The sequence below is a fragment of the Euprymna scolopes genome, chromosome 6 (genome assembly GCF_053919585.1).
Source record: "Euprymna scolopes isolate OS-2025 chromosome 6, ASM5391958v1, whole genome shotgun sequence".
Lineage (NCBI taxonomy): Eukaryota > Metazoa > Mollusca > Cephalopoda > Sepiida > Sepiolidae > Euprymna > Euprymna scolopes.
This window is the reverse complement of record NC_136487.1, coordinates 163,303,722-163,592,079: the sequence shown is the minus strand read 5'-3', so window position 1 is coordinate 163,592,079 and position 288,358 is coordinate 163,303,722.

The window sequence follows — 288,358 nt, the reverse complement described above, 5'->3', positions numbered from 1 at the left end:
TTTCATTTATATATTTTAATTTATATATTTATAGTTATATATTTTCATTTATATATTTTCAGTTATATATTTTCATTTATATATTTTCATTTGTATATTTCCATTTATATATTTTCAGTTATATATTTTCATTTATATATTTTCATTTATATATTTTCATTTATATATTTTCATTTATATATTGTCATTTATGTATTTTTATTTATATATTTTCATTTATATATTTTCATTTATATATTTTCATGTATATATTTTTATTTATGTATTTTCATTTGTATATTTTCATTTATATATTTTGCAGTTATATATTTTAATTTATCAATGAAATATTTTCATTTATATATTTTCATTTATATATTTATCAATGAAATATTTTCATTTATATATTTTCATTTATTTATTTTTATTTATATATTTTCTATTTATATATATTCATTTATATATTTTCATTTATATATTTTCAATTATATATTTTCATTTATATATTTTCATTTATATATTTTCATTTATATATTTTCATTTATATATTTTCATTTATATATTTTCATTTATATATTTTCATTTATATATTTTCAATTATATATTTTCATTTATATATTTTTATTTATATATTTTCATTTATATATTTTCATTTATATATTTTCATTTATTTATTTTCAATTATATATTTTCATTTATATATTTTCAATTATATATTTTCATTTATATATTTTCATTTATATATTTTCATTTATATATTTTCATTTATATATTTTCCGTTATATATTTTCAGTTATATATAATTAAATGATGGCAGTTTAAAATTCTAACATTTTATCGCCTACACATTTATAAACAGAAAATCATAATTTTCAAGATGCCTCACATCCATAAGCATAAAATTGATAAGCGTGTTAGTGATTTGGCAACCCTAGCCTTACAATTACACACGCAGCTACACTTGTAGGAGTGTCATTTTAATTAAGACTTTATAGACGAATTGATATTATTAATCATTATGTGCATAAACCGAAATAACGCATGAGCTTAGAGAAGTTGTAGACACATAGTTTTCTCAGGAGAAATAACAGTCAATTACCCAAGATAATAACGATAAGATATCAATTAATCGCTACTATTTTCGTGTTCTTTTTTATTTTTTCTTAATTTTTTGCAATTCGCTCTTTTTTTATTTTTTATTTTGATGTTCTGGTGTCTGCTTCTGGAACTATAAATATTTGTAGCTGCCATGTTCGTCCAGTCTTTTCATTTCTACTGTCTCCAGTTTTCCTCTTTTTTTAACTAGTAGTGCGCCGTTTTTCATTCTGAATGCCATTCGGATATCTGGAATGAATTGTCTAGTTATGATTACTAGCGCATCTGTTTCTTTTTGTTAGTTACGAAAGGTTGTCCATAGATTAAAAGTGGTTCATTCTTTCATCTGTACGAGTTTGTGTATATTTGCGGAACACGATAAACTTTCTGTTATTTATATGTCTGTGGATCTGCCTTTATATCTATATGTATCTATCGTTCTAACTATCTATCTCGATCTAGATATTTATCTAACTGACGAGGTAAATAAGAATTGAGATGTAAAGTAATGTTATGATAAAAGTTGTCGAAACATATGGAGGGAGAAAATGCACCGGAAACTCTAAAAATAGCTTACCAGAAGGATGTGTTTGTTATCACGTGTTCAGGTTGGCTCGACATAGAGCCAGGTTGGAATTTGGACGTTAAGAATAGCGGATTGGTATACGGTTGTCTTCTTACTTGCGATCGAGTTGACGCGTCTCAAATGGAGACTAGGATTAACCACCCAAGGAAAGATATATACTTCTTATTCCCCTGCTATAAGCCTGGGCAGTAATAAAACAAACTATATAAACCAAACCATCGTCTTGTAAAACAGAATAATTTCGTGCTATTCAATAATATTTGTCTAAATGAGAAAATGCTGCCTAAATATACACAATATATATATGTATATATATATATATATATATATATATATATATATATATATATATATATATATATATATATATAAGATTATATATTTTTCTTCCTACATATTTACGGCATATTTTACTTTGTCTTTCTTCTTATTACTATATGTGATTGCCCGTAGTACTGATCCTTATTGTCTTTAGGTACCCTACAGAATTCTCGTATTCTGTCCCACGCCCGCTTTTTAAAATGTATTGTGCCGAGGCTTACATGAGAATGGGATTTTTGGATGGTATGAATTGGTCTATGCCTACAAGCAACCATTCGGTCAGGTCTGATAATATAGAGGACACATCCTTTTTAAACATGGAATGGAGAGGTAGATCAGATATGAATGTCCGGGAGCTATCCCAGCCAGCCATAGAGTTTTTTTTGTTTTTTTTACACAGTGATCACCACTTATCAAGGCCAGGAAGCCACTCAGGGATAAGGGTTATTGCAAGTACATTACGTTAGTGTGGAGATTTGATGAAGTGTTTAATTAGGAGGGCGGTTCATTAGGAATTTGTTAACATTAGACTTGAAGACATCCAAGTTGTAGTCCGGAGGGAAGCAGGCAGACGGTACAGAGTTCCACAGGCGTGCAGTTCTAAGAAAGAAGCTTTGTTCATGGAATCTGCCTTTTGATTTAGGCACAGATATAGAGTGGGGAAATTTTTCACAGTGGATTAAGCTAGACGGGTGTTTTTCGTGAAAGATTGGCGAGGGGGGACCAGGGATTGGAGTTCAGACGAGTACCTGCCATGAAAATAACGATAAAACAAGGATAGGCTCGCAACGTCTCTTCTGTAGGAGAGGGGTTGCAGGGTAGAGAAAAGGGCATCCCCTACTAAGCCACGAAGTCTATTTTGTACTCTGTCAAGGCATGATAGGTGGTTTTTGGCAGCTCCTGCCCAGATATGGCAACAGTATTCCATCCTTGGACGTACTTGGCTTTTATATAGATAGAGAATTGCATCAGTAGTGAGATATCTTCTGGAGCGGTAGAAGGATCCCACCATCTTTCCAGCGACCTTGGCAACAGACTTGATGTACGTGTTCCATTTCAGATCAGGAGTAAAGGTCAAACCCAGAAGCTTGTCAAAACACGGGGCCTCACCCAGACGAGAGCCATCCATCACAATTGATGCCAGATGGGGATCAGAGCGTTGATGATGTAAGGATAGGAGTTTGGTTTTGGATGCATTAAAGGTAACTAGCCACATCTTCCCCCACTGAACCACGCGCTCGAGATCAGAGGAGAGAGAATCAGAGAGAACTTTGTCATTTACAGCCTTTGATGTGTTGCCGTAGATGGTCGTGTCATCAGCATAGATGTCAACGAATGATTTAAGTATGTGTTTAGGGAGGTCATTGATGTAGATCAGGAAGAGAGTTGGGCCCAGGATTGACCCCTGAGGGACCCCAGCATTTATATTGCAGGCCTCCGATTTTTGTCCATCAACCACTACTCTTATGAGCCTATCGGAGAGAAATGATTTAATGATTGAGAAAACATTTCCAGTTATACCGTAGCTGGAAATCTTATGAAGTAGACCCTTATGCCATACCTTGTCGAAGGCCTTTGATATGTCAAGGAAGCCTTTGTCAAGAGATTCACTAATCCTGTGAGATATAACCGTCAGCACATCTGCGGTAGATCTTGCAGAGCGGAAACCATATTGTGTGTCACTAAGAAGGTTGTTTCTGCTGAGGTGGTTGACTATTTCTCTATTTAATATGGATTCCAGCAACTTACTATAACACAGAGGAGACTTATTAGTCTGTACTGAGAGGGAGATGACTTATCACCTGAATTCTTAAATACAGGGCAAGCTGATGAGGTCTTCCAGGGGGTCGGAAAGCACTTCTCCTTAAGGCAGCGCTTAAATAGTTTCGTAAGTATGGGAGCAAGTTCTGGTTGAAGCTTTTTTAACACTATAATTGGGATGCCATCAGTGGCAGTTGCTTTACTGGAATCTAGGTTTTTTATTAGCTTGGCGACCTCATGCACGGATATTTGTATGTTACCTAGCTTGTTCTGTGTTACAGGAAGAAATATGGGGAGTTGATGGCCTTCGTCGCATAGGGTAGAATTAGCTGCAAAGTTCTTTGCAAATAGTTTGGCCTTGTCTGACGCTGACGAGATGACCTCTGGTCCATTGATAATGGTTGGGATAGAACGCACACTTCTGTTCAGGATCCTATTTGTTATTTGCCAAAACTGGTGGGAACCAAGCCGCTGATCAGCTACCTTGGATTTAACAGACTGGGCATATAGCTCTCTTGCATCGGTATACACTACGGTGGAGAGATACGTCTGTAGACTTATATTTCATTTTTATCTTAACTGATACTAACGAGTCGTAGGAGGATCCCAGAGGAGATAGAACGGAGCATGAGCATAGCTCAGGAGAAGTGGAGAGAAAAAGGTCTAGAAGGCTTGCGTACTGACCGTAGTATCGGGCACACGGGTGGGCTCGCGAAAATCTGAGTGAGGCAATGGCAAAATCATGACAGAACCTCCCCCCATCATCAGTCTTATTTGAGTGGGTCAACCATTTCACGTTATGGACATTGAAGTCACCGCAAATGTGAATGTTAGCCGCGGGATGAGCGCATAGGATGGTGATCAATTTTCTCCGATATACTCTTAGATAGTAACTCCGCTGTTGTGGGGGCGATAGAGGGCATATATAAATGCGGGGATAAGCAAGTGCAACCCGGAAGCACATATAAGGTAAATTAGGGTATTCTCTAGAGATATTCCTGCCACATGGGAAGCCATCTTTAATGTAGGCACATATTCCATGCCCATGGCGATCTTGGGTGTCAGATGTAGATGTTAAGTTAGAATATCCTTTAATTATAAACTCATCTAGGGAGGTGTCAGCTTTTTAAAAAGTTTCTTGATCTTAATTTCCAGCCTAAATAGCCATACACGTTTGTCAGTCCATTATCTTTCCTGGTCTTTTTCTACTTTAAATTTCATATTTACCGTCTTGTCACCTGCATAAATAAAATTATTTAAGTCTGTACTATGATCTGATGGGATTATGGGTAAATATTTTACATTTTTCTGGTTTATATTTTTCGCTTCTTTCAATTTTCTTTGCTTAATGATGAGAGTGTTTTTTTTGTTTTTTTTCATTATTTGTATGAGGTTTTCTACTTAAGTTTTTTTTAGTTCTTTTGTTTCATAGATGTTGATCTCCACGTTCACAGCGTGTAAGTTTTAACGTATAAGGTTTCTTAGTCAATCCCAACATTATTCATTCGTTGGTTTTTATTAGTTCTAGATTTAAAAGTCAACCTTTCTTGAGAAAAAGTTCTGGTTAGTTCTTTGTTCCACGGAAACGTTGTCAGTAGCACATATTATTAATATCAATATTACTAGTAGTAGTAGTAGTAGTAGTAGTAGTGCTGGTTGTGGTGGTGGTAGTAGGAGTGTTGCTATTGTCATCGTCGTCACTTCGGTCTTTAATATTCTGACCAGACTTTTAAAGGAAATGGGAATATTCAAAATGGTTAATAGATCTTTGTTTAAATAATACAAAATAAATTAGTTTCGCTGCAAGGAAAATGTAGCCACATTTTTATTAACTGAAAAAAAAAACATGCTATATTCTCATTGGATAAAAGCAATCTCGTCAACCAACCAAAAAATTAAAACAAAATGGCGGTAAGACATTTCAGTTCAAACGTAACTGTTATAAATAAAGCGTCAAATTTACAGTAAAGATATTGGGTTACAATTTAAGAACATTGATTTAGCAAAAAATACTTTTAAATTAACAAAATATATTTCATTTATACACCATCAGGTTACAAATTGACTATTTTCTATCACTAGTATTTAACTTGTTTGTTTATATATTTTGGAGTGATTGGAATTATAAAACAAACAACATTAAGAATAAAAATATTTAAATTAAAAACAACTTTTTCTTATTTCGAGTTATTTAATAAAGTGCGAATTACATTTTTTTACTTGATAACTAAAGTGAAAAAAAAGTCAGTGATATTAAAACTTACTTGGGAGAGGGTAAAGCAGATAATTATAGCCCAAAAATTCTATTATTAATCCATAAAACACTTAAGAAATCAAAAATAAAAATTATTATTTGTTTTTGATTAACTTAATCATATATTAATTTTAGTTAATATATTTATTTACTAACAATTTACTAAACAAAAATATCGTATGCATGTTTTTTTTTATTTATTTAAAGTTTAACATATTTCGGGCCACAACCACCGTGTAATATTTGTTCTAAGGCCAAACTTCACCTTTTCGTTCCTCTGTCAGTGAAGCGTAAATATTTCATGATTTAGACAGTTTTTTTTTGTTTTTTTTTGGTTTCTACCCAGAGTGACTCTTTTTGGGGAGCCGGATATTCCCCACATTAAAAGCCGATATATTTTCTAACTCTGCCCTCGCGGTAAGGCAAGGAAATAGGAATTATTGCACAGTAAATGAAACTAAATTAAAACAAAATTTATTTAGATGTTTGATGTATGTATTTTACTGCACTTTACGATATTTTTATTTATTAAATGTCAGGTAAAAATATTTTTAGAAAAGTACAAAATAGTTATAAACACCAACCACTCCCTATATTACGAATGGATTTCGCAATCAGTGCGGTAACATAGATGTATAAGTGATATTATTTAAAAGCTTTATTTTAACCTTCCTCAATGTGGGCGACCGAAAAACATAATTGCGAATTAATAAGAACCTCTATCCAGTCATGGCTGACGGAACAAGAGCACGTTACCCCCGTGAAGTAAATAAAGGGTTCCGCTCGCGTCCAAATTCCCGAGTTCGACAGAAAAATTCCCGAGTTTGACAAGATGCACCTGAAGAAAGTCGGAGGTTACATCGACCGAAACGTTGTGAAAATCAAACTCAAAATGAGAGCAGTAGTCCGATGAATAATAATACAAAGAACCGCTCCTCATCTGAAAAAATCAGAAACGTCAAAAATATACTAAATAGTAAGTTCACAATATTGTTATGTGCTTGTTTGTTTGTTACTTAAAAACGTTTTCGATGAAAATGAAGCCTTATTTTTTTTTAATCAATTTATTCTAATTCTTGTGACAGTTTTTTAGTTTATTTTGAATACGAAAGTGTTTTAATCAATACTCAAAACAAAAATGTCCATGCAAAGAAGGTTTGCAACATGTTTGTAAATTTAAGAATGCTTCCTTTTGTTAATTCAATTTTCACCCCAAACAAGGCACAGTGCCACTTTTAAGTAGGCGGCTACTATCGAGTACATAGGTTGAATTGATATTATAAAGGGAGATAAGTAGTAACTTGAACTTCTGCATGTCAGTACAGTTGAGAAAACATAATCCCGGGTAGGAACTTCCAAAGTCTAGCAGTTTACGCGGAAGTAACTATTAGAGTATAAGGCTTTGTTACACCAAGGGATCTCTTCTGTGAAGGGGTGGGATTAAGCTGCTTGTCGGGTTTGTCGGAGGTATTCACGTCGAGAAGGTATAAATGTTTGTAGTTTGTCAGAGCATTCACCATTAAAGTACTTGTAGAACAGGCAGAGGGGTGCAACCTTTCGTCGCTGGGATATAGGCTGAAGCCTAGATGACAGTTCAGGATCTATCAGGTTGGTGACTCTCTTTTGAACCCTGTCCAGGAGCACCATACCAAATCTGACAACAGTACTCCATATATGCGCGAATGGTGGCCTTATAGAGGCACAGGATACTTTCAGGTGTAAGTAGTTTTCTAGCACGGTAGATAGAGCCTACTTCCTTCGCAGCAGCCTTGGCAATGCTCTCAATGTATCTATTCTAGTTCATGTTCCCTGTAAACTTTAGGCCGAGGAGTTTAAAGGAAGTACTTTCGGGTAATGTGGTCTTGGCAATTGCTATTGGTGGTAGAGAAGGGTTCTTGCAATTATTGAGGGAAACAAGCTTAGTCTTTGCAGCATTGAATGTGACCACCCATTTTTGTCCGCCATTCCACTACAGATGTAATGTTTTCCTCTAGTGTTCTGCTATTTCCTTAGATATGTGTTCATTTGTTTTCTGCTCGTACCTATTATAGAGAGTTATGCCATCAGCAAATATACCAATTTCAGAAACAATTTAATCAGGGATATCATTTATGAATATCAGGAATAATAAAGGTCCGAGGAGAGACCCCTGAGGTACTCCTACATTTATATCATATTGTTTAGAGATACGACCGTCAAGGAGGACCTGGATTTTCCTTTTACTTAAGAAGGATTTAATTACATTATTTCTTCTTCCAGTTATACCATATAATCTAATTTTCCTTAGAAGACCATTGTGCCTGTAATACCACATTAATGAGGCTTGGCTAAGACTCCTATTTATCTGGAATTCTCGGCTCGTATCGTCTGGTTCTTCTGTGGGGGTTGTTACATTGAATCATGTATGCTAAAAGAGAATACCGAAGCTGCAGGCAGGAAGAAAAACAAACACGTGAAACTCTATTCTACAGAATTGATTTTACAAAATTATGTACAAATGTTTTTACAAATATCATTCAGTTCTAAGTAAGTTTTGCAAAGTCTCAATCCTCTTCACAGACAGCGTAAGACTGGGGATGAGGAGGTAGAGGAGTCACGTCTCTATATGAGCTGTTCTCCCCGAAATCAAAAAGCAATTTCTCTCTCTCTGACTTACATTCGCGCGACAGTCGTATATATAGTGATGTATGTGGATGGAGTGGAAGTTTCCCCAGGCAAGAAGATTTCGCCACGAAATCGAAAAGCCCCATATTTGCGTGTGTGCAATTCCCGAATCTGGGATCTGAGTTTTACAGACATATTAATTCTCATGAACCCCTAAGGTCAGATGTCAGTTCTGACATCCGACTTTGAGTTCACCAAAGCCAGACAATGTTATGCTTCAAGTTTCCTGTCATCAACTTTAATTGCAAAATATATTACTATGGTTTCAAACAATATATATTTTGATATGAAATAATATATATATATGGGCGAATAGTGGCCTTATAGATATTTAATTATAAACCCCTCTCTTTTTTTTTAATACACTCCTACTACTTTAAACTCCAACGTCCTCTCCCCACCACTCCCCCTTCTTTTCTAACTCCCCTTTATCTACGATCTTTCCATTTTTATTTGACTTTATAACTTAGTCCATCTATGAATTCTGATGATGCTAGTTGGATTTTTCCTCTCTTTGAGGATTTTCCTCTAGTTGAAACAATTTGTAAACTCATTCTGGACTCACAGTAATAAATTTCCTATATACTGCTCTGACTACACATTGAGCACTTTAGTCCGGTTTTTTTTTCACCACTGGTAAATAAATATATATATATATACATATATATATATATTTAATCCTCGGGGTATCTGGAGTCACCCTGGTATGATTGGCTATCTAGCATAGTTACTCGGCTCCTCCCAGGCCCCTGGGGGTTTCTATAGCTCCCCAATGAAGGATTACGTCACATTCTCCCACATTAGACAATATTGCTTCGTAGAACCAATGAAGTCTAATTCTTCAAATCACCGCTCCATGACTTTTTACAGTTCGCCGTCAGATTTACACAATCCCATATCCACCCTTTTATCAGGGTCCTGCCCCTTTTTTTCATTCAAAAGTCCATAAGAAAGTCAATTCAGAGAAGTTCATAAGATCACAGAAGATGTAAAAGTTCAAAGTTTATCAGGGCTAATACAGTTTCTTTTTTTCACATTTCACATTGCTTGTATATTCTTGTTTTTAATTCGCATTAATAATTCAAAGATAAGAATCATCAGTTAAAAATTCTCACTCAATCAAATGCAACAAGTCCATCAATTAGCCCATAATAGTTACCTCCCTTTCTAATCATCATTTAAAAATTGTCACTCAATAAAATGCATTAACTTCATCAATTAGCTCATAAGAGTTACTTGCCTTGATTAAAAGGTGTTTCCCCTTTTTTTCCAAAATAGCATTACTCGATTTGTTTTCAAGCTTTTTACAAGAGTTATTCCTCATTTTTTATTTTATTTTCATCAATTCATTGATAGTTCAATATTTATTTTTACAGAGTATCAGTCACAATTTACAAGAGTTCTTTTTTCACTTCGCTGCTATTAACAGCACAGTCTCGCAATAAAGGGCATGCAGCCCTAATCAGGGTTCTCAAAGGACCCGCTGTTTATTGAGCTTGGGGAACTTTTCTCACCTTAAGCAGTTGTAGTTGAAACTTTCACCTTTTATTTCACATTTCAAGTCTTCTTTATGAGCATCTTGTAAGATTTTCTTTCAGTGGGTACTTCAATAGACGGTCATTCAAGGTATTGCGATTTTCTCTCGGCGGTTCTCAGCTCAGCGCCCTGCAAGTATTTAAGGTAAAACAGAGAGAATAGAAAAGATCTTCAAGACGTCTTCAGTTCCCTTGGATTTCAGCATCAGGGAGGTCTCTGGGTTGCACTTCGTTTTCGTTAACACCAGCAGCCGCATTTTCCAGAATCACACGCGATTTCGAACCAGGGTCTCTCCCGCTATTTTTGCAGTCAGTCTCGAGATACTCATCGCATTGCTCTCTTCTCATATTCGCTCTCTTCACGCACCATACAATCACCAACAACAGCACAATTATCGTTACCAGCGTGCTCACTCCCGCTCCTGTAACTCTACCTTATGAAGCCTATCCCTAGCTTCTGTACTCCCGAGACCGTTTAGTCGGGCCTGTAATTCACTCAAATATATCGTCTAACTCTTCCCATAGCTTTTTGTAGCCTAATTCCGGTATGTGGCGGTGCACGATGGATCAGGGGTCCCATAGTCAATTTGTCATTCGCCCACTCTACCTCATATGCTTTCAACAAATACCGTCCTTCAACCTGATAATACGCAGGTCGCCCTATGCCTTTTTCCCGGGTTTCGCAACCCCTGTCCAGTTCTACCATAGTTAAAGGTGGCCCCACCTTGATTATCCCAGCAGCCGTGCTACCGCATACTTTAGACAATTTCATCTTCTGTTGCGTGGATACAAACCAGGGGCCTTCATTTACTCTTATAGCCAGTTGCAAAAAAAAACTTCACTTGCCACTTCAACCTTGCAGACTCAATTTATCACTCTCTCATACCACTAAAATAATCCCAACTCATGATCTCCAGTGACATACAACGGACTCTGTAACCGGCAATTGCCAAGACTATTACTTCGGCATATTCCTGCCTCTCGTTGATTCGACAACATAAATGTATCTCTTGCCATATTAAAGGCTACATATTCTGACTCCACTCTGTAACTGGCCACCAACCCTTACTTGGGTGCGTCCAATGGATATGGAGCAGGTGGAGTAATAACTTGATAAACCTCGTATTTAGTTCATCGATCCCAAAGGGTTATAGATACAAACACTAATATTCTTTCAGCTCTAACCGCGCACTAACCCCCCCCCCCGGTGTTATAATATTTCCACAATCCTTCCTCGGGGTTAACTGGAAGTTGTAGGCGAGATAGTAATTTTTGTCTTATATCTTCTAACACATTTCGCAGCTAATCCGGACTTATTAGACTGGAGGACAAATGTCCTAACGCTAGGGCGTCCAATTGAGCCCTTGTATGAGTGGTCCACTAAACCAAGGACTGCTCGGTGCCTTGTAACCGTCGCAACATATGCATTAACTGTAAATATCTCTGTAAAATGTCTTCCCTTCTCGAAAACTCAGTCTTAATTCGACTAGACACATTCCACAATTATTCATGCAAAATTTCCAATTGACTGATTATATCATTAGACCTTCCCTATTTTACTGCACTTCTACTCTCGTGATATTTAATATCGGTAACCCCTCCTTGGTAACTTGTATTAACGTTTTCTGCCCTCGCTCTAACTGCTCTATTCCGGTCCTTATTAACTCGAGATGCTATTCTGTAACCACTCCAAATAATGCTGCTAAGACTTTTCCTATTATTGGTATAACCGCTCTCTTAGGCCTAGGTTCCAGGTTCCTAAATCTTTCATAATGGTCCCTTTGATCGGTCCACCGGCGCCTCAAAATGCACTTATCGTCCTCCAAGGGGCCCAATATCTGCATATATTGCCCCACCTGTTCATAGGCACTAACTAATTTCCTCCTTAATGTCAAATAGCTCAATCCCTCTTCTATGGGTTCTAATAAATTCCTTATAAGGCCACAAATCATTCACTAGAGTTACCAGTCGGTTCGACTGGGTGATTATTACCTCACTACTTTTTTTTCTGAAAATGGCACCCCTTCTCACAAGCAGAGCAGTATATGTCCACAGCAGTCCTAACAGGAGAAATACGGTGGTCGTCCTCATCCCTACAACGACAGGAATAAATGGATCCATCAGCAACTAAATCGTTCAACTGATACATCAAGAACAACGTATGGTGCCGGTGGCATTTAACAACTGTGGTGGCTGCCCAACAATAAGGCATTGAAAGAAACACGACCACGCCTAATCGACGACGCATTACCAACGATTTAACGACGAGACAACAAAGTTGAAAGCACAAATAAATCACCAGGGACCCTCTTCCTATAGTAACACCGTGTGTGGATACTCCGCCTAAGAAAGAAGCGATCCTGGTCGGCCAATAACATCAACAAGAATATATAATCATCACGCAAGATCACAAAAACATTTTTATGCCAGTAGTTATAAAATGTTGTAGGTGACTAAAGACAACTGCGGCCGGCCAACGTCGTCATGCGTCAAAGCAAAACAATTTCTCAAGGGCTAAGAAACCCTTTATCCTCGTCGATTTCTCAGCAGGACTGCGTCAGCAGATCATGTAAATTAGTCATCATCGATTAGAGCACTTCGTCAACAAGACCGTCCCCGATCACCACGCCCAATAAAAAGAACTCCATTGAGTCCTCACCATTCTTCCTTATCCATAATTTATCACAGGGATCTGAAGGTCGGATGTGCTATCTTTCCGCCTCTAAGAAGACACGATTACTCGATTTATCGAACCTGGTTCGATAATTCAAACACATATAAAAAATATAAAATGTTAACCACGCCCCCAGAGCCTCACCCAAGAGCGTGCCCGAGCGGACGTTGCGTAACACGAAGGGCTGGTCAACCACAATTCACTACCTATCCTAACATTCCAGTTGAAATGTTCCGGAATTCATTCCAACTAATTACAAAAAATCAATTAGTAAAATGCGTAATATTTATCGACCTCGCAGGTATGTGGATGTAGTGGAAGTTTCCCCAGCCAATAAGATTTCGCCACGAAATCGAAAAGCCCCAGATTTGCGTGTGTGCAATTACCGAATCTGGGATCTGAGTTCTACAGACATATTAATTCTCATAGCCCCCTAAGATCAGATATCAGTTCCGACATCCGACTTTGAGTTCACCAAGGCCAGACAATGTAATGCTTCAAGTTTCCTGTCATCAACTTTAACTGCAAAATATGTTTCTCTGGTTTCAAACAATATCTATTTTGACATGAAATAAAATATATATCTATATTCTCTATTTTAAACCCCCGGGGTATCTGGCGTCACACGGGAACGATTAGCTATCTAGCATAGTTACTCGGCTCCCTCCAAGGTCCCTGGGGTGTTCTAAAGCTCCCCAATGAGGGATTACGGCACAGCCATACCCTGTCAAAAGCCTTAGATCTATCGAGGGCTACCGCTCTACCCTACGCTATTTTTACCAGTGAATGGTATAAACGTTCAGATATTACAGCTAGGATATCTACTGTGGAACGGGATTGCCTAACTCCATATTGATAGTCGGTCTGTAGTTTAGCAGCTGTAAGGTGATGGACTAGAGCTTGATTAATTAAGGACCCTAATATTTTAGCGAAAAACGGGAGAACGCTAATGGGTCGATAATTTAATGGGTCGCTTCTTTCGCCAGAACTCTTGAAATATGGTACCACCGAAGCGGTTTCCACCAGTCAGGAAAGCAAGATTCGTTAAGGCATGTGTTGCAAAGATTGGAGAGGACTGGGGCAATCTCAGCGGAGCATTTTTTAATAGCACAGCCGGGATGAGGTCGGGTCACATGATTTTGAGGTGTCTAGGTTTTTCATGATACTAATTACCTGAGAAAGGGTAATTTAAAAATCATCTAGCGTGATGTCTGTCCGCAGAGGAAAGTTAGGGAGGGAGTGGTGTGCAGGATCCAATGTGGAGTTTAAGGCAAACCGACTGGCAATAAGGTTAAACTTCTCGGTTATCGTGTAAATAACCTCATGATTGTTTGATAGCGGGGAAATCGTTGACTGTCCATTATTTACTACACTGTTGTAGATTTTCCAAAGATCACGGGTTCCTAATTTCTGTTCCTCGGCGCGTTTTCTGTTGGTTTCAGTGTATTTAGTCTTAGCTGTCGCTATTTCCCCCTTGTAGTTACTTCTAACATTTATATACTTTTGTCTGTTTTAACTGGATTTATGTCGGTCGAATCTGCGGTACGAATGCTGTTTTGGAGCAATGGCAGCTGCGCAAGTAAAAGTAAACCATTTGGGAGAGTGTGGCTTGCTAATGATGTTCTGTGTGGGAACATGTGTTTCAATTCAGTTTTGAACAATTTAGTGGTCTCATTTGCGCAGTGGGAAGAGAAAATATATTTCCCCCTGGGTCATCGCTGATGAGATCCCTGACGGCATCCCAGTAAGCCTTTTTCTAATACCTCGTTGTTTTGAGCAGTGCGTCGTCAGTTTTAGGTCGAGAATTTAGGGCGATGTCTACTATTATCACAGCGTCATCAGAATTCCTGAGTGGGCTGTCGGCATTCGTTATGCAGTCATCGGGAAACTGTGGTCAGAAATCGATCTAGTAGTGATGCTTATACCAGGCCTAGGGACAAACAAATTCAACTTGCCTCCTCCCTTGAGGCTTGCATTTACTAACATCCGTGGGCTTAGAACTAATTTAGCTGATGTTGAAGTATCTCTACTAACAAATACCCCGGATATCTTAGCACTAAGCGAGACTAACCTACACTCCTCCATCCCCTGTAACAACTTTAACATGCCTGGCTATCTCCGACTCTGCCGTAAGGACTCTGACAGACATATGCACGGACTTGGAGTCTACATTCGTAATACCCTCCCCCTGACTAGAGAAACAAACCTAGAAACATACGATCAAGCCTTTATGTGCTTTAGACTAAACATACAAAGCAAAATTAGATACTTTTATTTTCTCTACCGCTCTCCCTCGACCCAGGACTGAAACATAATAAACAAAGTCTCCGACAGTATAGACACAGCACTCTCCCTTGACAATAGCGCCCAAGTCCATGTATTTGGCGACTTTAATGTTCACTACAAAAACTGGCTTGGATTCTCTACTCACAGAGATGCAGCGGACAGCACAACACACAGTTTTGCTATATCTCACTCCCTATCACAAATGGTTACGTTTCCAACCCGTTTCCCTGACCAGCAAGAACAACAAACATCACTTCTAGATCTGTTTCTGACTACAGTTCCCGAGGATTGTACAACAAATGCGAACAGCCCACTCGGGAACGCTGACCAGTCAGTGATAATGGTAGAAATCGCCCTAAATTCTAGACCCAAAACTGAAGAGCCAGTGCTCAAAACAACGAGATATTAAAAAAAATGCTGATATTTATTAATGACCTCCGCGACAAAACTGCCTCTGAGATGGGTATATATGCTGATGCCACTACACTCTATAAACGGCATGACAGGAAAACAAATGAACACATATCTAAAGAAATGACAAAAACACTAGAGGATGACCTCCAATCTGTAGTGGAATGGGGACATAAATGGATGGTCACATTCAATGCTGCCAAAACCAAACTGGTTTCCTTCAATAACTACAAGAAACTTTCTCTGCCACCAATAGCAATGGCCAGTGACTCCCTGTCTGAGAGTACATCTTTCAAACTGCTTGGCCTAAAGTTCACAGGAAACATGATCTGGAACAATTATATTGAAAACATTGCCAGGGCCGCTGCAAAAAAGGTAGGCTCTCTCTACCGTGCTAGAAAACTACTGACACATGAAAGTATCCTGTATCTCTATAAGACCACCATTCACCCATGTATGGAGTATTGTTGTCACATCTGGGCTGATGCGTCTACTACTAGTCCCTCGCTCCTAGACAAGGTTAAAAAAAGAGTCGAAACGTTGCATCCCTCTGCTGGTTCAACAAGTATTTTAATGGTGAGTGCTCTGACGAACTGCAGACACTTGTGCCCCCACGACGCAGACACCCTCGACAAATCTAATAGGCAGCTAAATCCCACCCTCACACAGTAGAGATCCCTAGATGCAAAAATTATTCTACTCCAGTAGTTTCTTCCCCAGAACCGCTAGATTCGGGACTTCCATTCCAGGATCATGCTTCCCTAACTGTACTGACATGCAGAAGTTCAAGTGCAACGTGAACCGACATCTTGTTGCCCAAATCCCTACATAGTGCCCCCGTAGTTGCTGACCCTGATAGTAGCCCCCTACACCTGAGTGGCAATGTGCCTTGTTTGGGGTGAAAATGTAATTTTTAAAAAAATACTTCCAGCGGTGTTTTTACGGTTTTGAGAGAAATCATAGATACATAGTGTCGTGGTTTATTGCTCTAGTCCGTAATTTAGGTCAGGCACAAAGCATTTCAAGGGAGTCTGATATTGTAACTGTGTCTGTCTAATTTTGTTTTTAAAGTAGTTGAATTGAGTATTATAAAGGGTTCGTCTTAGCATAAGATAGAATGAATGTTTAAAGTAAAAACAAAATGATATAAGGAATTAGATAAAGATTAGATGTACGATCACTGGATGTTGAGCTGATCGGGAAAAGTTATGTATCTATTCAGAAAATGTCTTAGTAGTGAATTTCTGATATTTGTAGATGTATGAGTTTTTATATTTAATTTATATTTTACTGGGGGGGTTATATTTGTTCTATATAAATATTCAAGTACAAATGCGTTGTGTTGACTTCGATTTTTATATTTACACAGACTACTATACAAACCCATACGCTTTCCCTGGTTTTCTTTTTTACGCAGAGTCGGTCAGCATTATCTTTTCGGTATAGTGCATTGTGCATGGTTATATGTATACTGGCCTTCTGGTTGAGATGCGTCAGTCCTTCTTTGGTCGAACTTCTACACGATCCAGGTAGTAGTTACACTGCCTATGTATTTATATATTTTATTCGGTGTCTACTCTATTGTTTACTGTATTGTTTACTGTCGTGTAGTGTTCGTGTTCTTCTGAGGTGTGCTTTTCCCCTTTTCTATTTCCATTTCTGTTAATTTGGTCGTGTCTGCCCCATGACGTCCCACATATTTAAGCGCTTAATTATCACCTAATGTCCTCAACTCCCTCTTGGTTTTGTAGTTCCAAGTCTTCTGTTGCCATCAGTTTTCTCTTTACTCTTAATCGGCAGTACACTCTTGTCCATATAATATTGCATTCGGATACCTAACTAAAGATTCTGAATGCGCACTGGTTCCGTCTCGGTTTTTGCAAACACTTTCAGATAATCTATGAGCATGAGGAGGTTCATTGCTCCATACGAATTATTGAACTTTGATCAGACTTGACATTTTCTTAATAAATTATTAATGAGCATCAACCTGCCCGGTATTTGGTACATTTTCAGGCATTCTGTTATCAGTGCTTGGCGTGTTCTGTCTTACACGTCCTTGTAGTCGATCTAGTTGATGCTTGTGTTATGTTTTTACTTTTTTTAACAACTTCAGGATTTTTTGTCTAAGTATAGTATGCACCGTGTCTCTTCCTTTTTTGTTTTGGCTGTTGCTCGATTATGAAGGAAGTAATAAGATTGTTCTCTCGGTAATGGAATATTTTCCAAATGTTATAAGCCTACAGTTGTTGGGGGCGGTTCCCATTACTGTGTCTTTTGTACCAGTGTAGTGCTTACATTTGGTCATCCGTTCTTGGATACATCTTTTCAGTTTCTGCATAGCCTTCATGTAGCATTGTTATTTTATTAACTAGTATGCGTGTAATTCGTCGTTACATGACGCTTTCCAATTCGCAATTTTTCGTAGGGTTATGTCGAATTGTTTTTTGTTTTTTGTTTTTTTGCTGACCTCATGCTCTGTCTCTTCAATTTGCTGACTCTTCTTTCATGTTTTTCAGTCTTTTCTATTATAACTTACTCACCAGAAGTAGTTACACAAGCCATCATCAAAGATTTCTTTTTGAGTACAATTTGTGGCGTGCTCCCGAGTCTCCACTTCTTTTGATTACCATTGCCAATGAATTTGCGTTATCGTAACATCCGCTTACAATTTCTAGTTGGCTGTGACAATTGGTTTTCTTCGGAATCGAGTGGCGAAAAGCCTTCCCATGACCTCAGTCCTCTTTGCCCTCATCAAGCGGTGGTCTAGCTAGGGCTTTCTTTCCACGTTCTTTTCATCCTACTTGATACAGCATCGCATTTTTTTGTGTGGCGTCAGTTTTTGGTGACACACACACAAAAAAGAGAGAAGGTAGGGGCGAGTTAAACTTACATTAATAGTTTCAGTTTTCATGATTCCATGTCATGCTCCTTTTTGTTTTAAATATGGAGCATTTTCTTTATGTCTCGTTTGTGTCTGTAACTTATGTCTTTTAATTTCCGCACTCAAGGGAAATTCTCAATATTTCAACCGTTTTCATTACTCTTATCCGGTGTGTCTTATTAGCCATTCTCCTGATTCTAATCTTTCCCATTCTCTTTTCAAAACTGTTCCGTATTATTCGGAGCCTTCCTATATTAGTGATGTTATTATGATATTTCTCATCTTCTATATCTCTTTGAGGTCTCTGGTTAGTTCAGTGTATTTCTCTGCTTCTTTGTTTCCTTTATCTTCACTCTATGAAACAGCAAAATCTACTATCTGGCATGATTTTCCCTTATTGTCAACTCATATGACACACGGTCTCCTTGTTTGAATGGAGTTTATCTGTTTTTATATCCATGTCACATAGGAGTTTTAGATTTTCATTTTTACTGCCAGTTTGTACTTCTATTATTTGTCTTTGTGTTCCTAGTGTACTGGATTCCTTATTTATCGTTCCTATGCTTACATTCTATTTGAACTAGTTTGCTGCATTCGCTTTTTATGTGGTTTATTGTTTCGTCTTTTCGTCCAGAGAGTCTTCATTTGCTGTTTTCTCATGTCTTGTTGACTCTTGATGTAATGTGGTGTGTTCTAATTGCATTATCTTTGATGCCTCTTATCAGGGAGGTAGTTTCTTTTTTTTTTTTTTTACATTTTCACCCCAAACAAGGCACATTGCCACACTGGTGTAGGGGGCTACTATCTGGGGCAGCAACTATTGGGGCACTATGTTGGGATTTGGGCAGCAAGATGTCGGTTTACGTTACACTTGAACTTATGCATGTCAGTACAGTTAGGGAAGCAGGGACCTGGAATGGAAGTCCAGAGTCTAGCGGTTCTGAGGAAGAAACTACTAGAGTAGAAAGATCTTTTACATCTAAGGATCTCTACTGCGTAGGGGCGGGATTTAGCAGCCTGTCGGGTTTGTCGAGGGTGTCTTCGTTGTGGGGGCACAAGTGTCTGCAGTTCGTCAGAGTATTCACCATTAAAATACTTGTAGAACAGGCAGAGAGATGCAACGTTTCGTCGATGGGGCAGAGGCTGAAGCGTAGATGCCAGTTCAGGGCCAATCAGATTTGCGACCCTCTTTTGAACCTTGTCTAGAAGCGAGAGACTAGCAGCAGATACACCAGCCCTAATGTGACAGCAATACTCCATACATGGTGGCCTTATAGAGGTGCAGGATACGTTCAGGTGTCAGTAGTTTTCTAGCACGGTAGACAGAGCCTACCTTCTTCGCAGCGGCCCTGGCAATGTTTTCAATGTAATTGTTCCAACTTATGTTTCCTGTGAACATTAGGTCAAGCGTTTTGAAAGATGTACTCTCAGATAGGGAGTCACTGGCCATTGCTGTTGGTGGCAGAGAAGGTTTCTTGTAATTATTGAATGAAACCAGTTTAGTCTTGGCAACATTGTATGTGACCATCCATTTTTGTTCCCATTCTACTACAGATCGGAGGTCATCCTCTAGTGTTTTTGCCATTTTTTAGTTATGTATTCATATATTTTCCTGTCATGCCTGTTATAGAGTGTGGTGTCATCAGCATATATACACATCTCAGAGGCAATTTTGTCGGGAGGTCATTAATAAATATTAGGAATAATAGAGGTTCAAGGATGTATGCTGCCTTTGAGCAATGGCAGTTGCGCAAGAAGAAGTAAACCATTGGGGAGAGTGGGGCTTGCTATAAAATTTCCGCATGGGAACATGTGCTTCAATTGCTGTTTTGAACCATTCGGTGGTCTCATTTGCGCACTGTTCAGCAGGAAGAGAAAAAACATTTCCCCATGGGGCATCTCTGAAAAGATTTCTGATGGCTTCCCAGTCAGCCTTTTTATAATATCTCGTTGTTTTGAGCACTGGCTCTTCAGTTTTTTTGGTCTAGAGGTTAGGGCGATTTCAACCATTATCACTGCATGATCAGCGTTCCCGAGTGGGCTGTCAGCATTTGTCATACAATCCTCGGGAACTGTGGTCAGAAACAGATCTAGAAGTGATGCGTGTTGTTCTTGCGTTTCAGAGAAACGGGTTGGAAACGTAACCATTTCTTTATTTAGGTTTCCTTTTTGCAGCCCTGTCCAAGTCTTCTTGTCATCTTTTGTCATCTTTATGAATCGTCCGTATAGCTGTCTCTCTTCCTATTTTTCTTTTCTTATCTCATCCCTCCTTTATTTTCTATTTCTGTAATGTTTGGTTTGTCAGTGGCTTTTGCTACAGTAATTACTATTTTGGTGTTCTACATTATGTGTTTTTCTAAGTTTCATTTACATAGTCTTCTATACAGACCAGCCTTCTTCATCCGTACTTCCTTTTCACAAGGAGTCGGCTAGTATTATTCTTTGTGCATAGTCATGAGTTTCGTTTTCTTCTGGCCGAGACGACTCAGAGCTTATTAATCAAAAGGTGGTATCATTACCCTGTTCTTATATGACCGTTAATAAATTTTAGGTCAAATGTCCACTCATGGTCACGATATGCCTGCCCTGTTAATCATCAAAGGCTGTCACTAACGGGGCTGTTGTTTTCCTTAGCACTTTCTTTTTATTTTTGCAAATAAAGCATTACATGTAAGAGTAAAATCAATCTCAGATACTGTTTACTGAAATCGATGGATTATCAATTTAGTGATTGCCAGCGCTAAGAGATGAATAGAATTAATGTAAGTACTCAATAATATATTATTACCACTGAGAACAGTTTATAATAAATGTTGCAGATATTTAATTTTACCAACAATATATGGTAATATGTTGGTCGACAATTTGTTTCATATATTGTATACATGCCACATATAGAAAGTATTTATTCAACATGTGAAGATATATCGGTCGAAATGCTGCGGCGTAATCATGCCACATATATGGAATATCTATACAATAAACAGTAACGAACAAGTTCTTGCCTATAGAAATAGACTTCTCTAATTGTGTATTCACAGGATGTAACGATTAAATTGTTGGGGTGTGCAATAAGTAATGCCCCTGACCCACTTCCAGTTGTCTGATCTAGCTGAAATTTTGCATGTGCAACGATTTATATATCTACGGGTTATGTGGCAAATTACAGCTCTGAACTAATTTTGGTTTCTGTTTTACAGGTGTTTGAACTGAGTTAGGTGTGAAATGGAGCCTGTTGAATTACGAGCAGTGATCCGGTTTTTGTATTTGAAAGGACGCACACCACAGTAGACATTTAGATGAAATAAATAAACTTATGGTGATAATGCCCCATCATATGACCTGGTAAAACGCTGTCATCGTGAATTCAAACATGACCGGAAGTCTGTGGAAACAGCTTCCAGACCTGGTCGCCCTCCTTCTCCCATTGATGAGGCATCTGTCCGTCAAGTTGAGGCTGCCAGTCTGGAAGATCGGCGCATTACTATTTGCCAAATAGCTCAAGATGGCAAGATTAGTACAGGGTATGTGGAAACTATCATTCATGACCATTTGCATAAGCATAAGGTGTCTGCCAGATGGATTTCCAGGTTGTTCACACCATTCCAGAAGCGAGAACGCGTCGAGTGCTCGAGGATGAATTTGGAGATGTGCCGAGAAGATGAGTCAAAGTTTTTCAAAAGACTGATTACACAGGATGAAACCTGGGTCCATCACTATGATCCAGATACCAATGCCCAGCCAATGTAGTGGAAGCACTTGGACTCACCACCTCCAAAGAAGGAAAGGGTGCAGCCCTCCGCTGGCAAGGTCATGCTCACAGTCTTCTGGGACCAGGGTTGAGTGGTGATGATAGATTTCCTGGAAAAGGGTAAAATAATTACAGGAGCCTATTATGCTTCACTTTTGAGGAAATTAAGGGAAGCTATAAAAATCAAGAGCCGGGGCAAGATCAGCAAAGGTACCCTCCTCCTGCAGGACAATGCTCCGGTCTACAATTCGCATGTCGCCAGATCATAAGCACGGGCGTGTGATTATGAAATTCTCTCCCATCCTCCCTACTCTCCCTACCTTGCACCCTCTGACTTTCACCGCTTCCCAGCCATGAATTTGCTTTTGAAAGGAAAGCGTTTCCCAGATGATGCAGCGTTTATTTCTGAAATCACGTCGTGGTTGGAGGACCAACCTGGCGTGTTCTACCAAAACGGTCTCCAGAGCTGCATCAAACAATGGGAGAAATACATAATTCTGGGTGGTTCCTATGTAGAGAAAGACTAATAACTGTGCCAAGTTTTGTGGCTTTACTACTATGGGAAGTGTTTCAGGGGCATTACTTATTGCACGCCCCTCGTAGAAAAGACGATGTAATTCCATTTCCCTCTGATGAAACCTGCTTTCTTTTCTTTTTTTGTTGCACACTATCTACTATTTGGCCAGCTGTGTAAAAATCACAAGGGTGACAAGTGCCTTCTCTTCTGTCTGAAAGTGACACAATGTTCAACGAAAGAGATTGGAGATGCGCCGCTGTGAAACTCATGCTCTCTACCGATCCAAGTTATTACAACAGTTAAATTAAAGAGACTCTGGCTTAGCTTCAGAATAAGTGATACGGCTTTGTACCATTCTCTCACTGTTCCCCTGAACTCCCGACCTAAACTTTCTGGACTACTTTGTTTGGTAATACGCTGAGAACATCACCAACGTGACCTCCCACAACACCGAAGCCAGCCTGATCGCCGAGTGGCAGGCGAGTATCCGCCGAGTATTATTAGAGTATTCGCAGAACTTACGCCGGCGCTTGTGGAAAAGGCAAACTCTGAATGCCGGACCCGTATCGAAGCTGTCATTGAAACTGAAAGGCGCTACATTGAATAGGTGTCAGCTCTACTACATAATCAAGTAACTTGATTTTTTCAATAATATTTTTCAAATAAAGTTGTATTGTTGTTTTAATTAGGGCGACAAATTTATCGTTCTACCCTGTATATATGAAATATATTGCCCGCCTTGAATAATGCTTAGGATTATGTTTAACGGAAAACAATTTCTGGAAGTGAACTATCTATTAGTTTTTAAGTAAAAATTATTTTTTTAAATATTTACTTGATTTTTAGTTGTAGTAGTATTTTTATAAACCCACTTTTATCGGTTACGCGATAAATGAATCATGAATGTATAATAATAGTTAAATGAGTACGTAAACATCAATACTTTTAGAAAACTTCATATTCCATAGTTAATTAGTAATTAATAAAGATAGCTTAAATAATTTAAACTCCGCATCATAAAAGCTTCAATGAATTTTTGATGCATAGATTTTTGTAGTTTACGCAGATGATTCTATTGGAACCTTATCATGAATACTCATCATCATCATCATCATCATCATCATCATCATCATCATCATCGTTGTCGTCGTCGTCGTCGTCATGATGCTAATATCGTACCATTCTAAAGATTCTATTGTTGGCGTTGGCTTTCCTGGTATTTTTGTAATCAGAATTCCTTCTAGAAAGATATCAGGTCTTTACGAGATGGGACTGCATGAAGTTTGCCAACATTCTAATAGAAATGAGTTTGTGCAACGAACTGAATTCGAACTTGGAAGATCCAAGTCGTCAGTCCATGTCGTAAGCCATTTGATCATCGTCACTTCCCCACATGAATCCTGAAACTACTATAATGAAAAACTTTTACCAAGATCTCATATCGAAAACATGTGATATTGAATCGAGTTCATGATTTCTCCTGAGAAAAAAAAACATTACCGTGGGTTGTTTATGTCAGAATAACATGTTTTATTTCATATAATAAACTTTAAAGCACGTGCTTAGGGTATTTTTACAGTATTAATTTAGTTGTATGATATATTGCCAAGGAGACTCAATTTCAACCAGAATTGAATGATGATCAACAAATGGTTTACACTTTCATATTTTTATTGTCATGGAAATCGGTGAAGCCACCCACGTTTCAATCAAAATGACTGGGTGTCTTGTCTAGTTGCGGGCACGTTGCGATGCACATGAACGAAGTTTCACATGCCACCCCATAGGGTGTTTGTCTACAATACATTGTAGTCTACATTGCACTGTAGAGAATCTACTGTTGATTTTATTAAATTATTTTGTTTAAATAATGGCTTGAATTAATGTTTAAAACGTAAAAGTAAAACATTATGCCTTAATTGTGCTTATCACAAAAACATACATTTCGAATGCGCACTTCTCATACTAAAAATTTACTGTCGATACTATCTGTGAGGCCTTCTGCCTTGTGTTGTTATAAAACTCCTAAAATGCACTTGTGATGTAAGGTATTAAGTTTGGTTAAAATCGCCTGTTTTATTTTTAATAAGATTATTTGGATAATCGATTATGGATACCTTTTTATTAATTATATTTTCACCAAAAACAAGGCACAGTGCCACTTTGAATAGGGGTCTATTATCGGGGACATACGTTGTTGTGGGGGCATTATGAAGGGAGTTGAGTAGCAAGATGTCTCTTCACATTACTCTTGAACTTCTGCATGTCAGTACAGTTGGAAAAGCAGAATCCTGGAAGGGAGTTCCGAAGTCTAGAAGTTCTGGGAAAGAAACTATACGAGTAGAAGGTTTTCTTACACCTATAGATCTCTACTGTGAAGGGGTGGGATTAAGCTGCTTGTTGGATTTGTCGGGGATATTTCACGTGAAGACAGTCCGATACGAAACCTATCTTAAAATAGAACTTCCAGGTACATGAAGTACCTTCCTGTGAAATTTCATAAAAATAGCCCCAGCCGTTTTTGGATCCATAGTGAACCACCTACATGCACAAAGTTTTTTTTTATAATACTAGAGATATCTGCCAATTTTCACGGAGATTAATGTTGGGTTATAATTGTTTTAGTGCTGTCTTTTATTTATAAGCTCTATCATTTCTATAAATATTAAAGTATTCCTGTTAATATAGTTTAAATTGTTCCGACAGAAAACGATTATCAGATTCTGAATGACGTTCAAATGTCTCTGTCGTTTACCCGTTGGCAATAAAAATGATAAGATAATGTGTATTAATTAAAATAAAAGCCTATTGATATTTGTATTACTGGAAAAAAATGTTTTTACATTATGAATAGTGTAAAAATAAGGAGCGCCTTAACCTTTCAGAATGATCCAAACTAATCGGAATAATAGTAAATAAATTGTCTATTTATGAAGACGGGCGTCTACGTTTATGAGGAAATAATACACAGAAATCCTTTGAAAAGCTGAAATTCACTTCATAACAATAAGCATGTGTTATTTGAAATTAAGGGGTAATAGAACGTTTGTAGGATTAGTGAAGGTTTTCAAGAGCTTAGCTAGGCCTACAAAACTTAATACACTTGTTTTATATATATATATATATATATATATATATATATTATATCTATAAAAGTGAACATGTCTGTCTGTCTGTCTGTGTGTATGTGTGTCTGTCTGTCTGTGTACATTTCCCTACGCAATAACTCTGTCAATTTTTAGTCTACAGAGTTGAAATTTGAAATACCGGGTACTGAGATTTGGGAAAATCGATGTGACGGGTGTCAGCCAGAAATTTGGCTGTTAAGGGGTCAAATTTCAACGATTTGACCTTTAAGAACTCTACCAAACTCCTCCGACAATATTGGGTCTAGACACTTGAAATTTTAGATATAGGTTCCTTGAACCTGGATCTAACTTAATAAAGTGATTTGAGCCCGAAACAATAAATTTTAAGGGGTCATAATAGGGGTCAAAGTTTTAAAAAATTAACCATTTTTTTGTTTTTTTGCTTTTTTTTTGCACAGCATACACCTCCAAACACCCGAGCAACGCCGGGCACCCCTGCTAGTGTATATATATATATATATATATATATATATATATATATATATATATATATATACCTGTTCAGATACTCCCTTCTTTTAGAAGGATGATTAAAGTGATCCGATTCTTTCTTCGAGTTCACCAGGATCAGGAAAGGACCTTGAATCGCTTTAGCACTTATGCAGAACACAAACCCCGCTGGAGCAACGGTGTAATATAGCAAACCATTCTTTACAATTCAGTATCTTCTTCGTTAATAATTGCTTTCTTTCTCTTATGCTAACAGATGACAGTTCTTTTATTTCTTTTTTATTGCGGCTTTACGTTAACAAACAACATTTACTAAATGTTCAGGGCAATTAATTCTGTTCTGTGCAGAATAGAACATTCCTTTCATATTTCATGGTCAGATTTTCCGATACTATAAGAACTATATAATATTATTTTCTATAATAAAGAGTAAATAGTAAACCATGCTAAATTACACCTCTGAATAAATATACTAAATAAATAAATAAAGAAAATAAATATATTAAATAAAATACACCTCTGAATAAATATACTAAATAAATAAAGAAAATACCGTCACTGAAATTTAAAAAAAGGATAAAATAAAACAAAAATTTAAATAAAAGCCATACCAGAAAAAGGTTTATCCTTCTCGAGATGACCATTTGAATTATCTTGTTTACTAATTTCGTGTTGAGAGTTAGTCTCAAAACGTTTCAGCCGATGTAACCTATGACATTTTTCACATGTGTCTGGTTGAACTCGTAAATCATTCTCTCGAGACAATTGCAAATTACTTAAGACTTCTATCAGACAATAACAGTAGGAAAAAATATGTTATCTCCGTGTATTCGTTTAAAAGTTTCGTTCGGAAATATGTGTAAATGTCAGGGTTCAACAGAATATTTACGCAAAATACACCTTAAAAAGGTCGGATGTAACACTAGGTACAACATTTTGGGAATACGAGGTTCCTTCAATAAGTCCCTACACTTCTTTCGTATGGACATTTTATTGATAGTACAAACAAGAAACTCCAATCTCCTTCAAAGTAATCTCCTCTGGTTGCAATGCAGTTGCTATATAATTCCAACAACTAATGGAAACCCGCATGGATGACCTTTTGTCTGAGCGTATCAATGACCCTTGTCGAAGTCTTTTTCATCGCAATTATCTCATAACTACAGCCGCTAAGTTGTTCCTTGAGTTTAGGGTATAAGCAAAAGCCTTAGGGTTAGGTTTAACTATAAGGAGGGTGACGAACTGTCTTGATGTTTATTTTGGTCTAACAGTTTATGACAAGGGTGGGGATGTGGACTCCACCCTTGGAACAAACTTCGCGCGAATCTTTTGCATCTTCCGTTCCTCGCGAATAATTTCGTACACAGTTCCCAAACTAGCATCAAACTGTGAACTTATTATCCTTATACTCACACGGTCTTTATTCCCGAAATACTTTATTTGGCTAATCAACTCTGGTTTCCTGACTTCTTTACTCCTCCTACACATCACATCATCTGCCTTCATTGAATCTCTTATGCCACTGAAAACGTTAGGCATACTTCATGCAAGATAGTCTGAAGCATTCAATACGTTTCTGCGGCATTTTTTTTTTCAAATTCAAAACAGAATCCCATTGCATATCATACTTCTAAAGTGTCCACAAGTTCAGATTGCATTTAAAAAAATTCACCAGCTGTGATAATTATACATTAGAGTATATTCCAATTTCTGTTGTAGTTGTTCATTTCAATCTGAAATTATGAAAAATGGTCACTTATCTCATAAGGGGTATGACTATAACATACTGAATTTTCAAGGATCTACGACAATGTTTAACGCCTGTGCAGAAAAAGTATCGCAACTTATTTAAAGCACCTACATTGAGGACATTAATCCGGATAATCCAAATAATACAAATATCCATTTATTGTCTTTAATATTTTGCCGAATTTCTACCAAACTAGATTTGTTGTTGGTATTTATGTAATGTCTATTACGAGATATGAATACAAGAACATGAGTTCAATGAATCAAATGAAATGACTACGTAACAATATAAATAAACAAGATATGTTTGATATTATGTGCACCTTCGTAACGATTTAAATATTTATCTTTTATTGCTATAACATAGGATGTGTTAGGAGAGATTAATTATAAGCTCGAGCCGAAATAAATATGATGCAATAGTCTATCACGCTAAAAAAAGCCATCCCTATATTGGTTATGTAAATTTGTATATTCAGTCCTTTTGCTGGTACGAATACTATCTATCCAACTACTTTTATATAAAAGGAACGTTGTGTGTGTATGAGTTAGTTGTCTATAGATTCCAGATTTGTTTGAAATTTCATACAAATATATTTTATCTTTCTTGCAGTAAATGTCTTCGATATGTATTGATAATCGATAAACGAAACAATCCAATGAAGAAACAAGTGATTTTGACCAAAGTAAACAGCTTATACAGCCTAACATTATGAGTGCATTTCAGTAGTTTTATTACCACAGAATCAGAAACCTCCGCATGTGAAATTAACAGTGGTTCTTTACTCTAACAGAAACGCGTTCGAAATGGATATTTCTGTTTAAAGCACAATTAATTCATTGTAATAATTTTATTTGTTTAATTTAAATTCAAGCCATTATAAATACACGAGCAGAAATGGCAGGCGTATAAAATCAATGTTATATCATTAGGTATGACAGGAACTCGTTCGAAATTAATGTTTCTGTTTAGAGCAAAATTAACGTATGCCATTTGACTTTTGTCTTTTAAACTTTCATTCAAGTCTGTATATATAAAAATAATTTTATGAAATTAACAGTAGGGTTTTTACAATGCAACGTAAACTGCATTGTATTGTAGACTATGTCACTGCGGAGAGGCATGTGAACCTTCTTCCCGATCACTGCGATGGATCTCCAACTAGAGCAGACACTCAATCAATTTGATTAAAAAATAGTCGATTTCACTGATTTCGATGACAATAAAAATGTGTTAGTGTGACAGATTCGTTGATCATGATTCAATCCCGGGCAATGTCAAATCTCCTTGCTAGTACACTTTAAATTTCATTTATCAAGCTGCACTTTTTTATATTGATGTAAAACTAAAAATGTTTTGCATGTTACATGCTATAGAAATAATCTACCTACCCAAAGATTATTAATAAGAAAAAAATGTTATTTACTAGGGATTCGCGCAATTCATATGTTTGCGATCGTTTTCCCATTGGGTTTCTGACCACAACATCCAGTCCGATAAAAACTGGATCATTTCCGCAGTCTTATATCTGGAAAGCTCATGCATTTATTCGGATATCCATATAAGGTCCGCCCAAATCTTTATCTTTCGTGTGGTGTAAGTTTATTGCTCACTTCTAATGGAGTCATGACAGCGCTTTTCAGGCAATTTTTTACAGGTCAAATGCCAATCTTGTTAGGTGCGCTGGTTTCGCTTGTCCGAACATCTAGCATCGTATCATATCTTTCTGCAGGAGAAAGGGAGTAAATACCGGTAGATTTCTACACGACTGATCGTCCCGAGAAGCACGACGTGTACTTTTGTAACATACAGGGTGGAGCGATAAAATTGTCTGCTTAGAAAAGACGACAGGATTCTATTTCCTTTTTATGACAGATATCAAATCCGAAAAGCGATAGGAGCCTCCTATCATGTCTTAAAATGACACAATGTTCAACAAACGATATCGGAGATGCGCCAGTTTAGAATGCATGCTCCCTAACGATCCAAGTCATGACAACAGAACTATTGCCAGCACCTTTATAATGCATCGGTGGATTTCCACGAATACTGGCACAATTCCTTCTCGCCCTGAACACGCTGGACTACTTCGTTTGATTATATTTTGCAAATATCTCTAACCTGACCCCACCAAACACTAAAAACAGCCTGATAGCCGCTATTCCCCGAGTATTCGCCGAGCTTCTGCTGCCGCTTGTGGAAATGACATGCTACGGTCATTGAGGCTGATAGCAGCTTCATTGAATAGATGTCAGTTCTACTAAATAAATAGGGCGATACTTTTGCTGATACACTTTTTTCACCTATACAAGGATGTTTGTTTTGGTTAATTTCAGCTTGCAATACTACAGCATTTATACATATCAATTTTCTTTTTCTGAATATTAGTGTCTGCATTTTGCAGAAGTAAATATGGATGAGCTTAGGGGTAAATATCATTTTTAAATAACATAAATATCAAAAACATTGTTTAAAACATTTCATCGCAAAGTTTTGCTAAAAATTATTTAGAGAAATCTTAAATGTTGCATCTGTTAAATTTTACAATAAATATATATATATATATATATATATATATATATATATATATATATATATATATATATATATACGGCAAAACATGATTCCGAAATATTTATTACGCAATTTCACAAAAATATACATTTTTATCAGCCGATGTTTCTAAAAATTATTAGGAAAACTAAACATTCACATCGTATATACTGCAATCGTATATAACTACATATAGAAAGTTAATGGCTAAGCTTATTATTTCTAATAAATGAAAGACGTTTGTTGTTGTGAATATGGATTATCTCCTCTTTGATAATTAAAGCTATAAACGTTGTACATTTCCGCTTGTTTAGTAGATTGGTAATAAGATTCTTAATTAAACAAAAGACAGCATCTCTTGCTTTGTTTTCATTACAATTTATTCAATTAAGAATGGAACACTACATGAGCGATTTACAACAGATTTAGAAAGTGATTCAGCTGAAGACATTGGTGGGAGACATTTACAAATTTCAGCGAGGTTCTACATTCACGAAGACCGGGGCGTCCCATCAATAAGCTTGCGCTCGTAACACAGTATGTATTTATTTGCTTCCCCACTGAGCAAATTAGGCACAAGGCCGTTTTTTTAATGTGGAGAGATAGGGAGGGGGAAGGGGAAAAGGGGATTAGCTCCCGATGGGTAGGAAATGGGAGCTGGATAGTGACAATTGGTATGAAGAATTGCCGGACAGATACTACACTTTGATCTCGACCAAAACGCCAAGAAAATGCGCTCGTAAGACAGTAGCTGTCTCACACAGTCACCGAAATTTTCTCTGATTGGATATTTTCTTGGCACCTACTTGCGACTAACCGACTAGAATTAGCTAAAACATTGAAGCATTTCCTTAAGAGCCTTAGGACACTGGAAAAAATGAAACTTCTGCCTAAGGACTGCAGAAAAAACATTCTAGACGCTTTCCTTAACTGCTTATGTAATGCTCAAGTAAGACAACGCCGTCTTGAGAATAAGACGATTACACTTAGAACAGCTTACGAGCAATCCTATACCCTCGAATGTGCTATACAGCAGTCTTGTTCCTATCTATAGCCAGACACCGTGGGCGCCGAGCAAAGCCCACCTATTCCTACCGCCACCCCGTATGACGATAGTCCGACGAAGCGCCAAGAACAATCTGGCACTGTAGCTTAAAACGGGAAACCTACTATTTTTTGACTTGTCTAAACATCTACGAGTTTCATGCCCTGCCAGAGATACTTGTTGTCATAAATGTGAAAAACCTGGTCATTTTTCAAAGGTATTCAAGTCTTTTAAAACCCTATACAAAGCCACTCGTCAAAATACATCTCAAACTTTAGCCGCCTCCCCTGTCTTTCAAACACCATTGTAAAAGTGAAAATTAACGAGAGATCTACGAATGCTCTGCTCGATACCGGCAGTTCAGAAAATTTTATTAATGAAAATATTATCGGCGAAATTACCAAATATCGTATGTTTAGCACTCTGGATACCCCGCAATTGAAAAGAAAGGCCTACGCCATAGTCGATGCATTAGGAAAATGGTGACACTACCTGATAGGACGTTACTTTAAACTTATTACTGACCAAAAGTCAGTTGCTTTTACGTTCAACTCTAAGTCTACAAGCAAAATAAAGAATGACAAAATACTGAGGTGGATAATTGAGCTATCTTGTTTCTACTTTGAAGTCAGCTACCAACCCGGCAAGGAGAACTTAACAGCTGATATACTTTCAAGAGTACGGTGTACGACATCAAGCAGGGACGAACTCCTAGCGCTACATAACAATCTCTGTCACCAAGACATTACTCGAATGGTTCATGCTGTGACGTGTCGAAACTTGTCTTTCACAGTAGAGAAGGAGTGAAAACAATACTAAATTCCTTCCTGCTGACAGTGCAGAAATAAAGATCGGTTTTATAAACACCAAACTGGCGTTTTAATAAAAGCAATATTACCGTTTGAAAGACTAAATCTTGATTTTATAGGATCACTACAAAACAAAACGAAGAACCGATTAACTGTTGTCGACGAATATTCATGGTTTCCTTTTGCCTTCCCTTGCACAGGCATATCGATTCCTGCAGTTATACAATGCCTCTGTTCACTATTCTTTGTCTTTTGATCTTTGCCTATATACATTCGGACCGAGGGACTTCTTTCATGTCAGAGCAGATTCGATAGTTTTTACAGGAACAAAGATTAGGTATAAGCCGGACAACTCCCTACAACCCTATGTGTAACGGCCAATGCGAAAGATATAACATTATTTGGAAAACCATTCAATTGGCTTCCAAAAATACCGGATGTTCGATTGATAATTGGGAAAAAATCTCCTTCTTGTCCCATTATACGCCATTCAATCCCTATTGTGTACTGCCACGAATGCAACCCCACTCGAAAGGTTTTACTTTTTCAGCGACGGAGCTCGACGGGAGCTTCGCTTCCATCTTGGCTCTCTCGATCCGGTACTGTGTTTCTGAGACGACATGCACATTACACTAAGAACAATCCCTTGGTGGACGAGGTAGTAATAATAGAGGAGAACCATAGTGCGCTCTAGTAGGACATACAGATGGTAGAGAGTTTAATGTGTCTTTAAGAGACATACAACCTGCCGGAGACGTAAGGACCGCGGACAACCACTGAGGACAAACTAATTCCCCCTTGACACTGAAGACCCTGCGGAAAATCATAACACTTAATTTGCTACTGACACGTCGTCTAATGAGCCTATCTCCATTGTGGCTCCGTCAGACACTTCAGATGAGCCAACACTGGAATCCCTGGCAGATGAAGGATTAGCACCGATAAAACGTGTTAATCCTATGACTGACTCTGACGCGAACGGCCTACTCTTCTGAAAAGAAAACATTTTGGAGTGAGGCATTTTAGAGCCCATAGAAAGGCTCGCACTTAAGAGCTTTCCTGTTTTAGTACTTCGACCTCGAATCATGGACTGCAGAGGCGGCCACGACGAGCTCTCATGGAGCCTGGACATATAAGCTACTTCCTTCTCTATCAGTGAATAATTTGGTAGCGGAGAATGTTGGAAATATTGATTATCCCATCTTTGATAAACTAAGTTATAAAAGTTGTACATTTCAACTTGTCAAGTAGATGAGTAGTATACTTTTTAATTGAATAACAGATTACTAGACGGAATATCTTGTCTTTTTTCATTACAATGTTGATTTATCATGAATCTTTCTTTGTTGAACAATTTGGTTTCATAACATGTATTAGATGGATTATCAATTTTAATCGCGCGAAAGCGCCAGGACACCGACTGCGTTCGACTATATCTCTCTATCTTATATGATGCACTATTGCGTCGATTTTCACGCACGAGTTTCGCCACAAAAACTAAGTTTCTCGGAAATCCATATGAAGGATTTGTTTATAGTGGTGAAGACTTTGTGTAGAACCAACTACATTTTTAGGTATTACTGATAACTTTGTAGGTGCAAATGACTGCCTCAGGACATAGTATATAGTAGACAGCAAGTTTTTACATAAGAATTACCTTCTCTTAGATGCATCTCTTAACGAAAACTGAAGTTGCATCTCTTCTAGTAAATTAATGCGTCCCCAGATCCCAACGTGGAAATGTCTACGAATCAGCGCAGTACATACAACACCTAGCCTTCCCAAATGGTCACACGTTTGGTATTGGGCAGACGTAATGTTGCTTAATTTCGTTGAGCTGGCATGAAGCGGTCAGTCAACGTGATTAAGCCTATCTAACATCATAAGTATATAATAGGTACTTTGCTATTATTACTATTATAATTGTTGTTACCATTTTTTACTCAATAACCTATTGATTACTATATTGTTCCCAATATATAGCAGAGGCTCTCCTGCGTAACCCGATTTCTAAAGACATTTAAATATATTTTCAATTTCTCTAGTCTTTTTATGTATTATTATTTGTAAAGCATGAGACTGCGCATACTGACGTTATGAGTCAATTTTATATGTATTATTACATGGTACTGGATATAAATGAGTAATTACAATCAGCTAATCTATATCATTATGAAACTCAAATGACCGTGTAACAAGTGATGTAACCCACTTTTCGGTTTACAACTACTTTCTATCTTCCCCTTTTCTTTTTTCCTTCCCCTTTCCTTCCTCCATTTTTTATTTTTGTATACATTTCTAGATACAAAATAGTTGTGTGAGAACGGTGAATTTGTTGACACATTTACTAATCTGTTTTAATATTAGTTTTATTTTATTTTATTTATTTAGGTTTTATTTTTTGCTTCAAGTTTTATAAATTATTTTCTTTTTAGATTTTAAGTTTCTATAACTTGGTTGAATGATTCCAATATGGGCTTTTCATTCTTATATTTCTCATCGGTAGGTTCATGTGCGTTTTATCCGCTAAATGACTTTCGTAGGCGTTCGATTCGTAGGAAAACCATGTTTAATTTTCGATTTTTGAGCGATTATTAGGAAAAATCGGTAATTTTACACGAATAGAGAGGATTCTTTTTTTCATGTTTGAGTGATCTGTCCGTTATTTTCCATTTTAATATACTTTCATAGAAATGTTTCTGTTATGTCAAAAAAAAAAACTATTGTCCTTACGTCACACGTGTCACGCTCATACATGGATTCCAAAGCGAATATAACATACTGACCCAACGGGCCACGGGTAGTCTAGTAATAACATATATTGTAGTAATTTCAATGAGATAAAAGCGAAATATAACCAGTGATCTAGCCTTAATCGTTGTCATTTGAGCTATCTTCAGATGGAAAAGAAATAGTTAAAAATCAACCGATGTTCACATCTAAATGCATATTTTCACATGCGTACACAAGCAAGTTAGGTCGATTTACGCCTGTCAAGTGCGATATTTTTTTTTTAATATTTAAACTTACCATCTAATTTGCCGGCTAAAGACAATCAGGAATTTGTTCCACATATCTAAAGCTCGTTATTTATTAACTGCCAGATCTGTAGACCAAAAATGGATAGAGAAGGTTGGTAGGGACCGTTCCTCAGACACGTTTATAAAAACGTAATTGAAACTTCTCTCTCAATTTTTGGATTTTGAAATCATGTCCAAATGTATTATTTTTTCTTTTGGTGGATTGAAACTTGCTATTTCTTCTGATGAGTTAAGGGTAAAATAGATTCATTGATTTATATAATAATTAAACGAATGATTTTGCGCTACAAAACAGTTGCTGTTAAAATTGTAAATGTCAACATTATTAGAGGAATAACTTTTAATATGGTCAACGTTATGAAATGTGAAATTTAGGCTATTGCCATTTTTTAGGTATAGATTGATAGATATAGATATGTGGATATGAGTATATGTACAAGTGCTAGACATTGTTCATGTAAAATGCTATGCAATTATGCACTATATAAAATATATGCATAATGGAACTGCGCTTAATAGTTAAATAAACTATTAATTTTATAAGAAACCATACATAATGAATAATTAATACATAATAGTTTATTAAAAAAAAAGCAACGAGTTCATCTTTATGAAGTCTCTCGATAATCCACGATTGATTATATGCAGAAATGCTTTTTAATTATTTAATACAGAAAAATAAGGTTTTTAATATCAATGTCAGTGCTAAGACCACCTTAACTCTATATGTGTTTTTTTCTTATTACATTTTCCCCCAAACAAGGCACATTGCCACTTTTATGTAGGGGGCTACTATCAGCGACCTAAGTTGCAGAGATACTATGTAGGGAGTTTAGGAGCAAGATGTATGTTCACATTACACTTGAACTTCTGCATGTCAGTACAGTTAAGGAAGTAGGAAACCGGAAAATAATTCCAAAGTCTTGCAGTTCCGGGGAAAAAGCTATTAGAGTAAAAGGCTTTCTTACATCTAGGGATCTCCACTATGTAGGGGATGGGACTTCGCTGCGATTCGGGTTGTCGCGGGTATTTTCGTCGAGGGCGAACAATGGATTGTAGTTCGTCAGAGCATCCACTATTAAAATACTTCTAAAACAGGCAGAGGGATGCAACATTTCGTCGATGGGACAGGGGCATATATTTAGATGACAGTTCAGGACCTATTAGGTTGGCGACTCTCTTTCAGGAGCGAGAGACTAGTAGCAGCTGTACCAGCCCAAATGTCACAGCAGTACTACATACATAGGCGAATGGTGGCTTTGTAGAGGTACAGGATACATTCAGATGTAAGTAACTTTCTAGTACGATAGGGAGAGCTCGCCTTCTTTATAGCATTCTTAGCAATGTTCTCGATGTATCTATTCCAACTTATGTTTCCTGGGAAGCTCAGGTAAAGTATCTCTAACCATTACTATTCGTGGTTGGTAAGGTTTCATGTAATTATTAAAGGAAACGAGCTTTGTCTTAGGAGCGTTACTATCCATTGTGTCCCCATTCTACTACAGACGTAAGGTCTTCCTCTAGGGTTTCGGCCATTACCTAAGATATGTGCTCATTAGTTTTTCCCACGTGCTTGCTATAGAGCGTGGTGTCGTCGGCTAATATACCTATCTCAGAGACAATTCTATCAAGTAAGTTATTCATGAATATCAGAAATAATAACGGTCCAAGGATCTATCCCTGAGGTATAACCGCATCTATATCAATATATAAGTATTTTAATGGTGAATACTCCGACGAAATACATGCCATTGTACCCTCTCGGCGTAAATATCCTTGACAAATCCGACAATCAGCAAAATCCCACCCCTACACAGTAGAGATTCCTAGACGTAAGCAGGCATTCTGCTCTAATAGTTTCTTCCCTCGAACTGTTAAACTCTGTAACTCCCTTCTGGTTTGCTGTTTTTCTCAACTGTACTGACATGTAGAAGTTCAAGTGCAATGTGAACAGATATCTTGCTGCTCAACTCTCTTGCGCAGTATTCCTTCAACTTATGTTCCCGCTAGCAGCTCCCTCCGTCGAATTGGCACTGTCTTATTTGGGTGAAAACTTAATAAAATAAAGTAATAAATAAGCCGTAAAACAAAAATAATACAAACAAACCTGATTTGTAGAACAAGTGAAATTCTTCACATCGCTAACTTTCGTTTTTATTTCTCAACCCACAAATATAGCTTCCCCTCGTTTCGGATAAAAATGTCGATCTGAAAATGTCTTGCCTGATTGTATCGCTGTCTTAGACGGCAGTATCGTCACCATTTATAACCAAAGCAAAAACACATCCATTTTTGAGTTTAGAAATCTTGGAAATTTTATTATTAGGAATAGTATATCTGATTAGACAGCTTGAAGATTATTGAGATAAACTGAGAATATTTTTGATATCTATGACTTTTATAAATCAATACATAATCAATGTCTCAGCGGTAATTATTTGAGGCTGTTTGCTTATACTTAGATTTCCTATTCTCATTCCTTACGCATTTTTTTTGTACATTTACACATTTAGTGGCTATATACGCATATTTATATGCATATGATAAAACTTAAAAACTTAATTATTAATTCTAACAAAGACTTTATTAAAGTATCTTACCATCATGCATTACGTCATTCTTCACGATGACTAGTCGGGGTTTCGGTGCTTTATCCCTCGGTGTTGGCGTAGTCATCTTTCTGTGTAAAACGTCCGGTCACAAGCACCGCATATGTTTGTACCGGGGTTGTTTTGTCGATAGTGTCTCAGCTCTAAGGCTTCTCCAATCTGTGTCTCTATTTCTTCCTCCCCTTTGTGGGTACTGTTCCGGCAGTTACTCCTTCTTTGGCTGTTTCCTCCCAACTGTCGGCATCCATGTTCATCGTCTTAAAGTTCCGCTGTTACATTTTAGAGCGAAGTTTCTGACCACATACATGCGGGTTCCATTTTCCAGTTTCTCGTAGAAATCATCTTTGGGATTCGGTTGACTTCCATTCTGGCAATGTGCCTGATCCATTGTAATTGCATAGTAGCAACGGTAGCTTCCACGCTGTCTAGGTTTGCTATCCTGAGAACTTCCACGTTTGATACTTGGTCATTCCATTTGATCTTCATGATCTTCCTCAGGTTACTCTACTGGACGACTTCCAGTCTCTTTATGTATTATCTATACAGAGTGTAGGTCTCTGCTGAGTACAGTAAGACTGGTAGGATGACAGCTTTGTAGACTCTGCTCTGTGATTCTAGCCGGATCCTGTCCTTATACAGGCCCACTTTTTTAGCTTACCAAAGAGGACACATGCGCTTTGGATTCAGCAGCTTATTTTTTTGTCAGCACGATTTTCAGTGCTTGAAATGCTTCCATATTTGAAGTTTTCAACGATTTAGCACCTCTCCGTTCATCATTATTATAGGCTCTTGGGGGCCGTTCTGAGCCAGTAAGGACTGATACATCACTTCTGTCTTTCCTGTGTGGATTTGTAGGCCGATCTTCCTACCTGTATAAGAGAAAGTATAAACTGTCTTCTTCAACTGAGCTTGACTGTGAACTATCAAAGCAGAGTCATCTGCGGACAGCAGTTCTGTTAACAGCTCCTTCCTGGTCTTAGTCTTGTTCTTGGTTTTGGTCTTAGTCTTGTTCTTGGTTTTGGTCTTAGTCTTGTTCTTGGTTTTGGTCTTAGTCTTGGCCTTAAGTTTTGCTAGGTTGAACAGTTTCGTGTCGGAACGTGTGTGAGTGTAGACACCTTCTTCAATGTTTTGATGAAGCAGCATTAAGACGATTTTCAGAATTAGAATGAACACTGTTTGGACCATCACAAACGGTAGCAGTCGTACTAGTGGCTCCCAGCTCTCACACTTGCCACTGTTATCCTCACTCCATCGCCACAAGTCTATCCACCTTGTATCCTAACTCGCTTGCGCAGTTTAGGTGTAGTATCTTTTGCACATCCAATACCCATGTCCCATTGAGAAAACACACGACGACTAGAAGCACAAGGGCCAAAACTTCTGGCATAAAGTAATATCTGTGAGGAAGACAGTCGCTTTATCTTGCTTCGCGGTGGTTCTTCAGGATGAAGTTCCATATCCCTATTTAAGGAAGACTGCAGGGCAGCAGTAGGATTAAAAGTAAGACTTCCATCTTTTAGCCTATTGTCACGAAAGGACCTACAAAGCAGTGTGGCTTGATTTGGGGGTTGTCTCCCCTAGTCTTAACCCAAGCAAGGGCACCCACAAGATAGTGAGGTAAGATCTGGTAGTGTGCCAGGACGTATCCACACACCGGTAGGTCGTAACACACTGCCCTTACTACTCTGAGATCACCCACAGGTTCAGCTTGGAGCCGCAATGCACGCAGTTACCGGGTGTGGCTAAGGTGGAAGCACCGCAGGTGTCTTGATGGAGAGGCTGAGTACTGGCAACGAAGACTCCCTCAGTGACTAAGTTTAAGTACTGCCCACCCGTAGTGATGTTGGCAGATGGCAGCGTTCTTGTTGCTATTTTCTTGGGTTTTTTTATAGGATTATGTTGATGCTGAATTCTTTGCAAGCATTGGTAAATCTTTCCATAAATCTTTGAAGTCGCTCTTCAATGGGATATGCTACAACCGCATCATCAGCAAACAGTAAGTCCTTGCTGGTAGCTTGTCGGACTTTAGTACTGGACTAAGGGCGGCTGGTGCCAGGGAAACAGCTATCTGATCTCGTAGAAAGCGAAAGTCTGTCTTCTGGCGAATTAAAGGCATGTCTCAGGAAAATGGCAATGACAATGCTAAATAACGGAGGGGCAAACTCGCATTCCTCTCTGACACTACTTTTCACACCGAATTGAGTAGAAGTATCCCCGTTGAATTGCACGGTGCCCATCATACCGTCTTGAAATTAATCGATGAGTTTCAGGAGTTTGGGAGTGCAGCCAATGAAAGGTGGCATGTTCAAAAGCCTATCTCTTCCGACTATACCTTTGTAAGATAAATAATTCCTGTTTTATTCTGTGCAATTCCCTGGAGTTAGTGTAGTCAAAAGATTATGTGAAATTTAGAATGCTGAGAGAAAAAGCCATGCTGTGATTCAAAATATTTTCTCAGCAAGAACTTTCAGACCCGCCAGAATGATGCGGACAAACAGTTTGATGCTCATTAGAGAGATATCTTTATAATTATTGCAGTCGTTGCGATCCCCTGTATCCTTGTATAGGATGATTATATTTGCATGTTTATGTTTTGTGGAACAGCGCTTTCTTCCCCACAACTAAGCCAAACTTGGTATGATGGCTTGAAAATAAATGACTTGCCGCTCTTCATAACTTCGTCTGAGATGGAATCAGTATCTGGAGCCTTCTTCGGTGCAAGTTTATTAGCTGGCTTTGTGAAATTATCGATGGTGGGTGGTATGTCGAGCTTTGGTAACCAAGCGAAGCCTGGGATGCTATTTAGGGCGGTCTGTCTTACTTTGTTATTTGTTGAATAGAGTTTTCAGAGCCAATTCATCGATCAAGTTGTTTGGTTTGGTCTGTAAGAATTCATCATGTCTTTGACTTCCGATAAGCAGTTTTACGGGTCTTGAATCAATGGTTTTCTGACTACGTTGTTTATAGTATTTGCAGCTTGTTGGATTGAATTGATTTTCACAGTCGCGTTTGAAGGACTAATAGCGAGTCTTTACTTGTATTCCTGAAAAGCCTCCTCTTAGATTTAATAAGAGGATCTAGTTTCTCAAAGTTCGAATCGTACCAGTCCTTTTTGTCCACCCTTACAACAGAGTATGCCTTCTTTCCAACATCTCTGTAGCCGAGCCGTCTGAGTGGATATAAACAGCTGCGAAGTTGGCATCAAACTGGCTGATCCTGTCTTGGTGCTTGGACTTGGTTACATCGATCTTTGGTTTTTCAGTTTGTTGTGTGTAGAAGGATTTCTTTGTTTGTAGTTTGATTTTGCAGCGTACGAGTCAGCAGTCAGCAATTTGATAACTTCTAGTAACTGTAAAGTTAAGTTGAAATCTACTCCTAGTGAGAATTAGATCGAGTTCGTGCCAATGTTTTTATCTTATGTGCTTCCATGACACTCTATGGAAATAGAGAATTACAGCAAATTAGAGAAAGGGACAGTGGATATTATCTTAAAGTCTATTAAGAAAACTCTACGAAAAGTTATCAAACTGGAGTGCACCATAGGGAAACTGGTAAAAAAAAATCATAACACTACATGAAAGTCTAATTTAAAATATGAAATGATGTATACACGAAGCATATGGGTCAGAATGGATGATTAAAGGTAGAAACAATATAGCAACAAAAAGACAACTTAAAGAGAATTCATACCTAGCAACTACACTCTTATGACATGCTTAACTACGATGTGGAAATTACTAACGTCTTAACTGAGAAAACAAATTTACTACTACTATAATAATCGTGGACTTCATCCCGATGAACGTGGAAAGGATGAGAAAAAAGGTCACGTGATTTATTAGACTTAGAATAAAATATTCTGAAGTATATAAAAGTAGAAAAAAATCGATGACAAGAAAGAGTACGATAGATTATTAATAGAATATCTGAAAATGTCGAAAATACCATGGGAGATTATTAATTTGATTAAAAATGCAGTGAAAACAGAAACTTAAACTGACAACTGAGGGAGAACACATAACAAGGTGTGTGGCACAATGACATAGCTTCTATTTCGGGGTGGTTGGGGATTCTATATTAATAAACCTTATATCTGACTTATGACTGACTGTGTTCGTGGAATGTGAAAAAGAAAGGTGTTATTATTGAAAAACATGACGGCTTCAGTAACTATTGTCAATCAGGTGTGATTCGAGCAAAGAGATGCAGTTGTTTGTAATATTGTCATTAAATCAAAACCATATAAAACCTTAGAGCTTTTTAATGTCAAACCCAGAAGAATTCATGATGGAATACAAAAACAAACCAATGTTTAAACGATATGTATGGGTGTCTCTCTTTCTTTCTGTCGGTCATTCTGTTTCTCGTTGTCTCTCTTTCACTCTCTTTGTCTATTCCTTTCATTCTCTTTCCAACTCCCTTTCTCTCTCTTCCAATGAAGACAGGAGAACTGAATTATAATTGTACTTTTTTTAGAGTTGAGACTTGGATTCTGGGCGTAACAGACGCAGATAGAAGGTTTGCTGCACGCATGGCTCGAAGACTAAATATGCTTCTCCATTCTTTAACGTAAAATAAATTATATATTTTTTTATAAAAATGCATTTGTTTGGTATTTCTGTACAGGTGTTAAATTGCAACATGCGATTCCTGCCATTTAATGCCGACAATGGAAACGCTACCTGCACGCAATGAAGTCTCAAGAACCGATCCATACCAGCCGCTTATAGCCGATGACATGTCTACCCATTGAGGTGTTCATGCGCTATCGTTTGAGATCGTGTCTAACACCTGGGAGCTAGTTTCCTCAACCAAGTTACAATCCCCGGAAAACGATTGTGTCTTTTGGGTAAAAATTCAAAAAGGTACTTTCTAAGATAGTCCCCTATCACTATAAGTGTTCCTCATAGCCGTGTTGTTTATTAACATATTTAGAAAGTGTCCAGCCGAATACACGTTCACTAATACAGATGAAAAAATAAACCATCTGATGTATATAGATGATTTGAAACTTTTTGCAAGAACCACATAAGAACCGGATTATTCAGCGTAAATATGTGAATCGTATTTGGTATGGAATAATGACGGCAGGAAACTACCCATCAAACAGTGATTAGGGCATTACGTAAACATGGACCTACAAATATTTGGGGGTTTCGAAGCAGAGACGATCAAAACAACAGAAATAAAAGGGAAAATTGGCAAAGAATTCTTTCAGAGAAAGAAAAATCCTCCGAGAAAATAAACTATATAGTAGAAATCTAATAAAAGATATAAACGCATGGACAATCTTATTGTCAGATATTCTGAACCGCTTATTCGTTGAATCAAACGATTTAGACATCACTATCATAACACCAGGACACTTATGATCATGCACAACTATAACTACTCGCTTGTGGAACTCTGCACCGCTGTGTATCCTTCCAGCTTACTGCAGCGGCTTTCAATTCCAATATAAACAAATTCTTATTGAGCCGCCCCCTAAATAAAAAAATTCTATCCAATCCCCGATCACTACTGATAACTATTAATATAGTTACATTGACCACATTTCACTATTTACCCTTATTCTTGAAGTGCCTTCAGGCCTTTATAAGTGTGGACATAATTGTAACAAAAATGTAAGTTTTGATTGGTTTACGTAAAGGAATGGGAATTTGTATACATACGATTTTGAGTTTCCTGATCTTAAGACACAGAATCATCTTATTTAGTCGGGATAGAACGATCTATTGATTACAATAGTAACAGGGCGGATATGATGGCTATATGCAAATACCGAGACATAAGTGAAATTACAAAAAAATACGAGGTTGAGAAACTGGTGAGGTTTTTGTTCTTCTCTCGATGGTAAATGGGGCTCTCTTAAGTTGTGGTAGGCACTCCATCTAGTGAAAATATCCTTGATAGCCCTGGCGAAGCAGCAAGTATTGAGCTACCGACAAGATTTGAATTACACAAGAAACTCTCGTAGTGAATTTAATCTCGGCTATGGTCGCGCTGGATGGATGGAAGTGAATTTAAGTCACAATAAGGAAAAAGAAAAAGACTATTAAAACAGGAAAGAACACGTTAGAGAAGACAATAACGTAAGAGACGTGGGTGACGTCACAGTCGTAACAAGATTCACGTCTGGCGAGAGAATAAAGAAATAAATGTTGTTGTTACAAAAAAATGGATCGAGTTATTTCTATGTTCCTTGTGATGTAGACTGCATACAACGTGCGGATACCGTGTGTAGATATGTATAATGGTACACAAGGCCCCTGGATTAGAAACATAATCTGCGCCAGTGACACTATCATAATAAAAAAAAACCTTATTTTAAATCAGGCTTTCACACATAGAGAAATGTCACTCCAACTCATTCTAAGTGAAATGAACATCTGGCAACATATCTCTGAACGAATGCAGAAAACCTACGATAGTAAATCTGATAACACTATGTACTACTTATCTTGGCAGGTGCCGGGATTTACTTTTTTAATTTTTGCTCCAAGTATTCAAAAATTTGCAGAAACTATTAAGAAAAGGTGATCTAGATATTTTAAATGAATCTTCTGTGAATTATAAAACACCCATCAACAATGTTTTATACATGACGTGCGTTCGAAAACTAATGCCCTCTTTTTTATTGCATTTTTTAACATTAAACTATTTTCATTCACGATCTGGACGCTTCGTTTTTCTGTTACAGATATTGACTGACTGAGACTCTAAGAAAAACCCTTTGTCATAGAAGTGTATGAGAAGAGATGCGTCATTAAAACCATAGAAATGGTTTATTGAGAATTGTAGTAAAGATGTAGAACATAAATACATTGACTATTATTATTATCTACTATTATTAGCAAATATTATTAGCAAATATTATTAGCAAATATTATTATAAAGTATTATCATTAAATATTATATTATTATCAAATATTATTAGAAAATATTATTAGAAAATATTACTATCAAATATTATTATCAAATATTATCAAATATTATTATCTCATATTATTAGCAAATATTATTAGCAAATATTATTATCAAATATTATTATAAAATATTATTATCAAATATTATTACCAAATATTATTACCAAATATTATGAGAAAATATTTTTATCAATATTACTATCAAACATAACTATCAAATATTATTATCAAATATTATTATCAAATATTATTAGCAAATATTATTAGCAAATATTATTATAAAATATTATTAGCAAATTATATTATCAGATTTTATTATCAAATAATATTATCAAATATTATTAGCTAATATTAGCAAATATTATTATCAAATATTATTAGCAAATATTATCAGTAAATATTATTATCATATATTATTAGCTAATATTATAAGCTAATATTATGATCAAATATTATTAGCATATAATATTATCAAATATTATAAAATATCATTATCAAATATTATTATCAAATATTATTACGAAATATTATTACCAAATATTATGAGAAAATATTTTTATCAATATTACTATCAAACATAACTATCAAATATTATTATCAAATATTATTATCAAATATTATTATCAAATATTATTAGCAAATATTATTATAAAATATTATTAGCAAATTATATTATCAGATTTTATTATCAAATAATATTATCAAATATTATTAGCTAATATTAGCAAATATTATTATCAAATATTATTAGCAAATATTATCAGTAAATATTATTATCATATATTATTAGCTAATATTATAAGCTAATATTATGATCAAATATTATTAGCATATAATATTATCAAATATTATTACAAAATATCATTATCAAATATTATTATCAAATATTATTACCAAATATTATTAGAAAATGGCAAATAAGAATGGGTAAGAGTTTTTTTCACTCAACTGTAAATGATTGCCCGTATATTTTCATAGTTAGTTTACGTAACACAGAAGACATACAACAACGCACACATTATGTGACTCTATTTCTATCCATTCGATCATCTGGTACATATGTGGTTTCTAATGCATCTCGACAATCCCAAGCGTGTGTCTGCTGGAGGCTAGTCTCCTATATTGTCAAGTTTCTTAAGAACCACTGAAATTGGCGGTTTCTTCCGATTATTCTTGGAAAAATCTATCATTTAAGACCGAACGAAGTTCGAACTGATTCTTATAAAATGTATCCGTCTCAAGAGTCTTATAAAATCAAAGTCGCCAAAATAATGTGTGTGCATAGACAGACACGCACATACACAGACACACAGACACACACAAACACACACTCACACACACACACACAGATATATATATATATATATATATATATATATATATATATATATATATATATATAGTAATTAATAAAATATATATGGCGATTAAGCTACACTGAATATTCTGCGTTTCATCCACTGTAGGATTCGTCAGGCTTATGCGCGAATTTTGTCGCAAAAGCCTGACGAATCCCACAGTGGATGAAACGCAGAATATTCAGTGTAGCTTAATCGCCATATATATTTTATTAATTACTAACTATCTATACCTACGTATTGAGCACTTTTGAAGTAAATACTTAAAGTTTACGCATAAATCTATACTTTCGTATATTAAATTTGTGTGAGTAAATGAAGTAGTTATATATATATATATATATATATATATATATATATATATTGAATATTCAACTGAAACTATTTACTCCAAAAGATAGTAAGAGACTCAAATAACCAATTATATAATATAAATTAGTCGAATCTTGGAATTGTAACCGCTGCAACATACCAAGATTTGATTTGATTTTGCCGGTGAATTTCTGAAATTAATTACATACCTTACTTGGCAGAATAGTTGATGCCAAAAAATCGAGAAATTCACGGTTTGTCATTAGCACATATTAAATATTAATGATTTTTCAATGATGATGCTGTGGATGTTATAAAAGAATAGTACAGTTATTAGAATAGCTGGATATGTATTATTGTATATATTTATTTATTGAATAAAAAATGTATTTATTTTGATTTATGGTTATGAATAATAGATTGATAGTTATGTAGCTGAGCACATTTGAGTGCTTGTGATAATATTTTTTTTATTTTTTTACACAGTGATCACCACTTATCAAGGCCCGGAAGCCACTCAGGGATAAGGGTTATTGCAAGTACATTACGTTAGTGAGGAGATTTTATGAAGTGTTTAATTAGGAGGGCGGTTCATTAGGAATTTGTTAACATTAGACTTGAAGACATCCAAGTTGTAGTCCAGAGGGAAGCAGGCAGACGGAACAGAGTTCCACAGGCGTGCAGTTCTAAGAAAGAAGCTTTGCTCATGAAATCCGCGTTTTGATTTAGGCACAGATATAGAGTGGGGAAAATTTTTCACAGTGGATTCAGCTAGACGGGTGTTTTTCGTGAAAGATTGGCGAGGGGGGGACCAGGGATTGGAGTTCAGACGAGCACCTGCCATGGAAATAACGATAAAACAAGGATAGGCTCGCAACGTCTCTTCTGTGGGAGAGGGGTTGCAGGGTAGAGAAAAGGGTATCCCCCACTAAACCACGAAGTCTATTTTGTACTCTGTCAAGGCATGATAGGCTGTTTTTGCCAGCTCCTGCCCAGATATGGCAACAGTATTCAGTCCTTGGCCGTACTTGGCTTTTATATAGATAGAGAATTGCATCAGTAGTGAGATATCTTCTGGAGCGGTAGAAGGATCCCACCATCTTTCCAGCGACCTTGGCAACAGACTTGATGTACGTGTTCCATTTCAGATCAGGAGTAAAGGTCAAACCTATAAGCTTGTCAAAACACGGGGCCTCACCCAGACGAGAGCCATCCATCACAATTGATGCCAGCTGGGGATCAGAGCGTTGATGATGTAAGGATAGGAGTTTGGTTTTGGATGCATTAAAGGTAACTAGCCACATCTTCCCCGACTGAACCACGCGCTCGAGATCAGAGGAGAGAGAATCAGAGAGAACTTCGTCATTTACAGCCTTTGATGTGTTGCCGTAGATGGTCGTGTCATCAGCATAGATGTCAACGAATGATTTAAGTATGTGTTTAGGGAGGTCATTGATGTAGATCAGGAAGAGAGTTGGGCCCAGTATTGACCCCTGAGGGACTTCAGCATTTATATTGCAGGCCTCCGATTTTTGTCCATCTACCACTACTCTTATCAGCCTATCGGAGAGAAATGATTTAATGATTGAGAAAACATTTCCAGTTATACCGTAGCTGGAAATCTTGTGAAGTAGACCCTTATGCCATACTTTGTCAAAGGCCTTTTATATGTCAAGAGCAATTGCCCTAGAAAGGAAGCCTTTGTCAAGAGATTCACTAATCCTGTGGGATATAACAGTCAGCACATCTGCGGTAGATCTTGCAGAGCGGAAACCATATTGTGTGTCACTAAGAAGGTTATTCCTGCTGAGGTGGTTGACTATTTCTCTATTTAATATTGATTCCAGCAACTTACTCATAACACAGAGAAGACTTATTGATCTGTACTGAGAGGGAGATGACTTATCACCTGAATTCTTAAATACAGGGCAAACTGATGAGGTCTTCCAGGGGGTCGGAAAGCACTTCTCCTTAAGGCAACGCTTAAATAGTTTCGTAAGTATGGGAGCAAGTTCTGGTTGAAGCTTTTTTAACACTATAATTGGGATGCCATCAGGGCCAGTTGCTTTACTGGGATCTAGGTTTTTTTATTAGTTTGGCGACCTCATGCACGGATATTTGTATGTTACCTAGCTTGTTCTGTGTTATAGGAGGAAATATGGGGAGTTGATGGCCTTCGTCGCATAGGGTAGAATTAGCTGCAAAGTTCTTTGAAAATAGTTTGGCCTTGTCTGACGCTGACGAGATAACCTCTGGTCCATTGATAATGGTTGGGATAGAACGCACACTTCTGTTCAGGATCCTATTTGTTATTTGCCAAAACTGGTGGGAACCAAGCCGCTGATCAGCTACCTTGGATTTAACAGACTGGGCATATAGCTCTCTTGCATTTTTTATTACTCTTTTACAGTGGTTGCTGGCAGTCCTGAAAGCAGCTTTAGTGTCAGTGCATCTATTGCGTTGGTAGCTATGGAAAAAGTGATTTCTGTGCGCGATAGCAGCAGCACATTCTTGGGAGAACCATGGCTGGCTGTTAGGTTTTTGTTGGAATTTTTTAGATGGTATGAATTGGTCTATGCCTACAATTAACCATTCGGTCAGATCTGATGCTATAGAGGACACTTCCTTTTTAAACATGGAGCGCAGAGGTAAATCAGATATGAATGTACGGAAGCTATCCCAGTCAGCCATAGAGTATCGGTATACAGTACGGTGGAGGGGTACGTCTGATGGCTTCTTACATTTCGTTTTTATCTTAACTGATACGACGGAGTGGTCGGAGGATCCTAGAGGAGAATAAACGGTACATGAACATAGCTCAGGGGAAGTTGAGAGAAAAAGGTCTAAGAGGCTTGCATATTGATTGGGTATGTCGGGCACACGGGTGGGTTCACGAACAATCTGAGTGAGGTCATAAGCAATGGCAAAATCATGACAAAACCTCCCCTCATCATCTGTCTTATTTGAATGGGTCAGCCATTCCACGTTATGGACGTTGAAGTCACCACAGATGTGGATGTTAGCCGAGGGATGTGAAGACAGTATGTGGTCTATTTTCTCAGATATGCTCTTAAAGATAGTAACTCCGCTGTTGTGGGGCCTATAGAGGGCAAATATAAATGCAATGGTGTTAGCAAGTGCAACCCTGAAGCACATATAGGGTAAATTAGGATCTTCTCTAGAGATATCCCTGCCACATGGGAAGCCATCCTTAATGTAGGCACATATTCCATGCCCATGGCGATCTTGGGAGTCAGATTTAGCTGTTAAATTGGAGTATCCATTAATTATGAACTCATCTAGGGAAGTGGTCGGCCCTATTCCAGTTTCACATAGAAATAATATGTCCGGTTTCGTCTCCTGTAATTGGGGTTCAACCTCTGGAAGGTTGGAACGTAGACCCCTGATATTGGAGAAGGAGACCTGGTCGTAGGGGTCTACGCTGGAAGATGGGGTTCTAGGTTTAATCGAGTTTTTATTCTGGAGATATTTCATGTTGAGGTTTGGGGATTTGTGGAATAGGTCGGCATTCTTGGTTAGAGCAGTACAGAGAGGGAAAGTAAGAGAGAAAAAGACAGGAAAATTTTTTTTATTTGTAGCACACGAAAAGGTAAAGCCGTAACAATTACCCACTAGTATGGCATCGAGAGGCCCCACCAGAGACTACTGCATGGTCCAGATCCACTCACCAAATGGCAATACAGCATTCCCAGTACTTTGCGCCTGCTGATAGGACAGCCTCCTTAGTGGTTAATCCAAGGTTCGGGTCCCTGACTATCAGGCGGATAACGTCAGCCCAGACAAAACGTTTACCTCCAGCACCCTTACTAGTGACATGGCAACAAGGACAGACAAAGACAGAAAAATATCCGACATCTCAGACTACTGGTCACCAAGTAGTACCGACCTTTAAGCAGCTTTTTCTTCACCCTTTGTCAGAAACATCACTCATTGAATGAGGACTGAATGACAAAATAGGAGAAGCGAGAGTTACTGGAGCTGCCGATAACACATCCACTGTATTATCTACTCTCCATTAAAAAAGGGGGAGGGAGGAGAAAGGGGAATGGGTACAAGTGACTTATATCTAAGTAGTAAGTCCGGTGCGAACTTAATAATTCATGACATTTTGGTGATAATCTCCCCTCCCATATTAATGGGTGGAAGTTTGTCGTTATCTATCTAGTTTGAATCATTAAAGTTTCATCTTATAATTAATTAAAATCCAATAATTAACTATTATCAATTTGTAAAGACTGCTTAATATTAATTTACATTAGAGTTTAAATAATTATTAAAGGTTTTAATTTAGGAGGTCCGTTTTCATGAGTGACTTTCTTTGCACTGTATTATATTTCTAATGTACTTGAACATAAGGCTAACTATATAAGGTAGGATTCGCAAGCAAGAAGAAAGTATTTTCAATACAGCCAAACTTGCAGTAATAGTATATATTAAGTATACTACTTAAATAAAGTCCTAAGTTTATCTACTCTAGAGAATAATTTCCGGCATTTTTTTTTTATCGTTAGTTGCCGGCATTTTGTTTGTTTTAAAACGTTCAGCTTTGTAGCAAAAACATGAAAAGCAAATTTAAAACAATGTAAAAAAACATTTAGGATTAGTTTAGAGAAAAAAAAATAAAAAATAAAAATAAAAAATAAAAATACTTAACGTTTTTGCACTAGCGATTCCGCCTGCTGTTTTTATCAACTGTTAGCTAGCATATGCCTTTCTAGAGTGACAGAAGAGTTCTATTTCCGGATAACTTGGTCGAGTGCATATCTATAGAATAAAAGTCGATACGTTCCTATGTGTAAAGAATATCTAATTTACATTTTTTTTTTGTTAAAAAAAAAAAGTTCTAGCTTTTTTTTTTTTTTTTTTTATAAAGTCCTAAATTTATCTACTCTAGAGAATAATTTCCGGCATTTTTTTTTTATCGTTAGTTGCCGGCATTTTGTTTGTTTTAAAACGTTCAGCTTTGTAGCAGGAGGGGGGACGGATAATACGGAATACAGACAAAAAAGACAGGAGAATTACAGACAAAATACATAAAACACGAAAAGCAAATTTAAAACAATGTAACAAAACATTTAGGATTAGTTTAGAGAAAAAAATAAAAAATAAAAATAAAAAATAAAAATACTTTACGTTTTTGCACTAGAGATTCCGCCTCCTGTTTTTATCAACTGTTAGTTAGCATCTAATATCAGTAGCAGTCGAAGGATGGAGGCTAGCGAAGGTATCAGCAGCAGCAGTCGTATGAGCAACATGCAAATTAGCAAATGTGCGCGTGCTGGCGTGAAGGAAAAAAATCATACAGGACAGTACGTGGTCGGAGAGAAGCTAAGTGTGTTCCGGTAAAAATAGTGGTGTAAAGTCGAAAACAAGCTATGTCAAGAGTGGGGTTAGGAGAAAGAAAATCCGAGCCATGTGAGATGATTGTGTGGCCCAGTAGTGAGGTACTATTAAGCTTGTGTCTAGACGTCGTTTTGTTCAGCTCATGGTAGATAAAATAAACAGTAAAGACAAAAGGAAACAGACAGTATTTGGAAAGTAATGGTTGATAAATGCTTTTTGCTAAAACAGAAAATTATCCGAAGCGGATTTTGTGTTTCCTCTCGTTCTTATATATATATATATATATATATATATATATATATATATATATATATATAAAGCTGACTTTCTGCGCGTGTGTGTGTATGTGTGTGTATGTGTCTGGTCACGAATAGGCTCCTATATGGTTGACTATTTTAAAAACCTGATTAAATATAATGATAGAAGATGTATCGAGACACAGGAATGGGTATGTTCGATCTGGAGGAACGACGGTTCATTAAAATTGTGGGATCTGCTTTTGCGCTTGGTCCACAAAGTATGGAAATAAAAAATTTTAAAATTTAAAAAAAAAAACGTTTACAAGTATTTTTGATATAGATGTACATAATAATAATTTGATAAGTATGTTTTAACTTAAATAGGGATGGTATAATAAAATTGTGGAGTCTCCGTTCCCGGCTGGCCTCTATAGAATGGAGATAGGCACAGACTTTAATAAGACTTTTCATATCTATCTGCGTAAGTATACTTTGATAATTATGTTTCAGTTTGAAGAAATATGGTATAATAAAATTATAGGGTGTTCGTTCGCACCTGCCCGTCCATAGAATGGAAATATGTCACAAAGTTTAACAAGGTTATTTAATATAGATCCACAGGATATTGTGATAAGTGTTTCCGTGTGAACAGGTATGGTATAATAAATTATGGGGTTTATCTATTTTATTTTTACTTTCATCATATTTTGCTGTGGTTTTGAAACCTCAAATTCAACCCAAATTTACAACCCTTCCTTTTCATAACCTATCATACTTTCATAAATCAGAGTCCATTTTCTGTAGGCTTTTTTTAAGCCAGTCAACGACGGATACTTTTGCTAGTATATATATATATATATATATATGTATATATATATATATGTGTGTATATGTATATGTAGATATATATATAGAAAGATATATATATATATACACATATATATGTATATATCTGTATAAATATATATCTATATATATATATATATATATGTATATACATTCATATATATGTATATATATATATATATCCATATATATATATATATATATATATATATATATATATATATATGAATTATTCTTCTTCTTGAGTATTTTATTTCAACCTTCAGATAATGTCAGGACATCAAGTGTAATGCGCATCGTTTCTTTGGTTGTTTTCACTTGTTAGGTATTTTATTTCGATGTCCAGATAATGTAGGCTCAACAGGAGAGAAGATAGAAGCTTACAATATTATGATTACAAAAATTGTGCCAATACTTATTATATGTAAGTCGAGTAATAAGGATTATCATTAACTATTGTCCTCTAAATATATTACAAAAGTATTCATCGTAATGTTAGACGCGAGTTGCAAAAAGCGATCTTAATTTAATGATTTTAATTGTTTACATTAATCGCGTCGTTTCCCTTTTTTGTTAAATCATTTGTGCAGTATCTTTAATCTGAGAATTAGGTTCAAACAGATGACCACTTTGTATATTATTAGGAAACAGCCACTTCCGAACTATAAGTAACCATTCCAATCGATGGTTTTGTCACGTGCTATCTGCTCAGACTGCCTAGAGTATCTTTTTACTGACTTTAATTCTTCAAACTTTTATGTCATGTTTTTCACTTCTCTTTACAACTGTAACAGATGAGGGCGTATGAAAATGCTAGCAGCAGCAGAAGTATGTATGGCAAGCGAATGCATGAGTAGAAGAAGCAGCGTTTGAACGTGTATGCAAATTGGCAAGTGTGCTCGGGCTTGCGTTTGATGAAAAAATCACACAACTTGGTCGGGTAGAAATAAGTCAACGCCGAAGGACGGGACGTGTAGAGTGAAGGCGTGAATGGGCCAGCTGTGGCAAGCGTGCGGTCGGAAGTAAGAGAATCGTGAATAAGATGAGCATGTGGAAACGGTAGACTTTTTTAAAAACTTGTGTTGAGAGAGGGTAGAGTTACAGTAATAACTGCTTTTGTTAAGCAGAAAAAATGCTTATACGGATTTTATTTATTTTTTCCAGTATTTTTATGAATTTTAAAGTAAAGTGTAACGCTACAGACATTATATTATATTATATATTTAATATTTAGCAGAGAAAAATATTTGTTTCTTTTAGGCGTTGTACGCCTAAAAGAAACAAATATTTTCCTCTGCTAAATATTAAATACACAGCATAAATATTTGAACTTCTAAAAAAAACTAAAATTTCTAAACTTTTTGCAAAAACTATTGAACACCAAAAAGTTTTAGATGACGTAAAATAAAACCATCAAAGTAAACTTCAGAAATGAACATTGGAATATATTAAGAACGGGAATCGTGAAATGTTTCTTACAGATTTAACGTTAGATAACCCACAAAAGTAAGAACGCCGGAAAAATAAAAATCGGCTTTAAAAACAAACAATGTTCCTCCCGGAAGTTCGGCGTTTAACATAAACTGTTTAACGGATCTGTGTAAATGTCTGCGCATCAAAAATATGTATGTGTGTCTATCTAATGCGGTTATATTTTATGCGTCTCTGTAAAGAAGAGAATCAATTCAAATATCTCGAAAATATTTTGCAAAAATGATTGCCAGATGATTATGTCTTCTAAAATCCTAAACTCATAAAATGAAAAAAAAAAACTTAAAATAAAGGGAAAATAAGAGAGTATAATTTATTTTAAAATTCTGGACAAAAATACTAAAGTGACAATCTCATTTTTCATTAAATAATGAAATTAATCAGCAAAGTATTTCATTCGATGCCAGTTTTAATAAAGGCTTCGTTACTTCATTTATTTTGTTTTTAAAGAGACATACAGATGAAAGGAAATTAAATAGAATGTCGGTGAAATGAAAGTTAAAAATATTTTATATTCGGTCGAATTAAACGCATGAAATGCGTCCAATGTCCAAATAAAAAATTCAGTCTGATAAAACTATAAGAATACTATTCAATCTCATATAACTATGAGAACGCTTATAACATGGTGGGGGGCCAAACCTCCCTCAGCTAAGATATTACACTAGGAAAACCGTCGTGTTCACCGGTTACAAGTGTAGGTGGTTCGGTTCGAACACCCACAGAAGCCCAATACCGCAGTCTCAGCCGCCTCTACAAAACAGGGTTGATATGACGTTGCGAACCGGATGCTGGATGCGGTAAGTCGAAACTCTTTCTTGTCAGCCGTTTGCTGAAAAGGATCAGTTCAATATGGCTCCATGCCTCTGTAGTTAATTCACAAGTTGACCAACGATGAATAATCGACGCGGACGCTAGTGTTGGTTTTCGTTGTGAGGATTAATTATTAACAAGTCAGTGTACAAAGAATTAAATAATAATTATGTACAATCATCAACAGGAAAAGATATATATATATATATATATATATATGCATGATGAGACTAATGAAAATAGTGTCCCGACAAAATAAAGAAATAAAAAGGAACAAACTGATTTATGTGTTCATCAACATTTCGTCTTTATTTGGAAACTTCCTCCGGATGAATGAGATTAAGAAAACAAAAACACCAGTACAAATATTTGAAAATGTTTCATGTGCAAAAAAAGGCCGCTGTTCTACAGGTGTTCGCTAGAAAAGCGGGAACTTTGAATGTCATCTTAGATCATGAGCTTGGAATGATATACCACAAGCTACCCTTTAAAACGCCACACGAGCTTGGATTTCTAGGTTAAGACGTTGTAGTGAAGTGCACGGACGACATGTTGAGTATTAATGACATTCGTCTTTGAAAAACTTTGTAAAAATTATCCCTGTAAAAAAATCGCTGTTTGACAAATTTTCCGCTTTTCTAGCGACCACTCTGTATTTCAGAAACGGAAAAAGACGTTGGAAATTTTTAAAAAGGAAGGTAGCTTGCGTTGTCAAGGAGAGGGAGATTTTTAATAACGTTATATAGTCGTTAATGTGTTTTAAAAAATATGAACGCAATTTATATTCTTTTAGGAAGGGATATGTCTGTAAAAATTTAAATATAGGTATGTAACAGAAATGAAATGAGTGTGTTTTTGTTATGTAATTTATTGATGCATATACTCTCAATCAATATATTACTTAACAAAAACACACTCATTAAAAAAACCATTATTGACCTATGTCAGAAGCAAAGATGCCTATTTGAATGGCTTAATCCACAAAAAATTCATGGACGCCGTTAAATGTTTACGAAGTCGATGCAGTAAATATCGGTTTAGTTATAGAATGTGTTCGCCAATTTCAAGGTGGGGGCAAGGATATGAGTGACAAGACTCGTTCCAAGTTTTCTACGGCCGAAGTAATCAAAGAGGTTGCCAGAATTACATTGAGGATTGAGGTGAAAAAATATTCTGAAGCACAATATGTCGCTCGTTACAATGGTAGCAACCGCCCTTTTGTAGCTCGCAAACGATATATTTGTTTAAGTAAAAAAAAACAAAAAAACACTTGTATTTTCCGAGCTGGCAAATGCTATTGCATTAAATAATTCAAGATTAATGGATTTTTAATGTCTGATTTGATCATGTTTTCTTTTTTTAAATTGAGTGTATCTTTTTTTATTATTCAGTTAATTTGCTGATTAAAATGTTTTCTTCCATAAGATTTATTATGGAAAATATATATATATGGCAAGTGTTAAATCTTTTAGTTGTAGATAACAATTCGATTGAATAAATTTATTGCTGTTTTGTTTTAGTTGGTATTACGCTAAATGCAGCACATCAAACTAGAGGTATAAGAATACAGATACCAAGTTTACTCGAATATTAATCTATTAAAACTATACAAGAACGCTTCAATGTATTGTAGCTCTATTCAATCGACGAATAAAAATGAATGGTCAATAAAAATAATGAATGAGAACAGAATCTCAGTTCAAAAGGTATGGAATAAAATAGTATTTTAACAGTATTTTTTCAAAATGTAATTTATTGTGTATTTATTTTTTGTCAAGTGTTTAGACATTATGTTGAACAAAGATGGCGGTGAAAAATTAATACAGTTCCGAACATGAGTGTTAAGTAATTCCTAGTGACAAAGATGGCGGCGAAGAATCAAATGCGGGTTCGTGACAGAGACGACGATGATCTGATTGAATCCAAATTTCGACAATTTTATTGGAAGCTTCGATTGTTTGGTTATTATAACTTGTGATTATAAAAACGATCGTCGATACCCCCATTATTCGTGATGGGGTTGAGTCTCCTAGTTGCTTCGGCTATAGGGAGACTGGATAGAGTACTCGTCGAGGATCCGTTCGTGACACCCATCCCGACAGGTCCGAGGCCGGGAACCTGCCCTGTACCTGTCGGACTGAGGTACACCGCTTGGGTATCACCCAGGTGATCCACCCTCCAAGGCTTTGCAACCCGGCTTTCGGATTGGGCAAGTTTATTGCTTGTCGCTTGAGGAGTGCCCAGACAATTTTTGTTGAGACAAGAGTGCCCGCCCCGCCTTTAAGGGAGTTTGCTTTTCTCCCACCTTCCGATCTTGTGTCACAATTTGGTTCGGTTGACACCAAACAAACATCTACCCTCATCATGAGTCAAAAATATTTTAACAATTATCATTTACAGTTTTTTTTTCTCTAGATTAATCTTAATTTCCAGTTCCATGAACATATATTTATTAAACTTGTGTCATATAAACGTTGACTCCTCGATACATGACCATTCGATCATTGAATTTAAAACTGACACCGAATAACGACACTCGAGAGTTTCATTTTATTACATGATTAAGATATGTTTTCTTGTTTTCTGATTCTATCAAGAGTGATGAGGCTGTAGTAGAGAAGAAGGGGGAGGCAATAAAAAAATGTCCGAATTTTTTAAATAAAATGTATGAGAAAGGAACAATAATAATGAGAAGCGGACAACCCTAGAACAAGCAAACATTAGAATTCAAGTAAAAAACAACAAAAAATAAAGAACCACCGGGCAATGCGAGACTACTGGGGAGAGCGACCGATTAGCAAAATACGTTTCATATTAAAATGCAAAATGGCGAAATGCAAATTTTTATAATAATGAGTGGGAAGGGTCGACCTGGTCTCTTTCAGAATTTATACATCGAATCATGCTTGAGAAGTTATGCGAACATAATAAAAAACAAAAGAGGTTGAACAGAGAACTGAATAACGAACGGCAAACGAGACACGTCGACCCCGTCTGCTTTCTCTCTCGCTTTATGTCAGACGTCCATTTTCCATTTGTTATTCACTCGGCAACTGGGGTAGTCTGACGCTGCCCGGGAGTTTTGTGATTTAAATTTTTATTTTTGCTTTTTTCGGTATAAAAAAAAAAGAAAACTAACTGACATAGCGATTAAAGCATCTTATTGTACGCTTTTTCTTTCGAAACAACGATATTTTGCCTCTTAGATATAAGGTGCCACCCAATGAGACCATGTGCATAAAGATACTATGTACGCAGTTTACAGATATACATCTGTTCGCATTACATTTAAATTACTGCGTGTTATTACAGTTTTCCATATCGGTACGAATGTTCGCATTTTCCAAGTTTCATCGTTTCAGTTCTTGTGCATTAGGTATAATCGAATATATTTGTTAATTTACGTCCAAGGATGGAGTCTTGCTATCACGTTCTGATAGGGGCTGCTACGAAGACCTTATCTTGCGTTGACAAAGTTTATAATAGACTTCGTATTCTAGTGGAGGACGCCCTTTTCTCTTTCCTGCAACCTCTTTCTCACAGAAGAGACATTGCGAGCCTGTCTCTGCTTTATCGTTATTTTCATGGTAAGTGCTCGTCTGAGTATAATCTATGCCCCCCCTTCGCTAAACATTCTCAAGAAATACTCGCTTGGCTGAAAGCACTATCAATAAATGTCCTCCACTCTTTATCTGTGCTAAACCTAAACGTAGATTCAATGAAGAAAGCTTCTTTCTTAGAACTGCACACACGTGGAACTCTCTTCCATTTACCTGCTTTCCAACTTACAATATGTCCGTCTCCAATTCCAATGTGAACAAGTTCTTGATGAGCCGTTCCCTTTAAGCAATCCAATTTTATCAAATTTAAACTTCAAACGATTACTTTGATATTGTCCTTTTGATCACTGTACATTCTTTATATCTTATCCTCGAGTGGTCTCGGAGTCTTGATAAGTGGTGATTCCTTTGTAAAAAAAAATTGTGAACACTTTATTAACTTGTATCTTTTTTTTCTTCATAAAATATTTCAGATTATCATTCCTTCTTTATTTCGCGCATTGTTTGCAGCTGTCTTGAATTCTGATTTCTTTTAAAGTCTTGTTTTCTGCAGGATCAGGAGAATAGCAGCGACAAATTGTGTAATATTTTTCTTTTATACGAGACAATTTCATACAAGTCAAATATTGCATTTGAATTTTTATGCGAATATAGTACTGCGTAAAATGCAATTGCGAAATAAGTAGCAATGTTATGTCTGAGAATTCATGAAATGTCGATTGTATAATTCATGTTAGTTGGATTGTTCGGACTACTTTTAACATCTGGACCAAATACGCTGTGAGAATCACAAACAAGTTGACAACTGTAGTAGAAACAATACAAATAACACATTATATAACCGTATTTCGAAGATAATTTTCGTTTTACTAGCAGAAAGTTAAATAAAATGCTATTATTTATATTTGATAAAATCAATGTATTATCCCTCATAAATTTAATTAAAACACCATTGATCTTTTAGCGGTTATTTTATGCTTAGAGAGAGAGAGGGGAGAGAGAGAAGGAAAGAGAGAGTTATCGATTTTAAAGTGACAGTAACATTGATTTATGGCGGTTTGATATATTCCCACTGATGACCGCGTTCATAACTTCAAAATGTATCCGATTATATGTAATATTTTTTAACTAATAGAGTATGGGTTGATTTCTCTTGAAATACCGGAATGCCAAATTACATAAAAAACGTTTGTGATTCTCTTAAGTTCGCCATGGTTCATCCAGTTCATCCAGGCAAATAAGTTCATAGACAACTGTTAAATATTTGCAGTAGATTGCCTACAAATATAATGTTGGATAGGCAGAGGTTAAGTATTATCACAGTGGTAAAATATCACTCACTTTTAAAGGATCAATATATATTAGTAAAGAGCGAAAGGTGTGCCATCAGACAATAATTTTGCGTGGCAGTGCTATCACTTGAATACTAATGCAACAGAGCCGATTCTTTAGTTATCAGAAAAGTCAGATTCTCTTGGGAATTTTCAAAGTGTTTTGAGAGGACATGGGAAAATTTTCTACAACAAATTCTCATTTTGATACAATAATCACAGACTTCTCACTCTCTATCTGTGCCTGAAACTAAATGGAATTTTCACGAGAAGAGTTTCTTTTCTGGAACTATTTGGTCTGTGGAAAACAATGTCCAGACAAATGACTTTCAGGACGTTGGTAACTTGTACGTGGCTCCCCTTGTAAGATTTTGTCTTTCAATGGACACTTTAAACTAGACAAATATCGGGGAATCCAATGCCCATAAATGAATCTTCGAATTCATAAAATATCATCCCCTTGTAAGATTTTATATCATGATGACTGCCACTATAAGCGTAAATAGATACTATGATAGAGGCTATATATTTCGGAATGAAATGTAGAGTTGAACAGCAAGAGATTTTCACCATAACATTTAAAAATCACGCATATCATGCTTCCAAAAACAGTGAACAGAATGACAATTTAACAGGCAAAACATCCAGCAGAAAAGTGCTACTTGAGCTGACTATTTGCTTGTATTTAGCTAACTCTAGAGTAAATAGTCTTAATTTGCTACGAGTTAAGCAAATGCAAGTGCAGCAAATTGATCAGGTCACATTCCGTATACTTGTTAGAAAAGCACAGGAAAGCTATATTTTTGCGAAAGGCGGTTGGGTTTTATGCGTGATCTATTATATTAGAAATTCACTTGCACGTGGTAGAGATTAATGAATGATAAATTCACTTACACGTTGGAGAGATTAATGATTGAAAAAGAAGCCTAGATATGACAACAATGCAAGGTAATTGCATATTTTTCTAATAATGGTTAACGTGAATGAGTTTAGTCCTGATAGAATTACACGTGACCAAATATTTTTGCACTCGAAGTCATTTACTATTACATTTGCACTGTTTAAGGCTTTGTCCAAGCGAGTATAAAATTCCTACTTGTGTGACGTCGGCTTGGATTAAAGCTGATTGCGATGGCCAGGTCTCTTATTCAATACAAGATAGGTTCATGCCACTGTCGGATTTTGCTGCGGTTTTCTTGATCTGCGTCAGTTGATAGGATTTCTTTTGGGCGCGGCATGTTTGCTCACTTGGTAGAGAGCTCGTCTCGCATGCAAGAGGCTCGGGTTTCGAATCACGAGTTTGGATGCGTCTAATTGATGAGTCCAAATGAGGACGACACTGGAGTCTTGGACTTCGCTTTGTTGGCTCTCATTGATCTTGTAAGCTGTGACGTTGTCTGGCTGTAGAAATAATTATATATTGGCTCAAATTTGAAACATATATATATATATATATATATATATATATATACTAGCAAAAGTACCCGTCGGTGACTGGGTTCAAAAACAGCCTACAGAAAATTGACTCTAATTTTTTAAAGCATGATAGGTTATGAAAATGAAGGGTTGTAAAGAGATAGCTTCGAATTTGGGTGTATCAAAACCACAGCAAAATATAATGAAAGTAAAAATAAAATAGATAAATCCCATAATTTATTATACCATATCTGTTCACACTGAAACACTTATCACAATATTCTGTGGATCTATATTAAAAAAACCTTGTTAAACTTTGTGACATATTTCCATTCTATCGAGGTCAGGCGTGAACGAACACCCCATAATTTTATTATACCATATTTCTTCAAACTGACACATAATTATCAAAGTATACTTACGCAAGTAGATATGAAAAGTCTTTATTAAAGTATGTGCTTATTCCATGGAGGCCAGGCGCGAATGCGGCCCCCACAATTTTATTATACCATCCGTATTTAAGTTAAAACATACTTATCAAAGTATTCTCATGTACATCTATATCAAAAACACTTGTAAACGTGTTGTTTTAATTTTTATTTTTTTATTTCCATATTTGTGGACCATACGCGAACGCAGATCCCTCAATGTTAATGAACCACCGTTTTGCCAGATCAAACATATCCATTCCTGTGTCTCGATACATCTTCTGTCATTATAGGTAATCAGTTTTTTTTTAAATAGTCAACCACATAGGAGCCTATTCGTGGCCAGACACACACACACACACACACACAGACATTCAGCTTTATATCATATATATATATATATATATATATATATATATATATATATATATATATATATATATATATATATATATATATATATTAAATTGAGAAAAAAAATATCCATGTTTTGGTTGGTTGGTTGTTTTTGTTTTACGGCATATCAATCCTTTTCAGGTTTTTTAATGCTGAATCCAAATATTTTGAAGAAAACCTTTTTAATAGAATATATTTGCTGTTTTCAAGTCGGTTTCTATTCAACCCATAGTTGGGACCTTAACAGGTGCTACCGCTCTGAGTCAGAGTGGACCTGGGAGCAATGGCAATTAAAGGGTGGCTCCAAACTCCCCAAAGCCCGCAAGCTGGGGCCTCACCACTGAATATAGTTTAAGGTTATATCCAGGACCTTATCTATGGTTACAAATTGAATACTTTTGTAAACTAAAACAAGTATACATATTAATATGTATATTTATAGGAAAATCCTGACCAGATGAAACAACTCAATATTTGAGATATAAGCATTCTGATTTACACATAGTAATTTAGGAGACATTCAAGTTTTTTTTTTTAAGTCAACGTCTCATGCTGGCACTTTACCCTTAGCGACTAGTTTAAAAATTTGTTCTAAAATATTCTTTATCATTTTTTAGCGAACATAGATTCTTTTATTTTTCACGACCGGCGCAAGCATACGAGGTTGTTTTCTTTATACAAATGGCTACTCCACTGAAGACGGAGATTTGAATAGTCAAGCACCTGTAAGAGAATGCGGACGTGTGTATGTAAATACTGAGCCATGTACGAAATGATATCATGGTAAAGAAAAGGACTATAAAAAGGAGAGACGTTGATGACGTCACTGCCATAACGAGAAGTCATGTGTGGCGGGGAATGAGGAAATAACTGTCGTTGTTACAACAAAAGACAGAAAGTTGAGTTATTACTTGTCCTATGTTTCTTGCAAAGTACTCTGCTACAACGTGTTGGGTCTAGAATTTTACTTTAAAAATTAATTTTCAATCACTTAGATTCTTTTATTTTTCACGACCTGTGCGAGCATACGAGGTTGTTTTCTTTTCTGGGGAGACTAACAATTGTTTTTTTTATTCACTTAGTGTTTTTTTATTAGCAAAGTATTTTGCTTCAATTTTTAGCAAGTCATTACCATATTTAGAATTTTACTTTAAAAATTAATTGTCAATCACTTGAATTTTTACAATTTCTATTGGACTATTTAATGTTAATGTGTACATCACTAATGAACATTTTCTGTAATTTGTACCACATCTGTCAATTTCTTTATAGAACTTGGACTTTCTTTGCAACATTTATATATATATATATATATATATATATATATATATACAGTTTCAGCATTACTATCAACTCTTATACAAATATAACTTCTATAATTTATAATATTTTCAATCTATGTGCTTACCAGAAAAATTTATAGCCTGCATAACAATATAATTTTTCTACCGATTTTCCTCTAAAGATAGGAGCCATATCTTGAAACTCTATAGAATATGGAAACGTTTTTAATTTTTCAATGTGTATTCCTTGTTGAATAATAAGATCGTTGTAATATAAGCCCGTCTATAAAATATAGGAAACATGAGATCTACCCCGATTTATTCAGATATTTAATAGTCACAAATAGCAATGTTTATAAATAGTATAGAATAGTACAGTTGTTTTACACTATTTAGCAAAACAAATATTCTGACATTGTTTATATCAAGTAACCGTTTACCATGTATTTAAAATGTTGTAAAATGGGGATTGCCAGTGGCAAAATATCATGTAAACTTAACATATTTTCATATATCTTTTGATATTATTATTGGAAATCTAAACTTTATTTAACATCATTTGATATTAGTGTGGGAAATGTAAACTTTATTAACCATCTTTTTATATCATTGTAGGAAATCTAGACTTTATTAACCATCTTTTAATATTATTGTTGGAAATGTAAACTTTATTAACCATCTTTTTATATCATTGTAGGAAATCTAAACTTTATTAACCATCTTTTGATATCATTGTTGGAAATGTAAACTTTATTAACCATCTTTTGATATTATTGTTGGAAATGTAAACTGTATTAACCATCTTTTGATATTATTGTTGGAAATGTAAACTTTATTAACCATCTTTTGATATTATTGTTGGAAATGTACACTTTATTAACCATCTTTTGATATTATTGTTCAAAATGTAAACTTTATTAACCATCTTTTTATATCATTGTAGGAAATCTAAACTTTATTAACCATCTTTTGATATTATTGTTGGAAATGTAAACTTTATTAACCATCTTTTGATATTATTGTTGGAAATGTAAACTGTATTAACCATCTTTTGATATTATTGTTGGAAATGTACACTTTATTAACCATCTTTTGATATTATGGTCGGAAATGTAAAATTATTAACCATCTTTTGATATTATTGTTGGAAATGTACACTTTATTAACCATCTTTTGATATTATTGTTGGAAATGTAAACTTTATTAACCATCTTTTGATATTATTGTTGGAAATGTAAACTTTATTAACAATCTTTTGATATTATTGTAGGAAATGTAAACTTTATTAACCATCTTTTGATATTATTGTTGGAAATGTAAACTTTATTAACAATCTTTTGATATACTTGTAGGAAATGTAAACTTTATTAACAATCTTTAGATATTATTGTAGGAAATGTAAACTTTATTAACCATCTTTTGATATTATTGTTGGAAATGTAAACTTTATTAACAATCTTTTGATATTATTGTTGGAAATGTAAACTTTATTAACCATCTTTTGATATTCTTGTAGGAAATGTAAACTTTATTAACAATCTTTTGATATTATTGTAGGAAATGTAAACTTTATTAACCATCTTTTGATATTATTGTAGGAAATGTAAACTTTATTAACAATCTTTTGATATTATTGTTGGAAATGTAAACTTTATTAACCATCTTTTGATATTCTTGTAGGAAATGTAAACTTTATTAACAATCTTTTGATATTCTTGTAGGAAATGTAAACGTATAAGTAAGATGTGTACTAATCAAAAGTAATAAACAATCGCCGTGGTTTTTTTTAATGTTTCGGGATATGAACACAGAAACACAGTAGTGGCACAGCCCTATGGCAATATATGTTTTGTATAGGTTTGAATACGCTAATAAGGAATCATAGAATATTTGTTAGTTTTGTAAAATGAGTTACGTGCATGCATAAAATTCTATGTGAGTATGTTTCAGGCAATTATTTTAAAATCAGAATGAATGTGCCTCCATACCTATCCTGTATTTTCCTAGGAATATCATATTTTACAGAACAATACTAGATTGTCGTATAGGTGCACATTGGATAGTTCTATCTGATCCCACAATTATAAGCCGTTCATTCTACATAAAACTTACCGCGATTACATCCTAAAGAAACAATTCAAACACGTTAATAGATTTGACTTTTTGTGGATAAAATCCTATGTTAACCGTGAATTATTCTTCTGTGCCGATCTGTGATAATAATATTAAGGCTGTGCTCATCTAAAATTATTAAAATGTTGACATTTTTACATCAATATATATATATATATATATATATATATATATATACGCGCCTCGACGTTTTCGTAAAATGATCATGAACATGAACTTTGCTTTTTGTCAAATATGGAGCTCAGATGCTTTAAAGCTTTTGCGGATACATCTTAAATTATTAAGTCAATGATGCGATTGAACACCTTATTAGTATTTTATGTTATCCTGTATTTCTTGTTTTTTTCTATGCTATAGTGTCATCTCATGATTATTACGTTAACTACAATAAATCGGAGAGAAGATCACAAATTTATATTGAACAGTAGCCCTACACTTACTAAAAACTTGATATATTTTATTTTTCAGTAATAAATCAATAACAAAATTATGTCTCTGAAGGCTGTATATGTTTTGATAGCAATAATTAAACGTAAATTAGCGCGATATATCATTAGCATCTTACGATACTCTAATTTTTTCTTTGTTTGATATATCTATTTTTACGTGTAATTTATCAAGACATTTCAATCTTTAATGTTTCTACCATTTAACAAACAAACATAATTGCACTATTTTCACTGCATAAACTGATCACATATGCAACAGAGATAACGGCAACCTCATATATATATATGAATAGAAGATGATTTTATTGAAACGCATGAAAAAAAATGCATAGAAGATAAATGTATTGAAACGTACGAAACAAAGCTATAATATTTGATATAATGAATAAAAAAGACTTATGCTTATTAATATAGAGAAATGTAGACGAATATACCAACTTTTAACAAATTTTATTAGCATAGACTTATTTTCTCATAAAATAAGATGTATAAATCACTTACGAAATAATAAATTCCATATTTAAAATTACTTTCCAATCAAAATATATTGATATTTTCATTTCGGTTGTTTGCATGCATAGTATGGGGGTAATGATGTAGTTATCTCTCAAAAAAGCCCTATGCTTTCTCGTATAGTTTCGTAAGTTTTGTCCAGTGATACAACCGAAAATTTGTCCAATATATAAATCTGTAGAAATATTAATTAATTCTTATTATTTGAAGTTTTTAGAGTACTTTTCCATCATGAGTGTTGTTTGCACACCGTTTCCGTTGATATAACATCCGACCTTCTTCGCGTATATTTTTTGAATTTTCATATCTCGTTGTCGAAATTATAAATCTTTATGTCAAACCCGGGAGCACTGAATGTAACCAACCACATTATAAACTGCATGGCATTCTTTTTATGCAGTGAATAAAGTACTAGGTGTAAGTGAGTTGAAAAGGTTTAATTCCTAGAGATCGAAAGTTCAGCAATATACAATTGGTAATTATTTAAGACGTCTTCCTTGTCATAGAAGACGGAAAAAAGCGTGCGATCCGAACTTGGCATAACAATTTTCAGTTTAGGCAGAAATATCTTCGATTCAACAAGATACAACTGAAAATGGCGGAAGGTACATGGATTGAGACATTGTACAAAAATATTTCAAATGAAAACAGTACTCCGGATAATCTTAATAACACGAATAATCCAATACTCTCGACAAACCGATTAAGCAGACAAATCCCACCCTACATTATAGAGGACCCTAGATGCCGTAAAGCCTTCTACTCGAATTGCTTTTTCCCTCAGACTTTTGGAATGCCCTCATGGGCCACTATTCCTTGATTGTATTGGCATGCAGAAATTCAAGTATAATGTAGACAGATATTTCGCTGTCCAACTTCCTAAATAGATTCCCATCCAATCTGGTCCCAAATAGAAGCCCCTCACGACTTAGTTACCCTGTGCCTTACTGGAGCTGAAATGATTAAAAAAAATCAATCCTCATCTCTAAAAATCAGAACCGTATTAAATTGCCCTCAATGCAGAGCACGATGTGATGCTATTTCTTGCAGAACATGCTATGCGATCTTTGCTAAATAGAAACAGACATAAATGAATGATACAAACAGTTCCAACGTGATAAATTCTTGCAGATGTGTTCATTATAAAACTTTTCTTCCTTATAAAAATTGAATAAGTTATAAGCTGCCATACAATAAACAAATTAGAAAATTCCAAATTATCGAATATCAAGGAACCTGTTCATATCCTAAAGCTAATACTTTTGTTCAATTTAGTGGTTTTCTATGCTAGCGATCAGAATGTATAAGCAAACAATTTACGTAATTCCATGCGATATCTGAATGATATCCTCCGGGGTTACCACGAGCAAACCCTCTCAGGAAAGCATAGAAATGCGGTAATCCGATTTCAATATATGGTCGGATTAAATTTTCACTTGCATTTTGGAATGTTTTATATGTGTCCAATCATTTATGTAAGCGGCTCTGTCTATCCGTCGTTACTTAAATTTGAATGACATTTGCAACTCTGAAAACCTGATATTCGCTTGGTTCATCGAAACGTTAGACTGTTGGTTAAAGACTCATTTTTATAGTATTATGACGTCTTGGTTTTACCATTTCTTTTCGTTCGTCTATTAACATATTTATACCGAGAATACTTGAATATTGTTTATTACATATTTACCAAAAATTATCAATAATGTGAAATTAGATATTAGTTGATTGTGTGATATTATATTCCTTCCCTAGTTACTCTCCACTAAAAATGAATCCTTGAAAAATTATCTTATATATATATATATATATATATATATATATATATATATATATATATAATGTTATGACCCTTTAGGCTGTGATCATAGCGTAGTATCTATTAACTGTGGCGAGCGGGAGCAATGGTCAAAACTTTATTATTATTGTTATTGTATTCTTATTAATTGATTTGAGCGACGGATACTCGCTGGATTATGATTAGAAGAATAAACAATAAAGTTGAGGAAGAAATGATCGACGTGTAAATCGCAAAAGGAATGAAAAAACAGAAAATAGATGTAAACATTCTTGGGATTTGGATAAACAAATAACTAGTTGTGGATTAGATTGGTATGAGACACGTAATTAGGTGACGTAAGAGAACACGTAATGTAGTACGTTTTGGAGACATTCAGGGAGTTGAGGATTGACCATCAAGGCGGGCAGACAGACGTCTAGACAAAGGTGGACAGACAGCTAGGAGCTGGCTGTAAGAATAGAAAATGTAGAAACTGCAGATCCTGTGAAACCATTTGAGACAACTGTAATAAATTTATATCATAAAAATATAAAGAGTTGTTTTAATGGTTTCACAAATAAATCAGATGTCTCAATTTGTTGGTGCTGATCGCTTCATGGTTCGTCACGGAGCAGCAGGAAGTTAAAAGAACTCTTCAAGCAACAGCTATGAAGCATATAGTAGTCTTCTTACATATGAACTGTAAAAATATCCCATATGATAAGTCTCATACAACATGATTCAAGTTACATATCAATATCATGTCCTCCTAGCTAAACAACATACGTACGATTTATACGTTTATTATCTGTCTGTTAAAAGAACAATATTTTACATCCACTACATAACGCATGACACGTTTTAATATATCATCTCCTCAATTATAAAAAAAATATACAACATATATATATATATATATATATAATATATATTTAGACAGAGAGAGAAAGAGAGGAGGATTTTATATGCATACACATATAGACACACAACCACATATATATATATATATATATATATATATATATACAGAAAGAGACAGAAAAACACATACCCTATAGTATATATGTGAACACCTCAACGTAATGCAATATTCCGATGCCTGGCATTGAACACAAGCTTTCTGTATGTATCCGTTGACTCGACATTCATCATCATCACAGCGTTTCACACCAACTCGAGGTGCCTCGTCATCGGGCGGTGTCTGAGACATTCCTGAGGTCTACATCAGAGAATGCCTCGCTCAGTGTACAGTCTGTGAGGATATCTGCTGTAATATGCACATTACCGCAGCAGTGAAGACGAGCGTCCTGTACATAGCCCCACGTATGCAGGTGTTCCTTGTTTTGGCAACATTCGCTCGGACCCAGTTAAGTGCTACTCATTTTTTTTCTGGGAGAGTTCAGAACCTGCTGGGAGGCTTTATTTCGGTGCTGGAATGGCCTCTCTTGTTATCTATGACTGATTTATACCACCAACTAAAACGCAACTACGCTGGAATTGTACGTCTGAGGCTTCTGGCAGTTGCAAAGCTTTTGCGTGATGGAAGTCACTGTAGCACCTCTTCGCGCTTTCCATCCGCTATCGCCTTTCGACAGATGTGCGGCGGAGCGATCGCAGACATAGTGTAGACATATTAATTTATTTTTATTTCGGACTATTATTCTCATCTTTATTAGTTGTTGTTTTCATCTTTATTGGCTGTTGTTTTTCACGACGTTTCGGACAACTATTCTTTTGGCCTTCGTCAGGTGGTAACCACGACGGATAGGAACTTCGAATCTCCCAACTGCATTCTCAGCAATCACTGCCATCCGTAGTTGTTGTTGTCTCACCACGTTTTGACCAAGTAAATCTCTGGTCGGCTTTGGGTAGGATTGAAACCGCTATCTTCAGACAATGCCCATCTTGAACTGTAGAGATTCAACGTCTCTATCAACTGCGCCACGGACCCCGAAGGCCAGGGGCATAGTTTGCCGAAACGCCATGGATAACAACAACCAATAAAGATGAAAACAACGACTAATAAAAATGATAATAATAGTCCAAAATAAAAAATAAAATAATATATATTGTCCTACACGCCTTGTTGAGTTTGACGTCACTCTTTGTTTCATGAACAAAACTAACCTATGCCGCTGCGCAGTATGCTGTAGTTGAGTAGCACAGTGCTAGAGCTGAAGCGACATTATATAGAACTAAATTATGTGTCCTCGCGTAATAACCAATGGTGATCGTGTGGTTTGTTATTAGGCCGCAGAATAAAAAGTGACTTTGTTACTGTATTCTAATCGTTCGACTGGTAGTAATTATCATTTACTACACTGATTGTTATATAAGCATTAAAATCTAGTGTCGGTATATACATTTTTTATTAAGATAAGCCAGCTCACCTCGGATTAGCCATATTAAAGAGAGTTATAATAAACGTTCAACCTTAGAGTAATGCAGTATTCCGTCATTACCGTGATAGGTCATGTGGACAAGGGATTTAATACCAGGTTGGAGAGTAAAATGTTAGTGTATATATATATATATATATATATATATATATATATAATTTTTATATTTAAGCTAATGTAATCAATGTAAGACGTTGCAAATATATTTATTCGTAACTTAGCTATGTTTTCCTCCAACGAGATCGCTTAAGGATGTTATATGCCAGCGTATAAAGAGTTTATTTAACGTTACCACCGGTTTCCTTATTGAACGGACAATCAGAATTATTATTTTTATATTTATATTGTTTTATCTTTAATTCCTGTTACAGACACACACACACACACACACACACACATATATATATATATATATATATATATATATATATAAGGGAAATTAAAGAATGTAATACATAGATGCTTCATCAAAAGTAATCACAACAAAACAAAACATATGCAATGGAAACATCATAGAAAATGAAATTTTAGACAGAATAGGTATCAATATTGATAAACCATCGATGTGATCTACTTTCCCTGAAGTTACATATACCATTTTAAAATATAATTTAATAGAATTACACCCTAACGTTCTAATTGTATTCAAACGGAGCTCTCTTTTGAAATATATTTGCTAAAGTAATGTATTAATCATATGAAAGCTTAGAGTGTGGCAAGGTGTGAGCATGTTCTTTAATAGCTTTATCTATTTATGCGTCTCGGATCCATCGTTTAATATCAATGAGTTGCCTTTACTATTTTATCTTCTTCAAGAGGAACTCGCATTTTAAGAATTCTACACAAACCCTTATTCTGCAGTTCCATTAAATACAATAATAAGCTTTGTCTTGTGTCTTATTTTCGTATTTATTGAAATGTCATCCATATACGAGAGTGCATATTGAAGGATAACCTGCATTCTGCCCATTATTTACAAGAATAGGTATGAGGCTACCTTCCATATAAATGGAGACGATTAAATTTTAAGGTTCTTCTTTTTGTGTTTATTGTCAGGTATATCAAACAGTGTTCATTGAATTAAACCTGAATGTAAGCTTCCGACTAATCCAACTTTGAAAATATTTTCCCACTTTTTAATTTAGCAGAATATAACTTTTGGAAATATCAAGTAGGCCACCATGTATAAGGCGATTTTTTTTTTACTTGTGTATATTTTGCTACTGAATAGACATGACACAGATTACACTCACCATTTAAACAATACGTTGATTTCTTTTACTTCATTTTAGAAGAATATAAGATCTTGAAACGAAATAATGATGAATGATAATCATTAGTGAATTAAAGCATATTAAGTATCTTAAAGTTTTATGCGAAATTAATCTGCTATTTAAAAATCTGCATTAATTGTGTGAATAAATTTGATATTTGGTTTTGTTGTCGCCAGATCTTTCTAAGATATATATATATATATATATATATATATATATATTGTACATAAATACACGTGAACTCGACAAATAGGTTATTTGAAAAAAAAATTAAACAATTCTTCAGTAAACTGAACCTAGATATAACAATAGACCCAAACCACGAATGTGTAAACTTCTTAGACATAACCCCGAATCTAGGAAAATTAAAATAAAAATAAATAAAAAATAAAAAATAAAAATACGAAAGTATGGGTTAAAACAGAAAACTATCTTTACATAGCACCAAAAGATGGAGGAAGTGAAGAAGTATGGCTGTGGAAATCTTTTTACCCGAATACGATGTCCAGCATGTTAAAAATATGCCATTTGTTGTAAAACTCAAATCGATAAACATCTGAAGAAGATGGTAGGGACAGGATATGTTTACGGAAACATAAATCGTAAAATTGCCAACTCATTAATGAAACAGCTGTAATGGAAAAATCCAGGAAATAAACGAAGATTATGAAAAATAAAACGTTGCACTATGTATATATAAATATATATATTCAAAGCTGAACGTGTGTGTGCGTGTGTGTCTGGTCAAGAATAGGTTCCTATATGGTTGACTATTTTTAATAACTGATTATATATAATGATAGAAGATGTATCGAGGATCAGGAATTGGTATGTTTGATCTGGCACAATGGTGTTTCCTAAAAATTGTGGGGTCTGTGTTCGCGCCTGTCCCCGAAAGTATGAAAATAAAAAATGAAAAGAAAAACGTTCACAAGGGTTTTTGATATAGATGTACATAAGAATACTTTGATAAGTATGTTTTAACTTAAATAGGGATGGTATAATAAAATTGTGGGATCTGCGTTCGCGACTGTACTCCATGGAAATATGGCACAAACTTTAACAAACACTTTTCATATCTACTTGTGTAAGTATACTTTGATAATTATGTTTCAGTTTGAAGAACTATGGTATAATAAACTTATTGGGTGTTCGTTCGCGCCTGACCTCCATAGAATATAAATATGCCCCAAAGTTTTACAAGGTTTTTTAAAAGGGGCAAGGGTCCACAATAACACCTTAACTTTAACCTTAATTAAAGTTAGCTTTTATTTATTTTTAGAGTTTAATCATATTGTGTCGAATAAATTCACCTCATTAATTCACGTTCTTATTAAAGTGCAAGCCAAAAAAAAGTCGGAACTTTAGACAATTCTCAACACAAATTTTGCATAACTGTGTTTTTCCTTCTCCACTTGCACGTGGCACTCTTTTGAAAATAGATAAATATATAAATAATAAAAAAAAGAAGAACGTTACTTGTTATGGTGGCAAAATAAGGAAAATCCTTCTCACGTGATTACGTGTCTTTTTAAAAACATTTAGATAACGTTTTTATTTTTATTTATATATCTGTTTAAGCTTTTTTGCCAGTGTACTAGAAGGAATTCGGTTGATTACAATCGTTTCTGCGTATTCTTTACATTACAATAGTACAAGCCTGAATCCGACGGTGCACCGTTCAATACTATAAAACTGAAACGAAGCTGTTCTGCTTGAAAAGGGTGCCACTTCCTTCCTATTCATATTTTATCGATTCTTTGCTTTTAAAACTAAAGTAATTACGTGTTTACTTTTTTAATATCCCATTTTGCTGTTTCGGATTATTTTACTAAAGTAAGAATAGCTTCATTATTTTTCAAAATTGTTTTTGTTTCTTTGTTTTTCGATATTTCGTCGATATTATTTAGTAAGCGTGTTTCGCAGAAAAGCCAACAAACGACTATCCGAAAAAATAAATATACAAGAAATAAATGTTACGATAGTAAATAAAAGTTCAGTTCATGTTTTGTTTTTGTTTTGAAATAGCTTTTAATGCTCTTTACTTGAAATAATTTCAGCGAACCGAAATTAAAACGAAATTTGAGGCGATAACTACTTAAATGAATTTTTATATAAACTACACACTAATCGAATATTCCTCAAGCACAAAATAAGGAAAACATTAAAATATGTTTGTAAATATTCCTTACGTTGACGGTACTTTCTTTAATTGTTTAACACAGAATGCTCAGTTTCCCTCCTTCAAATTGAAAACGGGGCGCTCCATGTCAAAGTCGCTGCCATTTTTATTTTTTTAAAACCGGTTCGTGAATTAAAAAAAATGCTTTTTTACAAACTGCTTAAAAATACCAACCAATGAACTTTTCTACCATAAAAGTAACTTTTATTGACTATGGTAACATTTATTTCTTGTATATTTATATATATATATATATATATATATATATATATATATATATATATATAACATTTTCTCTTTGTAAGGAAACATCATTTTGTTGATCACTCTTGGCTACGAATGGAAACAAAGTTGATATAAAAATATATATTTTCGCGAAAAGTATCTTTACTTTCATCATATTTTGCTTAGGGTAAACGTTTTTAGTATCAAAACCTATCTATTACAACACCCTCCTTTTCATAACCTATCATACTTTCATCAATCACAGTCCATTTTCTGTAGGCTGGTTTTGAACCCAGTCAACGACGGGTACTTCTGCTAATATATATATATATATATAGAGAGAGAGAGAGAGAGAGAGAGATATACCTGTTCTATCCCAAATCAGAAGTAAAAGGTTAGACCTTTAAGCTTGTCACAACATGGAGATTCCCCTAGAGGAGAGGCATTCATTTCAATTGATGCCAGACGGGGATCATGGTGTTGATGATGGTAAGATAGAAGCTTGGTTTTTAGATGCATTAATATTAACTAGCTCTTTTCCCATTGAACCACGTGCTCAAGATCAGAGAAGAGAGAATCAGAGAGGGCTTCTTCGTTTACGTCCTTTGAGGTGTTGTCATAGTAGTGTCGTCAGCATAATTGTCTGCAAATGATCTTAGAATGTTATTTGGGAGATCATTGATGTTAATCAGGAATAGAGTTGGGCAAAGGATGGACCTCTGAAAATGTCATGGAGAAATGATTCAATAACTGAAAATACATTTCCAGCTATACCGTAGCTGGAGATTTTGTGGAGTAGACCTTTATCCGTACTCGATCAAAGGCCTTTGATACATCGCAGGCACAGAAAGGAAGGCTCCGCCGAGCATTTCGCTTATCCTATGAGATATAACTGTAAGAACATCTGATGTTGAACTAGCGAAAAGGAAAATATACTTCATGTCACCGAGGAGATTGTTTCTGCTGAGGTGGTTGTCTAGTTCTCTATTTAACAAAAATTCCAGCAACTTACTCAGGACGCACAAGAGACTGATTGGTCTGCATTTAAACGGTGATGACCGATCATCTGAATTTTTAAATACGGGACATACTGATGAGGTTTTCAGAGTGTTGAGAAGCAATTCTTCTTCAGACAATGCTTAAATAGCTTTGTAAGTTTGGGAGTTAGTTCTAGTTGAAGCTTTTGGAGCACTGTAATAGCATGCCGCCAGTGTCTGTTGATTTACTGGAATCGACGTTTTTGATTAGCATGGCAACATAACGCACAGATATGTGAATGTCGCATAGCGTATTTTGAGACGCATAGGGAAATACGGGGTTTCCGCCCCTGATCGCATATACTAGAATAAGTTGCTTAGTATTTTACAAAGAGTTTGGCTTTGTCCGATGCTGAATAAATGACCTCAGGTCCATTGATGATGGTTGGGATAGAGCACACACTTCTGTTCAGGGCACTGTTTGTTATTTTCCAAAATAGGTGGAAACCAAGCCGCTGCTCAACTACTTTGGACTTGACGGAGAAAGCATACAACTCGCTCGCATTCTTCATTACTCTTTTACAGTAGTTGCTGGCAGTCCTGAAAGTGGCTTTAGTCTCAGTACATCTATTACGTTGGAAGCAATAAAAATAGTGATATCTGTGGCCCATGGCAGCTGCACATACTGGAGATAACTATGCCTGGCTGTTAGGTTTTTACTGGAATATTTTGGAGGGTATGAAACCGTCTATACCTGAAATTAACCATTCCGTCAGGTATGATACTATAGAGGACACGTTTTTTTAATATGAAACGCCGAGGTAGATCTGATATAAATGTACGAAAGCTATTCCAGTCAACCATAGAGTATCGATATACTGTCCGATGGGGAGGTATGCGTAAACTAATCAAAGTAAAAATTTATTTTTCTCTCTGTTGGGTTAGCTTAAACGTTTGGTTTCGAGTTTCGCAGATAACACCGTCTGTCATTTTTAAAGAATCTGAAGCCTGTACAATTATATATATATATATATATATATATATATATATATATATATATATATGTTTACAAAACTTTCTAATCGGATATTTGAAAACTTTCCAATCGGATTATATGCATCGTCACGCTGGATTTATCTCGGAATACATTCTATCTAAAGAAATATTTTGCGTTTTGGATGAACTCTAGAGTTCAAGCTGAAATATTATGCGCAGTTTGTTTTTATATTAGTTTTTAAATATCCAATATTTATTTCATTTTTTCATTTGGTAATTTATAATTACAATAAATTGCGGTTTCACTTACTGCTTTAACTAGCAAATTCTAGCATTGCTACAAATATAATTTGCTGATTTCTTTATGTCCTCTGATGAGAAGAATAATAAGAATATCATTCTCTGAAACTCCGCAGAATAAGGATTTCGTTAATTGGTTTTGGGAAAATTCAGTCGAACACTAAATTTTGATTGTAAAGTTCAACTTACAGTTTTCAATTTCTTTTTCGTATATATATATATATATATATATATATATATATATATATATTCAATAGAGAATTGACTCTCTAATTATAAAAACGAAATCTGCATGAATCCAAATATATTAAGCGTATTTCAGGACCAGCAAAGCCGGGCGCCCCTGCAAGTATAAAATAACAATGTATTTATATAATATATTAGATTCTAAATATAGTATCAGTGCATTTTGGCAGTGACGAACGTTGGTTCTGCATAGGCGTTTTAAACACACTTTTCATACAATAGTAAATCCTTTTATTTTTTTATTAAAAAATTGAAGAGCTACTAAGATGTGAGTGATAATGCTAAAACGAACGACAATGTGTAGTCCAAAATGCATTTTTTACATATTCACCAACATTCTAAACGCACTTTTGTAAGATATGAACGATGGATGTGCATTCGCATTCAGGGCACGCTTTGTCATACGAAGGGTGACCAAAAGTAACGCCTCCTTCATTATTCTATTACGTTTGGAATGCACCTCCTATCATTAATTATTAGGAGTTTTCGCACAGGACATTATCAGAGCAATTTCATTGATAAGAATCGTTGGTCTTTTTTGGTGACAACGAGCCTCCAACTTTCTGGTCTTTCGATTTTTTTATGTAACATTTGCAGTTGACTTTGCTTCATCGCAATAACGGCTTTCCATTAAATTCTCACTAGAAATGACTATTGGTTTTTACTGGAATGTAGTTGGCATTAAATCTCCGCAAGGCCCTAGTATTACATAGTGTTTATCATTGAGGGGCACCATTTACCTTTGGTGTATAACATAAAAAGGATTTCGTGTACGTATGATTGTCTCTAATATAAATGGTTGTGTGTTTGATTATCATAAAGGGAATCGTGTGTGTGACATGCATTTTCAGAACCTACCTCTGCTTCTTCGGTGTTGGACCATCTGGAAATTTATCATCCTGGAGGGAGACTTGATACCTGTTTGACGAAGATTTATCACTCCAAGACGATGAATGGGTTTTATAGTTTTTATTTCACTTTCCCCAGGGTCCTGCAGAAGGTAGAAGTGAAATCTGCCTGTGTGGTTTCTTCTTCTACACACGTCAGAGTTCGTCTCCCCCTTCTCCAGTTAAGAGGAACAGACAACGGAAAGCCGTCTGTCTCCTTCAAAGCCGAAATCAAATCTCACCGATTTAGCCAACCTGACCACGTCACTCATACGTAATCTGGTCAGCTGACCTTCGGTTCTGGTAAACGTGTCTACACTCCCCGTTTACCCACCTCTCTCTCTCTTTCTCTCTGTCTCTCTCCTCTGTAACATTCCTTCCCCCTTTTTATCAAAATGTATGGCGAAGGCATACATTTTCTACTTCCCACATTTACCTAGAATGGGATATATATGCTCACCCCACTGGCAAAGAAAACTGCCATACCTTTATTCAATATACTAAGTAAAATAATGTCAAAAAATAATACCATGTGGCGCTAATCCTTGCGCCCTCGAGGGTCAACAACTCCCTGTGACCCCATGGTCTCTTCATAATTTAAATCAGAATTTCAGGAGCATCCTTTACTCCCGTCGACACTACGCGTGATCGATAAATTCTCGGCAATCAACCGAATAATAAAATCGAGGTCCATCTGCCTCTTCAAAACGGACTATCATCGTCCTTGGCTTTACAGATCAGCTTTTCTTCCCATAGGTAGCACACACACACAAAATGTTTCCATCCCAAGCCTTATCCTATTAATCATAAGCCTACTCTTATTACTAGTATTTTGTGGGAAACAAAAAACCTCTTAACATTCCATATGGTGGGTAGCCTTCTATTTTCCTAAGTACTTGCATACATATTTCATTCATCTTCTCTTGAGCGATTCGTAACAATATGGCCACGTCAGCCATTTCACCCCCTCTGCCCCTTACACAATGTCAGACGGCATTTCATTTGCTCCCTGAAGTTGATTACAACTAGATCCGCTCACGCTGGACAGAATACATTCCGTTTACTGCTATGTCAGAAAAACCTTTTTTTTCCAAAGTGGGTAAGCGCAACCTGCCTTGAAGACACATAGCTTCACGGAAAACATCGGATTTCCACACATGAAGTACTCAAAGTTGCTCCATGTTGATTCTACTCGAAATCAATAGAAATCACGATAAAAAAAATAAAATTCGAATCATTTCTCGAGAATAATGAAATTAATAACTACCCATGTAATTCAACACCTCTCCAAAATTCTAACTTGCTTGCCACAGAAATTAAATTCCATTCACGCCCCACTTTTTTCTTTCATTTCTTCATATAGTTTATTCAACCCTATATTTATCCTTTTTTCTACCTTACTTATGTGGTCAAAACGTCACTTATGCCGAATAGAACATTTATTCTACATTTCGAAAATTAAAATTAATCCGGACTGAACCTTTGACTCTTCCGAAACTTTTTTTTTATTATTATTTATTACACTGTTTAAATCTTATTTCTTTCTCTTTTTCCCTATTTTATTATAGCTATTATGATTATTAATTAATTAATTAACAACACGTTCTTTCTTTTATTAATCATTCTTTCAATAGACCCCACAAGCAAAGATTCCACCTCCCCATTCTGCGAAAAAAAATACATGTCAAAGAACAAGAAAATTCTGCCAATACCGTTTGACAACACATCAATTACATAAAAATAATAAATTAAAAAATACAAAAATATTCTATAAGCAATCACAAAGTCCCATCTTACTAATAACAAAATTCCAATTAACAAAACACATATTCGTGGAAACCCATTTGACCACGTCATCAACTAGGTCGGCTGCATAGTGCATCATCTTTTACCATTCCACAGAATTCAAAATTAAAGAAAAATCACAGGCGTTTACAAAAAATACCTAGACATTTACAATGAAAATACATAGTCGTTTCTAAAATAAAATAAAACGACTCACTTATAAAGTCTCACACCATGCTAACACTCGATGGAACTAAAATTGTCCATGTCAGAAAAAAAATTCCTAAGAAAAAAAATCGTACAATTAGTGAAAAAGGAAAAAAAAATCACATTTCAAGACCTATCCATTGTTTTTCATAAAAAAGTACATATTGTTTTTCATTCAAAGTTACACTTAGTTCCACAGTTTAAAAATTGCAACAAAATATTCATAACACATATTTGTGATTGACGTGTTTATCTTTTGGTAAGCTGAAAGGCTCATCCCTGACGCACACTTACTAAAGTCATATGTTCTATTTCTTTCTTTTTTTTTTCTTTCTGGTTTACTCACTGGCTGTTCGTTAAAAATTTACAGAATAAGGCCATTCTTTGTTTTTCCCTTCTAATTTTTACATTAAGTGATATATTTTTTCGTTCATAACGAGCTAATTCCTAATACGATAAACATTTTTTAAACTATTTTCTATATATAAAGTTTTACATCTGTGTGTCTGTATGTCTTCCTTTTCTTTCTTCCTGAAAACGTTGTACGTGTGTATTGCTTTTCTTTTTTTTCTTTTTTTCTCAATTATTTTTCTAATTCGCCTAGTGTTTTAATGGACCCTACGTTGTGTGTGTGTTGATTTGTATTTTTTCTACTGTTCTTTCTTTTTCTTTTTTTCCATACATTTTATTGTTTTTCTTGTCCTTTTTTCCTTTTTTCGCCGTGGTAACCGGTTCTTTTTTTTTTCTTTATAAACCCACCCTTGCTAGGTGGTCTGGTCAGTTACGGCACCAAATTGAACGTTTGTTACATAGTGTTTATCATTGAGGGGCACCATTTACCTTTGGTGTATAACATAAGAAGGATTCCGTGTGCGTATGATTGTCTCTAATATAAATGGTTGTGTGTTTGATTATCATAAAGGGAATCGTGTGTGTGACATGCATTTTCAGAACCTACCTCTGCTTCTTCGGTGTTGGACCATCTGGAAATTTATCATCCTGGAGGGAGACTTGATACCTGTTTGACGAAGATTTATCACTCCAAGACGATGAATGGGTTTTATAGTTTTTATTTCACTTTCCCCAGAGGTGCTGCAGAAGGTGGAAGTGAAATCGGCCTGTGTGGTTTCTTCTTCTACACACGTCAGCGTTCGTCTCCCCCTCTCCAGTTAAGAGGGGGAGACAACGGAAAGCCGTCTGTTTTCTTAAAAGCCCAAATTAAATCTCCCCGATCTAGCCAACCTGACCACGTCACTCATACGTAATCTGGTCAGCTGACCTTCGGTTCTGGTAAACGTGTCTACACCCCACGTTTACCCACCTCTCTCTCTCTCTCTCTCTCTCTCTCTCTCTCTCTCTCTCTCTCTCTGTAACACTAGTATTTTTCACCCTCATCTAGTTTGGGGTCTGGATAGTCTTTTCACTCCTCGGTCTTTCTATCCTCTTTTGATATTCTCGATTATTTGGTGTGATGTCAGTAGTACAAGTAGTAGTAGTAGTAGTAGTAGTAGTAATAGAAGTAACATATAATATATCTTAAGTCTTCTTCTCGCCTCTTCTCGGAGATCAGCATACATGCCAGCTTTTTCTTAAAATTATATATAGATAGCTATATCATTCTCTAACGTAAAAAAGCAATCTGTAGAAATGGTTATAATTTATCAGTTGAATTTGTTTTAATATTTTCTTTTCAAAGTATTACTCATACGTGTATTTTTTGTTCGATTTTTATTTTTTCGCAAACCGTCTGATTGCTGCCGTCTGATTCGGAACCAGAATGATCGCACGAAAGATGGCAGATATCAAAGCGTTCGGAACGCCCATTCGGCCTTTTCATCTCCGTTTATATCAAACATCTATAATTATATTTGCCTTTTAAACAAAACAAAAAATCAAAACGTATCAGTAAAATAACTTAAATGGTTATTCTATTCTTGCTACTACTAAAGTACCTCCTGCTTCAGTTATGAGAGGAAAAATTATTTAATTTTTGTGCACTGAATAGAGTTTTATAAGATTAGTTGGAAGACATGGTGTTGCCCGGGATTGAATAATGTTCAAGGAATATTATAAAATTCCAATACTTTTATTGTTATCAAAATTAGTGAAATCGCAATATATTATTTACTTGCTTGGGATCTATCGAGTTATTTAGCCCACATAAAATTGTAGTCTAAATTACACTGTAGAGAACCTAGAGTGTATTTAAGAAAATTTTATTAAATTATTTTTAAATTATGACCTAAAAAAATGACATTTAAAGCTAAAAATCTAAAAGTCAAGTGTCATGATTCGTTTTTCTCTAAAACAAAACGCACCTGTGTATGGTAGAAGAACCTGCTGTTGATTTTAGACGCTAGGCCTTTCGCTTGTGCAATTATAAAACTTCTCAAATGCACTTGTAGGGTAAAGTTGCATAAGAGTATAAATTCTAATCTAATCTTAGATTTTTTTTGATTTAGTTATTTCTAACACTTTTTTTTGTTATAGAAAATAACAATTTTTCATAGCAAAACAACCTTCCATTTTTGCATTCAAAACAAATTATGTTCAATTATAATTACAAATAAAATTAAAAGGAATACTTATGTCAGTTTGAAGATTGGCAGTTTCTAAAGGGTTATCCTGGAAATGTTCTTTGTCATGGAAGAAAATTAGGTAGCAGAGGTGAAGAGAAGTGTTTTCATTCCAGTAAAACTTTTCGAGCTCTTCTCGTTCCCAGTTCCTTTTTCTTTTTAAGCTTTTTTTGTAAATTCTGTTTTTTTAAACTCTGCTCTTCTTCGGTCTAAGGTTTTTTATAATGTTTATATATAGCCTCTCCTCAAATAATAGTCGGTAATTTGAATAAAGACATATATGCAAATTGCATCAAGTCACCTAAACAAATTGCATAAAAAGTCTTTAGAATATAGCCAATACAATGTAAGATTTTCGATATTTATCAAAGGCGTTCTGATACAAAATTAATCAAGTAACCCTCCCAGACACATAAAGTATATATATATTTTAAATAAAAAAACGACTCCAAATCGTTTGAGGTTTATACGGAACGGACTCACAAAATGTACACAGTGACACAAACAGAAAGTGCTCTTTATATATAAGTATAACTACATATTAATATAGATTCCGGTATGAACCTTCGCCTCTGTTCAGTCTCAGGACAACTGTTATCACTGTAAAGATAGTTGTGCGAGTGATAGTGAGATAAGGATTTCGCTTGAATCCAATTCAAAGAGGTCCTGGATATGACCTTAAACTATATCCAGTGGCGAGGCCCCAGCTTGTGGGCTTTGGGAAGTGTGGAGCCACCCTTTAATTACCATTGCTCCCAGGTCCACTCTGACCCGGAGCGGTAGTACCTGTTAGGGTCCCAACTATGGGTTAAATAGAAACCAACGTGAAAACAACAAATATATTCTATTAAAAAAATTGTCTTCAAAATCTTTGGATTCGGCATTAAATAACCCAGAAAGGGTTGATATGCCGTAAAACAAAAACAACTAACTAACCAATTCCAATAGAATTCCATGATAGCTGGAAACAGTGTAGAGATAAGCGAAGAGCAGATACAGCACCTCTTATTTCCAAATGGTCACTCATGATAGTATTAACCAGGCTCAACATCGCTTAATTACAGTGATCTCGCGGGAACCGATATGCTAACTCGTTTATGTCGTGAAATCGAACACTACGCATACATAATATCATAAAAAAGCAAATACCTATTAGAAATAAGTTATTACATACGGTATGATGTATGCAAGTTTTTTTTTTATTACAAAGACTGATTGATATTTGGAGTTTATACTTTAGTGTCCTTAAACTAAAATGCAAAACGAGCGATGTCATAGTTTTATTTAGTATTAGCTGAAGAAGCCGGCGTAGCCAGGTTATATATGATATATTTGAATATTTTGTCCTCATACATTATGATATAATAGATTACACAAAACATGAATTTATAGTGGCTTCTTTTGCCACAAACTTCATGTGGTGGGAGCAGTAGTGCGTCTTATTTTATAGAGGTCTCCCCAGCAGACGTTATCGTTTTTATAGTTTTATCTTTTATTCTCTAGTCCTTCTTTTGAAACAGTATGTAAGAATTGCAACTGCTGTTACATTGTGCATATCTGTAAACTGTTAAATCTCTTTTTGTTTTGACTATTTAATCTACGATGTATATAAATATGGCATTAGTAATCTATTCTGTTTATGAAATAATTAAAATTCAGTTTTAAGCAGTGCATATCTACAAACTGGTAAACGAACATGTAGTATTAATTTTGAAGAGCCTCTACATAAACAACAATTTTGGTGTGACTCCTAAGAGGTGTATAAATTTAGAGGTGTTCAGAACGTTCCATATAAGTTAACAAATTTATCGAATTGGTTACTATATTGCTCAATTTCTACTGTACACTCTTTAACCCTTATTATCGAGTGGCCTCTTGGCATTGATAATGTGGTGATGTCTGTGTAAAAAAAACTTTCAGTGCGTGAGTAACCAACATACAACTGGCTATGAGAAAAGCAAGGTGTCTGAAGATTAAGTCCAAAAATTTTTAGACTTTGTCCTTGAGCTTTATTTCTAATTTTTATTAGGAATTGTGAACGTTTAAACTGAAATGGCATGCTAGAAGGAATAAGGGGAATCAGAGGAATTACCACCCTTACAATTTCCAGTTAATTCAATTGATTCCAGAACATCAGTTTTCAAAGATTGTATCGATAATCGTGTGCCATTGCGAAGTTTGCATGTCAATATTTCTTGATAATATAACTGAGGCTCCTTCCTTCAATATCAGGTTATGGTGTGGCATTCCAAGCGGTTGTAGTGAATTTAGAAGTTCTACAGAAAATCCTATTGCCTTCATCAATGATACAACCAATAGATTCATAAGAATGCTCTAACCCAGGCAATGCTTGCAAAAGATTATAATTGATTAGTTACGTTACCATGAAAACAATGTAAACATTTTTTAATGATTTTAAACAATGAATACCTTTTTAACAATATTAATATAAATAAAAATATTAAATTATCAGAACATATAAAAAGAATTAAACAATATAAATAAAACTTTTCATTTTAAGGCAATATAAAAATAGAACTGTTTATAATTTTAACATATGAAAACCAGTAAGTGTAAGCAATATAAATAGAAATTTTATAATTTTACACAATGTAAAAAGCTTTATTTTTAATTTAAAATTTAATCACGTGATTATTATAAAATCACATATGTAGTTATAAACGATACAAATTAATATTAAACACGTGTATTCTATTGCGACTTTTAATAATTTTAACGTGTATTTTTTCAATTATTTGGAAATTTATTGATTTTCACGTGTATTCTCTTTTACAGCAATGACTACCACTTTAATATAAAAATTATACTGTGTAATATTCGAAAAACTATCATTTGCGGAAAATTAAAACGTGATATTCGTTTTCAGCATTCCAGAAAACCAGTAAAAGTCGTCATTATAAAAAAAAAAATTACGGTAAGAACCAAGTAAAAATCAACCGTTCAAAATTATAAAAAGTAAGGTAGTTATGTATGTTATGTACCTTGTTGAAATAATAACGCTATTGTTTCAAAAGCTATACTTAATAAGGGGAGTGGACAGTGTTTTGTAACTATTCTGTACTTCCATCTAACAATTTAATAAAAACAAAGATATCGTGGAACTTGAATTTAACCTAAAAAAAAACTATTTAAAAATAGCACCGTACCAAAAATACATAACACCAAACTTCTAGTTAAATTGGTTAAAATAAAAATACAAAAGGTTCTGGTTATATTGTTTAAAATAAAAAAAAGATTTATATTGTTTAAAATAAAAAGAGTTTTTTTAAAAAAGTTTTTTCACATTGTTTATTTGTTAAAAAAAAATTTGCTTACTTAAAATTTAATTTCTGAAATACCGAGGTAATTGTTTATATATTGTTGGCATAGTAACATAACGATACTTAGGTAGTTTATTTCTTTTTATTTGACATAGGGTGCGAGATTATATTGCCACCTAAACTCAAGTCTTGAAAATTGTTTGTACTTGTGCAGTCTATGAACCATGCCTACATAATAACGTTATTATTTAGAAAGCCATTCTTATCATGGGGAAGGTGCTGGTTTACTATTCTTCACTTTAACCTAACAGTTTAATGAACAAAGGAGAACTTATTCAAGAAAAGGGAAGAAGCTATGTGAAGCTATATAATTATAAAACTGAAATGACCTTGTAGCGGGTGCTGTAACCCAACACCCGGTTAACGACTTTCGGTTGAGTATGCGTACATAAACATACACCCATCAAAGCGTAAACACAAATCGCTGGACCGGTTTCGTCGAACAAATGGACGTCCTTAGAAAAGCGAATATCTTAAATTTATTGAATAAAAATCTTCAAGATATGGGAAGCAAACGCAAAATGTGATTACAAATTATACGTATAATTATCGACCTGTTTCATATATACATATACATATTATACTAAAATAATCAACGCGACAATAAAACGTATTGTTTTACTGTGTACATTTTCAGTGTCCCAACTTTTTTTTTCGCGTTTAAATTAAAAGACATATCAAAATTTGAATTTAACTTAATGTATTATGGAATCTGTTCAGTGCACATTTACTTATAAGTATAACAAACCACTTATAATTCAATGGCTGTAAGTTATTTTTTTCAAACATAAACAATTATAAACAGAACGACTCATAGAAATCTGTCTATATTCTTTTTTTTTCATTGTAATATACTTTCATAGAAATGTTTCTGTTATGTCACAAAACCCTATTTTTTTACGTCACAAGTGTCACGCTTATACGTTAATTCCATAGCTAATATAACATACTGACCCAACGGGTCACGGGTAGTCTAGTTAAGTATATTATTACGAGAACATAAACTTATCTCAAGGAAACAGGTGTATTAATTTAAAGAGAAAATAAAGCGGATTGGCACTTGTATCTGTGCGGGGAGGGGGTGAAAAAAACTTTCTAAATATAATTTAATTGTTTTAACAACATCAAATTTTATTTAATTTTGTTTAAAAAATAATGGGAAAGAAAACCGCTGCTTATGGTTGAATGATTGCTTTCGTTTCAACCTTTTATGTGTTGAAATATTCTCGTAACGGTGTTCAGTAGACATTGGACGATGTAGTAATTGTCAGTAATGGAAATTCAGTAAATTTGTTAATGTAAGGGAAACGGCTTATCAAGAACTTGTTTATATTGGACTTGAAGACAACCACATTGTATTATGCTGGAAAGCATGAAAACGGAAGAAAGGTACATATGCGTGCAATTCTAAGGAATAAACTTTGTTCATGGAATCTACCTTTAGATAAAGAGCGTGGGAAATTATTGATAGTATTTTCAGCTAGACGAGTGTTTCCTGTGAAAGTTTGACGAGGGGTACCTCAGATTGAAACTCAGTAAGGCACTTGCCATGACAATAACGATAAAGCAAATACAAACTCGCTACATCTCTTCTGTGAGAAAGAGGTTGCAGGCAAGAAAAAGGATGTCTCTTATGAGGCTACGAGGTCTATTTTGAACTCTATCAACAGCTCTAGCAGCTCCTTCCAAGATGTGGCAACAGTACTCCATCCTAGGACGAACGGGGATCTTATATAGATAGAGAATTGCATCAGCAGTGAGATATCTACTGCATCGATAGAAGGACCCCACCATTTTTCCAGCGGCCTTGGCAACAGATTTGATGTACGTGTTCAATTTCAGATCAGGAGTAGAGGTCAAGCACAGAAGCTTGTCAAAACATGAGGTCTCCACTAGATGAGAGCCATTCATTTCAATTAGTGACAGATGGGGATCAGAGCGTTGATGATATAAAGATAGAAGCTTGGTTTTAGATTCATTAAAAGTAACAAGCCACTCCTTTCCCCATTATACCAAGTGTTCAAGATAAGAGGAGAGAGAATCAGAGAGAGGTTGATCGTTTACGTTCTTAGATGTGCGACCATAGATGGTAGTGTCATCAGCATAAATGTCTACGAATCATGTAAGAATGTGATTTGGAAGATCATTAATGTAGATCAGGAAGAGAGTTGAGCCCAGCTTGGACCTCTGAGGGACTCCAGCATTAACACTGTGAGTTTCTGATGTCTGCCCATCAACAACTACTCTTATGAACCTATCAGAGAGAAATGATTTAATAATTCAGAAGACATTTCCAGCTGTACCATAGCTGGAGATCTTGTGAAGTAAACATTTATGCCATAACCTATTAAAGGCTTTTGATACGTCAAGAGCAATTGTCCTAGAAAGGTCGCCTCCATCGAGAGATTCGCTAATTCTATGAGATATAACTATAAGCACATCTGCTGTAGATCTGGCAGAACGGAAACCATATTCGGTGTCACTAAGAAAGTTATTTTTGCTGAGATAGTAGATTACTTCTCTATTTAACACAGATTCAAGCAACTTACTCAGAACGCCCAGGAGACTTATTGACCTGTACTGAAAGAGAGATGACCGATCACCTGAATTCTTAAAAACATGGCAAACTGATGAAATTTTCCAGAGTGCTGGGAAACAATTCTCCTTAAGACAACGTTTAAACAGTTTTGTAAGTATGGGTTCTAGTTCTGGTTGAAGTTTTTTGAGTACTATAATTGGAATACTGTTAGAGCCGGTTACTTTACTGGAATCAAGGTTTTTGATTAGGTTGACAACATCACGTACATATATTCGTATATCCCATATCATGTTTTCTGATACAGGAGGAAATATTGGGGGCTTGTGGTCTTGGTCGCAAAGGGTAGAATTAGCTGCAAAGTTCTTGGTAAATAGTTTGGCTTTGTCTGATACTGACGAGATTACCTCAGGTCCATTGATGATAGTTGGGATAGAGCACACGTTTCTGTTCAGAATTATGTTTGCTATTTTCCAAAACTGGTGAGAATCAAGCCGCTGCTCAGCTACTCAGCTATATATATATACACACATACACACACACACATATATATATACGTATTTAGTAATATGAATTATGAATTATGATGCATCTATGCTCTAAACATTTATCAGACACAGCAATTTTTTAACGATCATTTCTGAGACGATGGAAGGTTTTATTGAAATAAAGTCATTCCATAAGCACAAGAATCTGACACCGAAGATGAAATTGAAACATAGGATCAAGACTAAATATTAAAACGTAATATAATATTTTATCTATCGGTTGTCAATAGTTACACGAAGAATGCTTAATATGTACGTAGATTGAAGTCACAATTTACGAAAACATATATTATAAGATATACATCATCTTCTGCATTTCATTCGCGTTAGGAATCATCATACTAAAACGCATTTCATCTTAACGAATTGCTTAATACAATGTGCTCTGATGCACTTGTGTCCCTTAACGTACATATTCAAGAGTAACCAGACAAACAAATTCAACCCCTACGCTGTAGCGTCCTTTATATGCCGGAAAGCCTTCCACTCTAAGGGTATTTTATCTCTAGCATTTCGAGTTCCTTTCCTCTTTTCTGATTTCCTTAAGTGTAGTTATATGCAGAAGTCTGTGCACAGGCATCTCTCCGTTTAACTCTCAACAGTCCCGTGCTAGACATGTGAAGTGGAAAAACGAGTAAGAAAAGTAAGTACAGAAAGAAAAACTTTGCTTTCATTTAGACACACACATATTATATACACTAATTATCGTGATAATGCAAAACCCAACGAATTAAGGTGGTGTTTATATAGAAGGGAAAATAATAAAAGAGCGGCAATATAAAAATATAAATATATATTAATATACAATATAATACATATAAAGTAAATCGTTACATCAATTAATGATGTAGGATAAGTGAACTCTTTATATCTAGGTATTTCGAAGCCTGAAAAGATAAGAGACCATGCTAGGTAACACATTAAATATGCGACGTCTAGCGCCACCTACATTAGGATTGAAAAAGGGTGATACATTGAATTTGTAAGAAGGAGATATAACTACAGTAATTAATATGATAGTGGAAGGAAATTCGTGGTATGTAAAGTATTTATATACGTCGCATACATAATATGTTACCTAGCATTTTCTCTACTCTACTGATGAGAATCATTTGACTTCAAAATACGTAATTAAAAAGAGTTACTTTACCTACACCCTAACTAATGGCATTTCCATATTAAATATACGATTAAATCTATATGCATTAGCATATACTTTTATATCGTCGTTTTTATTTTTAATCTGATATATATACATATATATATATATTATTATTATTATTATTATTATTATTATTATTATTATGCAATAACATCTACCCACCGCCTCGACAACAGAACAAAACAATAACTTTCTAATTACGGAAAACAAGTAAGTTAAAAATATTTTTCAATCACTTTTTCTAATGATGGATATTTTCTCTAATAATGGATATATCCATTAGAAAATCGCAAAGATTAAAGAACATAGTCCAATGATTCTTGGATCTTAAACGTTGTTTCGATTCATAAGTTGTACCTGTTTACGTAATTCCTTCTTTGTAGTTATATTTTAATATTTGTTTTATTTTATAATTCAAGTTGTTATCATTCAACCACGGTAGTGGTTGAATACATGCTTAAGTCCGAAATTGAATGAATCGAGACACATTCAAACCCTCACCACTAATTCCGTTCGCAACCACATTTCAAACAGGTTATATAGTTGGACAGAACACCTCATTAGCTATATTTTGAAAAAAAATTTCGAAAATTGGTTCAGTAGAAAAAAAGTTACAACAAAATATGTGGGTTCACAAACAGGAGAGTCAGTACATAAGTGACTAACGCTTTTTTTATTTTGCATAACTTTTTTTGTATATAAATATTTCTTACTGCTATTTTGCCAATATGACATGTTAGCGTAACGGTTAGAGTACCGGGGGTTGCTGGAAAGATTTTAGGTTCGATCCCGTGTATCGTTTTTTTTTATAATTAAAAAACCGAACTTTTTTTTTAATAACTAATTTTTTTTAACTCTCCTTATGATTTTATAGCAAAAAATGGTAAATTTATCGATTAAAAACATTAGTGAATTCTATGATATACATATTCTTTGAATGAACTCAAATTTTTCGTTATCACATTTGATGAAAAATGTAGTCCCATTTTGGCAATGCGTCTGACCAATGAAGCTTTTGAACCCGCGACCAGCACAGCGATGTCATCAGCAGCAGCCTGAGCATAAATATTCCTATTTTTAAACTCTTTTAAAAGGGGATTCAGCATACAGTTCCATAGTAAAGGTGATAAAATCCCACTTTGGTGGTTTCATTAAGCTACTTCCCTTTGAACAGTTGCCCTCAGTAGTTCTACTTGAACTGTTCTGTGCCTCACCATATACTCAATCCATCGGATGAGAACTGGTGGTACATTGAGTTCTCGTAGCGACTTGCACATACTACTGAAGGGTATGTTGTCAAAAGCTCCAACGACATCTTCTTTTTTGTTAGTTAACGCTCTATACAGATCACAAATTCATGAACCGCAGTCTCGGTAGAGACCCTGGCTCGGAACTACTGTGATTGAATGATAAATATTGCATAAATGTGTGTTTGAGAGTTAATTTTTTTTGACAACCATCTCTTCTCTATATCTTCTCTATATAAATAAAATGAACTCATTTTTTCCCGTCTGATTTTGACCTTAATAGGATTAAAAATCAAGATATTTCATGCAAATATAATATGCACAAACGGCAGAACAATATCTAAGGTGTGTTATAGGCTTATTATTTCTCAAATTCCTCGATAATCTTAGATTTCTATACTTTTTCTGCTGAGAAGTTGTTATATAGTTATTATTATTAGTATTAGACTATACCACTTGTGCGCGTATGTTACGTGAGTTCTTATTAGTAATGATATGAGTCTTAGTGAGAGTTCTTGTCTTATTACATATGATGTTGTATCTTAGAGAGAGAGATGTGTATGTAATGACATTTTATAACACAGACATATAATAACAATACAATTTACCTTTTTGTAGAAATCACAAACACAAAGATGAGCTTTATCACAAACACATGATGAATTTATTTTCTTACGACCGGTCGGGATTTCCTCATTAAGAACTCAAAGTTTCACATTTTAGTTTCTGAAGTGACGTCTCGCTTCAGACGTCCGCCTGTCTCTGAGTTTTCTCACTGACCGTCTCCCCTGACTGTCTCTCCTGACTGTCTCTCTGACTGTCTCTGCGACCAACTAACTCCCACTTCCTATATTGAGAATCCATGCATCCCGGCCACGTGAGCAAAATTCACGTGTTTCAACATGCGCGACTTTGCACGTTTCCAACATTGATTTCCCAATAACCTATTTTTCTTGTGTTGTTTCCACAAAGGAATTTAACCTACATATCTAATTTATTTAACCCATATTTTATTATCCACATTCTTTTAACAATTGAATAGTTTATTTATTATTATTTATTTTATCCGAATTAACAATGTACTGGACATTCCATTTAAACCTATTGTTCTTTAAAACTTATGTCCAGGGTTCGATTTCTGCTTTCTCTTATTTTCATTTTAACTAATCTCTCTATTTTTATACTCACATGAACAGGGGACAGCCTTTATCATGTAACATCCCTCCCTTCCATATTTCACAAAAAAATGTATGCATTTTTAACTTTAGTACATTTTTTATTTTTACATCTACACAACCACACGGCTAGAAAGATCAGGCTAAAAAAACACACACAAAAAAAAGAAATCTCTTTCAGTCAGCCCTTCACGGCCGACTTCACAATTATTTATTTTTTTATAAGATCAGAACCTTTCTGATCTTTGCGGCATTTACTTTTTGGGTGTAGGGTATTTACCTATGATACACATCAGCTATTTTCCAGCCACCCATATGCCGTAGACTAGAGGTTTTCACCTTTCTCGAAATGGACGACTTCCTTCGTCTCAAAAGTGTTCTGATCTCTCTTTCCGCATGGTTAGTCTTATCAAGTATGGCTTTGTTTTTTTTTTTATTCTATAACTATCTCATACGGGACATACCAAAGCTCATATACTTAAATCTTTGTGGTTGGCTTCAGAAGTTTAAGATATACCTTTTTTTCTCTCATACGGATTCACTCGGATTTCCTTGCTTGGATTCTTGAAACTTCGACGAGGATTTAGAAATATCACCCCTAACTAACTAATACCTTTCGCGCCCAACACCTTAATTGCGCCTAAATTCTATCTAATTGCCCGATTTTTTTGTGATTTTTCTTTCCTCTCACCAGAAACTCCAAGATCCAGCAGATATATCCCACATTCATGCGTCTCTAAAAAAATACAAGGTTATATCTTTCTTACGTAATCTACGGCATATTTTTGCTTGTCTCTTACTTCATTATGCTATATGTGATTGCCTCGGGACTACCTATCCTCGGTTTACTGGTCCCCTTAAGAATTTTCGTATTCTTTCCAACGCCTGTTTATTAATTAAGCCAAGACTTACTACTTGCTTGGAGTCGGTACGTGCAACCAGCTTATTTTAAGCACTTAATTAACCAGGTTCCCAAATTTTTCGTATAGGGGCACTTCTTGTGCTTATCAATCCCTACCAAGTAACTTTTCTTGGAGAAAAACTTTTAGGATCTCTAAAAAAAACAACAAAACCAAATGCTAAAACAAAACATCTTTCTTACGGCTTATGACATCTAAAAACTCTCCAAATACCCGTTTACGTAATTTTAATTCTTGTCCCCCTTCTAAAATTCTAACTGAATCTGTAAGCCAACCATACGTCTTATTTTCTACTAGATCATTTTAATCTAATGTATATTTATGGATAACTTTGAATTCTTGCTGTGAAAATCATAACATTACATATATAAGACAATTTACAATATTTGTTCAACATCATAAAAACATTTTCAAAAAAAAATACCTTAATAAATTTAAACATTTTGCAACAGATATAACTTTTTTTTTTAACAACAAAAAAAAATCATCTGTAACAAACAACAATTCAACAGTCTGTCCAAAACAATTGTCCCTCTTTTTTTTTCAAAAACAAAATAAATGAACACAAAAAAGCCGAAAAGTTCACTATGAACACAAAATGCATTTCCAACAATTTACACCTGTCTCAGAAAGTATATGCGACCTTTGAAAAATTCCTGTTTTGACAGATTAAATTCAACAATTCGTCCAAACGATTTCATATTGGCACACATTTTCTAATGACACTTCTACAAATTTCAAAACAATAATGGATTACACAATCTCTGCATTCGCGTGTATGTGTGTGTGTGTGTGGTTCTTTTTTTAACAGACCAATTCATTTATCAATGAATTACGCATGGTGACTTGTTTACTATTTTTTTTCATTACTACGAATTTCTTTTTACGGCATATCGGCCTTTTCTTCTTTTTCTTTTTAATATTTCTTGTATCTTTTGTTCTCTGTGTGCGTGTGTGTTCAATTTTTTTTCTTCGCATTTCTGTGATCGCGTAATTTTTTTTTCTTTTTCCGTGGTATTATTTATTTATTTATTTTTATTTTTTAATTATGTTGGACCCTTTTAAAACGTGTTTCTTTTTCTTTTTCGAATTCTGTGATGGTGTAATGTTTTCTTTTTCCGTGGAATTATTTATTTATTTTTTTAAATTATGTTGGACCCTTTTAAAACGTTGTGTTTCTTTTTCTTTTTCGAATTCTGTGATCGTGTAATTTTTTCTTTTTCCGTGGTATTATTTATTAATTTTTTTAAAATTATGTTGGACCCTTTTGAAACGTTGTGTTTCTTTTTCTTTTTCGAATTCTGTGATCGTGTGATTTTTTTTTCTTTTTCCGTGGTATTATTTATTTATTTTATTAAATTATGTTGGACCCCTTTAAAACGTTGTGTTTCTTTTTTTTTTCTTTTTTTTCGTGGTATCGACCCCAGGTTCGGTTTCTGCATCGCTGATGCAAAAGGTTCACGAACACCAAATTGAGAGTTGTTATATAGTTATTATTATTAGTATTAGACTATACCACTTGTGCGCGTATGTTACGTGAGTTCTTATTAGTAATGATATGAGTCTTAGTGAGAGTTCTTGTCTTATTACATATGATGTTGTATCTTAGAGAGAGAGATGTGTATGTAATGACATTTTATAACACAGACATATAATAACAATACAATTTACCTTTTTGTAGAAATCACAAACACAAAGATGAGCTTTATCACAAACACATGATGAATTTATTTTCTTACGACCGGTCGGGATTTCCTCATTAAGAACTCAAAGTTTCACATTTTAGTTTCTGAAGTGACGTCTCGCTTCAGACGTCCGCCTGTCTCTGAATTTTCTCACTGACCGTCTCCCCTGACTGTCTATCCTGACTGTCTCTATGACTGTCTGTATGACTGTCTCCCCTGACTGTCTCCCCTGACTGTCTCCCTGTCTCCCCTGACTGTCTCTCCTGACTGTCTCCCCTGACTGTCTCCCCTGACTGTTTCTATGACTGTCTCTATGACTGTCTCTGCGACCAACTAACTCCCACTTCCTATATTGAGAATCCATGCATCCCGGCCACGTGAGCAAATATCACGTGTTTCAACATGCGCGACTTTGCACGTTTCCGACATTGATTTCCCAATAACCTATTTTTCTTGTGTTGTTTCCACAAAGGAATTTAACCTACATATCTAATTTATTTAACCCATATTTTATTATCCACTTTCTTTTAACAATTGAATAGTTTATTTATTATTTATTTCATCCGAATAAACAATTTACTGGACATTCCATTTAAACCTATTGTTCTTTAAAACTCATGTCCAGGGTTCGATTTCTGCTTTCTCTTATTTTCATTTTAACTAATCTCTCTATTTTTATACTTACATGAACAGGGGACAGCCCTTATCATGTAACAAAGTCACGGCCAAAATCGGTTTAGATCAATGGAAGTGGTAAAATATTTTCTCTCTAATAAATTCCTCCTCCCCCTGCCACCACTTAACACCGTTTGGGGATCGTTCACAAGGAACAGTTGAGAAGAGAACACCGGTTTGGCTTCGTAGTTCTTTCATGTGAAGTTATTTAAAATCACTAAACTAAGCTGCAGTGCTCTGTGGCGTAGTGGTTAGCACATTATATTTTCACGTTCGCGCCGACCTACCGTAGTCGTTTTTTTTTTTTTCCTAAACAACTGGAATGGACTTTTCTTGGTGGCCGAACTGTTAACGTTGCAGATGTTTTTTGTTTTTTTTGGGGGGAGGGTTCACACTTTATTTTCCTACTTTTACTCATGACTCCGGGTTTGATCCTTCCTACTTACCTACCATAACATTTTTTAAAACTCCCCCCGTCCCGGAAACAAACACTCGGGCAACGCCGAGTACCCCCGCTAGTTAATAAATATTGTAAATTTATATATTAATGCAATAGCAATGCCTGGAAAAATCATGGATTATATGGAAAAATGCGCGCATGAAAAGTAATATTCTTAAGATTTTATTAAACCTGGAAAAGTAAAGGACAAGAAATTCAACCTGGAAAAGGAAAGAACAAGATATTCTAGTAAAGTAAAAAATAAGAATTTTTTAGACTTAAAATATTGCAGCTAAAAATAAAATTTGAATATTGATAAACATTTTATTTATTATTGGCATATGTTGTTGTTGTTTATTGTTGAGTTAGAAAGAATTAAATGATCCTAATTATGATATAATGAAATTATTAATTTTTATGTAAATTATAAAATTATTAATTCCATCTACTAACAAACTAACTAATGAATTAATTTTATTCAAACAATTTTCACTACAGAAATATAAGCAAATAATAGGGGGGAAATAAGTTCAATCCAGCAACTCAACAATAAACAACAACATATGCAAATAATAAATAAAATATTTATCAATATTCAAATTTTATTTTTAGCTGCAATATTTTAAGTCTAAAAAATTCTTATTTTTTACTTTACTAGAATATCTTGTTCTTTACTTTTCCAGGTTGAATTTCTTGTCCTTTACTTTTCCAGGTTTAATAAAATCTTAAGAATATTACTCTTCATGCGCGCATTTTTTCCATATAATAATATATTCTCCTTTCATTTCCTAATATAAATGTTCAATCAATCTTTTATTGATAGTTCATATTTTATTTCAAATCTCTTCTGATGAGAATCATTTTTTCATCGAAATTCCAATGCCCTATGCAATTTTCTCTTTATTTTTTTTCTTATTGGCCTTATTGTGTAATAAATTTATATATAACTTTTATTTTTCCAATTTTATTTCATATGTTGAATTACTACTTGTTAATACGGTGAGCTTTCTCTATCATGACAGTTTAGATTCCTAAAGATGCAGTTTTTATTAGCTTCATTTAATATATATATTTTTATGTAACGATAGATAGATAGATAGATAGATAGAAAAATAGATAGATAGATGGAACGATAGATAGATTGATAGAAAGATAGATAAATAGAAAGATAGATTGATTGATAGGAAATAGAGATATAAATAGAGATAGAGATAGATAGATAGATAGATAGATAAAGAGAGAGAGTGAGATGGAGTTCAGAGAAGGCAATCATCATGGAATATGTTATAATGTGTCGATGTTGAGACAAAAGAGGGGAAAAATATATATATTTTTTTATTCTTAGTAATTGGTTACTTGTATTATTTGTTCTCATCTTAAGTGTTATTTTCACGACGCTTCGGTCGATGTAACATTTGACCTTCTTCAAGTATATCTTGTCGAACTCTGACATTTTTCTGTCGAATTCAGGAATCTGCACTGGCTGTCTTCTAGTTTAATATAAATCACACTTTCTTAATGATTCTTCAATAACCTCAGATTATATCCTGTATTTTTTTTTACTTGCTTTCACTTCTAACAAGGCATATTGCTACTTGGGCGTAACGGTCACTAATTGTGACCATACCTAAGAAATATAAACTAAACGTTGGCTTATGTTACATTTGAACATCTGCATATCAGGAAGTAGGTGGCAGGAGGAGAAGTCCAAAGTCTAGCTGTTCTAGCAGAGCTGCTATTATTGTAGAAAGCGTTCTGGAATTTAAGGACCTCAACTGTGACGCTGTGTGACTTTCTTGCTTAACTTTTTTTCGGGGACATGTACGCCAAGTGCAATAAATTTATCAGAGCATATATTCCACTTAAATACTTGTAAAACGGGCACACGTATACAACATTGCAGCGATGTGACAGGTGTTAGAGTTTAGTTGACAAAGTTGGACTTATTAGAGTGGATACTCTTTTTGTACCCTATCTAAAATAGACTAGTAGTAGATGCACCAGCCAAGATGAGGCAACAATACTCCATGCATGGCGAATCGTAGCCTTGTAGAGTTACAAAATGATCTCAGGTATGAGTTGGATTTTAGCACGATAGCGGGATCCCACCTTCCGTTCGGTAGCCTTTGAAAATTCCTCAATCTATTTGTTCCAGTTCATATTTCCTGTGAAAGTTAAAACGACGAGTTTGAAAGGGGGAATTCCTAGTCACAATTAGCCCATGCATCGAATATTGTAACCAAATCTGGGATCGTGCGTCTACCACTCCTCTCTCAATATTAAACCGGGTCTAAAAACAATCTAAAATCTCTAAATTGCTTCCATAAAATTTAATTAGCAATAAGAAATTTATATTTTGTTATTAAGAAAGAATGTTTGAATAAATCATGCGCTAAAACGTATGATGAATTAATAAATAGGATTTCAGTTCAATAGTTTAGTGCATGTTCAGTTCATGCAGAGATTATGTATCGTCAGTAAGTGTAAAGAAGCTAAACCAAGCTACGAATTATATTTCGAATGACGAACGAGAATAACCTTACATGGCGATGAAACGATAGATAAAAGATGTCTTCTCGTGAAAAAATGAAAGTGATTTGATCTTGTATTTCAACCAAATCAGAGCAAAATTTAGTTATACTATAATCAGTCAAGATAGTGGCGTCAGGGAAATCCAGTGAAAAATAGAAAACGCTGATGTATTCATTCAGCCAGCATTAAATCAAGGCTTTGTAAATATGTTTGTAGACACGGGTGTAAAAAGAAATATAAAATAAAAGTTTCCCCTAAATTAGAGAAGTAACCAGCAAGTAATGTGGTCGAATTTAGATTAATAATACATTTGTATTACTTGCATCTTTGCTGGTAAAAGTTTTTAAGGTATCCGTTTTTTAATCGCACGAGGAGAGTATAATGTTTTGTATTCTCTTTTGAATCCACTAATGGAGTAAATGTTTTCTTAAAGAATTAATGAGTTGATTTACATTTCATTGAAAGACGGACGCATAAATACATAGAGACAAGATAAGGATATCCAGGCGTATACACACACAAACTCACACACACACACACACACACATATATATATATATATATATATATATATATATATATATATGTGTATATATATATATATGATGATTTGGTTTTATTTTAGACGCTCCCCACGTTTAAATTCGTTTTCCCTATAATAATAAGAGAAAAAAAAAGAGAACTCTCGATTTGGTTTGAAAAGTGAGGGCGAAACCTGGTCGGCCGACTCTATCCCATTATCTATTTTTTCTTTTATTCATTAAATATTTCCCCCTGTCCTTCTTTTTATAATGGATACAAAAAAACTCAGTCTTCCCTTTCTCATAGCTATAATAAAGTTGTGTACCCACCAAAAATAATTACACACACACACACACACATACACACACACACATATATATATATATATATATATATATATATATATATATATATATATATATATATAGCCTAAGCCTGAAGAGTCCTAAAGTAGATGAAACGCGGAATATTCAGTGTAACGTAATGACCATATATATTTTATAACTTACTATATGAATATATATATATATATATATATATATATATATATACAGTAGCGTCCAAAAGTTAAGGGCTAGTAAAACCTCAGCAAGTTTAACCATATATTTGAAACAACTACACACGAACAACAAAAAATTACTTCACAATTATATAGATAACATGTATATCTTAAATGGGTCATAATTTCGTTAGCCTACAGTAAGTATTTTTTTAATAACTACCATTTTAAATAAAATTGTTCAATATTTGTGTGTCCAAAAGTTAAGGGCTAACACGATTGCGGCTTTTGTCATTGCTGTGAATGGCTGAAATCACTAACTAACTAATATTTGGTAAACAAACCCTTGCTATTTATGACTTCTTGACACCTCTTGGCATAGGAATCCACCAACTTCTTGCAAAACATTGGCGTTATCGCACTCTATTCAGCATGTAAGCACTGCCAGAGTTCTTCTTGAGTTTTTGGGCACTGAAGTTGAGCACGTTCACGAACTATTTTCCAGATATTCTCAATAGGATTAGGATCTGGACTCTGAGGGGGCCAACGCATCGTTTCAACTTCTTCCTCGTCTAAAAATGTTTTTACTTTCTTAGCAGTGTGACAAGGAGCGTTATCCTGCATGAAAATTGCAGGTTGATAGAGCGACGACCGAAGACTAGGAACTGCATGCTGCCGTAGAATCTGCTTATAAACCTCTGCATTTATTCCACCTTGCAGACGAATCAGTGGTCCACAGCCTGCAGCTGACATAACGCCCCAAACCATTACACTTCCTCCTCCAAATGTCACAGTTTTTTTTTTCACGCACTTAACCTCCAATCTCTCACCAGTTCTTCGCCGGACATACGTGTTGCCATCAGATCCGATAACGTTAAACTTCGATTAATCACTAAAGTGCACACGGGACCAATTTTCGGTTGTCCACACAACGTGTTCTTGGGAAAAAGCGAGGCGGAGTTTCTGATTCTTTTTGGAGATAAGAGGCTTCCTTGCTGGCACTCGATATTGCAATCCAGAAGCGTGCAACCGGCATGTAACAGTTTGCCGAGACGCTTGAACAATAGACCTTTGCTTTAGTTCTCGAGATATTTTAGCAGCAGTGTTAAATCTGTCTTTAAGTGACATTTTGACAATAAGACGATGCTGTCGAGCAGTTGTGATTCGAGGCCTACAAGATTTTGGGGCAGCTGCCACTGATCCTGACTGCTTGAAATGTGCCACAATACGCTTTACTACACTAGGAGACCTTCCTACGGTGTCAACAATCTCAGAAGTTTTCTTGCCATTACTATGAAGATGAATAATGAGCTGTTTTTCTTCGGCAGAAACGGGACGACGTTGTTTTGCTGCCATGTTGTACGAGTGCGATACAAACACTCATTTATTTTACCCAATTACAATAATTTTAATGTTCTTTAGTAAAAATGTTAAGTAGGATTATTCATAGTACCTGTCTGACAGCGAAACGACGTGTGTCGACTTCAGAATGAAGATGGACGTTTCTCTCTCTTTTTATAGGAGAGCGAAGTCCACAAATGTAAAGTTATGAGCCAGGGGCGATAACTCTTACCCGTTGGAAACTCCACTTATGTAAATTATGTTCAGGGGCGATAACCCCTGTCCACCTATACAGTACCTTACTGTTATAATAATTAAAGATTATACCGCCTAGCCCTTAACTTTTGGACCACGAGAATTTGGACAAACTTTTGTGTTATTGGTCATAACTTCAAAAATATCCAACGGATGCTTATGAAATTTAGGCGAGACATGAGTGATGAGTATATTTATAAGTATATATGCATATTACGTATTTTAAATGAACGGTTTTTCTTAAAAAGTACTTAAACTTGTCTTGAAACTACTAGCCCTTAACTTTTGGACGCTACTGTATATAAAAAGGCGTTATATCTGTATATATGTAAAAGTAGATAGATACATGCATAAATCGATAGATAGACTTAGAGGAAACATATAGTAACAAGGCGACACTAATGCAAACTCTATATATCTAGTGGAGTTCATAAAAAGACAAATCCACACACATACTCACGGAGGGGTTAACGTCTATATAATCATATTCAAGTCTTCATACATATTTTAAAGAAAACAAATTCCAATTACTAGCTCAATTGTTCAGTACTGGAGCAATAAATATTTTAGCCGTTGTTTTAATAGAAATAACACCCATGATTAATGCATTGTAAAATACTGTATTATTCATTAGAGCAAACACTTACTTGTGATCATATTAGATGTATACCTCTATATACACATAAACCTGCTGGAAGCTGCCTTCCTGAATCTGCATTAGCGGCTCATGTTAGCGGCACTGAATGGTAACATCTAAAGTGTGTGTGACATAAAGATGCGCCTCGTGGATAACCTAAAACACTTTGTAGCTGAGATTGGCTCTATCCTAATGTGCAAAATGTCTACTCGTACTAGCGCCGACAGATATATTGACATATACATCTATAGATACATATATATATATATATACATCTCTCTCCGTCCCTCTCTCCCTGTCTGTCTGTCTGTTTCTCTCTATCTCTTTCTCTCTCTCTCTCTCTCTCTCTATATATATATATATATATATATATATATATATATATATAGCGCTTTAAATAAGGTCGGGCAGACTATAGGGGTCCCTTTCGTCAACAAACTCATCAGGAGTCAATCGTTGAATTTCTATAAAGAGAACAACAAGAGCAAAGACTTAAGTGGGGATTCATTATGAAATTAAACGAATGCATGAGAAAAAATTATATATATATATATAAATATATATATATATATATATATATATATATATATAATTAAATGAAGGGCGAATGGGATTACGAGCAAAAAACCTTACGAGTGAATTATACGATGTAGAATATATACAATGGCATAAAATATATGTACAAAATGGGGTGTGTGGGGAAGTAAAAATGTAAAATATATCCCCAAATAAGTCCAAAGATTTTACGAATTCCTCCTGTTGACAGAGAGAGGGCGTGCGATAGAGGATAAAGACTGACTTCAGATTCCTTAGGTGATTCGAAGAGTCAGTCCGGTGTAAAATCCTCAATCAGTCCATTTTATATGCATTGGCACACGCTGGATTTTCAGCGAGGTGCTGGGAGATCACAAGGTGAACGAAGGGTGACGAGGCTTGCCTAGTTTGATGCTTGCTGGAGCATGTTGGTTTATTCTTGTCTGCCAATTTAAACAGGTTCCACCTACATAGACAGCAGCACACTGGCAATTGAATTGATAAATCACATTACTATTTGTGGTGTGTTGGGCAAACCATCCTGCATAACTGAGGGAGACGTAGACTTAACACGATAAACCAAGCGAAGAGCAACAGATGGGAAACAATTTGATACACTCTTGATAACAAGTCTACCGTAACATTGACCAGGGTCACCCATCCAAGGGAATTTTAAATACACAGGACACTTGGAGGGACCAAAAACTGTAGGAGAATTGTGAGCGTTAACTTTATTATAAATAATATTATCAACCAATTTATCCGGATAACCATTGTGAATAAAAAATGTCTTTAATCTTCTTTAATTTATAATCCAGTTTACTAGAAGAACAGATTCTTTTCTTGAAGTGGGGACGAATGAACGTCAATTTGTACAGAGGCCGGTAAATGTAGGCTTACGATAAACAGTCGTAAGAAAAGAGTTCTTACCACGTTCAATTAAAACATCAAGAAAGGGCAAGCAACCGTCAGCCTCATACTCCATAGTAAATGTTAATGATTTATGGAGAGAATTAAGTTTATCGAAGAAAGCTAATGCCTCGTTTTCTGATGCAAAAGCTGCAAAGGTGTCGTCGACGTATCTAAAGTATATCGATGGTTTCGATATGCCGTTAAATAGTGCAGACTCATAATATCCCACAAAAATGTCGGCAAATGCCGGAACCAGTGGACTTCTCATCTGAACGCCATACATCTGACAATACATGATGTTATCGAAGCTGAATTCTACAGCTTCAGTACAGATTAATAGTTCAATAAATATATATCTAGGGAATGGGGGTTAACTCACTGTTGTAAAGGGAGTCAGCACAAATATCTATAGCAGGACATTAGTAAATAAACTGGATACGTCGAAAGAACACATAAAGTTGTTCTCAACACTGGGTTGCAATTCGTTTAAAAAATCAACTAATCTAAATGAGTCAATAGTACAATATTCAGTGTATAGAGCCTTAACCGGTTCTATAATGGGTAGAAGCCATTGGGCTAAGGAGTGATGGGCAGACCCCGCCATAGACAAAATAGTTCTAAGCTGAATTCTCTATCTATATAAAAGTCAAGTACGTTCAAGGATGGAATACTGTTGCCATATCTAAGCAGGAGCTGCTAAAAACAGCCTATCCTGCCTTGACAGAGTACAAAATAGACTTCGTGGCTTAGTGGGGGATTCCCTTTTCTCTACCCTGCAACCTCTCTCCCACAGAAGAGACGTTGCGAGCCAATCCTTGTTTTATCGTTAATTCGATGGCAGATGCTCGTCTGAACTCCAATCGCTGGTCCCCCCTCGCCAATCTCTCACGAAAAACACTCGTCTAGCTGAATCCACTGTGAAAAATTTCCCCCACTCTATATATCTGCCTAAATCAAAACGCGGATTCCATGAACAAAGCTTCTTTCTTAGAACTGCACGCCTGTGGAACTCTGTTTAATCTGCCTGATTCCCTCCGGACTACAACTTGGGTGTCTTCAAGTCCAATGTTAACAAATTCCTAATAAACCGCCCCCTTAAGTAAACACTTCATCAAATCTCCACACTAACGTAATGTACTTGCAATAACCCTTATCCCTGAGTGACTTCCGGGCCTTGATAAGTGGTGATCACTGTGTAAAAAAAAATACCTTCTTTGTGGATTTTTGGAAGGCCATAAAGTCTAGGTCTCAGAGAGCCAGAAGGCCTTATTTTTTCATATATATCTTTTGTAAACTAACTTTTTTGTAGAGGTACAAAAGGCGCTTCTGTATTTTGACTTCATTTCTATAGGTGCAATCGTGAATATCAGCAGAACCAATGCAAAGGAATTTTTCAGGATCATTCAAAATTACTGACATTTTCTGGACATAGTCCGCTCGGTCTAAGATAACCACACCAGCACCTTTATCTACAAATATAAATATATTTGTTAAATTTAAGTGTTTTAATGGTTTTAAAGTGTGTGCTGGACCAAACAAAATCTTCATATATATATATATATATATATATATATATATATATATATATATATATATATATATATGTATGTATGTATATATATACATATATATATATGTGTGTGTGTGTGTATCTTTATTACTCATGTCCATATGGTTGGTATGTTTCCACATTCACTATTATGAAATTACCTAACATACCGCTAATAGGATGATTTGAAACACAACATTTTTACCATAAAACCTACGTTTAAATATAATCATTAATAATAAAATTTTCTCTGGGTTTCGTGTTTTTCCGCATTCATTATTATGGAATTAAATAATCGTACGGCCAATCGGCCAATTCGAGCCCCTAGTTTAAAGAATTATGAGCACAGCAGTCTTACTAGCAAGGCATCATCACGATCATGCTTAGAAATACTAGAGAAATAGTATATTTTAAATGTGATCATTAGTAACAGGATTATTCCCGGATCCCGTTCTTTTAAAGCAAGATAACCTACAATTCAACTTATTATTCATGGATTATCATGTCGTAGATTTTTGATAAATTTACAAAACATCGGCTCAACCGTTTCAGAGCCAATAAAGAAAATCACATAAAAACACACACACAGAGACATGCATACAGTCACGGATGAGGCTGAAACACTAAACAAGCCTGCCACATAAATATCAAGCAAAAGCCGGCAGAAATATACCGAGACCTTCCAAAAGAGGAATCTTAAAGAGTGGGACCAACAAAAGTATTTTTGTGGGAACTCTTTCAGGAATACATAGACAAAGAAGGTTCATTGGACAGGCTCAAAATGGGATCCCTCCACCACGATCAGGAAACGGTTATGATGCCTGCTCAATACCAGGGATTGATGACCAATGCATTCGAGAAGATGGCAGGCCTCACTAATGACAACAAATATAGATTCTGCCACACGGAATTGGAAAGTATGAGTTATCTAGTATCAAGTTGCATGGTTCTTTTAGAGGATGGCTACTACACACCGAGGCATGATTGAGTTTGTAAGTACATCCACTGGACCATCTGTAAAAATAAAACACCCAATGTAGCAGCAAATCCTGGGAGCATCAACTTGAAAGAACAGTTGGAATGACTTATATACCATACATTACGACGATGTAATCTCTTCAGCCACCTAGCTTAACATGCTGCTGTGAAACCTGACATATTTATCTAGAATAAGTCAGAGAGAGTTGCAAACTTGGTTGAAGTGAGTGTTCCTAATGATGGAGGTCTAAACAGAGCTGAAAGGGGAAAAGAGACCTAATATCAAGGTATCATGTATTATATGAAAAGAAACTGGAATCTTAGGGAGATATCAGTCATACCAGTTATTGTAGTTGTCACAAGGCTTATGGAGAACCTGAAGTCCTACCTAAATAATATCCAGATAAAAGAGATCCAGCCAATTGCACTACAGGAAACAACGAGGATACAAAAAGAGCTTTCAGTTGGTTTCAATAAAAAGCAGGACAATGTTAGTAACTGCTGCGGCTGCCCAATATCCAGCGTTACAATCTTCAAATGAAAGCTTATTTTTTAAATCAATATAACTATTATACTTAAATATAGACCGAGATATTGTTTATTGCTATTATTAATAATATTAGCATTTTTATTCATATTTTTATATTATTCAAATCATTATTATTATTATAGTATTATTATAGAGTTTATTAAAGAACATATCTATTACGGAATTAAACATGCTTCTGTACACAGCGTAATGCGCTATTGCGGGTCGTCTTGGCTTGAGACAGACTAAAATAGGGAACTGAAGGGCAGAATGTGATACTTGCAGAAGCGGTTTGAGAATAGTATTAAACGGTAGCGGAAAGATATTGGTAGAATAGAAGAGTTAAACTACGACAGAAAGCCAAGGCCGAACTGGAAAATAGGTTAGGGTTAGGGTTGATGAAAAACGGGCGATGACAATTCTACCTATGTTGAAAAAGAAAGTCCGCGCTGGCGGTGTGAAAATTAAGAACTTTATTGGGAAAACTGTTGCTTTTCGGCAGATCGTTTTTCTGGAACAATCAGTCTCAGCTGTATAAAGAATTCAGTGATAGCTAGTAGGCGGGGAGTAACAGAACTTCGAATGAAGATGATGCTAGAAAGTTCTGAAGCTGGATTTGGCCTGTCGAAAGGCGACATAATGAGAACGCTTACTTTAGAGAGGTCAGAGCAAGGTTCTAAGGAATGCACCAGATGGAGAACGTTGTGATAACTTTATGACGTGAGGGCTGGCATTTGAAGAATGACGGACTGGAATGGCACCTGGTTCAGATGGAGTGAGGGGCTTCTGGTTCAAGCAGTTTCAGTGCCTTCATTCACTTATAGCTGCTGTCTGCAAGTGGTCCTTGAGTCGGGGAGTTTCTCTGATTGGCTTATTATGAGAAGGACAAAATTAATTTGGAAGGAGACTGCAAAGGACAGAACTGCCATCAATTACAGACCGATATATGACTACCACTAAAGTGGACGCTGTTAACCGGAATCCTTACAGACAAAGTTTATGTAATTTATGTGCGAAATAAGTAAACTCAATGGTTCGGAATATTTGAAAGAGCTACTTTATTTGTGCAGATATATCTCGTGTTTATTCCAGTTTGCCTTGTGGAAGAATACCTTGAACGTCTATACATTGTTTTTATCTGCGAATCTGTTAATAGCTATAATACGCAAAGGGGCAGAGAGGATTCAACATGGATTCAAGACGACATTATCATTGCTAATATTCACATTTTCTGAACAAATCCTCAGAAGACATGTGTTCCAGCTGATTTGATCTATTCATATTGCCTAAGAGAGGTGTGCAAAGTTTGAAAGACTGACAATTTTCATTCTGCAAATTTGATTATTATTGATTTGGTTATGACATTCTCAATGTCAAAGGTGTGTGTCTTTTATAACCCCGCGTGTGTGGTTTTGCTCGAGATCATGATATAATGATAGAACACTGTTTGTCAAAATCTTAGCTTTTTATTGCTGCAGATTTTCTAGTTTATATGGCGTTTTTATTAGACATTATATAGCATGTCCAATTATAAACAATGTTTCGAAAAATTATGTGAGGAGAGAAACAGCTATTATTTATGCAAAAGATTATTAAAGTAACAGTCATTATTTATGCAAAAAGTTTATTAAAGAAAATAAAACATATATGTTTCCCAATTGGCAAGCATTTATAATTTTACCCACAATGAGATATAGATGTGTAGCTGTTAAATTGTGGCTTAACAAACTCTTTCGATATATCGCGATAGTATATCATGGTAAAAGATGTAATATACAAATATACATATACATAGACACACACACACACACACACACACACACACATATATATATATATATATATATATATATATATATATATATATTTATATATTAGACGAGCTGGGGGAGGGCTGAATTTGCCCGGTCATAAAGACCGTTAAATATGATATTTTAATTTGTCCAGGTTTCGTATATATTATTATAGTGTTGTGATTTCAAAAGTATTTGGGTGCCTTCAGCTATAATCGAAACTGAAAGAAAAACTGTATGGTTCAAGGCTAGTGACGTTACCAATGTACCAACGTTCCACGCATGTGAACTAATTTAAAAAAAAAAAACAAAACAAAGATAAATGTACAAAATGTATAATTATTTTTTTTCATTTTTTACCCACTTGACCCCTAAAAGCTGTTTTAACCGGCTAAAGATCCATGAAAACAGTCCATAAAAAACTATTTGAGACCCCTAACGCTGCTTTTCGTAAAAAGTTCAGTAGGAAAATATGGATTCAAACAGAGAGACGGAAACACAGGGAGAGGGGCATAGTTTTATGAATTAGATTAAAAGTATTGAAGCAGGGTTTATTAGAACCAACAGATCTCCAGTAAATAGCATCATACACGAAAGTAATAAGAATATTTTTCAATGTCATTTATTTCATTTTACGCTGATTTTGCTTTTGTCAGAATATGAATTTTAAAGCTCCTACACAACACAAAAACAGTATCTTGTTGGCGGTCCCTTGTTTCGCATACAAAATTATTGACGGTTTTGAAATTGTCTTTTTTTTCACTACATTATTTATTGTTTTGTCACCTGAAGAACTCATGTTAAATTTATTGATTATTCAAATTTTTATGCAAGAAATATTAGAAGGACAATCGAAAATATATTTAATGTGTTTATTTACGCATGCTCTCTCTTTACTTATATATACATATATATATATATATATATATATATATAGATAGATAGATAGATAGATAGATATAGATAAAACTTAGAGCTAGAAAATGTAAAAACTAAATTAAAAGTAGTCAATACGTTGGTAGAGCTGCATTTTTTTACAAATTTATCCTTTATTTTTAAATTTTTTACTTTATTAAAAAGAGTTGAAAAAACTATTTTTTCCTTTACAACCTAACAAAAATAATAGATAGCAAGAATATAGAGATGATGGGGTTTTTCATTGTTGAGAACTACAACGGTCCCAAATTCCAGAACATTAAAAATACACTAATGAAGGAAATGAATGGATTTAACCTAAAAATCAACATCAAGTCTAATATAAAAACTGTAAACTTTCTAAACGTCACTTTCAACATAACACATGATACATATGAACCTTACGCTAAAGATAGTATCATTCTATTATATATGTATATATATATATATATATATATATATATATATATATATATATATATATATATATACCCATTATCTAACCACCCAAGCATATTATTAACCACATCTTCATATCCATTGAAAACAAGAATAAGCACTAATTCATCGAAACTGGAGCTCTTTAACGAGTAAAAACCCTTTTATGAGACAGCCCTAAAAGAATGGGGGCAAACTAATATCACAATCAACTATTCTGAACCAACTCCTTACAAGTGTAATAAAAATACAAACCTTAAACCTTTATTTGGTTTAACCCTCTTCCCTTTCAATATAATGATCAAATCTAAACAAGGAAAACATTCTGCAAATTTATTATCACTCACTTTACTGGTACAATCAGGTGGCCGCTGGTACACCCTATGTGTGGCAGTAGGACAGCGCCGCTCCAGAGGTCTAAAGAGACCAAGGCTTGCTTTCAGAATGAGTGCTACGAAAGCATGCCTGATCGCCGCCATCCGCTGAGTATTCGCCGGGCTCCCGCCAGAGCTTGGTAAAATGAGTTGCGTGCAAAATCAAGTATCAAGGTGATTGAAGCTGAAGGCGGATACATTAATTTGCTGTCTTTTTAGGACGACAAATTTTTCTTATCCACTCAATGTCATCGAGAAAAAACTAAACTTAGCCATCAAAGATGTTTTTAATTTACTTTAATATTGAGTGATTTAATTATTGAGTTACTTTTGGATATACGTTGAATATACTTTGCTTTTCATTATAATTATCACTTTTAATTATAAATTTACACATGTGAAAACATACTGGTCTATTTTCGTTTTAATTAGAATTTAACACGAATCTTTTATAATAATATTATCATAAAAAGTAATATTTTATTAATTTATTTTTGTTAAATTAAATTTACAATTTTTAATTTTATGTCATAATTTTTTAAATATAATTTACTGTAATGTTAAAATAACAATACGTTTATTTTCCAGCTTGTTATTTATATTCTTTACTGCTAATTAAATTGCTGCGTCGAAACGGTTGTCATTCTGTGTGGATACATGGAATTGTGTACATGTTTGTATGGCTATGTGTCGCATACATGTTTATGGCTATATGCCCCTTGTGCATATATTTAATTGCGTTTCGATTTGCATACATTCTATTCCTTCCCCCTATCTTTGCATCAATTTATATTTCTAAATTTTAAACTTGTCTTAGCATATTTTCCCTCCTTTCGTCGGTTTTATCCCTTGCTTTTTTTTATAATGTATAAATCAGCCGGATATTGAATATCTGGGTCACGTTGACATACACAGCTCCAAAACTATTGCAAACTTATATATAAAAAGAATCGATCTGATTCGTATATTTTTAAGTTCATTTAAATTCAATATTTTCTGGGATTTTCTGGATTTGTTTCTATTTCGTAGTGGGCTAATGTTATATTATATTAAATCTTTTTACATATTAATTTGATGTATATTAATTTTTAAATACATTTTTAGTAAATATCTAACAAGTTTTTTCAGAAAATGTATTCTCAGAGTTTCATAGGAAGATTACTATTTGCAATAGATTTTACCGCATTACAATTTGGACTACATCATATTAATACATATGCACATCTGTAACCGCTTTATCTAATCTAGCTTATACTATGCTTAATAGGATTAGATCTTACGATTGTGCGTCTTCTTTTCTTCATTGCGTCGTATGTCACCTTGATATTTCTTTTTTTTTTGTAACATTTGCCTTTTAAAATGTTTATGTAAACTGTAGTTTCCAATTTAAATGCTAAACAACAAAACATATGGACTATAAACATTATAGTGCGATAATATGACCGATTTATTGAAACGCTATGAATTGAAAGAAATAATTAAATCATTCCATTACTTGTCGAATAATTAATTTTTGCGTAAATTTCAATAAACTGGATGTAATTTTAAATATTCTTCATACTATTGTTCTATTTTATATATTGAGCTTTCCATTGTCGGCATTGTTTTATGGGCGTTAATTTTACAGCAATATACAATGTGTAATATGAGATTTAAAAAATTCCCTTGAATATATATATATATATATATATATATATATATATATATATATATATATACACACACACACATACATATATATATACATACATACTAGCAGAAGTATCCGCCGTTGACTGGGTTAAAACAGCCTACAGAAAATGGATTGTGATTGATGAAAGTATGATAGGTTATGAAAAGGAGGGGGTTGTAAAGAGATAGGTTCTAATACTCAAAAATTTTAGCGTAAGCAAAATATGATGAAAGTAAAGATAATTTCCGCGAAAATATATGTTTTATATTAAATTTGTTTCCATTCGTAGCCAAGAGTGACCAACAAAATGATGTTTCCTTACACTTAAACAAACAAATACAAGAAATGTAACTGAACACTGGGATATTATGACAATGTGGCCTAGTCTCTTAAATTATTGAATAATGAACCGTTACAATCGACCACAGGTAGTATCGCAGCAAACTGAACTACACTTTATTCTAGTCGACCAAGGATTTTGTTAAATCAAGACTGCGTAGAATTGCATTCACAAAGAAGAATACTCTATTAATACATGTAGAACCATCATACAATGTAACAATCTGAATCATGGCACTCCGCCTATTGGGTTTCGATAGGCATCATGGCGTCATTGTTTCAAAACGTACACGCTACTTATACCACAGACCAGTTGTATAGACATCTTGACAAGTGAAAAAGAAATATTTATATCATAGCTAACTTCCTAACAACTTTAATATCATCTTCGTTATTTATCCAAACGTTTATGTTTGTTTTAACATTTCTTCGTTAACATTGCTGATGCATTTCTACTATAATATTTTTATCTTAAAAAATATCTTTCGTTTTTTAGACATCAAAGACGTTCATAACAATAATCTATCTCATTGAACCGCCCCTTAAATAAACACTTCATCAAATCAAAGTAATGTACTTGCAATAACCCTTATCCCTGAGTGGCTTCCGGGCCTTGATAAGTGGTCATCACTGTGTAAAAAAAAACAAAAAAAAGCTCGCGTAACATTATTTTCACCTGGTGTCACCACTAAACACATCTCGGAAGTTTATGTTCGAACATTCTTTTTGTCTTAACATTACTACGTTAACATCCCTGATACACTTCTTTCTTCTGGGATCATGATGCATGACTTATTATTGAGAGTTAAAGAGAACAGTTATTTTTCAACCATGTTGTTTGATTTATTACCAATATATTATTTATCCTGGCAACGCCCTATGTTTCACTATTAGTACAAGCTAGTCTGCATTGACACTTTCAAATCTTCACTTAAATACGTGTACATCACATGTATAATGCTGTTGTTACATTTTAAGTAGGACCTACACGTTACATGCAGAGACAGTCGCAAAAAAATAAAGGAAGGAAATTCGACTCAGCTTTTTTCTAAGCTGAAATAAAAAAGAAATATTCATCGTAACACATCATTGCATCTTGTTTTAAAAGTCTTATGGTTCGTCATGTACTTAACAGAACCTTCCCGTGTCAGACATGTGTTTTTTTTCTACCGCGTCGACATGTGCTTGTCCTGTAGTCACACGGGTTTCAAATCTCTCAGACCGGCCGTTTTCGCATTGGTATTCCATCACGCATACTTGGGCTGGTGCATCTGCTACTTGTTTCTCACTCCTGGACAGGGTTCAAAAGGGAGTCGCCAACCTGATAGGTCCTGAACTGTAATCTAGGTTTCAGCCTCTGTCTCATCGACGAAATGTTACATCCCTCTATCTGTTTTACAAATACTAATAATAATATGCTCTGATGGACTACAAGCACTTGTTGCATCCCTCTCCATGGTCTACAAATACTAATAATACTATGCTCTGACGGACTACATTCATGTGTACCTCCTCGACGTGACTACCCCCTACAAACCCGACAAGCAACTAAGTCCCACCCCTTTACAGTAGAGATCCCTAGGCGTAAGAAAGCTTTTTACTCCAAGAGTTTCTTACCTAGAGCTGCAAGTCTTTGGAACTCCCTTCCGGGACACTGTTTTCCCAACTGTACTGATATGCAGAAGTTCAAGTGTAATGTAAACAAACATGTTTCTATTCATCTCCCTTCATAATGCTCCCGCCAATTATGTACTCGATAGTAGCCTCCAACTTCAAAGTGGCACTTGCCTTGTTTGGGGTGAAAATTGGATTTAAAAAATCTCCTAGAAAATGACATGAAGAGGATCAACCGCTGTACATTATATTATTGATATAATCAACTTATTTGATCTTGTAATAAGAAAGGAACTTTTCACGGTGCTATACATTGAATGTGCCGTCTGTCTTAAGAGGATGATCGCGTTGCTCATGAAAACATGCAAGACATCATATCCCCCAAAGACCGGAATGAATAATTATGTTGACACACCGGTTCTCATTATATCACTGAAGTTAAGCCACATTGAGTCTTGTAAGATAAGAGACTATTTGGGAATACCAGGGCTGCATGTAAGGAGACGTCGACACCTGCTTTACAGAACTGCAAAAATTCTACGTCGTATTCTCCTTTACTGGTCTAAACTTGGAACGGTGGACCGCTTGTAAACTTGATATTTCCAGGAAAATGCTTCCTATAGATGAAGTTGGTTCAACCTGACTAGTATAAATTGTTGGTAGTTTGGCATACCTGTTCTGACTTATTGAGACATGATTCCTTTTATGTTTTCTTAAGACTACAGAAATTCAAACGTCGGGGACATTTTCTCTCTTAGAATCGGTGACAGCCTCTTCAATTTCATCTAAATCAGTTATAATGTTAAATGGTGGACGGTACTCATCAGTGAGACACTTTCTATATTGTATTCCGAAAACATTATCAATTGACACATACACTTCTTCGCTTACGAATACAGGGAGGTAGGTACGAACCCCTCCGACTTTTTTTATCGAGTTTTTCTTTTAATTGAAATAGTTGTGAATCAGTTAGTAATTGAGTTAAGCAGTGTAATTTATTTCATTAGTTATTGATCGAATATATTTTTTAACAAAAAAAAAATAATAATAAATAAACAAACCGATTCCTCTATTAAGTATAAAATTCGTATATACGGTAAAATCATGCTGACACATAGATTCTCGTAAGGTCAAAGAAGTTAGGTAAAAATGAGCTTAGCCAGTATTAGATGAATGCCTATTTGCGAATAACAAGGCTGTATTTAGGTAGAAGTTTAGGTGAGTTAAAGATGAAGTTTACCAAACTCAACCGTCTCGACTGGATTCCGAAAATAATGATACAAACAGGAAGGTAAATTAAACACGACAAAAGTGTACCTTAATCGTTCCTTTATATGCATACAAAAGTTTCCTCGATTGTTTAAATAGACATTGACAAAAAATCAAAATGATTAATTAACAGGAGGTCCTGGATATGACCTTAAACTATATCCAGTGGTGAGGCCCCAGCTTGCGGGCTTTGAGGAGTGTGGGGCCACGCTTTAATTGCCATTGATCCCAGGTCCACTCTGACCCGGAGTGGTAGTACCTGTTAGGTTTCCAACTATGGGTTAAATAGAAACCAACTTGAAAACAAATATATTCTATTAAAAAAAATTTCTTAAATCTTGGGATTTGGCATTAAATAACCTGAAAATGGTTGATATGCCGTAAAACAAAAACCAGCCAACCAACCAACCAACCAACCAACCAAATTAATTAACAGGAAAAATATTTCATTCAATGAAAACCTTACTCGTCATAATGCATTAAAAAATGGAAAAGGAATGTTTCTCTCTCCCTCTCCCTCGCTCTCTCTCTCCTATTTCTCTCTCCCCTGTTTTCTCTCTCTCTCTCTCTCTCTCTCTCTATATATATATATATATATATATATATATATACAAGTGACATTGTCTGACTTCAGAATGCTCTCCACCAAGTCCTTTCTTATTTTTATACAGACTTTAAATTCGATACGTAAAAATGTTTACTATTTGAACAAATTAAATGCAGTAATTAGTTTGTAAGATAGCTATTAAAAGAGTTAAACTTAAAAATAAAAGCCTCAAGCGTAAGTCAACTAAAAATGGTTTTGTGCGCATGCGCAAATATACATTTATGAATGAAAGTCGATTAAAGTCGAACGTTTTCTTTATCAACCTGACAATATATCAAATGGTACGACCAAGTCTGTATCGTTAAACTTTGGTTTCTATTCTAGCTGATGGCCCCAAATAATAATGTTTAATTTTTGCAACCACTTATATTGATTCGGTAAAATATAATAAATTATATTGAAAAGGCTCCATAATAATACATACTAAATCTGCATGAATTAGTATATGATATTTAAGTGTATTTTATGATCGGGCCACGCCGGCCGGCTTGCTAGTGTTGTATAATTCGTAAGCGTAATTGAGATGCATTGAAATACTAAGCAAATGAATGATGAAACCGTTTAAAATAAATATAATTATGCTGTTATTTAGAAATGGGCAATGTCGAAGAGACTCAAGCATAAGAAAACAGTATAAACAAACTTTCCCGAAGTATTCCGATTCGTCGAGTTTTTTCATCTGTTACAGAAAAAAAATTGCTGTGCTCCGTGTAAAATTAAGCGATTTTTCTGTACTTCACACAAAAAGAGAAGTTCCCTACGGATTCGATTAGCATCACTTTGGTTAACCTAATCGCGTGAGTAAACACCTAATATCGATACTAAGAAAGCGAGTAACTCACAAAGGAATAAACAAAATCTAATCTACTTGCAGAAACGGAAAAAATGATCCCGACAATATATACCCTTACATTAAATATATAAATAGACAAACAAAATTATTTTATCGATCAATATCCGCTCATATGCACTGTCATATATTCACACACACGTACATACATACACGCACATATTTATATATTTATATATATATATATATTAATTCATATATATATATGTATGCATATTTATACATACATATATATGTGTATATACATACATACATATATAGTAACTGTCTGTATTTTTGAGATGAGGTGTTTTCATTGATTGAGATTGTCGGACTGATTTCCTCATCTTGGTTTCCGTTTTGCCCCCCGGCCTTCGTCAAGTGAACCGTTTGAGTCTCGAACCCAACCCTTTATTATTATTACGGAGGGTACCGTGTTCGGACTCCAGCTAGGCTTTGAGACATAGTTGCTGATTCTCTGTTTTCAATGTTACTTTTTCACTGCCTTCGTTCAGGATAACTGTAAACTTTGATACAACGTCTAGGACCACTCGGCCATATGTCACTAGGACAATTCCTAGTTGGTTTTTGTTAATGTTAAACCTATGTTGTTATTCAAGGTTTTCTCTCTCTATCAGAGGTGTCCAAATTGCATTCAGCTCTATGCTTGGTTTGCTCAGTAGGTTGTTATGTCCGAGCATGTGAGCTGTTTCTTTAAGTCTTCTCACTTTCCAGTGGGTCTCTCTGTTTATTATTTTTACTTCATCCCATAGGGGGCGATGGTCCCCCTTCTCCATCCAGACATGGTTGGCTATACCCGATTTTTCCGTCTCCCCTTTAGTTACCGCTTTTCGGTGTTCTTCCACCCTTACTTTAAGGGGGCGGCATGTTTCACCCTTGTAAACCTTTCTACAACTGCATGGGATGGAGTATATGCAGTTTTTGGTCATGTTTTCATCCATGCGGGGCTTCACTCGTAACAGGCGTCGTCTGAGTGTTGACTCCATTTTGAATACCGTCCTGATGTTGTAGGGGGCACATATTCTCTGAATCTTTTCGGAGATGCCTCGTATGTATGGTAGGCAGACCGTTGGAGGTTTTTGGGTTTCATTCTCCTCTCTTATACTATTAATAATAAAAGGTTGGGTTCGAGACTCCTAACAAACGGTTCACCTGACGAAGGCCGGAGGGCCAAACGGCGGAAACCTTGTGACAATAACATACATACATATATATATATATATATATATATATATATATAATATATATTATATATATATTCTTTAAATGCCTGTAGATTACAATAAATATATATATATATATATATATATATATATATATATATATATATATATATATATATTGTTTTGGTTTTAGCGATATGTTTTGAATGAATTCAATTATTTTCGAAAGTGCATTTTTACCTAAATGCGAGATGGGAATAATTTTTAACCAATTTGGTACCCCCACATGGGGCGCAGTATTTATATTATTTTTAAAATGTAGTTCATTTTAAACATAATATATATATATATTTTTTAAAAATAATATATATATATATTTTAAAAATAATATATATATATTTTAAAAATAATATATATATATATATTTTAAAAATAATATATATATATATATATTTATAGTGCAATGACATATACAGTGATGATCATATTTATTGGCACGGTAAAATAAAAGTTTAATTTTGTCTAATAAATTCTGAAAAAGGGATTAAATTTAAGAAAATAACAAAGTATATTATGTATTTTTAACTGGCCTTTCCGATGCAGCAACATATACTGTGAGAAAAAGCACAAACATTTGCAGAAGGCGAAACAGAAATCTTATTTAGATATAATGATGAATAATGGACAAGGAAATATAGAGAGAACAATTTTGATTTCACGATGGGGTCCGGAGTCAGCGCAGGTAACTGACTTAGTAGGTCTGTACATACTGAAGGAGATGAACAAAAAAAAATACATGGTTCAAATGGGGGATTATACACTATTTTTAGTTAATTTAGGGGACTACAGAAAAAAATAGAAAGAAAATTAAAATATTTTTAATGAACTTTAGTGAAAATAACAATTTACAGAAATTGTAAAATAGTGATTTTTTTAGATGTAACCCGAAATCTTAACGACAATACTTATTGACCGTTTCACAAACCGAACCAAACACATTTCTACACACACACACACACACACATCTCTCTCTCTCTCTCTCTCTCTCTATATATATATATATATATATATATATATGTGTGTGTGTATATATATACCTGTGTGTATATGCCTCTGTGTGTGTGTGTTGGTGTGTATATATATATATATGTATATATATATATATATATATATATATATACATATATATATATATATATTTCTAGCAGGGCTCGTTAACCGGTGTTAGCCGGTGTTAACCGGTGGAAGCAAAGTAAAGTACAATTGTTGTTGGTGATGGTGCTCCACTTAGCTGCCCATGTTAAGAATGATTATGGGAATAGACAACCTTAACCGTCGCAAGTAAATTACGGTGCAGAATGCCAGTATTTATATCTTGAAAATTACCTGTCTGTTTCAAATATAACTGACCTTGTCTTAATGAGTATGCTGGAAAACTCATATAACTAGTTATATGTAAGTATATTATGGAGGTAGATCGAGTGTAAAAAATACCCTTCTGCAAAAAATGTTGTAGAAATCGAGAAGTGAAAAAAACAAAAGACACATAGTCCCCCGTCCCAAAAATAGGTTTCCGAAAACTTATCGATGCCTGCATTAACAACAACCCCACCTCTAAAAACGACGCTGAGTTGATGGTTGGGATATTACTATCTCCTCTAAAGTTAATAACGTAAAATTGTTTTTTTTATTTTACGTTCTCCCTTGGTAGTGGTCACTGTTTGTTACTGTCAAAGTATATTAGGAAACGCACTTAATCACTGTTTTGAGAGGGAGAGAAGAACAGTAAGTTTGGTTTGTTGTCTATTCTACCAGCCAGCGAAACTTAACCGCCGTACAAATAAAAAGTAAAAAACAACAAACGGAATTTATGGTTTTATATGATAACGAATGGACGTGGAAAATAGTTTGTGATTGTATTTAGTTTTAAAATAACCGTTACTTAAAAAAATAATCCAGCTAAAAATAATAAGATAACTACTTCCATTTAATGGTATTGTTATCCCAGACTCGAGTAAGTAAGAAATCAAAATTAGATAAGATTGAAAATGATATTAGAAAAAGGCTAGAATCGAACCCAATACGAAAGGTTTTAAAATAATACATATTGAAATGGTTCTCGCCAATAACTTCATATTATTTATGTCAGTTATTTCATTTATGAATGCAGTCATTATTATCCCATTGTTCGGAGTCCCCGAAATATATGCCCCCGGCAACAGTATTTGTCATAGTGATGGTATCTTTCCCAGGATTAATTGTAGGATTTTATTATAACGCATAAACCTGTCATAATTAAGTTATAAACGTTCATAATGTAGAGGCTATAGTCTAGCCAAAATAAATTTGTATGTGATATTTGTTGTTGAAAACCTACGGTATTTTAATCCAGGGGGAATTTCTACAATCACAATATTATATACAGGATTAATTAAATAATCTTAAATATATATGAAAAAACACTAATCCGCAGGATATCAAAAATAAAATATTCGGGTTATCTCAAAACGAGAATTTATTTGATAAAAAAGCGTATTACAATGAAGCCTTAATTAGATCGGGATATCATAGGAAAATCAAATACACAGAAAGGGTGAATAATAGAAACAGCAGACCAAACTCCACAATATCATATAACATTATAATGGAAGAAAAAAGAGATGCGAAGAATGAAAACGAGTATGAAAATAATGTGAAGAATAAAAACAAGGAAGCTAAAAAATAATAAGGAAGCTTATTATGATGATAATAATATTTGAAGAAATTTACGCACAAAAATGGTTTAATTCGCCGTTTAGTGAACATATTCAAAACAATATACCTAAAGAACCTTATAAAATCATTAAAACATACACCGAGACAATAGATTAAGTAAAATAATTAATAACACAGTATAACTTTCATTCTGAACCGATGCCAATCTAGCCAACACTAATGTACAAAAAGTGAATAACAATAGGATTGAATCTGTTGGACTAAATTTGGGGAGAAAATGTAATTGTAGAATACCTACTTAATGTCCACTAAAGAACAACTGCTTAATTTCTAAAATTGTGTTCAAATTCGAAGAGAAAGTGGATAAAAGTAAGAAGGCATACTTAGGAGGGATGGAATGTTTTTAATGAACAATCCAGAAACTCCGTTGCATCATTTTAAATTGGACATAAGAAGAAACCAAATAGAGATAGGGATAATGATAAAAATGACGATACAACAAACGTAATTATGAATAAAAAGAGGAACATAGCTGCATTAGATGATTATGGAAAGAACTACGTAAAAATACAAAAGAGTTTGAATTAAAATGGTAAATAGTAGATAAGGGTGGAATATATAAACCAAGTAAATCCAAAAGGTGTAACTTTTGTTTACTGTAAGCATACTATATAATGAATTCTAAAGAAGAAATCTTAGGTGCTATACAAAGCTATTTTCATCTGTATATAATAGTTTTATAACAGAAACTCCCATCTGGACCAAATCACCGTAAGTTTTCAATAAAAGATGCCAACTTGAAATTCATTATATCCAAACTATTACCCACCATCCTATGCAACTTTCGAATGGCATTACATACACATTCTCTTGTGATATTAAAATGCTAGATCCCATCCATGAAGAACAACCATCACAATCGCAACAGTTTAAGAGGAAGGGGTCTCTACTTTTCTCAATATATTTAGTCCTACCACTGCTATCAGTTATCATCGGAAATGATTCTGCATTTTTCTTCTACAGTTAGATCACCCCTTTCGTAACTGGATGATTACATATAGATATAAATATTCATTCCGATTTCCGAACCAAAATTAATAACTTGTTCAGCATTTATGATTGGCTGAAATCGCACATTCTCATATTCAAGAATCAAACGAATTCCTACATAAACGAATAGTTCTAAAAGTTGAGAAATATGGCGCTGCCATCCATAGGGGATCTTACGTTAGAAAGAACAACATTTAAAGAATATCAACCACTGAAAAAGCGACATTTACATATTGTTAACCGCATATAATGCTACAGACATTCACAGGTAAAAACTTCTGGATCTTCCTACACGAGCACGTCCATGTCTGTCGCTATTTACGGGACACACTAGCGAGCGTTAAAAAGAAAATCCTAACTATTAATCGCTCATGAATAAAAATCTAACTATTGCTAGCCTTATTTCATGGAACTAAGGTGCGCTAGTAAAATAATTTATATACACACAGGCTTTTCCGTCTAGGCTTGTACGTTAGGAAATCTCAAAACAGATTTAAACATATACATGGTTTACGACTGTAAACATGTTCGGGTCAATCTTGGTATCGGAATACCCTGGCCAAATCACCAATAAAATATCCGTCAGCGTTCATCCAACTTAAACATCGAATCGGAAACTCGAAAACAAAATGAAACAAATATTATTTTCATTATGTGAATTTGCTAAATATTTTAAAGCCATGCCTTTTCATTGGACAGTTTAAAGGCTTTTGAGGAAATAGATATTAACAAACAATTAATATAGCTTTGTTTACAAAAATTAAACGAAATAGGAAAAGCCTGTAAACTGTCGAATAAAAATTCTTGACTTTAAAATTTTTTGCAAATTCTCATTTAGTTAAAAGATTTAATGTTTTGGAAGCTTTTCAGTCTTTGGCCTTTGGGCCCAAATCACATAATTCGTGGTTATTACGTATTTGCCGTGTTGACAAATAACGTCCTGTTATTTATTTATTTCATTTTATTCAATTACGCATGGAATAAATAGCATATAGCAGGGCCCACGGGAAAACAAATGAATACATATCTAAGGAAATGACAGGGACACCAGAGGAAGACCTCCAATCGGTAGTGGAATGGGGGACATAAAAGGATGGTCACGTTCAATGCTGCCAAGTCTAAGCTTATTTCCTGCAATGATTACAAGAAACGTCTACAACCAATAGCAATGGCCAAAGATACATTATCGTATAGTAATTCTTTTAAACTCTTTGACCTAACGTTGGAACAGTTACATTGAGAGCATTTTCAAGACCGCTGCGAAGAAGGTAAGCTCCCTCTACCGTTCTAGAAATGAGAGGAAAGAAGTGGCTTACCGTTAAAGCGGCTGCGCGTTTGTGCCTGTAGAGCACAAATTGAGAATCAAGATCACGCCCGCAGGCTTTTATTTGGAAAAAAAGTCCCGTGGAATCTCGGGGAATCTCGGAGAATCTCGTACCCTGGTTCCATAAAGAGGAAAGGAAAACGGGAGGACGGACGATTTTTGTGTAAAAGAAGAGGTAGAAGAAAAGAGTGTGGTGAACGAAAGTAGAGTTGTAACGAACACAAGAAAACTACTAACGCATAAAAGTATCTTTTACCTCTACAAGGCTACCATTCGCCCATGTATAGAGTATTGTTTCACATTTGGGCTGGTGCATCTGCTACTTGTCCCTCACTCCTAGACAACGTTAAAAAGAGAGTCGAGAACCTGATAGGTCCTGGACTGTCCCATCAATGAAATGTTTCATCCTTCTGCCTGTGCTACAAGTATTTTAATGGTGAATGATCTGACGAACTACAAGCACTTCTACCTCCTTGACGTAAATACCCCTGACAAACTCGGGAAGCAGCTTAATTCCATCCTACACTGTAGAGAGCCCTAGTAAGAGAGCTTTCTACTTCACAAGTTTCTTCGCCAGAACTGCTAGATTTGGAACTCCCATCCGGGTCCCTGCTTTCCCAACTATACTGACATGCCGAAGTTCAAATGTAATGTGAACAGCCATCTTGCTGCCCAACTCCTGACATAATAGCCCTGTAGCTCATATATCTGATTGTAACTTCCAACATCAAATGGCAATGTGCCTTGTTTGGGGTGAAAATGTAATAAAAATAATTACTGAGGTTGGCGGTACATTTCTTTACTAGCGCACACGTTACATTTGGTGTGTGGGTCGGAGGTAATTAAAACATTACGTCTACCTCCACATTTTTCGGTACGATTACAACTTTTGCCTTTTGCTATTTACTCGTATGGTTGACGGTTACATTTCTTTTACACAAGCACACGTAAACATTTTTGTGGGTGGGGGTAAATTTTTACATTACGTCCACCTCCACATTTTTTGTTACAATGACCACTGTTATATTTTTTCTATCCTCATTACAAAATTCTCATTCAAATTTTGGGCAGACAAATGCTTTTAATGATATAAACGCAAGTATTTAGCACTGTAATTCAATGCCTGCCAGAATTGTAATCGCGTACACGATACAAAAATCTAATTCCCTCCTATCGACACTGTCCGCAACCATATCAATTTCGGGTGGGTATGCTGCCTACGTTTTTTACGGTTAAATTACGGGAATTCATTTATTAAACACCCCAACTAAATAGGAGGTGCTCTGCTCCGATATACGTTCTTTACATGGGGATGTTAAGAGTTTCTATTCCCATGGAATATTGGTAGTAGTTATTCCGAAAGCCGTTCTTAACATGGAGAGTTTCTATCAATCTAAACAGTTCATATAAAGTGAGAATCCCCAAATTCTAAAAGAAAATCTGTTTACACTATCTATTCTTATTCTAATGGACGAATTTTATTTTTGCAGTCCCTTATTTTGGCATTTTTTCGGATTCAAACAGTACCTGCAGGTTATCAACAATCGTAGTTTACTTTTTTGCGAGGAAGAGAAACTTTCACCGGGCAACACCGGTACAGGAGTACTGCTTGTAGGAAATAATTCCTGCTATGACACCTAAAATCTGTCTGAAATAAATTTATAACGGAAAAATCTACAGATAATGTTGACGGAAAATGTGTAAGAAAATTCATAAATGTAATATTAAAAATTCAAAAGTGCAATAAATACACAAATATGAAGATCTTCAACTTTACATATAAGAAACAAAATAATTATAATCTTAATGGGTGAAATAGAATTAGTTTTAGTTTGAATAATTGTTAGAAACACTTCGGGGCAAGATCAAAGTGTAGTACCGGTTCTTCAGATGCTGCATTTCAATTTCTTGTTCTCTGTCAGTGGAGGAGAAATCCTTCACAACTGAGACAATTCTTATTTTTGTTCCTTTTCTCCACGTTAAAGAACGACCCTGGTGTCTAACTCTGTCCCGTCGGGAGACATTGTAAATAGGAACCATAATATTACACACTCGTAGTTTCGACAGCACATCTTTTTTTAATCCAGAATTAAAACTTATTGTGACGTGCTGGCTAAGATGGAGTAAAGTAAATGTAATAAAAAATGCTGAATTTTGAAAATAAATTAAAAACTTATCATTGTGAATATTATGATAGAATTATAAACTTAAAATACAATAATGATGCTTAATAAATTCTTAGGTGAAAATAATAAAATGTGAATACCTTAAATCCAAATTTGTGTTAAAATATCAATACGGTATATATATATATATATATATATATATATATATATATATATATATATATATATGTGTGTGTGTGTGTGTGTGTGTGTGTGTGTGTGTGTGTGTGTGTGTGTGTGTGTGTGTGTACTACCAGGGAAACCCGACATTGCCTGGAATTGAATGATGAAGAACAAATATTTCACACACCTAATTTTTTATGTCATCGAAATCCGTGAAATCGCCCGGGAGGAAGCTGCACATGTCTCCATGCAGTAACTTAGTCCAAAATATATGTTATTCTACGTTGCACTCTATAGAACCTACTGTTTATTTTATATATAAAATTCTTTTCAGGTAACGAAAATATGTTAGAATTTACGTGCGTGGTTTGAAGCTACAGCCCACATCATGCAAAGAAATAAAATACACATCAATTTAAAAGTCTTAAAAAAATTTTACAGTTAATAAAAAAGATTAAGAAATGTAAGTGGGGAGTTTGAACCTAAAGACTACGTCATGCAAAAAACAACATTTCATCAACAAAGTAATACACAGAGACAAAGTTTCATTTATATAATTGTATATATATATATATATATACATATATATGACGGGTGTATGTGTGTGCCCTTCTTTAAATGGGTTTCATATGCATATTTTTATTGATAAAACACACATAAATCTCTAGTCCTCTTCGAAGTAATCTCATCCGGTTGCAATACACGTTGTACTTCTAGAATGCCCTATGGAAGTCCTCTTGTGTAAGCATCCCAATGACCCTCGCCGCAACCTCGTTCATCTGCTCCATTGTCTCATAACGTCAGCCTCTCTTGTCAAGGTCTTGCCATAATATATGGTGAGTAATTATTTTAATGTTCATCTTAGTGAGGCCAGCGTCTTTTTTCTGATCATCTCTGAGTACCCTTGCGACAAACTTAGCGCACATTTTTCGTATCTTCAGTTGCTAGCGAATAATTGTGTGTACAGTTCCCACACTAACATTAAACCGTGTCTTTTTCTCTCTATGAACATACAACAATCCTTATCGATTAAATTCTTTATTTGGCTCTTCAACCTTTGTGTTCTGACTTCCTTACTCCTCCCACACCTCCCATCACCCCTCAGTAACCTCCCTGCCTTCTTTGAATCTCTGATGCTCGGTTTATTCTAGAAGGTCCAAAAGCAGTCTGAAGCCTTCAATACGTTTTTGTAAGATTTTAAAAAAGTTTATTCTTCTAACGTGTTTCACATCCATATTGTATTTTTTGAAATTCACTATCTGTGACAATCAGGTTTTTATCGAGCGTATTCCAATACATTTGAATCTGAAATAATAAAAATTGATCAGTCATTTCATAAGATGTATAGTAATAACCTAGTTATTTTTTAAGAGCCTATGAGAATTTTCAATGCGTGTACAAAAAGTCTTGAAATATATTAAGGCCACTTTGTATATAGGATGAAATAATGTTCGTGGTAAAAAACGAACACTAAAACACATATATATATATATATTTATATATATATATATATATATATATATATATATATATTTCATGAAAGATGGGGAATAAAAACCATGTATAACTGTATTATATTTTAGAGCAATAAGTAAAAATAAAAGATGAAAATGATAAAAACGAAATCAATGTCTGCCAGCAACCGGAAGTGCCTTAACTTCCGATTGCTGACATCAACTCTAAAGATAGGCTTATTGATTTACTTGGGAGATGCATTTACATATGCCATGTCACCGTTCTTTCTTCTGTAAGCAGTTGGGGAAGCGGGTACCGGTTTTGAATCGATAAGTATTGACATTGGTTAAAAATTAGATATTGATGATGCCGGATGCGTTCAAAAAGGGCTTAAACTTTACATCATTTATGTAATAGTATGCTGAAGCTGAAAAAGACAGAAAAGGAGAAGAGTCAGAAAGATACAAAATGCAAATGTAGGTAAAAACTTGCTTAAGATCATTTAGATATGAAATGAGACTGAAGGAATACTATACTCTGTTAAGAAATAATTAAGAAATATCAGAAGTAGTTACAATATATACATCGGAAAGGTTGTTTATATGTATGTAATAATACAAAGAAAAATAGGGGTCACTATAAAATAAAGGGAATCATTAAAGAAGAGAAGATCAGAAAAAGTGAAAAGAAAAACAAAGAGACGATAAATAAGAAAGTGGATAAGGAATTAAATCAGATAGAAAAAGTAAATGACGGATACGGAAATCCATATATAAATAATAACAATATTAACGCAAAGAAAATCCGGATAAAAGAAGGTAAGAATAGTCCAGATGATTATTAGCAAGAAACATGTTCGAAAAATGTTTAAAAAAATAATAGATGATCAACTAATTTAAGATAGAATTCTAAGAAACTAATAAATTCTTCAGTTATATATTTTTAAATAATGTATACTGCTTTACCTGTTCTATGTATGCAATCAAGGTGTATGCCTTCCGCAGATTCAATGGGCTTATTATAGAAGCGTTCAAGACTTTTGTACTTTTGTCCAGTAAAAGTTTTAAATAAAGACAGACACGCGGATTAAGAATTTCTGAATAGTTTTAGAAAATGTAAAATTAGATCTATCAACATTTAAGTCTGAAAGCTGTAGTTTCCTTTCATGATCAATGTAGCGGTGGGCGGTGAATCTCTAACGAACACATTGTTTTCAAGACATGCTGCCAGTAATGCAGAGATAACGGTTTGAAATAAATGTCTTTTTTTTCGCTATTTTAAGCTATGATTCTCAATATATCCCTTTCCTCTCTCTCTATTTCTCTGAATCTCACCATGCATATATATATGTATATATATAAATATATATATAAATATATATATATATATATATATATATATATATATATATATATATATATATGCCCGAGAACATGTGTACGTAATATGAGGTGTGTGTCGAGCAAGAGAAACTTAACTTTTTAATACTTGACAAATTTCCAATTCAGTAGACACTTTTATTCATGGGCGTTTTTCATTAGCTACGTTACTAAATTCGCTTAAGAGTATAAAGATTTGCTGAGAAAATTCACACACACCCATACACACACACACACACACACACACACACACACACACATATATATATATATGTTCATTGATGTGGACATATTTTTCAATTATATTTAACAATTTATTGATACCAATCCTTTACTAAATTCAATGTGATTACATACACATAAATTTAAAAAAATTAAATTTCAAGATGCTGAAGAATTGTACCTTTCAACGTACTTACAGGAATAAATTGTAAATTGGTCAACATCTTGAAATTTGGAATATAGACTTTTGTAATATATATATATATATATATATATATATATATATATATATATATATTGTGTGTGGGTTTGTGTGTTCTAGCAAGTTACTCAGTTTTGCTTGAATTCATAAAATAAAAAGTAAAAGCGGTTAAAAATGGTAAGATATCTAAAACTACTCTCTTTCGCTTTTTGACCCCTTTTCCCTCTGTATCATCGATCAAATGTGCATTACTCTGTATGGTTTTAACTTTTGAAAAATAATGCTAGAATTGTATTTTTAATTCACCTAAACTTTTTGTCTTAACATTTTTGCTCGTGAGTAGCACCGAGTTCCTTATTTTGACCTTTTTTTAGTATAAAGAAAAATTTCTTTAATGTCGATTTCTTGATTTTTCTAGTTAACCCTTTATATTATAATAAATCTATATTTAATTTTATGTATCTTTTCCTTTTTTTTTACATAGGCGACACCACTTATCAAGGCCGATAGGCCAGTCAAGGATAAGGGTTAAAGAGTGTAGAGTAGTCAAAAGGACAATATAGTAATCGATAGTAATGGAAGTTCGGTAAATTTGTTAACTTAATGAACGGCTCATCAGAAACTTGTTCACGTTGGACTTGAAGACAACCATATTATAGACAGCTGAAAAGCAGGAAAACGGAAGACAATTCCAAGGCGTGCAGTTCTAAGAAAGAAACTTTGATCATGGAGTCTATGCTTAGGTTTAGGTACAGATAAAGAGTGGGGAAAATTATTGATAATGTTTTCAGCTAGTGTAGTGTTTCTTGTGAAGGTTTGGCGAGGGGGGACCATAGATTGAAGCTCAGTTGAACACTTTCCATGAAAATAACGATAAAGCAGAGACAAACTCGCAACATCTCTTCTGTGAGATAGAGGTTGCAGCGAAGAAAAAAGGACATCTCCCACCAGGCCACTAAGGCTATTTTGGACGCTATCAAGGCAGGACAAGTCTTTTCTAGCAGCTCCTGCCCATATGTGGCAACAGTATTCCATCCGTGGACGTATCTGGCTCTTATATAGATAGAGAAATGCATCAGCAGTGAGATATCTAAATGCTATGCATGTATCTCAGCCGACTTACTTAATTATATAAATGAAGTTATATTTGTTTAAATGTAGTAAAGTTGAAAACCAAGTTGTTTATCTTCCTCTCTATCATTTTGATTTTGATACAATATCAACCGGACATTTATGTATAAAATACTATGCATGTTGTCATATTTACGGATAACGGCAATTTTCTGAAGCGTCCCTAAAATATATAATGGAAGATATAAATGTGTTTGCATTCGGTTTACGATATGATAAATTAAACTGTATCTGCTTTATTATACTAAGTGAAAAGCCGAGTTTGTATTTCCATAGTATTTAGATAAGATAATATAACCTATTCGCGTTTGAATGCATTCCCGATCAACACCACTTTGTTTTTTTTATCTTCTCTCCCTTCATTACTAAAATAATGAGAAATATCTCCCACACTCTCTTTAAAATATAAGAAAACACCAAGTTTCTCATGTATCCCTTTATCCACTAAATATTTTCCAAGTAAATTAATGTATTATAACACACACGGTTCAATCTAGGTATTATGAACCCAGAGATTCAGTATATACTACTGGTGTATTCAGATTATACCCCTAAATATAATAGTTAAAAATAATACATGAATACACATTCACACACACACGCATATATATATATATATATATATATATATATATATATATATATATAATATACAGCTGAACGTCTGTGTGTTTCTGGTCACGAATAGGCTCCTATATGGTTGACTATTATAGAAAAGTGATCACATATAATGATAGAAGATTAGAAGATGTACTGAGACACAGGAATGGGTATGGTTGATCTGGCATAATGATGATTCATTAAAATTGTGGGGTATGCGTACGCGCCTTGTCTAAAAAGTATGGAAATATAAAATTAAAAATTGATAAAAAAAAACGTTTACAAGTGTTTTTGATATAGATGTACATAATAATACTTTGATAAGTATGTTTAACTTAAATACGGACGGTATAATAAAATTGTGAGGTCTGCGTTTGCGCCTGGCCTACATAGAATGGAAATAGGCACAAACTTTAATAAAGACTTTTCATATCTATCTGCGTAATTATACTTTGATAATTATGTTTCAGTTTGAAGAAATATGGTACAATAAAATTATGGGGTGTTCGTTCGCACCTGACCTCCATAGAATGGAAATATGTCACAAAGTTTAACAAGTTTTTTTTAATATAGATCCACAGAATATTGTGATAAGTGTTTCAGTGTGAGCAAGTATGGTATAATAAATTATAGGGTTTATCTATTTTATTTTTACTTTCATATTTTGCTTTGGTTTTGATACCCCCAAATTCGAAGCTATCTCTTTACAACCCTTCCTTTTCATAACCTATCATACTTTCATAAATCAGAGTCCATTTTCTGTAGGCTGTTTTTGAACCCAGTCAACGACGGGTACTTTTGCTAGTACATATATATATATATATATATATATATATATATATATATATATATATATAGAGAGAGAGAGAGAGAGAGAGATAGAGAGAGAGAGAGTTTCCAAAAAGACACGTGAGGACTTTGAACTTAAACAGATTATATTTTATTTTTGATATATTTCTTTAATATTAACATAATCTAAGGCATTAGAAAAAAATTTTTAAATGCAAAGTTCAAACGATTTTTATTTATAAAAATACTGGTTCGCATCTTTTCAGCTTCGAATAATTCTGTTTTTCCTAAGCATAATTCATGACGGATTGCAGAATATCTGGCTTAACTCCCTTATTTAGTTTCTGATGTTTTCTTTCGATTCTTGCACGGTTGCGGGTGTGACATTTCGAGGTCTGCCAGCGAAAGGAAGTAAAAGAGAGTTAAATCGCTATTCAGAAATTCTACAATCTGTCATGAATAATTTGTTATATGCTAAGCTGAAAATGAGCTACATATAAAAAGTATATATATATATATATATATATATATATATATATATATATATATATATGAAATACAATGGGCGGAAGTCTCTCGAGAGCTCTTTCAGCTATCATCTCATCAGAAGAAAATCGATAGCGTAAAAATAATACTATGTCGAAAGTAAAGAGTTCTGATGGGGAACAATTGAATGTGCCAAAAATTACGGGGACAATAAAATAAAGTTTATTAACGTTTAAAAAACGATTAAATATTGGCACCACGAGGGGGGAAAATTAAATTCTTAAAAATGGGAGAAAAAATACAAAGTTCCCCAAAGAGAAACAATGTGTTAGATGTTTCTTTCTGCCGGCACAAAGAAGGGTTCCGCACCGCAATAGAGACAGACTCCAAAATCTTAAATGGTTTCTGGAGTCCGCTCTATGTAGCAACTCGAACCATTCTATTTTATATCTATCGGCACAGCACGGCTTGTAACAAAATGCTGGCCAATAGCAGAGTCCAAGGCTGCAGAAGGAGTGAGACAACCAGCCCCCACTCTACCCTGTCTGATCTTCGATGGAACATGCTGGATTATACGAGTCAAAAGATACAAGGATAAATCAGCATGTTCTATCGAAGATCAGACAAGGGAGGATGGGGACTTGTAGTCTCCCTCCTTCTTCAGCCTTTGACTCTGCTATTTTCCAGCATTTCGTTGACAACCTGTGCTGTGAAATAGATATAAAATAGAATGGTTCGAGGTGCTACATAGAGCGGACTCCAGAAACCATTTAAAGATTTTGGAGTCTGTCTCTATTGCGGTGCGGAACCCTTCTTTGTGCCGGCAGAAAGAAACATCTAACGCATTGTTTCTCTGTGGGGAACTGTAAATCTTTTCTCCCTTTTTTTTGTTTTTGTTTTGCTTATTTCTCCTCGTTGTGCCAATATCTTATTCGTTTTTTAAACGTTAATAAACTTTATTTTAGTCTCCCGTAATTTTTGGCACATTCAATAGTTCCCCATCAGAACTCTTTACTTTCGACATAGTATTATTATTTTTACGCTGTCGATTTTCTCCTGATGAGATGATAGCTGAAAGAGCTCTCGAGAGACTTCCGTCCATTATATTTAAAACAATATATATATATATATATATATATATATATATATATATATATATATATATATATATATATATATATATTGGGGATTAGAACAAGATTCTAAAGAGCAGAATATATTTTAATGTATTAGTGCATTCAATAATGCAATTAAAATAAAAGAAAGGAAACAGTGCTCGTTGTAACGTGGATATATAATAAGCTGAATAGATATGTATATCCTTAAGCAATTTTAATATTAATTAAGATTATTGATAATTTATAATTAAAATTAAAAATAAAGAATCGATTACATAAGTAAGAACAAACAAAATCAATAAATTGTACGATCATTTCGGAAACGATGTTTTTATTGTGATAGACATTGAGTTTTGGACAATAAATTTAGCATATAGTTTTTGAAATTAAGGTCTCCTCATCAGCAAAACTCTTGGCTGGTGGGTTTTTAACTAAAGATTTTTAATTTAAATTATAAATTATCAATCATCTTAATATATATATATATATATACATATATTTTTTCATATTCAATTTTACATCTAATTTATTTCGAACTTTATTATTACTACTATTATTATAATTGTCATTACTATTATCTTCCGTATAATTATAATTACTCTACTATTATTTGATTTATTTTTACCACGCTCATAAGTAGCTATTGTTCCCTTATTCCCCCATTTTAACATCAATATGTATACTTAAAATTATACATCAAGTTATACGCACTCATAGTCATTGCCACCCTAATCTCCGACCGCTCCCTTATGATCATACTCCCTATATCATAACAGTAGTAACTTATAGATATATTACAGCATATTACCTTTCAGTTTTACAACCTTACATAACATTCCCCCAAAATTAATCAAAAATTACCCACTCCATAGAAAATAGACACCCCATAATCCGTTAAAATAAATTACCACACAGCAACAATACACCCCCTATTTAACCATAATACATATACCCCTTAATCTAAATACTATGTTAAAGATAATTTAGATACTTATATATCATACTATATATAATCAGCTTCTCCTTATTTATTTAGAATTCATTAAAGTTTCCCCCAACACTCTATAATCCCTATTAATCTTTTTCATCCCTAACGAACCTTTCGTTAGACGCCGCATATCCCCCATGCTTCCTAGCACCTTCTCTACTCTTCTGATGAGAAGCAATATGCTTCGAAATGCTCTGGCATAAAGAGTCCCTTCTATCCCCCAAATTTTGCCTCTATTCCATTATTCAATAAATGATCCATTCTATATCTACCTGTATATAGTTTTGTGTCTTCATTTCATACTTTGTTGTCCTACTATATATATATGTATATATATATATATATATATATATATATATATACAGAGGTACCCCCCGCAAAAAAAAACATAGAGAGTATATCTATTCCATATGCTGTAGAATGGAGGAAAAAATGCCAAATACCCAAGTGTTTGATGTGATGTTTTGAATATAATAAACTAGCTATGACCAAAGTTTCATTTCATTCGGACAAAACACTAAGAAAAGAGGCTTAATTAGATTTGGAGTCCGTTTTCTGGGGTTACCCTGTATATATATATATATATATATATATATATATATATATATATATATATGTTATCCAGGGTGGAACGATAAAGTTTCGTCCTACAGAAAGCAACACTACAGCATTATTTTAAAACTTTTATGTGGAAAATCTATTTAACTTAATTATGTAGTAGAGCTGACATCTATTTAAGGTAGACGCCTTCCTCCTAAATAACCGCTTCAATAGGGGTCCGGTATCGGCAGCATGCAATTTCCTTAAACGCCGGCGGGAGCTCAGCGAATACTTAGCGGATGGCAGCCACCAAGCTGATTTGGGTATTGTGTGAGGTCATGCAGGTGATGTTTTCGACGTCCAACAAAAAGTTAAGGCCGCGTGGTGAGGAAGCCAGAGAGAGAAACAAATTAGAGAATGCATTTGATAATAAAGGTTTTAATATCATAATAACTTCTTGTCGTCAACTATTTAAAATGTGATATTCGTTCAAAGCAGAATCGAGTAGCCCTAAAAATAAACTTTGAATAGGTAACTTTTCAACATTTTGTCCGAATTCAGAAATATATTGCTTAAAGATATATGTGTAAATTTTCTTGCACTCCGATAATGTCACTGAAGAAAATGATCGGCTGTGCCAAAATTGTAGTGAAACGTGTCGTTGTTTAGCAGCCCGGAAGAACCACCTACGAACACATACAGTTTCAGGAGAGAGGAAAAGTGGAGGGGGAGGACACGATATAAAGAAAGTGTCGAAACCGACAGAACAGCCAATATATACGTATGCCTGTATGAAATTAACTGTCCAAACCGAACTTGGTCGTAATCTCACTAGTGACTAGAATTTTAGAATAATTCAAAAATATATTAAGTGGTTGGTTGGTTGTTTTTGTTTTACGGCATATCAACCCTTTTCAGGGTATTTAATGCCAAATCCAAGGATTTTGAAGAAAAATTTTTGAATAGAATATATTTGTTGTTTTCAAGTCGGTTTCTATTTAACCCATTGTTGGGACCCTAACAGGTACTACCACTCCGGGTCAGAGTGGACCTGGGAGCAATGGCAATTAAAGGGTGGCTCCACGCTCCCCAAACCCCGCAAACTGGGACCTCACCATCAGATATAGTTTAAGGTCATATCCAGGACCGTGAAGTAGGGAAGGAAAAAGAAAGGAGGGGGGAAGGAGCTGTTGATTTGGTTTTACTTTTGTAAAACATAATTAAGTTTTACAAAAGAGAATAGAAAACAAAAACAGAAATCGATGTAGGTGCATTTCGTCTCAGAAAGCCAATAGACAGCCTGATCTGGTAGCACCAGTATATTAAGTGAATCATTTTTCTGATTATACGTGATGATGATGTGCATTAAACTAAATTTCCTAAAAAAATCTACAGTGCAGCATTCAATAATAGATATTCAATCAAGTAAACATATTTCCACAAAATGTAAAAATAATTATAGTCTAATGCGTAGAAAATGATCATTTATCCTTATCACATTCTGTGCAAAGATTCTAATAAACAATTGTGTCAAATAAATAGGAATTAATTTCCCTTAACTATCCGCATTATGTATTTCCTATCAACAGATATTTTATTATATTATTATTAGGATGCGTATTATGTTAGAAGTTTCTATATGTTAGCATAGCATTACAAATAGAAAACTATAAGTGTGGCGTTTCAAAGAAAAAAACATAAAATTAATCGATATAATATATGATATTGGCAATATATAAACACAATAATAATTTTATATTATTATTCATGAAAAAGTGTGTCTCAAAAATAAAACATGATATACTTTCCAAATGTGAAATATATTGAGAAGTATTTCTATATTGTAATAATAATAATAATAATAATAATAATAATAATAATAATAATAGTAATAATAATAATAATAATAATAATGCAAACGACTGCATTTTGAGCGTACAGACAAATTGTACAAGCATAAACCCGCAACAGCACTCGAAAACAAGAACCACGACATCCTATGGGACATGGACATACAGACGGACAAACCCATCCAAGCAGGAAGACCAGATGTCGTAATAATTAACAAGAAAGAAAAATCCTGTCGAATCATAGACTTTTCAGTCCCAGCTGACCACAGGGTGAGAAAAGGAGAAACGAAGCAAATACACAGAGCTAGCCAGAGAGTTAAAAGGAGGTTGGATGATGAAGAAAATCAAAATAGTACCGATAATAGTAGAAGCACTAGGAAAAATTCTTAAAAACTTCGAAAAAAGAATGTCAGAAATTGGAATCAGAGGAATAACTGCAAAAGTAAAACGACTGACGTTAATGAAAACGACTGAAATATTAAGGAAAACCCTTGAGAATAATACAAGACAATATAAGGAATAAGCGTTACAGGGAATGAAGAACACCGAAATTGCATATCTACAAGTTCTACACAGCAACATGCATCCCCCATTGTTTCATCACCGTTCCCCCAATCAAAAAGTGATACCAAAAGGCCAAGAAGAGTCAATAAGGACTGAAAGACCGAGGAGCGAGCGCCAACCAAACCTCGGCTGGACAAGCGCAAAGAGAACTGGGACCTTGGGAAGGCTGAGTGCCGCTCAAATTCCAGTATAAACCAATGGCCACTACTAGCGATAAATCAATGCTAAGCGACTGTTGCGTTGATACAAATTCATTTACAAATGCTATCGAAGGAGGTGAAGAGAGCTAGACGTCTGGGGAGACTAGTTGTCACCCAGCTTCCAGAGAACACCACAGGGTTCCAATCAGATCGTTTGTTGACTTGTGTGAAGGCTCCATGGTAGCCAATAATAATAATAATAATAATAATAATAATAATAATAATAATAACAATAATAATAATAACGATAACTACAATAATAATAATAATAATAATAATAATAATAATAATAATAATACAGTGCTTTATAAGCAGCTTATATGTGTATTATATAATTCCTTTAGGCACAACAATATCTAAAAAGTTGTATTTGTACTTAATTAATATTGTAAATATAATGTATTATACAAAGTATTAAAGAAATAAAAAAAATATTTCAAAAATAATATATAACTATGCACTTCAAATCTAGAAATATCTTTTTTTTCAGTTCCAATGTTTAAAAACAACATTTAAAACTAGAGTTTATAATGTTTCCTGATTTCAGAAAAAATATAATAAAAATGAAACATCTTATTTTAAGCCGACTAAAAAAGGGTTCTTCTTTTTACTTAAAAAATCCGGTTTTATTCTTTTGATGCTAATAAAAAGTTTATTTGCATCGTAATCTGATTTCAAAATATTTATCATATTTTTACTTACCAAGTATTCTCACATACGTGGTGCTTTCAATAAGTGTCCAGCCTTTTTTGTAATGGCATCTTAATTTTCGTGGAAGATTCAGATGTTATTGTTATACATCTTATCTGGTGACGTAAGTTTAATGATTTCAGATTCAAAGAAGCAGGTACAGAAGGAATTGGAATACACTCTACTAAAGCCTGATTGTGAAAGCTGGGGAATTTCAAAAATGCAATCTGGACGTAAGAATACTTTGAGAGAACGATATGCAATAAAATTATTCCACAGAAACAACCGAAATGCTTCCGACTGGTTTCAAACGATCTAACATGAATCAAACATCAGTTTTTGAATGGCATAGGAGATTCGAGGAAGGCAGAGATTCCGTGAGCATAAAAAGAGATGTGGGAGAAGTAAGGAAGTCAGAACACTAGAGTTGATTGGCTAATAGAGAATTTATCTATAGAGCAAATTGCACAGTTTGACGTCAATGTAAACTGTACAAACATTTATTAGCGAGAAACTGAAGATGCGGAAGATTTTCGCGAAGTTTGACCCAATGATGCTCAGAGAAAATCAGAATATTTAACCAACATCGGCACCTATACATTTTCTCACTTTCTCTTTCTTTTTCTCCCTCCCTCTCTCTCCCTCTCTTTCTCTCTTTCTCTCTCGCTTGTCAAGTTCTCGCTCTCTGTGACTATTAATTATTCCTCAAGCTCAAGGAAAACTTTAGAGGCTGTCGTTTTGAGACAATTGAGTGCAAAAAAGAGGCTGCGACAAGTGTCATTGATACACTGCTACATAAGTATTAGAGAAATTGTTGGAACGGTACGATAATGCATGCAGCCGGAGGAGAATACTAAGAAGGGGGCGAGTGTAAGTGTGTACTTAAAATAAAAATAAAAATGTCCGTGTGAAAAATCTGGAAACTTATTGAAGACGCCTCTTGTTTATTGTTCCATTGCATAAATACACGTAGCAACGTTTATTAAAATTATTCACACACTTTAAAGATTAGAGTAATCGCATGTCTCCGTTAGACTTTGATAATAAAAACAAGAGGAAATTTTATAACGTGTCTTCACACGACTAAAGAAGGCTTCTAAGTCTGAAATATTTTTATTTATAAACCTGTTTCATTTTATTTCCGATTTTTTTTGTTCAGCTTTTCTGAATAATCTTTACATTACTTAAACGCTGTTTGACTAGATTAAGAATGAACCGCTTATTTATTAAGAAATAAAATATTTTACACAAATTTATCTATATATCTATAAAAGTGAGAATATATGTGTGTAGGGACACTTCTCAATCTATATACTCAACGAATATTTTATCTACAGATTTATAATTTGGTATATAATATAATCAGACATGTGGAAAACTTCTTATTCGGTTTTCATCGGAAATAAACCGATACTAAGGAGACAAAATTGTAAAATTGGTGCATGGAGGTCGTCCGTTGTTTTTTCGTTTTCAATTATTTCACGAATGCGCATTCACGGTCGTTAAAAAAAAAGGTTTTAAAACACATCGATAATATTTACAATTAAAAAACCGCCACGAGACATGCATCAACTAATAAAAGGTTAACACAGAAGCAATTGTTCAAACATAAAAAGAAGTTTTCTTGGCTATTTTTTAAACGAAAGACAATCAAATTTTAATTCGCTCAAAAACAATACATTATATAAAGTTTATGTTCATATACCCCGCCCCCTGCCGAGAGGAGTGCCAAGCGATAGTTGCCAAGTCATTACAATATTGTAAGTATAATTCTATTCTTTTTACATTGCATTCCGAAATCATGCTACACCAGAACTTTAAATTATTAATATTTCATTAACCTTACAAAGATTAAAAAATGGAGATACGTCTAAGAAAATGTTATAGTCTTCCATAAATGGTTTATCTATAAAACAAAAGGTTGTTATCCTTGGGTACCGAACGTTTGATTCGATCCCTTTTTTTTTATTCCACTTAAAATGTGATATAAAAATCTGGCACTTATGAAACACTGCGTATTAACAAGATTTTTTGGATTTCAGGTTAGAGAATGTTATAACGACACATATATTTGATGATAAGTCTGCAACACCTTCTTTCCATTGCCAATGGTTCAATAACATTGGATATAGGAATTGAATTGCAAAATTACAATGTGGTCATATGATGAATAAGGCTTTCCCGGATATTGCTAAAAATGGTTTTGTGAAATGGCAATCTTGGTCCCTAGAAATGATGTTGTTGAAATGATCAATTATAATTTTTTTGCACATGCTGTTTGGGTTATAGCATTTTTATGAATCAATTGATTGTCTTGTTAATGAAGATCAGGAAGTACACTTTCCTGTAGAATTACTGAATTCACGACAACCGTCTAAAATGCCACATCATAATCTGACATTAGAAGAAGGAGTTCCAGTAAAAGAAAATCTTGATCCACCTAAACTGTGTAATCGCACACGATTAGCAATAAAAGCTTCGAAAAATAATGTTCTGGAAACTATTATAATAACTAGAAATTTAAGTGTAAAGCTGTTAATTCATCGGTTTCCCTTTATTCATTCTGACATTTCATTGTTAGTTCAAGCGTTTACAATTATCAAAAAATATCATTGCCATGCCTATAAAAAAAGCTCAAGGACAAAACCTCGGAGTTGTTGGACTCAATCTTCAGACACCTTACCTTTGTCATGACCAGTTGTGTGTTCGTTGCTCAGGCGTTTAAAGTCCCGAAAACCTTTACATTTACATACCTGTTAGAGGTCAAACCCACCATTTTGTTCATGCAGGTGCACTTAAGAATTAATACCACATGTATATTTCTCAGTGTTTAGATATACACTGCCCTAAACTAAATTTTAATTATTTCATTAACAGAATAGATTACTCATGTCATCTTTATCAAATAGTTAAAACAAAAGGACATTTAACAGCTTTCATATATACACTAATACATAAAAAGATAATTACAATTCTTGCATTACATTTTGAAAGAATAAAAGTTAGAATTGCAGAATATAATTGAGTTTTGCAATAGGAAAGAAAACTAACATCAATGCTTCGTTCACCATTGAAGTCAGGAAGCCGATATTTTCAGACAGCCTATTCTGGAAGAATAAGAGACGCATCTATGTACACAACTTTGAAATTCCATTACAAAATCCATCACATATTTATTTATAGAAATATTGAAAGCATTATATTTTCTAATTGAAAAGAACCGACGTAAATATTTTCCGCTTTGCTTTTGTTGGTAATTTGTAAATATGCGTTTTATTGGCTAGTAGACTTCCTTATGTTTAAATATACTTTGCAAAGTTCAATATAATTGAATTGTAATTGTAACGTGAACAGGCATCTTGCCTCCCAACTCCCTACATAGTACCCTGTAGCTTATGTCCCTGATCGTAACCCTCTACATCAAAGTCGCAATGTGCCATGTTTGGGGTGAAAATGTAAATAAAACACATATTGAATACACAATAAATGTATTTACTCATCCATGCGGGTATTTATACAGTCATATCAGCTGTTTTCATGAATGAAGTAACACAACGAGATTTTCGCTGCGAGTTTCCATGTATAGTTTTATTTGAAGAGTATTAGCTTAAGGGAGAGACTAATGTTATCTAAGCTCGTTATTTACGTCATGAACTGAACTTTCTAACTTAATGAAATAAATGATGCGCAAAGACAGAGACTCGAATTAACTGTCCAATAGGATTATATCTACATTGTAGATGGTGTGCCGTTCGCATAGCTTCCACCAAGACACTGATCTTTAAAGCCTAGTTCCAAAACGTGTCGGCATTCTTCATCGCCTCTTTGTTTTTACTAAAGCGTTTAAAATCTTTCCCCCTATCCCCAACATTATGTTCCTCATATTTCTTTTCAACTCTAGGAGTAATTCTGTTCCACAGATCTGTTTTCATAATTTCAATGTGGTCCCTGTCAAAATACATACTAGCTAACTTTACTTCCAATGCCGTAGGACCCTTAATATGTAATTATTATGTTATCATTTGTAATTTATAGTGTTACCATTTGTATCAATTGTATCTGTTATCATGTTGTCATTTGTAATTCATCATTTATAATAATTGAATCAATCTACGTTTCGGAAAGTTTTTTTCCGAAATACTGTTCTCCTCTTGAGTGTTATGATTACAATGTTTCGCTCGATGTAACATCGAACCTTTTTCAGCTGTATCGAACTCGAGAATGTGTCTGTTAAACTCAGGAATTTAGACGCAATTTTGGACGAGTCTTAATTTCATCACGGCAATTGCATGTTCTTGTTCCGCCAGACATGATTGAATAGAAGTTCACAGCAATTTGCTATTACGGTCGCTCACACTGAGGATTGAACCTTCGACCTTCAGGTGAATATCACTTTAACAATTAATTTTCCAAGAACTCACTGCAAGCCCCGTAGCGATTACCATATGCTTTATATAGACAAATATGCCTAAAACATTTTTTAATAAACATTAATATTATTTATACCTACACACATTAGTATTACATGCCTACGCAATCACCAGTGCAGGAACTAGTAATTAAGATTAGTCACGGAACTCGGCATCTGTCAACAAACCAAAACTTGGCTTTGAAATCTAGCTTTCTTTCCCTCTGTCACATGTAATTAACAGTAAAATGTACGTTAATCAAGGTACTTAGGGGCGGCCTTTTCATAATAAACTGCTACAAAAGTGTTCAACAAACGAGAAGTATCAAATGTTGAATACTATGAAATATCGAATGATGAATTTAAATTTTTAGCCGTGTCTATTAGACATTATTTCATTGTCGGACTTGATTTAATTTTTAACTAGTAATTTGATCTTTTCGAAAAATCGTTTGGCCGAAACTATAGTTATTACTAGTAGGCAAATTAGTTTAGGATAGAATAGAAGACCTGCCCTTTTCACTTATTTGTTTAAGGAAAAATGGGTGACTAGGGCGGGTATGTTTTTTTTTTAATTAATTTGGTTAGATTAAACGACCTAATGGAGGAATCAATTCGATAAGAGCATAGCAATTATATTATATTTAATTATTTATTTGTTTTGAAAACATGTTTACTTTTTATTAGCAAACAAGTAGAAGAGCAGGAATTGCATAGAACAAATTTTTACAAGATGGCGATTTGTAGGGTCGGCGGTGTCTGTCTGAGAAGATCTGATAAATAAGAATACTGAAGTCAGCAATGGAGACAGCAACTATCCCCGAGGACTACTTAAATGCATTCGAATGTATTTTGCAATAATAAATAAACATATTTTTGAATAAAAACATGATTGAAAACTATTTCCTTTCTTTTTTTATGAACTTTTTACGTTCTTTCTTTCAAACCATAATAAATATTAAGATTTTTATAATAATAGAAAACAAATGTTTACTTTATGATTTGATTATATTAAGGTTGAAGCGCTCTGTATTTCGGAACATTTCGCTATTTTATGTAAATTTTCCGGAGATTCTGATCATAGAACGAGCTTATATTGCATAAATAAGATTTCATATCGCCATGCTGTTACATTTTTTTAATATGTATCAGAGTTCACCTAAGACTTGATCACCGTCTGACGAATAACTGTTGTTTTTTTTATTATTTAAAATTTCCCTTATCTCTTATCTTTAAAAACATTTCTCATGTTTTCCTGTCCCTTCGTAAAACCCGACTCATATCAAATTGATTTGCAAATTCAGATTCATCTCCCGGGTTTTACCGAATATCTCGCATTCAACAATATAAGTCGAGAAGACACATTGACGTCAAGATGTCGCAGAATCTCTAAGATTTATACATCATTTTAAAACTCGGATTAGAGATAAGAGTCGATGATCTGAACGTGCTGATCTCAGTTTGGCTTCTAGTCATTAACCGGTGTATCTCTTCGAAACAGGTTGGCATAAGAAGTTAAAAGAAAATGCTAACATGCTTGTATTCTAATTCTCTTGCCGTGGGTTTGATTAAGTCAACGTGTCATTGTAGATTGCATTGATATGAACGAAGAGTAAAACGAAGACAAAACGTCATCAGTGTTAATCACTATTTGCACATACATTTCTAATAATTCTTATAGCTTATATATGTTACTATTTGGTTGGTGCAAAAGTAATGTCGTTTTTTACTTCAAGTTGAACGTAAAAAAACGGCGTTATTTTTACACTAATCTAATAGTTAACGGGTGGTTAAAAATCAGTTCTTTAAATTAAGTCACTTAATTGAAATGAAATATTGTTATTAGTTAGAGGACGGATCCAAAATGTTTCCCGATTCCGATACAATTACCGATTGTGTTTTAAATTCCCTATTCCGATTTAATTATCGATTCTGATTCTTTTAAAAGCACTAAATATTTACTTATAGAGGTAGTTTTCTTTAGATTACCGTAAAGTCCGTGTGATGTATGGTATTTATTTTAGCGGACGTAAAATATACCCCTGTATGAGTGATCTGTACAAGTTAATTTTGTTTGTAACTCACAATCAATAAATATCCACCATGTTATCCTCAGTAATGAAACATATTGTTCTAAGCAACAAAAAAGTAATAAATAATTACAAGAATCGTTTCTGGCAACGGAAACTATACACAATTGTCTTCAAGTCTCATACTAATTCCGATACTTTAAAAATTCCGATTCCAATTAACCGTGCCAACGCTAAATGCTATATGCTTCAACAGTCAGACATAAAAGATATTTAAGTCAAAATCAAACTGCCTTGTTTCTCTTTATATGTAAATTGTAAATCATAATAACATCAACTGATGTACTAATTTTTTGAATTGTAAGTCACGCGATGCGCAATATTGTTTGCGTATACGGGGATACGTATCATATAAGTAAAACATCGATTCTATTATGACATCTTCCTCCACAAACGTTTTAGTTTAGATGACCGAAATAATGACGTTGCACTTTACAATTTTTCAAATAAATAAAAGCCTTTTTTTCTTTTTTTTACATGGAGTTCACCACTTATCAAGGCCCAATGGCCACTCAGGGATAAGGGATATCGTGTGTACAGTAATAAAACGGATAATGTAGCAATAGTATTGGAGAATTGGTAAGGAGTCATTACGTAGGGGGGCGGTTCATCAGGAATTTGTTTGTGTTGGACTTGAAGGCATCCAGGTTGAAGTCGGGAGGGAAACAGGCAAGCGAAACAGAGTTCCACAGGCGTGCAGTTCTAAGAAAGAAGCTTTGTTCATGGTATCTACGTTTTGACTTAGGCACAGATAGGGAGTGGGGAAAATTATTGACGATGGTTTCAGCTAGTCAGGTGTTTTTTGAGAAAGATTGGTGACGAGCACCTGCCATGGAAATAACGATAGAACAATGACAGGCTCGCTACGTCTCTTCTGTGGAGAAGAGGTTGCAGGGTAGAGAAAAGGGCATCCCCCACCAAGCCACGGAGTCTATTTTGTACTCCGTCAAGGCAGGAAAGGCTGTTTTTCGCAGCCCCCGCTCATATGTGGAAGCAGTACTCCATCTTTGAACGTACTTGGCTCTTATATATATATAAAGAATTGCATCATTAGTGAGATAAATTCTGGAGCGGTAGACGGATCCCACCATTTTCCCAGCGACCTTGGCCACAGACTTGATGTATGCGTTCCATTTAAGATCAGGTGTAAAGGTCAAACCCAGGAGCTTATCAAATCCTGGGGCCTCCCTTAGACGAGAAACATCCATTTCAATCGATGCCAGATGGGGATCAGAGCGTTTATGATGTAGAGATAGGAGTTTGGTCTTAGATGCATTAAAGGTAACCAGCCACCTCTTTCCCCACTGTACCACGCGCTCAAGATCAGAGGAGAGAGAATCAGAGAGAACATAATCATTTACGGCCTTTGATGTGTTGCCATAGATAGTCGTGTCATCAGCATAGATTTCAACGAAAGATTTTAGTATGTGTTTTGGGAGATCATTGATGTAGATCAGTATGGACCCTTGAGAGACTCCAGCATTAATACTGTGGGCCTTCTTAGATAATTAAGCACACATATATGTTTTCACTATTCAATTTAACTGTTTCGTTTTTTATACTATTTTTGTGAAAACTAACGTTGGGTTTAATCAAGCTGATTAAGCACAACGTTATTTTATAGAAACTACAGTTGCGAAATTATTAAAAAACTAAAAACAAGAAACACTAGTGGAAGGCCTCCAATCGGTAGTGCGATGGGGGCATAAATAGATGGTTACATTCAATACTGCCAAAACTAAGCTTATTTCCTTCGATACTTATAAGAAACCTTCTCTACCATCAATAGCAATGATCAAATACACATTACCTGAAAAGACTTCTTTTTAACTCCTCGGCCTAACGTTCACAGGGAACATGAGTTGGAACAGTTACATTAAGAGCATCGCAACGACTTGTCTCTATGCCGTTCTAGAAAACTACTAATGCCTGAAATTATCTTGTACTTCTATAAGGCCACAATTCGCCAATGTACGTGCTGGTGCATCTGCTACTAGTCTCTCGCTCCTAGACAGGGTTCAAAAGAGAGTCGCCAACCTGATAGGTCTTGAACTGTCATCTAAGCTTGAGCCTCTGTCCTATCGGCGAAATGTTGCATCCTTGTACTTTTTCTACAAGTATTTTAATGGTGAATGTTCTGACGAACAACAAGCACTTGTAACCCCCTCGACGTAAATACCCCCGACTGTCATAGGAGAACATGTTTTCTCCTATGATTGGATTAAGAAATATATAAATATTTCTTATAATATATAAAAATGTTTATCGATATATTAATTAAAACATAAAGACGTTTCTAGAATGTCGTTATTCATAAACATAAATAATAAGCGGCGTCTATAAATATAAAAAGGCGTAGAACGCCTTTTTGTTCTTTTTGGAGTCTCTAGAACGTTCCAGTAAGTTCCTTGTAAACTCAAATAAAAGAAACGCTATTGGTGGGTAAAGGCAGTTCGTGACATATTTTTTGGGATGTACGCATCGCATGACGCATAGGCAACCAACGTCCGAATTCCGGCTTCCTCATAACGGCCGTAAAAAACAAAAACCTCACTGAAGGAAGAACTACTGTTTGGATTCGGGTAAAGTTTTTATTTGTTCTTTGAGTTTGTTGACCGAAAAGCACATATTACGTATAGAGCAAACATTTCAAAACACAATACATAAAGAAATACTTTCTTTATAATCTAAGGGAGACAATTTTATTAGCGAATTCGCCCTTCAAAAATAATAATCTTTTTATTTTTTCTTGTTAATTTATTTTTTAATAAATTTCTTTTTCATTAAATCTTTTTCTTTTGTTTTAATTTTATTACATGTGGGTGCTGGTAAATCCCTAGAACATACGAGCTATCATCAGCACACATATGTAATAAATGGGGGCTCGTAAAAACAAACAAAAAAAATCCATTTAGTCAACAATCTTCCGATAAATATATATACAAAAGGAAAATTTATACCAAACTAAATAATAATAAAGAGATTCGTTCTTTCCTTTCTTTACTGAGATAATGACATAATATTTATTATTAGCTGTGCGCTATTAAATATATATATATATATATATATATATATATATATGTATATATATATATATATGTATATATATATATATACATTGGTCTAACGATAGTTCAAAAAAAAATAAAAATAAAAATAAAAAAAATAAAACAATATATACAGATATATAAATGTATAAAAATAATAATAATAATAATAATAATTTGATTTGCTTACGTAATTTCAGATAAATAAAAAGTAAATAACATCTAAAAATATTACAAATATAATTAAATAAAACTATCCGGCAAACCAGACGCTAGCCTTCAAAAAAAATTGATTTGCTTACGTAATTTCAGATTAATAACAAAGTAAATAACATTTGAAAATATTTCAAATATAAAAATAAAACAATCTGGCCAAAAAGACGCTAGCATTCAAAAAAAAAAAAATAAATAATAAAAAATATATTAAAATGTCTACTGAATGACATTGCACTATTTTATAAACAAATGCAAGGGAGATAACTATATTATCAAAATAAAAAAATAAAAAATTTTCACCGTGCCAAACAAATGCACAAAAACTAAAAACTAAAAATTAAAAATAAAATTAACAAACAATATAACATATAGATATATGTTAAATTCATATCGAAGTGATTACGTAATTTCAAAAAAAAATAAATAAATAAAATAAAATAAAAAAAAATAAAAAAAAATAAAAACAGACAAAAATACTATCGGAGACTCAGACGCTTTCAAATTTTTTTTTCCAACATAATCTAACGGAAATAACTACATTATTCAAAATAGTTGTTAACATAAGGAAACAGCGTTCCATATTCGGTTAAAAAAAATTAATTAAATATAAAATATTAAATTATAACATAAAAATGCCTTTCTCGTTAGAAAATTTTTTAGGTTCCAAAACAATAAAAAAAGACTTCTTAAAGTTAAAAAAATCCGAACTATTAGAAATCGCTGATTATTTCAAATTGGATATAAATCCAAATATGAATAAAGCTGAAATGGAAAATATAATCGAGGCAAAACTCATAGAAATAAATTTGTTAGACCCTCATAGTTCAAAAATACAGGACAGTACTCTACGGTTACAATTAGAAGTTAAAAAATTAGAAATAGAAAGTAATGAAAGAATGGAATTGCAAAGAATAGAATTTAAAAAATGAAGCTGGAATTTCAATCCAGAAACATAAATTCCTCACCAATTAATTCATCCTTCGACGTAGGACGAAATATAAAACTCGTACCACATTTTAATGAAGCAAGAGTAGAGAATTATTTCCCTCATTTTGAAAAAATAGCAGTAACGTTAGGATGGCCGTATGAATATTGGCCAGCTCTTTTACAATCGGTATTAAAAGGACAAGCTGCCTATATATATTCTGTATTAGACAACGAGGATTCCTCAGATTATGAAACTATTAAAACTGTCATACTAAATGCGTACGAATTGATTCCCGAAGAGTACAGGTTAAAATTCAGGAATTTTAAAAAATTTGAAAATCAAACTTTCGTTGAATTCGCCAGACAAAAAACGGACTTATTTCATCGATGGCTTAGAGCAAAAAAGGTAAATGGCGACTTTAAGAAATTAACACAACTAATATTATTAGAGGAATTTAGCAGATGTGTCGACAAAGACACACAATTGTACCAAGACGAAAAAGATATTAAAAAACTTAAATGACGCTGCGATACTCGCAGATACTCATAAGGTAACTTTACGAAAACGTTACGAAAAAACAAACCTGTCCCATAAGCATTTAGATGGTTACTCTTATAATAAATCCTCAATAAGGTCTCAAACTCATAATTTTTCTCGCAATAATAACATTCATAACAGACAAAACCATTTCGCAACTGATTCTATAGTTACATGTACTTACTGTGGTAGACGCAATCACCTGATATCTGAATGCAGAATAAGAAAAAGAGATAACGAATCCAATAGAAACTACAAACCCCACGCATTCGCAAACACAAGAAAAATCAATTCTTTCCCTCACTCATCTCTCCAGAGTTCAAATGAATTTAAAAATAATACAGATTCGATCATGCAAACTTATAAACCATTCCTATCCGATGGCTGCGTTTCCACAGGTGACATTAATAAAACTACTCCTATACAAATCCTAAGAGACACAGGGGCGTCCCAAACACTTTTACAAAAAGACATTTTACATCTATCCAATTCTACCTTCACGGGAGAATACGTCCTATTACAAGGTATCGACTTAAATTCTACAAAAATACCTCTACATAAAATATATTTACAATCTAGCTACATAAACGGTTTTGTTGTAGTTGGGGTTCTTCCCACCCTACCAGTAAAAGGTGTCTCCTTAATCTTAGGGAATGATCTAGAAAACGGTAAAGTTATAACAAATCCGATTATTACAGATAATATAGATTTAACAGACACAAATGAAGAAGATAACAACTTATATCCAATATGTGTACTCACTCGAGCTAGAAAAAATAAACAACTGCTAGAAAATCACACTTCATTACAAGACACTTTATTAAAATTAAACGAAACATTCATAGCGCACGACCTAGAAAAATTAAATAATAAAAATAAACATTTAGATATTAGCACTGTACGTAATGGAAACACCACAGGAGAAATACAAAATAATCTTATAAAAGAACAACAAAACGATAACGAAATATGTCTTTTAAAAAATAAGGCACTTCCATTAGAAGACGCAGAAAAAGAACGAGAATGTTTCTATATGATAGATGGCATCCTCATGAGAAAATGGAGACCATTAGATGCTAGTCTAACTGAAGAATGGAGGATAATACACCAAATAGTGATCCCAAAAGTTTACAGAGAGGAAATTCTCAATATAGCTCATAATACCCCTATGTCAGGCCATCTAGGTATAAATAAGACACATGACAAAATATTACAACATTTTTACTGGCCGAAATTGAAACAAGATGTAATCGCTTTTTGTAACTCTTGCCACACTTGTCAGATGGTCGGGAAACCAAACCAGAAAATTCCTCCCGCACCTCTAAAACCTATTCCAGCTTTCGGTGAACCTTTTAGTAGAGTGCTAGTTGATTGTGTTGGTCCTCTCTCTAAAACAAAAACAGGTAACATCTATCTGCTAACAATCATGTGTGCATCAACCCGCTTTCCGGGGGCAATTCTGCTAAGGAATATTAAGACAAGAACTATAGTGAAAGCCTTAACTAAGTTCTTCTGCTTAGTCGGGATCCCATCATCCATTCAATCAGACCAAGGCTCAAACTTCATGTCTGGTCTATTTAAACAAATGATGGATGAAATGTATATAACACAATATCGATCTAGTAGTTACCATCCAGAATCACAGGGTGCTCTAGAACGTTTCCATCAAACACTCAAGTCTATGATACAAAAATTCTGCTTCGAATATAAAAAAGATTGGGATGATGGAGTTCATTTTGTTTTGTTCGCAGCAAGAGAAGCAGTCCAAGAATCGCTTGTTTTTAGTCCGTTTGAACTCGTTTTCGGTCATACAGTAAGAGGTCCTTTAAAACTTCTAAAAGAAAAATGGCTTACAAAGCGGAACGATCTGCATCTCCTAGATTATGTTTCCAAATTTAAAGAAAAATTATATTCGGCTTTCACATTAGCACAAGAAAACTTGCAAAATTCTCAGGCTAGAATGAAAACTAGATACGATAAAAACAGTAAACACCGTACTTTCCAAATAAGAGATAAAGTACTAGTATTCTTACCATTTCCATCTAATTGTTTACAGGCAAAATATTTTGGACCTTATGTCATAAAAGAAAAAATTAATGATGTAAATTACATTATACACACCCCAGATAGGAGAAAGAAAAATAGGTTATGCCACATAAACATGTTAAAACCTTACTTAAGTAGAAATGCTACAGCAACAACACGGCCAGTTTTTACTTTGAAAACTATTTCAGATATTGACACAAGCAAAACACCTTCAGACACTGAAAAAACTTTTCTTAAAGAAAAAGAAATAGGTCATTACAGTAAATTAAACAACTCTGAAATCCTACACAATCTAAACAACAAACTTATACATTTATCTTATGAAAACAGAAAAGATGTATGTGCTTTGGTCAATAGATTCAAGGATCTTTTTCCAGATGTTCCTAGGAAAACTACAGCAGCAATACATAATGTCTTCGTGGGCAATGCAAAGCCCATAAAACAACATTTCTACCGACTAAATCCCATCAAGCTCCAAAGTCTGAGAAAAGAAATTAAATATATGCTGGAAAACGACATTATAGAACCAAGCAACAGTGAGTGGAGTTCACCATGCATCCTCGTGCCTAAACCCGATGGAAGTTACAGATTTGTCACAGACTTTCGTAAAGTCAATGAAATCAGCAGGACTGACGCTTATCCAATTCCTAGAATTGCGGATTGTATAGATTCAATTGGAAAATCAAAATATGTCAGCAAGTTTGACTTGATGAAAGGTTATTGGCAAGTACCTTTAACCAACGAAGCCAAACATATTTCCGCATTCGTCACACCAGATTGTTTGTACCAATACAAGGTTATGCCGTTCGGATTGAAAAATGCACCAGCAACTTTTCAACGAATGATGCATTCCATATTACAGGATCTTGACGGATATGAGGTTTATATCGACGATGTTATCGTTCACAGCAATACATGGGAGGAACATTTAAAAATTTTAACCCAATTTTTCAGAAAATTACAAACTAACAACCTGTGTATCAATCTCAACAAAACTGATTTCTGCCAGGCAAAAGTCGAATACTTGGGCATCTTGTGGGTCAGGGACAAGTGAAACCCATCTAGCAGGACCCGTGGAAATTCCACGGTAGATAACATCTTTTAAAACACATCAGTAACAAATTCCTTATTGTTATATTACAAAAATGAACGTATGGAAGCAAGTAGAACAAAGAACATTAGTTTAAACTGTCATTGAAGGTCAATGTGATCGTAACTTATGCTGTTGATATTGTCAGGAAGTACTGGTGATGATTGAGGCGGTGACAGGGACGTCGATCAGCTGCTTGGAGTGAGAATAGTGGTCAGTCAGCCGGTTCTTGGGAGTCAGACTGTGAATTTTAAAAAACTGTGACATTGTTGACATCGATTTTGTGAAAGTTCTGATGACGCCAAGTTGTTTAATATTTCAAAGCATTTTGGATTACACGTGTGAGTAATGAATAGGTCACAGAAAACTGCCATTGCATCTTGATAAAGCTGTTGTAGATTCCTAGGACTTCCTGTAAATGTAGATGGTAGAATAACTGGTACACCAGAATAACCATCTTCATTCCTTGCTAAATGATCCATTAAGCCAGAATATTGAGCAGCTCTTGGTTGACTTTGATAGCTTATAATGAAGTTAAATAAGCAACCGTCAACTTTTACATATGCAATAGACTTTTCTATTTATTTTGAATATTATTCAATGAAGATTTGGAAATTCACAAATATTTTTTAAGTCGAATTATTGATATAGATGTAAATTAAAAAAATATACTGTAAATCTTTTAATAAGGAATAAATATTTATTTAAACCATAATTATTGACACAAAGTATTTTACTGCATAATAAAAACGGTTATGGGGAGAAGGGTTAACTATTTTGAACCTTCACCTGAATAACGATTTAATGAAAAAAATGTTTAAAATGTTCTTGTATCTGTTTAAAAATTTTTTTTTAAATAAGAAAAAGCAATAAACCTTGATAGCACTATTGTAAGAATCATGCTGAAAGCAATTCTTGATATGGGGAGGGGGTTAACTAATCTGAAACTACACTTAACAATGTAAAAAAAATAAGGGAAAATATATGTATGAACAATAAATATTTCTTCAGTTAAATAAAATATACTGTAAATCTTTTAATAAGGAATAAATATTTATTTAAACGATAATTATTGAAACAAAGTATTTTACTACATAAAAAAACGGTTATATGGAGAAGGTTTAACTATTTTGAACCTTCACCTAAATAGCGATTCAATGAAAAAAAATGTAATGGTCTTGTATCTTTTTTTTTAATAATTTGTTTTAAAATAAGGGAAAAAAACTTTGATACCGCTTTCAGCATGATTCTTACAATAGTAAGAATCATGCTGAAAGCCACTCTTAATATGGGGAGGGGGGTTTACTATTCTGAAACTTCACCTAACAATGTAATAAAAATAATGGAAAAATTCTTTAGTTAAATAAAATATACTGAAAATCTTTAAATATGAAATAAATATTTCTTTAAATTAATTAAATCGTAAGTAATGAAACAAAGTGTTTTATTTCATATTAAAAATAAATTGTGTCCATTTTTTATAGTATTTAACGATGTATGCCCTGTCGGTGGGCATTAGAAGATGATGACTGCCGGTAAAAGAAGCAAAATAAAACGAACAAAACATAAGTAATAACTATGTAAACAACGTGAAGCTGCATAAATGTTACTAAATTACTCGACTCGGCATTAAATAACACGAAAAAGGATTGATATGCCGTAAAACAAAAACAAAACAGAACAAGACGTAAAATATGCTTTGACTCTGTGTTACTCAGTGTATTTGCGAATGGTGACTTTGGTGATTTATTTAATAAAGTCATTCTTGACTTTTGTAAGATTTATTTCTAAACATATTTTTGTTATGTAAGGCTCACTCAAAAAAAAAAAAAATTTTAAAAGATAAAAAACTAACTCGTAGCGTTAAATGTAAAAAATATATTTAGTACTGTAAAAAAATATATTTAGTACTGTAAAAAAAATATATTTAGTACTGTAAAAAAATATATTTAGTACTGTAAAAAAAATATATTTAGTACTGTAAAAAAATATATTTAGTACTGTAAAAAAAATATATTTAGTACTGTAAAAAAATATATTTAGTACTGTAAAAAAAATATATTTAGTACTGTAAAAAAATATATTTAGTACTGTAAAAAAAATATATTTAGTACTGTAAAAAAATATATTTAGTACTGTAAAAAAAAATATATTTAGTACTGTAAAAAAAATATATTTAGTACTGTAAAAAAAAATATATTTAATACTGTAAAAAAAACATATTTAGTACTGTAAAAAAATATATTTAGTACTGTAAAAAAATATATATTTAGTACTGTAAAAAAAAATATTTAGTACTGTAAAAAAAATATATTTAGTACTGTAAAAAAAATATATTTAGTACTGTAAAAAAAATATATTTAGTACTGTAAAAACATATATTTAGTACTGTAAAAAAAATATATTTAGTACTGTAAAAAAAATATATTTAGTACTGTAAAAAAAATATATTTAGTACTGTAAAAAAATATATTTAGTACTGTAAAAAAATATATATTTAGTACTGTAAAAAAAAAAATATTTAGTACTGTAAAAAAAATATATTTAGTACTGTAAAAAAATATATTTAGTACTGTAAAAAAATATATTTAGTACTGTAAAAAAAATATATTTAGTACTGTAAAAAAATATATTTAGTACTGTAAAAAAAATATATTTAGTACTGTAAAAAAATATATTTAGTACTGTAAAAAAAATATATTTAGTACTGTAAAAAAAATATATATTTAGTACTGTAAAAAAATATATTTAGTACTGTAAAAAAAATATATTTAGTACTGTAAAAAAATATATTTAGTACTGTAAAAAAATATATATTTAGTACTGCAAAAAAATATATTTAGTACTGTAAAAAAATATATTTAGTACTGTAAAAAAAATATATTTAGTACTGTAAAAAAATATATTTAGTACTGTAAAAAAAATATATTTAGTACTGTAAAAAAAAATATATTTAGTACTGTAAAAAAATATATTTAGTACTGTAAAAAAAATATATTTAGTACTGTAAAAAAAATATATTTAGTACTGTAAAAAAAATATATTTAGTACTGTAAAAAAATATATTTAGTACTGTAAAAAAAATATATTTAGTACTGTAAAAAAAATATATATTTAGTACTGTAAAAAAATATATTTAGTACTGTAAAAAAAATATATTTAGTACTGTAAAAAAATATATTTAGTACTGTAAAAAAATATATATTTAGTACTGCAAAAAAATATATTTAGTACTGTAAAAAAAATATATTTAGTACTGTAAAAAAATATATTTAGTACTGTAAAAAAAATATATTTAGTACTGTAAAAAAAATATATTTAGTACTGTAAAAAAAATATATATTTAGTACTGTAAAAAAATATATTTAGTACTGTAAAAAAAATATATTTAGTACTGTAAAAAAATATATATTTAGTACTGAATAAAATCGAATACTCAAGTTATTTCAATGTTTGCGACGTAGTGCTACATTACACTATTTTAAAATATTTCAAATTTATACAGGGTGAGGAAGAGCAACTTGCCTGTTCGGAATAGCAATTTAATTTGAATAAGCAAGATGCTCTTCCCCGCCGTGTACGAAACATAAAATTAAAAATTAGGGAGACATCATGAAAAATACAAGAATGCTAATAACAAAACAACGCTTCCCCCGTTCAGTCTCGAAAAAAAAAGAATACCCCTCTTAGAAGACATCGTTAAAAATGTAAGTAAAATACTATGCTATTTAAACTGTGGAACGATACCTTCTATGCATAATTGTCTTTAAAATAATCCGGAACTATAAATAGACAGTTCAGCATTTCTCTTAACAAATACCCTGGATATCTTAGCACTAAGTGAGACTAACCTACACTCTTCCATTCCCTCTAACCACTTTAACATGCCTGGATATCTCCCACTCTGCCGTAAAGACTCTAACAGACATATGCACGGACGTGGAGTTTACTTTCGTAATACCCTTCCCTTGACTATAGATACATACCTAGAAACAGATGATCAAGCCTTTATGTGCTTTAGACTAAACATGCAACACAATATTAGCTACTATTATTTTCTCTACCGCTCTCCCTCGACTCAGGACTGCTCCATAATAAACAAAGTATCTGACAGCATAGACACGGCACTGTCCCTCGACACTAGCGCACAAATACATGTATTTGGTGACTTTAATGTCAACCACAAAAACTGGCTTGGATTCTCTACTCACACAGATGCAGCGGGCAGCACAACCCATAGCTTCACTATATCTCACTCCCTATCACAAATTGTTACGTTTCCAACCCGTTTCCCTGACCAGGAAGAACAACACGCATCACTCCTAGATCTGTTTTTGACCACATTTCCCGATGACTGCATAACGAAGGCCCACAACCCACTCTGGAACGCTGATCATGCAGTGATAATGGTTGAAATCGCCCTAAACTCTAGAGCCAAAACTGAAGAGACAGTGCTCAAAACAACGAGATATTATAATAAGGCTGACTGGGAAACCATCAGGGAACTAATTAGAGATGCTCCATGGAAAAATATTTTCTCTCTCCCTGCTGAACAATGTGCAAAAGAGACAACTGACTGGTTCAAAACTGCAATCGAAGCGCATGTTCCCATGCGGAAATTTTATAGTAAGCCCCACTCTCCCCAATGGTTTACGTCGACTTGTGCAACTGCCATTGCTCAAAAGCAGCATGCACACCGTAGGTTTAACCGACATAAGTCCAGTTCAAACAGACTGAAGTATATAGAAGCTAGAAATAACGTTAAAAAAAAATAGCGACAGCTAAGAGAGAATTTACGGAAACCACTAAAAAGCGCATCGAAGCACAAACACTAGGAACTCGAGACTTCTGGAAAATCTACAACAGTGTAGTAAATAATGGGTAATCAATAATTCCCCCACTAACCAACAATCACGAGGTTGTCTCCTCAGAAACCGACAAGGCTAACATGCTTGCCAGTCGGTTTGCCTCTAACTCCACACTGGACCCTCTAAACCACCCCCTACCTGACTTTCCTATGCGGACAGACGCCACACTAGACGATCTGAAAACCACCCCTGCTCAGGTGCATGCTATCATAAAAAACCTTAACACTTCCAAAGCATGTGGACCCGATCTTATCCCAGCTGTGCTATTAAAAAAGTGCTCAGCCGAAGTAGCTCCAGTTCTCTCCAAACTCTACAACAAATGCCTTAACGAAGCTTGCTTTCCGGGCTGTTGGAAAACTGCTTCTGTTGTACCAGTATTCAAGAATTCTGGCGAAAGGACAGACCCATCAAATTATCGCCCAATTTGCCTCCTCCCACTTTTTGCCAAAATATTTGAGACCATAATTAACCATGCTCTAGTCCATCATCTTACAGATGCTAAACTACTGACTGACAAACAATATGGATTTAGACAAACCCGTTCCACGGCAGACATCCTAACTGTGATTTTGAAGGTATATACCATTCACTGGACAAAGAGGGGGAGAGCAGAGCGGTAGCTTTAGATATATCTAAGGCTTTTGACAGGGTATGGCATGAGGGTCTCCTCAGTAAAATCAGATCATACGGTATCACTGGTAGAATACTTAACATAATTAAATCCTTCTTAAATAAGAGAAAAATTCAGGTTGTCCTCGACGGTCGTACATCTAAACAATATGATATAAATGCGGGGGTGCCCCGGAGTTCTATCCTTGGACCTCTATTGTTCCTGATATTCATAAATGACCTCCCCGACAACATTGCCTCTGAGATGGGTATATATGCTGATGACACTACACTCTATGGCAGGCACGACAGGAAGACGAATTAACACATTTCTAAAGAAATGGCAGAAACACTAGAGGAAGATCTCCAATCTGTAGTGGAATGGGGACAAAAGTGGTTGGTCGCGTTCAATGCTGCCAAGACTAAACTAGTTTCATTAAATAATTACAAGAAACCCTCTCTACCACCCATAGCAATGGCCAACGACTCTTTATCTGAGAGTCCATCTTTCAAACTCCTTGGCCTAAAGTTCACAGGAAACATGAGTTGGAACAATTACATTGAAGGCATTGCCAGGGCCGCTGCAAGAAAGGTGGGCTCTCTCTACCGTGCTAGAAAGCTACTAACACCGAAAGTATCCTGTACCTCTATAAGGCCACAATTCGCCCATGTATGGAGTATTGCTGCCACATCTGGGCTGGTGCATCTGCTACTAGTCTCTCGCTCCTTGACAAGGTTAAAAAGAGAGTCGCAAACCTGATAGGCCTTAACTGGCATCTAAGCTTCAGCCTTTGTCCCATCGACGAAATGTTGCATCCCTCTGCCTTTCCTACAAGTATTTTAGTGGTGAATGCTCTGACGAACTGCAATCACTTGTGCCCCACGACGTGAGCACCCTCGACAAACCCGACAGGCTGCTAAATCCCATCCCCACACTGTAGAGATCCCTAGATGTAAAAGATCTTTTTACTCCAATAGTTTCTTCCCCAGAACCGATAGACTCTGGAATTCCATTCCAGGTCTCTGCTTCCCCAACAGTACTGACGTGCAGAAGTTCAAGTGTAACGTGAACCGACACCTTGCTGCCCAAATCCCTACATAGTACCCCAGTAGTTGTTGCCCCTGATAGTAGCCCCCTACACCAAAGTGGCAATTTACCTTGTTTGGGGTGAAAATGTAATATATATATATATATATATATATATATATATATATATATATATATATATATATTGTTCAGGAAGTTTTGGGAAATAAAAGGGTTTAATGATTTTAACTAATAAAGATTGAACAATAAAGGGAGATAATTCACATTAATGTTTGCGATGATGATGACGCGTTTCATTAATTAATGTTTGCGATGCTAATGACGTGACACCGTATGGACAAGCATATTAATACATAGATAATAATAATAACTAGCGGGACCTGTGCAAATTCCACAATGGACTCTTTCATATGTAATACATTGATGTTGGCATTGTTGTGGATGTTCAGCGTAAATGGAGATGCCCTGATATTATTGTAATTATTTTGTTAAAACTCCAAAAGTATATAACTAAGCTAGCAGGGACATCCGGCATAGTCTGGTCGTAAAATATGCTTAAATATGATATTTTAATTCATGCAGATTTCGTATATTTTACTATAAGAGCAAACTCTCGATCCATTCTTATATATTATAAACCTGCGATTTCCAAAATAAAAATTATATTCATACGGCTTGGGTGCATCAGCTTGAATCGAAACTGAAACTAAAACTTATGAAGAAAAAAAGAATGTATGTATATATAACTTGAGTCCTTTCAGCTAAAAAAATCGAAACCGAAACCAAAACTGATGAAGAATTCTTGGTAAAAATTTTTATTACAAGAAATGGAAAGGTATAACAATTAAACGACAAACACTCAAAAGAAAAAATAATAAATGTGATACAGAACCGTTATATATAGATTAAAATATGGAACTCATGCAGAGAGTGATCCAGACGTAATTCAGCGCACGCCTGGCTTTCCTCGGAACATGACTTCAACAGCCGGATTAAGCCGAGTATCGCCGAGGAAATTAAGCTGTCTGACGTAACATAAAGCTGAGCCAATGACAATGTAGCACGATGGTTTTCAACGTTCGCGCGAGTTTAAAATTCAAAGCAACAGACGATAATTTAGAAGAGGAAGAAAAGAAAAAGCTCACCTTTCGTACTTTCACGTAAAAAAAAAATTACAGCCTTACGTGAACAGCTGAAAACACCAGCCGGAGTCCTCGATTTTGTCAAGAAAACATTTACTGGCATGGACGAAAACGTGTGCGCCATATGGACACAGTTGCAATCTTGTTATAAGAGGAAAGGGTGTCAGGCTAGCAAATGTCGAACCTTTACATCATCCGACCTGGTAACTTTTTTGGCAAGTCTAGGCTGACAATTGTCATTATAATTAAAATCATCCATTTGTGGGCGTTCGAGCGAGCAACTAGAAAGACCTCCAGCATGAATGTGGAATACGATCTACGCACACACACCATTAATAAAACAACGGTCTGAGGAAACAACAACAATATATGTTTTAATATGAAAAAAAACTATCCCACTCAGTGTTGTTTCAACGTTTTTAGTTTTCGGGTTTTTCCTTGAAAAAAATAAATAAATAAAAAATACCCCCCTCCAAAAAAAAGTAAAAAATCGTTTAAAACTTTTCTTGAAAAAAAAATTACAAAAAAAATTCCTTGGGAGTATTTATGTGACTTACCTCTAAACCTTTTCTCGAACAAAAAATCTTTAACATTATTTATTTAAAAATATATATGTATGTATGTATGTATGTATGTATGTATGTATGTATGTATGTATAGCAAAAAAAAAGAAAAATATTGTTATAACATTTTTCTTTACAGTTAATAAAAATTAAAATTTAAGGTAAGTTATCTTTTCTTGTGATGATTTCCTCGGCGACACTCGGCTTACTCCGGCTATTGACGTCATATTCCGGAGAAAGCCGGGCGGACTCTGAGTTACATCTGGATCACTCTCTGCATGAGTACCTAAATAGTTTATGTACCAAAAACAGTTTCTCATGAAACTATTTTAGTTAAAACAATGTTGTTATGTTGTAATAAAAATAATTTATTTAGAAAAAGGATCTGTCGTTTAATATATATATATATATATATATTTAATGTTTTTATTAAAAGATTTTATGTACAAAACCAGTTTCGTTTCGCTGATAACGTGTTGCTAACTTCGAGGTTTCAAAACATATGCATCTGGGCTTTTGTTATAGCTATTAGTAGTAGCAATAATATTTTAATGAACGAAGACACCAGCGTCTCTCTCGCTCTCTCTCTCTTTCTTTCTCTCTCTCTCTCAATAAACAAATTTAAAGAAAAATAAACAATGAAAGAAATCAAATAACTGCTCATTTTTTGTCCCCGCCGGGCAAGAGATGTGTTATAGTTTTTTTTTTATTACGGAATAACTTAAAATCAATTATTTCTTAAAACTTTTTAAAGATATAACCCTAGATTTTATAGAATTAAAAGCAAATATAGCTGTGAGAACGTGCTATTCGAATGCTGCCTTGAGAGCTCGTAAATGTGTATTCTGTAATTTATTTATATTCCGAAATTAAATCTTAACCAATTAAATTTTCCACAAATCCTGACACACAAAAGAACGCAGACGCTATCGTATTAATAGATAATAATAATAATAATAATAATAATAATAATAATAATAATAATGTACGTTTGGTGCTATACTAACATCTAATTAATTCACTTTATATCTAGTTTGCTTTGCGTTTTACTCCAGTGAAATGGAAGTATACCTATATTTAAAAGTGCGTTCAATTCTATCATTATCATATCGTATGAATCCGAGGATTTTATTTTTGGCATTGGTCTCCCTGGTATCTTGCTAGTTATAATTTCTTTAAAAAACATGGGCGATAACAGGTGGAAGCGCGTGAATGTTGCCAACATCCTAAGCGAAAGTGGGTTCTACGGAACGAAATGGATTTGAACTTGGGACGCACATGTCATCCGTCTGTGTCGTTAACCACTAGTCCACCTTCACCTCCCTGTTCACTTATAGAATGTTACAGAATTAAATGAACTTCAGATGAAAGCTTCTTTTAATCATATAAGAGAGCATCAAGAATTGCTTCAGAAGTTATTTGTAAAAGAGATCTGAGAAAGTTTCAAACTATCGAACGTCCGTTCTCTTTTCCCTGTCGAATTCGAGTGATTTTAAAAAGTGCAGTACCTTTTTATCTGCCGATTTGTTCTGCTCGATTGTTTTTAATGGCGATGTTTAGCTTTACGGACTAAAATCGCATTCAGGAAGTAATGCTTCTTAACAATAGCCCTTTATATTGCAAGAGAACATGAACGCGTGTGGCATAAAAAATGAGTTAGATGTTTGGCCTTTGATGTGCGTAAAAATTTCCGTCAACAATTCCTGAGAATATTACATGTTTGATCACTGAAAATTCAACCTCTCAAAAACTAACAAATCAAATATCCAATGTTGCTATAAATTTTCGTAATGGCATTCTCGGGCCATTGAACGAAATTATATTTATTTGTGTATTTGCGGATTATTGTTATTATTATTATTATTATTATTATTATTATTATTATTATTATTATTATTATTGTTGTTGTTGTTGTTGTTGTTTCAACGCGTTTCGGCTAACTAATCCGCTGGCCTTCTTCAGGTGGATAACCACGACGGATTATGAATGCTTAGCCGCTTAACTGTATCCTCAGTAATTACTGCCTGCTATATCTGTTATTCATCTGAAAAAGGCCAGAGGATTAATTGATTGGCCTAAAAATTTTGATACAACGATAATGAAGATATGAATAAAAGTTCGTAAATAAATATACAAATTATTCATCTCAATTGATTCAAAAGACAATAATAAAACAATAATACTAATAAAAAATAATATTAAATATAACATGATACTCCAAAATAAGACTAATGAAATAATAATGAAAAATATGAATAATAAAATAATAATAACAAAAATAGTAAAAAAATAATAAGAATATTATAATAATAATAATAATAAATAATACAATAATAAGAATATGTAATACTACCGAAAATAAAATTCTACTAATAATAATAAAATAATAATAGAATATTAATAATGAAATTAATAAAAGCATAAGAAAATATAATAATATAAATAAAAATAAGATATTTAAATAATAATAATTACACAGAACCCGTGGAAATTCCACGGTAGTTGAAATTTTTTAAAAATACACACACATTAGTAAAAAAATATCTTATCACAACATTACATTGAGGTTGGGTGATGTACCATTAAAGACTTAACTAAATCACGAAGCTCTGGATTTTTAGGGCTTGGTATCTCTGCTGACAATTGCATCAATTTGTTTAATTGTTCTGATCTTATCCTGATCTTGCAACATTATGATCATGTAGAAGTGTGGTAACCATCTTTTTTTGAAATTAAATAATATAAACATTTGCAAATAGAATTCCCAGTACATGTCTGCCTTTAATATCTTTCAAAAGTTCGACTAGATGTGCAGGATACACACGTGATATTAAGTCAGGTTGATTTTATATAAGTTCTGATGACCCCAAGTTGTTTCTTTTTTAAGCACACTTTGGATTACACGTGTATGGGAGGAGTACGTCTTGTTTTTCGTATTTACATAAAACTGCTTTGAACTAATTGCTTTGTAATAATTTCAACATAGCATATAAGTAGATAATAATGTTTTTATCTGAAATGCGTAGGTTTACAAAATCCATAACCAATAAAGCCATCCTAAGATTTTAATTATTTTGACATTTACATAGGCAATGATGTATTCACCTGAAATGTATGGGAAATTTTACTAATTCCAACATGACATGCAAGTAGCTAATAATGTTTTCACCTGAAATGCGTAGATTTAAAGATGCTTAATCAAAAAAGCACTATACGATGTTACTTATTTCGACATTACATTTAAGTAGGTAATGTTTTCACTTGCAATGCGTAGGTTTAAACGATCTTTAATCAGAAAAAGCACCTTATGATTGTAAATATTTCGACATGACACTTTAGTCGATAATAATGTTTTCACCTGAAATGCGTTGAAGTTTGTACTAATTTCAACATGACATGTAATAATTTATATCAGTTGGAAATAAGTTTAACTTTAAAAAAAAATCATTCGAAGTAAATATTTATTACGAGTCCGTTATTAAGGTCACATTATAAACAGCGGGCGTTTAGGAAATTGATCCCCACCTCTAAATTCCACAATGAATACATTTTTTTTTTCCATTTTTCGCGTTATCTCATCGAATCACAATATTTTCTCGCTGGTGGTCACAAATTGCGTGTTCAATTTAGTAGAACGTTACAACTCCAAACTGATCCGTGAAGTCAAAACACAGAATATTTTTTTTCAATTTTTGATAATTCTGAAAGTACAATTTGTAATCGATGAGATTAACGTGGCAAAAGAAAGAAAAAAGTAAATTGTGGAATTTAGAGGTGGGGGGGGTCAATTTCCTAAACGTCCTCCCAATAAACAAATAATTTTAATTTTTAATTTTTATTCATCAGACTGGAGATTAGGTGGCAAAATACTCTCGATTCCTCTATCACATAAAAGGAACACAATTTTCTAATCACCGTTATGTTACTATACCAACAAGATATAAACAATAATATCGGTATTTCAGAACGTTAACAGTTTTAATTAAACAGAACTTACAGCTTTTGTTTTATCTATATTAATATATAAAAAATATTTCAAAATTTTAAACAATATTAATAAAGTTTTTTATAATATTTAACAATATAAACTTTTATCATATTTAATTTTAAATAATATAAAAAGAATATTTTATATTTTTCATTCTTAATTTTAGACAATATAAAAAATATTTCTTTTAAATTTTAAACGGTAAACTTTTGCTTGGTTTCCACCTTAACATGTTCCTTTAAAATAGTAATTGAAAAGGTTTTCGCGTATGCTAAAAACGAAAACCCCATTTAAAGCTTCCGCAAATAAGTAGTTTACAGGATCTTAAGCAATATAATTTATGTTAAAAGTGGGAGCTATAGTTGTACATACAAAATTTGAGCGCTTGCGCGTACAACAATTGTCTGCACTCTACACATGAGAAATTATGTTGCTTATTATCGGGAAAACTACTACATTTGGATACGATATTCGTTTTCAGCATCTCCGAAAATATGTAAATGGCGTAATCTAAAAATGTTGAATGTTGTTCCTTTTATATGGTATAGGCATTGACTCTCACCTGCTAAAAAGTTTTTTTATAAAATCCAATTATTTTTTTTTACTTTAGTAATCAAGTAAAAGATGGAACTTTTACTTGATTATCTATGTTATCGCACTTAAGTTGTTATTTAGAAACCCATTCTTAATATGGGAGGGGAAGGTATTTTATAACTATGTTGTACGTTCACCTAACAATTTAATTTAGGAGATTTTGAAGGATTTAAACTGTCAAATTCTGTTAATCAGTCAACGTCACACTTTTTTGTTTTAATAATAATAAAAATAATAATACTAAATAATAATAATAATAATAATAATAATAATAATAATAATAATAATAATAATAATAATAATAATAGGAAAACAGGGTTAGTTCGTTATTTGAAAGAGATTTTGAAGTATTTACACTGTCACTTCTGGTTATGATTATAGTCAATCACTGGGCATGCGAAACACGAAATCTTTGGCCTCGTTACTATTATATCAGGAAAAGGGTAAAATTCATCTGAATTATTCAAATAAACGAAAAAGAAATTAGAGAAATTATGATGGTAAGTTAAATTTAAAAAATTGGTATTCTTGCAGTTAAAAAACCGTGCTTATATAATAACGTTATTTCGAAATACATTTTTAACATGGGGAAGGGATTTTTTTTACAAGGAAGTCGCCACTTATCAAGGCCCGGAGGCCACTCGGGGATAAGGGTTATTGCGTGTACAATAATCAATGTGATAATATCGTAGTAATCGCTAGTGATGGAGAACTGATAGTCTCTTACTTTTTTTTACATTGGAATCACCACTTTTCAAGGCTCTGAGGCCACTCGAGGATAAGGGTTGAGTGTAGAGTAGTCAACTGGATAATATATAAATCGTTAGTAATGGAAATTCGGTAAATTTCTTAACTTAAGTTGAACGGCTCATCATGGACTTGTTTACGTTGGCCTTGAATACAATCAGATTTTAGTCTGCTGGAAAGCAGGAAAACGGAAGACAGTTTAGGCACAGATAAAGAGTGGGGCGAATTATTGATGGTGTTTTCAGCTAGAGGAATTTTTCATCTGAACGTTTGGCGAGGGGGGATAGATTGAAGCTCAGTCGAGCACTTGCCATGAAAATAACGATAAAGCTGAAACAAACTCGCAACATCTCTTCTATAAGATAGAGGTTGCAGGAAAGTAGCTCCTACGAGACTATGAAGTCTATTTTGAACTCTATCAAGTTCTTTCTAGCAGTTCCTGCTCAGATGTGGCAACAGTACTCCATCCTTGGACGTACCTGGCTCTGATATAGATAGTGAGATATCTACTGCATCGACAGAAGGATCCTACAATTTTTCCAGGGGCCTTGGCAACAGATTTGATGTACGTGTTCCATTTCAGGTGAGGAGTAAAGGTCAAGCCTAGAAGCTTATCAAAACATGACGCCCCCCCCAACAAAAAAACGAGAGCAATTCATTTCAATTGATGCCAGATGGGGATCAGAATATTGATGATGTAAAGATAGAAGCTTGGTTTTAGATGCATTTAAAGTAACCAGCCAGTCATTTCCCCATTGTACCACGTACTCAAGATCAGAGGAGAGATAATAAGAGAGAACTTGATCGCTTACGATCTTAGATGTGCTACAATAGATGGTAGTGTCATCAGCATAAATATCTACGAATGATATAAGAATATTGATTTGGAAGATCATTAATGCAGATCAGGAAAAGAGTTGGGCCCAGGATGGATCCCTGAGGGACTCCAGCATTAATACTGTGAGCTTCTGATTTTTGCCCATCAACTACTACTCTTATGGACCTATCGGAGAGAAATGATTTAATAATTGGGAAGACATTTCCAGCTATACCATTATCTTTATGCCATACCCTATCAAAGCTATTTGATATGTCAAGAGCAATTGCCCTAGAAATGTTGCCTCCATCAAGAGATTCGCTAATTCTATGAGGCAAAACTCTAAGCACATCTGCTGTAAATCTTGCAGAGCGGAAACCATACTGTGTGTCACTAAGAAGGTTATTTTTGCTGAGATAGTTGATTACTTCTATATTTAACACAGATTCCAGCAACTTACTCCTGACGCACAGGAGACTTATTGGCCTGTACTAGGAGGGTGATGAGCGCTCACCTTAATTCTTAAATACAGGACATACTGATGAGATTTTCTAGGGAGATGGAAAGCAATTCTCCTTAAGGCAACGTTTAAATAGTTTTGTAAGTATGGGCGCTAGTTCTGGTAGATGTTTTTTTAGTACTAAAATTGGAATACCGCCAGGGCCAGTTGCTTTACAAAGATTTTGATTAGCTTGGCCACATCACGTACAGATATACATATATCACAAAGCGTATTTTCTGATACAGGAGGAAATATTGGGGGTTGGTTGCCTTGGTCACAAAGGGTAGAATTAGCTGCAAAGTTCATGCCAAAGAGTTTGGCTTTGTCTGATGCTGACAAGATTACCTCAGGTCCATTAATAATAGTTGAGATAGAGCGCACGCTTCTGTTTAGGGTTCTGTTTGCTATTTGCTAAAGAGGGGTGTTTTTTTAACTAATCTATACTTTCCCGTAGTCATTAATAAAAAAAAATTAATAACAAATACTTGCACGATTATTTCTCTACATAAATACATGTATTGTCAAAACTCTTATCAAAAAATAAATAAATAATAAAAATCATACATAAAATATTAAAATATACAAATATATAAGACATGGAAAAATAACTTTTAAATACTATTTAAAAAGAAAACGCACTAAGTTTTTTTTCTTCTAGTTTACTTTATCAACAAACAAAAATTATATTTTAATTTTAAAAAGAATCTATTGTGTTTTTTGGGGTTTTTTTCTGGTTTTGGAGGAATACGTTGCGGTGATATGCGTAATTTGGTGGTGTCTGCTTTCGAGAAGCCTTTTTGAACTTCATAATATTGCTGGAGTTATTATTGTTTATAAGCCCCTTCGTAACTGCGCAATGCCACTTTAAATTCGCTGCAATGTATGAGTTTGTCTTTCTGAGTTATACCAGTTGTAAATGGTTTAAAATCGGCTGGAAGTCCCTATCGCTTATTATTTCACCTGAGAGTTTTAAGGCATTGCCGGTTGTTTCTGCCCTTATAACGTAGTCGGCGATCGTTTCATCCTCGTTATGTTTCAGAGGCGTTAGTTCTGTATATAGGGATATAATTTTCGGTTTCCCTTTGGATAGATAATGTTCTCTTAATATGTTCAATGCTTTCCGTACATTATCCATTGTGTCTCTTATAATCAGAGACAGATTTCTATCGTCTAAACATTGAATCAGTTTTGCGAAAACAGTCGCGTTCTTTTCGAGAAATTCGGGGTCCTTTGGATTCTCTGTTGGAGATTGTATGACTTTGTGTAGTTTTCGAATCCTTAGATATCCCAGAAATTTTACCTGCCACAATTCGAATTTAGATTCCGATCCATCAAAGAAAAGACGATGGCTGGGCGCATAACCTGTTGTTTTAAGACATTGTGTTGAACAAAAATGGCGGCGTAGTTCAGATCAGTAACCAAGATTCTGGCCAAGAATCAAATGCGGTCCGTGGCGTAGTTACCGGCGAACTGATTGAATCCAAAATTCAACAACTTTTATAATAATTTTGAAACGTTTTCATTGGTTGTTTAGCACAACCGGTGCTTATAAATTTGATTGGCGAATCCATTCGTCTCATACCACAATTAGGAGCAAAAATTTTTTTTCCAGGCAGTCACAAGGTCCCTGGACACTGGTAGCCGTTTTAGCGCGGCTCAGCACTCTTTCAGGAAGGCCCAGTCTCCCCGTGGCCTACGACGACTCTCGATAGCGGGGTCGAGAATGAGATCAGGAAAGGAGGCATTGATCGCGGGGTTCCACGGTTGATCGTTTTGGGGGTAGTGGCTAAGGAAGGCAAGCCTCTCGGCGTCTCGATGACACCTCAAGTCCGACATTCCCAAATCTCCCTCACACGGACGTTTAATACAGACCTGTCTGCTCACCCAGTGTCTTCCTCTGTCCTAAAGGAGCGAGGACAAGAGTTAAACAAGAGCTGTTATTTTTTCTGCAGGCAGAGGAAGTACGGCCCGTCAGTAAAGGATAAGAGGGAAGCCGTATGTGGCGCACGCCCCAGCTCTACCCTTTTAGGAAAGTTTCCTAGGAAGCCACCTTTGACCGTACCTCCGACCAATTCTTATCAAGCTGGAGACTCGGTCCGAACCACACGTTGAGGATCCGAACCGGGCCATCCGTCCAGCTGAAGGGCGCCGGGAGGTTATCGTTGCCACTCCGGGGATCCAACCGCAGTCCGATCGACTTGTTGCGGTTTATTTTGGCCCCCGTGATTATTTAGTAGTGTGCAACGCCTCCGATACGATTTTGATGTGTCTGACACAAAAACCGTGAAATCATCGGCGAACGCGGATACCTTGGCAGCTAATTTGCCTCCCCACGTCTAAGATTGAGGAGTAGAGGCTCCAAGGCCAGGACGTAAAGCAGGGGCGACAGCTGATAACTCGAGCCGACCGAGAGATAAGAAAGGGTTTCGAGTGCTTTCCGTTTACTTGCACGACAGCCGTAGGCTGTCGATACATCACGAAGATCCACTGGCAGAAGTCCGGTTTAAAACCGGTGGCCTATAAGACTGATTCCAGGAAACGATGATCGACCCTATCGAACGCTTTGGACTGATCTAAGTTGATCAGCGCGGCTTCCGTGTCGTCATCTATTCCCCCGTCTAGGATCGTGCGGATCAGGTGCAAGTTGTTCTGAATCGATCTCCCCTTCACAGCGTAGTTTTGTTCCGGTTCCACCAACTCTTCGATAACAACCTTCAACCGATTCGACAGGACCTTGGCCAAAATCTTCAACTCTGTGTTAAGCAGAGTTATGGACCTGTAGTCGTCTAACTCTTCCCGACCATGCCCATCACCTTTCCTCGGCAATATGATCACTTCCTTGGTTACCTGCACTAGGGATGGATCCCTGAGCAACCCAATGGTTTAACACATCCGTCAGAAGAGGCAGAAACATGGGCGGCAGCCTCAAATACAGTTAGTATGGCACACCATCGAGTCCCGGCGATCTGTCACAGTTGACCTGCTTCAGCGCAGTAAAGACCTCCCGCTCCCTCGCCCGGCCCTCGCAACTAGCCGCTCTAGCCGCGTCAAGACGGGGAGAGTCGGCCAAATAGTCGCTAAACTCAATGACCGGAAGATTGTGCTGCTGGATAAAACGCTCCTCGAAATGTTCTCGAAACCCCTCACAGATCTCCCGAGTCAATTCAAGGGTGCGTCCATCCGTATGTCTAACTTTTGCAATGTATTTGTCCAAGCCACGCCTAGAAATCTCACGACGCATGACAGCGTCAGAGTTGACTGCTTCGTTGCCTATCTTTCTAAGCCTAGCTCTGACTACTTGACCTTCATAGCGCTCGCTAGTCTCGCGCAGAAGGTCCTGCCTAGCTAATTCCTGATTAACCCTATCACTCTCCCCCGTAACTCGGGCTAGTTTCTGCTCTAGCTGCTTCTTCATCTTGACCTTATCTAGTGCGAGGCGCTGGGCATACTTGACGGAGAAGCTTCTAATGTTGGCTGTTAGACCACCCCACCACTTACTCCCGGTAACTGCCCCCACTAGTGTCTTTTTAATTAATTCTCTTAACTGGTCTCGGAAGTCTTGTATCTCCAGACGGGAGGTGTTTAACTTCCAGTACCCCGCTACCTTAGGCCTATTTCGTAGCTTCAGCCGGACTATAACTAGATTATGGTCTGACTGGCCTAACCAAGTGAACGTGGGGGCCAGATAGGAAATATATTTCGCCTCCTCTTACTAGTATCCTGTCCAACTAGGTATTCGGATAGGAGGGAACGCTATTGGTCCACGTCCACATCTCTTGCCCTGGATGCTCGATCCGAAACCTGTCGACCAGATCGCATCTAGTCATCAGGTCAGCCAGGCTGGGCTCACATCTCTCCGACCCTCTAGCTTCGCCTCCTACCTTATCTAACTCATCGTCTAAGATGGCGATTTAATCCCCTAGTAGCACTACCCGCTTCCGAAAATCTACAAACGTGTCAAGCTGACCGAAGAATGATTCCCTCTCGCGAGCGGTGCTGGGTGCATGAACCGCGATCACCCGAAATACAGAATCATCGGGCACGACCAGCCTGCTCACCGTATCTCTATGAACAACGTCGACCGTCGCGGACAGAGTTCGTTTCACTAGCAAGGAGACTCCCTTCCCCTGCGGGCAGCTATATGCCGAGAAAACTTCGAAATCCCGGTTCAGCACCTGACAGTCCACAGAAGAAACGAAATGCGTCTCCTGGATCGGAGCTACATCCACTCCCAGGGACAAGAGGTCGTGCCGGAGGGTAGACGCCCGGCCTGGTGATCTCAAGCCCCTAGTATTCAAACTGGCTAAATTTAAAGACATGGTACCATTCTTAGTGTGTGTCGCACTTGGCTCCAAAGTCGGTCGGCGTGAGAATGCCGACATTGTACGCGATGCTCAAGGAGGTCAGATTCTTCAGGTCCTGGCCTTCTCTTACAATGCCTCCAAGGTCTAGGGGAAAGGTCAATTTTAGGGCCCTGTAGAGAGACGGATGGATCCACACTGGGACCCTTCCCTTGCATTTTTTTGACAGTTCGTCAAGGGAGGGGTCGCTTTTCTAAAAAAGTTCATTTTCCGGAGAGGCCCCTTCAGCTGCCTCCAGAAGTGATCAAAAGTTGCTCTTTCAAGCCTCTGGAGTACTAACGAAAGTTATTAGGAGTGGGCGTCTGGGAAATTGGAGGGCATGTTAACATCTCTTCCCTCTATCTGTTGGCAATCCATCAGTGGCTTTTAAGTCTTCCTCTGACGGTTTGAGAGGGCCGTTGCCACCGTCAGAGGCTCAAATTTACAAAGTTCTTGTCTTTTAGTTGGTTCTTCCGGGTCCATTTATTTGTTTTCTCATTGGGGTGGTGGTTCGGATTGCATTTGGGGGGGGGGGGGGGTATTGGTGCGGTTTTGGTGTGGTGTACGGTGTTGTTGTGGTATGTGTGGTGTCTGTTGTTGGTGCTGTGTTGGGAGTTGGTGTGCTGGTTGGGTGGTGTTTTGTGTTGGTGCGGTGTCCGGTTTGAAGGTGGGGGTGGGTTTTGTTGTTATTTTGGAGGGTGTATGCTTACAGGGGGTGGGAGCCACCTTTTTCCCCCTTCCATCTTTTTAACTCTTTTTTTTCTTTTTTTGTTCTTCTAATGGACGGGGGAGTCGGTGGTTTGTTTTCCCTCCCTCTCGTTGGCAGACTCATCTTCTGAGGAGCAGTCCTTCCTTCACTTTGTCCCCGATTCAGTTCGTCCGGGGGCCAGTCATTGTTCCTGGAGTTGTTTTTTTTTTCTGTCTCTCTTGCTGTTGTTGATCATGCTCCTGCTGCTGCTTCTGCTGTGGTTGCGGTTGCTGCTGCTGCTGTTTCGGTTGTGACGTCTTTGGCTGCAGCGGTTGCTGGCCATTGCGTTCTGGTCGCTTGGGCGGTATCGGCCGCAGCGGCTGTTGCTGTTGCTGCGGCGCTTGTTTTCCATCCTCTGCTGGCTGAAATTGGGGGACTGTTTTCCCCCTTCGAGTCACTGTGATCCATACAATGCTGAGGGATTGGTCCACTGGCTTGGTTGTCGCCTCTGGGGCACAAGGCTTGTCGGCAGCTCTAGGGGAGTTGGTCGGATTTCTTGGCCATGTGTCGCTTCTGCTGACAGTGCCAGAAGTGCGGTCTGCGTACCTCTTCTATAACGGACATTATCACCTCCTCGCTCCTCAGTGTCGCTGGTATTTGGTTGAAACCAGCTTTGTCGAGGCGCATCTGGAGTCTGTAGTCCTCAATCAGGACGTCCCTCTTCTTGCTTGTTGGAGCCACAGACACCACGTCCCCGTACTGGCTGAAGACTGCTCCTAGTTATTTTGTTACCAGGAGACAGGGGATGTTCAGTATGGCGACATTGGTGACCGTTTGACTAAGGTATTCTGGCTTGAGTTTGATGTTTTTCCATCGCAGATGAGTCCTATTAGCTGTCTCTTCGGCCTCTCTTTGGTTTTGGAGCAGGACGTCCCACATTGCGTAGCTCCCCCTGCATATGTATTTGGCTAGAATCTTCAGAATCTGGAGGAGGTACACCATGTTGTCCTTGTCTAGTCTTGTGAATCCCCTTTTCTTTGTGCCCGATGTGATAAAAATCACTCTCCTCTTCTTAAGATCCTCTGCGGCGCCTGGAAGGGTTTTTATGACGTTGCTTTCCGTGAGGTTCTTGTAAGTGAACTTAAAGAGGTCCCGGTATTCATGAGAGGACATTTGGTTTTGTGAACCTCATTCAGTGTTTTCCTTACTGGCAATGCGGATTCAGGACATTGTCGACTGGCTTGGGTGTTGCTGTTGCTGCTTCTGCTGACCTGGGGTTTGTGCTTTGTCTAGTGGGATGAGAGACGGCAAATCGGTGTGAGGTGTTACCAATCTGCCGGTCCCTTCCTCCAGGGTCCCTTTCTTCTTCTTTTGAGAGGCTTGTTGGCTCCAAGGGGTCACCTGCTGTGGTCCACCACTGACGGGGGTTTCCTCTGGTGCAGTTTTTGTTACCCTAATGTTGCTGGGTTCAAACTTGGTTATCCCTTTCTCGAGGGGTGGCTACTTGGGGCTTAGTCTCTTGGGGAGCTTTGAAGCGAGTTGGATCTTTGGTCACCTTGCCGAGGATCTTTAAGGACGCTATTGCTTCGTTGATTAGCGCTTTAATCCTACTAGCTACTCCATCCTCATCATTTTCCACTTTTCTGTGAGGGGGGCGTCCTCTTGGGGATCTGGAGTGCTACATTTGGGTGATGGTGTAGTGGGCTGAGGAGCCACTGTGGTCCGCCCGTGACGTTCATTGTCTCCTCGTCGCTTGATTTCTTCTCTTCTTTTGCTGGGTGGTTGCCCTCGTGGGGAACAGGAGTGGGGCGTCGTATTCGGCTGACGAGGATTGAGGTGCAGGACGTGCCACCAGCTGTGGTCCACCTGAAACTTTCTTTGTTTCCTCGTCTGCCGTTGCCTTTGCTCCCTTAGCCAGGTAGTGGCCCTCTTGGGGAGCAGGGTCCAGACTTGTTTTTTCACCAGTTGGTGGCTTCTCCAGGGTTGCCGCGGGCTGCGGCCCTACCCTGCCTTTCTCTTCTTCTTCTGGGCAGCTGGGAGTTGCTCAATCCAACAGGGAGCTTTCTAGGGGAACAATGTGGTGCATCTGGGGTGGTATGTCCCCTCTGCCCGGCATCGTCGAGTGGTTTCACTGGCCGCATACGGGGACCAAAATGTAGTGGGGAGAAAAGAAAAAATACGGGAAATGGGGGGAGGGGGAAGCGGGATCAGAAGAGAACAGAGGTTTGGGTGCTAGTGGGTCAGAGTGACACGTCGCAATTAAGAGAGAGAGAGGGGATACATATCTCTACCCAGAGAGGGTAGCAGAAACGAAACACCCGCCCTACCTACGTCACCCTACACACAAACAACCCCAAGGAAGTGAGAAAGTCAACCCGGTCTGCTCAATCCACAAGGAGAGCAGCGAAGGAAGACAAAGTTTGGGGCCTAGCAGGTCAGAGTGCTGCTCAGGTAATTAAGAGAGGACAGAAGAGACCTTTTCAACCTCAGAGGAGAGAAAGAAACGAAGTACTCAACAAACTAAAGCTAACCTGACCAGTTCGCGTCTACCAAAGAAAGGGTTGTCAGTCTCGAAAACAGCAAACTCCCAAAGAAAGGATCGGTTTCGGGTCCAGACTATTATACAATGGCGCCAGTCCTGGATGAAGCAAAGAGGATCCTGACTCCCCAAAAAGGGAGTCGCTCCCACTAACAAAAGTGAGTGCGTCACGAAAGTGACAAAAGTGACACCTTGTAACTTACCCCGGGTGTCGAGTGGCGGAGCCCAGTGAAAAAAAATGGGAGAACAGATACTACACCTTGATCTTCATATTTAATTTATTCCGTTTAAAGAAATAATTACAATTAAAAAAAATTCAATATAAAATTAAAAAAAATTTTTAAGTAAAATCTCCAAAAGACAAAAAAATTTAGGCACATGGCCCTATAAGATCTGGGGAGGGGAGTGTTGCAGGGTCTTTGTAACTAAAGGAAAAATTGGAGTCTTTGGCGACTTACTCTTGACTGGCAACATTTACCACAATACCTCATTCACTCTGTGGAATCTAAAGCTAACTAATGAATTCCCAGCGTTTAAGCAAAAAGCATATATTTACAATTTCTGTGTGTGTGCATTTTTTTTTAATTAAACAAGTGGGCATGTGTGTGTGTGTGTGTGTGTGTGTGTGTGTGTGTGTGTGTGTGTGTGTGTGTGTGTGTGTGTGTGTGTGTGTGTGTGTGAAAAAGTTCAATTCATTGGAAAAATAAAATTTCTTAATTTGGTAACAAATACTTCGTGTTGGAGAGTGGGGAAAACAACCAAGAAAAAAAGATCAAATAAAAATGCCTAGTGCATTGTTAGTAAGGTCCCTCCCTGAGCTGATCTAAGTAGTTAGATCGCCTACTGTTTCCTGGGGCATCGAAAACAAGCGGGGAGATCCCTAGTGGGGATTGCGGTGGATTCTTATCGGGTATTGGGGGAAAAATAAATAAAGCATAAAAAAACAGAAAAGGGGGGATGGGGATGTGGTAGAAGGCGACCTCCGAGTAAGTGTTGGCCAGTGGTGACAAAAGAAATGATTTAGGGGTAATGATAGGGTAGACTCGGAAGGTTCTCTAGTGCCAAAACAAACAATCGGGGTACCGAATCTCATTTGTACCACCAGTCAAGAGTCTCTTTAATTTTCTAATGCTAACCTAGCGGGATGGGTTCCGTAGGACCCAGTACCGCGTGTGACATGCCTATGGTGGTAACATGAATTCAAACTTGGCGCCTCGTCGGATTCACAAGCTAGTGTCATGCACCCACCTCCTGTCAAAGACCACTCGAAGCAACCTCCTCCAATCGCATCTGATCTTTACTTTAAGCAGATTATTAAAGTAGACAATCACATCCCAAATCAGAACAGATATCCCTTCGCGAACTCGCTTCAGGCGTATGATCCATATGACCATTCTCGATAGGATCGCCAGAAAACCCATTCTTTTCTCCCTAGGCAGCCGAGGATCAATGTTCTCCACAAAGTATGAATCCTCGAGTTCAAACAGGCGCGTGGCCTCGATGCGCGCCGTTACCTCGTTGACGCACCCTAGATGGATCTTAAGCCTGCTGCATCGTAAAAAAAGCATGAACGACCATTTCCTGCATGCCTTCGTTGCAGCGCAGGCAATAGACCCGGGTCTCTTTTTTGTGCAAGTGGAGTTCGTCAAAGAGGGGCAGTGCGTTTCAGACAAGTCGCCAGGTAAGGGAAAATTCTGAGTTGGTAAGAAAGTCCCGTCCCAGCGCCCAACTCCACTGGGAGGGGACCTCTTCTAACGACATCCCCATCCACTTAACTAGCGGTTTCTTTTTGCTACGCCTCACTAGCTCCCGATAAAGCCTGTTCCTAGACTGTTTGAGGACGCTGGTCCCCGGCAAAGCTCTGTGCGGACCGGCATTCGGCATAGAATTTTTTTCTTCCCTCGGTCGAAGCTCGGTGGTGACCGAGAGGTCAGATGAGGGATTGGAAAACGAGCTTCCAAACGCAGTGACCCATGGAACGGCTATGGACAGTGAACAGTTCAAGAAGGCCAACCTCTCTGCATGCTTGTGACGCAGGAGATCGGGCAGTCCCAAACCTCCCTCGCTCGGATTTCAAACACAGACCTCTCTGCAAACATAATGCTTACCCTCGTTCCACAAGAGTGAGTCGAGGTGCGCCTGTAAGTTGATTCGTTTTTTTTCTGCAGGGAGGGGAAGTACAGACAGACGGTAAATGATGAGCGGAAAGACGTATGTAGCACACGCTTCCGCCCAATCCTTCAAGGACAATTTCCTTCGAATCCACGTCCTGACAGAGGATTTGACCTTAGTCTCCACTTCTGACCAGTTTTTCTCCAGTTGGAGACCCGGTCCGAACCACACACCAAGGATCCGAACCAGGCCGTCGGTCCAACTGAAGATCCTCGGAAGCGAATTTACTCGGGTCCAGGTACCCAACCGCAGACCCACCCACGTACTGCGATTGAAGACGGCTCCCGTAACTTCTAAGTATCGAGCGAGCGCCTCGGTGACCGCACAAATGTCCGTGGGGCACGACACAAACACGGTAACGTCATCAGCAAATGCGAAACCCTGGATCGTGTGCTTCCACTGAGAGTTATCCCGCGCAGAACTGGTGTAGTCGCCTCGTCCCTTAACTTGCGAAGGAGTGGTTCCAATGCAAGGACGTACAAGAGATGCGACAGCGGACAACCCTGTCGCACTGACCGGGAGACGGCAAATGACTTAGACAGCTTACCATTGATCTGCACTGGTACCATCGGCCTTTCATACAGTACAAAGATCCACTTGCGGAAGTCCTTGATTAAAACCGGCGGCCTCCAGCACAGATCCCAGGAACCGATGGTCGACCCTATCGAAAGCCTTGGACTGATCCAAACTGATCAGCGTGACCTCGGCGTCATCTTCTGTCCCCTCTATGATCGTGCGTATCAGAGGAAGATTGTCCTGAATCGATATCCCCTTCACAGCATAGCCCAGGTCTGGCTCGATCAAGTAAGTGATGACAACCTGCAACCGATCGTAATTAAGAGAGAGAGGGGATAGTCATCTCTTCCCAGAGAGAGGAGCAGAAACGAAACACCCGCCCTACCCACGTCACCCTACCCACAAACAACACCAAGGAAGCGAGAAAGAGACCCCGGTCTGCTCAATCCACTGGGAGAGCAGCGAAGGAAGACAAAGTTTTGGGCCTGGCAGGTCAGAGTGCTGCTCAGGCAATTAAGAGGGGAGAAAGTAGACCATTTCAACCTCAGAGGGGAGGAGGAAACGAAGTAACCAAAAGAAAAATGCTAAGCTAACCCGACCAGGTCGCGTCTACCAAAGAAAGTGTTGTCGGTCCCGAAAACAGCAAACCCCAAAGAAGGGATCGGTTTTGGGTCCAGATTACCACACAATGGCGTTGGTCATGTGGGAGCGAAAAGAGTCCAGACTCCTCAAAGAGGGGGTCGGTCCCACTAACAAAGGTTAGTAAAGTCACAAAAGTGATCAAAGTGAAAGCCTTAAACTTGACTGGTGGGACAAGTAGAGGACCTCTTGGAAAAAAAATAAAAAATGAGGTAGCTGGAAGAACAGATGCTACACTTTGATCTTGGCCAAAAGTCCAAAAAAGCAGCTGTGCAATTTCAGTATGCAAAATTATTTCATCACATATCCTCATCTGTGTTTCAATATACAGATACGCACAACACAGACGTCAGCAGAAATAGCTATATTTCCAATATAATGAAACTGTATTAAAAAATTCTGATCCACAACAGACATAGATAAAGGGATATTAAGAGATTAGGTAAGACTAATCCCCTGCCTTTCAGTACGCATTTCATGTGTTTGTCAATGATTTTTTCTTGTATACTCTTTACATCAAGTTACTTCATTCCTTTATAAAGCTATTTCCACTATATATATATATATATAGTAAATTATAAAAGTATATATGGCAATTAAGCTACACAGAATATTCTGCGTTTCATCAAGGTAGGATTCGTCAGGCTTATGTGAAGAGTTTTGATTGATGAAATGCGGAATATTCTGTGTAGCTTTATTGCCATATATATTTTTATAACTTACTACCTAGCCCTACCTATGTACTGAGCATTGTTGAAGTAAATACTTAAAGTTTACACATAAAATAATACTTTCGTATATTAATTTTTGTGATTAAATGAAGTTGTTGGTTGGTTGTTTTTGTTTTACGGCATATCTACCCTTTTCAGGTTATTTAATGCCGAATCCAGTGATTTTGAAGAAAAAGGTTTTAATAGAATACATTTGTTTTTGTTTTTTTAAGTCGGTTTCTATTTAACCCATAGTTGGAATCCAAAAAGGTACTACCACTGCGGTCACAGTGGACCTGGGAGCAATAGCAATTAAGACGTGGCTCCACACTCCCCAACGCCCACAAGCTGGGGCCTCACAATCGGATATAGTTTAAGGTCATATTGAGCACCGGATTAAATCAAGTATATATATATATATATATATATATATATATATATATATATATATATATATATGTGTGTGTGTGTGTGTGTGTGTGTGCGTGTATGTGTGTATTGTGCGTGTATGTGTGTACGTGTGTGTGTGGGCTTACTATAAATTGAATTTTAGTAATTTACATTTTATGACATGAAATAGTTAAATTTCAAATCTAGAAATTTTTATTATATGCAAGACAAAGAATACATTTCAATTAGTATATCTCCATAACCTATAGGTTTTCGATGTCTACCCATCTTCTCGGAGGAGAAAATATTAGCAAATATCTTCTTAATCTATATTTGATCTATCTGGTATATTGTGCAATTTTTATTTATCTGGGATTGTCTTTATAAAATATTGCAACCAATAATATTTTGTAAGACTAATAATCATTGGATTTCTATAACAGTAGATATATTGCATTACTTTATTTTAAAGTGTATATATATATAGAGAGAGAGAGCGAGAAAGAGAGAGAGAGAGAGAAAGAGAGAGAGAAAGAGAGAGGGAGCGACGTTGACCAATCGCATATTTGATTTTAATTAATACCAATTTCTTATTTATTATCCAATATATAGTCATGATTTCAACCGTTCTTAAAAGTATAATTCAGTTATGATCTGCCAGAATCGAAGCCAGAAAATGTAGCACTCCTGCTATAGTCGGTCTTTATTTCTTTAACGTTGTTACCATCTCATAAATGGATATGAAAGGTAAAAAAATTAACGACATTGAGCTATGAATGTTTTATTTTGCGCATGCACGAACGTAACAACAGGAGTAATTCCGAGGTCAATGTTTTGTTTTCAGTTCTGCCGCTTTAGCAGCAATTTTGCCGGCTAAAAATAATCTTGCTACACGTCCAAATACGTTATATATCAAATATCAACTTTGTAGACGAAATATTCAGATTATTCAGAGGGGAGCTTGGTAGATAATTATAGCACACACATTAACAAAGTTATTTTTATATTTATATATGCGTACATAAATATTTGCGTTTGTTGGAATGTTTCTATCTTAAATTCTCCAAGATTTCTTTTTATATAGTAGTCACAACTAATAAAGGCTAGGAAGCCACTCGGGGATAGTGTTATTGCGTGTAGAGTAATCAATGGGATAGTAATCGTTAATAATAGGGATTTTATAAAGTGTCTTACTTTAGGGGGCGGTTTATCAGGAATTTGTTTATGTTGGACTTGAAGACATCCAAGTTGTAGTCAGGTGGGAAACAGTCAAGCGAAAGAGAGTTCCAAAAGCGTTCACTTCTAAGAAAGAAGCTTTGTTCATGGAATCTACGTTTTGATTTAGGCATAGATAAAGAGTGCGGAAAATTATTGGCAGTGGTTTCAGCTAGACGGGTGTTTTCCGTGAAAGATTGGCAAGGGGGTGACCAGAGACTGGAGCTCAGACGAGCACTTGCCATGGAAATAACGATAAAACAAAGACAGGCTCGAAACGCCTCTTCTATGTGAGAGAGGCTTCAGGGAAGAGAAAGGGAATCCCCCACTAAGACACGAAGTCTATTCTGTACTCTGTCAAGGCAATTTGTAGAAACTATACGTAAATAGAATTACACAGAATAGTGATATGAAACCAACCTTTTAATAAAAATATATAAATAAGTAATGCAAATTAGTTATGTAGTTTGTGTTAATAATTTTAAATAGAAAAGGTAGGTTTTTTAATATCAATCTCTGAGCAAGAAAACAAACTCAACTTTATAGGTAGAGAGAGAGATTTATATATATATATATATATATATATATATATTAAATATAACATTGTACTAGAATGTTATTATTAACACAATTATGCAGAATATAGCAACTATACTTAAATAGAATTCAGCGTAATAGTGAACAACAACCAAACGTCTAATAAGAAACCATAAAAATGAATAAGTATTATATCAAACTAATTTTTTAAAGGAATATGCAAATAAGGAAATCTCCATGTAGTCGCCGGATATCCATTACTTTATATATCAGGACTTTGCTTTAATAGTTTTTAACTAGAAAAAGTAACCTTTTAATATCAATGTAAGAAAAATTCAATTTATACGTACACACACATACACACACACACTCACATATATATATATATATATATATATATATATATATATAGAGAGAGAGAGAGAGAGAGAGAGAGAAATAAAAAGGAACAAACCGTATTATGTGTTCATCAACGTTTCGTATTTATTTCGAGACTTCCTCTGGATGAATGAGATTAAGAAACAAAAAATAGCAGTACAAAATATTTGCAAATGTTTCACGTTTCAGTGTGATGCAGTTCTATTTCAGAAAAACGGAAAAAGACGTGCACGTGAAACATTTTCAAATATTTTGTACAGGTATTTTTTGTTTCTTAATCTCATTGATCCAGAGGAAGTCTCGAAATAAAGACGAAACGTTGATGAACACATAATACGGTTTGTTCCTTTTTATTTCTCTATTTTGTCGGAATACTATTTCTATTATTTTCATCATATATATATATATATATATATATATATATATATATATATATATATATAACAGAGCGCATCTGAGTGCGTATGAAAATATCAACAGTAGCTAAATGATGGACGACAAGCTATTGTATGCAAATTGACAGGTGTGCTCGGGTTACGTCTGATAAAAAAGAACACAAGGTTGTCAGGAAGTAAATAGTCGACGTCGAAAGAGACGGACGTGTAAAGTGAAGGCGAGAATGAGCGTTCGAAAGAAATGAAACGCGAACCAGATTAGGTGGACATATGGCAGCGAGGAACTTTTTAAGTGGTGTCAAGACGGGAGAATAACCATAATAAATGACTTATTTAAAAAAAAAAAAAAAGCCCGAGTCGAATTTATGTATTTGTGTTTGTTTATTCTTTTTTGACGGTGCCGGACAAGGTAGAAGTTCGATAGAGGTTTGAACTGTAACGAACACGGTTAGAGCGTAGCGGACACGTTACACACACACACACACACACACACACACACCCACACACACACACACACACACAAACGAACACACACACACACACACACACATATATATATATATATATATATATATATATTCAAGCAAATATTATTAAATGCAACGGACACTTTGCTTAATGATTCTTTTTTTAATTTTCCAATTTTTCGTATAATCTTTTTTGTATCAAAATCAAAAATATTTTTTTTTAAATTCCATGGTTGTTGCTGTCACGAGCGCTTTCGATTCGCCCACGAATCATCTTCAGGTGTTGAAGAATAGTGCGAAATATCAAAAGTAAAAAATAAAAGTGAAAACTTAATTATACAGTAAACGTCGTAAGGTGATAAGTTAAAATACATAGATTCGATGAAAAGTCGATTAAAAATTTGAGTATTAAAATCAGCAAGTTCGGGGACACTGTTAACGAAGTCCGTCCATTACGAACTACGCAAGACATTTTAGAACGTTACTGCTTTTCACGAATGCAATATAATCTATAGTGGGTTGAAGGGTTCTAATATATGAGGGTTCAAGAATTTTTTTATTTTTTAATATTATTTTCCTGTTGTATAATTTTTTGTATTTTTATATATATATATATATATATATATATATATATATATAATGTACAAAATCTATTATAAAAAATGTGTATATACATAAATATCTTAACTTTATATATTTTTAATAAATGAATGTAAATATATAAAGTACTAATCATAGTACGGGGTGATAAGTAATAAAATGGATTAATCCTAATCTTATGAATACAACACTGGTAAATTAAAAGATATATCCATTTTGAATTTGGAGATAGGGACAAATCTCGCAGGTAACGAAGACACTTTTTATAACATAAATTAATCATGCGTAGATAACCAGATCAAATATCTAGAATATATTTCTGTTCTTGTGAAAACGGGAGGTGGTGTTTGGTCAAGACTGCTGGGGAGTCATGATTTAATATACGGTTTTGTTTTCAAATCCCCAAAACAGTGTTACATGGTAAACAACTGATGATCCCCTTAATTAACATTAGGACTATTGTGAATTCAAAAGTGCAAGTCGATGTATTTATTGCAGTTGATTAAATGACTTACTAAATAGTTTTTTTCCACGAATGATAAAAAATTAAAAAATAAAATAAGTTTTTTTTTATAAGTATTAAAGGTTAAAAATCTTCTAAGGCTATATATATATATATATATATATATATATATATATATATATGTGTGTGTGTGTGTGTGTGTGTGTGTGTGTGTGTGTGTGTGTGTGTGTGTGTATGTGTGTGTTAGGTATTTATTAATAAACACCTACAGGTGCACCTGATAAAATGGTTTCCCGTAAATAGAATGGCATCAAATCTTGTACTCATCATTTAAAAAATCACCTAGAATTCTAGTAGAAGGCATTAATCTGGTTTATACATTATATGTTTTAGGAAAGGATCTGCGAATGGCTCAATTTATTAAAAGTTCACGTCCCTTTCCTAGGTAATAGCAAGTTGAATCGAACTGGAGATTCTGTATCGATGACACCATTCTAGTCGATAACTTCCGTTTAACGATAATGTTCAACTTTACGATGCAAACCCAGGAAGTGATGCTTTTTTTTTCAACCGCTAGCTTTTAAGCGTTAACTTTTAAAAGCAAACGTTTGAGGTTTGATTCGTTCGTTGTGTTAAATGTGCCGTTAATAATCTCTACGTGCAACGCAATATTTCATCGTCAGAAAGATGCAACCTATCAGCAAAAAATAAAGAAAATACCCGAAAGTATTTATACGCGTTTGAGGCAGTCGGGCTACCTAAAAAAAGGGATTTATGATTCATATCAAATTCGTGTGGATGTTCATCTGTTCTCCGGCAGGTTGACTATAGTAAGCGTTATTACTTTTATAAATACATTTTATAACTGAGGTTTATTTATGTTCATTGTTAGGTATTAAGCACATGCATCATGTCTTGCCAATAATTTCGCTAACCTAGCCATTAAAATATAAGCCGTTTTTTATCTATGTAATAAAGGCATGTAAAAAGCCTATTATTTAATAAATAAGAAAAATGGAACGGAAATGGTAAAAACTACAGGGACCTGTGGAAATTCCACAGCAGAATCTTTCACATGTAATACAGGGTGATCCAAAAAAAACGTGATATCTCCATTATTTATTCATCGATTGCCCTTATTTTACAGGACATCGCAGAATCAACGACCGTGAGTACACCAAGACCCCAGTGGGAGCTGGGACAAATAATACACTGTGTTAAATTTCGTTCGGACAAAACACTAAGAAAAGGAGCCTAATTAGAGTTGGGGCCCGTATATTACTGCTGGGTATTCTGTTAACGTGAAGCATGAATGAAAAACCGGCTATTTTTGTAAAAACTGTAAATTTCTTTCTTTCGAACAGAGAATTTTGGACGCTGAAAGCGTACGCAACGGAAAAGAGATTGAAGAACTGCAAAAAAACTCTCGATTTTGTTTCAATAATTACACAGACCAACACAGTTTTTAGTTCACTAGGTTTGTAAGCTGATTTAAACCAATTTGCGGGTGCTGATTCTGATAACCATATTAAGTTTTCCTCATCAGGTCAAGGTGTTTTAGATATTTTCTATATTATACCATTTTTATCTCTAAATTAGATGTTTCGCCTCTCTGTTTTGAACCCATTATTTATCTTTAAGTTACTTTTAACTAAAGAGTTACTTTCTTCTTTTCCTCTTTCGGTTCGTATTTACGCCTTTTTTGCAACCTCTGGCAACACAACACGCCTCTTTCTTCTTTATCTACAATGGTATGTTTTACTCATTTCTTCTTCTGAGCAATGTGTTTGATTACTTTGTCATGCAACGTGAAATTTCATATTCTATTTCTTTACAGACCTTCGATTTCTTTAATTCTTCCTCACCTTGTTTGCTGTTATTATTTTTACTTTTGCATGCCCGTCATTTTTTCTTTTTCAGTTTTTTCCCCTTTTCTCTTTAAATAAATGTACTCGTGGATTATGCACTAGTCTTCAGAGTTGTTATTTTTAAGAATAGTTTATCTAACTGTGACGCCTTGGTGCGTGCAACGACAGTACATATGGCGTGTTTCTATATACAGTGCCGGCAAAAAGAAAGTCCGCACTTGTAATCTTTTCAAAAACTGCAAATTTAAGCTAAATTTAATGTAACTGTTTAAACAACGTATACCTCATTTGGTGGCCTTTTATTCCTCTATAGTTTTACCTGGTCATATTTGACTTTAATTGAAATATTCTGGTGTTCACGTCAATTTAAAAAAAATTGACTTCAAATTAAGGAGGCAAAAAGAAAGTCCACAGCAAAAAATTGCTTAAAATCAGCTTCAATTATCGCCTCTAAATCAGTTTAAAATATCCAACAGGCAACAAAGCATCTCTAATCGTAATTGTTTTTGTTCCAGGTTATACAGCGAATAATTTAGTTCATATGCCACGACTTTCTCTTAGTGATCGTCAGGAGCTCATTAATCTCTATCTTTCTGGTTTATCCAATCGATAAAACGGCTGCAGATTGAAATGTGATGAGAAAACGGTAGGAATAACTGCGCAAAAGTACCAAAAACACCGGCAGTGTTCGTGATGCTCCTAAATCTGGTCGTACTAGAGTTACTTCTAACAAGGAAGACAATGCTATCAAGACCCGCAGCCTAAGAAACAGATTTGAAACGGCTCCCCAAATCCAACAACAGTGCAATCTTGTTAAAAAGTGCTCTTTTTTACTGTCAAGAACAGATTAAAGGAATTTAATTTGCGAGGATATGTTGCAAGACGCAAGCCAATGATTTCTGTAAAGAACAGAAAGCGCCGTTTGGATTTCGTCAGATGCAATGAAGATCATGACTCTTCATATTGGTCAAAAATGCTTTTTAGCGACGAAAGCAAGTTCAATAGGCTAGGCAGTGATGGTAGGTAGTACGCCCGTCAGACGAAAGACAAAGACTTTAATCCTAGGTGCTCAGTTTCAACATTTCATGGTGGTGGAGGTTCAGTTTTAGTGTAGGACATTATGAATACCAATGGCCCAGGGCCTATAGTTCGTTTGTAAGGTCGAATTAATTCGACCAAGTACATTACTATGTTGACTGAGCATTTTCTACCCTACTTTGATTGGAATTGGGATGATAATCCCAACGTCATGGAGGACAATGCTCCCATTTACACAGCTGGCAATGTCAGGAACTTCCTGGAAAAGAATGATATTCTGTGTTTGGATTGGCCTGCACAATCTTCATACCTCAATCCTATCGAAAACGTATGGCATTCTATCAAGCAACAGCTACGCAGTGATAACATTCCAAATGTGAAAGGACTTGGGAGAGGCAGAACGAAAGACAGGAACAAGCTTCCACAAATATTTCGATGCAGTCATTTTCTAGTGAAGGAACAACAGATGACACTTTTGATCCAGGAAGACAGCTAAAGAGACCTTACAGCCTTTTAAAAATCCCAGGATATTCTATGGAACTCATCAGAGGTGATGTATCTTCCAATCTTGGTGCATGTCTAGCTAATGCCTTTCTGCTGGACCTTAAACATATATAGGCCTTCGTCACCCAAAATTAAATTTGAAGGACTTTATTTAAGATAAATCCAAAATTGATAAAGAAAAAGCTAGAATAAAACTGCCCAGTAATTTGCAGCATGTCAATCAAAATGAAAATCTACTTTGTGTTGGAATTGATTGTAGAATTGATAAGGACACTTTACAATACAAAGAAGTTGTGGATGAAAATGGTAAGAAAAAGATAGTGAAAAACAAAGGAGCAAAACGCCACTTAACTTTCACCAGAGAAACAGGAACGGAGAGCAAATATCTTACCCATAGAGTAATACCGAAACTGGGGGCAACTGGTGTTCTCTTAGCTGAAGAAGTTGCTGCAGTTTTAACAGAATATAACAGTGTGGATACTGTTAAGGCAATTTTGGTTGATAATACCAATACAAACACTGGCTGTGAAGCAGGACTTATTACAGCTCTTGAAAACAAATTTCATACTATTGGTTGTTCACTTCATCAAAATGAACTGCCATTTAGAGCAATTTTTGAATCAATTGATGTAACAACAAGAAACCCAACAACATTTACTGGTCATTTGGGGAAACTTTGTATCAATAATTATCAAGATTTGACTCAAGTAGAATTTCAAAAAAATTAATGGCCCTCTAGATCATCATGATCTGACAGCAGAAGTAAGTGGAGACCAGAGGCTATTTTTAGTATGCTGTTGGCATTTCGCAAGGAGAAGTTAATCCAAGATATGCAGTTGGCAAATTGGGCCCTTGAATCAAGCAAGATGGCTAACATTAGCTATAAGGTTTATGTGTTTATGGACCAGAGGTGTCTATCCTCAAACACTCCATGAAAAATTAAACATTCTGGTCAAATTTATCATCCAAGTGTATGCAGTTAGTTGATTCGAGATCAAAACTGACAATAATTTTTTTAACCAACAACAGTATATTTTAATATGATTCAGAGGACAAAACAACGATCAACTGAAATTCACAATGTTGTTTTTAACAGTTTAAAATATACTGTTTTTGCCCTACTTCCGGAAATTATGATATTTCGATGATAAATTCAGACGAATTGAAAGTGAGAGAATAGGCTATTAAAAAGATTTTGTCCATTAGGTAAGTAAATATTCATCCATTAAATTTAATTATCTCAATTTACCCAAACAATATGCAGATTTATTCATATTGCATCACAAAAATATTTAAAAAAATAATTTTTTATTTCTTTTTTTCAGAAATAGTGAACCACCAAAAAGAAAGACTGAAATCAATTTTGCAGCCACACATTGGTCATATTTGATAGATCTTTCTGGAGTTTGTGAACCTGCATTCGCGGAATGTTTTACAAGTGAAGAACTTGTAAAATCGTCTATGACAGGAACAAAACTAGAATTTCCTAAATTACCTGCCCACAGTGGAAAGAGCTGTGAAATTAACAACAGAAGATTCACAAGTTGTATATGGGAAGGAAGGAAGACATATAATTACAAAATCATTGTGCCACCAAATTAGACGTTACATTTCCTCAAATTGAAATTACACAGAACAATTTAGTTATATTATAACATAGTTCTTATTATTATGTTTAATAACAAATTAAAATACATGGTTCTCTAACTTGTATCAAATAAAAATTATATATGCATTTACTTTTCTTTCAATGTATTTTATCTAAATATATCAATTTTAATTAAATTTTTATGAAAATAGTAGAAATTCAAAGTCAGTTTCGTGTAAAATGCTATGGAAATTAAGGATTTATCAGCATTTTCCGTCACGATTTTTAAAATTAAATGCTTAATTTTCCTTTCAAGTTAGGAATCTAATTTTTGGTATGTGTGTGTGTTTTTTTCCATTAATTCCCAACTATCATCACCAGTGCAGTGTTGATTTTCTAAAAAAAAAGTTGCAAATCAACCTGCCCTAACGCAAGTGTGTGCAGGGATTTTTTAAAAGTATATTACGTAATCACTTAATTATTATTGTCCGACATTTAAAAGCTGTTTACAAACAAAACAAAAAAGAATTAAAGTGGGCCTGTACAATGCACACTCCGTCTTGTGTTGTTATTTTTTTTCGATTTATACATTAATTCTGTTTACTCACTATTCCATAACTAGCTATGACATATACAGACCCAACGGGTCACCGGTAATTTATAATATATTATTGAGGTCATCTTAAATGTAGTTTTTACAATTTGCTATTAAAGTGCAACATTTATTTGTATTAAAGTTCTTCGTATTTATCAGGAATCATTTTCTGCAATTATTTGATTCTGTTGTGTAGAATGCATTTGTTTGTTCAGCTCATTGCGAGTTCTATTCAGATTTCCGGTCGATTAAGAAGTCGAAAACGAAACTCTAAGTCAGCAATTGTCCTCTTGCTTCCACTGAATTAGCTCAGAAGGAAAGCAATGATTTCCTATGAAAAACTTTACAACGTATAAGCGGCGAGATAAACCAAGAGCTTTTATTCGTTTTCTATCAACTGGTTTACATAACGATCGATACGTGAGAAGTGAATGCAAAGCGGAATGAAAATAATCCAACCCACCGGAAATTATATACTTCTTACAATAAAACGCCATTCCGCAATACCGATAATTGTGTTAGTTGGGCTCCAATAGCCGGCGCTCCATTTTCAAACTACCGTTATTGTATTGGCAGTGAAACGCCAATAGAATTTTACAACCCCAACCAACCTTATTGGAACATTTTAATTAAGAAATTCCAAACCTCGACAGAAAACGTTTCAAATTGTGCATTTAATGACAGAAAAGTACAGCCCATTGTGATTCTATTTGAATCGCTAATGTTTCAATGCTTAACGTTCTACGAGTTGATCACTTCGCTAAAAGTCTACGAAGAATGTAACATAGTTGTCACATGTCAACACTCGGGACCCACTCATTGTATGTAGACAACTGACATTTATTTACAGGTACTTTAAGAATAGCGCCCTGTCTCTTGATCAAACGTCTTCGCATACTTCAATGTTCTTAATACTTTGCCGTGTCAAACATATGGTACGCTCTCTTTGTTCGGCCATGTTTAGGACACGTATTTCCCTGTCGCTCTTGGGGCACGTGTGTAATACGTCTATTATTGTCGTTTTTATAATCTTTTATTTTCTTTCTTATTCATGAGACAGAACCTCACACACGGTTCGGTCATTTGCACACGTTGCTTGTCGCTGCTGCTGCTAACGTGCGCCCGCGCTGTTACAAGAGAAGTCACCATCTCAAATAGTGTTAAGCATTTCAATAAAATATGTTATATTTAAAGACTAAGTCTGTTACACCAATGAGTTTAGACAATATGGAAAACTACCTTTTGAGTTACTTAGATTATATTGTTTAATCTAACCAAGATTTTCGAAAGTTATATATTTTAATCAGGTAATTATCAAGTCTCGTATTCTTGTAATATTAATCGTGTACTTATGTTTTGGAACGAGGATTAGTCATTTGTATTATGCGAATATAAGGAATAACGGGTTGAATATATTGTGGTTTGAATGATCATGAATGTTATAAAAAGAATGTAAAATGATGTATATCGTACCGAAGCCACACTCATCCTATGGGAATGGGGGTTAAACCGGATTCTTCCGATGGAGCAAGTTTAATGGGAGTATCAAATTCACAAATGGTGGCCAGCCACATGTATATACACATTAAGGGAGATGACGTTAGATTTTTTGTACCTTTGCAGAAAGATGTCGAGGCCCTCCTACATACAGCACCTGGTATTCCCAAATGTTCAATCATTTACAACTAATAAGGTTCAACGTTGTTTAACTTCAGTGGTCTACCGAAAACTGGTGTGACAACATGATTAAGTCGTGCATGAAAAAGAGAAATAGAATTTTAAAAATGCAATGCTTTATAAAGACGGTATATGATAAGTATTTGTTTATATTAGATTTGAAAAGGACAATGTAGTAATCTGAATGGAACGATCTTGGGATAAACTTCTGTTTATAGGAGTTCACCCAAAAGATTCGTAAAAAATCGGATGCCAGAAATACAAAGAGAGGAGCAATCTAGATGATTTACGAACTTGTAATACATTTGTTTGTCTTGTGTTAAATTTATTTATTTGTGGTAAAATAGCGTTGATTTATTATGTGTGTTAGTCATCGCACTCAATGCTTTAATATTTTGATTATCTTTCGTACTCACAAGGAGTTCTCTGATTCGGCGCCCATAGCTATCAGCAATAATTGTCCATTTATTCTTGAAAGAGGTATACCAATTTACAACATAACAAAGATCTACTGGGATTTAAGGGCAACTACAATGAAGGAGTAGAAGTGTACTATACATATGAGAGTATCTTCCTTGAAAGGTACATTTTCGATAAGTTCACATAATATTTTTCCGTAGAAGTATCTGTCAACCAGCACAAAAAGCAACACTGCGACGATATAAGACTGTATAAATTGACAAAATGTGTGATTTGTTGAATTTTTTCACCTTTTTTTTTCAAAGATAAAAAATATTAGTGTTTGATTCATTCGTTCTGATGTGCTTTGAATACATCATGAACTTTCGCATGATGGCTATATAAAGATATAGCATACTGACAACTGTGATAAGGTTTGATAAGTATTAGTTGATTGTAGGTTGGAAAAATACGATGTAGGAGTCTGTGCAGAAGTAATGAGTTCCCAGAAAAGTAACGTCCTTGAAAGGGACACTATGTTCATGGGAATTTCGTCTAAAAATCTGTAAAAGATCGGGTGATCTAAATACAAAGCGACATATGGATAGGAGCAATCTAGAAGAGTTACAAACATACAAAGTATTACATTTGCTTGTTGTAATCATTTACACACATTTCTGGTGAAATAGGGTTCATTAATTATGCCTGTTAGCTATCGCATGCGATGCGTTAATATTCCGAGTACTTTAATATTATTTGTACTCACTAGGAGTTAATACACAGGCCCCTATGAGAGATTACTCTCTACCAACAACCTAAAGTTTCCCATCATTCATCCATTGGGATAGATACACCATGAATCTTCGTTAATACATGCACTTAGAAGAAGGTCTACTCGGATGTAAAACTTGAGGCTTACTGTCTGCTCTGTCTTGTAGCACCCATTGTACCGACTGAGATTATTAGTTGTACTGACAAGTGTGGCTGGCTCTGCACTAAGTCTTTTTCGCCTATAAACAAATCACGTGTGGATTTTCGAACAACCTCATACGTCCAATAAGAGTATTCATCAAATATTATTATTAGTAGTAGTAATAGTAGTAGTAGTAGTAGTATAAGTAGTAGCAGTAGCAGTAGTAGTTCAAAATAAAATAGATTACTATTTACTCCATTTTAAGGGGCTAACGTATATTTTTATCATTACTTTCCATCACATATTTTTCGTCGTCGATGTCCATTGGAATCGTTCGTTGAAACAGATCATTTCCACCGATAAGGAAAACTGCGTTTCCATGTTTATCATGTTTAACTCATCAAACGAGATTCGTGTTTATGAGATCATTTTCTTTGATGTGGTCATTCGATGTGCACAAAGCGAATCAATGATAATGAAAACATCCTTTACTCTTGCCAAAAATCGTTAGAAAATCTCCATTAACGTTCTTTCCGCAGCTTCAAGTTTCCTTGCGAAAATCATGCAGTAAGAGAACAAAAGAATCGATTATTAAGCACTTTTGCAAACAGGTTTGAGTTATTCAAACTATTAAACTCATCTTGAGTGTTATTTTCTTGTTTTTGTCGATGAAACCTCCGAATTTCTTTTTAACTCGGAAATATGCAAAGAATTTTGAACGAAACATTTTATTTAATCAAGTAATGTTCCCTCAGAAATAGCTGGGTAGGAGTACTAAATAATTCTCAATTTTATTGTTAAGTGTCGCCCATTCTGCTATATTGAACCCTTACACATTCAATAATGACTGAAGTTTACCTAGTATTCACTACGTCACGGGTCTTTGCAGACAATACTAATATGGACTTTAAAAACTTTGAAAATGTTACACTGACGAAACGTTGTGAAATAATACATCAGATGAGAACAGTAGTCAGTAGAAGCAAAGTGATGCGAATAACCAATCCACATCTAAAAATTATTGTTTTACTTGTTTTTCTTGTTTTAGCGCTAAAAATCTAATGCAAAACCCAAAAACTAATACTTATCACTTGTTTTTTTGATTTTGCTAATATCTTCCAAACGGAATTAAGAGGTAGAGTTCAGTCAAGCACTTCTATGAAGATAACGCTAGAATAGAAAGTGTGAAATCTCGAAATTAGTTTTGTCGAAGAGAAAAAGATGTATCAATACTTGTATGACGAATAGTATATTTATTCGATATTCTAAAACTTTAGCATGAACCATGTACCTAATAGATAGAAAATTCTACATTAAGTTTCTAAATTCCGGGAGACAGCCAGTGTGGCAGATGCCCATAAAAGCCATATGGTTCGATATCGTCCAGTCATAATTCTGAACAATATTAAAATTTTACGGGAAAAATCTTAAGGAAACTTCTAGAAAATCAACTCTCCTAAGAAACTAACATTTTAAAACGTAAGTTTGACAATGTTCCGTGATTTTTTTTCTTACATTTTTTTCAATCTAGAAGCAAACATTGGAAAATAAAGCAAAACGAGGAACAATTGGTGAAAATATCACTAAAAGGTTTGGAAAAACACTCTAGATTGTTGAATTCAGTTTTATTTAGGAAAGAGGCTCACTATTCCATTGCGCGAACACATAAACTAAGTATATTATAAAAATATCTATGCGATAGATAGATGCATAGATTGAAATATATTGTTATTAATTAAATACAGACAATCTGGATGCTATTGAAGTTTCTGTGAACTAGCACACACACACACACACACACACACACACACACACATATATATATATATATATATATATATATATATATATATATATATATATATATATATATATATATATAAAGGTTTGTTAGTAGTACAAAACTTCATTAAAGTTTTAAAAAGGATAAATGGAGTCATTATTAGAATTTTGAGGAAGATCGATCCGGGGAGAAAAAATAGACAGGAAAATATTCAAAAGACTATTCGACTAAAATAAAAGAAAGAGAACCTCGAGATACATTCTGCCCTACACTTGTCAAGAGATTACGTCGGCAGGGATTAAAATAAAACAATTTACATATAATTGAAAATGGAGGCGAAGGGAGGGGTGAAATAAAAAAAGGTTATAAAACTACACGGGGTGAATAAAATGAATGATTAACCCGTTATATCGTCCATATTTCAGACCCTTAGACAAAATAGAAAAAAGTTAAATTGCCTGCAAATAAGTGCAAAAACAAGAAATAATGACGCAATGTAGGCATTTTGTTTTGTAAATCAGAGCTCTTTGAACAGGTCTAATTTATGCGACAGCTCCTTTTGCCTACGGAGCGACGGTTTGGGCATTAGTACAGTTACGGCCTCCATAATATTGAGATGTTGTTTGGAACGGGCCTTGTTTACAATGCGAAAACAGCTACCCAAATATGCTTCACCACATGCTTTATTGTCATACAAGTGCGCACCGATTGATGACTCATGAATAGGTGAGCGCCCAGTGTGCTCCGTAAATGCCCCGAAGTGTTCTGTGAACGCCCGGATGTGTTCAAGAATGTGTTTACTCGAAACCACTAGACTTTCGAAAACACGCAGGGACATGCTGTGTCAATCTGACTCCCAGCCGTTAAAACGTACGAGCCAGATAGTCAGCATCACACTGACATTTAAATTGATATACAACTAAACTTTTTTGTAGTGTAGGAGGTGTATCTTTCTTAAAAGCTGGGAAGGCAGTTTTAGTGCCGAACGCCACACGAGGCTGCACCGCATCGAAACCGTGAGATACAACCGAAGTCATTTTATCGAAAAACCCTTTACTGATAGAACCAATATAAGGGGGTTTCTGATAAACTGGACACTTAGCCGGAAGAAAAAATGGGTTGGTATTAAATCAAACAAGAGCTTGCCGAACATGCTTAGGAATTTTTCGCAAGATTATCAATTATCTTCTTCAATTCCTTATCAAGTTTGCTAGTCGAGGGTACGGTGGACCAAAGTCTTGATAAAACTGATTTTTCTCCTGGTAGGGGCAAAACGGGCCGAACTTATATACAGGCCTGTAAATGTCGGTTTCCTGTATATAGTTGTACTAAACCTTCATCTGGCAAATTTCATTATATTCTCACACTTTTGCACCGATTTTCCGGGACTAAACCACAAATATAAAGTTTGCATGGATTCAAATACCTTATATATGAAATTTCATGTCTGTAGACTAAAAACTCTAGGAGGAGTTTGGTAGACAATTTTTTAAACAAAAATATATACGTACACATGTATACGGAAACAGTTTTGTGTTTACTATAAACTTATATATATATATTATGCGAGTATAAATCATGTAGACTATCTGTATGAATATAATTACACGGAATAGTAAACTAAAGATGATCATCCCATAAGAAAACCGAAGAAACTAATAGGGAATTAATTAAAATGAATGTTTAAAATAATATGTAAATCAGCTAGACCTTTTGTTAGTGAATGCAATTCTACGACCCATTTATTAGAAAGTTGTACTTTCTTTTAAAATAAAGTAGGAAAGCAAATCAACCCCACGTGCACGTCGTGACCACTGCCACGCAGATGGGGATCTGATGAACGGCGAGTGTCCTGCGTCGTATAACTGGACCTCCACTGCATTGTGGGCCAAGGTTTTTTTAACCAAAGTCTAAGAGTGAGGTACCCCTGACAGAAACCTTCAGAGGAGCTTAGTCCCTGTAAGCTGCGCCATACATGACCCACCGGCGTGTGGAATATGCTCTGGTGCCTAGCAACCTAATTCCCAGTCATGGATCAAATGGGATGATGGATGGAGAGGGCTCCGTAAGCTGTGGTGAAGGCAACCTCTCTAGGAGAAGGAAACCCCTGATATAAAACTGCGACGACTACTGCATCCAACGAGGTTGACTTGCTCTTCTTTTTGGTTCAATGTGACAGTTGTTCAGAGAGTGGGATTGTCTTGGTGCAAAGTCTTTCCTCCAATTTAAAAAGCTTTAAGCACAGGCATTACTTGATATGTAATGGAATACACATTTTACCATCAGTGTGAATCTCGAATCCTCACGCATTTAGTATATCCGTAATATTAGATGTGTTTAAATTCAAATATATTAAACATCAAGGTTAGTTTATAAACCGCGCTGTAATATTTGTCTTAGCCGTAATTCGTCATATTTCCGCGCATTTCTTTATTTTATAGATAGAATACAACCTTAGATATATCCGGAGTATTTTCTCTTATATATTATAATGTAAAAACTTATTGACCTGGCAAATAAATTTGATTATATTTATATGTGTTTTGTTTTTAACTATATATATATATATATATCGGTTTTATTGCATCTCTCCACATTTAGGTTCTGTTTATATATTCGTTACATGAAGTTCAGATATATGTATTAGCAATGGTATAGATTGGTTTTTGAACGACGCTGTAATATTTATCTTAGATAGTGATGCGATACCACCGTTCAATCTAGAAAGACAAAGGATACTCCCTGTACTGGCAGCTGCCCATGTAATTATGAGACAAGTGTTGCGCAATAAACAACCACCCATCTCTTGAATCGGCACTGCTTGAGTCCAATAGCTAGGAGAAGTCCGGGACGACTGGAAACAATGCCGAGATAAGCGCAGAGGACATAAAGCATCTGGAAGTCCCAAATGGTAACCCATTTAGTACTGACCAGGTTTAACGTTGCTTAACGTTGCGTTGTGTAATAACGTGATTATGCTGTACTAGATAGAACTCTATTTATTTCAGCGCATTTCTTTATTATATAGATAGAGGACAATTTTAGTTGTATCCGAGGTAATGTCCTGTAAAATAATATAATCCTACATCTTCGCGCTGGCAGTGAAAATATTTGTTTAACTTATATCCATTGTAAAACAGAATATGGATGGCAGTTTGATGCTATTTTTCAAACCCAGTCGTTCGTTCAACTGAATCGACTGGAGCGGTAAATGCTATTACACCGTCCTATGGTCGACGGCATTAATCAATAAATATTAATGAGAATGTGTCACTTACAAAAGCTAAATAGAATAATCGGTGTTATAGTGCCATACACATTCGTGCTAATAAGGACAAAGGAAACACAACACAGCAACATAGAAAAGTATTTCGTCGTCCGTTGCATTTTGCCGAAATGTAATTTTATGTGTATGCTGTGCTGTATCATCAAAATTAAGATCGGATAAATAGATTAAGCAGAGAATCAACGTCACATGATTGTATAGATTAGTACGGTTCTCTCTTTGCATCTCTATTTGTATTATCAAGCGAGGAGTGCCAGCCACTGAGCGCTATGGCTAATAACAGACTATGCGAGAGCATATCAATCAAACGACTTGGCCCAACATTCACAGATAATATGAATTGAGAATAATATACAGAAGATATTGCCACATATGGTGAAAGAAACGGGAGCTCCCTTTGCCCATCTAGAAAATTTCCCAATAATCTACATCTCTGCAAATCCGCCATTAAGCCATGCATGGAGTATTGTTGCCACATCTAGTAAAGTGCGCCTACCACTAGCTTCTCCCTATTAGAAAACGTTCAAAAAGTCTCTAATTTAATATATTATATCACGATGAAGACCGTAGTCTTCACAGGTACATACGTATAGTCCTAGGCGGTTTCGTTTTTGGAACACCCCCAAAAAGTTCAATTGCCTGGTAGTTCTCGATTCCACGATAAGGGGGTTGGTGTGAGACTCCTGTATTTCCTGCCTCAACAGTGGCTCACAGGTAAAGAAATAAAAATAGATGTTTGTTTAATTCAAAGAACAAAACAAAGTGCACACCTCAAAGTTTCCAGGGAATAGACGCGTCACGGGTCGTAATTCACGGGCGCTATAGTCGTCCAATCTCTCTCTTGCTTGCTATCACCTGAAAAAATTGTTTTCAATTGGTATCATTTATTCGCGGGGTAATTCGCCAGTCGTACATCTAAACAATATGATATAAATGCGAGAGTGCCTCAAGAGGTTATACTTGGACCTCTATGATTTCTAATATTCATGAATGACCTTCCTGATAAAATTGTCTGTGAGATGGGTGTATATGCTGATGAAACCACGCTCTATAACAGACACGACAGGAAAACAAATGAACACATATCTAAAGAAATGGTAGAAACACTAGAGGATGACCGCCAATCTGTAGTGGAATGAGGACAAAAATGAATCGTCACCTTCAATGCTGCCAAGACTAAACCTGTTTCCTTCAATAATTACAAGAAACCTTCTCTACCACTAATAGCAATCGCCAAAGACTCTTTATCTGAAAGTACACCTTTATACTCCTCGGCTTAACGATCAGAGGAAACATGAGTTGGAACAATTACATCGAGAGCATTGCCAGGACCGCTGCGAAAAAGGAAGGTTTTCTCTACCGTGCTAGAAAGCTACTAAAACCCCAAAGTATCCTGTAAATCTATAAGACCACCATTCGCCCATGTATGGAGTATTGTTGTCATATTTGAGCTGGTGCATCTTTTTTTTTACACGGTGGTCACCACTTATCAAGGCCCGGAAGCCAGGGATAAGGGTTATTGCAAGTACAGTACGTTAGTGTGGAGATTTGATGAAGTGTTTACTTAAGGGGGCGGTTCATTAGGAATTTGTCAACGTTGGATTTTGACACATCCAAGTTGTAGTCAGGTGGTAAGCAGGCAGACGGAACAGAGTTCCACAGGCGGGCAGTTCTAAGAAAGAAGCTTTGTTCATTGAATCCACGTTTTGATTTAGGCACAGATAAAGAGTGGGGAAAATTTCTCACAGTGGATTCAGCTAGACGGGTGTTTTTCGTGAAAGATTGGCAAGGGGGGACCCGAGATTGGAGTCTAGGCGAGCACCTGCCATGGATATAACGATAAAACAAGGATAGGCTTGCAACGTCTCTTCTGTGGGAGAGAGATTGCAGAGTAGAGAAAAAGGGCGTCCCCCACTAAGCCACGAAGTCTACTTTGTATTCTGTCAAGGCAGGATAGGCTGTTTTTAGCAGCTCCTGCCCAGATATGGCAGCAGAATTCCATCCTTGAACGTACTTGTCTTTTATATAGATAGAGAATTGCATCAGTAGTGAGATATCTTCTGGAGAGGTAGAAGGATCCCACCATCTTTGCAGCGACCTTGGCCACAGACTTGATGTACGTGTTCCATTTAAGATCAGGAGTAAAGGTCAAATCCAGAAGCTTGTCAAAACACGGGGCCTCTCCCAGACGAGAGCCATCCATCCCAATTGATGCCAGATGGGGATCAGAGCGTTGATGATGTAAGGATAGGAGTTTGGTTTTAGATGCATTAAAGGTAACCAGCCACGTCTTCCCCCACTGAACCACGCGCTCGAGATCAGAGGAGAGAGAATCAGAGAGAACTTTATCATTACAGCCTTTGATGTGTTGCCGTAGATGGTCGTGTCATCAGCATATATGTCAACGAATACTACTTCAAGTCTAGCGTTAACAAATTCCTAATGAACCGCCCCCTTAAGTAAACACTTCATCAAATCTCCACACTAACGTAATGTACTTGCAATAACCCTTATCCCTGAGCGACTTGCGGGCCTTGATAAGTGGTGATCACTGTGTAAAAAAATGGCTGGCTGTTAGGTTTTTTGTTGGAATTTTTTGGATGGTATGAATTGATCTATGCCTACAATTAACCATTCGGTTAGATCTGATACTATAGAGGACACTTCTCTTTTAAAAATGGAGTGCAGAGGTAAATCAGATATGAATGTACGGAAGCTATCCCAGTCAGCCATAGAGTATCGGTATACAGTACGGTGGAGGAGGACGTCTGAGGACTTATTACATTTCGTTTTTATCTTAACTGATACGACGGAGTGGTCGGAGGATCCTAGAGTAGAATGAATGAAACATGAACATAGCTCAAGGGAAGTTGAGAGAAAAAGGTCTAGGAGGCTTGCATACTGACCGGGTGTATCGGGCACACGGGTGGGTTCGCGAACAATCTAAGTGAGGCCATAAGCAATGACAAAATCATGACAAAAACTCCCCTCATCGTCTGTCTTATTTGAATGGGTCAGTCATTCAACGTTATGGACGTAGAAGTCACCACAGATTTGGATGTTAGCCGAGGGATGTGCAGACAGGATGTGTTCTGTTTTCTCAGAAATGCTCTTAAAGATAGTAACTCCGTTGTTGTGGGGCCGATAGAGGGCAAATATAAATGCAGTGGTGTTAGCAAGTGCAACCCGGAAGCACATATAGGGTGAATTAGGATCTTCTCTAGAGATATCCCTGCCACACGGGAAGCCATCTTTAATGTAGGCACATATTCCATACCCATGGCGATCTTGGGGGTCAGATTTAGCTGTTAAATTAGAGTATCCGTTTATTATCTAGGGAAGTGGTCGGCCCTATTCCAGTTTTGCTTAGAAAGAATATGTTCGGTTTCGTCTCCTGTTTCATCCTCTGGAAGGTTGGAACGTAGACCCCTGATGTTGGAGAAGGAGACCTGGTATTAGGGGTCTACGTTGGAAGATGGGGTTCTAGGTTTATTCGATTTTTTTTCTGGAGATATTTATTTTGGATTTGTGGAACAGGTCGGCATACTTGATTAGAGCAGTACAGAGAGGGAAAGTAAGAGAGAAAAAGACAGGAATGTTTCTTTGTAGCACACGAAAAGGTAAAGCCGTAACAATTACCCACTAGTATGGCATCGAGAGGCCCCATCAGAGACTACTGTATGGTCCAGATCCATTCACCAAATGGCAATACAGCAGTTACAGTACTTTGCGCCTGCTGATAGGACAGCCTCCTTAGTTGTTAATCCAAGGTTCGGGTCCCTGACTATCAGGCGGATAACGTCAGCCAAGACAAAACGTTTACCTCCAGCACCCTTACTAGTTACATGGCCACAAGGACAGACATAGAGACAGAAAAATTTCCGACATCTCAGACTACTGTTCACCAAGTACTACCGACCTTTAAGCAGCTTTTTCTTCACCCTTTGTCAGAAAAATCACTCATTTGAATGAGAACTGAGGGACAAAAAAGGAGAAGCGAGAGTTACTGGAGCTGCCGATAACACATCCACTGTATTATCTACTCTCCATTTAAAAAAAAGACAAACGGGGAGGAGGGGAAATGGTACAAGTTACTTATTTATATCTAAGTAGTAAGTCCGGTGCTAAGTTATCAATTCAGGACACTTTTGATGATAATCTCCCTCCCATATTAATGGGTGGAAGTTTGTCGTTATCTATCTCGAGTTTGAATCATTGTAGCTTCACCTTTATAATTAAAATTCAATAATTAACTTTTATCAATTGGTAAAGTAGGCTTAATATTAATTTACATTCGAGTTTAGATAATTATTCAAGGTTTTAATTTAGGAGGTTCGTTTTCATAGATGACTTTTTCTTTGCTAATGTCACTGTATTATATTTCGAATATAATTGAAAATAAGACTAGCTATTTTAGATGGTTTGATTGGCTAGCCAGGAAGCAAGCATTTTCAATATAGGCTAGCTTGCAGTAATAGTATATATTAAATATATTACTTAAATAATATCCTAACTTTATCTACTCTAATAGAGAAAATAATTCCTGGCATTTTGTTTTTTTATTATCGCTAGTTTGTAGCAAGGCTGAATAGTGTTTTGTCTGTTTCAATAGTCGCGAATGGGGAGGGAGATTACGAATAAGATTGGGAAGTAGAGACAAATAAATACATGTATATATAAATAAAACAAGAAAAAAGGTCTAAACAAGGTAACATGAAAAAAATTTAGGATGAATTTTAAAAATACATTACGTCTGTTTGCTAATGGTTCGGCGTCTTTTTGCCAACTCTGCTACTAGTCTCTCGCTCCTAGACAAGGTTCAAAAGAGAGTCGTCAACCTGATAGGTCCATAACTGTCATCTAAGCTTCAGCCTCTGTCTCATCGATGAAATGTAGTATCCCTCTGCATGTTCTATAAGTACTTTAACGGTGACTGTTCTGACGAACTGCAAGCACTCGTACCCGCTCGACGTAAATACCCTCGACAAACCCGACAAGCAGCTAAATCACACCCCTTCACAGTAGAGATCCCTAGATTTAAGGGATCCATCTACTCTAGTAGTTTCTTACCCAGAATTGCTAGAATTTGGAATTCCCTTCCGGGTTCCTGCTTCCCCAACTGTACCGACATGCAGAAGTTCAAGTGTAACGTGAACCGACATCTTGCTGCCCAACTTCCCACATAGTACCCCTGTAGATTATGTCCCTGATAGTAGTCCTCTACATCAAAGTGGCAACGTGCCTTGTTTGGGGTGAAAATGAAATTTTAAAAAATCACAAATTCCGTACGCAACAAATAATTGACTCCAGATATAATCTTAGATGTTCGTTTATAATTTATTAATTAACAATCTTCCAAATACAAGAAAAATGTTATTTTTACAGTTATGAACAGGAGAAAACGACAAAATTATGCGTGCAATGTTTTTCTTTCAACAAAGAGTCTGCTTCGATGGAACTCAACGGAATCTTTTTTTCCGACAACCGATTGTATCTTCTCTCTTTATCTGACGGTCAATGAACGGGGGAGCGTAACGCGGGTGGTGTAATGAACAGCCCCTACATTTCAACCGTAACTCGGTTTTCCTGTTCTAGATTAAAGAAAAACCGCTCTGCGCATCTTTTATTGGAAGACAGCGGTGTGGGGTGTGAGGGGTTTGGGTTTCTCATCCAGCCAACCAATGTTCATTACGTCATACTCTTAGACGACTTGATGGCTCATTGGTCAAATCACCGGTACATATTAATTAGGTGATTCTCCCGACAGGAATTAAATTATCTATTATAAGTTTCCCTTCACAGGCAAAAACCGAAGACCTTAACCTCAAGGTCACATCCAAGACAAAATATTATTATCCAACACCATGTAACAGTCCCCGTCACAAAACATTATTATTAAATTCTTATCAGAATCCTCATTTCCGAAATTTATTTTATCATCTTGTAAATGTAAGATATCGAACCAACAATTTGAGCCAGCAAGGCCGCCGGCTGTTGCTCGGGATCGTTCCCATAATAAAAGACGTTAATTCTGCTCTAGTTCCTCCGTTACTGGTGTAATGTTAACTATCGCAGGTGCTTGAGTCAGATTCGCCTCAAACTACACAGCTTCCAAAGGAAATGGTTGAAGCTAATCGTATATACGCCCCTCGCCCGTCCCTGATCTATTCGTAATCAGTCTTGTATCTTCTTTAGTCACTGGCAAACAACCCCATCGCTCAGTAAGGTTAGTTGTTTTGTACGGACTATTTGTTTGACTACTAGTTCATCTGCAAAAGAATCAAAGTTCATGCAACATGCACTCATTATGCAAAAGTTATACACCTATGCAAGAAATGATTATATATGTCCTTATATTGTTCATTATGAAAGTAAAAGTTCAGTTCTTAATCAAGGATTACTCGTCCTCTACTTAGTTTACCTTTTTTTATTTTTATCTCTCCTTGGACTACTGCCTACTCTGATCTGGAGTTAAAGTTTAGTTTGATAATATTTCGTCAACAATTTCTTATAATATAGTTATTCAGTTCATATCTCTGCAAAAAAATGCAATCCGTCTTGGAATATTCTTTGTTTTTACTTTTATCATCTTCTTATTTTTTATCATTATTTCACCCTAGACCGTTGGTTCTTCTGGGGTCAAAGTTCATCTAGATAAGTCTCTTGGTTCATTCTCCAAAAATGAAATCATAAGAAAAAGAAAAATATCACAGTCAATTTTATGTGTTTCGCTAATTCATTTCCGGGTACTTGGTGCTCAGAGCGCCTTTTCCCATTGGGCGGTGTCGAAGTCTGCATCTGCTCTGGTTGGGGTTACCCTCGCCATCGGTGCAGGCAATCTTGAGTTTTTCTTACTGTCAAACCTGCTCATTCGCTTTCTCACCACATCGCCGCCACCAACATCGCGATCCGCTATCATGCTTATCCAGCTTCATGCTATTGTTGTCTCATGGTTAAAGACCTTCGCAATTCTAGCATCCCTACCTTCTAAACTGCGATTTTCTCAAATTTTCATTATCTAATTCTTCCTTTGAACATTCTTGGCAATTCGAGTCTTTGATCAACACGTTCCAACTCTACCCCGTATCCTACGTCCAATCTAAGCTGGTTGTGTCTAGATGGGTGGAGCACAGCTAAGAATGGTGTACTATTGTCCAGTGAAGTCCAACCTTCGAGGACATTGATACACGTTCTCTTCTTCGGATCCATAGACTTAAACTGCCAGATGATGTTAGCCGCATTTCTCACAACTGTTCGAGGCTTATGGCCCTTGGAACTTAAGTGTCTAAATTACGGGGCGTTTAACTACAGCGTTATATATTCAGTCTACATGACCCAGGACTGCTTCGTTGGTGTTAGCCGGATCAAAAATGTAACTCGTGGGACGTATTTCTTCAACAATACATCTTCTCTTGATACTTCTGCTTTTATCTTACCGGAGACATTTCATATTTCTCCATACAGGATTTATTCATCGATACTTCCTCTCTGGATACTTCCGTCTCTACTTTAACGGATGTGTAATGGGGCATTTATAATGTTAATACTTTACTCGATTTTCCATAACACCAAGCCTCGCACTATCTATTAACGAAAACCCCTCCATGCTTTTAATAGTTACTATCGAGTGCCCCTCTTGATTTACTTGAACCAATGTTTTCTGCCCCTTTTCTAAATCTTTTATCTGTGGTTTAATTACGTCTATGTTTTCCTCATGCCTAAAAGAGCTCCTAAGACCTAGCCTAGGAATCGCCGCTTTCTTCGGTATTTCCCATCCTTCTAATCTCCCTAGATAATTACATTGTTCAGCGCACCGGTGTCGTAATAACTACAACTTATCCTCCAATGGGTTTGATATTCGGGCATATTCCTCTACATCCTTAAGTACTAGTTAAATGCTACTCTCTGATAAATTTCTCACAAGGTTCCAAATCACTCAGTAAAGTAATTAACCAGTTTGACTGATTATCACCTCACTTGTTCTCCCATTCGCAAGGCTCCTGTCACCTGTATTGACTCTTTTATGTGCGCTAGCATTACCAAGTGCAATGATATGGAGAAATTCTCATTGTTCTTCATGAGTTACATTTTAATTTCAAGATTTAACAGTCATCTTAAATTCCCCATATAAACTTACGAATAACAATTCAAAAACTTCAAAATTCATTACTAATTCTAGCATTCACCGATAATCCTTCACACAACGACGACCAGATTAAATATTGTATTCTGGTGACAGCATTAACCTCAACAATAAAAAAAACTTCATTAAGAAGGTGTATGCTCGCCCAACTTTAACCCTCCCCCTCTCTCTTTACCCTCTCTACTTCACCCCACTTCCTCTTTCTCTCATCTAAAAAGCTTCCTTCATCCAATATAAAGAACATAACGAACTATCTTTCTAATAGACTCATACCTCAATAAGCCGTTCCAGCGTACTCTTCCGAATATCATCACCAGGATTATTTTGCCATCTTTGGTATTTTGATAACTACACTATTGATAGTACCTGACGAAGGCCGGAGGGCAAAACGGCCGAAACGTTGTGACAAAAACAACGAAGATGAGGAAGTCAGTCCGACAATCTCAATACACTATTGATTCCGAGGTCCATTGCACACTTAATTCAATGCTCAAATTCTATTACTCATGGAGATAATTACAATGGAATGGTATATCCACCCAATTTCGAATATACTTTGTCAACACCGAGAAAGCATTTGGACCAAAGCAAATAACACACAATGAAAGCAACAACGAATAAGGCTGCCTGGTATACTTTTCGAAATATCAATAAGGAGCAGTACGCTTTCGCTATATGGGAATATCACTTTCTCCCCTGGGCCTATTTTCTGCCCACCCGGATTTATAACCCCGAATGATATTGGACTCCTTCCGATAATGGACTACCCAGGTTGTACCAACTTCTCTTTTCGTATAATTTTCTCCATATAATTATCAACAACCACTCAAAAAACTATTTTCAATAATTGTTCTGAAAAGCAAAATAGCGTCCATTCGCAGCTGAACATTTTGCTGACTGCATTTCATTTCCTCAGATGATATGAACCATTGTTGAAAATCCATGGATTAAGGAAATTAAAATAACCCCTTCTATATATTCCTTTGTCAAGCAATAAATTCTTAAATCGAATATATGTCTCTATATTTTTTTTCAGAATTTTAAATTAAACCACGAAACTTATATATTGCTCTATTCTTAAATAGTCAGCTTTTCCTTTTTGGCTAGGATCTCCTTGAAAGTATTACTTCAAGTAATATCTATCAGGATTTTTCATCTGAATTCTATCAGTGTCTTATCTCGCTTATATATATATATATATATATATATATATATATATAGAGAGAGAGAGAGAGAGAGAGAGAGAGATAGATAGATAGATAGATAGATAGATAGATAGATAGATAGATAGATATATATTCTTTTTTTATTACATCTTCACCTCAAACAAGGCACATTGCCGCTTCGGTGTAGAGGGCTACTATCAGGGGCAGCAACTACTTGGGCACTATGTTGGGATTTGTGCAGCAAGATGTCGTTCACGTTACACTTGAACTTCTGCATGCACGTACAGTTGGGGAGCAGGGGCCTGGAATGGAATTCCAGAGTCTAGCGGGTCTGGGGAAGAAACTACGGGAGTAGAAAGATCTTTTACATCTAGGGATCTCTACTGCGTGGGGTGGGATTTAGCTGCATGTCGGGTTTGTCGAGGGTATCTACGTCGTGAGGGCACAAGTGTATGCAGTTCGTCAGAGCATTCACCATTAAAATACTTGTAGAACAGGCAGAGGGATGCAACGTTTCGTCGATGGGACAGAGGCTGAAGCTTAGATGCTAGTTTAGGGTCTATCAGATTGGCGACTCTCTTTTGAACCTTGTCTAGGAGCGAGATACTAGCAGCAGATGCACCAGTCCAAATGTGACAACAATACTCCATACATGGGCGAATGGTAGCCTTATAGAGGTACAGGATACTTTCAGGTGTCAATAGTTTTCTAGCACGGTAAAGAGAGCCTACCTTCTTCGCAGCGGCCCTGGCAATGTTTTCAATGTAATTGTTCCAACTCATGTTTCCTGTGAAGGTTATGCACAGCAGTTTGAAAGATGTACTCTCAGATTGGGAGTCACTGAAGGAAACCAGTTTAGTCTTGGCAGCATTGAATGTGACCATCCATTTTTCTCCCCCATTCCACTACAGATTGGAGATCATCCTCTAGTTTTTTTGCCATTTCTTTAGTTATGTGTTAATTTGTTTTCCTGTCATGCCTGTTATAGAGTATATGGATATATATATATATATATATATATATATATACATAGATAGATAGATAGATTAAATCATTCTAACTTGTGTTTAAACGATTGACGGTTCCGTGGCATCAGGCATCGTAAATTTAAATGTAGGTGTAACTGTAAAAATTATCAAATTTTACAGATATGAATAAAATATCGACACATGTCATTGAATTAAATAAAGCATCTATGCAAAATCCATCGACACATGTTTAGTAATGACATTGAATAAAAGTTGTCAAATACTTGTGTTTGTTACAAATGTTCATCGTCAGGTCACGAAAGTGATTTTTTTAACGGCGTACGTTCAATCTCTATCCATGTGTCTTTATCTTTAATGTTCCCAGCGGGCAAAGACAGCGATGAACAGCCATTTCGTCTGTTCGTATTGACTATCAGAGATTGAGACAAAATAATGAAATTATATTGATTTGTTTGGGGATTTTAAGCTCAGATGGTTTTATTCTTCATATGCACTGACGGAGGTGATAAATGTCATTATACCTACCAAGTTTTACATCATTTGTCATAGAATATCAATTTGAATAAATATGAATAATTTCGATAAAAGTTAAATAGATTAACGAAGTATCTAAATTCTCGTTTTATAAGTCTCAGAAAAAAGGGAAGGTATGGACGATGAAAATAATGCTTGTATATCAAAAAAAAGTAGTAGCATTTATATGTTTTCTATCGTATTTCGAAGGCAACATGACCGTTTGAAATCACCAGATGTGTTGTTCACAATGTAGATGTGTTATTCACGATATAGACGTGCTGTTCGCGATGTGGAATTCGTCGTTTAAATTAAAACTATTTTTCACAACTTCTTATATTAAGAATTATTAGAATAAATACAGCGATCATATACGGGTGATAATAAACACACATGTTGAACATTACTGATACATAGCAATTCGCTTCAATTATATTTTTTAAATTAGGTCTAGAAATTTTTATTTAAGTCAATTTTTTCGACTATATGATTATTTTCATTTTTTTATTTTTCGTTTTTATGTGTTATAATGTCCTTTATAAAAGAGAATTACATGTGAGGAGAGAGTAAGCAAAAATATTCTCTTCATTGACCTTTAATAGCTGCAGAATTCTGTTATAATTGTCACCCTGTTAGGAAACTCAGTAAAAATCAATTAGCCACCAAATCTATATATGAGTGAAATAAACTTCGATGTTCCATTGAGAATAAATATTTCTATTAATTCTACATACAAAACATAAACATGTCTTCAAATATATTATATTTAGGAGATTTAATTTTCTATTTTTTACATATACTTCTCTGCTAATCCATTTGTATTATCTACACTAATAACTTCCATCACACTTTTTTAGTAGAGCATTTTAACTATTCTGTAAAAATGTAAATTATTTTAGCAGGATATAAGCATATAAATTACGTTTGTAAGAACGCGGTATACGTAAGTATGTAAGCATTATGCCTGACAGATAAAAAATATTTATGAATTATGACTTTACTCGCAGGGATACTCGACATTGTCCAGGGTTGAATTAAGATTAACGAATGTTCTATACTTCCAGTACGTCCATTGTCAGTGAAATCGCCCTTTTTAAATCAAAACGATTGATTGTCTGCTCTAGTCGAGGACCTTTGCGGTTCACCAAGAGAAAATTGCACATGCCCTACCCAGTGACATTTTCCACAATACATTGTAGTCTACTAGAGAATCTACTGTTGACTTTATGAAATTTTATTTTTTAAGTTAATTGCTGGAATTTAAGCTTACAATGCAAATATAAAGTATTACGATTCAATTGTTTTCTAAACGGAAACATTCATTTCGAAGGCGCTCATCCATTATCCACGTACTGCTGTTAATTTTCTACGGTGTGTTTCTCTACTTGTGAGGTGATAAAAACTTCAGAACCACACTTGTGATGTTAGGATGTATAAAATGGTTAACCGTTTCGTTCTTTAATCGGAGTTTTTTTTTTTTTTCATTATAGATGATTAATACTTATCGGGGGCATTTCGATACAAAGAACATCAAAGAACATTCTTAACCACACAATCCATCCGTCTGAAATTTCAAAGCAATCGGTCCAGCTATTTCGGAGTCTCTAGGGATCGTACTTCACTCATAGAGACAAAGTTTCTTTTATATATATAAGTAAAGATGTCATCAGTTTCTTTTTAGAGAACATGTTCTATTTAGTAATTGTCTGTATTTTTGAGATGAGGTGTTTTCATTGATTGAGATTGTCGGACTGACTTCCTCATCTTGATTGTTATTGTCACAATATTTCAGCCGTTTTGCCCTCCGATTTGATAAAGTGTCTTACTAAAGGGGGCGGTTCATCAGAAATGTGTTTATGTTGGACTTGAAGACATCCAAGTTGTAGTTAGGTGGGAAAGAGAATTCCATATATAATATGAGAAAAGGGACACATGTTCAAAAGACTTTATAAGGCTATAAACCAGATTTTTAATAGTTATTGAAAAAATTAAAATATTCAATACTGAAAAAAAAAAAATTTGAAATTACAAATGTTGGTGGCTTCACGCCTTTATATATATATATATATATATATATATATATATATACAAACAAGTCGATGTAGGTCTCATTTCGATTCGGCACTGGGTCTTGTTATGAAGTGTGTGTAATAAAAGCAATTGTTTATATATATACTTTCAAAGTAATTAAAAAATACAGATATGATATAATAAAATAAGTATAAAAACATAACAACCGTTGGTGATCCCACTCATCTGACGACACCGGGCTTTATAACAGGCACGAGGTGAAAACAAAGGACCCCAAAAATACTGGAGGAAGATCGCCAATCTGTAGTGGAATGGTGACAAAAAATGTCTCATTCAATGCTGGCAGGACTAAACTTGTTTCCTTCAATAATAACAAGAAACCTTCCTTACCACTAATAGGAAAAATACATTACCTGAAAGTACTTCTTTTAAAATCTTCAGCCTATTTTTCACAGGGAACATCAGTTGAAACAAATACTTTGATCATTGCCAAGGCTGCTGCGAAGAAGATGAACTTTCTTTATTGTGCTAGAAAGTATCCCGTACCTCTATAAAGCCACCATTTGCCCATGTTGTTAAATTTGGGCTGGTGCATCTACTACTAGCCTCTCATTTCTGGACAGGGTTCAAAAGAGAGTCGTCAACCTGGTAGCGCTAAACTATCATCTAAGCTTAAACCTCTTTCCCATCAGCGAAATGTTGCATCCTTCTGTCAGTTCTACAAGTATTTTAATGGGTGATGCTCTGACGAACTACAAACACTTGTATTCCCTGACGATAATACCTCCGACAAACCCGACAAGTAGCTAAATCTAACCACTACGCAGTAAAGATTCCTTGGTGTAAAGAAAGCTTTTTCCACCAATAGTTACTACCCCAGAACTGCTAGACTTTAGAACTACCTTCCGGGATTCTCCTTTCCCAACTGTACTGACATGCAGAAGTTCAAGTGTAATGTGAACAGACATTTTGCTGCTTATCTCCTTTATTAATATCCCTGCAACTCATGTCTTAAGCTCGTACTGTTCCTTGTTTGGGGTGAAAATAGAATTATATATATATATATATATATATATATATGTATATATATATATATATATATATATATGTATATATATATATATATATATATATATATATATATATATATATATATATATATATATATATATGGGATTATGTTTTATCCTTTAGCATAACACTTGAACATTGAAGAGATTTCTTTTCAACTCATGAATTTTATGTGTCAATTATATGCAATCACCGATATCCATGTTTAAGGCTACAATTTTGTGTCTGTGTTTCACCATTGCTGTGGTCGACATCACTACTATGATACCCGTTTCTCTTAGCGCTTTCCCGGTATTTTAGAGATTGCACAATTATTTTCATATTATTCTTTGTTTCCAATATAGTTATCTTCTTTTTGTTTCATATTTCTTCCACTTTTCTGTGTTTGTTTCGTCTTTTTCGCTCCCTTCACCTTCATCGCTTTGAACTGCTGGAGATCGAATTATCTGATTCTGCAGATTTTTCGCTTATAGCAGGCATGGATTAATCTACTTTTACCCCCAAAATTTTACGATTAAGGAATTAATCACTGAATACGTTATCTCCTAATAATAATTATATTCGCGGAAAATCAAAATTGACGTTTAATGAATTCAAACATGATCTAAAAATTAAATATTATTTCATGTGTGATAGTAAAATATAGGGAACATCCTCCAAGAAATAAAACTCATCGTCAGTTTCAGAAAAACCAAAGATATAACATGACAAGTTTTCGAGAGAGAACAAAGAACTCAGTATTATCTATACTCCTATAAAGTAAATATTTTTCTTGGCTTTGATATTGATATTTAAAGCCCATTTTTATATTTAATAATTATTACAACGAACTTCTTTATATACACAGTTATACATATGTGAGCGACTACATAACGGTAAATTAATTTGCCTATTATTTTTAAAAACGTGCGTTATTTTTTATTTATCAGTATTCCTTTTAGATAATTGATTTCATCTATCACTCTTAATTATATTTATGTATAGTTTCTACATTCTGCATAATTGAATTTTAAATAACATTTTTCAGAACATGGAAGTATATATATATATATAAAGTTATAAACTATATATGGCGGTTTAGCTACACTGAATATTCCGCTTTTCATCCACTCTAGGACTCTTCAGGCTTATTCAGTAAATACTTAAAGTTTACGCATAAATTTATACTTTCGTATAATTATTTCATGTGAGTAAATGAAGTAGTTATATATATATATATATATATATATATATATATATATATATATATATATATATATAATCTTGTCGATGTGTGCGTGCGGAAGGTATCTGACAAAATCCTCTCTTGATATTTGCTCTAAATAGTTGTAATTTAATATATTGGTATTTTGACGTGTACCTTATGAAAGTGATTTTTAATTTTAATTATAAATTATCAATCATATTACTCAATATTAAAATAGCTATAGGGTATATAATTTACGTATATATGCTCTGAAAATTATTTTGAGAATTCATTGAGCTGAGATTATAATTGAGTTGGTATTATAGACAATTATATTCTAAACTTGCAACAGAAAGGAATTGTTGATAAAATAAAATAATATATATATATATATATATATATATATATGATATATACATAAATATATAGGTATATAACCTTATTATCTATCGTTCTCATAGTTTATATTTTTATTAGGGTAGTTAATTATTTGTTTAATAATGCCCCAAATAAACGGATCCCAACTGTAATTAGGCTCCGTTTCTTAGTGTTTTGTCCGAATGAAATGAAACGTTGGTCATAACAAGTTTATTATATTCAAAACATCACATCAAAACACTAGGGTCTTTTGCCTTTTTTCCGTTCTACAGCATATGTTCTAGATGGCCTCCATTTAGCTTTTGTTTTTTGAGGGTCACCCTGTATAATATGGACATATTTGAGACGTTAATATGTTTAATTCTAGAGGTTGGATCTTTAGACTATCGACATGGGAATGGATGCATGAATAGACTATATGTATTCATCTTGGTGGCGTTTTCAGCTCATATAGTTCCCTGGGTAGATTGTTAAGTTGTTATTTGGGGTTAATTATGTAGTGGGTTTCCTAATATAGCGTTGTTTTTCGATAATAATTCCTGTAGGTTGATATCAACATTTAATTAAAAGCGTGCACGACCCATAGACTATTTTAGTTAAACGTTTTCGGGTGTTCAATTATTGAGTATGTAAAATTCACTCATCTTAATATAAGTTGTGGCAAAGTGGGTTGCTGCTCGGTTAGTTTGGACGCTTGAGATGGAGATGGAAGGTAATTAGGGGACGGTCTTTACCATAAAACTAGTTGTTCCTTTATGTTAGCGTCTTCTTCCATGATAAGGTGAAGATCGTTATTAATCAGAGGTGTGTTGGTTTATAGTTATTAATTAGTGGTTTATTGTGACCATTTTTTATCCAATTTTTTTCCAGGGTTAATTTTTTAATTAATTAAGATATTGAGGGTGACGGGTTATGAGTTTACAGTTTCTACTGTAGGGGGTCACTATTAGTTTTTATATAGTTCATTTAAAGCGTAGCACACAAAGTGCTTGCAATTTATGACTGAGTTAACTTTAACATTTAATAATTTATCCCGGTTTTAAAACTAAGAATCTCATATTTCTCCGCTAAACACACACACACACATATATATATATATATATATATATATATATATATATATATATATATATTGCGTAAAGGATACCTATTAGTTTGATTTACGCCTGCAATGTTCCAATTGTCTTACTTTGGCAGCTTTTGTTTCAGCATAAGCCTGAAGAGTCCTAGAGTGGATGAAACGCGGAATATTCAGTGTAGCTTAATCACCATATACATTTTATAACTTACTAACTAGCTCTACCTACGTATTGAGCACTTTTGATGTAAATACTTAAAGTTTACGCATGAATCTATACTTTCGTATATTAATTTTATGTGAGTAAATTAAGTAGTTATATATATATATATATATATATATATATATATATATATATATATATGCAGGCTTTCTGGCGTTGGGTGTTGCCCGGTTGTAAAATACGCATATATATGATATTTTAATTAATGCATATTATCTAGATTGTCTATTGATTATTATACTGTATTAATATGTAACAGTGATTTTAAAAGCTTAAAAGTATGCGTTGGGCAGTATGGCCTAGAACTGAAACAAAAATATTTCGCTTCTCAGCTTTATTGACCCCCATTAAGCGTATGTAATATATAAACCGAATTCACACGTTCATAATCAAAATTAACAAATTAAACGTATAAATATATATTTATTTGCGTAAAGGATACCTATTAGTTCGATTTACGCCTGCAATGTTCCAATTGTCTTACTGTGCCAGCTTTTGTTTCAGCTAAGGACTAAATCTAATCGGTCCTATGGATGTCAATAGCCTATGTATCAAATTAAAAGTTTGTAGACAAAAATCGACAGAGTAGTTTTGTAGAGACCTTTTCGCGCATAGACAAGTCCACACACACACACACACACACACATATATATATATATATATACATATATGTGTGGGGGGCGTGTTTGTATGCTAGAGAGAGAGATATAGACATATTATATATTATATATAGGTATACGTATTTTTTCTATATTTTTATATGTAAGATTCATCCTAAACTAATTAACTAATCATTACGAAGCATATGACATATCCGTACGGAAAGGTATTATGTCTATCTTGCGTTTAATTAAGTCCTATTGAAAGAGCAGAATAATAGGTAGCAGTTTTTGGCGAAAATTTAGATATATTTGATATTTCAGATGTCTATTTTAATTTTTGTGTTTGATTATCGAAACATTTATGTTCATTAAGCTTGTGGTTTACAATTAACATTTATTTTATCAATCTTTTTTACGCTTTAATGTATGAATCAAATAAATAAAAACATATGTATATATGTTAAAATTAGTATTTAATTTCGATGTTTTATATTCACAAATGCCGTCTAAAATCCTTGAAGAGAACGAAGTTTCGTTAGTTTAGCATATGATATTACCCCATTGCCTACAGTACACTCATTACTCCTCATTCTCAAGTGGTCTCCGGGCCTTGATAATGGTGTCGATCGGCATTAACTCTATTAGGGTTTAACTGGCTTTCTCTGTAGGAGGAAGTTTCATGAGAGTATGAAATTCACAAGCCGTCCCTAGTTGCATGTAAATCCCCGTAAGGGAAGATGACGACGGTAGGTTATTTGCTCCTTCTTGCAGAGAGGTATCGATGTCCGCCTATATACAGTGCCTGGAATTGGTCAACCATTTTAGTAATTACCAGGGTCAACGTTGCTTAACTTCAGTGATCTAACAGGAGCCAGTGTGTCAACGTGATTATGTCGTATATCTTGATAATGGTGACTCCTTTTAAAAAAGGTCGTGAAATAAAGAATGAGGAAAATAATTGATTTTGTTATATCTTATTAAAAATAATAAATAAAATATATAATTGACAAAGACGTACACATTCGGCAAAAGCAAACACAAAAAAAATCGAATGGATTCTGAGAGACAACATAAACGCTCGCTGATTTCGATGATGAAGGGAAAAAACAGCTGACTCTACCGATCGATAAAGAAAATCAGGAAAAAGCCGGTTAAATCTATTTCGGGTTGTGTAAGGTATTGATTGAAATGTCGATTCAACAAAAACTCAGATCTACCAAATCTATGGATATTCTTGGAATGTGTTTTCAAGCTGAGAGAAAATTCAATATTTAAATTGAATTATACTTTTATGTACCTTAAGGGAATATAGCAGTGTGGTTATGTGTGGATTTAGCTTAAAGTTTGTTAAGTTGCTTTATGTTAGGGTCTTCTTTCATGATTATGTGAGTTTTGTTATTAATCAGAGATGCATTGGTTTATAGTGAGCATAGTTATTAACTAGTGATGTAACGGGACCACTTTTTATCCAATTTTCTTTTACCATGGGCCATTAATTTATTAATTCAGATATTAGGGTGAGTGATTATAGATTTATAGTTACTACTGCGGAAATTACTATTAGTTTTTTGTAGTTTATTTAAAGTACTTATTTAAGGTATTGATTGAAATATCGCTTCCAAGAAAATGTTGATCTATTAAGTTTATGGATATACTAGGATCCTGTTCTCAGTCTAAGAGAAAAGTCAATATTTTAATTGAATACTTTTATGTATCTTAAGATGATGTAGAAGTATCTGTGGATACTGTTCATCTTTAAAACATTGAAGGGTTCTAGACCATTAAACTTGCATTTACTAAGTTTCAAACTGTAATTGAAATCTAGCTTTAATTCCTGTCTATGTGACTTAATTTAAGGTATCAATAATATACGAGTCCCAATGTATATAACGACAACTTGTCACTTGTATAATACATTAAAGATGTAAGACGTTGGTAAGAGATCACATCTCGCATTACTGCTGATTGCGATAAGTATGGACAAAAGTAAGACAACGAGAATTGTGCTGTATTTATAGATCAGATTACCCGGATTGAACGATATCAATCATTAGTATATTAGTTCCAAGTGAGAATAACTGTTTCTGGACTAGAGATTATGTATCGGTGTGAGTTTTGAAGATCAAGAGAGTTATAAATCAATCAAACTTTGTAAGATCAGTCATTCAGAACTTTAAGAAAAGTAGAAAGTTGACCTTAGTTTTAGTTTCGGCAAGCTCGTAATTCCCGCTTTCTTTATTTTATAGTATTCATATTCCATCAGCGATGGTTCTGAGAAATAAGGAAGTATTGGTGTTTTCCAGGTAAGAATCTAATCAATCTGACACTAAGGGTTATAAAGTCTTTTCACCTTGAAGTAGTAATTTAAGATATTTACATCAAGTGGTGTTTTGCCTTGTCGGAAGCAATTTCCATTTTTAAAAAAATGGCATACGAGAAATTCAAAGACTACAAAATGGTAGAACAAGGGGAAGTGTATCAGTCTTGTAGGATACATTGCCGGTTAATACATGACGAACCCAATAGATACGGCAGAAAAAAATTTATGAATGCAACAATATAAGATAAACAGGTTAGCACATGAAGAACACAATAGATATGATAGCAATAAATATATGAATGCAGCAATATCAGATTACCAAATAAACACATACACAACATAATAGATATGATAGCAATAAATATATGAATTCAGGAATATCAGATTAACAAATAAACACATACACAACATAATAAATATGACGCAATACATATATGAATGCAGCAATATTAGATTAAAAAATTAACATACACAACATAATAAATATGATAGCAATAAATATTTGAATCCAGCAATATCAGATTAACAAATAAACACATACACAACATAATAGATATGATAGCAATAAATATATGAATGCAGCAATATAAGATTAACAAATTAAGACACACAACACAATAGATATGATAGCAATAAATATATGAATGCAGCAATATTGGATTAACAAATTAACACATACACAACACAATAGATATGATAGCAATAAATATATGAATGCATCAATATCAGATTAACAAATTAACACATACACAACATAATAGATATGATAGCAATAAATATTTGAATCCAGCAATATCAGATTAACAAATTAACACATACACAACATAATAGATATGATAGCAATAAATATTTGAATCCAGCAATATCAGATTAACAAATTAACACATAAACAACACAATAGATATGATAGCAATCAATATATGAATGCAGCAATATCAGATTAACAAATTAACATACACAACATAATAGATATAATAGCAATAAATATTTGAATCCAGCAATATCAGATTAACAAATAAACACATACACAACATAATAGATATAATAGCAATAAATATTTGAATCCAGCAATATCAGATTAACAAATTAACACATACAAAACATAATAGATATGATAGCAATAAATATATGAATGCAGCAATATCAGATTAACAAATTAACACATACACAACATAATAGATATGATAGCAATAAATATATGAATGCAGCAATATCAGATTAACAAATTAACATACACAACATAATAGATATGATAGCAATAAATATATGAATGCAGCAATATCAGATTAACAAATTAACATACACAACATAATAGATATGATAGCAATAAATATTTGAATCCAGCAATATCAGATTAACAAATTAACACATACACAACATAATAGATATGATAGCAATAAATATTTGAATGCAGCAATATCAGATTAACAAATTAACATGCACAACATAATAGATATGATAGCAATAAATATATCAATGCAGCAATATTAGATTAACAAATTAACACATACACAACAAAATAGATATGATAGCAATATCATATGAATGCAGCAATATCAGATTAACGAATTAGGACATTAAAACCCCATAGATATGAAACAATAAATATATGAATGCAGCAATATCAGATCAACAAATTAACACATACACACATAATAGATATAATAGAAATAAATATATGAATGCAGACCTATCAGATTAACAAATTAGGACATTAAACCCCCATAGATATGAAACAATAAATATATGAATGCAGCAATATCAGATCAACAAATTAACACATACACAACACAATAGATATAATAGCAATAAATATATGAATGCAGCAATATTAGATTAACAAATAAACACATACACAACATAATAGATATGATAGCAATAGATATATAAATGCAGCAATATTAGATTAAAACAAGCAAACACATACACAACACAATAGATATGAAGCAATAAATATATGAATGCAGCAATATCATATTAACAAATAAAATCATACACCACACAATAGATATAATAGCAATAAATATATGAATGCAGCAATATCATATTAACAAATTAACACGTACATAACACAATTTATATGATAGCAATAAATATATGAATGCCGCAATATTAGATTAACAAATTAACACATACACAACATAATAGATATGATAGCAGTAATTATATGAATGCAGCAATATTAGATTAACAAATTAACACATACACAACATAATAGATATGATAACAATAAATATATGAATGCAGCAATATTAGATTACAAAATACACACATACACAACACAATAGATATGATAGCAATAATTATATGAATGCAGCAATATTAGATTACCAAATAAACACATACACAACACAATAGATATGATAGCAATAAATATATGAATGCAGCAATATCAGATTAACAAATTAACACATACACAACACAATAGATATAATAGCAATAAATATATGAATGCAGCAATATCAGATTAACAAATTAACACATACACAACACAATAGATATAATAGCAATAAATATATGAATGCAGCAATATCAGATTAACAAATAAACACATACACAAAACAACAGATATAATAGCAATAAATATATGAATGCAGCAATATCAGATTAACAAATTAACACATACACAACACAATAGATATAATAGCAATAAATATATGAATGCATCAATATCAGATTAACAAATAAACACATACACAACACAATAGATATGATAGCAATAAATATATGAATGCAGCAATATCAGATTAACAAATAAACACATACACAACATAATAGATATAATAGCAATAAATATATGAATGCAGCAATATAAGATTAACAAATAAACACATACACAACACAATAGATATGATAGAAATAAATATATGAATGCAGCAATATCAGATTAACAAATAAACACATACACAACATAATAGATATAATAGCAATAAATATATGAATGCAGCAATATAAGATTAACAAATAAACACATACACAACACAATAGATATGATAGAAATAAATATATGAATGCAGCAATATTGGATTAACAAATAAACACATACACAACACAATAGATATGATAGCAATAAATATATGAATGCAGCAATATTAGATTAACAAATAAACACATACACAACACAATAGATATGATAGCAATAGTTATATGAATGCAGCAATATCAGATTAACAAATTAACATACACAACATAATAGATATAATAGCAATAAATATATGAATGCAGCAATATCAGATTAACAAATAAATACATACACAACACAATAGATATGATAGCAATAATTATATGAATGCAGCAATATTAGATTAACAAATAAACACATACACAACACAATAGATATGATAGCAATAAATATATGAATGCAGCAATATTAGATTAACAAATAAACACATACACAACACAATAGATATGAAGCAATAAATATATGAATGCAGCAATATCAGATTAACAAATTAACGCATACACAACACAATAGATATGATAGCAATAAATATTTGAATGCAGCAATATCAGATTAACAAATTAACACATACACAACATAATAGATGTGATGCAATAAATATTTGAATGCAGCAATATTAGATTAACAAATTAGCATATACACAACATAATAGATACGGTAGCAATAAATATATGAATGCAGCAGTATCGGATGAACGTATTAGCACATGAAAAAAAATGTATCAGTCTTGTAAGACACATTGCCGGTTAGTACATGAAGAACACATAGATATGATAGCTATGAATTTATCAATGCAGCAATATCAGATTAATAGGTTAGCATATAAGGAACACAGTAAATACGATAACAATATATATATGAATTTAGCAATGTCAGATTAAAAAATTAGCACATGCACAACACAATATATATAATAGCAATAAATGTATGAATTCGGATATAACAGATTAACAAATTAGCACATGAAAAACACAATAGATATGATAGCAATAAATGTATGAATTCAGCAATATCAGATTAACAAATTAGCACATGAAAAACACAATAGTTATAATGGCAATAAATCTATGAATTCAGCAATATCAGATTAACAAATTAGTACATGAAAAACACAATAGATATGATAGCAATAAATGTATGAGTTCAGCAATATCAGATTAACAAATTTGGACATTAAGAACACAATAGATATGATAGCAATAAATCTATGAATTCAGCAATATCAGATTAACAAATTAGTACATGAAAAACACAATAGATATGATAGCAATAAATGTATGAGTTCAGCAATATCAGATTAACAAATTTGGACATTAAGAACACAATAGATATGATAGCAATAAATCTATTAATGCAGTAATATCAGCTACACTGTCATTTTGTATTAGACACTCTTTTATGACGTATCCAACTCCCAACAAGATCAGAATCTCTTAATCCCCAAACGCTACAAAGTAAACTATACTCTTCACATCTAGCGTTCATGTATTGTCCATATCTATACCCGAAACTCCTTAAATTCAAATATTATTATTATTATTATTATTATTATTATTATTATTGTTGTTGTTGTTGTTATTATTATTATTATTATTATTATGTTTATTATTATTATTATTATTATTATTGTTGTTGTTGTTGTTGTTGTTATTATTATTATGTTTATTATTATTATTATTATGTTTATTATTATTATTATTATTATTATTATTATGTTTATTATTATTATTATTATGTTTATTATTATTATTATTATTATGTTTATTATTATTATTATTATTGTTGTTGTTGTTATTATTATTATTATTATTATTTTTATTATTATTATTATTATTATTATTGTTATTATTATTATTATTATTAATGTTATTATTATTATTATTATTATTAATGTTATTATTATTATTATTATTATTATTATTATTATTATTATTATTATTATTATTATTCGATAAACCCGCCCGGTCATTTACAGGTACATATGATTTATAATCTGTTTTATCTATATATTATATAGTATATAAAAAATATAAATGACCTAATTTTCTATTTTATATATACGACATTAGGATATATGGATAACCTAATTCTCTAACAAAAAAAATGTATACAGTGACGATATATGAATTGTCCAATTCTACATAGAGTGTGAACAACAAGAGCACATAAGGATTGCGACATCGTCCATTTAATAGGATTGACATATATTATCCAATTTCCTATGTAATATTAATGAAATGAAGTAATATAAACTGCTTATTCATCATATAATACAGACGAAATTAGGAGATGTAGATTATCTGATTCATCATATAATAAGCCATACAGACTGCATGACTCACCATATAATAAGAATGAAATATAATTATATAAATTATTCAATTTGTCATATATTAAGAAGAAAATAACGTTGTATAGCTAATTAAATTCTCCATATAATTTGAACGAAAATAAGATATATGGATTGCCCAAAGATCCATATAATATGAACGAAATATGAATCTGTTGATTGTCTGACTCACTATATAATTTGAAAGAATATTTAGGTATATTTATTGTCCAATTCACCACAAAATATTGTCCAAATCAGGATATAAACATGGCTCAATATAATATTAATATTGGCGACTCTCTTTTTAACCCTGTCCAGGAGTGAGAGACAGGCAATAGATGCACCATCCCAAATGTGACAACAGTACTCATGGGTGAATGGTGGCCTTTCCAGGGTAAGTAATTTTCTAGCACGATAGAGAGAGGCACTCGTTTTTGCAGCAGCCTTGCCAATGCTCTCAATGTGTCTATTCCAGTTCATGTTCCCTGTAAATGTTAGGCCGAAGAGTGTAAAAGAAGTACTTTCAGGCAATGTATTCTCGGCCATTGCTGTTGGTGGTAGAGAAGGTGCCTTGTAGTTAGTGATGGACTTGGCAGTTATTTACGATACTGACAAGAGCTGATATTCTATTTAAGAGATACCCGTTTCTCTTGCTCCTCTGGGCAAAAGCATTCCAGACACACACTGTTTTAATCTGTTATTCCGTGCCATGTAAACATTCTTACACCCTTATCTAAGGGGTTGAATATAAACTGAAATATTATCAACTTGTAACCACAGACTATTAATACAAAAAATCGCGCAGAACTTAAAATTAGGAAAATAATAATGTCTTATGTATTTTTATGTGTTTTATTTATTACATGATTTCGTTGTTAGCTCAGAAATATATTGATTACAGTTTTAAGTTTGCAATTGATTTTCTTTGGCACGTCTCAACACGTTCGTACTTCACATTTGACCCCAGAAAACTTGACCCAAGAAAACGTTGTTGCACTTTTTGACATTCAAATCAATCACTGCCAACAAAGAAATCAAATAAAACAAGTGTCGAGAGACATTTTACTGCTTTCAACGTGAAATTGACAAGTTCTATTTGCCTAAGTGATTAAGTGTAAGAGATCAGATCGTTTATCGACCTGCTATATAAAGTAAGCAAACCGATTTCAAATAATATCGGATGCATTTCACGTAGAGATTAGCTTCTACTCTGTGTGTGTGTATGTGAGAAAGAAAGAGAGAGGGAGAGGGGAGAGTTCTTCACAGACTGCGGAACGACTATTTTTTGTAAATTTGTCATTTATGCACTTTATCTATCGAGGAGTGTTCCGGGATAGGTTTTATATCAGAAGCAATGCTTGAAATAGTCAGATTAAATAAGAAATAGTCTGATTGTTGTAATATTTTTTGTAATGAGTGCATGATTAAAATAATTTGGAAGGTTCCATTTATTGAAAGAGGTGATAGAAACCGACGAATTAAATGAAACGTCGCTTTACTATCGATTAATCAGAAACCAGAATCACTCCATAAAACATAGTGGATATTTTAAAATTCTGCACATATGTTTGGTTTTCACACGAAAAAAAAAACTTTGCCTTTTCGTCTAAGGACTTCTTCTAATTGGCTACCTACCGGAAACGATATTTCTCGTTTGCAAACTATTACAAGTAAAAGCTTATCTGGATTGATACTATCATTTTTGTTTCCAAAACTAAAATGGCTTAAAACTTAAAACCTTTACATCCTTATAACGCCCAACATTACAAGTGAATTTAAAAAGTTTAATCACTCCTGAAGCAGAAGAGCTCGACACATAAAATCAACTTTAGTACTATGAAAAGAAAATGGCGCGTTAGAAATAAATATTTCCGTTTACAACACAATATATATTGTTATATACCTGCAGAGCTGCCGGGGCATATAAAAAAAAATGTGAAGTTGCGTTTACACACCTGCTATACCACTTTTTATCCCAGACAGTTTCGAACAAATCTTATAAATGTTACTCTTCCCGGGCAACGTAGCCTTTTAACATACTTGCTCTATCAAAAATATGACCTCTAATAACGCTGCATAAATTTTCTTGGATAAAATTATGTAACAAAACAAAATGACATTTTATTGTAAATACCCTTCTTAAAAAATAGGGCACTTCTTAAGCTCAGGATCATGAGACGAATGTATGTACTTTAGTTTCAGAAACGGTCGATAGACGCCGTTTCTCAGCCAAAGAACAAGGGTCAATAACTCATACTTTTTTTTTAAAGTTCTTGTAAACGTTTCTCCAATTTTAATATAATCTTACTGAAGAAAAATATATAACTCTAAAAACAATCTATAAATGTTTCATGTTTTTAATATATTTATTGCATACTTTGAATCAGAATTAAATCAGTGTTCGGTTCGGCTTTCCCCAGAACATGACGTAAACAGCTCGGGTTTAGCTGATGTATGACGTAAAAGCCAATCACAACACGGCGCGCTGAGTTGCAACATGACTGATACTAATTCTAAAAAAAAACCCTACCATTTCTTATATGCAAGTCAGTGAATCCTAGCAAAAAGAGGGAGCTTTACCGACAGCTATGGCTGGAAATATGGGTATGTTAAATGCCGTTGGCGGACAGCAATCCGGGTTGTGATCTTCTTCACAAAATCACTGCTGAAAATCGAGTTCATTATCAAACTGATATACCTGTGGGCGTTCGAGGCGGCAACAAATAAAAACCTCCAACGCGAAAGTGGATTTGGACCGGTGCACAGAGATTTGTTTGTCTCCATATTAACTCACACCGCAGATAGCTACCCGGTTGGTGAAGAGTTTCCTTACATATCCGCTGCGTCTTCTCCGCCCACTTTACCGTAGTCTGATGCCGTCCAAATGTCTGAAGAAAAAGCAATTATGTAAAGAAATTTGATAGTTGTGCACTTTTTGTACCGCGCTGAAATAATGTTATTAGTTCGAAAGTCATTCTAAACATGACGAGGGAAGTGTATTTTATTACTATTCTGTGTGTCCAACTAACAATTTAATAACAAAAAGATATCGTGAAACTTGATTTTAACTTTTAAAAAAAACTATTTAAAAATGGCGCGGTATCCAAAGTGCACCGGAAATTTTCCTGACATTGGAAAAAAAGAGTCCAACTGCTCCCAGTCAATGGGTAAAAAAAAAAAACCAACCTTCTCAATTTTGTTATTTATTAGACAAAAAAAATGCTAACATATTTATTTTTAAAAAGATGCTTAAAAATTATTTTTGACAAAAATAATTGCTTAAAAATTATTTATTTGACAAAAAAATTTTCTTCGCATAGTTAATAAAAATGAAAAATTACGGAAGAGTTTTTCTTTTTTTTTCTGTTGTTTCTACATTTAAAATTTTACTATTTTCTCCTGAGTAGCGTTGTTACGATTTCATAGCGAGGCTTGGAATACGGCCGTTGACGTCATCTTCCGGAGAAAGCCGAGCGAACGTTGAGTTACGTCTTGTTCAAAGTGTGCATAAGTACCTTGTATTTTGATATATTTTTATATAATAAATGTTTTCATTTTCATATATTTTTGTCTTATTCATTTCGATATTATATATTTTTGCGGAGAAACGTGTTTATAGTTTTGCGTTGTCAGAGAAACTTGTTTATATTTGAGGTTCATTTTGCTGCCTGTAAGTGGCGCTTTTCATCAAACTCGTCTTCGTTGTTGACATGTTGCTGAGCTGCAGAAATGCCAAAAATACTTTTAAGTGGCTATCATGTTTTTTTTTTTAATTACCTATGATTTGCGTAATTCAACCGCAATTTTAAAAAAGTGGCCCCTGTTTCAAACAAACATCGGAAATATTAGTTTGAAAGGAAATAACTCTCACTAGACTTCCGGTTAAAAAGCAACTGTTGTCAGATATTATTAATTAAAAACAAATTGAAGAAAATATAAATTGAATAAAAAATAAATTAAATAAATAAACCTTTAATAATATTTCAAAACAGTAAAATTAAAACCAGTCTTTTACAGCAAATATTTAATAAGACCGAACTAATTATTGAAATATGTTTCTTGATGTATTATGCAAAAGAGGTCAATCATTCAGCGTCAATTTCGTTTGAAAAATGCTATATATAGAAATAACGTATAAAATTGATAGAAGTAGCATGTAACAGATTAATGCAGATGGTCTTTGTACTTTTTTGTGCATACAGATCTTTCTTGCAAAAAAATGTCCTAAAACGGATTTATATATCTCTTTGAACAAGGGAGTTGTACACACAGACACACACACAGGAACGCTACTACTTTATATATATATATATATATATATATATATATATATATATATATATATATATATGTGTGTGTTTTTTGTCTGCCAATACTGAGGACTGAATCTATGTTACGCACGGTGTTATTAAGAAAAGACAACCTTTTCAAAAGGAGTAGATAGTTGAGTGTCTATTCCTTTTAACGTTGTATCTTTAGTATCAAACGGTTAAACTCTCTAAAAGAGAACGTTTTTATGTTCATGTATATGTCATTGCTACCCAAGTAGTTTAATTACCTATAAACATATAAGCTATATATATATATATATATATATATATATATATATATAATGCCCCCATACGCCAACACGCGTTTGCCGTCTATAGAAATTATTAAGAGAACCAGACAGAACGAAATGCGCTGTGAGGCATCAATATCAGCAATTGATCATACCATTTAAAATAAGTTTGCATTGAAAATAGCCAAAATGTGCACGTTTAAAATAAAGTCTGATACTACTTGCCACATATTGGTCATCATCGCTAATAATTATGGCATTAAGTTTCTCTACTATTAAATATAAAAGGAAATTTATCTCTGTGTGTGTGTCGCTGTGCCTGTGTGTAAGTTCGGCTCTTATGGACTCGAAAAGTGTGGGCCCTATTTTCATCAAATTTCACATGAAGATACTTTATGTTCCTGGTAGTGTTCTTAGATTGGTTTTGTACCGGAATGTCTTCGATAAGTATCGATAATCGATAATCGAAATAATCTGATGACAGAAGGAAAAGGCAATTTTCATCAAAGTTAACCCTTATACATCCTAACATAACGAGTGTTTTTGAGAAGTTTTATTACTGCACAAGCAGAACGCCCTCCCTCATATAAAATCAATAGCAGGTTCTTTGGCATGAAAAGGCGTGCGTTCGAAACGAACGTTTCTTTTTAAAGTACCATGAGACTTGACATTTTCATTTGGAACTTAAATTCAAGCCATTATCACCGCATAAGTAGTTAGGCCAAGCATGTGCACTCAACAGTGGGTTGTTTGATATGACAGGGGTGCGTTCGAAATGAATGCTTCTGTTTAGAGCACAATCGATAATTGGCCTTTGCATTTTAAACTTTAATTCAAGCCATTATATATAAAAACTAATTTGATAAAATCCAGTGTAACTTTTCTACGGTGTAATTTATTTATTGTGGACTATGTCACTATGGGTTGCCATGCGAAGCTTCCTCCAGGTGCACCGTGATGGGTCCCTAAATATGGCTGACAATCGATCGATTTGATCAAAAAAAATGGACGATTTCACTGATTTCGATGACAAGAAAAATTTGGAAGGGTGAAACATCCACTGATAATTATACAGTCCCGGACAACAACTGGTCTCCCTGCTAGTTGTCATATAAAACTCTAAGCTAATCCTACAAATAGAAGAAGTCAATTTTACTTTAAAAAATACAGAATTATTTCGAAAACTTCCATATAACAAATCTCATTTTTATTACTTTGAGTTCATCTCAATTTTATGGGAATTTTCGTTTTATGAAGTACACGAAATTTTATTAATGGACGTTGAATCGTTTTCAAATATTCGCGATATTCAAATTGAACTAAAATAACATTTGCAATCGAAAAACTTTTTAAACTACTAAACATTCCTTTTTTTCTTTTTGAATAATTACAGCGAATCGTCGCAGAAGTATTGATTATTCGCTAATTTTATTGTGAGTTGGCGTCGCGAAGGAAATCGGAGACTAACTAAATCTTCTAGTTGATTTAATTAACAAATATTATAAGGTCAATTTGAATCGCAGCAAACAACATTTTATAGCCTTTGCGCATTTGTTTGTCGAAAGATGTTAAAAGACAGTTTGTCTCTTCTAAAACTCGATAAAATTCCAACCTAATCAATAATTATCTGTATAATCTCGACTGAGCTATAGATATGAACAGACATCGAGTTTCTTCTAATTCCCAAGGTAAAATCTTCGTAACGTTTTATTATTATCTTTAGTTTCTGTCGTGTATATGAGTCCAAAACAAAGCAATTGTTAAATTAAATATATTTGTAAACCACGTATCGACGGTAATCACTTTAAATCGCGTTAGTAAACTGCTGCAGAAATTGAAAAATAAAGAGAAAACATATTATTTACGAAATCTGTTGATTTGAAAATTTCATAACGCTAAAATGTTAAACATTCTATCAAAAAAGTCTGCCCAGCACTTGTCATGAAAATAACGATAAAGCAGAGATAGGGTTGCCAAGTGTCTTCTGTGGGAAAGAGGTTGCAGAGAAGAGAAAAGAACATTCCTCACTAGACTACGAAGTCTCTTTTAAACTCTGTCAAGGCAAGATGAGATGCTTCTGGCAGCTGCTGTCCAGATGTGAGAACAGTCCTCCATTATTATATATGTAGAAAACTGAATCACCAGTGATATATCTACTGGTGCGGTAGAATGATCTAATTATTTTTTCTAGTGACCTTGTCAACATATTTTATGTACATGTTTCATTTCAGAGCAGCAGTAAAGGTCAAACTCGGAAGCTTGTCAAATCATGAAGCCTCTCCAAGACGAGATTCATTCATTTTTATTGATGCCAGGCGGGGCTAAGAGACGAGGATAAGAGCGATGATGGTGGAAAGATGGAAGTTTGGTTTTAAGGTTATTAAAATTAACCAGCCACCTCTTTCCCAATTGTCCACGTGCTCAAGATCGGAGGAGAAAGGCTCAGAGAGAGCATGGTTATTTACTGCCTTTGAAGTGTATCCATACAAGGTAGTCCCATCAGCATAAATGTCTACAATGGTTTTAGGATGTTATTTGGAAGATCATTGGTGTAGATTGGGAAGGGAATTGAACACAAGATAGACCCCTGAGGGACCCAATAATTAATGCTGTGAGCTTCTGATTTCTGACCATCAACCACTACTCTTATACACCTATTAGAAAGAATTGATTTAATAATTGAGAAGACAATTCCAGCTATAACGTAGCTGGAGATATTGTGGAGTAGACCTATATGCCATACTCTATCAAAGGCCTTTGATATGTCAAGGGCAATTGCCCTATAAAGGAAGCCTCCGTCGAGAGATTCGCTAATCCTATAAGATATAACCGTTAGCACATTTGTTGTAGATCTAGCAGAACGGAAACCATATTGCATGTCACTAAGAAGGTTATTTCTGCTGTGGTGGTTTAATACTTCTTTATTTAACACAGATTCTAGGAACTTCTTTACGGCGCACGGTAGTCTGATCGGTCTGTATTTATAGGGATATGACTGGTCACCTGAATTCTTAAATGCGGGGCGTATTGATTAGTTTTTTTCGGAGTGTTGTAAAGCAATTCTCCTGAAGACAACGCTTTCACAGCTTTGAAGTATGGGAGCTAGTTCTGGTTTAAACATTTTCAGCACTATAATTTAAATGCCGTAACGCCAGTTGCTTTACTGGAGTCAAGGTTTTTGATTAGCTTAGCAACATCACGCAAAGATAGTTGTAAGTCGCATAGTGTGTTTTCAATTACAAGAGGAAATACGGGGTGTTTACGGCCTTAACTGCATAGGGTAGAATTAGCTTAAAAATTCTTGGCAACGAGTTTGGCTGTGCCTGATGCTTATAAGATTACCCAAGATCCATTGGTGATGGTTAGTATAGGGCACGTGCTTTTGTTCAATAGCTTATTTGCTATTTGCCCAAACTGGTGGAAATTAAGCCGCTGCCCAGCTACTTTGGACTTAACATATCACTGTCTAGTTTTCTTTATTACTCTCTTACAGCAGCCCTGAAAGCGGTTTTAGTAATAGTACATCTGTTACGTTTAAGGCAATGGAAAAAGAAGCACAATCTCGGCAGAACTACGGCTGGATGTTAGGTTTTTGATGGAATTTTATGGGGGTATGAAGCTCTCGATACCTACAATTAACCATTCCATCAACTCTGATACTATAGAGGACAATTCTTTTTTAACATGGAAAGCAGAAATACATCTGATAGAAATGTACGAAAGATATCCGAGTTAGACATGGAATATCGATATACTGTACGATGGAGAGGTATGTCTGGAGGCTTATTACATTTCGTTTTTATCTTAACTGATACAACTGAGTAGTTGAAAGATCCCAGTGGAGACAGAACCGAGCGTGAACATAGCTCAGGGCAAATTGTGAGCAAAAGGTTTAGGAGACTTGCATACTGACTGTCAGTGTCGGGCACATGGGTGGGTCTGTGGAAAATCTGAGTTAGGTAATAAACAATGGAGAAATTCGAATTAGACCTGTCCTCATCATCTGTCTTCTTTGAGTAATATAACCATTCCACATTGTGAATGATAGTCGAAGTATGAGCAGACAGGATGTGGTCACTTTTCTCAGATATACTTTAAAGATAGTGATCTCGCTGTTGTGGAGGCGATAGAAGGCAAATATAAACGCAGTGGTGTGAGCAAGAGCAATCCGGAAGCACATATAAGGTAATTTAGGGAATTCTCTTTGGAAGTCCCTATAACATGGAAAGGTATTTTTAATGTAGACACATATTCCATGCACATGGCAGTTTTGGGGGTCAGATTTAGATGTTAAGTTAGAGCATCCTTTAATTTCGAACTCATTAAGGGAAATACTCGGTCCAATACTTATTTCGTTTAGGAATAATAGATCTCATTTAATCTTCTGTAATTGGGTTTCAACTTCCGGAAGGTGGGGACGTCTGATGTTGGAGGAGACATGGTAGTAGGAGGGGTATAAAGTTGGAAGTTGAAGTTCTGAGTTTAATCGTGCATTTCTTCTGGAGATTTTACATGATGGAGTTTTGGTATTTGTTAAACAGTTCTACAAATTTGGTTATACTTTTTGTAGCCCATGATAAGGTAAAGCCGTAACAATTACCCACTAATCTTACATCGAGAAGCCCTACCAGAAGTTGCTGCATGGTCTAGAATCCATTAACCAAATGTCACTACAGCAGCCACAGACTTTACACCTGCTAATAGGACAGCCTCCTTAGTGGTTAATCCAGTGGTTAGTCGGGTCCCTGACTATCAGGCGGACAACGTAAGTCTAGTGAAAACAATTACCCCTAGCACACTTATTAGTATTAGATAGACATAGAAAAAGAAAATGTCCGACATCTCAGGCGACTGCTCAGACAAAAATACTGCCGGCCTAGAATACAGCTCTTTATTCTGCTTTTGTCAGAAATATCACTCATTCTAAACAAAGACTGAGGGATAAATTAGTTGAAGCAATCTATATACTATCTATATATCATATAAACTTTCTATATATTATATAAACTTTCTATATATTATATAAACGTTATTTATTTTATTTATTTACAATTTTTTTTCTTCTTTGTTCATCTCATTAATTTAAGTGCAGTGATCAATTTCCTCCCGTAAAATAGTAAACCGTTCAGTCAAATTCGATATCGATCTATTATTCTGGAACGGACTCTTTAGAAGCGAGACTATTCTGCATCATTATTCTTTGTCGCTCCTTGTATTTGTAAGTCGTTGTATGTCTTTTAAAGATATATTCAAACAAACGCCACCCGGCCCTCGATTGCTGAAATCTCGACCTGTTGATTGTGTCTAAACTAACTAAATGTTTTTGAGCTAATATCTCTTGACAGCTCAGACGATAGCAAAATTCTAATTCTAAATAGATTTATATATAAAGATTTTTACGTACGAACAGGTTTGTTTTCAGGAATAATTCTTAGTTGTAATGTATTTTTCATTGTATAACTTGCTATTTCTTCTTCTCTTTGCTAATTTCAACTGTGGGAGATGTGTTAGCTAACTTACACTCATATTACGTTTACTTTGCATTTTGTCTTAGACATATATGTATGTATGTATATATATATATTAGTGTGCATTGTATGCATATATGTGTGTGTGTGTGTGTTTTGTGTGTGTACATGTCTATACTTTTTACTTGTGTCAATCGTATATAACAGTGTCTTAGATATCTAGTGAAGGTGTGTAGATAATGTAGAAATACTCATTGTTCCATGCATGTATATAAATGTGTGCGTCGCCGCTTCTTCGCAATTATACGTAGTCAGAAAATGCAACACATAAACTTTTATTAACAGCTTTCTTACAGCCAAACGATAATATGGTTGCTTGTCTCAAATGGAATGACACACATACCATCTTATTTATCCAAACCCGAAAGCACGCCTTAACTACGATTTACATTTTACACAGTCTCCATTCGTCTAAATGTTTTCTTTATCAGAGTTTAGGATGCTGATTCTCTTTATGCTTTTTCATCTTTCTTCCACTTTCTTCCAACAGGTTTGTCCACCTGTCTGTTCGCAAACGCGTTTCTACCCAATTCATTAGCTTAATATCTTCTAAATCACTATTACATCAGCGAACAGGCTAACTAACGTGTCGTTCACGTAAAATACAACCTTGTTTACTTAACAAAATTATAATCTACTTTAAAATTCCTAAATCGATATTCTTTATTTTTTTCTGAGTTAAATTCCTGAATAAACATTCAAAACTGTAACTCTGTTACAATTCTCTGAGATTAATAATCGATCAGGTACCCCGGCGTTGCAAGGTAAATATAAAACATAATCAATAAATATGTGTAGATAAAATTAGTTTTTAACTGGCCAGGGTAAAAATAGTGTTTTTTTCTCCAAAGAATCAATAACACGCATAACATGTCCATTGCATTTAAAATATAGAACTGGCCAAGATGAGATAAATTAATAAAAACTCATAAAGTAATACTGTGGTTCATTATGAATAATAAGACAATTTTTAAATCTCTATTTCAGTCCAGCACGTATTGGCAGACAATATTCATTTTGTTTTTTCCTTGTTTCTTTCGAATGTTCTCTCTTTTCACGAAATATTTTGCTGACTCCATTCTTCCGTTCTCACATCACCACAACAACGATCATATAATACTATTCCTTTGATGATATTCGACAATGAGACTAAATCAAAGGAAGTTCAACTTCATATTCTTGTTTAGGTAAACCATATGGCATTATTGAAGCCAGATTTCGTGAATGGACCCTTTCTTTTAAGTTTGACCCTGAAAATTCGTATTTGTCCCTTTTCAAAGTTTAACGTACGACATAACTAAGGAAGGAACATGGCGAATATTATGTAGATGAACTACAATATCAAACATGGTTACTAACATTCATAGACCTTACTAGATCACTACGTAGCAATATTTCGTTGAAGGAACTTGGATGGTAATAGTTTGAGTAGTGAAAGGCATAGAATAATGAAACATTTTAATCTTAAATATGAAATTACTACTACGATTTCAATAAGAAAACCACTGAACGCTTCCAAAAGAAGTGTTTCATAGTTTTTTTTTTAATATTTATATGAAATTAATACACTATACACATTGACAACTACAACACTAAATGCTACACCTTTCTAACTTGTTACGAATAATATAAACCTACATTAAGAGTTAATAAAATTAATACAACTTTAAGAAAAATTAAATTATCTGTAAGAAAAAATGTAAGGAAAAATTCAAGATGGCGCCCGACTCTCTCTTTAACACGGTAAGATATCCTCAACACGGCACAAGAAGCAACAGCCACACGATTCCCCAGCCAACTCAATCGTCACTCCCCCACGTCTTTCCCCTCACCCGCTTTTATCGTCGTTCTAGGCCGGCTAAATTTGCATATTCCGAGAATTCGTGTGACTTTGCGAGACATCATACTTTACAAAAGACGGCGGTCGCCATCTTGGTCCTTCTTTTCTATTTTTGGTCGGTAACGCTGAGCTGGTCTCGAGGTAAGTCTTTTTCCCCTCATCCGTCTCTCCCACGTACCCACACAACACGCAAACACGCGGGCGCTTATCTCCTGGATGCACGTTACATTATCAATTCATCGAAACTGTAATAAATACTGGAACGTATGACTATTCACAAATGTCATGAATATACGTACGATGCTTAGATGACTTGAAGCTGTTTACAATCACATTAAAATATCGCTGCCGACGCTATTCAATATATTCAGATCTTATTTTTACATGAACGCATTTAATAGAAACATCTCCAATGTACATTTATTTCAACATTGAGAACTCAGCATTAAGCTATCAATTTCTCTGTTTAAAAATAGTATCTGCCGTCATTTGGAACACGACTCGTATTTTCAGATAAAATGAATGTTTGTACTCAAAATGTGTTATATATCGTATTGTGTGTATTATCTTTATCATAATTATAAATTATATTTTCTTAATTAACGGGGCGTATATTAATAATGTTGTGGTTTGGTAAAACGGTCTACAGTGCTATTGTCCTATTGTCTATCTTAATGGCCCGTAACTAATCTGACTGTTTTTGTGCGTGCGTGTCAAAACCTATAATACACGTAACATGACGATATACCTGTTTCTGCTGTTGGTCGCTTCTAGGTGATTCTTCAACTATTTGGGGAAGCAAGACCACGTTTTAAGGAAAATGTCTTACCAGACATAGACGAAGACGTTGTATGATTGCATACATTTTATTCACTCCCAGGTTTTCATCATAGCAGAAGAGAGTGATCGATGGACTCTCGGCTTATGAGATTTTCTATATCTCCGTTCTGAGGAGAGACTCGTTTAGTCCATCTGTCTTTCCCGGCATCTCGAATCCAACTCAACACTATGCTTGTACACGATGCTTGACACGTCATGTACGTCCCCGTTTGAATATTTTCAGAGCAAAATTACCCTGTCACACAGTTTGATACATGTCAAAACATGTCACCATTAAAGATAGAGGGAAATAGATAGATAGATAAATATATATATAGATAGATAGATAGATAGATAGATAAATGCTTCTACACAGCTATTATCTCATAAATATTTTCATGTCTTTATAAGTACAGCTTCGGTTTTTAAATGCTTTTATACGAATTGTATATTCAGTCAATATGTTATTGTAGATTATTGTGTTTGCGTTCAATTTCGAATTACTTTTGTTTTCTATCTCTTTTTGGCGTGTTTAATTACCGCGTGAAAACAATTAAGTAGTAATTTTCAAACAGTGATAAAAACAGATTCCCGTGTAATTTCATCAAATACTCATTATCGTATAAATTAATTTGCGTAATTATCAATGACTGAATGGTAAACAAAAAAAGGAAACAACATACTTTTGTGTTTTTTGTTAAAAAAATGTAAGCTTACTGTTTGCATTTTTATATTCATTGATTGTTTTGCTTAGCTTGCGTTTCTGTGTTATAGTTGTGTGTGGTGTGTCACCTCTTTCACTTATTATAAAGACCGGTACAATGTTTCTCTCTTCGTTCGTACGTAAGTTATAAACAAGTCTTGCACCGTGTCAGTCGGACTGGCGTATAACGATAACGTATTTGGTGTATTATATGTTGTCCAATATTCTGTAAAATATTTAAAGTTCTCAAATCTGCTCAACTATGAATGGTAATGAGATGAACGTTGTGTTATTTGAAGGCTAAATGCGTTAAGTTTTTGTTAAGGCTATTGATTTTCTCATTTCTTTTCAGATTCAGTAACGGCGTTCACTCAACCAGCAAAGGCGGTTTGTTTATTTGACTCAGCAAAAACTGAATCACGGACACTTTTTCAACGTACATTTCGCAAAAAAAAAAAAATAAAAATCTTACACCCTGCGGTTTTCTTTGTAGTGATTTGTGAAATGAATGATTTATGCGCCTTCCATTCCAAGAGACGTGAATGAGCTGACGGCCTGAATAACAGAAGTTGTTGCAACCATTAAAAGCACAACGCTGGGACGCGTTTGGCAAGAATTGGGTCATCGGCTTGATGTGTGTCGTGTAACTATGGTGTTCGCATTGAACATCTTTGTACATTCCATGAACACTTGAGATTACAAGTTTTCTGAATATACCAGATGTGTTTTTATATCCTTAATAGTTATTGGGCTATTCAATGTCAAAATGTGCCCAAGAAATTCGTGTCTTTCTTTTGGACTATTTCGGGACCACAGCATACATATTTTAATACGGTAAGCTGCCATTATGTTTGAAGTGTTATTTCATTTAACATCTATCGATCTGATTAAGTACATCTACATAAAACGCGCGAATGCAATAAGCATGGTAAGTAATGTACATGCCTAGTTCAACGAGTGTGACAGAAAGATAGACAGATTTACAAGCAGAAATATCTTCTGATCAGGATGCATCTAAACTTAGCTTTGGATTTTTCTCTTTCCATAAAAGAAATCACAAGTTTATTTCCACACGGATACATATCTTCAAAAATCCAGTCAACACATCTACTGACTTGAAAGCGCTTACCAACATAGAATGCTACCTCAACTAATATTAGGAGTTGCATTAATCTTATTTGAACTATGCAAACACTATCAATAAGATGTGACAAAGTGACATAAAAAGAAAATTGTTTCGTTTAATGGAATTCGGTTAATGTGTCCGGACTTATTCTGCGACTTTATGCCAAATAACATATTTTATGGCTCTTGTTATTATAATAAGTGTGCTGGAACCTTTGAAGAAGGTTAATGTCATATGTCAGCGATTGGGGACGCAACACAAAAGAAATATTTATTCTCTTCCGAACTTCACCCGCAATTTTCATAATTCGATCTGTTTTCGGGTTAAATCGCTCAGCAAGGTTCAATCTATTTGGATACACTTGAGTAATATATATAAGCTGAGAAACGGACAAATAAGTGATTAGATATAAATAAATTCAGACTGACGAATATGTATAAACGAAGGCATATAGTAGAATAAACATACTCGCATATCTCACTTTCTCCCTCTCTTTCTCTCTGTATATATATATATATATATATATATATATGTGTGTGTGTGTGTGTGTGTGTGTGAGTGTGTGTATATATATATATGCGTGTGTGTGTGTACTTTTAATAAAAAGGTATGCGAACATTTCGCCACATATACAAAAATTTCTTCCGTATCACATTTGATAAACCTGCTATCCTTAGGTGAGTAAGTCATTTTATGCCTTTAGTTCATAGAATAATAAAAAAATATATTCGTAAACGTCACGTGACTTGATTTAATGATTTTTATACGTTTCCTTTGATTTTAATTTTCCGCAAGAATATTTAAATTTTCATTTCAAAAGATAGCGAATCGAAATTTATTCGTTGATATGCAATCTCAATCCGCAAGTAAAGAATTGAACAATATATGAATATTAAAGTAATTAATAATAATAATAATAATAATAATAATAATAATAATAATAATAATAATAATAATAAACATGCGTAGAGTAATAAACTGGTGAAAATGTGCCACAGAGCTCTTTCCATCAAGTGAAAACCTATGGGGGGAAATATCTACGTTTTACGGAGTTGCGTTTGTTAATAATCTTTTATTCACTAAGAAATGACTGGAAGTGTTAGTGGCAGGTTAATGCCAAAGCCGGAAGCAAATGAAAGGAAACCACTGATCTGTAGTCAAAATTATATTTAGTGGAATGTTCGGTAGAAGATAAAACAACATTATCAGTTATGGTGAAACTTGTGTATAGAATATATTTATTCATATTAGACTTATATACCATTATGTTATAGTCAGCTATGAAGCATACCCACAGTATTGCGTTTTACAGACGGATGTTTCTTGGAAAAACCCTGCCCATTGAATGTTTTATTTAGTTTTAGGAATCGATAAGGTGTATAAGAAATTGTTGGTAATTGTTGTAGTAAAGCTAGTATTTTTTACGAACGTTTTACAAGGAGGGACCATAGATTAGAGCTCAGTCGATCACCTACTATAAAAGTAACGATAAACAGAGACCGGTTTTGTGAGAAAAAGGAAGTAGAAAGACGAAATCGAAATGGTTTTCGCCTAAGAAATTTAGCAGAAAGAACCGGAGATTGAAGCTAAATCTAGCGAAAGCCCCCCTCAAAAAGATATCCACTAGATTCTGACGGTTATAATACTGCGGATATTACAACGAAAGATGTTATCTCATGTTTGCGAAAAACGAATTCTAGAAGTACTTTGTTTTAGTCATCTTAATGAATTTTAAACGAAAGAAATTCGTTATTAGCATTACATTATTGTGGTGTGAGAGACAATTTTGTTTTTACTTCCGAATAAATACCAAGTTTCTGCTGGATTGTAAACCACATCGACATCTGAATGAACGTATACATATATATATATATATATATATATATATATATATATATATATACATATATACATATATATGTGTGTATACACACACATACACACACACACATATATATATGTATGTATATATATATATATATTTATATATATATATATATATATATATATTTATATATATATATATATATATATATATATATATATATATATATATATATATATATTAACGTAGGAAGAATACTGGGGTTCACTCATATAGAATAACCTATTCAAATTAACACCAAACATCGGAATAAACTACAAATAGGTCACACTCATGCCACTCTCTCACATCTACTAAAAGGAGAAAAGGTGTCTGTTTGCATAACGTGCCAGGAACCCTACACATTCCATCGCACTGTTTGCATACACGTGTCAGAATGAAGGATTACCATGGAGAATAGTCTAAGTGAGATATTTAACAAAATCGACCCAGAAAAAATTATTGACTTTCTGAAAGAGATTAAAATATACAACAAAATATAACAAATAATTTCACAAGAAAAACCAAAAACAACTAACCAACATCTAATGCATTAAAATTAATGTTTCGACATTAGATGACCTAAAAGTGGTCAATATGCCGTACAACAAAACAAAACTAAGCAATCTCTTTACTTCTATGACAAAAAAGGTTAAGTCTGCAATCAGGAATAGAATGTCTAGATGAGACGGTAGACAAGCAAAATATGTCTAATTTATTTTTTTTTTAAATTGCATTCTTTTCAATCGTGCATGAATTATATTTACAAAGCTACCGATGTGAAACAAAGGAACATAAAATGAATTTCCGAAATATTACTTTTGTGTTTGCTTTCTTTCAACGAAATCGCAAAGCTCGTATTGCTTATCAAAACAGTGTCATTATCGATTTTTATTTATATTCGTTAAAATACTGGATGTTTAACGAAATATATGTTTCCATATATATTTCTATATAAACAGGTATTTTTATTAGAAATAATAACAGTAGTAGTAGTAATAGCATTAGTTTAGGTTGGACCGAAGGGGTTTTCTGTGGAACAAATTCGATTCGAACTTGACACACCCAGCATTTCAGTCCTTATCATCAACAAAATCGTCACTATCGTATTATGCGAAATGTATTTCAATAGAAACCCGTATTTTTCATTATATATACAAGGCTATTATTTTTATTATAAATATTTGTACAGTAGTAGTAGTAATAGTATTAGAGTGGTACTAACAGTAATAGTTCTTTCAATACTAAGATGATCATATAATGCAACATTTTCATTTTCATTTCAAAAAAAGGACAGTGCCACTTTTATATAGGGGGCTACTATCGGGGAGATAAGTTGCAGGTATACTATGTAGGGAGTTGAGCGGCAAGATGACTGTTCACATTACACTTGAACTTCTGAATGTTAGTATAGTTGGGAAAACTTGAACCCGGAAGGGATTCCAGAGTCTAGCAGTTCTTGGAAAGAAACTATTAGAGTAGAAATCTTTCTTACATCTAGGGATCTTGCTGATTGTCAAGTTTGTCCATGTTTTTTACGTCGTGGGAGTACAAGAGCTTGTTGTTCGTCAGAGAATCCACCATTAAATAATTGTAGAACAGGCAGAGGGATGCAGCATTTCATCGAGGAGAACGACTTTGAAGCTTGCATGACAGTTCGGGAGGTATCAGGTTGACGACTCTCTTTTGGACCCTGTCCAGGAGCGAGAGACTAGTAGCAGGTGCAGCAGCCCAAATGTGGCAACAATACTCCATACATGGGCTAATAGCCTACCTTTCTCACAGCAGCCCTGACAATGCTCTCAATGTATCTATTCCTACTCATATTCCCTATGAACGTAAAGCCGGGGAGTTTGAAAGAAGTACTTTCAGGTATTTCGACCGGTTCACGTCTAATTGAGAACAACTACAAACAGATCCTGACTCCAAATTATTCCATATAACTGTTAATACTAGTCGACTATAGTGATGATACTCCATGACACTTCCGCAATGTTAATCATCATACGAATTTAATTTAATTTTACAAAGTTAGTGTTTGTTATTCTTTACATTATTAGAGGTAGTGGTATGAGTATTATAGGAAGTAATAGTGATAGCAGGAGAAGTATTAGTTTTATTTGTTCAATAGAATGCGAAATTATGTGCTATTATCTCAAGTGTATCTTATACAGAGGCAGGCTACATAAAAACAAGCATTTAACTTTAGAATGTAAATGCAACGCAAAATGGAGTTTATATCTTAATAAAACCTTTTTTATTGTTTCATTGTTTTTTTCAATTTTCTCGTTAAATAATTGCCTTTCTTCTTAAGACAAATTAATAACGTCGCTTTTTCTTGAGATTTGAGAGAAATTACATTTTACGAGACAGGAAAATGTATAAGCGTATTCGTTTTAAAAAAATTATTGCATGGATTGTGGACATAAAACAGCCTCTTTCATTAAAATACGCAATTGATGTATAAGCGAATGTTTAAATTGAAATATAATCATATTAAATGCAAAGAAAATATCGTTGTAGAATATTAAACTTTGAAAGAGTTAAATACATTATGCGCATAATTATCATTTCTATATGAATGTATTGACTTACGTGGTCCATCCATCTATATACAAGACTGAATATATGAATACCTGCACACACACACACATACACGCATGCATGTATATATATATATATATATATATATATATATATATATATATATATATATGTGTGTGTATACTAGCATTTCAGGCCGGGGTTGCCCGAGTGTTTGGAGGTGTATGTTGAGCAAAAAAAAAGTGGTAGTAGGAGGGCAGGCTCGAACCCGTACCGTGAAGGAGGAAAAGAACGGGAAAACGTGACGTCTTTGCTGTTACGACCACCGTCAAACCGAGGATGACGAAGGTTTAAATTAAGACTAGACAATCGAAAAGAAGGGATGACTTTCGAAAATATCGGCGAAAAAAGCGACCCCTCCCTGTAGAAAGGTGCCCAGTTGAGGGTGAAGAAATTAATGTTTTTAGCCAATTCTTCGGTATTTGTCGTCTGAAGGGTCGATACTGAACTTTTGAAAATCCGTCGCTTCTGTCGAAAATTTTAGGGTGACATGCAAGCATACATACATACATACATACATACACATTTATATATTGATAGCTCAAATTTTCGACGCAAACCAATTAAAAGGTTTGCCCTATCTCTGAAAACAATTTATGTAAAATTTCAAATGTTTAAACCAGAAATTGTCTGACTAATTCGGTACAGACCACAGGGGTCATTTGACCCCTATTATGACCCATTACTATTTATTGTTTTGGACTCAAATCAAGTTATTAAGTTAAATCCATGTTCAAGGAACCTATATCTAAAATTTCAAGGGTTTATACCAAACATTGTTGGAGGAGGTTGGTAAAGTTCTCAGACGTCAAATCGTTGAACTTTGACCCCTTAACAGCCAAATTTCTGCCCGAAAACGAATTACAAAGATTTTCCCAAATCTCGGTACTCTGCATATCAAATTTCGAGTTTTTAGATGAAAAATTTACAGAGTTATTGGGTAGGGAAATGTACACACACATACACACAAACACGTTCACTTATATATATATATATATATATATATATATATATATATATATATATATATATATTATAGCGTATAATAGATAGGCTCTAAATTACAAAGAACTCAGTAAAATATATTTAAAGGTGTTGTGTCGGAGTATTTCAGTTATAATAAGCTCAATAAGTGTAATTAACTAGAGCTATATAAATAAAAGGGTGATAGATTTATAATCATGAAATTATCAATCAAGTTTTCATAGGAGGAAGCATAAAAAATCATATTTATATATACGATCATTTCAGAAGTATTTGTATATACATATACTTTCAATTATGTTTGTTATGATATGATGTCTATGTGAGACAATAAAACAATTTGATTAAGTTCAGTAAATAACTAATGAGATTAAATTGAATTGTATCACAAATAAAAATGGCCCTTTTTGAGGAGCCAGGGCTCCCAACATTTGTAATGATTTTTAATTGATTAAATGGTAAAAGGAAAAATATTATGAATAATAATAATTACATTTTGAATTTACACTTGGATAGGATTTTTATAAGGGAGAAATTATATATAAGTATAAAAAGCAGGGTTTTTAATTTTTTTTTATTTGTGAATATGGAAAAAAATAATAGGATATCGCTTCCGAAACGACCGTACATATAATTTGATATGTTAAGAGCAATTTCCCCAGAAACGAAGCTCCTGTCGAGAGATCCGTTAATTATGTGAGTTATTATTGTTAGCATGTCAACTGTAGATTTAGCAGAACGGAAACCATTGCATGTCATTGAGTAGGCATTTGTGCTGAGATGATTGACCACTTCTCTATTTAACACAAGGTTTCGGCAACTTATTCTTGATGCACAAGAGACTGATTAGTCTGTACTGATAGGAAGAAGACCTGGATTTGTTTTATAGACTGTATAATGATAAAAGCTTCTCTCTAGAAAAGACGACATGATTATATTTCCGTTTGATGAAAACCGGTTTTCTTTTTCTACTAGTTGACCAGCTGTGTACAAATCGCAAGAGTGATAGGAGACTTCTATCATATCTGAAACTGATACAAAGTTCAACGAGCGAGATCGGTCAAAGTGATAAGAACAGGACCATTGTCAGCACCTTCAAAATGCATCGTTGGGTGCCCACGAATAATATTGACGTGTCCAGGGTAATGAAAGCAATGTTTCTTGCTACGATTATGGTCATTAGTGTGCTTTACACTTGGGGCAACATCATGTCATCTCACATATTCAAAGTTGGCTTAAAAGACAAGACCAAAGTGTATTTGAATATGTTGAAGAGTTTGTGATTCCCTGATACAATCTGGTGGCCGCTGGCAGACCCTGGAGGTAGCAGTAGAATTCAGCGTCGGCTCACAAGTCTTCAGAGACCCCGGTTTGGCTTCAAAAGGAGTACTACGCCCCGCTGGACTATTTATTTTGGTCATATGTCGAGAACATCACAAACATGATGTTCCACACCACTAAAGTCAGACTGATTGCAACCATCCGCCGAGCTCACGCTGTTAACGAGCATCCCCCCCTCTCTGGCTTTCTTACTCTTTCTATTTTCTCTCTCTGTGTCTCTATAAGAGAATAGAGAAAGAGAGAGGGAGAGGGAGGGAAAGAGAGAGAGGTGAGTAAACGTGGAGGTAGACACGTTTACCAGAACCAAAGGTCAGCTGACCAAATTACGTATGTGTGACGTGGTTGGCTAGATCTGTGAGATTTGATTTGAGCTTTGAAGAAGACGGACGTTTTCCGTGGTCTCCCCCCTCTTAACTGGGGAGGGGAGAGACGAACGCTGACGTTTGTGAAGAAGAACCACACAAGCAGATTTCACTTTACACCTGCTGCAGGACCTCTGGGGAGAGTGAAATAAAAAACTATAAAACACATTCATCGTCTTGGAGTGATAAATCTTCGTCAAACAGGTATCAAGTCTCCCTCCAGGATGAGAAATTTCCAGATGATCCGTTTTGCAGAAGCAGAGGTAGGTTCAGAAATTACAAGTCACACACACGATTCCCTTTATGATAAACAAACACACAACCATTTATATTAGAGACAATCACACGGAATCTTTGATGTTATATAGTGTATACACCCAAACGTAAAAAGTGCCCCTAAATAGTGAACTCTATATAACATATTCAAATGTAACGAAAGCTCAATTTGGTACCCCTCAAGGATAACCTAGATGATAACGAATATATAACAACGCCGCCGTTTGTGGAAAAGACGCGTTCCCAGTTCCGCGGCCGCGTCGAGGCTGTGATTGAGGCTGAATGAAGTTACATTGAATAGATGTCAGTTTACTACATTATGAAGTAGGGGGTCATAATAGGGGTCAAAATTAAAACAATTTTTTTTTTAATTTGACCCCTATCATGACCCCTTAATATTTATTGTTTTGGGATCGAATCAAGTTATTAAGTTAGATCCATGTCCAAGAAACCTATATCTAAATTCGGGGGTTAGAGACCCAAAATTGCCGGAGGAGATTGGTAGAGTTCTCAAAAGTCAAATCGTTGAATTTTTATCCCTTTCTGGCTGAAAACCGATTAGAAAGCGTTTTCAACATCTCGAAACCCATTATATCAAATTTCGAGTCTGTAGACCTAAAATTGACAGAGTTATTGCGTAGGAAAATGTACACACAAATGCACAGACACACACACAACTTCACTTTTACAGATATATAGATATTCAACATATGCCGGAAGGGACGTAGGTTTAAATTAAGGCTAGACAATCGAAAGGAGAGAATAACTTTCGAAAATATCGGCAAAAATTGCGACCCCCATGTAGAAAAAAGCCCAGTTGCAGGCAACTTTTCGATATTTTTCGTCTGAAAGGTCGAACTTCAAAAGGATACTTATCTTGTAAAAATCCGTCGCCTCTGTCGAAAGTTTTAGGCAGACATTCAATCACACATACATACACACACATTTATATATTGGTAACTAAAAATATTCGTCCCAAACCGATGAAGGAGCTTCCCCTATCTCTGAATACACTTTATGTCAAATTTCAAAACGTTTAGACCAGAAATTGTCTGAGTAATTTGGTAGAGACCGCAGAGGTCATTTTTTAACTTTGGCCCCTATTATGATAAAGTTTTTCCCAAATCTCAGTACCTTGTGTATCAAATTTCGAATCTGTAAACTAAAAATTGACAGTTGTTTCTTAGGGAAATTTACACACACAGACACACACATAGACACGTTCACTTATATATATATATATATATATATATATATATATATATATATATATATATAGAGAGAGAGAGAGAGAGAGAGAGAGAGAGAGAGAGAGAGAGCGAGAGAGCGAGAGAGAGAACGAGAGAAGTGAAATGTATATGTGTGTGTCTGTGTGTGTACATTTCCCTTCCAAAGAACTCTGTCAATTTCTTGTCTCCAGACTCGAAATTTTACATACGGAGTGATGAGATGTTGGAAGAAAATTTTAATTTGGACCTTTGAAAACTCTACCAAACTCCTCCGAAAATTTTAGATATAGATTATTTGGACATGGATCTTACTTTATAATTTGATTTGAGCCCAGCACAATAAACGCAAAGCGGTACTAATTGGGGTCAAAATTACTAAAAAATTGACCTTTGCGGTCTCTACGAAATTACTCAGCCAATTTTTAGTCTAAACATTTGAAATGTTACATGAAGTGTATTCAGATATAGGGTAAGCATTTTATTTAGTTTTTGGCAAAAAAGTTTGCTGTCAATGGATCAAAGTTCAAAAGATTTTACCTTTGCGATCTCTAGCAAACTATTAAGCCGATTTTTGGTCTAAACATTTAAAATTTTACATAAAGGTTATTTAGACATGCAGCAAGCTTTTTAATCAGTTTTGAGGCGAAAATTTAGCAGCCAAAAGGTCAGAGTTGGGCCTAAATATTTTAAATTTTAGATGTAGATTACTTGGACATGGGTCAAACATTTTAATCTGATTTGAGCCCAAAACAGTAAATGTTAAGGTGTCTAATGGTGGGTTAAAGTGAAAAAACATTTAATCTCTGTTGTCTCTATGAAATGGTAGTAAAGAGAGCCTATTATTTCGAAATGCATTACTGTATATATGCAGATTTTTAATATATACATTTGCATATAAACGTAAGGAACAGTATATGCGGCCAGGGCAAAGCCGGACTGAACTCCTATCTATATCTATATATCTATAAAAGTGAAAGCGTATGTGTATCTGTGTGTCTGTGTGTGTACATTTCCCTACGCAATAACTCTATCAATTTTCAATCTATACACTCGAAATTTGATATACAGGGTACGGAGATTTGGGAAAATCTATGTGATCGGTTTCGGGCCAGAAATCTGGCAATTAAGGGGGCAAAGTTCAACGATTTGACTTTTGAGGACTCTACCAAACTCCTCCAACAATTTTCAGTCTAAACACTTGAAATTTTAGATTTTAGTTCATTGGACATGGATCTAACTTAATAATATAATTTGCGTCCAAAACAATAAATGTTAAAGAGTCATAATAGGGGTCAAAGTTAAAAAAAATTGACCACGTTTTTTTTTTGTTTTTTTTTTTTTGCTCAACATACATCTCCAGATACCCGGGCAACGCTGGGCACCCATGCTAGTATAGCTATAAAAGTGAAAATATGTGTGTGTGTGAGTGTGTGTATGAGTGTGTGTGTGTACATTTCCCTACCAAATAACTATCCTTTTTTAGTATAGAGTCTCGAGATTTGACATAAGGCGTATTGAAATTTCCGAAAATTTTTTAGTCGGTTTTCGGCCAGAAATTTGGTTGTCAAGGTGTCAAAGTTCAACGATTTGACGTTTTAAAACTCTACCGAACCCCTCCGAAAATGTTGGGTCTAAACACTTGAAATTTTAAATGCAGGTTACTTGAACATGGATCGAACTTTTTAAATTTCATTTGAGCCAAAACATAAAAAATAGTGGTTAAAATTGGGGTCAAAGTTTAAAAAAAAACCATCTGCGGTCTGTGCCAAATTACTCAGACAATTTCTAGTCTTACCATTTGAAATTTTACATAAAAGGACATTCAGAGATATGACAAGCCATTTAGTCTGTTTGGGTCGATAATTTAAGCTTCCAAGGGGCAAAAGTTCAACAGATTTGATATTTGTTGTGTGTAGCAATTTGCTAAACGTTTGAAATTTATGCATAACGGGTATTCAGACATGCAGCAAGGATTTTAATCAGTTTTGGGGCAAAGATTTGGCTGCCAAAAAGTAAAAGTTGAAAGAGTTGACCTTTGCAGGTTCTAACAAATTCCTCCGCCAATTTTAGGTCTAAAGACTTGGCATTTTATATGTAAGTAATTTGGACATGGGTAAAACTTGGTATAAAATGTTAACGGGTCGAAATTCCGGGTCAAGGTAAAAGAAAATGACCTCTGCGGTCTCTACGAAATTACTCAGACAAATTTTGGTCTAAACATTTGAAATCTTACATAAAGTGTATTCACGCGTAGGGCAAGTTATGAATAGTACATAGGGCCCGAGTAAAGGCGGACTGAACTGCTAGTATATATATATATATATATATATATATATATATATATATATTTAAATAAGGGAGTAGTCACCAACAATGTGTATTTTTTTAACATTATTTTATTATTCCGTGTCTTGGTTTTTCATTGAGAATTATGTTTGGATCATTGTAATAATGTTTTTAAGTCATTGAAATCGTTTACGTACGTTTCAGACGGTCTGATGCGTCCTCGTCAGAAATTATTTTCAAATGTGTAAAAATGGCGATTTTCAGTTAGTTGAAGTTTTTCCAAGGGGTGGAGGCTTGTAAGTGTTTATGCTAAATTTTTATTGCTTTTTTATGGCTTTTTTATTTGGTTTGTCCAGGGAGATTTTGACCTAGCTGTAGTCAGTCGCTATCTCTTTCTGCTAATGTGTTTTTCTTTTCCTTTAGGGTGGGGTAGGGTGTGTGTATGTGTGTGTGTGTGTGTGCGTGTGTGTTTATGTGTGTGTGTGCGCGCGCGTGTGTGTGTGCGTGTGTGTGTGTGCTTTTATTGGTTTGGGAATGTGTATATTTTTATTTTCTTCCTTAGGAAGCCGGCTGTGGTCCGAGGTCGTTACCAATGTGTATGTGTGGGGAGGGGGGGACTGGCTCTTCTGAAGTAAGGGTAGGGGTGCTTTCATTCTATTTTGATATTTATTTTTTGGATTCTTGGATTTTAGTTTTGTGATTTTTCGTTTTAGTCTAATATTATGTTTGTTTAGAAAGAGGGGTGTATTTAAAATAGGGGATTTTTTAATGTTTCTATTTATTTATTTGTCTCCCCATGTGGGTATGGCCAGACCCAGGATCGGTTCCTAGTGTGGGGAAGATTTTGTTCCCCAGAGGGGGGCATTGGAGTGGGTGTAGGTATGGGAGGGGGATGATAGAAGGGTAGATAGTCGTTTCAGTCATGAGGGGGTTCTCCTCCCCTGACTGAGGAGGGAGCGAGGTGTTGGAACAGATATTATACTATGGTTCTAGGTGGCTCCTAGTGTTGTTGGTTTCGAGGTTAAGTAGGGTTGGTATTGCTCAGTGTGTTGTATTAGAGATAGGGGTGTTATATCTGTGTGTGGTTGTATGTGCGCACGTGTGTGTGTTTTAATGTGTCGGTTCTGATTTATGTGTGGGTGTGTATATGTGTATGTGTATGGGTGTGCATGCGAGTGTACCTTGCATTTCATGTTTTTGCGTGATGGTATTAGGTTCTGTTCAGTTCAGGAGTGAATTTGGTGATGAAGTTTTTTTTTCCCTGTGTAAGTAAATAAAAATGATTGTCTGTTTGGAAGATTGGCATTATTTTGAAGCTGTTTCCACTGCATGTGTGTACGTGTTTTGAAACATAGAGGTGTCTGTTATCTGCAATTTTGATGTTGCTCTTATGTAAGGCCACTCTATTGCTGAAATTTTTGGTGGCGCCTATGTAGGATTTGTTGCATGTTGTGCATCTTAGTGCATATACTACATTTCTGGAGGTGCAATTTAGATCCTTTTTTATTTTGAATGTTTGTGCTGGGTTTTTTAATGTGTATGTGTTACCTTCTATTATTATGTCAATACTCCACATCGCGGTTTGTTGCATTTTGTAACTCCTTTTGTAGTATGTGGGACGAGTTTTGAGAAAGTTAGGATGTGTTTTAAGTTTTGGGGTTGGCGTTTGCTCTTTATTATTTTGTTGTTTTAAGTATGTTGTTTAGTTTGTCGTTCTGATTGAGGAGGATAAGGTTTTTTGTTATCTGTGTGAATAGTTCTGGGTTGTTTGTGTTGTGTGTAAAGACGTATGCTAGAATATATATATATATATATATATATATATATATATATATATATATTACAAAAATGCATATCGTAACTGACCTGTTTATAATTAAAGAAAATCCAGGATGATTTTCTTGGTTCTGATTCGTTATCGTGAAACTTTCGAGACCATGATGATGGAAAGTTTTAAATATTATAAAAAAATATGTCATTTTACTTGAACCCGACCATCTTTTACTCCAGTAGCTTCCCTTTAACTCTAAGTTACCAAAAATTGCAATGAGACTGGAGGGAATTAATAACTTACAAACGCATAGTTTGGGCCTATACATTAGACAATTCAGCGTGTTAGAATGACGGAGGTTGTGAGCGTTAAATAAACGCTTTTTGACTGTATTTTAGTTTATACTACCTAGACAATGAACATCCTTATATATATATATATATATATATATATATATATATATATATATATATATACACATATATATATATACTAGCAAAAGTACCCGTCGTCAAAAACAGCCTACAGAAAATGGACTCTGATTTATGATAGTATGATAGGTTATGAAAAGGACGGTTTGTAAAGAGATAGCTTCGAATTTGGGGGGTATCAAAACCAAAGCAAAATATGATGAAAGTAAAAATAAAATTCATAAACCCTATAATTTACTATACAATACCTGTTCACACTGAAACACTTATCACAATATTCTGTGGATCTAAATTAAAAAAAAAACCTTGTTAAACTTTGTGATATATTTCCATTCTATGGAGGTCAGGCGCGAACGAAAGCCCCATAATATTATTATACCATATTTCTTCAAACTGAAACAAAATTATCAAAGTATACTTGCGCAGATAGATATGAAACGTCTTTATTAGAGTTTGTGCCTATTTCCATTCTATGGAGGTCAGGCGCGAACGCAGACTCCACAATTTTATTATACCATCCGTATTTAAGTTAAAACATACTTATCAAAGTATTATTATGTACATCTATATCAACAACACTTGTAAACGTTTTTTTTTTTAATTTTTAAATTTTTATTTCCATACTTTGTGGACCAGGCGCGTACGCAGACCCCACAATTTTAATGAATCATCATTTTGCCAGATCAAAAATACCCATTCCTGTGTCTCGATACATCTTCTATCGTTATATGTGATCAGTGTTCTATAATTTTCAACCATATAGGAGCCTATCCATGCCCAGACACACACACAGACGTTCAGCTTTATATTATAGATATGATAAATAGCGTGAATGGAGGTGTGCTTTTATTTCTAATATGTAATAGAATTAATTAGTATTCCGAAATATTCATATTTATTCTAGAGAGATTAACACAAACGATGTCAGATAATCCTGCACGCAACTTCCAAAGTCTCAGATATTGTTTTATTCATCACTGCGGAATTTAGCTAAAAGTTCCTATGAATCGATACCCTGATTTTATTCACCTGAAATATTACTCTCCATGTGAAACATTATAGAATAATCTTCCGAAACACACAATCCACTCAAATCATTAGCGTTTGGGCGAATCAATTTCGTCGCATTGTAATATCGCAATTTTCCAAAGTGGGTTCGATAATTTAAAACCATCGTTATATAATTGAATCCATTTCACAACTGAAGATAAGTTAGAGGAGATAAAGACTCGTGCCTATACAGTCTATTGAATCATACCTTGCATTATGAACACATTTATTCTAATTAAGATGTGACCCCAATTGAATGGCGCACATAACTATCACCATTTTTAGTTTTAAGGGATGGAAATTGATATCAGTTATATCTATTTTCATGTCACCCTTAATATCTATCTTTCTCTCTCTCTCTCTCTCTCTCTCTCTCTCTCTCTCTCTCTCTCTCTGTATATATATATATATATATATATATATATATATATGTATATATATATATATTAAGCTACGTTGTGCTTGTGTGTGTTCTTTCAACATAAGTTCCCAAACGGCTCAGACTATCTTTCGCAAATGTCACACAAAGTTAATATATATATATATATATATATATATATATATATATATATATATATATATGTATGTATATATGTCTGGCAGTTTTCTTAGATACGTTTTGTACAGAAATTCATCCGAGAGAATCTAAAATCGAAGATCGAAAAATAAAAAAAACGATCTAAAAATAGCTGTTCTCTCTTATAGTAAAAATAACTTTTACATGGAAATATTTTACGTTACACCGGCCAACGGAAATAATAAAATCTTGGCAACTCATTTCTTCTTAAGCTTAGTTGTAGAGCATTCGAGTACAGATCGTATAATCCCCTATTAAAGCCCTGGTATACCTCACTATTTTATTTTTATTTTCACTTACGAATGAGTTCAATTTACGATGAAATTGCTGCCAATAATTTCTTCGTTTTCATATTTAAAAACTGAACATTACTAAGAAGTTACTTTTCCAGAGAATTCATCATCAAGCCCAAATATCTGCTGTCATGATATGTAACGCAGATTCTTTTGAGCATCCTGAAATTTGGACTTCTTAATTAAACAATTATTATAGAATATAAGCATCCATGTATAAGAATGTGCTATAATCCAGCTCATAATAATATACAATATTTAAACAAAATTGAAGTAAAAATAAATTTAATAAAAACAATTAAATATTATATTCTAAGTAAAATCCGAAGGAAATCAGCCATTACAAAATTTATGATAGAATCTTGGAGTAAAACAAATTGAATGAAGAAATAAAGTAACGACAATGATAATAATTCACAATAAGAACCCGTGGAATTTCCACGCATGGAGAATCATAATAAATATTCAAATTTGTTCTGATAAAGATGATATTTTTCGAAATAGCGCACATTTTTTTTTTACAGAAAAGCAATAGTGCACACAAAATAAGTTTATAAACATTTCTGTGAAAATAGTGTTTATTGTATTTAAAATAGTAAACTGACTCAAATTAGATAAATTAATAATGTAAGGCATTAGTTTGGTGCAAAAATATTGTCATTTTTGACGTTCAACTTCACGTCAGACAACGCCATTATTTTTGCACTAACCTAATAGCTGTTACTGTTAATGTGTCATTACACTTCAAACGTATCGAACAAACAAAGGAACAAACAAATAGGAAAGAATAAGCATCCGACTCGGCACTTTTTTTTTTAGATGCAAATGGAATGCATTTATTCGTGGTTCTTCCAAAACAACGCATTTCATTATTTTGCAAAAATCTCTTCGCACATACACATGTGCAATTTACAAGTGTTTATCTTTTCCGGTCTCGAATCCACAAGTCCATTTTTTTACATAGGCATCTCCACTTATCCATGTCAAGAGGCCAAGCGAGGATAAGGGTTAAAGAGTGTACAGTATAAATTGGGCAATATAGTAATCGTTAATAATGGAAATTCAGTAAATTTGTTAACTAATATGGAACGATTCATCAAAAACTTGTTTACGTTAGACTTGAAGACAACCATATTGTAGTCAGCTGGAAAGCAGGAAAAGGAAAAATAATTCCACAGGCATGCAGTTCTAAGAAAGAAGCTTTTTTCATGGAATCTACGTTTAGGTTTAGGCACAGATAAAGAGTGGAGGAAATTAGTGATAGTGTTTTCTGCTAGACGGGTGTTTCTTGCGAAAGTCTTGCGAGGAGATACCATAGATTGGAGCTCAGCCGAGCACTTGTCTGGTTAACTTACTGTTCTCCTCGAACAAAGGGGTGAATTTTTCTCTCTTTTTCTTGAATATCGTGTGTCAGCATCGTCTTGCCTGTACGGAGATATACTTGCTAATCTGAAAGATTGCAGTTTTCACACCCGACGATACAGCTAACAGAAATGTCTAGCAGCTGAGTGCGAAATCGAGGAGTATTCGCCACAGAAGATAGAGAAAAATGGTGCAGAAGCCACAGTACTACTTTCCCTTTATAATTTGCGGTTCCACTCCTGACATGTCTGTTCTTGACACAGGGAATAGTAGAGACAACCAAAGAGCAAGGAATCCTTTTTCTACTCACCTTCAGCCCCAACAACGCATATCGCCACTTGAACAAAGAGGGCTACTAATTGGAGCCATGAGTAAGAAAGATTGAAATGTTGGTTTACGTTTCATGTGAACTTGTTCATATTAGTACCGTTTGAGAAGTAGGTAGCACGAATAGAATTCCGAAGTCTAACCGTTCTAGGGAAGAAGTTGTTAGAGTAGAAACTTTTCTGACATTTATGGACCTTAATAGTGAATTGGTGTGATTTTGCTGCTAAGCGGGTTTTTCGGGGATATGTAAGTTGAGAGGGAGCAAGTGCAATGAGTTCATCATAGCACATTCCATAAAAATATTTGTAAAACAGGCACAGAGATGCAACATTGCGGCGATGGGACAGAGGTTGGAGCCTAGTTGACAAAGTGGGACCTATTAGATTGGAGGCCCTTTTCTTTAAGCTATTCAAGATGGAGGGACTAGTGGTGAATGCACCAGCCCTGATGTGGCAACAATATTCCATACATGAGCGAATGCTGGCTTTATGAATACAGGATACTCTCAGATGTGAGTAGTTTTCCAGCACGATAGAGGGAGCCCACCTTTATTGCAGCAGCCTTTGAAATATCTTTAATGTATTTGTTCTACCGTATTTCTTGGTACAAACCACTCTTTACTTTTTAATGTGTCCTATTAAACGGATATCTCTGACACAACCGCGTAACCCATGTCTCATCACACGACGAGGTGGTGTTTGAATTTAGAGGATGTTGTTAATTCTGATATTACTTTATAAAATGTGCAATTGGCTATTCGAAAATATTGTAATGTTTCGTGAGGATCAGAGTTATAATTGTGAAATGTGGTAATTACAAAACTATACCCCAGGGGTTGCTATTTTTTATTTATTATTTATTTGTTTTTGCTAGGGGCTCACCACTTATTAAGGCCATTGAAAGATAATTGTTGTCAGGCGGCCGATGAGATAATACCATAGTGATTGGGAATGGTGGAAGTTTGTCAGAATTTAATTATTTAAAAGACAGCTCAACTTGTTAATATTAGACGTGAAAGTGACTACGTAACATTTAGCCGAAGAGCAACCGCGCGGTATTGTATTCCTCAGACAGGTAGTTCTAGAAAAAAACGTTACTGAAATAATTTTCGTTTAGTCTTCGGCACATATAGAGAGAAGTGGAAATTGTTAATAGTGATACAAGAAAGGCAAGTGAATTTAAAATAAACTTTTAACTATGCTGATAAGTGTTTAATTTTTTCTTCGGGATATCATCGAGTTACTTCTCTTTCTAAATCTGTACATTTCTATATGAAAACTACAACCGATTAAAATTTAACTGATTTTAATATTAATTTCCCTTGTTAAAATGTGTCTTGCGTATGTATGAAATTTATAAGTAGAGTCCTTCCTCGAAAATAGGCATACTTATGTGACGTAATAAAGCTAAGCAAAATAATCACAGTTTAATGATTTTTTTCCTAAAGTATTTTAGCTACTCGACACTTTAGACAGATTAAAATGATATCTATTCTTCTTAGAACAGCTCTCTTGCCCTTTAATCAATACAAACTATGCTTCTATTTTTGCAGGTGTCCAAATTATTAGCTTGGATAAAAAAAAACAGCTGGAAAGGTTTAAGGAGATTGATGAACCTGCCAAATAATGGTTTCCTCAGATACAAACCATGACAGAATTTCAGTGGAATAAGGAAAGAAGCTTACGGATTCAGATGCAGTCATTTTGTCTAAGATGGGCTCTGTTCTTTAGAGTGGGCTTCGATCTACTCTCTCCATCAGGACAGTAGTATTCGAGAGAGCATGGCTAGTCCAACTCATAGTGCAGAAATTTTATCTAACCTAGAATTTCTTTATCAGGTGAAAGTTAGGTCTGAGATGCCGGCTTGAGTAAGCCAAAATCTTTGGAGCAGGGTGGACACTGAACATCACTTCCATTAACACTGGCACAGTTGTCTCCGCAGTATATGTTGTCTAACAGAGACAATAGTTTGTGCTGGTGAGAGCACTTCGCCATTAGTACAACCGAAAATGTCGAAGAGCCATTTAACCAACTTAGGCTATATCAATAGATATTGGAGACATATAAAACTGACCAAAGCTAAATTTATTTAACAAGTCTTTTTGGACTGCTAAAGATGCATGGATAGATTTAGATTGCACACATAGCAGTAGTTTCAACAACAAAGACGTCTCAGTAACATTACTGAAGACAAAACCTGGGACATAAATAACGGATCATTTCGGAAGCAAATAGAATAGTATCAATCGTAACTCCGTATTTACTCAACAAAAAATATGAATGGATTCGCTATGTAAACTCCTGTCAAGATTTTCAGTAGGATCTTCAAGTCTTATATTCTTACATATGTTGCACAAGTTTCGCAATATATGATGCGTTGTTCTATAAATGTCTAGAAAAACCATAAAATAGACCATTTTAAAAATCAAGATAATATACCTAATTAGAAATAGGTAAAGATCCTCTCTATATCAGTTCAAACAATTCTGAGCTATCATAAGCCAATTGGGTGCGTCGGTTATGAGACCCTGATAAAATTTTTAATATACACGTGATATTAGTATGTATAAAAGTGTTAACTTTGGTTAAAGTAGGGATGTTCCTTTTTTTGATTTTCGGTGTTTGGTTTTATCAGAGTTATTCTGATACATCTTTCTTAGAATACTCCCATACACTTAAAGTAAGTTTGTGCTAAATTTCTTAAAAAGTCAACCTAGACGTTTCGAAGTACATACAGAACGAACTCACACTCAAACACTGATAAACACAGACACAAATTGCATTTCATATATGTAGAGATAATAAGCTCTATTTTGTTTTGCCGAACAAACAATCGCAAAGATTATCTTGTTGTTAGAAATTGTGAAAATATTTTCGAACAAAAAAGAAAACAATTAATTGCTCTTGTAGTTTGCATCGACAAGATTCGCAAAACACAACACACTGAATAAATAATATCAATAAAATCTGAGAGAAGAGGAAAGCTGATATTAAATTTACTTCTTTTGGCAAAATTCTAAATTGAAATAATATGGAATTTTCTTTCAAATCCAAGACAAATTTATCTGCGAATTCTTAAAGAATATATAAAACAAATAACACGACGAAAATATAATTGGTTATATTTTTGCCTGGGGAGAAAATTATGTATTTATTATTTTAATGTATTTGAAAACTTAGTTCGTTCGGTAAAATGGTCGGATGCACATAGTGTTGCTTTACAAATAGATGTATGTATCTTATTGCACCATCGTGTTGCTTTCAAACTCAATGCATTGTATATCACGAACACATGAATCGAAATTCTTATTATATACTGGTTGCTTGGAACATATTTGTCGGTTTACACTGTATATCTGAGTCTCTGTATTGGAACAAATGTTAGTTATATTTACAGCAAGCAACGAACAAGTACATTGGTGCAATTATGCATTCTTATTTCCTCGTGTAAAATAGAGTATTGTGGTACGACCCCCTGGTGTTATGGATAAAATACTGAAATTAAATCTCAAGCAACAATATTCTGAAGGTTTAAGGTTTAATCCTCATTTACTAAGAAAACAATTACGAATTAGTTTACGCTTACCTGAAAATGCCTAACGAAACGAAAGAATGTTACATCTGTGGATTAAATAAAAAGCTCCAATAAATTGCCAGGTCTGCGGGAATCATTCCTAGTTCTGCAGGATACACCGGAAGATGGTTAGAGCTTAGATCGGCCGATTAATTTGTTCACTTAAGTAAATCTCATATTTTCTTCTACTAATAATATATATGTTCGCGCATAAAAGGAAATTAACACTTTTCAAATTGAAATTTACAACATTTATTATTCAAAAAAGCTAAACAAAATAAAAATAATTATTTCCCTATTCCAATAAGTTTCAATATTAAGCATTTTACCTGCATAGGCTTTCCTAAAATATTATGATTTTCCAAGAAATATTAATATTAATATTTATATTTATATATGCATTTAACCGATTAAATTTCAGACATTAAACATAGACTATATATATATATGTATATATATGCATATATACATATATTGCGATAATAGGAATAAAAACCCACCTCTTATTGCTTACCTTATTAGTAGCTACCATTCAGTTACCTCAATATATAATCACAAGTATGGTTTACCTTCCTTCCATATTCATAACCATTATTGAAATTACCATGATAGCAACAATAGCCAGACTCCACTCCAAACATGCACATAAATTGGATCTAATACTTTAATTGAGCTAGTCATCTCGTACAGCCCATCTTCATCTAGTAATATAAATGTAACAAAGGAACATCTTCAATGATTTTTATGATAAAAGAACTTTGATCAAAACCAATTCTTTTTTTAATTTATTGAGTTATTCTTAACAAATTTGAGTCATATACCTCAGGCTCCAAGTCGTGTCCCCTATGCTTTTTTATTCTGTTAGCATAATACTATCCTCATAAAAGGCCCATGTGATCTATACGAAAAGTGAACTATTTTTTCAATGCAACCATAAATCCCGTAAATTATCTAATCACTAATTTCAAATAATTTCTTTATCTTGTATAACATTGAAAAAATACTTTCTGAGAAATAACTCAATTATTTCCTTATAGTTTAATGTCTTTATTTTTCATCTTGCTAATCACTTTGCTTATTTATAAGATGATAATCACCCACTGATTTCCCTTAGACTTTCGAGTCTCTTTTAATATATGTTTATTTAATTATAATCTTAAATAATTTTCTAGAGTTTCACAAATATTATGAAAGTAAGATATAACACTTAATTTCTATATTTTCTAATCGTGTTAGTTATTTTAAATTATCTATATATTCTAACTACCGTTTACATAATTATTAAAACTACTTTATTATATGTTACTGTCATTATTATTATTAATATCAATAATGTCATTATTATTATTAATATCAATAATGTCATTATTATTATTAATATCAATAATGTCATTATTATTATTAATATCAATAATGTCATTATTATTATTAATATCAATAATGCTATTATCCTCATGTTTGATTAGTACTATCATTATCTCCTTTTATTATCGCTCGTTTATTGATGTTATTATTATTAAGATTATCATTACTATTATAATCACTGATAACAAAATGTTTATTCATATTTTATTATTATTCATATCAATATTGCTATCATTAGCAGTAGTAGTAGTAGTGTTGCTATTAAGATTATGTCTATAATAAGCACTAATATTTTTTCAATCACTTTTTCTCTATTCCGAAATCACGCTTTTTTCTCTGTCACTTCCGTTGAATTTATATTACTCCTACGCATCCGTTCAGCTGTGCTCCAGCAGCAGATAACATTATTTAATGGGCAATCTGTCTGGGTCACGATGACACAACCTTTTTTCTTCTGTTGAATCTTTGAAAATAGTATTTTATCATCATTCAAATCTATACCTATTAATGGAAGCGGTATAAATCCAATTGATTAATTTCAAAGTGAAAAAAAAACTTTAACGCTTTAAAATAATTTTTCCTCGGTCGCTTGCAAACTGGATTTTTATACAGATTTGGATTACATACATTTTGGAATTTTAATTTGAATCTCTTTGTCAACATTATTAATCCGACTGCCTCTGGTGACGACACAGATCGTATGATTTTTCGACTTCGGACATACGTAATTACTCCATAACTTTTCATTCAGATTTGAATTTTTTTATATATTTTTCACTTTGTATTTCTTTTCTCCATTTCATGAACTTTTTACACTGACTTTTTTAGTCAAGTTCACCCCAAAGATTCTACTAGTCGGGAAAACCTGACAAAGGTTAACAAGATGTTCGTTTACATTACATTTAAATATCTGCATATAAGTACAGTCAGGAAAGTAGGTAGCAAAAAGAGATTTCCCAAGTCCAGGGAAGACAATAGAGTAAAAATATTTCTTGCATTTATGAATCTCAACAGTGTGGGGGTGATTTTGTTGCTAAGACAGTTTGTAGGGGATATGTACATCGATGGGGCACGAGGCACAGGAATGCAACATTGAGGCAATGGGATTGGGGCTGCAGCTTAGTTGACAAAATGGAACCTATCAGATTGAATACTCTTTTTTGGACATTTATCCAAGACACAGAGACAAATGGCAGATACACCAGCCCAGGTGTGGAAAATGTATTCCATGCATTGTAAATTGGTGGCTTTTTAGACTTATAGGATGCTCTCAGGTGTGAGTAGTATTCTAGCACGATAGAGGGAACCCACCCTCTTTGAAGTAGTCTTCGCAATGTACTCAATGTATTTGTTTCAGTTTATATTTCCCGTGAAGTTTTAGCAGGGGAGTTCGGAAGAAAGAATTCTCATGTAGTGTGGTATTACTTACGGATATCTGTGGTTACCGTGCCTTCTTGTAATTGTTAAAGGGGGACATCTTAGTTTTACTAGCATTAAATATAACTATCTATTTACGGCTCCCTTCCACTATGGTATGGAGGTATTTTCCATTGCCTTAGATTTATATACATTCGTTCCTCACTCGTCCATGTTATGGGGCGTTGTATCATCCGGCAATATACCCATCACAGACAATATTATCAGGGGGATCATTACTGAATATCATGAATATCACTGGTCCAATGATCAACCTCTGAGGTACCCTAGCATTGACTTTATGCTGATTCTATGTAACTCCATCAATGGCAACGTGCATGGTTCTATGTCTAGGAAGGATCTAATTATATTCAGTATTCGTCCAGTTATAACGTACGATTTAATTTTTATTAGCAGCCCTTCGATACAGATTTTGCTAAAGGCCTAGATATTCCAAGAGCTATAAACCTGGCTTTGCTCGCCTTATCCAGTGCATGACTTAAAATATCTGCAGTAGAACGACATTGCCTAAATCTGTAATGATTGTCAGAGAAAAGATTAGCTTTTGCCAGATGATCGGCTAGTGCTTGATTGATTAATGTCGTAATGATTTTAGCAAAGAGCAGGACGAGACAATAGGGTCAGTCCTTTCACCAGAATTCTCGTACACTGGTGGAACATAGGCAATCTATTAGCTATTAGGGAAGCAAGATTCAGCAAAGCATTTGCTGTAGAGTTAGGAAAATACGAAAGCTAACCCGGCTGAGTATTTCTTAATTAGTATAGTAGAGATAGGATCAGGACAATAGGCCTTGCGATGCTTAAGATCTTTTTTGCATATATAACTAGTTTTCATAGATTGTAGTTCTAATTTAAGCGATCTTCACCCAATTCATAGATTTGTTATAAAAATAATTTCATAATGTCTTTCCTGATAAAAAGAAAGCACTCTTGGAAATTTCGCAGATTAAGGAAATCAAAATATTCTTGTCGAGTATCCTGTTGAACAATAAATTCTTGTAAATTATAAGTTATAGTATTTAATTATGTTCTTTTGTGACAAGCTCTATTTCCTATTTTGGTTCTATTGAGCTTTTGTTATTTGGTTGGGATTACTATATAAATGTTAATATTTGATTTGATTTTAAAAAATTAAGTTTACAAAAGCGTTATGTTTCTAAACTTTATTTTTACTGTACATATATCTATACATACATATCTATAATATAAAGCTGAACGTCTGTGTGTGTGTTTAGTCACGAATAGGCTCATATGTGGTTGACTATTTTAAAAAACTGATTATATATAATGATAGAAGATGCATCAAGACACAGGAATGGGTATGTTTGATCTGGCAGAACGGTGGTTCATTAAAATTCTGGGGCCTGTGTTCGCCCCTGGTCCACAAAGTATGAAAATAAAAAAAAATTTAATTTAAAAAAAACGTTTACAAGTGTTTTTGAGATAGATGTACATAATAATACTTTGATAAGTATGTTTTAACTTAAATAGGGATAGTATAATAAAATTGTGGGGTCTGCGTTCGCGCCTGGCCTCCATAGAATGGACATAGGCACAAACTTTAATAAAGACTTTTCATATATCTCTGCGTAAGTATACTTTGATAATTATGTTTCAGTTTGAGGAAATATGGTATAATAAAATTAATGGCTGTTCCTTCACGCCTGACCTCTATAGAATGGAAATATGTCACAAAGTTTAACAAGGTTTTTTTTTAATATAGATCCACAGAATATTGTGAGAGGTGTTTCAGTGTGAACAGGTATTGTATAATAAATTATGGGGTTTATGTATTTTATTTTTACTTTCATCATATTTTGCTTTTGTTTTGATACCCCCAAATTCGAAACTATCTCTTTACAAACCGTCCTTTTCATAACCTATCATACTATCATAAATCAAAATTTTCTGTAGGCTGTTTTTAAACCCAGTCAACGACGGGTACTTTTGCAAGTATATATATATATATATATATATATATATATATATATATATATATATTGAGAGAGAGAGAGACGTTTTTTTATTACCGTATCTTTCGGTTAAGTTACATTATTGTTTCAGCTACTCGGCCGTTTTTTTTTTGCCATCTGTAGCTTCCTCAGACTTTCTGTAAAAGTCTGAGAAAGCTACAGACGGCAAAAAAAAACGGCCGAGCAGCTGAAACAATAATGTAACTTAACAAAAAGATACGGTAATAAAAAATACAACGCATATTTACTCTACAACAGTATTGAGCACTTTCTTCAGTTTTTATTAATTACCATTACCATCGTTATTTAAACTTTTCGACGTAGCTAATATAAATTGAAAGAACATAAGATTCCTGACATCATCAAGTGAAACGTTTTATATATGCGACCAAAAAAATTGTATATCTTAAAAATTGTGCAATCTCTGTGGATCAGAAAATTTCGCATTCTACTGGTTCTGAGTTATTGCAACAGAAATTTCATGAACAAAAGAGGAGAAAATTTCCAGGAATATATCCACAGATAACAGGCATTTTGAGTCAAGTGTACCCACTAAATGTTTAGACAAAACTTAAAATGAACAAAACTTGGATAATTGTAGTTAGTAATTTGATACGACTTCCTCAGGGACTGACTATGGGAGTTGTCAACTACGAATACTCCTACTTATAATAATAATAATAATAATAATAATAATAATAATAATAATAATAATAATAATAATAATAATAACACTATTATTACTCCTAACATTACTACTATTACTTGTATTAATAATTCTGCTACAATTAGACTACTAATTTAGTATTACTTATACTTCTACTACCATTACTACTAACAATAATAATAATAACATTAATTGGATTAGATTTAATAATAAGTTACATAGTTTTTACATGGAGTTCACCACTTATCAAGGCCCAATGCCCACTCGGTGATAAGGGTTATAGAGTTGGATCGTCTCCTAATTTAAGGCACAAACAATAAAGGTGTAAGTGACATCTCTAACTTGAGGTACGAGAGCAACACACACAAAACACATCAGAGCAGTAACACACAGCACAGCAAACCAAAACGTATTCGAAAGGAGTTTACTGATTAGTCATTGAATGCATCTACAGAATAGAAAAGCTTCCGGAAACAAGTGAAAACCCCATGGGGCATATCTATTGACTCCTCTGCAACTGAACAAATGATTGTAAATCAAGCCATACAGACACTGAAGAGTGGCTAGTTCTCTGATCACGAACCAATGGAAATGTAACAAAAGAAAGATGATGATCATGATGATGATGAAGTCGTAGTAATATAAATAATGGTAGTAGCAGTAGCAATATTAACCACACTTGAAACTATTTTCAATATAAATATACAGTTTAATTTGTTAACAGGTGTATTCACAGTAGAAAATATTAAGTGGGTAGGTCATCCATTAACCACGATTCGCTATGTCGTTTTGAATAGTTATTCTCTCATGGAAATAACGTAGTGATTTGTGAAAACGAAATGAAATCGAATGATAATAGCCGGTAAACAAGCATAGAGTAATCGCATGTAGCGTTATCATTTTCGATTTATGTGTGGAGACAGCGTTTGCAAAACTATACTTTCATATTGCAGAGAGGAAAAACGTTCCTATTAAATTATATATAAGAGACAAAATAGACATTCTGTTTGGACAATAACATTACAATGGAATTTGGAGAGAGACATATGTGCTAAGATCGAGTCCACTATATTTAGTTATATTTCTTCATGCTTAATCTCCAAACAAATAAAACTTTGCAACTCAGCAAAGTCTGTGTGTAATTCACAAATGGAAATCTTATTTGGCCTAAAAAGATCATCACGACCCAAACATAGACAGACAAAGAGAGAAGCGAAAAAAAAAAACAGATGAGCACGTGTAAACTCATGCGAAAGTATATAAAACACCGTTTTATCGATGTTTTTGATTGCTCACGTCTGAGAACGTCTATGTGAAATCTACGTGTTTAGGAGTAAGAACATGTATCTCGCGTTTTTTAGAGTATAAAATGACAGAAAACATTCTCCCATTTAAAGAAAATAAAATTACATCCAGAACAGTAGCAGAAATGTGTTGTCGATTCAATTCCTTGTGCGTGGCGTTGCATCTTATAGTTATATGTCAATTTTCGAGAAGAGGATTGCATTGTAACTGACCAATGAAAATGGAAATCTAAAGAAATTAGCTCTCTCCACATGTTAGACATCGGCTATTGGAATCGAATAATTTCCAATCAATGTTTAGTGATTCTGTTCATATTAGACCGGAAAATAATTAAACTTTGATTTTATCTTGAGTTATTTTAATAAATTGTGCCGAATAGATTTTTTACTAATAAAGTAATACGATGTGAACTCTATTCATTCATCCTTACAGTTCACGATGGGCAATGAAGATAATAAATTATCATTTCTAGATAACTCGAATATGGAAGTATACAATTATTTTGAAGATGTCACTGTCTAGCTTTGAAAGTACCAATAGAATCAACAGATATTCGATCAAGAATAAAACTGCTACCTGAATAGTAGCAGAAACTCGTCATGATGCAAACGGACAACAGAAGATATTTTAAAAACAAAAAAAAATGTTTACCTTGTACGCTTCTAATCATGTTTTTAGGAGAGAAAACGGGCCGTTTCACGACATTCTTCTTAGTTTATTTACTCGTAGATTATATACAATCGTGTTTCTGTTTTTTTTTTTTTTTTTTTTTGCTGTGAGTATACTATTTCCTCCACCAGATAACATCTGGTGGTCAGGAGAAAATTCGTACCATTTCGCGGCCTTCCTCTCAACAGCTTTTCCGCGTATCGGCACCCTCACTTATGCGATGCCCGATCAACTAAATTGCATTTAAATAAACTGCTCAATACAAAAATATATTACAACGTTTCCTGTTTTACAACTGCTTTGCGCGTGTTTTTTTTTAATGTTCAAAGGCTTCGTTAAGTTGAGACGCGCTCATTTTATAATCATATTATATCAAGTTGAGAAAAGTTTCCTTTCGAAATAACTAGCGCATTAGTAAATTTAACTGATTTTATTAATCTCCATTCTACAAAATAGTTTTAATAATTTAAACAGTGGAATACACTGACGGACAGAGAGCAAGCTACCCCTAGGAATTAAATAATAGGTTCCATTCAAATTACGTGTAAATTTCTGAGTTCGATAGAAAGTTTCTCGATTTCTACAAAATATTTCTAGCAGCCAGCCATGGTTCTCCCCTGAATGTGCTGCTCTCATCGCGCACAGAAATCACTTTTTCCATAGCTACCAACGTAATAGATGTACTGAGACTAAAGCTGCTTTCAGGACTGCCAGCAATCACTGTAAAAGAGTAATAAAAAAATGCAAGAGAGCTATATGCTTAGTCCATTAAATCCAAAGTAGCTGAGCAGCGGCTTGGTTCCCACTAATTCTGGCAAATAGCAAACAGGATCTTGAACAGAAGCGTGTGTTCTATCCCAACTATCATCAATGGACCTGAGGTCATCTCGCCAGCATCAGACAAGGCCAGACTATTTGTCAAGAACTTTTCATCTAACTCCACCCTATGCGACAAAGGCCATCAACTCCCCGTATTTCCTCCTATAAAAGACAACACGCTATGCAACATACAAATATCTGTGCGTGATGTCGCCAAGCTAATCAAGAACCTTGATTCCAGTAAAGTAACTGGCCCTGACGGCATTCCAGTTATAGTGCTGAAAAAGCTCCAACCAGAACTTGCTCCTATACTTACAAAACTGTTTAAGCGTTGCCTTAAGGAGAAGTGCTTTCCAACACCCTGCAAAATCTAATCAGATAAGTATGCCCTGTATTTAAGAATTCAGGTGACAGGTCATCTCCCTCTCAGTACAGACAAATAAGTCTCATGTGTGTCATGAGTAAGTGGTTGGAATCCATATTAAATAGAGAAGTAGTCAACCACCTCAGCAGAAATAACCTTCTTAGTGACATGCAATATGGTTTCCGCTCTGCAAGATCTACAGCAGATGTGCTAAAGGTTATATATCATAGGATTAGCGAATCTCTTGAAAAAGGCTTCCTTTCCAAGGCAATTGCTCTTGACATATCGAAGGTCTTCGATAAGGTATGGCATAAGGGTCTACTTCACAAGATTTCCAGCTACGGTATCACTGGAAATGTTTTCTCAATCATTAAATCATTTCTCTCCGATAGGTTCTTAAGAGTAGTAGTTGATGGCCAGAAATCAGAGGCTTACAGTATAAATGCTGGAGTCCCTCAGGATTCCAACCTGGGCCTAACTCTCTTCCTGATCTACATCAATGATATCCCAAAACGCATACTTAAATCATTCGTTAACATCTATGCTGATGACACGACCATCTATGGCAACACATCAAATGCTGTAAATGACAAAGCTCTCTCTTATTCTCTCTTCTCTGATCTCGAGCGCGTGGTACACTGGGGGAAGAGGTGGCTGGTCACTTTTAATGCATCCAAAACCAAGCTTTTATCTTTACATCATCAACGCTCTGATCCCCATCTGGCATCAATTGAAATGGATGACTCTCGTCTTGGGGAGGCTCCATGTTTTGACAAGCTTCTGGATTTGACCTTTACTCCTGATCTGAAATAGAACTAGTACATCAGGTATGTTGCCAAGGGCGCTGGGAAAATGGTGGGATCCTTCTAGCGCTCCAGAAGATATATCACTATGCAATTCTCTATCTATATAAAATCCAAGTACGTCCAAGGATGGAGTACTGCTGCTACATCTGGGCAAGAGCTGCTAAAAACAGTCTATCCTGCCTTGACAGAGTACAAAATAGACTTCGTGGCTTAGTGGGGGATGCCCTTTTCTCTTCCCTGCAGCCTCTCTCCCACAGACGATACATTGCGAGCCTGTCTTTGTTTTATCGTTATTTCTATGGCAAGTGCACGTCTGAGCTCCAATCTCTGGTCCCCCCTAGCCAATCTTTCACAAGAAACACCCGTCTGGCTGAACCAACTGTCAATAATTTTCCCCACTCTTTATCTGTGCTTAAATCCAAACGTAGATTCCATGAGCAGAGCGTCTTTATCAGAAGTGCATGACTGTGAGGCTCTCTTCCGTTGCTTGTTTCCCACATGACTACAACTTGGATGTCTTCAAATCCAACATACACAAACTCCTGACAAACCGCCCCCTTAAGTAAGACACTCTATCAAATCTTCAATACTAATGATTACTACAATACTATATCATTGATTACTGTACAGTCAATAACCCTTATACCTGAGTGGCCTCCGGACCTTGATAAGTGGTGACCCACATGTCAAAAAAAGATCAGAGGTTGCATTCACCGAGACATCTATAAAATTACATTAAAGAAGAAAACAGTAAATCAAAAAAATTCAAATCATACGAAATCAAATCGATCAAATTAAGATCGGGATAGAATTTTGAAGTTATTTCCACATGAAACAATTAAAATTAAAGCATCTTTGAGATTTATCAGTAGAATGTTTCGTTTGCAATAGCACATGTCGGAAAGCTGGAAATTGACATACTATAAATTAATTGTGACCTAGCAAGTCGTTATTGTGTTTCTTCTAAGTAGCAGTGTCATTTCATTAGTATCTTTACATATATATGAAACCGATAGTCAGATGAGACTAAAACAAAAAGAAAGTCTCTATCCTTTTCAAAACTACCTGGCAAATATACTAGGTGAAAAAAGTATAATAGAGATTCAAACAACTGCACTCGAAGGGACGGTTAGAATCTTAAAATAATCTCTCTGTTGAAATACCTGAATTAGCAAACGAATGTTTGGCACCAGGTAAGATACTCCAACCTAGTTTGAACAGACTGATAAGATAAAAAAGGGGAGAAGTTATTATAGCAGCAACTAGTCTCATGGAAAAAAAATTACAAACTACCTGACAAATATACCCGGTTAACCAAGAGCAAAAGAAATTCGCACAACTGCACTTAAAAGGATGGTCAGAATCTTTAAAAGCTCTCTCGCTTGAAATACCTGAATTAGCGGGTTCATCTTCGGCATCCGGTAAGATACTTCGTTCCTAGCTTGAACAAACTGATATGAAAATTAAATTCAACAAAATGAAATTAACTTTGGTAACTATAGCAACAATCAATATATTTGCAGACAGCGTTGTTTAGTAGTTTTTTGCACTGAATTTATGTTATTGTATGCATCGTAAAAAGTATTATTTATTGTGTTGACTTTTTCGAGTTGAATGTATAGTTTTTATGTTGCTTGCTATTTATCAGACCCCGGAATATCTTCGTGCGACAATTTGCGAAAGAATCAAAAGTGATAAGTAAAAAAATAAATATAATGTTATCAACGCCTGTTTGCGATGATTTATTAAGAAATCGAAAAGTCGTGCATATTTCAAGAACGACGCCATTGTTTTAAAAAACAAACAAAAAAAAGAACATAAACCACGCAACATTATGTATTATCATCTTACGTTCATATGTGAATATTTATGATGGAACTGTTTCAGAACTATAAGGAAATATGAAGAACGAGTCTGGATAGGCCAGACATGTTTTACTGATTCTTAAAAAAAAATACTTCTTGGCTTTATAAACGAAAATTGCTTATATACCTGAAACAAATGAGTTTACACTTATGTCGAAAGTTTCCAGACATTTTTACTGACATTTAAAATTGTCGTAGACTTTGGAAAATTCAGTATGTTATTGCTACACATCTTATGAAATTACTGACAATTTTTTATGATTTTAGATTTATATGAACAGCTACGGCTGGAATTGGAATACATCTTACTGAAGCCTGGTTGCAACAGATGGTGCAGTTCGAAACTGCAATCTGGACGTGAAACTTGGAAACGTTGTTGGAACAGTAAAACAAGTGCACTGCAACTGGAGGAGATTACTTCGATAGAAGACATGCGTGTCATGAGTGTATTATCAATAAAAGTGCGCATACGAAAAATTCTGTAAACTTTCTGAATACACCTCGTACATTAAATGCGTTCTATAAATCACTTGTTTTATTATACTTTAATACTGGTAACATTAACTTTGTTGCCTTTCTCAGGATAAACGCCATTTTTAACATACGGAAATACATTAAAAAACGTTGCATTTTAACATTTTTTCTTTTATATTTGATTTATTTAAAGTTTAAACATAAATAGATGAAAGCTGATTCGTTTAGAACCCCAAGTAAGCTTATTAATTCAAGTTATGACAGTTATTTTCCGTTTAAGCTAATCCTCACGGGGATTAAACGCGGCAGATATTATCTGTAGCCTCATTCACATATATGTTTCACAACTTACTATCTCCGTCTAATTACCTATTCAGCACTGTTCGAAGTAAATACTAAAAATAGATACCTAAAATGTTATGCAGATATATGAAATACTGTAAATAATATTTATATATATATATATTCATCCAAAGGGCGTGCAATAAGTAATGCCCCTGACCCACTTCAAGTTGTCTGATCCAGCTGAAATTTTGCATGTGCAATGATGTATATCTCTACGGGTTATGTGGCAAATTACAGCTCTGACCTAATTGTGGTTTTAGTTTTACAGGTGTTTGAACTGAGTCAGGTGTGAAATGGAGCCTGTTGAATGTCGAGCAGTGATCCGGTGTTTGTATTTGAAAGGACGCACACCACAGTAGACTTTTGATGAAATGAAAGAAACTTATGGTGATAATGCCCCATCATATGACCTTGTAAAACGCAGGAATCGTGAATTCAAACATGGCCGGAAGTCTGTGGAAACAGCTCCCAGACCTGGTCGCCACCCTTCTGCCATCAAGTTGAGGCTGCCATTTTGGAAGATCGGCGCATTACTATTCGCCAAATAGCCCAAGATGTCAAGATAAATACAGGGTCTGTGGAAACTATACTTCATGACCATTTGCATATGCATAAGGTGTTTGTCAGATGGATTCCCAGGTTGCTCACACTATTCCAGTAGCGAGAACGCGTCGAGTGCTCGAGGATGAATTTGGAGATGTGCCAAGAAGATAAGTCAAAGATTTTCAAAAGACTGATTACACAGGATTAAACCTGGGTCCATCACTATGATCCATTCAATGCAGTGGAAGCACTTGGGTCACCACCTCCAAAGAAGGCAAGTGTACAGACCTACGCTGGCAAGTTCATGCTCACAGTCTTTTGGGACCATTACGGAGTAGTGATGACAGATTTCCTGGCAAAGGGTACCACAATTGCAGGAGCCTATTATGCTTCACTTTTGAGGAAATTAAGGGAAGCTATCAAAATCAAGAGGCGGGGCAAGATCAGCAAAGGTACCCTCTTCCTGCAGGACAACGCTCCGATCCACAACTCGTATGTCGCCAGATCAGAAGAACGGGCGTGTGGTTATGAAATACTTCCCCCATCTTCCCTACTCTCCTGACCTTGCGCCCTCTGACTTTCACCTCTTCCCAGCCATGAAGTTTTTGAAAGGAAAGCGTTTCCCAGATGATGCAGCCTTGATTTCTGAAGTCATTTCGTGGTTGAAGGACCAACCTGGAGTGTTCTATAAAAACGGTCTCTAGAGCTGCATCAAACGATGGGAGAAATGCATAACTCTGGGTGATTCCTATGAAGAGAAAGACTAATAACTGTGCCAAGTTTCGTTGCTCTACCGCTATGAGAAGTGGGTCAGGGGCATTACTTATTGCACACCCCTCGTATATATACGAAACGCTATAATAATTATTATTTAATAAGTTATAATATATTAACTTATTACAATAAAATATTTAATAAAAATTAATAATTGATCTGATACAACCAGTAAATCCATAACTCTACAAAGAGGATGGAATAAATGTATGCGGTATATGTGTGTATTTCCGTGTACATTTTTATATGTGTGTTTTTGTCTGCGTATATATAGATGCATGTGCCCTATTTATGTATGCGTATAGCATGCCGTATGCGATGGTGTATGTATATATTTATGTGTGTATGTATCATTTGTTTGTATGTGGGATACACACATATGTATGTATACATATTAATTTGCATGCATATATACATTTATATGTCTATCAATGGGAACGTGTCTGTCTGTGTGTGTTTGAGCGTCTGTGTATATTTCCCTACGCAATAACTGTCGATTTTAAGTCTATAGACTCGAAATTTGATATACAGTGGGCCAGGGCATTATTTATTGCACCCCCCTCGTAGCAACCGTTAGAAAATCTTAAAGTGCAATATTTGTATGAGGCTTTATGCTTGATACAAACAGACAAACGGATATAGATGTAAATAAAAGCAAGGTTATAATACAGAATAATCCAACTATGAAATATATAAGTTTGAGTGATATAAAACATGAAGGTAACAGATAGGTTAAATAACAAAATAAAAGAAAATTTAATTTCCTATTTTTAAATCTTAATTCGTTTGGTTACTTCTGATGGATTTTTTCTGTCGATTAATTTAGAGTGTCGAGGTTAATTAAAAAGTATTTATAAAGGTCTAATTGAATTTTCTATTTAGAACTGTAAAACCAGCAAATATTTCAGTTGATTAATCTGCTGATTTCTTGTAATCAAATTTAAATTTTATTATTGGACAGCGAATTAAAATTCAATTTCTTTGCTGTCAATTAATGAAATGAGTCTTCAAGGCATTATCCATGTTGGAGGTCGAAAATTCGACGAGGCCAGAAATTTGCAATGGTAATTGATAGTTGATTAAAACTAATTGGATAGTCCAAACACGTTGACTTCAAACTGACTCCTTACGGACCATAAATTAGAAACGGCATATTAGTATACGCATGAGATAGCACTTTGCACACACAATTAAATCTATTGTGAATTTAATATGTTTACGAATGTGTCCGTTCCGTCTCGAAAGACAAAGTATACCCCCTGTAGGGCCACCTTCGCGTGTAATTATGTGAAAAAGCTTGCGAAAACCTCCTATCATACTTCTTTTGAATCGGCACTGCTTGAATCCAGTGGCAAGGAGAAGTCCATGGCGACTGAAAACAATGTTAGAATAAGCGGAGAATGTTCCAAATTGTCACCCATTTGGTACTGGCCAAGCTCATCGTTTCTTAACTTCGGTTAACAGCTGTGTCAAACTTTATTATGCCGTAGAATTTAATATGTCTATAGTAGCTTTAAAACAATAATTAAGGAATCAAAATCTGTATATGATTGTAGATTATGGAAAATAGTAAATTTTCTATTTCCATTGTTCAGAAAGGTTTGATGCGCACAAATAAAAATATTTTCTTAAGTAATAATTACATGAAATAAAATAAATCGTGGATGTACATGGTGCTCGAATCCCGAAGACTGTACGTTGCTTGCGAGTTAATGAGCAATACTACAGAGTGTCAGAAAAATACGCTCATGTACTCACGCTTAATAAAATGTCCTCTAATAAATACAATACAATGTTAAAATAAATAGTGTTCAATTTAACATACATATTAATATGTGTAATATATATATATATGTATATATATATGTATGTATGTATGTATGTATATATATACGGCGTGTCTAAAAATGTAGTCTTGCTTCCACAATAACATCTTTATTTACAGACATAGATATAAATTAAATAGCTTCAAAAACAGAAGGCAAATGTAATTAAAGAATCATGTTCAACAATGTTTGAATTGATTAGTATTATTGTCCAGACAACGCTGATAAAAGTTAAATTGTGATTATATCTGTTTGAGACAGCTTATATTTTTCACACTCCCGCTGTATTATATCAATTGTGAGAAGCTATAATACATATCTTTAGATGCTGAACTGTATTAAACGATGCATAAATCTCACACAGTGTGCTTCATATTCTATGAACGAATAACTTTGATAAAATCTTTCAAAAGGAAATGTTTAATACTTTGCAACCTTTCAATACACAGCTCATTTTTTTTCGTTGTGAAAACATATTTGGAGCATGGTTTTATGAACTTAAAGAATGACTTTAACTCTAGTAAAAAGATGATCGTTTTGTGAATGTTTTGTTAATGAAATTTACATTCCCACAAAAACATATTAAGAAAATGTTGAAATAAATATGTTGAAAAATATTTGTTTGCAGTCTTTTACATGTCTTACATATATAATCTGTCTTTCCATCTTTTGGTTCTGTATATGACCTTAAACTATATCCAGTGGTGAGGCCCCAGTTTGCGGCCTTTAGGGAGTGTGGAGCCACCCTTTAATTGCCATTGCTCCCAGGTCCACTTTGACCAGGAGTGGTAGTACCTGTTAGGGTCCCAACTATGAGTTAAATAGAATCCGACTTGAAAACAAAAGATATATATTATTAAAAAAAAATCTTTAGATTCGGCATTAAATAACCTGAAAAGGGTAGATATGCTGTAAAACAAAAACAGCCAACCATTTCCATCTCTCTTTCAATCTCACACTCACTGTCTATATATACATAAACACACACACGCACACACACACGCACACACACGCACACACACACACATATATATATATATATAATTATAAAACTCAAATGACCTTGTAACGAGTGCTGTAATCCACTTTCCGGTTTACGACATCCGGTTGCGCATGCGCGCATAAACAACGTAACGTAAACAAATAAACACACATCGCTTCTTTTGCAGATTTTCACCTGCGCACTGAAATATTAACGTTATTATTTCGAAATTATTATTTAACATGGGAAGAGTGGGGGTGTTTTGCAACTATTCTTTATTACAACTATACTATCGCAATTTTCTTACAACCAAACAACTTTAACCCGCTGACAAACATAAGAACAATTGTAGTAAAGCCAAAACTACTACTACTACTACTACTACTACTACTATTACTACTTCTATCTATCCGTCCTTTTTCTTTCCTCCCTTTCTTTCTTTTTTATTTTTTGTTTACATTTTTAGATACAAAATAGTTTTGTGAGAACGGTGAATTTGTTGACCCATTTACTAATCTGTTTCAATATTAGTCTTATTTTATTTTATTTATTTAGGTTTTATTTTTTTTTTTTTGCTTCAGGCTTTATTGATTACTTTTTTTTAGATTTTAAGTTTCTATAACTTGGTTGAAGGATTCCAATATGTGTTTCTTCATTCTTATATCAATAATCGGTAGGTTTACGTGCGTTTTTGCTGCTAAATGACTATCGTCGGCCTTTGATTCGTAGGAAAATCATATTTAATTTTCGATTTTTGAGCGATTATTCGGGAAAATAGGCAACTTTACACGACTAAGGAGGATTTTTTTCATGTTTGAGTGATCCGACTCTGATTTTTCGTTTTAATATACTTTCATAGAAATGTTTCTGTTGTGTAAAAAAAACAAACTATTTTCTTTACCTCACATTTGTCACGCTCATACATGAATTCCATAGCTAATATAACATGCTGACCCAACGGGTCACGGGTAGTCTAGTATATATATATATATATATATATATATATATAGTATTTCAGAAAATAATACAAAAATTATACTTATAATATATATGAGTGTCGTTCCAGTAGTAAAGACCCGTGTTTATTTTCAATATTCAAAAAGTTGAAGAAGTAAGATCTGGTACCAGACCAGCGAGCGAAAAATCTGAGTTTAAATTGCATAGTCGTCACCAGTTGCAATGCACATTTGCCAGCGATGAAGTATTACTATCCATGGGCGTCCGTAACGCGCTTTGCCATACGAGGGTTTTTCTAAATTAAAGTTTCCTATTTTTATTATTCTAACACTTGAAGAGCTACCAAGACCATTAAAGCAAGCGACATTTAACCTCTAGAATTTAATTTTATACATAGTCATCATTCTTTTCAAGGTACACTTGCCAAGAATTTATGGCATTTATACTTCTGACGCACGTGCGTTACTGGGAGTCGCTTTATTGGGGTTTCCTATTGCAAATATATAAAACAGAGAGAATAAAATTTCAGGTCATAAATTCCTAAGTTCATTCATAATAATATTATTTGCAAGCATTCAGGCGAAATGAAAACATAGAATTTTTTACTTTTGAACTTTCTTCGTATTACGTATAAATACACACACACACACACACACACACACACACACACACACACATATATGTGTGTGTATTAATATATATATATATATATATATATATATATATATATATATATATATATATATATATATGGCGATTAAGCTACACAGAATATTCCGCGTTTCATTCACGCTAGGATTCATCAGGCTTATTTCTGTGTAGCTTAATCGCCATATATATTTTATAACTTACTATATATATATATATATATATATATAATTACAGAAATATATATATATGTGTGTGTATGTGTGTGTGTGTGTGTGTGTGTGGGTGTGTGTGTGTGTGTATTATGCCTGATGCATAAGCCTGATGGATGTAACGCGGAATATTCTGTGTAGTTTAATAGCCATATATATTTTATAACTTACTATTTAGCTCTACCTACGTATTGAGCACTGTTGAAGTAAATACGCATAAATTTACGCATACATACATATATATATATATATATATATATATATATATATATATATATATATATGGCGTGAAATGCTCTTATAAAAATGCAATATAAGATTGGCTTGTCAGTTTGATTCTTTTGGTACTCAAGAAGATTCAATTAGTTTATCGCAGATTATTTCACCTACAAACATTACACCTCATTTTTTGCGAATGGATCGATGAGAATTAGGAGCTTCAAGAGAATTCCAAACGTTGGCCTACCCATCTGGTCCATCAAGGTTTGTTCTGACTGCATTGGTGAATATGCAATTTTGCAAGTGTATTTTCATGTATTTTAGTCCAATTTCTACGTTGGTCTGTGATTTTTTTAAACATAGGCTTGATATTTTTTGCAATATCATTCTGCACATTGCGTCATATCTTCCTGGAATAATGGAGGCATTATAGCCTTGTCAAATACGACATCGCTGGTGCTGCACAGCTGCTTGATAACTTGATGTCAATTTTTCTTATATCGCAAGGAAAAGTGTCCTTCTCTTTTTTTTTGTTTTCCTTAAGTTGGCGTTTCGATTCGCTATCAATAAATGCAATGCGTTTCGATCTCTCTCAAGCTCCTTGGTTAGATAGATGAGAGGTAAAACTTTATGCAAAACCCGTTCAAACATTCTCCTTTTTAGTTGCAATCGGTCATTTTTTGAGACATGTAATAAAGCGATGGACAGTTAAAATTACATGGAAGCAGTAAAGTAATAATTACGTATTTTAAAATTTTACAGTAATTGTGGAAATAACCTACCTATCTTTGCGCTTTCATTATAAAAACTTTGACTTTGTTGAAGTTTATATTAGTTTCCAAAATATAAAAAATACATTGACCTGCAATAAAGCGGTTCACACGGTTTATAGATATATATGCCTCGGATGAGTTGATAAAAGGCACAATACGAAACGCCCGTAGAGCACTTAGGAAAAAGTATAGACATCTGCCTATATGTAGTGTGAAAATTTATTTAAAAAGTAATGAAACAAAACGTCACAATTAAGTCAGTGGGGTGCAATTGACAATTTACAACGCTAAGGAACTACATAGAGTAAGATTTAAAAGAAATAGTCTCATGTATCATTGGACCATTCAACTTTATTGGATGCCCATTTGAAGAAAGTAATTTATTATTGACAAGCATATATATATTTTCAGGGTTGAAATGAAGTTAGGCTTTGACACAGCTACTATAGTAAGGATATTAATCGTAACCCCTACAACAATTTAAAAAAAATTTTAAAAAACGAATAAAAACACGGCATGACGTTGAAAATAAAGCGGTTTAAGTAAAGGTTTAGTTTTATACGCGTGCGTGACTTGCACAGATTAAGAATGAGGGAACTTATTGATAGTGCTTTCAGTTAAACGAGTATTTTTCGTGAAAGTTTGGCAAGGGGGGACTATAGATTGGAGTCTGGACAAGCATTTACCTTGAAAATAACGATAAGGCAGAGAGGGGTTTGTAACGTCTCTTCTGTGATAAAGTAGTTACAATGAAGAGAAATAGGTATCCGTTACTAGGCTGCTCCTACCCAGATGTGGCAATAGTACTCCATTCTTTCTATACTAATTTAGAAATGCTCAGCTGAAGTAATCCGTGTATTTTCCTAGCTCTATAGCTGGAAATTGCCTCTGTGTTTCAAGTGTACAAAAAAATTTTGGTAAAGAACTGACCTACTTAATTAGTTCCCTATCAGCCTCCTCGTTCCTTCCATCAATATCTTTGATTCGTTAATCACTAAAGCACTTGATCAACACCTTGTAAAAGTAAATATTATTTCTTACCAACAGTATGTATTTAAGCAAGCCTATTTTACTGTAGATCTTTCAATAATCATCTCTTACTGCATATAGAATAAATTAGCTCAAGCAATAGCAGCTTAATATATCCAGGCCATCTGAGAAGATGTGGCAGAAAGGGTCCATAATTAACATATAATACAAACAGTATTACTTAACGAATGCTAAATGTAATTAGGTCACTCTAAAACAAAAGAAACATCAACGTTTTTCTTGTTGAATATACATCTAAACTAGATGATATAAATACGGGAGTGCCTTATAAATATATATCTAAAACAATGACATAATACTTCAAAAATAGACGCCGACGGTTCGTAAATGAATCGTAACATTAAATCCTATAAAGACTAAGCTTCCTTCCTTTTAATCATTAAATGCAGCCTTCTCAATCAACGATGAATCGTAACATTAAATCCTATAAAGACTAAGCTTCCTTCCTTTTAATCATTAAATGCAGCCTTCTCAATCAACGATGAATCGTAACATTAAATCCTATAAAGACTAAGCTTCCTTTCTTTTAATCATTAAATGCAGCCTTCTAAATCAACAATGAATCGTAACATTAAATCCTATAAAGACTAAGCTTCCTTTCTTTTAATCATTAAATGCAGCCTTCTCAATCAACGATGAATCGTAACATTAAATCCTATAAAGACTAAGCTTCCTTTCTTTTAATCATTAAATGCAGCCTTCTCAATCAACGATGAATCGTAACATTAAATCCTATAAAGACTAAGCTTCCTTTCTTTTAATCATTAAATGCAGCCTTCTCAATCAACAATGAATCGTAACATTAAATCCTATAAAGACTAAGCTTCCTTTCTTTTAATCATTAAATGCAGCCTTCTCAATCAACGATGAATCGTAACATTAAATCCTATAAAGACTAAGCTTCCTTCCCTTTAATCATTAAATGCAGCCTTCTCAATCAACGATGAATCGTAACATTAAATCCTATAAAGACTAAGCTTCCTTTCTTTTAATCATTAAATGCAGCCTTCTCAATCAACAATGAATCGTCACATTAAATCCTATAAAGACTAAGCTTCCTTTCTTTTAATCATTAAATGCAGCCTTCTCAATCAACAATGAATCGTAACATTAAATCCTATAAAGACTAAGCTTCCTTCCTTTTATTCATTAAATGCAGCCTTCTCAATCAACGATGAATCGTAACATTAAATCCTATAAAGACTAAGCTTCCTTCCTTTTAATCATTAAATGCAGCCTTCTCAATCAACGATGAATCGTTGCATTAAATCCTATAAAGACTAAGCTTCCTTCCTTTTAATCATTAAATGCAGCCTTCTCAATCAACAATGAATCGTAACATTAAATCCTATAAAGACTAAGCTTCCTTTCTTTTAATCATTAAATGCAGCCTTCTCAATCAACAATGAATCGTAACATTAAATCCTATAAAGACTAAGCTTCCTTCCTTTTAATCATTAAATGCAGCCTTCTCAATCAACGATGAATCGTAACATTAAATCCTATAAAGACTAAGCTTCCTTCCTTTTAATCATTAAATGCAGCCTTCTCAATCAACGATGAATCGTAACATTAAATCCTATAAAGACTAAGCGTCCTTCCTTTTAATCATTAAATGCAGCCTTCTCAATCAACGATGAATCGTTGCATTAAATCCTATAAAGACTAAGCTTCCTTTCTTTTAATCATTAAATGCAGCCTTCTCAATCAACAATGAATCGTAACATTAAATCCTATAAAGACTAAGCTTCCTTTCTTTTTAATCATTAAATGCAGCCTTCTCAATCAACGATGAATCGTAACATTAAATCCTATAAAGACTAAGCTTCCTTCCTTTTAATCATTAAATGCAGCCTTCTCAATCAACGATGAATCGTAACATTAAATCCTATAAAGACTAAGCTTCCTTTCTTTTAATCATTAAATGCAGCCTTCTCAATCAACGATGAATCGTCACATTAAATCCTATAAAGACTTAGCTTCCTTTCTTTTAATCATTAAATGCAGCCTTCTCAATCAACGATGAATCGTAACATTAAATCCTATAAAGACTAAGCTTCCTTTCTTTTTAATCATTAAATGCAGCCTTCTCAATCAACGATGAATCGTAACATTAAATCCTATAAAGACTTAGCTTCCTTTCTTTTAATCATTAAATGCAGCCTTCTCAATCAACAATGAATCGTAACATTAAATCCTATAAAGACTAAGCTTCCTTCCTTTTAATCATTAAATGCAGCCTTCTCAATCAACGATGAATCGTAACATTAAATCCTATAAAGACTAAGCTTCCTTCCTTTTAATCATTAAATGCAGCCTGCTCAATCAACGATGAATCGTAACATTAAATCCTATAAAGACTAAGCTTCCTTCCTTTTAATCATTAAATGCAGCCTTCTCAATCAACGATGAATCGTAACATTAAATCCTATAAAGACTAAGCTTCCTTCCTTTTAATCATTAAATGCAGCCTTCTCAATCAACGATGAATCGTAACATTAAATCCCATAAAGACTAAGCTTCCTTTCTTTTAATCATTAAATGCAGCCTTCTCAATCAACAATGAATCGTAACATTAAATCCTATAAAGACTAAGCTTCCTTCCTTTTAATCATTAAATGCAGCCTTCTCAATCAACGATGAATCGTAACATTAAATCCTATAAAGACTAAGCTTCCTTCCTTTTAATCATTAAATGCAGCCTTCTCAATCAACGATGAATCGTAACATTAAATCCTATAAAGACTAAGCTTCCTTTCTTTTAATCATTAAATGCAGCCTTCTCAATCAACGATGAATCGTAACATTAAATCCTATAAAGACTAAGCTTCCTTCCTTTTAATCATTAAATGCAGCCTTCTCAATCATCGATGAATCGTAACATTAAATCCTATAAAGACTAAGCTTCCTTTCTTTTAATCATTAAATGCAGCCTTCTCAATCAACAATGAATCGTAACATTAAATCCTATAAAGACTAAGCTTCCTTCCTTTTAATCATTAAATGCAGCCTTCTCAATCAACGATGAATCGTAACATTAAATCCTATAAAGACTAAGCTTCCTTTCTTTTAATCATTAAATGCAGCCTTCTCAATCAACAATGAATCGTAACATTAAATCCTATAAAGACTAAGCTTCCTTCCTTTTAATCATTAAATGCAGCCTTCTCAATCAACGATGAATCGTAACATTAAATCCTATAAAGACTAAGCTTCTTTCCTTTTAATCATTAAATGCAGCCTTCTCAATCAACGATGAATCGTAACATTAAATCCTATAAAGACTAAGCTTCCTTTCTTTTAATCATTAAATGCAGCCTTCTCAATCAACGATGAATCGTAACATTAAATCCTATAAAGACTAAGCTTCCTTTCTTTTAATCATTAAATGCAGCCTTCTCAATCAACGATGAATCGTAACATTAAATCCTATAAAGACTTAGCTTCCTTTCTTTTAATCATTAAATGCAGCCTTCTCAATCAACGATGAATCGTAACATTAAATCCTATAAAGACTTAGCTTCCTTTCTTTTAATCATTAAATGCAGCCTTCTCAATCAACGATGAATCGTAACATTAAATCCTATAAAGACTAAGCTTCCTTCCTTTTATTCATTAAATGCAGCCTTCTCAATCAACGATGAATCGTAACATTAAATCCTATAAAGACTAAGCTTCCTTCCTTTTAATCATTAAATGCAGCCTTCTCAATCAACGATGAATCGTTGCATTAAATCCTATAAAGACTAAGCTTCCTTCCTTTTAATCATTAAATGCAGCCTTCTCAATCAACAATGAATCGTAACATTAAATCCTATAAAGACTAAGCTTCCTTCCTTTTATTCATTAAATGCAGCCTTCTCAATCAACGATGAATCGTAACATTAAATCCTATAAAGACTAAGCTTCCTTTCTTTTAATCATTAAATGCAGCCTTCTCAATCAACGATGAATCGTAACATTAAATCCTATAAAGACTAAGCTTCCTTCCTTTTAATCATTAAATGCAGCCTTCTCAATCAACGATGAATCGTAACATTAAATCCTATAAAGACTTAGCTTCCTTTCTTTTAATCATTAAATGCAGCCTTCTCAATCAACGATGAATCGTAACATTAAATCCTATAAAGACTAAGCTTCCTTTCTTTTAATCATTAAATGCAGCCTTCTCAATCAACGATGAATCGTAACATTAAATCCTATAAAGACTTAGCTTCCTTTCTTTTAATCATTAAATGCAGCCTTCTCAATCAACGATGAATCGTAACATTAAATCCTATAAAGACTAAGCTTCCTTTCTTTTAATCATTTAATGCAGCCTTCTCAATCAACAATGAATCGTAACATTAAATCCTATAAAGACTAAGCTTCCTTTCTTTTAATCATTAAATGCAGCCTTCTCAATCAACAATGAATCGTAACATTAAATCCTATAAAGACTAAGCTTCCTTTCTTTTAATCATTAAATGCAGCCTTCTCAATGAACGCTTGCCATGACTGATAACATTCTACCTGCGAGCTCTCCGCCAAACTGTTCGGATTAACATGTACTGCCAACTGGAAAAAAAAATATTGAGGTTATTGCGAAGGCTGCTGCAAAAGCTGCTTGGTTTGTTTTACGTGATAGAAAATCACTAACACCTATGATGTATCTCTACAAAGCCAGCATACATTCATGCATGGAGTATTGTTGTTACATCCGGGCTCGTGCAACTACCACTTGTCTCTCCCTTGTCGACACGGTCCACAACAGAGTCTTGAATCTAATAGGTCCCGGACTATAAACAAATCTTCAACCTCTGTTCCGTCGATGCGATGTTACATCCTTATATGTACAGGTACTTTAATGAAAGGCACTCTGATGAACGCTTAAGTACATACCCCAGACAAACCCGATTAGCAACAAACCGTATATCTTAGCTGTAGATGTCCTTAGACGCCAAAAAACACTCTAATAGCTTCTTCCATCAGACTGATAAATTTTGAAACAAGTTCTTTGCTTCCTGCTTCGCTAGCTATACTTAAGTGTAAATGTAATGTTAATCTACATCTCTGCCACCTCCATACATATTATCCGTGTAAATATTGTCCAAAATGGTAACCTTTACACTAAGTGGAAATGCGCTTTGTTTGAGTTGGACACGAGGGTTTCATTTTCAGTGTTTTAGCTGTTAACTTGGCCCGTTTTCCTTAATCGCCTTATCTAGTTTTGCTTTATTGGAACTTATCATAATTTCTGCTGAGGTTGAAAATGATAACTTTACTGTATTTTTGTTTATGAGATCAATTAAGACACTTCCTTTGAGGGAGTTCGTATCAAGAATCTAATAGAACTCTTTTGATAAGTTGTTTTGGATGTGAGACCTGTTAGGCTGATTAAACCATACACACTCGTTACGTCTTTGTTTCTTATTCTTGTTTCCATGATGTTTGTTTGCGGTAATTACTTCTTTTAGCTCGGAGTTATCAATGCCTAATCGAATGTTTTTAAAATGTCTATTTAACCTCTTCGTTCTTACCTTAAATATTTCATGTAGACTCAAAGTTTAAAACGAAGGTTTAGGTTCAGTCCACGTGTATATTATCTTCTGCTTCTTAATAAAACGGATTATGATTGAAAATCTTACTTTATTAATTTCATCTTTATGAATTGAAAACTCACGAGTGATGAAAAGTTGAGTGAAAGATAACATGTCATTTACCTTATAAGATGTATTATATTTAAATACGAACATTCGCTTGCCTTGTCTGGACTTGATTTGGTTTTGTGGGTCAGTGTACCATTTTAAAGAGATGATGCCTTTAATTTCGATATGAAAAGCGCCAGCCTGTAGGTGCGAAGTTCCATTCTCGTGGAACATTGATTAAACACAGAATACAATTTGGCAGATTCCTTATGTGAAGCCAAATATATGCACTTAAAAGTTATAGATTAAAACAGGAAATAGTTCTGACATACGAAAGAGAAGATTTACAATTATTTGATAAGCAGCGGCAGACAGAAAAGCGAATAGCGAAATAGATTATTCATGCTTTCGACGATGTGAATGAACAGAATCGAAAGTGACAAGTAGATACCGCGTTTACCGAAGAAAATGACATTTTGATTATGTTTTAAAACGTCTGTTCAGTTTTACTCACGTGGGATTTAGTAAACATGGAAAAGCAGACCTTGTTTTTTAACTGCATTCTTAATTTTTTATCGATCAGAGTTGTAATTTAGAAATGACTCATTTTTAGAGGTTAAAGTAGTTTTCTTAAAGCATTGTTTCATGTGTATACAAACGAAATTTAGGTTTATAGAAGGCAGAAAAATAGAAGAGATATAACGGATAGACTCATACTGAAGCAACTGAAGGGTTAATAGTGCAATCGGCCATGGAGTTTTACTTTATTAAATCAATCCCTATGTATGTGTACAAGTATATGTATATGCAAATACATACATATAAATTTCATATAATATACTACGTGTGATATGTTCTTATGCTACTGCCTGCGTTATGTAGTCAGGTGTCACATCTGTGATGCACATTTCGGGACGTCTTCCCTTCGTCAGGCGTGTGTTTGACTTTCAAACGTGAACATCTAACATGCAGGTTTAAAAATCAAGAGGAAAACTTCCCAAAATGTACAACAGCACAAATATGCCACTTAATCACGTGACGCGTGTAAGAACATGAGAATATATCACATGGAGAATTATATATATATATATATGTGTGTGTGTGTGTGTGTGTGTGTGTGTGTGTGTGTGTGTGTGTGTGTGTAAAAGTGAACGTTTCTGTCTGTCTGTGTACATTTCCCTACGCAATAACTCTGTTAATTTTCAGTCTACAGACATATAGACATATAGGGTACTGAGATTTGCGAAAATAGATGGGATTGGTTTTCGGCCAGAAATTTGGCTGTTAAGGGGTCAAGGTTTACCGATCTTACCTTTGAGAACTCTATCAAACTCCTCCGACAATTTGGGGTCTGAACACTTGAAATTTTAGATGTAGGCTCCTTGGACATAGATCTAACTTAATAACTTGATTTTAGCCCAAAATAATAAACGTTAAGAGGCCAACATAGGGGTCAAATTAAAAAACATTGACCTTTTTTTAGGGGGGTCGCATACACCTCCAAACACCCGGGCAACGCAGGGAACCTATGCTTGTATATCTATAAAAGGGAACGTGTCTGTGTGTGTGTCTGTCTGTGTGTCTATGTACATTTCCCTACGCAATAACTCTGTTAATTTTCAGTTTAAAGACTCGAAATTTGATATAAAGGGTACTGAGATTTGGGAAAATCTATGTGATTGGTTTTCGGCCAGAAATTTGACGATTAAGGGGTAAAAGTTCAACGATTTGACCTTTGAGAACTCTATCAAACTCCTCCGACAATTTGGGGTCTAAACACGTGAAATTTTAGATATAGGCTCCGTGGACATGGATCTAACTTAATAACTTGATTTGAGCCCAAAACAATAAAGTTTAAGGGGTCATAATAGGGGTCAAATTTTTAAAAAAATTGACCTCTGTGGTCTCTTCACAATTTCTCAGACAATTTCTGGTCTAAATATTTGAAATTTTACATAAAGGGTATTCAGAGATAGGGCAAGCTTTTTCATCAGTTTTGGTCGAAAATTTTTAGTTACCAATATATAAATGCATGTATGTATGTCTGTGTGCACGTTTGCCTTAAACATTCAATAGAGGCGACGGATTTTACCAAGATCAGTTTCGTTTTAAAGTTCGATCTTTCATACGACAAATATAAAAAATTTGCTAAAAACATTAATATCTTCACCTTCCACTAGGCACTTTTCCACAGGGGGGGGTCACTTTTTTCGCCGATAATTTTGAAAGTTATCCTCTTCTTTAGATTGTCTAGCCTTAATTTAAAAAAAGTCGCTTCTGGTTTGGCGGTGGTTAAAACAGCATAAACGTCAAGTTTTACCTCGTTCTTTTCCTCCTATGCGGTACAGGTTCGAGCCTGCCTTCCTACTACCACTTTTTTTTTGCTCAACATACACATCTAAACACCCGGGCAACGCCAGGCTTAAATGCTAGTATATATATATATATGTGTGTGTGTGTGTGTGTGTGTGTGTGTGTGTGTGTGTGTGTGTGTGTGTGTGTGTGAACGTGTCTGTGTCTGTATATATTTCCCTACGCGATATCTCTGTCAATTTTCAATCAATAGGTTCGGAATTTGATATACAAGGTACTGAGATTTGGAAAAAAAATTTTGTACTTGGTTTTCGGCCAGTAAATTTTTCTATAAAGGGGTCATAGTGCAACGGTTTGACCTTTGAGAACTCTACCAAACTCCTTCGCCAATTTCGTGTCTAAACACTTGAAATTTTAGATATAGGGTCAAAGTTAAAATATTTGACCGTTTTTTTTTGTTTTGTTTTTTTTTGCTTTTTTAGCTCAACATACACCTCCAAAACACCCGGGAAATGCTGGGCACCCATGCTAGTCTATCTATATATCTATAAAACTGAACGTGTTTGTGTGTCTGTGTGTGTACATTTCCCTACGCAATAACTCTGTAAATTTAAAGTCTGCAGACTCGAAAATTGATATACAGGTTCTGAGATTTGGGAAAATCTATGTGATCGGTTTTTGGCCAGAAATTTGGTTGTTAAGGGGTCAAAGTTCAACGATTTAACTTTTGAGAACTCTAAAAAAAACTCCTACGACAATTTGGGGTCTAAATACTTGAAATTTTCGATATAGGTTTCTTGGAGAGGGATCTAACTTAATAACTTGATTTGAGCCGAAAACAATAAATATTAAGGGGTTCAAAAATTTGACCGCTTTTTCTTTTTTTTTTTTTTTTGCTCAACATACACGTCCAAACGCCCAGGAAACGGCGGGCTGAAATGCTAGTATATATATTATTGTATGCGGCATAATTACGTTGACAGACTGGTTCTCATCGGATCACCAAATTTAAGCAACCTTGAGCCTGGCTAGTACCAGATTGGTGATCATTTGGGATTCTAGGCGCAGTATGTGCTCTCCGCTTATTTCGGAATTGTTTCCAGTCATCTTCAACCTCCATTTGCCACTGGTATTTAACAACGCCGACTCATGATAGGTTTGGTAAGGCAGTGTCGGTTCCACCATTATATTTTAAGTTGCTTCAATGTGACTGTATCTGTTACATATTTAATATTATTCTGCCGTCTATAAACCTAAATTTCTTTTATATGCATCATTTGATTCAATTTGGAATATTTCTGACATCCGTTTTATTAATAAAAACATAAACGATGTAAGCGAAATAAAATGAAAATAATAACATTCTCTATTCTAGTATTGATATACAATACTTGTTTACATAATTATATGAAAGTTTTATATTATGCTAAACAAAATGAATGACAACAAATTGATCTATAAAAACATGACAGCTTTATTTGGGCTTTGGTGGCGTCCGGTCAGAGGGAGAAGATGCTGGATTTTGCTCGGAAGGAGACGCGTCGTTTTTTTTTTTTTTTTTTTTAATTTGGTCACTGGTTCGTCTCTGTTCGCCATAATAAAAGAGTCATTCAATTCAAGCTGCTCTCAAGTAATCAGCTGTAACTTTTTTGGTCGACCTCTATGAGGTGTAATCGCTGTCAGCTTTATTCCTTTGTTTATATAGGGTGGCCCATAAGTCACTTTACAGTTTTCTTTAATGACTGTATTTAATTCATTCTTTTTTATTACACAGTTTATAGTATGGAGATTTGTTCTGAGTTAATTACGAAAGATAATGTCTCTTAAGTAGCCTTCATTCTCTACTTTGCAAAGTTGAGCTCTTTCTAAGCTATTCTTTATGACAGTTCTTAACATCGGAAGTTGTAGGGAAACAATTTCCTGCGTATGTTTGCCTTAAGTTCTTGGATGCTTCTTTGCATTCACTTTGTCTATAAGATATCCCCAAAGCCAAAAGTCTTGTTCTGTCAAATTAGATGAAAGTGGAGGCCATTCTAAATCGAAATTTCAAGTGATGTTTCTATCCTGAAAAATCGCAGTTGCTCCATTTTGTTTGTCACAAATACCTTGGGATGTTTACTAACTGAGGTGGAACAAATTCAATAGTATATCTTTTAAGAGGATATTAAACATTGAAATGGTGCATATAAGATCTTTGCATTGCAACAATTGGCCGTCCATTTTTCTAAGTGAAATTCAATTATGCTCACTCGTTGTTCTATTGTAAACTTATCTATGTAAAAATTTCCAAAGATTCTATTTTATAATTCTGAAAACAGAAATTATAATATCTTAATAGAAAAAAGGTTATTGATTTTTTTTAAATGTAAAGGGACTTATGGGCCAGCCCGTATATAGCCTTTTGACATTTCATTATTGTTCGTATTATGATTTTTCTCAATTCCAATGATATTTTTTTTGCTTTGACATTTTGCTTTTTCAAACGCTCTGATTTCATTTTATTTAAACCTTATTTTCTCTGATCAATGATAACAGACAAAATGTAATATCTAAGATTAAAGGATACATTGATTAGACTTTTAATTCCGTGATAATGCTTTTATTTCATTTGAGGAATTTTACGTTTAACGGGTCTTACATTATATTTGTATTTGCAGCAAAATGTTTCGAAACTAGTGAACAATAATATTAAAGATTCAAAACTCATATAACTTAAATAGTTCCTTATAAGCAGATGAGAGTTTACTATTACGATAAAAATTATTACGATTGTATTACCTGATTAGTAGATTATTCCCAGATTATTACTAGATAATTACTAAATAATAGCTAGATTACATTAGATTATTAATACATTAGTACTACATTTATACGGCAGACGCAAGAAACTACCCTCTCTCAACCTTCTCTTCCAAACATGTACTTTGTAAAATATGGTCGTCGTGTGAGTGTGCTTTACGCGTGTGTTTTCTGATACCCTGCGCTGACAGCAAGTCTCAGTGTTGGTTACATGTAATGGAAAAATAAATACCTTTTTACTTAACTAAGAAAAGTTGTGTCGAAGTAATCATTTTCCTATACGACACCGTCGTAAAGTGTGTTACTGGAGTTTTTTGGGGCAACGTTAGCGAAGCTTATTTAAACAGCGTTACATTTTTTCAATTTCAAATTTATTTCAATAAAATTCTTAATATACTCAGCCATGGATATACGAGTGAATCATGTTAATTTATTTGTATATTGTTTTGAATAGCAAATATTTACAAATGATTATTACGATATAAACAAAAAAAAATGATATTACGTTTCTGAAATTTTTGAGATGAGGATTGGTTATTCGTATTATTCGATTCTTCCGGCCATTGTTCTCATCGTAAGTGTAATTTTCATAAGGTTTAGGTCGATATAACCTCCGACCTTTTTAGGTGTATATTGTCGAAATCAGGAATATTTCTGTTGAACTTTGGAATCTGATCGGAATTTCGAACGGAAAACTTTATTTATTTATTTATTTATTTGCGGACCCTTATCCTCATATTTTATACTTGTTGTTTCACGATGTTAACCGTGACGGGGTAGGAATTCGGAGTCTGTGGCGAGTTGCGATGAAGAGTGGTCTGGTCAGTGATTAGACGCTGATAATGCTCCACGACACTTCCTGAAGCCAGGGTTGCACCAAAAGAAGATTATGCTGACTGTTTAATGGCTTGCAACTGGTCTCACCCATTACAGGTTTATAATGTATACGAAACCATGACGGCGTAGAAGTACTGTTGACAAATGGATAAAATGCATCAGAAAATTCGACAAAAAAACTCAGCATAAGTAAACAGAGAGGCACAATTGTCTTCCACGACAATGTCTGATCGCACTTTGTTAAACCGACCCTGAAGAATGAACGAATTGGGCTACGAAATTCTGCTTCATTCGCCATAATCTCCATGCCTCTCACCTACTGACTACCATTTTTCAAGTACTCGTCAACTTTCTGCATGAGAAATGCTTACAAAATCTAACCGATATAAAAATTGTTATTAGCGACTTCTCGCC